The sequence below is a fragment of the Bos indicus genome, chromosome 6 (assembly GCF_029378745.1).
Source record: "Bos indicus isolate NIAB-ARS_2022 breed Sahiwal x Tharparkar chromosome 6, NIAB-ARS_B.indTharparkar_mat_pri_1.0, whole genome shotgun sequence".
In the NCBI taxonomy this organism is placed as follows: domain Eukaryota; kingdom Metazoa; phylum Chordata; class Mammalia; order Artiodactyla; family Bovidae; genus Bos; species Bos indicus.
Window position 1 is genome coordinate 113859248 of NC_091765.1, and position 281323 is coordinate 114140570.

At 53.4% G+C, this 281323-nt stretch overlaps 5 protein-coding genes and 1 long non-coding RNA gene across 9 annotated transcripts in view; 3 read left to right on the forward strand and 3 right to left on the reverse strand.

Annotated features, from left to right (window-relative positions):
* The first annotated feature begins 18307 nt into the window (after positions 1-18307).
* TBC1D14 (TBC1 domain family member 14) lies at positions 18308-128325 on the forward strand. Of its 4 annotated transcripts, XR_011567284.1 has the most exons (15): positions 18708-18840; positions 28833-29568; positions 63878-63998; positions 91408-91526; positions 93425-93507; positions 94811-94928; positions 98439-98545; positions 102386-102487; positions 103557-103651; positions 104421-104492; positions 105321-105449; positions 106593-106702; positions 122103-122361; positions 123433-123597; positions 125834-128325. XR_011567284.1 is itself a non-coding variant. In XM_070791865.1 (14 exons), exons 2-14 carry the CDS (start codon positions 28850-28852, stop codon positions 125897-125899), a joined length of 2100 nt encoding a protein of 699 aa, XP_070647966.1. In that variant the 5' UTR covers positions 18308-18361; positions 28833-28849; the 3' UTR covers positions 125900-128325. The 4 variants fall into 4 exon arrangements, 3 of the variants coding, with proteins under 3 accessions (XP_070647966.1, XP_070647967.1, XP_019818821.2); XM_070791865.1 differs by lacking the exons at positions 18708-18840; positions 123433-123597 and adding an exon at positions 18308-18361; XM_070791866.1 differs by lacking the exon at positions 123433-123597 and having other exon boundaries at positions 18686-18840.
* Positions 80620-84394, reverse strand: LOC109560753 (uncharacterized). The gene is made up of 2 exons (XR_002180989.2): positions 84068-84394; positions 80620-82251 (listed from the first exon to the last, which is right to left on the reverse strand). It is a non-coding gene; the product is annotated as an uncharacterized lncRNA (long non-coding RNA).
* Positions 128326-131945: 3620 nt separating the features above from the next.
* Positions 131946-134926, reverse strand: CFAP184 (cilia and flagella associated protein 184). The gene has a single exon (XM_070791867.1). It carries the CDS (start codon positions 134809-134811, stop codon positions 133147-133149), a length of 1665 nt encoding a protein of 554 aa, XP_070647968.1. The 5' UTR covers positions 134812-134926; the 3' UTR covers positions 131946-133146.
* Positions 134927-135422: 496 nt separating this feature from the next.
* Positions 135423-150804, forward strand: TADA2B (transcriptional adaptor 2B). Its single transcript, XM_070791868.1, has 2 exons — positions 135423-135810; positions 147165-150804. Exons 1-2 carry the CDS (start codon positions 135541-135543, stop codon positions 148176-148178), a joined length of 1284 nt encoding a protein of 427 aa, XP_070647969.1. The 5' UTR covers positions 135423-135540; the 3' UTR covers positions 148179-150804.
* A 1406-nt stretch (positions 150805-152210) lies between these two features.
* On the reverse strand, positions 152211-166330 carry GRPEL1 (GrpE like 1, mitochondrial). Its single transcript, XM_019963265.2, has 4 exons — positions 166186-166330; positions 162766-162928; positions 160813-160894; positions 152211-153308 (listed from the first exon to the last, which is right to left on the reverse strand). Exons 1-4 carry the CDS (start codon positions 166245-166247, stop codon positions 152962-152964), a joined length of 654 nt encoding a protein of 217 aa, XP_019818824.1. The 5' UTR covers positions 166248-166330; the 3' UTR covers positions 152211-152961.
* An 84656-nt stretch (positions 166331-250986) lies between these two features.
* SORCS2 (sortilin related VPS10 domain containing receptor 2) overlaps positions 250987-281323 on the forward strand; it is a 497945-nt gene continuing 467608 nt past the window's right edge. The window contains 2 exon segments of the mRNA XM_070791869.1: positions 250987-251238; positions 251240-251476. Coding sequence (XP_070647970.1) covers positions 251002-251238; positions 251240-251476 — 474 coding nt within the window. The 5' untranslated portion in view covers positions 250987-251001.

Consider the following 281323-nt stretch of genomic DNA (forward strand, 5'->3'; position numbering starts at 1 on the left):
GTGGGTAGCAGCAGGACCGAGTGTGCCCGTTGGTTCAGGGCCACCAGGTGGGCAGGAGGGTTCCAGGCACCTGGCCCTCTGCGGCTCAGACCTGGAGCTGGCCACTTCCTGCCACAGCCCAGGGGTCATGCGGGGGCCCCCCAAGCGGGGGAGGTCTATTTCAGGGGGAACCAAGGAGGCACCATCCTCTGGGCCGCCACCCTAACAGGCCCTGGCTGCCCTGGACCACCCCCAGCCTCGTCCCAGAGCGGGCTACTTGAGGGCCTGCGGACCTCCCTTCTGCTTGTCCACCCAAGAAGGGGACTGGCCAGCCTGTGACCCTGGGCTGGGCACCCTCTCCCTGACCATGGATTGAGGACGCCCCCCTCCCCAGGCTCCCAGGGCCAGGCTGGGCCACCCCGGTGACGGGCAGGGAACCCTGCCTCCTCCCCACCAACCCCTGGTGTTGGGGGGACAGGCCCCGAGCCCACCTGAGCCCCCTACCCACCCTGCTCCTCCCCTCCACTCCTCTCTGTCCCTGAGGGTGGGGCTACTGTTCTGAGCCGCCCCCTCCAGCCTTGGGAAGGCTTGGTAAGTCTAGGGGCCTGGCGTGGAGCATCACCCACTCGCCCGAGTGAGCAGCTGTGAGGTCACCCCTGGGTGGGGTTCCCGCCTCTACCCCGAGCAGCCTTCGCACTGCCCCCCTCCCACCCCACCCCCCCAGAGGGGGAGCTGAACTGACTGCAGAGCCGTGGGCTCAGGGAAGCCTCGGGGCCACAGGCTGTGAGACCAGGGGCGGCAGCACAGGTCCAAGCCAGGTGCCCAACTTCGGGGCAGGCCCTCCCTCTGCCCAAGAGGAAGCCTGGCTGTGTGCTGAGACCTCCAGGCTAACTGAGGGTCAAGTACCGCCACTCCTCCGGGCCTGCCTCCCAGCTCTTCTCCTCCCAGGCCTGGGGCCCCTCCCGCGGCCCTGCTCAGGACCCAGCTCCTGCCCATCACACACGTCCGATGTGACCGAGGCGTGCTCCCGCATCCCGAGAGCTGCTCCCCAGCAATCGCAGGCAGCCCTGCTCAGCCAAGGCTCACCAGGGCCCTCGGGTTCCCCCCGGTAGCCGTCCAGGCCCCAGGGTGGCTGGCTCAGAGGGACTGGGGACCCTGGAGAGACGCCCTCATTGTGGCAGACCGTGGCTCTGTGCACTGGTCACCACACACACACACACACACACACACACACACACACACACGTCTGTTCCTATCTCCATGCCCAGCCTTGGGAGCCTAAGACTGCCGAGCACTCCATCCAGTTGGCTACCCCTGCCCCAGTAAGGCCTTACCAGGGTGCTAGGTGAGTCTGGCCTCTGTCCCAGGATGCAGGTATTTGTAGCATCTCAAGGATCCTTCTGGGCGCCTCACTGCTTCAGGCTCGTCCCTCACGTGGACCTCACCTTCCCAAACTGGGGAGGAAGTGGGGAGACCTGAGCCTCTGAGTCTTGTCCTCATGCTGAACTCTGGTCCTCACTCGAAAACGCTTTTCCCAGGCCTGGTGGCATCGCGCTGGGAGGGCCTTTTGTTAGCTGGATGAGCCTGGTGAGCAGAGGACCCTGGAGTCCACGCCTGGACCTTCCTGAGTCGTCACGTGGAAGGAGGGACAGTCTGGGGCCTTCTGGGGGCCACTGTCTCTTCATGTAGGCATTAAGCTACCAATTAGGAAGAAACGGACATCTCTGGGTCTTGGTTGCAAAACTAGAGTTTGGAAACTTGCATCCATTCGTTTGACAAACACATTTAGAGCCTGTGGTGGTGGTGGTTTAGTTGCTAAGTCATGTCCGACTCTTGAGACCCCCTCCAGGCTCCTATGTCCAAGGGATTCTCCAGGCAAGAATATTGGAGTGGCTTGCTTTTTCCTTCTCCAGTTTAGAGCCTACGATGTGCCAGACCCTGAACCTGATGCTGGCAATAAAGTTCATTTTTCTAAGCCAGTCAGCCTCCCTCGGCCCTACTTGTGCAATGATTCAGTTCAGTTCAGTTCAGTCACTCAGTCGTGTCCGACTCTTTGCAGCCCCGTGAATTGCAGCACGCCAGGCCTCCCTGTCCATCACCAACTCCCGAAGTTCACTCAAACTCACATCCATCAAGTCGATGATGCCATCCAGCCATCTCATCCTCTGTCGTCCCCTTCTCCTCCTGCCCCCAATCCCTCCCAGCATCAGAGTCTTTTCCAGTGAGTCAACTCTTCGCATGAGGTGGCCAAAGTGCTGGAGTTTCAGTTTTAGCATCAGTCCTTCCAAAGAACACCCAGGACTGATCTCCTTTAGAATGGACTGGTTGGATCTCCTTGCAGTCCAAGGGACTCTCAAGAGTCTTCTCCAACACCACAGTTCAAAAGCATCAATTCTTCGGCGCTCAGCTTTCTTCACAGTCCAACTCTCACATCCATACATGACCACAGGAAAAACCATAGCCTTGACTAGACGGACCTTTGTTGGCAAAGTAATGTCTCTGCTTTTCAATATGCTGTCTAGGTTGGTCATAACTTTCCTTGCAAGGAGTAAGCGTCTTTTAATTTCATGGCTACAATCACCATGTGCAGTGATTTTGGAGTCCCCCAAAATAAAGTCTGACACTGTTTCCACTGTTTTCCCATCTATTTCCCATGAAGTGATGGGACCAGATGCCATGATCTTCGTTTTCTGAATGTTGAGCTTTAAGCCAACTTTTTCACTCTCCTCTTTCACTTTCATCAAGAGGCTTTTTAGTTCCTCTTCACTTTCTGCCATAAGGGTGGTGTCATCTGCATATCTGAGGTTATTGATATTTCTCTCGGCAATCTTGATTCCAGCTTGTGCTTCTTCCAGCCCAGGGTTTCTCATAATGTACTCTGCATATAAGTTAAATAAGCAGGGTGACAATATACAGCCTTGACATACTCCTTTTCCTATTTGCAACCAGTCTGTTGTTCCATGTCCAGTTCTAACTGTTGCTTCCTGACCTGCATACAGGTTTCTCAAGAGGCCGGTCAGGTGGTCTGGTATTCCCATCTCTTTCAGAATTTTCCACAGTTTATTGTGATCCACACAGTCAAAGGCTTTGGCATAGTCAATAAAGCAGAAATAGATGTTTTTCTGGAACTCTCTTGCTTTTTCGATGATCCAGCAGATGTTGGCAATTTGATGTCTGGTTCCTCTGCCTTTTCTAAAACCAGCTTGAACATCAGGAAGTTCATGGTTCACATATTGCTGAAGCCTGGCTTGGAGAATTTTGAGCATTACTTTACTAGCGTGTGAGATGAGTGCAATTGTTGCGTTTCTTTGGCATAGGAGACCACAGTTTCCTCTTCCATCTCTCCGAGATAAACTTCTGAGGGTCTTTCCAGCCTGCCTGAGCTCTGAACATCTAGAATTTTTCAGCAGTTTGAAAGAAAGTGGGGAAGACCCCAAGCCCAGGCAGCCATGCCATTAGAAGGCTGGTTCTTCTTCTTGCCCCACAATGTCCCTGCCTGGCAGCCCCTAAACTCCACCCCACTCAGTGGCCTCGGAAGTTGGCCGGCTGGGGCATGTTGGGTGAAGCATCGGGACCCAGTTCTGCCCTGGATGGCCTTGGCAAGGCCACGTGGTGTCCCTGAGCAGGGCAGGTGGGGCAGGAAGGAGATACAGTCCTTGACTTGACACCCTCAAAGGGCCTTCCTATGGAACGAATTACCCATTTCATCTGGAAGAAGCATTCGGGGCTCCGTTTCCACCACAGGACTCTGCAGACCAGCCGTTAACAACGTGGTTTCCTGCTTGGTGGTGATCCGCCCTCCAGGGCTGCTGCAGATTACAGGAAACAGAGGCGCCTCCCTGAGAGGTCTGATAGGAGTGTGGCGCAGGGGGCCTCCGCCTCCCTCCCAGCCCAGGGCAGGACGGCTGGCGGAGGGCCGTCGGGGGAGCCCAGGGTGGGGCCAGCCCGCCGGTCTCCCCCTGGCCTCCACCGTGCGGCCTTTGAAGAGATACTCAGTCTCTCTAAGCCTCGGTTTTCTCATCTGAAAAAAGTGGAAAGTGAAATCCACGTCCCAGAATTAAAAAGAATAATGTGCCTGCACCTGTGGGTGCTGAACAGGGGCTAATCCCCCCACCTAGGGCCCACAGGGTCAGAACAAGAGTCCAAGTTCCCTGTCCCAGTGGGTTTGGCTAGGGTGGGGGCAGTGAGGTGGGAGACAGTGGGGAGAGGGCCTTGAATGCCCCTTGAGAGGGTCTGGATCTCAGCCTGGAGGCGGCAGGGAGCCCGAAGGGGGGTGATTCGGGCACCGCTGTGTCCTGGGTGAGCAGTGGTCTCCGAGGTTGGAGGGGGATTTTAGAGAATCTCTTAGAACTTTTGTAGCTTTTTTTTTTTTTTTTCTTTAAAGAAAATCACACGGGAGATCCTGTATGCCATGAGGCTTGGCAAAAAACTAGAAAAAATAAAAAGATCACAGACCGCTTCCTCCATACCCTGCTGCTGGGTGAGCTCAGTACATGTCTGCAAGTGGCCCTCTGGGTGGTCCCACTCAGGCTTAGCCTGGTGCTCTTACTGAGCCGTGGGGTCCTGTGTCACTTCCTTCCTCTAAGCTCAGTCTTCTTGTGTGCAGAAAGTTATTAGAGGTTTATCGTACCTGCCTCCAGCAGAGCAGTGAGAGAGCCTGGGTTTTCCATCCTGGATGGGAAAGCCCTTTGCAAACTGTACACGAGAAAGTGTTAAAATCATAATGGTTGTTGTTGAGTCGCTCAGGCATGTCCAACTCTTTGCGACCCCAGGGACGGCAGCACGCCAGGCTTCTCTGTCCTTCACCGTCTCCCTGAGTTTGCTTAAATTCGTGTCCATTGAGTCAGTGATGCCATCCAACCATCTCACCCTCTGTCGTCCCTTCTCCGTTTACCTTACACACACACACAAAACAACAGGTCTCACCGTTCTGCAACCCTCGTGGCTACAAGACCATGATCACCGATGGCTGCAGATTCATCAGCTCACGTGCTATCGGCACTGGACTGACTGGTCCAAGGTGACGTCATCACCGAGACAGGGGATGAGCCGTCCACTCCTGATGGATGCGGAGCCAGTGCCCACTCGTGGACGCTGGGAGTGACCCCTAGAAGTGACCCCTCCCCCGGGCCTGCTCCAGTCTCCAGCTCAGTGCCTCCTAAGGGACCCTCTTCGGAGGACACTGCAAAATGTTCCCCTGGGGGGCAAAATTGAGACCCACTGCTTGAGATTAAAACCAAGTTGAAAGGGAATCCTGGGGCTAGAGGAGGAGCTTGTTGAACACCGCCACACATACCCAATCCACTAATCCATACTTCAGAAAATTCTGCAAGACAGATAATGCAAGGTCATCAACAAATACACGGCTCAGGAAAAACCACGGGAGAGCCCTTCAGAGTGAAAGAGACAAAAGGACTCTTCTACCAAAGACTTCCCTGGCAGTCCAGTGGCTAAGACTCCACACTGCCAACTCGGGGGCCCAGGTTCCAGCCCTGGTCAGGGAACTGGATCCTGTGTGCTGCGACAAAACTCGGCACAGCCAAATAATAAATAAATACAAATGAATGTGTATATATGGACCTGTTTGCCAAGAGCAGTGTGTCACCTCTGGAGCTTGATTTGGACAAACTATAAAAAGACATTTTTAGAGATGATTAGAGGATTATAAAACATTGAGGAATTGTTAATTTTATTAGGTATCTGATGGTATTGTGACTATGCCTCAAAAAAAAAAACAAACCCACTTACCACTACAGATGTGCGTAGAACAAGCTGAAGTATTTTCATGGGCTCTGATATATCAGAGATACACGCTAAATGAATCCAGGAAAAATAAAAATAACAAGAGTGGAGGGAGGGAACAGGAGGGACAGCATACAGATCTGTGCTGAGATGGGCTCGCCGGGACCCCTGTACCATTCACTCTACTCTGTGTGTGTGTGAAACTTTCACAATAAAAACACTCTCAAGAGGTAAAAAATAATAACTTAGTGCAAAGAGAGGTTTTCGGTCAGCACGCGTGCTAAGTCGCTTCAGTCATGTCCGACTCTGCGACCCCATGGACCATAGCCTGCCAGGCTCCTCTGTCCATGGGATTCTCCAAGCAAGAACACTGGAGTGAGTTGCCATTTCCTCCTCCTGGGATCTTCCCGATCCACGGATCGAACCTGCGTCTCCTGTGGCTTCTGCATCGCAGGCAGATTCTTTACCATCCGACCTGCCGGGGAAGCTCTTTGGGGCAGTGGGGGAGCCTATTTCTGGAGTCTGCCTGGACCCAAAGGAGGAGGAGCCATGACATCTGGGCCTCCATCTCGGCCTCCCTCAGAGAAGGGAGCTCTGCTGGTTCTGTCCGGGGACCCTGGTGAATTCGTAGGCCCCTCTGCAGCCCCGGCCCTCAGCTCCCAGAGCCCCCACCCCACCGCACAGGAAGACACAGGGAGGTTTGAGCTGCGTGCGTTCCAGGGGCTCTGCCCAGGAAGGCAGGATTGCAGGCCCCTGTGTTCTCTTCTGTGGACACGTCTGCATTTGCCAGACTTTCCACAACTGGAGTTACTCTCTCACATGGAGATAAAGTAAAAGTTTGAAAAAATGCAGTATCCTTTTACACACTTGTCTCCTCCGTAAACTGAGAAAGGATTGTTCCTGAATCATTCCTGGGTCCTTAGCTTTGAGCAGATGACTGTTGGGGGGCAGAGTGAGGTACTCCGCCCGTGACAAAGGTCATGAGGAAGGAGGCTCGACATACGCAAAGGCGGGATCGAGCCTCAGGAGTCCCCCTGGAAATCCTCGAGCATCTACCCCCATAACCAGAGCCTGCCTACTTTACTACTTTGTGCTCACCTACACCTCTGACTTTACCGGGGGCTGTCCCCCACCACCTCTTTCGGAGAAGGAGTTAACTTAGAGCTCCAGTTAATAATAATTCCTGGGCGTGACAAGAGTGTTTTAACCTACAAACTCCTCTGAAGGTTCTCTAGCCTGCCTGACAGGCTTGTCCGGCCACATGCGATTGCTCACAGCCTCCCAACCATGAGAGGCACGAGATGCTTTAAACCTTCTAAAAACAGGTTCCTTAGAAAAGTTAGAAAACCATTAGTATAAGTATAATGGGCTGATTAGAAATTGTGTTGTTGAAGGGTTTTTCATTTGTTGAGCCAATGTTTGTCGCTAAGTCTCCACATCCCCTGCCCTTACACACATTAATGAATATATAGAAGAAATAAGTATTAACCTTTGATATTAATCACGTTAGACCTTAGGCTAAGTAAATTCTTTCCTTAACTAAAACCCACTACACCCTCACCCTGTAGGAATGTAACTTTATTTGGGTGGTGTCTGTTTTGAGAATAATCAGCCCTAGAGAAATAAGTGTCCTGGTTGACTGACCGCTGTCACAAGGAGAGGGTCGTAAATTGTCAGCAGGCCCCCTGGCCAGAAGATGATGTAACACCCCTAAGACCTCTGTATACATTTGTATGAAGCACCTGACTTTGATAAAAGTCAGGACTGCTGACCCCGCGTGACTTTTGCATAACATCTCAGTGTATAAAAGTAGACCATGGAAAATAAAGAATTGGGATCAGTTTCTCAAAATACTGGTCTCCCCATGTCGCTCTCTCTCCCACTCTGGCTGAGTCTCCATCTGGAGCGCGGAACCCACCATGCTTACTAATTATGCCTGGGCTTCTAAGATCCGACCGGGGAGGCCTCAGTGTCTCCTTTCCTTCGGGAGAACGGAAGGACGCCTGTGGCCTACGTAAGTGGTGCAAACTTCTTGTCTTGAAGTTTTATTGGTCTCCCGCGTAAACCAAGCTACTCAGCCTCTTTTCTCCATTGAATTTTCCTACTGAGCTATCCTCATCCTATTACTCTGTATATCTTTGATAAAATATTTAAATAAATAGGTCACCGACGCTGTCCCCGCTTCGAATACCCTGGATCAGCCGGGGCAGGACCCTGGCACATGATCTGGCATACAGGAGATAAATTTTAAGTAAGTAAGTCATGTCCGACTTACAGTCGTGCCCGACTCTTTGCGACCCCATGGACTGCAGCCCACCAGGCTCCTCTGTCCATGAGATTTTCCAGGCAAGCATACTGGAGTGGGCTTCCATTTCCTTCTCCAGGGGATCTTCCCAACCCAGGGATCAAACCTGGGTCTCCTGCACTGCGGGCAGATTCTTTACTGACTGAGACCAAGTTTCTTAACCCATAGACGGTAGGCAAAAATCACACCACCCGCCGTAAGCCATAAGCAGAGGCCCAGACTACCTGGGCTCTGGACCCATCGAGGGCCACTCAGGGTCTCCAAGAAGACGCTTTATATTAATAGCTTCTGCAAATGGAAGGCCAGCCTTTTCCACTTATTTCCATTTACTATCTAAAATGCAAAAAAATGTAAGCGCTTATCGCTGTGCCTCTAAAATCACCCTTGTGGGAGTCTAGCTCATCTCACTCCACACGCATATGTTAGAGTTTTGTCTGTGCCACATACTCCACGCCTCAGGAAAATCCATGCTTTTTTTTTTTTGATTGTGGTAGGTTTTCATTATAGCGTGCCAGCTTAGTTGCTGGGTGACATGTGGAATCTTAGTTCCCTGACCAAGAATCGAATCCACAACCCCTGCATTGCGAAGCGATCCTTAACCACTGGACCACCGGGGAAGTCCTAGCCCCACACTGCTTCATGCGCCCGTTTCACAGATGAGGAGACCAAGTTCGGGCACATTAAACGCACCAACCCCATCGTCACGGGGAACCATGAGCACCACACCCGGTATGGGGACCCTGGTCTCCTGGCTCTAAGCCTGGGCCTCTTTCTGGCCCTACATTGTCTCCCCGAATAAGACTCTGGAGAGGCTCAGGGAGGCTTCTTGGGCCTTTCCTATAATTTCAACATAGACGTCTGCTGGGAGCCTTGATGGAGCCTGGGTCAGGGCCCCCCGAAACCCACCCACTCACCTCCTCTGGGTGGTGCTGCACCTGCCCTGTCTACACTCAGCTCCGGCCTCTCCCTAGAGACACAGTTACCCAAGGGCTCCCAAGAGCCAGGGGGAGTGGCAATGGTCACCCCCATTTTACAGATGAGGAAACTGACGCTCAGAGAGGGGCAAAGTCCAGACAAACCGGTGCCAGACAGGTGCCTCCAAGCCCCGCCGTGTGCTGGGGGCGCAGCGGTGAGGAAGCGCGGCTCTGCCTCTCACGGGCCACGAGAGGGCGGGAGGCAGCGTGGACAGCAGCGTGTGGACTGCTCTTTCTGGAAGCTCTGTCGGGCCGGTTTGGTGGCAGCTGGAAACGAGCCTTGGAAGAGGTTTGTCTCCTGGGGTGGGAGCTGCTGAGCCACATGTGGGCTGGGGGGAGGGGTGGACCTGGGGGCTAGGGGGCCTGCAGGGAAGGGGCCTTGTGGACCTTGGGGAGGCCAGGTGACCAGCTTTCTCTTTCCTGCCCTTGAAGCCCAGACCCAGCTCTGCTCAGCATCCCGGGGCAGCCCCAGGCGGGGTCTCCCCTGGGGCGGTGGCTGTGCTTGGTGGGCGAAGCCTGGGTCTCCCTGGAGGACTGGGCCCCCTGGGATTGGGAAGGCTGGAGGTGGGCCCCTGACCTCCGAAAGAGCCGCCCTCCAACCATCCTGAGTTCTGCCTGTGTGCTGGGGTCGGACTCACAGCCTAACGGGGAGACAGATGGACAGACAGGTCTAGAGACTGCTGACCAGTTCTGAGGGTGCAGGGAGGGGTCTCCGGGGCGCTCAACCTGGTACCCCGGCGGCTCCGGACAGCACCCTTCACCACCTTCGGTTCTTGGCGAATCTCTTGGCCGATTTTAGATTTTAGGAGTGGTCCTCTCCACCCCAAACCTACCCCTTACCCCCAGAGATGGGAGGAGGAGTGGACCGGTTGGCAGGTGTTCACGACCCAGCACTCCCCAGGCCGAGCTGTGTGGGGTCGGGAGGCCCTTAATTCGGGGGCCACGCTCCTTCGGAGAATCTGGTTCACCTGCCACGTCTCCACTGTGGAGGGCCACAGGGCGTGAGTAAGGGGCTCCCCAGCCTCTCAGGAGGGAGAGACCAGCTCCACCAGGCAAGGGCAATGGGGCGGCTGGGGTTGGCACGTGGCCGAGGGGCACCTGGGTCATGACAGCTGAAGAAGGCACGAAGGGGGTCCAGGCAGAAGGAACAGGACAAGCAAAGGTGGGGTTTGTGCAGCCAGGATTGTGACCTGTCTAGAAAATGCCAGTCTGGATGGGAGAGGGGAGGCGCGGGGCTGAGAGGTCAGGCTGGAGCCAGATTGGGAAGGGAGGGGCTGGAAAGTCAGGCCAAGGGAGACACTCTGGTGGCTGTTGGAGGCTGGACTTAAAGGAGCCGCGCTCTGTAGGTGCGTCTGCCCATATGTCTACTGGGTTGCCCCGGCTGGCCTCCTGGGACACTGAGCCAGGCTCCACTTTGCTTCTCCCGAGCCCACCCGCTCTCACCCTCACCTCTCCAGGCCCGTCCCTGGGAAGCCCCCTTGCCCATATTCAAGCAAGAACAAAACCTAGCAGCCAACTCTCTCCCAGCCACGAGCTCGCCCTCCACAGGCAGTGGGCGGCCAGTGCCCAGAGGATCACCTTGATTAGCAGAGTCTCAGGGTCTTTCTTGGAGACTTCTGAGTCCATAAGATGGACCTGGTTTATGCATTCACCTGGGTGTCAGTTGGACATTGGAGCCTCGCACAAGGCCTGGTGCAGAGAGGGTGCCTATAAGGTCTGGGGCTTGAGGGTGGACTGGCAGTGGGAGGGATAGGTCTCCTGATGGGTGATGCCTGCCAGGGAGGGGGGTCAGCAGGCTTGGGGCCCCTCAGGGCAGAGACCCAGGGTGGGGAGGCTGAGGTCTTGTTGTTGTTCTATCGCTAAGTCCTGTCCAACTCTTTGCAACCCCTAGGACTGCAGCACGCCAGGCTCCCCAGTCCTTCACCATCTCCCGGAGTTTGCTTAGGTTCATGTCCGTTGAGTCAGTGATGCCATCCAACCATCTCATCCTCTGTCGTCCCCTTCTCCTCCTGCCTTCAATCTTTCCCAGCATCAGGATCTTTTCCAATGAATTGGCTCTTTGCATCAGTTGGCCAAAATATTGAAACTTCGGCTTCAGTGTCAGTCTTTCCAATAAATATTCAGTGTTGACTTCCTTTCAGATTGACTGGTTTGATCCTCTTGCAGTCCAAGGGACTCTCAAGAGTCTTCTCCAGCACCACAGTTCAAAAGCATCAATTCTTTGGCACTCAGCCTTCTTTACGGTCCAACTCTCACATCCATACATGACTACTGGAAAAACCATAGCTTTGACTAGACGGACTTTTGTCAGAAAGGTGATGTCTCTGCTTTTTAATGCACTGTCTAGGTTTGTCATAGACCTGCTCCCTCCCTAAAGAGGTGGATGGGCTGCTCTGGAGAGGGAAAGACAAGGAGCCTCCAGGAGTGTTTTTGTGAGACCTGGGAACACCTGCCACTCCAGGTGTAGGACAGAGGAAGGATGGGAGCTGGACTCCACGCTGGGACATTTAGGAAGCTGATTTCTATAGATAGGATGGGGCTGGGGCCAACTGTGTGCATGTGTGTGTGTGTGTGTGTGTGTGTGCATGTGTGTGTGTGTGTGCGTGTGTGTGTGTAGTTGTTTATTGGTGAGTGGATGGATTAGAAGGAAATAGGGGCTGAGGTCTGAGAAGAAGAGGAATGTGGGGTGCATCAGAGAAGGTTCCTCTAAGGTACATGAGACCTCGGGTTGTCTCAGGATGGTGGAGCGAGGGAAGAGGCTAAAGTCAGTGGGTCAGGGCGGGTGGATGCATCAGGAAGACAGACAACACATATCAAGCACCTCCTTTGCGTGACATCCAAACCACTCCCCCACCTGAGGTATGTGGGGCACCCCTTCCTCTGAAAGAGGAAACCGAGGCTCAGAGAGGTTAAGAAACTTGCGCAAAGTCACACAGTAAAAACATGAAGAGCTGTGACTCCAGCCTAGACCTGCCTGGTATGAAGGCTCACATCCTCTCCTATCATCGCCTTCTTCTCAGGGGCTGGAAAAAGTGGGGTCTCGGATGGAGGAACAGCGGGGAAGGAAAGGTGGGGAGGGTGTGGAGGGGGCAGGACCTCAGCCCGGGGTCCCGTCAGTCACCCCCAAACAAGCACCCCAGCTGACGTTACCCAGAGCCAGAGGGCCTGGGTGCAAATCCTGCCTGTATCCTCGGCAGCTGTGGGGCCTGGGCAGGAAGGTTTCTCCCCAGCCTCAGAAGCCTCAGGTCCTCTGTGCACCCCCGATGGCCGTGAGGATGAAGTGGGGGGCCTCCGTATGGGCCCTGGCTGCTACTGGGGACCTGGAGACCGCACAGAGACCCAGCAAGGCGATAAGGCATATGGAGAGTGGCTGGAGGTGGGGGGTGCTGGAGCCTGGTACAGCCTGGGGATGGGGGTGGATTAGAGTTGGGGATGCTGTTCTTAGGGTGGGAGCACCTGGAGCACCGTTCTGGGCCACACCCCGCCAAGGGGACCAGGAAGTATAAGAGTGGGGAAACTCAGGAGGTCCAGGCCCCGGGGCGGAGGGCAGGGCAGGCGCAAAGGTGAGGATGTAACAAGAGTTCAAGATGCTTCTGGGGAGCCCCTGGACCCGAGGGAGAGCCTCGCGCATGCAAGGGTGCTGGGAGGGTCTCCCACGGCAGATCATCGGGCCTGGAAGCGTTTGCCTCCCCTGCCCCCACCTCACGTGGCTCCCATGGGAGACCCGATCCCGCAGCTTCTAAATTAGGCTTAGCTTCCCGATGGTGGAGGCAGCAGCAGGCGACTGGGCGATGCCTTTGAAAAAACAAGGCTATTTGGAAAATTCCACTGTGGTGCACTGCAGCGTGGAGCCCACCTCCTCGGGCTCTCTGCCGTTTCTCAGTACCCGGAGCCTTCAGGCCTCCAGCCCCAGGCACCTCTTAAGCATCAGGGGGCCGCGGGCCACAGGGGGTCCCCTGCAACACTCCCTGCCACCACGTCCCATTGCCAGGCTGGGGGTTCCAGGCTTTTTGCAGAGTCTATTGGTTTCTTTATAATTTCCTCTTCCGAGCAATTACATGCGCTACCCTGAGATTTAGTGACCTTTGAATCCACACCCACCAGGAGTCAGGTGTCCCCAGTAAACAGGGCTGCTAGAGACGCTGTGACTGACCCTGGGCTACACACCACGGTCGCAGGGCTCTGTCGTCGGCCATCCCGCCACAGCAAGTGTGTCTGGCTGAGCACAGATTACCTAACCCCGTGGAGCAGGAGTGTTCCCTCTCACAAAGTGCTAACAGGACTTGTCTTGCTCTGGGGAGAAGGGTCGGGCGGCAGAGCCCTCGTCTGCTGGCCCGGGCGCCTGTGCCTCTTGAATTCTGTTGGTTACCCATCAGTTGGCATCTGAACACATCTCATCACACAGCACGCATTTGTTGCGGGACATCTAAAAGTTTCAAAATACAGAAGAAATACCAGAAGAAATCACGTGTGTTCTGATATCATTTTGGGGTGTCTTCCCATTTCTTTTTGTGGATATTTCATAGTCTTCTATTTTACTTAAAATTCAGTGTCACTCTTATAACAAGCATTTCCTGTTTGCTATGATAAACTTGTTTAAAACAGAGTTTTCAAAAACATTAATTTGTTTGTGGCTGTGCTGGGTCTTTGCGTGGGCTTTCTCTAGGGGTGGGGAGTGGGGGCTACGTGTTAGTTGCGGTGCATGGGATCCTCATCGTGGTGGCTTCTCTTGTTGCGGAGTACACGCTCCAGGGCGCGAGGTCGTCAGTGCTTTCAGCTCACAGGCTCTAGAGCACAGGCTCAGGAGTTATGTAACACGGGCTTAGCTGCCCCACGGCACGTGGGGTCTTCCCGGATCAGGGATCGAACCTGTGTCCCCTGCCTTGTCAGGCAGATTCTTAAGCACAAGACCACCAGGGAAGTTGTATACTACACTATTTGGAAGGCTTTAAAATAGCTGCGTAGAAGTTTCTCTGTTTAGTTAACCTTTCCCCCCCTTGATGGACATCCACATCACATCCGTTTCCCTGCTGTAAGCGACACTGCAGGGAGCATCTTTTTACAACAGTTTTGGCCTGAAACTGGGGGTAATTTTATTAGTTTCCCTTCAAGTGTACCATTAAATAGTATTCATTGTCTTTATAATCTTCTTTTCTGCTGCAGCCATGCCTTCTCCCTCTTATAAATGTGCTATTTCTGGGAGTTCCGCCTCTCTGAAGCCTCTGATTTTAATCTCTGATGGTAAGAAACAGGTAAGCTGAGTAAATGCGAGCTGATGGCCTGGGGTGAGGGTCGGATGCTGCTTCTAGGAGCAAGGCGCAGAGGCTCGTGGTGGCCACCCTGTTTGTTGTGACTCTTCTGCATCTCTGTGTCTCTGTCCCTGTCTTCTACGGGCCTGAGGTTACCAGAAGGCTTACCTCCAGCTACCTGGACTACTCCTGACTTTGTTGTTGTTGCTGTTTTTTTTTCTCAGTTTTCAGAAACAAGAGAAACCCAAGTTCCAGGCACTGTGTCCTAAAAACGAGAACGTCCAACTCAATGGTGATTTCCCGTATGCCAAGGAATAAAGACAGAAAGGATAGGTTTTCCTGGATTTCTGCAAGCCCCGGGCCAGAGGAAAGCTCTTCTGAAATAAACGGTGGTTGCACAACCTGCTTCTGCCCGGTGGGGACGGGCCCGCTGCCAGCCTGAGGGGAGAGTTACTGTCGCAGATACCTTCATTCACACCCTGCCCCCCACCAACAGTGGCCCTGACCGGAAGCTGTGTGGGGGCAAGGCGGGTGGGAGGGGGGCGAGTGGGCTGGAGCTTCTGGACAGTGGGGGGCGAGTGGTGAGACCCGGGCTGAGCGGCCTCGCTTCCCAGTGCGTTTCCTCACCTGTGAAGTAGGTGCGCCAGCTTGGCAGGTGTGGGGCTCACCTGGCAGGTATGGTGAGAGGGTGAAACAGCAGGCATGGCACAGGCTACCTGGAGGGCTCACGTGAGTGCAAGTATGAGAAAGGCTTATTCACCCATTCAACAAGTATTAAGGAGCTCACCTTTGGGGAGGGGTGCTGGGGAAGTCAGGGTAAAATATGCATTTGGGAGACTGGATCCCCACACCTCCTGAGAAGCGATGCCAGGGCAGTTTGGCAGGGCAGGGCTGCTAGCCTGGGTCTGGTGCCCACCTGCTTCCCCACCTGAACTCGGGCCCCTCTGCACATCTCTCTCTGAGCCTCCGATTTCCCGCTAAATAACAATAGGGGTGGGCTTGAGGACTCATAGGGGTCCCGTCAGCTCCAACACCCTCCTTGTGACCTTTCTGGGGCCTGCAGCTGGTCAGTTACCATTTTCTTGGCAAGGGGACGTGGCTGCATTTACAAGTTGCCACGTCGGTCTGGCCCTGGGGCTCTGTGGGGCAGGAATCGTGGGCTGTGGACTCCTCTGGTGCTCCTGGAGCCCGGAAGGCTGGCACAGAGTGGGCTCAGGCCTGGTTTCCATGGGTATCAGACAGCCTGGGAAGGGCTTCCCACTCCTGCTGAGCAAGTCTGGGGAGGTTCAGAGGTCAGGCTTGGAGAAAGAAGTCCCTCCATGGGGCCCCTGGAGGGGGGTGGTCTCAGTGTCTCTCTCCTCACCTTGGCAGTTTGACAACACACTTTCTATATACATTATACTTCTAGGAAGGCGCCGACAACTCCCCAAACATGCCAGAAACCAACAAAGCCAGACAGCTGTTTTACATTTAATCACCACACAGCTCAGGAGGTGGAGATGCTATGAGCCTCGTGGAGATGGGGAGAGTTGGGGAGGGGAGGTTTCGGGGCTTAGCGAGGCCTGGGCCCAGAAAGGAGGTGAGGGAACGGCAGGCCGGGAGCTTCTCTACATCAAGCAGCAGCTCCACAGTCCCCAGAGGTGGGACCAGGTGAGGATCAGTCTGGGACCCGGGCGTTAGGTCTGCACGGGGTAACTGCGATGGCTACCCACCCTCCCGATGGGCAGCGGTGAGCCAGCAGAGTGGCACAGGGGGCTGACCACCCTCATCCAGTTGTCATCTCCACATTGGAGATGGGGGCCGGGAGGTGTGAGGTTCTGAGAAGTGACGTGAGTGCCTGCTGCTACGTGGCTAATCTTGTTCACTGTAGTTTTAATTGTTAGACTGAAACTGCAATGAGGATTTGTCTAGAATGTTTGTGGGTGCTGGTGACAAGGGGTGAGACGGGGGTCAAATCACAGAGGGTATGAGTGACACATGGGCTCCGGGGAGGAGCTCTGGGCTGGAGTGGGTGGCCGCAGGGTGGCAAGAGAGGGAGGAGCAGGCAACAGAGGGCGCCCAACACAAGTCCGTGGACCACAAACAACTTTCTTGGCTCTGGATTTAGAACAATGGTTTCTGTCGTTGCGAGCTTTCAAAACCCTAAGACTGAGAATGAGGGCAGGTAGGAATTTGGAGAGTCGCATAGAACACTGTAAAAGCAGATTTATTAATCTGAGGTATTAAATTGGGGATTAAGTCAGGCCCAAAGCAAGTCGGTAGTTCTCTGGTAGTGTTTTCTTAAAATAAGCTCGGGAGGGGACACTGGGCTTTGGAGGAGCCCTGGTATTAGCTTTCCTTAAAACATCCAGAAATGCAACCATTTATAAAGCTTCTATTATGCCCTAAGCACTGTGAAGGGTGTTAATGTATTCTTTTAACAGATTTCCTTTTTGAAGCTCTCACTCCTCCTGCCGTCATGACTGCAGGCGCGGAGTTTTTAGAGCTATGACCCCGGCAGGGGAAACAAGCCTGGGCTTCTCAGGACCAGCACTATTGACTACAGCCAAAAGCAATCTTCACTGTACGCCTCCAGGTGTTCCGATGGACAGGTCACCCTTCCTGTCCCTCTGAGGTTTCTCCTCCGGTACTTCTGCCTGGGGTGATCCTCAGCGCTCCTGGCAGTCAGGCGCCAAGCCTCGCTTGGAAGCCAGGCCTTCCAGCTCCCAATCTCTGGAGTCTTTTAGGCTCAGGGAACATACCAGTAAACAAGATAAGCCCATTTTGGCTCAGGCAGCCCACATTCTTGGAGGACAATGAGGAATGGGTCAATAACTAGCGAACAAGAGCTCTCTTATTCCGGGGCTTTGCATGATCCTAGAGGCGGGGCATCTGGCCTCCGACTTCTCTCAGCTACTGACCAGCCCTGGACCTTGGGCAGGCGACTTCATCTTTCATCTTTGTTGTTCAGTTGCTCAGATGTGTCCAAATCTTCGCAACCCCATGGACTGCAGCACGCCAGGCTCCCCTGTCCTTCACCATCTCCTAGAGCTTGCTCAAACTCCTGTTCATTGAGCCAGTGATGCCATCCGACCATCTCCTCTGTCACCCCCATCTCCTGCCTTCAGTCTTTCCCCAAATCAGGGTCTTTTCTAATGAGTCAGCTCTTTGCATCAGGTGGCCAAAGTATTGGAGCTTCAGCTTCAGCATCAGTCCTTCCCATGAATATTCAGGATTGATTTCCTTTAGGATGGACTGGCTTGATCTCCTTACAGTCCAAGGGACTCAAGATCTTCTCCAGCACCACAGTTCGAAAGCATCAATTCAGTGCTCAGCCTTCTTGTCCAACTCTCATATCCATACATGACTACTGGAAATACCATAGCTTTGACTAGATGGACCTTTGTTGGCAAAGTAATGTCTCTGCTTTGTAATACTCTAGGTTTGTCCACTCTCTACCACCTGTGTTTTTTTTTGGGGGGGGGGGGTGTCGGGGGAGGGCGCCTGCATGTGGAAGCCCTACCAGGGACCCGTGCCACTGCAGTGAAAGCGGCTTAAGCACTGCACCGCCAGGGAAGTCCTGCGTGACGGTTTTGATCACAGACCGTGTCTCTAGATTCTGCAATACTGACGGAAATAATGCAATGAACACTAGGCCAGCGGTTCCTAAACTTGTCTGCACATTACGCAGCTTCCAAAACCGTATCTTACCTCCAGAGACTGTGATTTAGTTGGTCTGAGGCGTGGCCTAGCCTTTAAAATTTTCAAAGATCTGCAGGTGATAGAGAAGTGCAGACAAGTTTGGGGAGGCGCGGCGCTGTGCCCTGTCTACCGGCTCAATAAGGGAACTATCAGAAAAGCCCGTTTTACGGATGAAGGGACAAGGCCCGGCCGGGAAGGCTCAAGGCTCCAAGTCCCGGGACCGAGCTCTGATATTGCCCACCTGGCCTCCAGCTTGCTGCCAGGTGAGGGGCGGCACCTTCCTCTCCCACACACCTGCCCGGGGGTGGGCAGGGCCACCCATCGATGCGCTCCGCCGCTCGGCTCCCCACGCCTGGTCGCTGCCCGCTCGTGCCCCTTCCCCCTCCCAGCCGCTTCCCATTTCCAAGATGGCCGCGGGTGGAGCCGACCAGGTAAGGAGGCCCCCTGGTGGGTGTCCACGGGGGCTCTGCGGGCATGAAGATCCCCTCAGGCCACCCCTCGCGGCTCCTCTTGGCCTTCGGGAGAGAAAAGGGCGGGTAATGCCGTCCCGGGGCCTGTGGAGAGCGGGCAACCGGGCCGGGGAAGGGGCAGAGGGACGAGCGTCGAGCTTAAGGAGCAGCGGCGGCGCGGCGGGGGTGGGGCGGCAGCCCGGGCGGAAGAGCGGCTGTGCCGGCAGGGGGCGGGGCGAGGGCGCGCGGGGCGGGGCGAGGGCGCGCGGGGCGGGGCGAGGGCGCGCGGGGCGGGGCGAGGGCGCGCGCCGCCGTTGGCCGCGGGCTCCTTGCCGGCACCTGCCTGGTCGGCTCGCTGCCTGCAGCGCCCAGCGTCTTCGCCGCGCACGTTGCGGGTCCCGCGGGGCCTGGGCTGCGGGCCCGCGGGCCCCGGGGATGGCGTCGGAGCCACGCTGACTCCGGTACTGAGGGCCTGCGGCGGGAGCCGGGCCACGAGGGAGGGAAGGGGCCGGGCCGCGCGCGGGGCCGCTGCCACCTGCTGCCGCGTCGGCCGGAGCGGGGAGGCGGCGGCCCTGAGGCGCGGCGGGGCGCGTCCTGCCTGGCCTACCCCCTCGCCGCCGCGCGATCACCGCTCTTTCCCGCGCCCGGGGGAGTGCGTGGGGCGCGGGGAGCTCCGCTCCTTCGTGAGACGCGCGCCCCTAACCGCACCGTTTCCGGAACTTGACGGAAAGTTTTCACCCTCAGACGCGCGGAGCTCCGGGGCGGGAGAGGAGCCGGCTCGGCGCGCGGAACCGCTCCCCCGACCCGCGAGAGCCCCGGGACCCCCTCCATCTCAGAGTCCCTGAGCCTCGGGATCCCGCCACCTCAGGGTCCCTGAGCCCCGGGGCCCCGTCCACCTCGGAGCACCCCCACCCCCGAACCCTCTCCACCTCGGAGTTTCCGCCCCCTTGCTTCTCATGTCCTTGTCCTCCCCCCATTCTCTTGGGATCCCCGTTGCCCAGGCCAGGGACTCCCTTTTTCTTCGGAGACCCGCGCCCTTGGGCTGCAGCCCCCAGCCTCAGACCAGGACCGGGGCTGCATCCCACCGCAGCGACCGTCATTCTGAGGGTGGGGGGCGAGGAGGGGGTGGGGGCGGCCCCCCCAGCAAGCGGCGGGCTGGGCCGCGGGTAGTTGGAAGGCCTCCTTGCCTGGCCCCTGGAGACCACGTCTGTTTCCAGACTGCTGAGGCACCGTGTGCTCCAGCGTGCATGTGGAAGCTTTGGGACGTTCCCTGTGCGGCAGGCTCCCGGGCGCTGCCGCGTGTGCCCAGACTGGTGGTGGAGGGGGCCCGTGTCCGGCGGATGTGGGCACCTCACCCTGTTGTCCTGGCTGCCTTTGTAGAGGGTGGTTGCTGCTGGCCTCGGTGAGGTCCCTGGCATGGACCAGGCACACCTTACAGCCGTTGCTTCCTCCTGCTCGGTTTATCTGGCCAGGACCAACTGGGTCTCATGTTTGCCTATGATTTCTTCTCAACTTCACACCTCCCCTCTTAACTGGGGTGCTCCTCCCTCAACCCGCCCCCTCTTCCCCCAACCAAGACTGTCTTACTCCTGTCTTGGTTGTGGTATGTTTGATCCCTTGAGACTGTGGACTCCCAGCCCCTGATTTCCAGCCCTGGTGAGAACCTGCCCGTGTCCTTGGGACTCATGGCTGTTGAGTGAGTACACCCTTTGGGAAACATCAAGAGAGGTACAGCAACTGGTTCGGGGTCATGCAGCTGGACAGCTGGAGAGAGGCACGGATGAGATTCAAATAGTGAGGTCTCGGGGCCAGACGCTGCTCACTTAATGTCCTTCGTGGTCCCAGCAAGTCCTGGCAGGTCCCTGCTCAGCGCTGCTGGGCTGGGCTTACTCTGGGCTTGTGAAGCTGAGTTTTTGCAATCTGCCCCTAGTGCTCCTCTCACGTTCTGCATCAGCACCGCCTCACCCGGCCTCCACTGGTCCCTGCCCTTCCCCTCAGCACCCTCTCTTCTGCTTCTCACCCCTCCACTCCTCCATCGCCCCCCCCACCATCACTGCCCTTCTCCCCTCTGTCCAGCGGCCGAATGCCTGTCCATCTTCCCTCCGCTTGCCGTTGCTTGTGCTCTGCTGAAGACCTCTATGGAGTGGATTCAGCTTGTCAGAGCAACAGCTTATTTTGGAATCTGTCCTTCCTTGGTCAGAGCTTCTGACCGCCGTGTCCCCACCCTTAGCACTGGGGATGCATGCCCCGCATGTCGTGGGTGCCGGTGGAGCTTTGAGACCTCAGAGAAGATTTGTCATCTTAACAGGCGTTTATACACAATACGGGAGAGAGGATTTTAGGCACGTGGGTACGTGTTGTCTGTCCATGTTTGTTTCAGAGAGGGTATAAAGTTTCTAAGGCCTGGGTTTAGACTTCTAGACTGTCAGGTTGGGAGGACCTCAGATAGACTGGCTGGGCTAATCGCCTCATTGGACAGGTGGGGAAGCTGAGAGCTAGGCTCAGTCAGTGCCCGAAGCAAAGGTGCGAGGAGGATGTTGGTGACAGCCGGAAGGTGTAGAGTGAGGCCATGCAGACTGGCTATGTCTGGGCTTGTTTATGCAAATAAGTTGCTAAAATAGTGGGCCTGAGCTGGGTGCCCAAGGAAGAGTAACATCAGCAGGCGTCTTCTAAGGCTTGATTCTAAAGGCTTTATGTGGATTTCTTCGCCTCCCACCTTGTCAACTGCCTAATGAGATAGGGTCTGTTGTCGTCCACCTCTTACTAGGTGGAAATTAAGGCACAGAGAAGTTAGACTAATCCAGGATCACACAGCTGCTAAGTGGAGGAGCCAGAACTCAAACCTAGGCAGTGTACCTCCAGAACCTGCGTTATCTTTACCCCTCGCATATTTTCTTTTTGAAACTTTCTGTGGAAGTACACAGAAAAGTCTAAATATTGTTGGGTTTATTTTCTATTATCACAGCGTTTAGGATCTGTATTCTTAAGCACTCCAGCAAGCCAGGTAAGGGGTTTGACGTCAGAACCTGGTTTGCATCCTGTTCCCTTGCTGTGTGACTTTGGGTGAGTCACTCAGCCTCTCTGGAGCTCAGTTTCTGCGGTGTACTTGATAGGCTTGTGATGATTAGAGAATGCAGCAGCTCCTAATATGTGTATGTATATGTGTGTGAAAGTCACTCAGTCGTTCCAACTCTTTGCGACCCCATGGACTGTAGAGTCCATGGAATTCTCCAGGCTAGAATCCTGGAGTGGTAGCCTTTCCCTTCTCCAGGGGATCTTCCCAACCCAAGGATCAAACCCAGGCCTCCCGCATTGCAGGCAGATTCTTTACCAGCTGAGCCACAAGGGAAGCCCCCTGATATGTTTGGTCTGTGGCAAATGTTCAGTAAATTGTTTACCATATTAATAATTAAGATCGTACACGGGGCTGGCCTTGCTGCGTGCTGTCTCCCTAAGCCGTCAGTTGCCTCTCGGTCACTGTACAGGTCCTTATCAGTCACTGTACAGGTCCTTATGAGGGTTAGTTTTGGTAAATCACTGTAGGGAACTGAAACGTTCTGGGCTGGTGGGGCAACCGCCCTGTGCACCGAGCGCCTTTGATCTAAAATGTCCCACCTGTGCCTTTTAAGCCCAACTACCTTTGGACAGTTTAAGTGAAATATCTGTTTTTTAGGGTTGGGAAGGAGCCTTTGGGGAGCCTCAACAGTTTAACACCAATTTCCGCCTGATTTGCTGCTGGATGGAAACTTACTAACCTCCATTGTGTTGAGTTCCAGGTGCCTCAGAGTTGCCATTCACTCTTCAGAGAAATACATCGGGCTTCTAGAAAATTCTTTTTTACGGTTGTTTTTATTCCTGAAGAGTAACTTATTTGAATAACAAACTGCTTTTCTAGTTGCCTTTCAGGTTCTGTGTGTGTGTGTCGGTGTGTGTGTCTGTGTGTGTTTTGGCTTCACGTCTTGGCATGCGGGATTTTAGTTCCCTGACCAGGGATTGAACCCATGATTCCCACAGTAGAAGCATGGAGTCTTAACCACTGGACCACCAGGGAAGTCCCGACTTGCCCATCCTGTGTAATGCACGTTCCTCCATTGTTTTCGGCTTGCTTGTGCAGCAGTGGAGACAGTACTAAGCACCCTAGAGTCAGATCCAGGTGAGATCTGGATCCAGTCAGGTCCAGATCCGGGTCAGAGCAGGACCACTCCACCTGCATCCTGTCGGGGCCTTGGTCTTGCCTGTGAGATGGTGACGATGGTGTCCTCGGCCCCGGGGGTGCTGTGGAGGCAGCAGAGAGCATGAGATGGTGACGATGGTGTCCTCGGCCCCGGGGGTGCTGTGGAGGCAGCAGAGAGCACACAGACAGCGGGCGTAGACCTGGACTCGGCGCCCCACACGCAGCTCGCACTGGTGCGCGGAGGCAGCTGCTCAGGGTAGCTGCTCCTGCTGAGGCCCTTGAGGTCCCGAATGGCCTGCGCCTTTCTTTTCAGGCTCCTTTCTGGCTAAGCCAGGGTTTGAATTAAAAAGAGAAAGGCACTCACAGCGGTTGATGCTTGGGAACCCTTTACAGAACAATCTGGTTCTTTTTTTTTATTTTAAAATACATATTTTTAAAAATTTTATTTATTTATGGCTGTGCTGGGTTTTTGTCGCTACGCGTGGGCTTTCTCTAGTTGTGGCGAGTGGGGGCTTCTCTCTAGTTGCGGGGCATGGACTTCTCATTGCAGTGGATTTTCTTGTTGCGGGATACAGGTTCTGGGGTGCATGGGCTCGGTAGTTGCGGTGCGTGGGCTTCGTTGCCCTGCAGCGTTGGATTTTAGCTCCCAGACTACGGATTGAACCCATGTCCCCTGCATTGGCAAGTGGATTCTTAACCACTGGGCCACCAAGAAGTCCCAAACAGCCTGATTCTCATGGGAGATGTCAGTGGGTTCTCCCTGATGTTACATCCAGGCTCGAGGGGAAGGCCTCGGGGAGCCACTCCTGTGGGGAGCCTGGTGGTCCCACCAGAATCCTCCCCGGGAGACATGAAGGACCCCGGAGAGGCCTTCAGAAGGGTGACGGGGCGTTGGAGATAGGAGTGTCGGGGGGCCCTGCATGTGAAACTTCGGGCAGGTGGCCACATCTGACTCAGCAAGCTGTGTCGTCGTTCCCATCTGTGAAATCCTGCTCTTTTGCTGGAGCGGTGAGGATTTGAGGAGGTGCTCCATGTCTGCATGAGGGCTGCAAGGAGCAGAGCTTACCGAGGGGCTGCGGGGTCGCAGACTTGGGCTCAAGCCCCAGGTGCTGCCGCATCCAAGAGGACACGTGGGTGGGCTCTGTGCCTCAGTTTCCTCCTCTATGCAGTGGGGTTAGTGCCTGGCAGAGGACTGTTGAGGGCCCTAGAACAGACTGGTGTGTCAAGAGCCTCCAACAGTGCCTGGTGCTCATGAGATTGTAGTTTTATGGTGATGCTCTGGGTCGGGAAGATCCATCCCCTGGAGCAGGACATGGCAACCCACTCCAGTATTCTTGCCTAGAGAATCCCCACGGACAGAGGAGCCCAGCGGGCTGCAGACCATGGGGCCGCAGAGACTCAGACGTGACTGAGTGACTCAACAGCAACAGCTGGTGCTGTCCGGACTTGCAGGCCTAGTGCCTGCCCTCCTGAAACTTCAGATCTGTGACAGATGTGCCTGTAGACCATGGCTGACAAAAAGGAGCTCTGTGCGCCCAACTCTTAAGCGGAAGGCACAGAAATAGGAGGCAGGGCTGGGTTGGTGGGAGGCTTGGCAGCGAAGGGGAGTGCACCCTCCCTGGAGGGTCGGGGATGCAGCGCCGTCCCCGTGGGATGGGAGCGTGAGGGGGCCGCTCTCCCCTGCGGTATCCGGAGAGGAGGCGGTACAGGAGGCCGCGTGTGGCTCACGCCCCGTAGACGGGAAGGAGCCACGGGGACAAGCGCAGAGGATGTGTGCATGGACGGGCAGAGCGGCTTCTGCCCGAGGCCGCCCGGGGTGGGCTTTTTTTTTTCCCCCTGGGGATATAACTAAATCACTTAGCTGTGGTTTCATGAACTGTTTCTTTTTTTTTTTTTTGTATTTATGAAGAGTTGGTTTGAGTCCTGTTACTTTGTAAGGAGGAGAAAATTAAATTGTTGCTTCGAGCCGGGCTTGTCTTCCAAAGCCTCGTTCCCAGTCTCTGGTGGCAGAGCTGCTGTCCACTGTCTTGACCTGTGTTAAACTAAAGGTGGGCCCCTGGCGGAGCGAGATCGTTCCAGCCTCTCAGGGCGGCCCTTTGCCTCTTTGTTTCCTTCACAACTCAGTTTCTGGCAGGTAAATAAAACTCCGGCAGCCGCCTGGAATAAAAAGCCTTCCTCTTACCTGTGCTTGACGGCACGTGTGTTTCTGTGCCTCGGGCGGTGATGGCTGCTCATGGTCAAACTGGCCTCTGGTGCCAGGCTGTGCCCGGGGACGCCGAGAGCCCAGGTCGCATGCTATGATGCCCGCAGCACGAGCGGTCATGTGTGACTTTGGGAAAGGGCGCGGAGGGAAATTTTGTTTTGCTGTCCTGAGCCGTCAAAGGTCGAATGTGTCAACCCTTGCCGTCTAGTCTAGCAGGCGACGTGGCGCGCAGGATGGTCATGGCCCACGGGCTGGGTCTGCCATCCACACACTTTGCCGGGAGAGTGTGGTTGCATTTGCTTCTCTTCCGTGAGCTCCCCTGCCCACCTTGTTGTGGAAACACAACCCAGCTCCCAACAGAGGTTTCTTGGATGGACGGCCCCTGACACCCCCCGCAGCTAGAATCTAGTCGTCGGGAATACTTAATTCAGCAGACAGGTTTTCTCATTCTTCACCGTTGGAGGCGTTTGCCCAGGCATCGACATCCAGGTGCCTTGCCTGCAGCTCGGGAGCCCGGGGAGGGGACCCCAGAACTGCTGAAGGTGGGGTGCAGCCACAAGGAGCCCCGGAGAGAGGAGGGCCCACAGCTTCCTGGGGGCGGGGAAGGCTTCTCAGAGGAGCTGCCTTGGGGGCGTGCTCCGTCCCGGGGACACCAACCCCTGGGGCGCTGGTGGCTGAGTAGGAGACAGAGTCCCCAGGGCAGTGGGTGTTGAGAGAGGCGTGCTGATGGCCCGAGACTGGCGGGGCTGGCGGGGGACAGGCGGGTCCTGGGGGTCCGGCACCAGCCCGCAGAGTCGAGGCTTCCTCTGTCTTGAGAAAACGTGTGACTTGGAGGCCAGCCGTGGGCAGCTGCCTGCTGGCTGCCTTCCAGCGTCCACGCCGCTGCCTTGCTCGGAAGCACGCCCTTTCTTTGTGCTGCCCCCTATGCGGGCCGGTCGGGAGGCCGGCTTCGCTTTGTGCTCTGGCCGCCCCCGGTGGAAGTGCTTGAGGGCGGGTGGCTTGGCCCTCGCAGAGTTCGGTCTTAGAGGATGTTGCAAGCGGAAGGACTTTTTCCCCTTTTAAGCTTCTTTTTCCAGAGTCTGTTCTCTGAGGCTGTTTCCCAGGTTTCAGGAACTGAAACTGGACCTGGAACCCTTGGAGCCTTAGAGGCCCCTCAGCTCCTTCTTAGAAGGGGCCCTGGGGCTGCTCCTGGTGGCCCCGAGCCCGAGGCTGTGGGACGGGCCATGGCCAAGTGGCTTCGAACTCCATCCCACCTGTTCTTCTCTTCCCTGGGCTTCTGTCTTCGCAGCGGAGGAGCAGGGGGCCTTGGGTTCCCTTAGCACACTTGTTCCTGTTCCTGTCTATTCTGGTGTCAAAATGCCAGTTTAAATCCGTCCCCTCCGTGCGTGTCCACTGTGCCTGTGGCTGAAGTAGAGGGCGCCTGCCACGTCAGAGGCTCCCCTCGCTCAGAGGCCTGCCCGTGAGTTTCATGCTGTTGCCCCATTTTACTCCTGGGCTGGAGGGGAGTTGATTCTCAGAAAGGTTAAGTGTCTCCCGCACTGGCAAGTCAGGAGGGTTTCCACTGGCCTGCCAGAGGGTCTCCGCTCTGCTGACTGTATGGCCTTTTGTGTTTATGGGTTTTTTTTGTCAGTTTGACCTGTTGGAATGTTGATGGTGTCTGGATAATTCCTATCACCTTTGCCACTGCCCAAGATTAGCTCTTAACTATGTGCTAAAAATGTTTCTTGCTATATTTTCCTTTTAATTAGAATTTGTTTTAGAACTTTAAAAGTTTGTACACAGGTTTGCCTTCCTGCTGTGAATGTTGTGGCTTGACAGCGTAGTTCAGTTTGGGAGTTTTGCCAAGTCAGGGTTCCAGGGACAGTTTGCCCTGGCCTTGCCTGGGAGGGCTTCCCTGGTGGCTCAGAGGTTAAAGCGTCTGCCTGCAATGCGGGAGACCCGGGTTCGATCCCTGGGTTGGGAAGATCCCCTGGAGAAGGAAATGGCAACCCACTGCAATATTCTTGCATGGGAAATCCTATGGACACAGGAGCCTGGTGGCCTACAGGCCTCGGGTCGCAGAGAGTCGGACACGACTGAGCGACTTCACTTTCACTTTGCCTGGGAGGAACTCGTGGCTGGGGCCTCAGGGTAGGAACTGCAGCCCCGGGAATTCAGGGCAGCGTGAACTGCAGAGCATTTAAAATGTGTTCCGTGTGGTGAGCTGATGCCCGGGTCCTTTTGGTCCTTTCTGCTCTGTAGGTTGAAAGTGAAAGTGTTAGTTGCTCAGTCGTCTCCGACTCTTTGTAATCCCATGGACTTGTAGCCCACAAGGCTCCTCTGTCCATGGGATTCTCCAGGCAGGAATGCTGGAGTGGGTTGCCATTTCCTTCTCCAGAGGATCTTCCTGACCCGGGGACTGAACCTGGATCTCCCACATTGCAGGCGGATTCCTTACTGTCTGAGCCCCTAGGGAAGCCCTGTAGGTTAGGGAAGCGCTTTACTTAGCGTGATCACCTTTATGATCTCATTTTTGTATTACGCTCTCCTTTCGTTTGCCGTCTTATTTTGGTGTCGTGCAATGTGGTTTCGTCTTGCCAAGAAAAACTGATAACCAGTTAGTACGACACCACAGTTAAATGATCCTTCCCTACCACTGGGTCACATTTCAAGGTTTTATATACAGTTCGGTCTGTTCCTGAACTGTGCATTTTGACTTTGCCCCTTATTTCTATCTTTGCTCCAGTGCTGCGCTGCGTGACAGGCCCCTTCAGTTTCTAGGGACGAGGGGCCTCACCCCTCCCCTGTTGTCTACTTTTAATGAATGTGCTTTTGCCGACTTGACATTGAGAGGCCCGGCCAGCTTCCTGAAGGGCAGCAGGACGCTCACTGCAGAAGCTAAAGTAACGCCCGAAAAGGAGTGGTTATCAGTGTCACTGCCAGGCTTCAAAACTTGCCGTTTGATGATAGCAGCCGCCCGCAGAGTGCTTGTGGGAGTTCGGGGTGGCGGGGGGGCGGTGGTCGGTGCCTGCTGAAGCCTTTCTCGCGGCACTTTCTCTCATTCCCCCGAGCCGTCTAGTGGAGTTGGGGTTAGAACCCAGGAATGTCTGAGTCCGGAGATCCCTTCTGTATGTTGTTCTGTTCCATGGATCAGATGTAAATGCACCACCGGGTTTCTTTAGTTTTCAGTATTTTAAAGGACAGTGGGAAGGAACACAGCGGAACGCACCAGGCTCTCAGTCCGTGAGGACTGCGCCTCTCACCCCCTCGTCCCCACCTGAGACTGAAACCGTAGGCAGGGCCTCTGTGTCACCAGCAGCTCGGACTCTCCCCATCAGGTGTTTCTCCAGGTTCGTGGCCTTTAGTTTTTTCTTTTATCGATTATCCTTCTTCATCGAACCAGCCTTCTGACCTGGGTTTTATAGCCCCAAACGGAGCCATTCGTCCCCTGGGTGGCTGGTTTGGGGCCAGCCCTGTAGATCCCAGCTGAGCCGCCAAGTGACAGCGTGACCCTGAAGGCTTTTCTGAACCCGAGCCTCAGTTTCGTCCGTGGGGAAGCGGATAACATGCCCTGCCTTGGAGACTCGAGTGAGGTGACTGAAGCACTGTGGAGAGCCGCCGCTCACCTGTGTCTCGGGTCGTCTCGTTGCGCCTGGCGCTCGCGGCCCATCTTGTTTTCTGTCCTGATGGAGACGTCTTGATGTTTATGCTGCCCACATATGTCGCACCTTGACTTGTGTGTGGGTTATGAACTCACATGCTTTTGACAGAGGTATCACGTGTTTATCATTTTAGAAAGCAAGGAAAACCAAACCCCTTTGCTCTGCTGGGCACGGCCCTCCTGCTCCCAGCGCTGGCCTGAGGCCCACGGTTGTGATTGGTGGGGTACTTTATAATATCGTGATGGTAGTATGTTAACATGCTAGCGTCTGGTCCTGAATTCATACTTTGGTATGTAGGGCTTTTTAAAGTTTTATTTTTCAAGGATTCCTCTTTTAAAAGGGGGCATCAGAACATTTGAACTCCAGAGGAGTTGCATCTTTGGCTTTTATATCCACTGTCTTAATTTCCATTTTTGTGGGTTTTTTTTCCCCTAGTTTTTCCTTGGACCAAGATGACTGATGGAAACCTTTCCACCTCTACAAATGGCGTAGCCTTGATGGGCATTCTGGACGGTCGACCAGGAAACCACATTCAGAACCTGCAACACTTGACTCTGAAGGCGCCCAGGTCCCTCTCGTTGCCCGAGTATGGGCCCAAGCTGAAACTCAGTGCTTTAGAAGATCGGCACAGCCTTCAATCGGTGGACTCGGGCATTCCTACCCTCGAGATCGGCAACCCGGAGCCTGTCCCCTGCAGCGTGGTCCACGTGAGGAGGAAGCCATCTGAGTCGGAGATCGTCCCTGAGCGAGCCTGCCAGAGTGCCTGCCTGCTGCCCTCCTACGCGCCCCCGGCTCCCGCCGGTGCCGAGCGGGAGCAGAGCGTGCGCAAGTCCTCCACGTTTCCCAGGACAGGCTACGACTCGGTGAAGCTCTACAGCCCCGCCTCCCAGACCCTGCAGCGCAGCGACAATGTCTCGGTGTGCAGCGTGTCCAGCCTCAGCACGGAGCTGTCCACCACGCTGTCTGTCAGCAACGAGGACATCTTGGACCTCGTGGTCACGAGCAGCTCCAGTGCCATCGTGACCCTGGAGAACGACGACGACCCGCAGTTCACCGACGTCACCTTGAGCTCCACCAGGGAGACCCGTGACCTCCAGCGGGACTGTGCTGGCGAGACGGAGGAGGGGAGGAAGCTGAGGCTCCTGGGGCCGTTCAGTCACTTCTTTACCAGGTAACGCTGTCTCCATCTCTCTAGCAGAGCCAGGCTGTTCAGCTCAGACCCTTGCCTTGCTGTTCGTCCGAAGCGTGTCGCATGTTTCCTGCCCGTTGGGCAGATGCTGTTGTACAGATAATCAGGCCGTCTGTCCCCAGCAGCCCAGCATCCTGTGGGCTCGGCGGAGGCCTGGCGTGTTGGCGATTCTGCGGTCTGATCCCTCGCTGCTGGCTGTCACTCCTGAGGCCCTGGCTCACGCGGTCTCCTGTCACTTCCTGGCCGCCGGCCTCTGACGTGCTGTGGCTGAGGGTGGCCTGTAAGTGGCCATTGTTACTAAGTCAGCACCCTTTGTCAGCCTTATCCTCCGAGGGGCCCTTCAGGCTGATAACTGGAGTTTCCTGGGCCAAGCGGAGGTGCTGGTGAGGGTGATAATCGAGTTAGCAGCCCCAGGCCCCGCTACTGTGATGGGGGGCTGGGATGTCTGGGCGGCCCTGGGCGCGTCCCCTGCACTCCTGCATGGCCGAGTTCCTTTGTTTGCGTCTGTTCCTGGGCCTCCTGCTGAGGTGTGCGGATCACCGCCCCGCAGCCACCCACGTTCCCGCCTGTGCTAGGAGCGGGCCGCGCACCCCACTCCCCTTCCCCACAGTGGCCCGCCAGCCGGGCGCTGAGCAGGGATGCCGGGCTCCCCGTGGCTCTCCTCCAGCTCCTGAAGCGTCTGCCCATCTCTTGTGCCTCACGTTTACGTTCAGCATGCGTCTTGTGTGTGTGTCCTGGGCTCTGCTCCTGACTGGGAATGCAGGAGTAACACGGCCATTACTCTGGGGGACTTGCAGACCGACGGTGGTGGGGAGGGGACACTCAGTCAGTCACACAGGCAGGCACAAGCTCCCAAACTGTGGAGCGCTGCGAGGAAGTGCCGGGGGGTCTGGAGAGCGGGCCCGGAGTGGCCGTAGGCTCGCCAGCGGCTCTCTGGAGGGTAGGAGCCAGGGCCGGGCGGCTGGGCCTGCTTCTGGGGTCGGCCTGGCTGCCTTGAGCACGTCTGTCGTGGAGCCCATGCTGGGCATGTGGTGCTGGGTGTCCCTTCAGTACGGCATGATGTGCTGGCTGGAGTCAGCTGGAGACCTCTGTGGCTGTGGGCACTCGCGTCCACTTATGGCTGCCTCAGCTGTGTCATCAGCCGAAGTGGGGGTCATTTTGCATGAGCCTGAGTCCAGTCCTGAGTGAGAAGGTTCCCTGACATAGGCTCTGGTTTCATGGGGCACCTCTTCTCCATGATGCACCCATCGACGTGTACTGCTCTAGCCCCAGGAGAATTCCCGGCTGCAGACCTCGGTGACTCCATGATCGCCTTCAGTGGAGGAGCCCAGGAACTGTTGGGGACACCCATGGTCCCCTCAAACACTGCTCTGTGGTTCAGATTCGAGTGGCCACACCATTTCCTTTGCTCAGATCAGAGTTTCTAACTTTCCCTGTTTGTGAATACCACCTGTGAAAGTCGCTCAGTCATGTCCAACCCATTGTGACCCCACAGACTATACAGGCCATGGAATTCTCCAGGCCAGAATACTGGAGTGGGTAACCTTTCCCTTCTCTAGGGGATCTTCCCAACCAAGGGATCGAACCCAGGTCTCTTACGTTGCGGGCGGAGTCTTTACCAGCTGAGCCACAAGGGAAGCCTGAATGCCATCTGGGCGCCTGTTAAATACGGCTCTTCAGGGCCCAGCCTAGGTCTCCAGGATCAGAGTCTCAGGGAAAATGCCTTGGAGACGGGTTTTTAGAATCCCCTGGGGTTCTTGGCAGATTTGGGAAGCCTAGCTTGAAAATAGAGGTTGCTGGGAAATAGCATGGAGGAACGAGCTTAGCTTTGGAGTTCAGCAGACCCGCACCTGTGTTATCGCTGTGTGACCTTGAGCAAGTTACTTCACCTCTCTTGAGTTCTCTTGTCTCTGAAACGGCAGTGGCGAGTGCCTGGCACAGGCGCCTGTTACGTCACTGACGTGCGCCTTGTGCATCTCACCTGCGTCGTCATTGTTGGCTTTCCACGTCAGTCTCTTCATCTCCATGGTGGGTACGATGAGACCGCCTCGTCCGCTGGGCTGGGGGACGCGGTGGGCTCCCGTGTGTGAGGCTCGGTGCAGACCCAGACAGAGCAGACTTGGAAGAGTCTGTTGCTTGATGTGAGCGTCCTGACGGCAAATGCTTTGCTGCCTTCGTCTTGCTGTGTTGGAGCCCCTTCTCCTTTGAGAGCAGACGCCGTCCGTCACTGCAGATGGTTTCTTGAAAATCTTTCTCAGCTTTGTGCCACGGAAATCAGACATCTCCTCTTTGTTTTATTTCTTACTTCTTGTCTCCTTACCCTTGTTTTTGAGGACTGTGATACTGTAATTAGGAGCCGTTACTAAGTACCTTTGAAATATTAATGACAGATGAGTCAAGATGTGTGATGTCATGGGCCGAATGTAGTAGCCCAAAATTTGTAGCACAAATTTTTTGTGCTAGACTCTTGAGTGTTAGAGAAGAGTTTCAGCCTATAATCCCAGAGGGGAGAAAGGGTGGCAGCTCTATGCCAAAAATATTTGGGACCCACTAAACATTTTATAGGTGGGTTACGGAGAGGGCTGGCCCACAGCGGCGCTCAGAGGCCGGTGGACCGCGTGCGTTTTTGTCGCAGGCAGGGCTGGGGCTGGAGCTGGGCCACTGTGGTTCCCAGCCCAGGCCCCTGCGTCATCCTGCTTCTCCACTCTCCCCTGCTGGAGCCTGGGCCGCCTGCTCTCCTGTTCCTCACCGAGTCCACTCTCCACAGCGTTTGTGGGCAGCGACGCGGGCAGTGTGGGGGAAGGCCAGTCAGGAGACTCAGGCGTGGAGGCGCTCAGGGAGCCGGGCACTCGGGGAGAGGTGGGGGGGGCTGACCTGTGGGCGCCCTGACCGCCTGATGAGGGCGCACTCCTGGGGAGCGCTCCCCCGGAAGCTGGGCCCAGCTCCCGTCTGCGCCTTTGCCCCTTTCTTCACATAGGCTGCAGTGAGTACCTCTGGTGCCGGCTCCACCCTGAGCTTAGAGATAGTCCCTGCCACCCGGGGAAGACGGACACACAGCTGGGCCGGGAGCACGGGTCTTGGCATGTGTGTGTGTGTGTCTGTGTGTGTGTGTGTGTGTGTGCGCGCGTGCGTGTGCATGTTGGCAGGGGTGCTGAAGTCAGGAGTGCTGGTAAAGGAGTCAGGTTTGCTGGGTTCAGTGTGAGCTCTCCTACTTAATATGACCTTGCCAAGTTACTTCACCTCTCTGCGCCTTCAGGGGCGTAAAACTCCTGGGCAGGTTCACAGGTCGAATAGGTAAAGCGTCCAGGACACTTCTGGCACTCTCTAAGTAGAAGTTATCAATGATGCTAGCATAAATATGATCATTTCTAAAAAATACGTTTTGTGGCGCGCTCTGTAGTTCTCGTCCACGTTTGTGCTTTGCTTTGATTGGTCCGTTAATGGAAAGAATTGGGGTTTCCCCACTTTGGCTCTGCTGGCGCCCTGGGAGGGGTGAGTCTTTGTGGTGGAGCCTGCTTTGTTCATTGAGCTGCTGGCCTCTCCTCGCTGGTTTTCAGCAGCACCTTTCCAGGGTGGCCGCCAGAAAGACCCTCAGCCGTGGGGGGTGTCCCCAGAGGGCCAGGGCAGGCGGGGTAGGAGGTGGGCAAAATCACCCAGCTGTTGAGAACCACTGAGCTAGCGTGCTGCAAATGTTGGTATTTAACTGCTTCTTTGAGGGAAATTTACTAATGTTTTGTATGTATTCTTTTAATTAAAGTGTAGTTGGTTTACAGTATTACTTTCATTGATTCAGTATTTTAATAGATTTACTTCATTTAAAGGCTTCTCTTGTGGCTCAGTTGGTAAAGAGTCTGCCTGCAATGCAGGAGAGCCCGGTTCAATTCCTGGGTCAGGAAGATCCGCTGGAGAAGGGATAGGCTACCCACTCCAGCGTTCTTGGGCTTCTCTCGTGGCTCACTTGGTAAAGAATCCACCTGTAATGCTGGAGACCCCCGTTCAGTCACTGTGTTGGGAAGATCCCCTGGAGAAGGGAAAGGCTACCCACTCCAATATTCTGGCCTGGAGAATTCCACGGACTGTATAGTTCATGGGGTCACAAAGAGTTGGACATGACTGGAAGATTTTCGCTTTTTCACTCCACTTAAAGTTATTATAAAGTGTTGGTGGCCTTCCACTGCTGTGGTATGTTTTGAGCAGGCCCCTCATCTTGTATAGACGAGAGGGATGGTGTTAAGGGATCCTCTGAGCCCAGAGCACGTCAGAGCCTTCCTCTAGAGGGCTGGCAGCACCGCAAGAGGGCCGGGCCACACACTTGCCTTCTGCGGAGACAGGGCTGGGGCGTCTGTGAGGCCCAGGGCCGACGGCTCTGCTCTGGTCTGGGAGGTGGGGGTTAGCTCTGACCATGTCCATCTCCTTTTGCACAGCCCCTCGTAAAGCTCTCAGGAGAGGGGATCGGAGCGTCCCCTGCCTAGAAGAGATGCTGGCACTGCATCCGAAGGATGAGAGGAGTGCGCCAAGTGCCCATGTGGAGCGGAGGGAACCGCCTGTGGGTTGCCGGGAGGCGTGGGGCACCTGGCTGGGTTTAAAGGACTGTAATGATGTGTTTTTCTGCTCTGCTTCCCGACCTGGCTGGGAGCTCCTCAGTGGTGCGCTGTGTGTGGTTTGTCCTGGCACCAAGTCGTGACTCGAAGGTGGAGACAGGAGGTGTCGGTGGGCGAGAGCCAGCGCTGCTCTGATGCCAGTTTCAACCTCCACTCGGCCGTTTTTGACCGCTGTGGCCTCCAGAAACTTCGTTACCCTCTGTGACCCCAGAGCGTGCTGGGTGACGGGGTTGACTGTACCCTTTGTAAAGAGCGGGCGTGGGGATGAAGCGAGGTCACGCAGGGGCAGCTCCGGGCGGAGCGCACACCCAGTGTGAGCATGCGGGCTCCTGGGGCTCCTGGGCCCACTGTCTTGCTTTTGTTGGGCTTCACCAAGGTTGCTCTTTTGAAAAGGCCTGCCATCTGAAAAGGCTCGCAACCACTGGCCCAAGAGAACTGAATCTGTGTGTGGGCACTGTGACTTGGCATGAACACGCGCAACTGAAATTTTAGTTCCTGTACTGGTCTAGGCTTTTGGGGATTTGTTCATTTGAAAGGCAACCTGAGCAGTGCTAAGGAACACGTTTGCTCCTAGCTTTCTGATGAGGGAGGTGAGCGGGAACCAGAGACACATGGCGGCCGGAGCCCCTGGCGCCTGGGGAGCAGGCAGAGCGCAGGGCCCGCCGGGCGCCGTTCTCAGCCCCTCCATGCGGCCTCTGGGTTTGATCTTCAACTACTCAGGCAGAGGGTGGGTGTTAGCTGCTGTGGGCTGGCTTGTTCATCCTCCTAGGGGACCTTCCTGCCCTGGGGAAGCCTGAGAGTTAAACATGTGTGTTTCCCTGGTCGCTGGCAGCTGGGGCTCCCGGCAGGAATCAGGTCCCATTTATGAAAGACGGGAGGCAGGAGTCAGGCGGAGACCGTTTCTTTCCCCCTTTGGGCTGTTTCCCGCTGACTAGTGGTGTCACCGAGACATGAGCCTTGCCTGTAGCATCGCCTGGTGTCCCTGACCATGTGGCAGCGGCTGCGGCCTGCGTTCTGTTGCAGCGGCCCTGTCGCTCCCTCGAACTCGGTCCTTCCCGCGGCCGCTTGGATGTGACCACTCCCCTCGTTCGTCAGTCCTGTTTTGTTCAGGGAGCCATTCCTGGGGCCCCAGTTTACAGCCAGCTGCTTCAGCCCTTAACAGCGATTGGAAGTCATCTAATTCCTTGAGATAAATCCCTTTCTGCTTAAAATTCCTAGAGTGGTTTCTGTATCCTGCACTGAAAACCAGTGGATTCAGGTGAGTACGGTGATAATTCTCTCCCCTAGGGGAGGAGACTGCAGCAAGAGGTGGTTGCATAGCTTCACGGGGTACAAAGATGGTCCGGGTTTGGACTCAGCGCTTAGGCTTCTTTTCTGGGACACAGAAGCTCATGCTTCAGAAGGTTGCTGGGGTTACAGGGGAGGAAGTGTACATGCCTGTGAGGCGCCTGGCCCGTGGCAGGCCTGTCAGTGTCTATTTATTTACTTATTGCCCGACTACGGCTTTGACCGGGTTAGATTTAGTGTCAGTAAATGGAGGTGTAACATTGTAACTAAGACTTTTCTGTGCCATCTGCTTGCCAGTGTTCTTTTTAACTGAAGGATGATTGCTTTACAGTGTTGTGTTAGGTTTTGCTATACAGCAAAGTGAATCAGCTACATGCATATCTGTATATCTGCCCCCTCTGGAGCCTCCCTCCCCCCATCCCCCCATCCCACCCCTCTAGGTCATCTCAGAGCTCCAAGCTGAGCTCCCCGTCTATACAGCATCTTCCCACTGTTTAATACTAAGCAGCGATTATAATAATATCAATATTAATATCAATAGTATGAATCACTGTTTAATAACAAGCAGCGATCTGTTTAATACTTTGCCTGTATTCCTGATGACTTCGATCTGGCATTAGTGATACACAAAACGCCTACTGTATATCTGAGCTGCTGGGGCACGTGTGCGCACACGCACTGCTGTGGTGCTTGGAGGGAGCAGTGATGGGCGCTCTCTTGCCCTCCCGCCTGCTGGGCTAGGGTCTTGGGGAACCAGGCCCTGAGCCTCTCTGGGGCCTGGTGTCCTTGCTGCAGAAGGAACTGAGGGCATCCGCCTTTCAGAGCTCTTCTGAAAGTGAACGCAGGGCTCCGGTCAAGGTGCTGAGCCCTGGTGCCAGGCTGGAAGGCACGGAGACGGGCAGACACACTGCAGGCGGCCGTGTGAGTCCCTGCGCTGGGCAGTGTGATGAGGGCTTGGGAAGAGGCAGGAGTGCAGCAGCAGATCCCTCAGGGGCCAGCAGGCCTCTGGAGCTGCCTCCTGGGTGCTCTCTGGCAAAGTCAAGGGAGCGGGGAGAGGCACAGCATTTCTCGGAAAGCGCCTTGACAAGAGGTGCTCAGGATGGAGCGCAGAGCTGGGAGAGGAGATGGGAAGGTGGTGGAGCCCAGAGTGGGTGGGGCTTCTGGGGACCACGGCACGTGGAGACCCCAGATCCGAAGCATGTAAGCGCCACAGGGAGGAAGACACAGGTGTGCGCAGGGCTGCTGAGCTGCCTCCAGGAGAGAGGGCGGAGCCTGGAAGAGGCGGGGCCCGGGTCCCAGCACACTGAGCGCACAGCGGGCGCCTCTCAGCCCTCAGGTCGAGCCCGCGAGCACGCACCCGTGACGCCACAGGGGCCCGCGCTGCCCCGGCTCGTGCGTGGGGCTGGGGCAGCGGGGAACACACAGGTGTGCGCAGGGCTGCTGAGCTGCCTCCAGGAGAGAGGGCGGAGCCTGGAAGAGGCGGGGCCCGGGTCCCAGCACAATGTGCGCACAGGGGGCGCTTCACCCCCTCGGGCGCCTCCCAGCTCTCAGGTCGAGCCGGCGAGCACCCACCCCTGACGCCACAGAGGCCCGCGCCGCCCCGGCTCGCATGCGGGGCTGGGGCAGGGAGAGAAAGAGGAGAGGCGCCCTGGAGACCCTGCAGGCTGGTGGTTGGAGCGCGCCTTTCCCCCAGGTGTTGGACTCATCCAGACCGCGTGTTCCAGAGCGTGGAGCAGGCTGGTTCAGCTCTGAGTCCCGAGGCTCGGGCTCCGGGCCGGGGAGACCTCGGCCGAGAGAGGTTAGACCCGGCGCCGCCTCGGCCTTGAGCCTGAGAAGCAGGGAAGGTCCCAGCAGGCAGGGCGCCCCGTAGGCGGTCTCCGTTGCTGCCAGTGAGAGATCTGCGGGGTCTCCAGTGCTCCCAGCCCGTCCTTCCTCCTCGGGTCGCTGCTTTCCCAGGCACGGGTTGACCCTGGCTCCCTCAGCGCAGGGTTTTCTGTCTTCCGATGTGAATTCCTGCACCAGATGGATTTGCAGTAGCTCAGCTCCCTCGATTGTGGAGTGCCTGCGCTTTGCTTTTCCAACCCCGGTTACACAGCTGGGCTCTCACCAGCTGTGGTTGTGACACCTGGGAGGTCATCGGCGGCCTTGACCAGAGATGTTTCTCTCGCTCCCCCTGCGCTTCGGTCTGAGGTTGCCCTTCAGGTGTGGCGACGGTGCAGCGGATAGGGTCACTCGCAGATGCGGGACGGGAGCGTCTGACGGGCCCTCTGTCGGGACACAGCTGGGCTCGGAAGGGACAGCTGGGTCCCTGAGGGTGTGTTGCCTCCTTACACTTTGCTAGGCTTTGTGGGTTTGCTTTGCCAGCAAGTCACAGGCATGATAGTTTCTTCATCGACGGCCTGCAGTGGACCAAGCCTCATGCTAGGCACTGTGTTTCTCATCGTCCGTCCTTCCCAGGGATACTTAGAATCTGCCATTTGCCAAGACACTGTTCTAGGTGCTTGGGATTCATTTCTGGATGAAACAAGGACCTTTGTCCTCAGAGAGCTTAGACAGTGTTCTAGTGGGGGGGTGCAGATAATACTCACAGTGAATAAATGAATGAAGCCATGATAAGCGCTGTGAAGAAAATGAGAGAGTAGAGGCAGTGGGTGGGACGGGGCACTGGAGAAGGCGGGTTGTGGAATGGTCAGAGTGCCCAGTGAAGCCGTGCTTCTCAGGGGGACGAGGAGGGGAGGTTCTAGCAGAGACTTGAAGTGCATCAGGAAGGCCATGAGCGCAGACGTCTGGGAGCGGAGCAACTTGGGTTGAGGAGGGGCGCGGGCAGGCCTGGTGCGTTGGAGGAGCAGTGAGGAGCCTGTGAGATGGACCAAGTGAGCCGTGAGGAGGGCGCAGTGTCAGTGGGGCCCAGTCCCATGTGGGCCTGAGCCTGCGGTCGGTGATGGCAGGGATGCCCGGACTTGGGCAGTGGGGTCTGAGCAGGAAATTCAAGTTTGGAGTTGTTGGCCTCGTCCAGGGTTTGGAACAGATGAGGTCACCGCTCATCAAGGAGTGAGCCTGAAGGCGCGTGAGGGCTGAGAAGCCTGGGGAGAGGAGGTGGCCAGCTGGGGTGGGAAGCTAGGGGGAAGCCGGGTGGCAGGGCAGGGCGTGATCTGCTGGGCCCAGGGTGCTTCTGTCGGGGAGATGCGGGTTGACCCGTGACTCAGCAAGGGGCCCAGAGCTGTGCCAGTGGAGCGGTGCAGGGCGAAGCATCACCGGGGTGAAGCTACCGGGACGGGAGGAGGCAGGCTGGAAACAGCGCGCACAGCGATTCTTCCGGTGGGTTTTCTGCATCAGGGCCAAGAGTTGGGTGAGAGCTGGAGGGAGCAGCGCTGTGGGGTTGGCTTCTCTTTTAAACGTTGGGGAACCTTTGTTTTGCTTTTGTCACTGTTTCTGCGCACCCTGTGAGAGGGAGGAGCAAACTCCGGTGCTTGGTCCTGGCGTTGCCCCCACAGGGGTGGCTCTGGTGCTCAGATAGAGGTGGTGGCTTTGGCCGGCGGGGCCATCCAGCGGGGCCGGCGGGGGAGCCGGGCGTGGGCACAGCTGTGGAGGCTGGACGTGGCCACCAGGGTCCGGAGTCCTCTTGTGTTCAGCGCACATAGATGACTCCATTGCTTTCAGGGCTGCTGGATTGTTTTTCTATGTGCAAACGTAGGTTTTAATCAACATATTTACTTTTTCAAAGGTCATTGTATCTTTCAGAGCAGTTGTAGGTTCACCGCACAATGAGGCAGCGATGCCATGTACCTGCCCCCGCAACGTGCATAGCCTCCCGTGCCATCAGCATCTCCCCCGCCCCACCCAGCACCATCAGCACCGAGTCCTTCGCTTGCATGAGGCTTCACTCTCCACACAGCAGGTTCCGTGGGTTTGCACAGACATGTAACAACAGGTCCACATCATGGTGCCTGTCGTTCCGGCCCTGACAGCCCCTCTGCCCATCCCCCATTGTCCTCTCCCCCTCAGCCCCGGGACGGCTGACCTCTCTTGGGTCTTCATGGCGAGCATACGGTATAGAGCCTTTGCAGACTGGCTTCTCTCACTGACTCATAGGCCTTTAAGGCGCCTCTGTGGCCTTCAGTGCCTGCCTGGCTCATCTCCTCTTGGTGCTGAATGCTCACGGCCTGGGAGATGCCATGAAGAGAGGTCCGAGGGGAGCAAGACCGGCACAGGCTGGGTGTGAGGTGTCCCTCCTCGTCTGCATCCTTGGTCTCCGGGAAGCCGCCCTCCTCCGGCTGCTGCCCGAGAAGACCCTTTGGCCCCTGTAGCCCAGGTCCAGGCCTGGTCGCTCAGGGACACCTCCATGCTTCTCTGCGCGCACGCACCCTGAAGCGTTTCTGCAGTGCTTACCCACTCTCGGGAGGGCTGGTCCAGGCTCCGTGGGGGACCAGCCTCACAGGCCTTCTGTGACCTTCCGTGTGTCCTGAGGAGCTCGAGTACACATGGGGGGCTCACGGGAGACCCTGGGGGGAGCTCGTGTGTGTCACCTCAGCTGCCCCTACTACGGCTTTGGCTGCCCTCCTCCTGGGGGGCCATCGCCCAGTTGCTCCAGGTCCGGGGGCCCCCTGCAGCAGCACTCCCCAGAACGTGGAAGGGTCTGGAGCCCATGTGAGGGCAGCGTGGGGTCCACACCAGTAAAGGCCCAGACGTGCAGGGACATGACAGCAGCTGTCGTTTCCAGGGCTAGGGTGGGCTCGGCTGGAGAAACCTGCCTGCAGCCCTCGCTGGCATCAGAGGGCGCACTCTTCCTTGGCAGCTCTGCCTTCTACGCCCCCAGCCCCCGCCTCTGCACCGGCAGGGTGCTCTGCAGGGCCGTGTCCCGTGTGTGCAACAGTCCATCCGGCAAGAGGAACCATCTCATCTGCGGGTCGCCCCTCTGTCCCCCCACGGGCCTGCCGACCCCTCCTGGAGGACGTCCCACGTCTGCCCCTCGTGCTCTGGACGCTGTGAACGTGGAGACTCGCTGAGGTCCCCAGGGAAGGGTGGGGGCCCCCTTGCTGTGGTTCCACAGGTCCCTGCTGTTGCTATGGCAGCGCCATTGTGCGATGTCATTGTTGGGTGCCCCCGGAGGGACTCCGTCTCCCTCGTCCGGTGCTGGCACCTGGTCAGAACCCAGGAGACGCTGGTCAGGTTGCTGAATTCAGCCTCCTCCATTTCCTCTGTGGATACCTGTGGGGGCCCAGTGCTGGGGTGCAGCCGCCGACAAGCCCCTTCCCCCAGAAAGTGCCACAGGGCCCTTGTGGTCTCTTGTGACCGCAGGTTGTGAGAGATGCTCCGTGTCAGGCTTGAGTTGCTGGTGGGGGATCAGAAGCACAGTCTGGGGAGAGGAATGGGGGTGGTGGAAGGCCGGGCTGGGGGGCCCGTTTGGAATAGGGGAGTCAGGGAGGGCCTCGCTGAGCAGGGACAGGTGAGCAGAGGTCTGCACGAGATGAGGAAGGCCACGGCAGGCCCAGAGGCTCTGAGGCTGCCAGGGACTGGCCGGGTCTCTGAGGTATGTGGGCTCCGCTGCCCTTTCCCCACCTCCCCGAGAGGCAGCCGGCGTGGTGGGCCCCCCGTCCCTGGTCCATGGCGGCCTGTGCAGCCTTCACCTGAGGCGCCCTGCGGCGCTTACTGCTGGACCCCAGACCTGTGCTGTCCAGCATGTTGGCCACTGGCCACATGTAGCTGTTTAAATGGAACTAAAATGGGTATTTTGGCTTCTCAGTGCCACTGGCCACATTCCAGTGCTCAGTAGCCACACGTGGCCAGTGTCTGCCACACGAGACGGCTTGGATTTACATGTTCCCGGCACTGTGGGGCGTTGTGTTGTCCAGCGCTGGTCTAAGTGGTCCAGATGACATCTCTGACTTGACTTTAAGCCTTTGTTATCACGTGTGAAAGTAGCACGTGGTGGTTGTAAACCAAGTGAGTCAGTAAGGAGGTGTGTGAAGCCCAGGGGAGCCTGTGGAAGGAGCCATTCCCGGGACCCTGTGGAGAGGGAGCTGGCAGACAGGGGGCCTGCCTCCTCCTCTGGAAGGAGGGGTGGGGCAAGAGCCACCTGCCGTGTGTTGCGGGTCTCACCTGAGGCCGGTCTGGCACTGCCTGTGAGCTCGGGGGTGAGGTTCAGAGTCCCCGATACTGACGGGGGGAGCCTGCCTCTCCAAGGGGTGTTCTGAGGTGTCTTGTCCCTCCAACGACTTGAGGAGGGGCGGTTCAGAGAGTGCCGTCCTGGAGCCAGAGACGTGACTCCGACCTGCCCTTCGGGCTGGGGCGGGCCCTGGGCTTCGTTTTCCTGAACCCTGGTCTCCTCGTCTCTGGTGTGGCAATAACCAGGCGACACACACTGCCTGGCATAGTGGTCAGTGCTATGCCCTGTCCAGAATTTATCAGGAATCTCTTCCCCGCTTCTTGGTTTAGTAAACGAACGAGTGAAGGAATGCTCAGAAGTGCCAGCTTGCCCAAGAAACGATCAGCCAAAAAAAGAGAAACAAAGGGTTCCGTTGGTCCTGGAGGGTGAACCTGAAGGATCTCTTTCACGTTATGGTGACTTGATTAAAGTCAGGCCACCGGCTGGTTTTTTGTGGTCTCACTAGTTCTCTGTTAGGTGGAGGAACTCAAGGGAACAGGAAGGTGTTCTGGGAAATCCCAGCTGGGTCTGATGATCTGCTTCCTTCTGTTTGAGGATTAGGAAACTTGTCTATACCTGAGGAATGAAAGCCTTTATGTTCAGCTGCTTGCTGTTCGGTGCTGACTTTGACATGCCCGTTGGCCTCAGGTGGGGGCAGTCAGGGACTTTTTGTTCCAGAGTGCTGGAGCCAGTAATCAGGAGCGGCTCTGTATGTGCCCTGTTCAGTAACCGGACTATGTTCCTGGCAAACCTCATGGGCTGCACTGATTTCTCTGCGTCGTTTCTGCCCTGGCTTCTGCAAGGTGTTCACGTCCTTAGCAGCTCTACAGCCATAAGCAAGGTAGTTTGGGGAGTGGGGGATGAAGAGAAGGCCTTTGTTCTTTGCAGATTCGTCTGGCTTCCTGACTTGATGCCACACCCGTAGTGTCCTGCACTGTCGGGAAGTCGCGTGCTGCATCTTTATGGAAACTGAAGTTATGGTCAGCCTGGGAGGGTGACTCAGTGTGCGTTCAGGACACTCTGTGGGGGTACAAGGGCGTGGAGGAACCCACAGGCTGACCCATTCCTGCAACACACTTCTTCGGCTGCCAGCTACTCACTGCTCAGAAATAAACTTCCCTCTGCCCAGTTGAGTATAAGAGCTGTTCTACTTAAAAAATGTTAGTGGAATGATAGAGCGGTTAACACTGTCTTGCTCGGTTTTCCACCTTGAGTAGTGCCTATTTTAAAACGACTGCGTGTTTGCTTGTAGAGCCCTGGACACTCGATGTAGCTGACATTTAAACTCTGCTGTGCCTTCTGCATTTTTCATGTGCACGTCTTACTGGATTGCCACATCAGATCAGCTAGTTCCTGTTTATGTGAACTGAGCTGGGTCTGTAAGGGAGAGTTGTTTCAATTCCACTTCTGCTGATTCTCTGTTGTGAGTCGTTGTGGTTTGTCTCGGGATTCCTGTAAGGCTCTATATATGGAGGAGTGATGAGTCATCCAGATTTGCCTAATGGCCGTGGTAACCCCCCCTCCCCGCCACAGTCCACTTTCGCATTCATTCCCCTTTGCTTTCAGCCAGAGGCTTTTAGAATTCAAGCTCTGTGTACAGTGTTACAGGGAAGAGTGAATGTTTGTAGAGGTCTGAAAACTAGGGTTTGGAATTAAGTTCTCATTTCCTTTAGGTTTCAGGATTGGGTGGTTAAATACATTTCCTAGCAGGAGAGGAAAGAAGTGAAAGTGTTAGTCACCTAGTCATGTCCGACTCTTCAAGACCCCATGGACCTGTAGCCTGCCAGGCTCCTAATTCTCCAGGCAAGAGTCCTGGAGTGGGTTGCCATTCTTTTCTCCAGGGGATCTTTCCAACCCAGGGATCAAACCTGGGTCTCCTGCATTGCAGGTGGATTCTTTACCATCTGAGGCACCAGGGAAGCCTAGGAGGGGAGGTCCAGGGGAAGAGGTCAGGAGGGCATGGGCTCTGCCTCCCAGTCCACATCCTACAGGGCTGTGTCGACTGAAAAAAGTGCACCACCCAAAAATTGAGAGTTCTGTTTCATTCCGTGGCGTTCCTGAGGACCATAGCCCGGGAAGGCAGCCTCTCTGATAGCTCTGATGGCCTGACTGTTCCAGAGAGATAAACAAGGAGCCAGGGTCTGGAGTTTTTTGATGGGAGAAAGAAACAACTTGTAGTCAAACACAAAAGATTATCGTTAATCACAGAAAGAAGATATCTCAAGTTAATGGGTTTTAGATATCTCAAGATATCTCAAGTTTTCTACATATGGGAAGATGCAAGAGTCTGTGCTGATTGAAACCATCGTTTAAATATCCAGGGCCAGTCGTCTGGTTCTCTCCACCCTGAACCCCCCAGGGTGCACCGGAGGGTCTTCTGCAGTAGCTGCTGGCCGGATGGTAGGCAGCGTTCGTGTTTACTGGGGTGGCGGCTCGCATGGTTTACTGGGATTTACATGGGTTTACTGGGTCGCATGTTTTTTGTTGTTGTTGTTCACAGGTGGAAGAGAGCCTAGTATGAGGAGGAAGAAGAGGGCAAGCAGCCAGTTAGACGAGAAGGAATGTTTCCCGGTCAGCCCCCACCCTCGCATCTGACTGTTTACTCTGAGCCTTTACCCTGGAACGAACAGGTTTCATTCTTTTTAGAAGTTCCTTTGACAGCAGTTGTTTTTAAAGCAGAGGAAATTGAGTGGTGGTGAGAGATTATGGAGAAGGAAATGGCAACCCACTCTGGTGCTCTTGCCTGGAAAATCGCGTGAACGGAGGAGCCTGGTATGCTACAGTCCGTGGGGTTGCAAAGAGTCAGACATGACTGAGCGACTTCACTTTCACTTTTCACTTTCAGAGTTTGTGGGGAGAAGACATAAATACGTATTTGCTTAGGTGAATACTAGCTGTTGTAACAAACTTGAAACATGTTTGAAGACTCAAACACAGCGGAGGTTCATTTCCACTCTCTTCCATGTCCTCCCCATCTCCGGGCTCTGTCCATTTCAACCTGAGGACTCCAGGCTCCTCTGCATCAAGCTGGAGAGGGGACAGAGTCTGAATGTGCTGCATGTGGGGGGTTTCCTAGGGAGCGCACACTTGAGGGGGTGCACATCACCCCACTCACAGCTTATTGGCTGGCGCTCTGACCTGTGGCCACACACACCTGTGACTTGGGCTGGGAAACAGGCCACTGCCTGGATACAGATTTCTCAGGACGCAGGTCAGGTGGTCTGGTATTCCCATCTCTCTAAGAATTTTCCACAGTTTGTTGTGATCCACACAGTCAAAGGCTTTGGCTTAGTCAAATAAAGCAGAAGCAGCTGTTTTTCTGGAACTCTTGCTTTTTCGTGATCCAGCAGATGTTGGCAGTGTGACCTCGGAGCCTTGGCTGGCTGTTTTTTTCCACCCGTGGCCACACACACCTGTGAAGGAGGCTGGGAAACGGGGCCAGTGCCTGGATAATGAGGAAGTGGGTTTGGTGAAGAGCGAGGAGCCTTGGCCGGCCATTTTTCTGAATCATTTTTCTTGATCCCCTTTCTTCATAAGAAGTAATGCCTGGGGTCTATATGTTGAATGCTCTCTCACCCTCTTGCTTAAATAGTAGTTCTCGCCATCTGCAGCATCAACACCTCAGTGCCTGACATGACCCAGGGAGCATTCTGCATCCAGCCCCCGTCCTATGCCACAGCCACAAAACCCTACCAAAACGTGACTTAGAGTAACAGAGACAAAACGTGACGAAACGTGACTTAGAGTTCTCCGGGGACTCCCCAGGTGGTCCAGTGGTTAAGTCTCTGTGCTTCTAAAGCAGGGCACACACATTCCATCCCTGATTGGGGAACTAAGATCCTGCAAGCTGTGCGACTCAGCCCCCGTGCCCCCCCCCCTCAAAAAAAAAGTGAATTCTCTGAGCCAGCGTGGGTTACCCCTGCACTTTGGCCTGCTATGCTGGCAAACTCTCGTTGTCCCTCTGAAAAACCTCCTCTGATCAGCTGTCCCCTGCCCAGACCCCCTCATTTGGATCCACAGTCCGTGGTCTTGTTTTGCGACAGCACCCACACCCTCTGCAGCCCCTCACCGTGAGCTTCCTGCGGGTTGAAGGCAGGGGCTGCGTCTTAGGCAGCTTATTTGTTCTGGTTCTGTTTTCCTGGCCAGTGCAAGCGCTTAGTAAGTGTTCAGTAAATCCTTTTAAGTGAATGAGGGATAGATTGTAAATCTAAAAGAGTAATAAAGAGATCTGGAACACTTAGCTCTTAAAATCTAAATATTTTACTCTCAGCTTTGTTATTGTTCTAGAATTTGAGAGAAGCTCCCCCCGTCAACAGTTTGAGCTCCCGCATCAGGTCACCCCGCGGTGTAGGTTTCAGATTGCACGCGTGGCGTCCACACTGGTGGTGTCTGCGAAACTGGCGTGTTCTTTCTGGGAGGTTTTTGCCTTTTGTTTTTAATGGTAAACCTTCTTTTACATGTTTTCCCAAAGCTTGTATTTGTTTAGAAGTATGTAGGCAAATTTTGACCTTTTATGTTATCATTTTGTTTTTGTCGTTTCCACTTTTACACCTGCTGCTGATGTTCCTCTTTATAGTATTTCCCTACAGACTTTCTCTGAATTTTATCCATAAAAATGTGTTATCACCACAGCTTGATATCCTGCTTTTTTTTTTTTACTTATTGAAAACATTTTCTCACACGATTAAAAATGAATTGTTCATACATACTGGTGTCTTTGTGGTGGTATTCCATCCTGTGAATCATTTACTTATCCCATAATAAGGAAATGGCTTTTGTTCCTACTTTTTGGTGATAAAATGGGCTGAGGGCACCTCAGTGCGCACTGTGTGCATTCCGGGTGATTTCCTGGGGCACAATCCCAGAAGTGCTGCTGCTTCCTGACTGCGGCCCTGACCCCGGGTCGGCTCTGATCTGCCGCCTCCTGAGGTGAGGATGAGAGCCTCCGGGAGCCCTCTGTCCTGGCTGCAGGTTGATGGCAGCGAAGGTCCAGCCCCTGCTGTGTGAACGAGGAAACTCAGTGAGGGCCGGCGGACTGTTAGAAGCGTCCATAGCTCTGGCCTCTGGTTACTGAGTTCAAGTTTGGGAGGATTTGTCCTTCCACGTCCTGCGGTCTGCAGAATGCAGAGACTTTGGCTTCCTCCCTTCCTTTCCTTGGGCTCCCCTGGTGGCTCAGACGGTAAAGAATCTGCCTGCAAAGCAGGAGACCCAGGTTTGATCCCTGGGTTGAGAAGATCCTCTGGAGGAGGGCATGGCAGCCCACTCCAGTATTCTTGCCTGGAGGATCTTGTGGACAGAGGAGCCTGACAGGCTACAGTCTATGGGGTCCCAAAGAGTCGGACACGGCTGAGCAGCTAACATTTCTACTTTTCCCTTTTCTCCTTCCCCCGGGCACTTGCTCTGACTCATGGGACGGTGTGCTCTGAGCCCAGCACTGCTGGCTCGCCCTGCCCTGCCTTTACCTGACACTCTCTCTTTCCCTCTGCCCTGGTCCCCGGGGCCGATTTCAGCACAGCTTCATGGCCCAGCCCAGCTGACACCTCTTCTGTGACGCCTACCCCGCCGTGGCCAGGGCAGAGGCAGCCTCCTCCAGGCGTGCTGCCCTCTGTTCCCGTAGCCTTCTTGGTTTAGCTCAGTGGTGTTCTGTCTCGCTCTTACTGTGGGCCCCTCAAAAGCAGGGCCTGGGGCTTAGTCACCCCGGATGCCCAGCTGCTGTCCTTCCTGGCCCTGGAGTGTTAGAACGTGACTCGGTTCTGTTCACCCGGCCGGCACGAGCTCTTGTTCTGGAGCTGCACGTAAGAGGCTGGTCTGTCTGAATCCTCACGGGCAAGGCCTGCAGTGTGCGCACTCCGGGCTGAGTGTTTTCCATACGAGAGAAGACGAGGATCTGCTGGGCTCCAGCGAATCCTGGGGCGGGGCCTGGATTTGCTGCTGTGGAGGGAGAGGGCGCAGGCAGGTGGGCTCCACAGGCTCCCTGGGTTGGGGACCTGCACTAGCCTGATCCTGGGAACAAGATCCTGGAAACGTTCTCATTACAAAGCAGGTGTTCACAGTTCGGTTTTTCTTTAGCAGATAGAATTGTTGGGCCGTTTAAAGCAAACTCTAAAAGTAATTCGCTGTTCATGGAAACTGCTGGAAAGGAGTTAATCTTAAATTCAATGCGTAGATTAAAGCATCAGTTAAACAGATAGCAGGGGAAGGGAACATTTATTAGTGAAGGAACAAAGTCCTCAGCCTTTGCAGCACAATAGAATTATTCAGAAAACTTGAAAAAAAAAAATTGTCCAGGCCCTGCCCTCAGAGACCAGTTTTAATCGGTTTAGGGTGAGAGCGAGGCATTAGGAGTTTCGAAAAAGCTGCCTAGGTAATTATAGTTTGCAGCCAGGATTGAGAACCGCTCTTGGAAAATACAGACTTAAGTCCAGATCCAAGTGTTCTGGTGTACTGTGTGACCTGAGGCAAGGTTATGTCTCTGAATTTCCTCATTTTGAGGAAAATTATGCATAAGCCTGTGGAGGACGGACACCTGTGTCTCTGGTCGTCATCGACTGTGTTTCCTGAACTTGGCTCTGCCTCGGAGATGAGCAGTGCTCAACATGTATTTGTTGAGTGAAAGAAATAACGTGTGTGACTGACTAGGTGGTGGTGGTTAGCCGTGCAGTCATGTCCAACTCTTGCGACCCCATGAACTATAGCCTGCCAGGCTCCTCTGTCCATGGGATTTCCCAGGCAAAAATACTGAAGTGGGTAGCCATTTCCTTTTCCAGGGGATCTGCCCAACCCAGGGGTCAAATCTGTGTCTCCTGCATTGCAGGCAGTCTCCTGCATTAAAGATGGATTTGTAACCGCTGAGCCACCAGGGAAGCCCCGTGTGACTAGGGTCAGGATTCAACGAGATGCGGTGCTTGGCCCTATATAATGAGCAGACTGCTTTCAGTGTCATTGATAAGCACTCCTCACAGTCCCAAAGTGCGTAACCGGGAGGTGGTGCCTCAAAACCAAGAGGTTCTTTTCTTACCCAGAGTCCAGCAGCTTGTTACCAGGGTGGGATGGGAGCCCAGCTCTGCCTGATGCTGAATGCTTTCTTCTGCATGTGCTTTTTCCACCTGAGGTCTGATCTTACCGTCAGAACCCCTAAAACGGGAGAGCGCGGCCATTTTGTCCCTTTGCTCTGCCGCCATTGTGGTCGCGCCCACTCACAGTCCATGGTGCTTGCAGCCTGTCACTAACGAGCAGCGCCATTCTCCCTCTGTTCTTTGGTGTCCAGACAGAGATTCAGAATAAAGCTGTGTGTTTTTTCCCCTTAGCAGTGTTCTGTACTACATTATGTAGGCATTTCGCAGTGTCTTCTCTTTCTCTCTTCTTAAAAACCTAAGCTGATGTTAGAGAAGGCATCTCTGTTTCATCTTCCCTTCCTCTATTTAAATGTTGGGAGTGTTTGAAGGAGATTTCAAGGAGGTTGTGGCCCAGGATAACACGGGGTCTTGTTTTGCTCTCTGACTTATCAGTGGGAGGCTCTGAGGTGGTGGTGCAGTTTCAGGGTTAGTTAATGAATTACCAGTTAATGCAGCAAATCTAGCAGGTTATGCCAGGCCTTGGGGGTACAAAGACCAAGTAAGGTTCCCGTGTATGTAGTGGGCAGTGGCGCATAAATAACTGAAACATAGCCCTCAGCTCTCTGTCACAGTCAGTGTGAGTGCGCTGGGGGCACAGAGGAGGGACTTTGCGGAAAGGGACTCCATCAGCCCAGAGGCTCCAGAGGAGCACGCTTGCAGCTGACTAGTGTTTGCTGAATGGGGACAGAGTGAGCACCCACTCGTGTGCCCCTGGAGAGTCACGCCCCTTCTCGGTCAGGACCTCGCTCCCCGGGGGCCACCACTGTTCCGACTTCTGTCACCATAGATGTGTTCCGCTCGTTTTGAACTTTAGATGTGTGGTGTCACACGGCGTATTCTCCGGTGTCTGGCTTTCTTTGCTCGGTTTTGTCGGCGGCTCGCCCAGGTGGTTCCTGTGCGGCAGCAGTATCCATTCTCTCGTTTTGGGGGTGTTCAGGTGTGCAGATAGACCCGTCCCTTTGCGTTCTGCCGTGGCTGGATGTTCGCTTGTTCCGCTCGTGACCACCGGGAAGAACGCTGGTCGTAGTGTCTCTCTATGCGTGTGACCCTCAGGTGGACTCACCGGATCTGCTTTCGTGGACACGGCTGGGTGGTCTTCCGGGGCGGCTGTCCCAGAACGTGCTCGGACTGGCGTGTGCACACGGCTCCCTCCTCTCCCAGACTTGGTGGTGTCGGTTTCCTGGCTTCTTTCCGCTTTTTGCCGTTCTGGTGATGGGATAGGGGTATTTAGCTTTCCTTTACATTTCTCTGATGACTCATGATTCGATTCACTTTTTCATATCTTGCTGATTGAGAATCTCCCTTTGTGGCTTGCCTGTTGAGGTGTGTCTTGACTGGTTTGTAGGCGTACTGTCTGTATTCAGAAGGAGAGTCCTTTGTGAGAGGTGTGTGTTGCAACATCTTCTGGTGGTGGTGGTTTAGTCACTAAGTCGTGTCCAACTCTTGTGACCCCACGGACTGTAGCCTGCCCGGCTCCTCTGTCCATGGGATTCTCCAGGCAAGAATACTGGAGTGGGCTGCCATTTCCTTCTCCAGCGGGTTGTCCCGGCGCAGGATTTGAACCTGGGTCTCCTGCATTGCAGGCAGATTCTTTACCGACTGAGCTGCGAGGGAAGCCCGTATCTTCTACACTATGGCTTACCTTCTTATTCTCTTAATATTTTAAAAGTTTGGTTTATTAAACTAACAAAAGTTCTTCATGGTGATGAATTCTGCTTAATAGAAGTTTTCTTTTTATGCTTAGTGCCCTTTGTGTCCTGTTTAAGAAAGTCTGAGTTATCTTCTGGGCTGCCCAGGTGGTGCTAGTGGTAGAGAGCCTGCCCGTCAATGCAGGAGACCTGAGAGACACAGGTTCGGTCCTTGGGCCGAGCACGACAGCAGCGACCTAGCATGCGTGCACGTTCTCTTTTAGAGACTTTGTCTTGCCTTTACCAACTAGAGCCGTAGTCCATCAGAATTAATGTTCTGTTAGAGTGAGAGGTAGTGAGCGGTTTGTAGAGATCATCCATCCCACTGAACCTTTGAAAGAAGTCAGGTGACTGTGTGTGTTCCATCATCTGTTTGTTCTCTCACTTGTCTTCTCTTAATTACTATTACCGTGTCATAGGTTTTGGTATCTGTAGAGTAAGCCCTCCTGCTTCGTTCTTCATTAACATTGTTTTGGTTATTCTAGGTCATTTTCATTTCCCTGTAAATTTTAAAGGTCAGTTTGGCGATTACCACAGAAATCTGCTCTGATTTTGTTTGGGATTACATTGAATCTGTTGGTTACTTTTTACTATAGAAGACTTGTACAGTAGAAGACTTCTAATCTATAGTAGAAGACTTCTGATCTCTGAATATGTTATGTCCTTTCATTTATTTAGTTTTTAAAAATTTTTTTCACAGTATTTTATAATTCTTTATGTACAGGTTTTGTGTTTCATTAAATTTATTCCAAGATACTTGTTATTTTTGATGGTTTTCAAAATGCCGTTTTATAAGCGTTAGTTGGAAACGGAGTTAATTTTTGTCTGTAGACCTTGACTCCCAGAATCTTGCTCAGTTCAGTTCTTACAGTTTATCTGTGGTTTCTTTTGACTTTTCTCTGTAGAATACCATGCTGTCTGTGGATGGGGTTTGTTTCTTTCCAATTCTTACACTTTGTATGTACTTTTCTTAAGTTATTGCGTGACCAGGGTCTCCGATGCAGGTTAGATTGAAGTAGTGCTGGCAGAGAGCCTTGTGTGGCGCCGGCCTCGGGGAAAAGCTTTCTCCGTTTCCCACTAAGTGTGATTTTTGCAATAAGATGTGTTTTACTAGATGCCTTACTTTATAGTAAGAAGCACTTTTTAAAAATCAGATTAAGGATTCTGATAAAAATCGTTTGCTTTTATTCATAGTTGTACGATTTAAAAAGTCATGAGTGTGTTGCATTTATCAAATGCTTTTTTCCACATCTATTGATGATGCGTTTTCACCTTTATTTTCTGTATGTGGTGAATAACATTTTTCTAATGTTAAGTAAACTAACTTGGCTTCCTTAGAATCATCTCAACTGTTCTTGATAGATCATCCTTTATATCTGTCGTTGGATTTGATTTGCTAATATATACATTTGAAATTTTTTCTGCCTCTGTTCATAAGAGTATAGCCTGTAATTTTTCTTTCTTACAATATTCTCTGTCCAGTTTCGGTGTGAAGATTATGTTGACCTTATAAAATCGGTTGAGGAATGTTCTTGTTTCTGTTTTCTCAAAGACTTTCTGTAAGATTTTCCCCTGGTGGTTAAATGAACTGACCAGTGTGTTAAAACTCAGAGACCTGCACACCAAAAAGTCTGCTCTATTATATATGAATTTTTAAAAATAATAAAAAGGCTTTGTGGGAATTTAACATGTATACATGTACATACTAACCCATGTCAGATAAGCCTCCCAGGGTCGTCAGAAAGTCCTGTTTTTTTTGGTGAATCAGACGTATAAATGCATCCGTTGAGTGACCTAATAAATTTGCTGTGGTCGGGGGGCGGTCTAAAAGGTTTGTTCTCTGAAAGAGTTTGTGAAGGTTTCTTCCTTAAATGTTTAGAAGGATTCACCAGTGAGACCATCTGGACCTGAGTTTTCTCTGTGAGTTTTAAAATTATGGATATTTCTGGAAGCATTTTTTTTGCTGAGGTATAATTATAAAACATGAATACTGCAGGTTGAGGAAGAACTTGGAAGGACTACAGGAACATGAGTGTTCTGGAGCGTAGAAAGCACAGTGGCTCCCGAGAAGGAGACTGCAGATGAAGCCGGGAAAGCAGGCTGTTGCTGGGGGGCTTTGACTAATCTCTTCCAGTGGCTTTATGAGGAGTCTCTTCAAGTGAACTCTTTGTGAATCTCCTATAGTGGCTTTGTGGATTCTTAGAGTGAATCTCTTATATTCACTTTGTGAATGACTGCTCTGTTCTCACCCTGAGCTACAGATGGAAAAACGTCAGTTTGATTCCTCGGGTAGTGAGGGATTTGACCAGAACTGCTAAGTAGGAGAGCAGGAATTTTTTGAAGTGTGTAAGTGTAGTCAGAACAGTGCTTCTCAAACCTTAGCCGCATCCGAGCCACCTGGAGGGCCTGTGAAACAGAGCTCGCTGGGCCGCGCGCGAGTTTCTGACCCAGTAGGTCTGGATGGGGTCAAGATTTGTATTTCTCGCCAGCTCCCAGGTAGGTGACGCTGCCCCTGGTCCAGACCCCCGCTCTGGGGTCCCCGGCTTTGTAGAGTGTGTTCGTTAGCATCCGCTGCACTGGGGTGGGAGTCGTGTCCGTCTGGGACAGGCGTGTGCTCGGGGCCACGCTCTTACCGCCCATGCTTGGCTGTCTTTTCTTTTTAGTTGCAAAGGTTTGATTTTTAAAAAAAATAAAGTGGCAGTATAGTAGTTTGTAACATAAAGTAACTTTTTCCTCTGTTCCTCACCAGCTCCTCTTGCCAGAGATGTCCACCTGCTGTCTCCAGTCAGATGTCTTTTGTGTAATTTCAGACATACAGACATGTGCCAGATAGGCATGGACGATGGGGCTGCTTAGTAGCAAGTGAGCCCTAGCTGGGCGCGTGGGCTGATTGTTGACAAATGATTGAATGATGCCTGCCCCAAGGGCCAGCCAACCCATGGTATCTTGTGGCTTTAGAATAGATCAGTTCTATAGACTTGACGTTGTTAATTAGATCTTGTCCCTTAAAAAAGCTTTAGCACTATTTGAAGTCATGGAGGGACAGTCCCCTAGTGACGGTTCTAAGGCAAGTGTTTTGACAGAGATTCAGTGACCATGTTTGTGACTCACCAGAAAACCTGGTTGCTTTTGCACAGATTGCAGTGTCTGCCCAGAGGAGGTGCTCAGTTGTTTCAGGTGCCCTTCGCCTGCCTTCTTAGTCCGCAGCGCCCGTGGGTTTTGGGGTCAGGTGAGCCTGTCCTGCTGTGCTGTGGCTCTGGGTCTCTGCCGGGTGCTGAGCTGCATGAGTGGGTCTGTGTGGGGCCCTGGAAGCCTGGTCGATCAGCCTTCCTCCCAGACTGCCCACACCCAGCTTCCTGGGGACTGGCTAGGAGTCAGAGCCCCGCACACCCCCACCGCCTGGCCTTTCCAGCCAGGCCGCTCTGCCCAGCCTTCCTTAGCCTTCCAGACTGCGTGGAGCGGGCTCGGAAGGGCGCCCATGGTGCTGCTTGGGACTGCGGCTTGGGCCGGGCAGGAATGTTCCTGGGGGAGGCGCGTGCTCCTGTGGCTGCCTCAGAGCCAGGCGCTTCCCGGAGGTGTGATGGCTGTCTCCCCTGCGTTGCTGTTGATGGACAGGTTGGTGGTTGTGGTCTTGCCTTTCTTGCTTCGGTAATTGCAGACTTAACTAGAGCACGGTTCCTCCCATGTTAGATAGCTTTTAACGTGGTTTAGCTCCCCTCCTCCAAGCCTGCGTGGGGCAGACTTGTTTCCTCGGCTGTTCCTCAGTTTAACATGGGGGTGATCAGCGGGGGTCTGCTGTGTGTACCAGGAGCTCGAGGGCCCCATTTTATATCCGTGCTCATGTCCGCCGCCCCCACCCCTCACCCCGAGGGTTAGCATTGCTTTTAGTGGATTAAAGGTTTAGCGTCAGCTGCTGCTTGGGTAACATTTTTGAAAAAGGAGAGGGACTCCTGGGTACTTTTAACTGTGTGTGGAACTAGGAATTTGGGCCACAATGCTTGTGGCCATAAGACCTCGGTGTCTCCCTTACTTCCTTTTTCCCACAAGGTAGGTAGAATCTGATCACACAGGAGGTTTGCTCTGCAGACTGCGGCTTTCCCTTGGTGTCTCTCTGACGGTCGAAGTGGGCCAGCCTCTTCCCCTTGTGCTTTCAGAGCAGAGCCAAGGCCCGGTGTGCGTCTGTGCAGCTGCGGAGCGTGTCAGTCGTGGAGGGGTGGGAATCTGGAAGAAACACACGGGAGGTGGACTTCCGAGGAGTCCGTGGAGCTTCTCCCCTTCTCTGCCGCTGATGGGTGTCAGGGTTTAGATGTCTCTCGAGTGAATTTTTGACCTCACTGAGCCTGTGTGAGCTTACGCTGTGTGTATCGTAGTCACTATAGCACCGTTCCTGTAGCGTTGTTTCACACATGAAGCACAGGAGAAGTGCCTGCTGCCGGAGCCTGACAGGTGGTCTGTGACTCAGGAGACGCTGAAGGAGATACCCAGCTGGGCCAGCCAGTCCTCGGGGGAGCCGAACACTGTTTCTGCTGGTTTCTGGTTGCTGTGGGATCAGAAGTCGCCAGCAGTTTGTCACTGAGACAGGAGCAAGAGAGCGGGAAGCCCCAAGTAATTACTGAATCACAGCCAGGAGTTCAAATGTACGGCCTCTCAAAGGAGGAAGACATCGGAGGTCTATTTCTCAAGACTCTGAGAAACCCTGGGGAGCGTGGGTGGCTTGTGGAACCTGCTCCACCGGGTCGGCGAGGACTGTCCTCCCGTCCCAGCCCTCCTCCGCCCTCCGGGACAGCCTCATTCCGTCTCTCCCTGGGCAGGACTCCTCGCCCTCTCCCAGTCCTGGCTGCTTTGGTTTTAAATGGACAGGAGTAACTCTCCGATAATCTTTATGAAAATTCCCTGTAAAAGCACACGTTTGATGAGTTTGAGTCTTTTCCTGCAGGCCGGGAACCGTTCCAGACACTGGAGGCACCACAGCAAATGGAAGAGGCTGTGTTCGTGCCCACAGACTCTGCCTGCTGGTGGCGAAGACAAACACAGCCGCAGTGATAGCATCTAGGAATGTATCCGTGTGCCCGCGTGTGGCTCAGCTCACACATGGCGCGTTGACACCCGCGAGGCCAGGGACCCAGGTTGAACGCCTCGCAGGCCTCTTGTCAGCGAGCATTCTGACTTGCTCCTTGAATCGCCTTCTTTTGGCTTCAGTAACTCGGGAAAGTTAACTTGGGGGCGGAGGTGAAGGTAACAGCCTCAGCCTCACCACCTGTGAAGACAGCCTCTCAACTTTTGTGTCGGCCCTTGGCTCTGTAATCACTCAGCTAAAAGCAGAGACGTGGGATGCTGGACTGTGCCGGAGTTTGGTGACCCGTGAGCTCTAGTGGCTGCTGCGTCCCTCGTCCCAGGGTTCAGAAGCATATAAAACTGGGTTTATGACATGTTATAAACCTGACATCAGGACCTCTCCAGGTCTAGTTCAGTCGCTCAGTCGTGTCCGACTTTGCGACCCCATGAACTGCAACACGCCAGGCCTCCCTGTCCATCACCAGCTCCCAGAGTCCACCCAAACCCATGTCTGTTGAGTCGGTGATGCCATCCAGCCATCTCATCCTCTGTCGTCCCCTTCTCCTCCTGCCCTCAATCTTTCCCAGCATCAGGGTCTTTTCAAATGAGTCAGGATGACTTTGTGTACCTAATTAGTATTTTTTTTCCCTTGAAGAGCATGCCCCAAAGTGTGTGACCTTCGAGGCTCCCCAGACGTAGCTCTGCCCTTGCAGACAGGCAGCGGGAGGAGGGTGAGGGGTGAGGCACTGGGGGCGCCCGGCCCGCAGCCCAGCCAGAGGCCCCGCTCAGCTTGGGCTCACGCTCGCGCGGGAGCCAGGCCCGGTGCGGCCTGCTCCTTAGTCTTTCTGTCTCCACCTTTTCATCTTTCACGTTCCTCCCTACCCCACGCCCTTGCAGCTTTTTGGCTCTCCGGTGGGAAAAGCGTGGGGATGGGCCCAGAATGTGCCTGCTGCGCATGTCCATCCCAGACTCCCTAACCGTCCCCTCCTCCCGGCAGCCATAAGCTCGTCCCCCGAGTCTGGGCGCGCCATTACTGTCAATGCGACTCGGTCATTGGTGTTCTGTATCTTGTCCTCTGAGTCGTGCCTATTGAGACAAGAATAGATATTTTGCCAGCCATGGATAAATGCCGGGGGAGACCCCGGCTCCCTTTTCTTGCCTTTGGCTTTCTTGCCCCCTCAGGCTCTGAGGATGACGCTCTTCCCTTGTAGCTGGATGTGGCTCACCTGTTACAGACTCTAAGGTGTGTTTCCTGAGGCTCTTCAGCTTTATTGGAAAGTGGATCTGACGTGTGTCAGCCATAGGCCTCTGGTGGGGCCTACGCCCCCTGGGTCACCTTCCCTCAGCCGCCGGCTTTGACACCTGCCTCTGGGTGCAGAGCGCTGGCTTGGAGAGGTGGGTGGAGCCAGGGGACCGTGGCTGCCTTCTTGGTTCCCCGTGGACTTTCTGGGGCCCCATGCATGTGCAGGTCCTGTGTGCAGCCCGTGAGGCCCAGCACCTCCCCGTGAGGCCGACCCTCCTGGCTCCCTGTCAGGAGCACTTTGAGGGTCGGGGGTTTAGTCAGCAAGTCGTGTCCGACCCTTGTGACCCCATGCCAGGCTCCGCTGTGCATGGGATTTCCCAGACAAGCATACTGCAGTGGGTAGCCATTTCCTTCTCCAGGGGATCTTCCTGACCCAGGGATCGAACCTGGGTCCCCTGCCTTGCAGGCAGACTCTACCATCTGAGCGGGTGGAGGGAACATCGAGTGTGCGAGTGCCATGAGCTCAGGGGAGCCGTGGAAGGGGTTGGGGCGGGGGCTGGTGGGTCCACCTGCGCTTTCCAGAGAGGGCCCTGGGCTCTGGGAGGCATGGCCGGTGGAGTTTGGCAGGGGCCCAGGGCTCGCGGGTCTTGGAGCTGCACCTGAGGGACTGCTGAGGCACAGGTGGGGTGACTGGCCCTGGAGGCCCCAGGGTGGAGGGGCAGTGGGGCAAGACCAGAGTTGAGGAGGAGAGCCTGGTGGTCTCTGAGCACGGAGGGCTGCCTCCCTGCCGCGCAGCGCGGTGGAGGCCCGCAGCCTGGGGGGTGTGGAGCGGCACCACCCCCTGCCTCTGGGGGTGCTTCTGGGGCAGCGCTGCCGAGGCCCCCACACTGCAGCCAGCCTCGGGGCAGGCGAGTCCTCTGTCTCCCCAGGGTCTCCTAGGGTCTTCAGGTGTGTCCCTGCGGCCACCACGCCCGCAGCCCTCACCCGCCAGCCTTGAGGGAGGGGCTCAGCAGGAGTTAGGTTGTGCCCACCACGTGTGTGTGTCAGACTGTGTGTGTTGGGTATGTTGGGTGTGTGCGTATGTGTGTCATGTGTGTGTGTGGTGTGTTGGGTGTCTATGTGGTGTGTTGGGTGTGTTGAGTGTGTGTGGTGTGAGTGTGTGTGGTGTGTTAAGTGTGTGTGTGGTGTGTTGACTGGTGTGTGTGTGAATGGGTGTGTGTGTGGTGTGTTGAGTGTGTGTGTGTGTGTGTTCAGGGGGCCATGCTGGTGTGCCTGCGTGTGCGGATAGGCAGCGCGGGCCTTGTTGTCCAGAGTCCTGGGAGGCTGTGGACGGTCTTGTTACAGAAGACCGTCGTCGTGCCCGCGGACTGGAGACGGCGCAGCCCTGGTTCCCTATCAGCCCTGGTGGCGTCATTCCCTTCAGTGTAGGGGCGTGTCCCCTCCGTTTCCGTGCTGTTTCTGCTCTGCAGTCAGAGACTGCAGGGAGGCCAGCAGAGGAGGTCCCGGTGCTGCCGGTGGAGGACGCGCTCGTTTCCCTGCAGCGGAGCTTCCACCCTCCCACCCAGGGCCCTCCTCTGGGGCGGCCGGTCCTCCTCGCTGCCTCGAGCCCTCATCACCCCTGCTGGCGGCCTCCCTTGGGAGGCGAGTTGGGTGTCCTGCTTGGCCACCCCTCCCCGGACTGCCAGCCCCTCTTCTAGGAGCCCCTGGGGACCCTCCCCCGCTCAGATGTTTCCTCTGTCTCATCTGAGCTCTGATTTGTCCAGATTGTCTCTGTTGCCTTGAGCCTGTGTGGATGCCCGTCTGTGGGCCCCACCCTTGGAGGTGGCTGGCTCCCCCTGGCCTTGGGTGGGCTCCAGCCTGCCCCCTCCTCTCATGTACTTGTCCCCCTGAGGACACACGCGGTGGAAAGACCACTGCCTTCTCCAGCAGCACGCGTGCGCTCTCAGCCTCTGGGACCCAGGCTTGGGCTACACTATGGTCACAGAACTTGCGTGGGGACACCCCCAGGGATCCAGACACCTCTTCCCTCTGGGCCCTGTTGGACTGGCAGGAGCAGCCCCGTGTGTGGGCGTCCCCAAGGGCGTCTCTGAGCCCCACACTAGGACCGCAGCACAGGGCTGAAGGCACAGGTCGGCCTGGGGGCTCTCCCTGCCCCCGGCCCCCAGAGTGGGTCCTGTGATGGGCAGAGGTGCGCCCTTGGCTCCACCTGGCTCCTGGGCCCAGCAACCAGCTCCACGCCAGTCTCCCCGTGACCGTGACCTGAAAGGGGAGCAGGGAGCGGGAAGCCTTTGCTGGCTGGGCTCCCTGCTCCCCGCGCCGGCGCCGGAGCTGCAGGTGACACGCAGCTGAAGCTCGCAGGGAGTCCTTTCTGCTCGGAGCTCCTGGATACTTGTGGTGACCTCAGCATCACAAAAAATAATACATCCAGAGATACTGTTTACAGACCCTTCAAAAATCACGGCCTGTAATTATAGCTTAAGCTCTTAGGCTAAAAATAACTATACAACGCTGATTTTTGGTTTTTTTGGCCTTACCAGGTGGCATGTGGAATCTTTGTTCCCCAACCAGGGATGGAACCCATGCCCCTGCTCTGAAAGTGCAGAGTCATGACCTCTGGACCGCCAGGGAAGTGCCCCACCATTCTGAGTTTTGATAAACTTTATCTGCACTCTGTTTGTGTGACATGGTGTAGCCTTAGCAGTGGACAGAGAAACCACGGTTTCTGTTGCTCTTGGTTCACTTCCTGTCAGTCATCTTCAGTGAACGGCACCGCAGTTGACACCCAGCCTCCCGGATCACAAAGCCCACAGTTCTTCTGTGTTTCCCCGTGCCCAGTCGCCTCTGAGTGGTTCTCTGCTGTTAGCCCTCCACACCCTTAGCGACTCCCGTCCCTGCAATCTGGTCAGGGTCCTCGGGAAGGCGGGCCTCTCGTCCCTGGCCCTCTCCTTTCCAGGTGCCTTTGATTTCCTCACCTTTGTCCCTTGGCACCCAGTTCTCTTCCCCAGAGGCACCTCCTCTCTTTAGCAAAACGTAAGCCCTTAGAACCCAAACTCTGGATGCCCAGATTCTTAGAACCCTTCTGGGTGCCAAAGGATTCGGTGTGGTTTTAACACATCAAACAGGTTGGGCCTGGAGACACCTCAAACTTCATTTCTTACAAATGTAAATAGACGTTGCCTTGGGGATATGATACCAACTTCTGAATAGGTTCCATTATAAACCACAAAAGAAAAGCAAGGAAGAATACAAAGAACCTTTTTTGAAAGTTTTTGTAACATTTGGGGGATATAATTTTAAATTTATAGAGACTTTGCAAGAAAAATATAAGGAACTTCCATATATCCTTTATCCAAATTCACTAGCTGTTTACATTCCATTCCTTTTGTTTTATTCACTCTGTGAACAAGGCATCTATTCTACATAAGCATATGAGAATTTTGGGGAAGCATTAGAAGAGGCAATTGGAGATATCCCCCTTTGTTCGATCAATCATATCGACTCTTTACGACCCCATGGACTGCAGCACGCCAGGCTTCCCTGTCCTTCACTATCTCCTGGAGCTTGCTCAAACTCATGTCTATCGAGTCGGTGATGCCATCCAACCATCTCATCCTCTGTTGTCCCCTTCTCCTCCTGCCTTCAATCTTTTTCAGCATCAGGGTCTTTTCCAATGAGTCAGTTCTTCGTATCAGTTGGACAGAGTATTGGAGCATCAGCTTCAACATCAATCCTTCCAAGGAATAATCAGGACTGATTTCCTTTAGGATGGACTGGTTGGATCTCCTTGCAGTCCAAGGGACTCTCAAGAGTCTTCTCCAACACCACAGTTAAAAAACATCAATTCTTCAGCCCTCAGCCTTCTTTATGATCCAACTCGCACATCCACATGACTACTGGAAAAACCATTGCTTTGACTGTTGGACCTTTGTCGGCAATATCTCTGCTTTTTAATATGCTGTTTAGGTTTGTCATAGCTTTTCTTCTAAGGAGCAAGCGTCTTTTTAATTTCATGGCTGCAGTCACCATCTGCAGTGGTTTTGGAGCCCAAGAAAATAAAGTCAGTCACTGCTTCCACTGTTTCCCCATCTATTTGCCATGAAGTGATGGGACCAGATGCCATGATCTCGTTTTTTTTGAATGATGACTTTTAAGCCAGCTTTTTCATTCTCCTTTCACGTTCATCAAGAGGCTCTTTAGTTCTTCTTCACTTTCTTCCATAAGAGTGGTGTCATCCGCATATCTGAGGTTATTGAGATTTTTCTCAGCAATCTTGATTCCAGCTTGTGCTTCATCCAGCCCAGCATTTTGCATGATGTACTCTGCATACAAGTTAAATAAGCAGGGTGACAATATACAGCCTTGTTATATTTCATTCCTAATTTTGAACCAGTTCATTGTTCCATGTAAGATTGTAAATATTGCTTCTTGACCTGCATACAGGTTTCTCAGGAGTCAGGTAAGGTGGTCTGGTATTCCCATCTCTTTAAGAATTTTCTACAGTTTGCTGTGATCCACAGTCAAAGGCTTTAGCATAGTCAATGAAGCAGATGTTTTTCTCAAATTCTCTTGCTTTCTATATGATCCAATGGAAAGTATACCAGAAGGGCACTCTCTTCCGTAACCATAGCAGAGTTAGCAAGACCAGGAAATGTAACATCACCCCAGGGCTGTTGTGCTCTGTCGTCCGTGTTCACGTTGCATCAGCTGTCCCGGCAGTCTTCTTTATACCGTTTTTGGCCCATGGTCCAGGATGTGGTACAGGATCCACCTGTTGCTGCTGTTGTTCAGTCGCTGAGTTGTGTCTGACTCTCTGCGACCCCATGGACTGCGGCACTCCAGGCCTCCCTGTCCTCAGTGTCTCCTGGAGTTTGCTCACACTCAGGTTCATTGAGTCAGTGACGCCACCCAGCCATCTCATCCTCTGTCGCCTCCTTCTCCTCCTGCCTTTAATTGTCAGGTCTCTGTGTGTGTGCTGTGCTGAGTCACCTCAAGTCCTGTCAGATTCTTTGCAACCATATAGACTGTAGCCCACCAGGCTCCTCTGTCCATAGGATACTCGAGGCAAGAATACCGGCATGGGTTGCCATGCCCTCCTCCAGGGGATCTTCCTAACCCAGGGACAGCACCCACGTCTCTCACATTTCCTGCACTGGCAGGTGGCTCTTTACCACTAGCGCCACCTGGGAAGCGCCCAGGTCTCTAGCCTCCTTTTAAGCTGGAACAGTTCTTCAGTCTTTGTCAGCTGAGGAAGATGCACCACGTAAAAGCTGAGAATTCTGTTTTATTAGGTGGCCTTCCTGAGGACTATAGCCTGGGAAGGCAGCCTCTCTGATAGCTCTGATGGACTGTTGCAGAGAGATAAGCAAGGAACCTGGGTATAGAGGAGTTTTTGCTGAAGAAAACAAAAACAAAAAACCATGTAGTGAAACATCGAAACATTACTGCTAATCACAAAAACAGCCACCTCGTGTTAATGACTGTAGAGCTTTTCTGTGTATGGGAAGATGCAGAAGTCTGGGCTGATTGAAATCACTTCCCTTGAAATACATCATTACTGTATGGGGCCAGTATGCTGGTTTTCTGCATCTTGAACCCCCTCAGGATGGACTGTTAGGGATGGCTACAGTGGCTGATGGCTTGGTGGGAGGCAACATTCTTAGTTTACCAAAGGCAGTGTTTTTTTGTCCACACGGGACCCTGACATTTTCAGAGTCAGATTTATCGTTTCCTTGGCTGTCCCCCTGTTTTGGTGTGTTTGTGTTTCCTCACGGTGATATTCAGGTGATATTCATGCGTTTTTTGCTAACTACAGGCAACCTGGTGTGTTGTTCTCAGCATCAGAGGAGGTGACTGCGCTGTCCATCCTGACGCTGAGGGTGCCCACTGTGATCGCTTGGCTAGTGAGGTGTCTCCACCGTGAAGTTAATTAATTTTTCTTTGTAATTAACAAGTCATTTGTGGGAGCTACTTTCAAACTGTGTAAAAATCCTTCTCTCCATCCAGCTTCATCTACTGGTTTAGCATCCGTTGACTAATCCATAAGCCCATCAGTCCTTCTCTACTTACTGTTGTCATTGTTTAGCTGCTGAGTCGTGTGTGACTTTTTGCGACCCCGTGGACTGTAGCCCGCCAGCCTCCTCTGTCCATAGGATTTCTCAGGAAAGAATACTTACTTGGGGCATTCTAAGAATTTTCCTTCCACCTTCACTCATGTGTTCATTTTCCTATTTGTATCCATATCCATTTGGGCTCATGGATTTCTTTTTTTATTGGGTGGATTATAATCCCTTGTTCTCATTATGTATTTTGATGATTACATTCCAGATTTAGTCAGCGAGAGCCCTTTCAAGCCGGGTACTGTTTTTGTTAAACCTATCGCAGTATTTCTTTGAGCACCTTCTTTCTGGCACACAAGACGCTTCATGCTCATCTTAAACTTTCCAGTGAGCCCTAGAAACCATTCATTTTCAATGAATGAGCCAATGCAGTACGTTCCAGAACAGTTTATCTGTAGCACCATTTATAACTTATTTGTGTTATTAGGGTTTGTTTACATGTTATTATGAGAGAAGATCATGTGACTGTCTCGTGAGTGGCTTTCTTTTTATGATACATGGAGACTTTATAAACAGATAATATAGATTTACCTTATAGATAATTTAAACTAAGTTAGAGGTTCAGTACAAAAGCAGCTGTCATCCTTTGAGTACTGATCATGTACCTGTCCCTTTAATTCATATAGTGACCCTTGTTAAACATAAGGAAACTGAGTCTCAGAGAGGTTAATGTACAGATCAGAGTTACACAGCTACTGAGTGACTGAGCCAGGGTTTCAGTTCAATTTGGTTCGACTTCAAAGCTCACTTTTTCTGGATATACTTTGTTACGCTGTAATGCATATCCTTACTCTGAATGGTACAACTTGTTGTATATATTTTCATTGAATTACAAAAAGCTTACTTGTTGTGGTTCAAGAGCTTTTCACCTGCTTCATAATTCCGTGTCTACGTGAGAATCAAGTCTGCAGAATTAAAGTCTGTGATTCAGCACATTGATCTCTAAGGAAAGTCTGCTTGTTTTCACTAGAGTGATTCAGCGGTCCTGGTGTTTCTGTAAGTGTCCAACAATTCCCTAACTCTTTCATTTTCTTCTTACAGGAATTCGCTTGCTAGAAAACAGAATGCAAGACTTGACAAACAAAGTGACTTGGGATGGAAGTTATTTGGAAAAGTACCACTCGGAGAGAATGCTCAGAAAGATGCAAAGAAGTTACAAAAGGTATACAAGATACAAAGACACAGAAATACGGGGTACAGCATCCGTTTATGAGCCTTGCATAAGTGACCATCATTGAGGCTTTGCAATTGGAAAGCTTTGTTATAACTTGCATGCTAAGTGCCTGCTATTTAAGTCTGTCTTCAGAACGTGGGTGACTTCAGCTTTTTTCTTACAGCTTGTATGCATGCGCACGTGGGAAAGTTGAGACGGCTGGGCTTTAGAACTTGATTGAATTTAATCAGTTTTTTCCCAATAAGAGTTACAAGTGTGATCAAATTTTTATTAATTGTGTTTGATATTAAATAATTCTCCCTTCCTGATCCCAAGGGCTTTAGCTTTTTCAGTTCAGTTCAGTTCAGTTGCTCAGTCGTGTCCGACTCTCTGCAACCCCATGAACCGCAGCACGCCAGGCCCCCCTGTCCATCACCAACTCCCGGGGTCCACCCAAACCCGTGTCCATCGAGTCAGTGATGCCATCCAGCCATCTCATCCTCTGTCGTCCCCTTCTCCTCCTGCCCCCAATCCCTCCCAGCATCAGGGTCTTTTCCAGTGAGCCAACTCTTCGCATGAGGTAGCCAAAGTATTGAAATTTCAGCTTCAGCATTAGTCCTTCCAGTGAACACCCAGGCTGTTTAGAACTTGATTAAATTTAATCAGTTTTTTTCCAATAAGAGTTACAAATGTGATCACACTTTTTATTGTGTCTGCTATTAAGGAATTCTCCCTTCTTGGGACTTACCCATTCCTGTGCCGCCTGGGAGCAGGGCAGCTGGGGCCTTCGTTACCCAGGCTACTGTGTGACCCCCTTCCCCTCGCTGGCGGAGGCTGCCCACCTGTCCTGGGGGAGAGGGTGGGGTTCCGGGTCAGACCAAGCCTGTGGTGTCTCACTACTGTGGGCTCCTTTGCCCACTGTGGCGGGGAGGGTGCCAGCCCTGGAGGCAGGCGCTCATCCTTCCAGGGAGAGGGCTCAAGCACAGACTCAGCAAGGCCGGGGGGTGTTTGTGGCCTCAGCTACCCCGACTGTGACCACCTACATCTTCTGGTTGGCCCCAAGCCCCAGCTGTCCTGACAGTGGGGCGTTTGCCCAGTGCCATGACACTGCCAGTAGCCGGCCCCCCTACCCTGCCCAAACCTCGGTTTTTTATCCACTGACACTTGTTCAGTAGACACTTCTCTAAGAGCCAGCCTCGTGCGTGGCCCTGGAGTTAGAGAAATGGCGCTGCCCCCAGGCTCCAGAGCACCCCTCTGGTGCACAAATGATTCCAGGGCAGGGTCACCGAGAGGGAGGCAGGGCCGCCATGGGGAACACACACTGGGGTTAAATGAGTCATCATTTGGGTTTCTAGTTCATTTAAAACTCGCCACAACCTCGTGAAGAAATTAGTTACCGTCTTCATTTTACCAAAAGAGCCCTGAGAGCAGACCGAATGAGTGTGCAGCTGGAAAGCAGAGGAACTGGAGTTCAGCCCCAGGCCTGTGGGTGCCAGGGCCTTCGCCGTGGCTCTTCCTCTGCAGGAAGTGGAGGGGGGCAGGTGCCAGGCGGCCCGAGCTCTGGGCTTCATGCAGTGGGAGCCCGGGGAACAGGGGCGGGTGGTCCTCTTGGTGGGACGTGATGGGCTTGGAGCCCGCCCCTAACCTAGAGGCTGTGGGGAGCCCCCCACCAAGGGCTTTACGCATGCAGGGAATGATGAGGCCCCCTGGCAAGTGTGCGGCTCTTGGACTTGTCCGGGTGAAAGAAGGGGGTCTGGCCCAGTGCCCGTGGAAGTCGTGGGACTGCTAAGTCTTGTGGCCCCTCCATGTGTAGACATGTTAGGTTCGGGGGTGCACTGTGTAGGGCTCTGGCTCAGACCGCAGACTGGCTTTGTACAGATTTCATTGTTTATGTTTCGGCAAATTCATGGTGTTTCAAATGGTGTCTAATGCTCCTTACAGCAGTTGTTGGGACCCAGGAGACTTGCAAAATAAATCAGTGTTGAAATTCATTTTTAGAGACTGTTACATTTTGAATTTGGATCACTTATTGTGTAGATTGTTAAAATAACACACAATTAAAATGTGTATTCACATGCAGAGCTTAGCTCTGCGGTTTCTTAGGAAACTCAGTAGCTAAGCTGTTACAGAATTTTTAAAGAAATCTACGCTCTTCTAAAAAGTTATACTTTTTATATACATTATGCTGCGTAGATTTTCCCATGGCTCTTAATGCCACTTGCATCATGCTTGAATTTCTGTTATCTTTGTCGTACCCCCCTTTTTTAAAGGCGAACGTGGATTATGTTCTTAGAGGGTTTCTGTGAACTGAAGTGACTAGGTCAGCTAATTCTGTAGTAACATGATACTGCAGAGAAGAGGACCATCTGGCTCTGAGCATCAATAATACAGGATGTAACGGTACCTGCATGCCTCATACAGCCCTGCCTCCATCCTGTTTGCTCCAGCTTTGTGTCTGGGCCGCCCATCCCTCACCCTGGGCCCTCCCGCAAGCTGGGAGGAAGCTCCTGGGTGCAGGCTGGAGCTGGCTGCTGTCCAAGGCGTCGGTTCTCCCTGCCTCCCCTCCCGGCTTCAGAGGGCCCGTCCCTGGGGCCTGAGTGTCCAGACTGGTGATCCCAGATGGTGGCAGTAGCTCTAGTTAGGGCTAAAGCATAATTAAGATATTTAGTAGACTTTTAATTCCTTTCCCCTTTCTCTTTGGAAATATTTTGTAGAAGTGGCATCCTGTGGTGATTTAAAAACATGGACTTTGGAGTCAGACTTGCTGGGTTTGGATCCCAGCTCTGCCTCACACATGGGCCTCCCGCTGCGTACCCGACAGCTCCCTCTGGACGTCTGGTAGGCCTTCTCTGATGAACAAGCACCAAAGCTAAACTCTGATTTTCTTTTTTTCTGATCTGTCAGACCTATTCCCTTTGCAGCTTCCCCCGTTTCGGTGGATGACAGCCTTTCTGGTCAGCTTTAGACCTGCTGGGCTTCTCTTCCTGACGCCGCCTCCCAGCCTGACAGGTGTTTTGTTTGTGTTTGTGCGCTGTGGGTGAGGCAAATCCGATGTGCAGTCAGGTTTGAGAAGTAGTGACTTGCTGGAAAATTCTGAACCTCTGCTCCAATGAAGTCTCATAGACAAAGTCTTACTAAAGAGGTGTTCCTGGCGTAGGCGGCAGAGGTGGTTGTGGCTGAGTGGTCTCCCAGTTGCTTATGTTTTTGGGAAATGGGGAGTGGATTCCTTTAGATAAGTTAGTCACACTCACTTGGTTATGGGCTCCCTTGGTGGCTCAGATGGTAAAGAATCTGCCTGCAATGTGGGAGACCCGGGTCAGTCTCTGAATTGGGAAGATCCTCTGAAGAAGGGCATGGCACCCTCTCCAATATTCTTGCCTAGAAAATTCCATGGATAGAGGAGCCTGGTGGGCTACAGTCCATGGGGTCACAAAGAGCTGGACATGACTTGTGACTTCCCTGGTGGCTCAGATGGTAAAGCATCTGCTTACAATGTGGGAGACCCGGGTTCAATCCCTGGATCGGGAAGATCTCCTGGAGGAGGAAATGGCAACCCACCACAGTATTCTTGCCTGGAAAATCCTATGGACAGAGGAACCTGGTAGGCTACAGTCCATGGGGTCCCAAAGAGTTGGACACGTCTAAGCGACTTCACTTTCACTTTAGCGACTAACACTTTGACTTGGTTATAGTGATGTGTAGACGATGTATAAGAATATTAGGAAATAAAATAACACTTGGAATCTTACTGCCCCCCACATGATCACTGTTTGCATTTTGGTGTTTTTCCTTTCAATATTTTTCCATGTGCTTTTCTTTTCTTTTTTTTTTAAAGAAAAGACCATTTGAAAAGTGATAGCGAGTCTTTGTAATTTGAGTACATGTCAGAGGGACTCCGGACTGTGAACACCTGGGATGATGCTTCAGAACAGAGTCTGTGACTTTGTGAGGCCTCATGCTGTGTGCACAGATGTGAGGGACTGGCAGTGTTGTCAGGAAGTGAGGCTGAGCAGCAGGTTTCAGTCCTGGGCGGGCTCTGAGGCAGCCACTGCTTGTGGCGAGGATAGCAGCAGCGGGGGCAAGCTTGCAGGCTTCACCGTCCTGGACAGAATTCTGTCAGGGGAGCACGAGTACATGTGTTTGGGTTCGTATAACCTGGGATGTCTTCAGTGGCCTTCTGGAATTTCAAGTCAGCTCTTAGATGTTAAAGAGAGAATCCCAGAAGAAGGCAAAACCAGGACAACTTAAAAGTGACATTCATTCTCACCTCTGGGTTCTCAGGAAATCACGAATGATCATAAACTGCAGAAAGGAAAAGAGTGCTCGCTCACTGCAGGTAACTGGTGGCTGGCCTACAAGTATATCCTAAAACAATTTAATTTCATTTAAAAAGGAAACCTTTCTTCATTCTTATAATCCCTTATGCATTTGGAAAATGAGTTTGAACCAGTTCACAAAAAAGATCAGGTCTCAGTTACGGAAAAGAAGAACGAAGCGTACTCTAAAGTGTCTCTCCCAGAGAAGGGAACCGCACCACTCGGATGTAAACACAGTGCCTGGGGCAGCAGCGTGGGGTTCTGGAAAGGAAGGAGTAGCAGGTGGTTTGGAGAGGAAGACTGGAAGCTCCGCTGAACGGGCCACACTCACCACTCTCTGCGTCCTCTGGTATCCCCAGCTTGACACAGGGTAGTATAAATAAGGGCTGATTGTGTCGCAAATCTTGCGAAAGATATAAACCTACAGATTCGGGGGACCAGGAGGCTCAGTGAGCTCCAGACAGGATGAACTCACAAAGTCAGTGCCCAGACATGGCATAACCATGCTGCTGAAAATGTAGACAAAGAAAAAAATCTTAGAAGCAGCCAGAGAAAGTATATCACTTACTGGGGAGGGGCAGTTTGGATGACTTGCTTTTCCCATTAGAAACTGAGGAGGCCAGCAGGAAGTGAAACAGCATCTTTTAAAGCGCTGAAAGGAAAAAACTTTTCGTTGTTGTTCAGTCCCTGAGTCGCATCTGCCTCTTTGTGACCCCATGGCCTGCAGCACGTCAGGCTCCCCTGTCCTTCACCATCTCCCGAAGTTTGCTCAAACTCATGTCCATTGAGTCAGTGATGCTATCTTACCATCTCATCCTCTGACTGCCTCTTCTCCTTTCCCCGCTCGTCTTCATCTTTCCCCACATCTGGGTCTTTCCCCAAGAGTTGGCTCTTTGCATCAGGTGGTCAAAGTATTGGAGCTTCAGCTTTAGCATCAGTCCTTCCAATGAATATTCAGGACTGATTTCCTTTAGGATAGACTGGTTGGATCTCCTTGCAGTCCAATGGCCTCTCAAGACTCTTCTCCAGCACCACAGTCCAAAAGCATCAATTCTTCAGCACTCAGCTTTCTTTATGGTCCAACTCTCACATCCATGCATGACTACTAGAAATACCATAGCTTTGACTGTACGGATCTTTGTTGGCAAAGTGATGTCTTTGCTTTTTAATACTTTAACTCTTTTTAATGTCTAGGTTCGTCATAACTTTCTTTCCAATGAGCAAGTGTGTTTTTTAATTTAATGGCTGTAGTAACCATCCACAGTGATTCTGGAGCCCAAGAAAATAAAATTTGTCACTACCTCCACATTTTCCCTTTCTGTTTGCCATGAAGTGATGGGACCAGATGCCATGATCTTAGTTTTTTGAATGTTGAGTTTTAAACCAGCTTTTTCACTTTCCTCTTTCACCCTCATCAGCAGGCTCTGTAGATACTCTTCTCTTTCTGCCATTAAAGTGGTATCATCTGCATATCTGAGGTTTTTGATATTTCTTCTAGCAATCTTAATTCCAGCTTGTGCGTCATCAGTCCTGGCATTTCTCATGATGTACTCTGTATACAAGTTAAATAAGCAGGGTGACAATATACAGCCTTGTTGTTCTCCTTTCCCAATTTTGAACCAGTCTGTTGTTCCATGTCTGGTTCTAACTGTTGCTTCTTGAACCACATACAGGTTTCTCAGGAGGTAGGTAAGGTGGTCTGGTGTTCCCATCTCTTTAAAAATTTTCCACAGTTTGTTGTGATCCACACAGTCAAAGGCTTTAAAGTAGTCAGTGAAGCAGAAGTAGATGTTTTTCTGGAATTCCCCTCCTTTCTCTGGATGTTGGCAATTTGACTCTGTTCTTCTGCCCTTTCTAAATCCAGCTTGAACATCTGGAAGTTCTTGGTTCAAGTACTGTTGAAGCCTAGCTTGGAGAATTTTGCACATTACTTTGTTACTGTGTGAGATGAGTGCAGTTGTGTGGTAGTTTGAGCATTCTTTGGCATTGCCTTTCTTTGGGATTGAAATGAAAACTGACCTTTTTCAGTCCTGTGGCCGGCCACTGCTGAGTTTTCCAAATTTGCCAGCATATTGAGTGCAGCACTTTCACAGCATCATCTTTTAGGACTTGAAATAGCTCACCTGGAATTCCATCACCTCCACTAGCTTTGTTCGTAGTGATGCTTCCTAAGGCCCACGTGACTTCACGCTAGGATGTCTGACTCTAGGTGAGTGACCACACCATCATTGTTATCCTGGTGATTAAGACCGTTTTTGTACAGTTCTGTGTATTCTTGCCACCTCCTCATATTAATCTCTTCTACCTCTGTTAGGTCCTTACCATTTCTGTCGTTTATTGTGCCCATCCTAGCTTGAAATTTTCCCTTGATATCTTTGATTTCCTTGAAGAGATTTCTATTCTTTCCTATTCTATTGTTTTCCTCTACTTCTTTGCATTGTTCATTTAAGAAGGCCTTCTTATCTCTCCTTGCTATTCTCTGGAACTTTGCATTCAGTTGGGTGTATCTTTCCCTTTCTCCCTTGCTTTTTACTTTTCTTCTTTCCTTAGCTCTTTGTAAGGCCTCCTCAGACAACCACTTTGCCTTCTTGCATTTCTTTTTCTTTGCGATGATTTTGGTCACTGCCTCCTGTACAGCGTTATGAACCTCCATTCTTAGTTCTTCGGGCACTCTGTCTACCAGATCTAATCCCTTGAATGTATTTGTCACTTCCACTGTATAATCATAAGAGATTTGATTTAGATCATATCTGGATGGCCTAGTGGTTTCCCTACTTTCTTAAATTTAAGCCTGGATTTTGCAACAAGGAGCTAATGATCTGAGCCACAGTCAGCTCCGTGTCTTGTTTTTGCTGACTTATATAGATCTCCATCTTCAACTGCAAAGAATATAATAATCTGATTTTGGTATTGACCATCTGGTGATGTCCATGTGTAGAGTCTTCTCTTGTGTTGTTGGCAAAGCATGTTTGCTATGACCAGTGTGGTCTCTTGACAAGACTCCATTAGCCTTTGCCCTGCTTCATTTTATACTCCAAGGCCAAATTTGCTTGTTACTCCAGGTATTTCTTGCATTCTAGTCCCCTTTAATGAAAAGAACATCTGTTTTTGGTGTTGTAGGTCTTGTAGGTCTTCATAGAACTGGTCAACTTCAGCTTCTTCAGCATTTGTGGACAGGGCATAGACTTGGATTACTGTGACGTTGAATGGTTTTCATTGGAAACATATCGAGATCATTCTGTCATTTTTAAGATAGCACCCAAGTTCTGCGTTTCGGACTCTTTTGTTGACTATGATGCTGCTTCATTTCTTCTAAGGGATTCTTGCCCATGTAGATATAATGGTCATGTGAGTTAAATTCACCCATTCCTGCCCATTTTAGTTCACTGATTCCTAAATTATCATGTCAGTGTTCATTCTTGCCATCTCCTGCTTGACATCCAATTTACCTTGATTCATGAACCTATCATTCCAGGTTCCTATGCAGAATTGTTCTTTACAGCATCGGATTTTACTTTGACCGCCAGACACATCCACGACTGAGCGTTGATTCCATACTGGCCCAGCTGCCTCATTCTTTCTGGAGCTATCAGTAATGGCCCTCCGTTCTTCCCCAGTAGCATACTGGACACCTTCTGACCTGGGGGGTTGCTTATTTTCCAGTGTCATATCTTTTTGCCTTTTCATACTGTTCACGGGGTTCTCACGGCAAGAATCCTGGCGTGGTTTGCCATTCCCTGCTCCACTGGACCATGTTTTGTCAGAACTTTCCACGGTGACCTGTCCGTCTGGACCTACTTGACATGACTTCTGGCTTTATTGAATAATGCAAGTCTTACTTAACTCAAGAAAAGAACTATCAACCCCAAATTCTATATCCAGCAAAAATACCCTTCAGCAGTGGAAGTAAAATAAAGATCTTTTTGGATAAAGGAAAACTGAGGGAATTTGTTGCCAGCAGATCTAAAAAAAATTACTGAAGGAAGTTTTCCAGACAATAGGGACATTATACTAGAAGAGACCTGAAACATTAGGAAGGAAGAGGAACAGAAATGGTAAAAGTCCAGATGAGCACAACAGACCATTGTTCTCTCAATGAGGTCTTTGAAATATGTTTTGTTGAAAGCAAAAAGTATGTTTTTCTGTGGGGTTTTCAGCATATGTCGATGTAGTATGTATTACAGCTAGACCATGAAGGGGGAGAGGGTATGATGGTAATGTTTCTACATTCCACTTGAAGCGCTAAAATATTGATTCTAATAAGATCGTGAGAGATATATATTGTAAATTTCAGATCAACCACTAAACTTCACAAAGAGAGCGAAAAATGAAATATTTTAAAATGGAATTCTAAAAAAAAAAGTTCCAGGAAGTGAAATCAAGACAGGCAAGAGGAAATGTAGGAAGGAAAAATAGAACACATAAGATGGACGGCCCAAATTGAAACGTGTCAATAATTTACCTTAATGTAAACGGTCTGAGCATACCAATCGTGTGTGACATTGTCAGAGTGGGTTCAGAAACAATGACCCAGCTATATACCGTCTAAAAGACATTCACTCCAAATATGAAACGTGTAGTTACAATTAAAGGGTGCAAAAAGAACACTGCGGTGAAGACACTAGTCAAAATGCAGATGGAGTAACATCAGGAAAAGTAGACTTCAGAGCAAAAAAAGTCACCAGGGACAATGTGGGATGTTACCAATGAAGACATAATCACCTTGAGTGTGTTCTAACAGCAGAGCTGCAAAATGCACGGCACAGAACCTGGCAGACTGAAACAGGTCGGCGCATCCACAGTTACGAACGAAACGCCAGTGCCCCTCTGAGTAACTGATGGGACTACTGAGAGGGAACCAGCCCCACTCTGGCCTCCCGTCACCGAGCCAGGCTGCTGGGCTGCTGTTGGAGGAGACTCCACACCCCAGCAGAGCACGACACACCTTTGCAAGCTCACATGGATGGTCACCAAGATAGACCATAACCTGAAAGGATTCAGTTTATACAAAATATCTTCCTGCACCTCAGTGGAGTTACAGGGTCAGAAAGATAAGAACACCTCTCCACACTTGGAAATTAAACACGTAACATGCTTCTAAACCCCCGGAGAAGGAAATGCTAATCTAATCCATTATTGTTGCGTGGAGACTCCCGTGGACAGAAGAGCTTGGTGGGCTACAGTCCATGGAGTCACAAAAGAGTTGATCACGACTGAGCATATGCTTCTAGATAAGTTTTGGGACAATAAGAGAGTCACAAGGAAAATGAGAGAATATTTTGAACTGAACAAAAATACAGTCTATGAAAATTTGTGGGATGCAGTGCTTAGAAGGACATTTTTATGTTTTTGGCCTCACTGTGTGGCTTATGGGATCTTAGTTCCCCAACCAGGGATCAAACTTGGGCCCTCGGCAGTGAAAGCACAGCGTCTTAACCACTGGACTTCTGGGAAATTCCCCAAGAAGGGAATTTATAGCATTAAGCCAGTCTGATTAGAAAAGAGAAAAGTTCTCTAATTTTCTACCTTAAGAAACTGTAAAAGGAGCAAATAAACCCCAAACAAGCAAAACGAAGAAAGTAACACACATGAGAACAGAAGACACTGAAATTGAAAACAAAAATTAATAGTCAGAGAAACCACAAGCTGGTTCTCTGAAATGATCAACAAAATCAAATGCGAACAAAACTGACATAAGAAAGGAGGACCAAATTATCAGTAAGAGAAGTTAAAAGACGAGATACTACTGCAGACGCTGCAGAAATTAAAAGGATAAGAGAATGTTATAAATAACTCTCCAAACATAAGTTTGATAACTTAGATGAAATGATCCACTTCCTTGAAAGTCACACATCACCAGAGCTCATTCAGGATGCAATAGATAACCCAAATTGTGCTGTAATTATTAATGAAATGGAAATTGTAGTTCAAAACCTTCCAAAAAAGAAATCTCCAAGCCTAGAGGGGGTTTCATTGATGAGCTCTTCCAAATATTTAAAGAAAGACTGGGAGCTGACTGTGGCTCAGATCATGAACTCCTTATTGTCAAATTCAGACTTAAAGTAGGGAAAACCACTAGACCATTCAGGTATGTCCTAAATCAAATCCCTTATGATTTTACAGTGGAAGTCACAAATAGATTCAAGGGATTACATCTGATAGACAGAGTGCCTGAAGAACTATAGACGGAGGTTCATGACGTTGTACAAGAGGCAGTGATCAAGACCATCCCCAAGAAAAAGAAATGCAAAAAGGCAAAATGGTGGTCTGAGGAAGACTTGCAAACAGCTGGGAAAACAAAAGAAGCTAAAGGCAATATAGAAAAGGCAGGATACCCATCTGAATGCAGAATTCAAAAAAATAGCAAGGAGAGATAAAAGAGCCTTTCTAAGTGATCAATGCAAAGAGATAGAGGAAAACAATAGACTGGGAAAGATTAGAGATCTCTTCAAGAAAATTAGAGATACCAAAGGAACATTTCATGCAAAGATGGGCACAGTCAAGGTCAGAAACAGTATGGACCTAACAGAAGCAGAAGATATTAAGAGGAGTGGCAAGAATACACAGAAGAACTATACAGAAAAGATCTTAATGACCCAGGTAACCATGTTGGTGTGATCACTCACCTAGGAACCAGACATTCTGGAGTCCAAAGTCAAGTGGGCCTTAGGAAGCATCACTACGAACAAAGCTAGTGGAGGTGATAGAATTCCAGCCAAGCTATTTCAAGTCCGAAAAGATGATGCTGTGAAAGTGCTGCACTCAATATGCCAGCAAATTTGGAAAACTCAGCAGTGACCACAGGACTGGAAAAGGTCAGTTTTCATTCCAATCCCAAAGAAAGGCAATGCCAACTACTGCAGAATTGCACTTATCTCACACGCTAGTAAAGTAATGCTCAAAATTCTCCAAGCTAGGCTTTAGCAATACGTGAACTGGGAACTTCCAGATGTTCAAGCTGGATTTAGAAAAGGCAGAGGAACCAGAGATCAAATTGCCAACATCCGTTGGATCATCAAAAAAGCAAGAGAGTTCCAGAAAAACATCTACATCTGCTTTATTGACTATGCTGAATGAAGCCTTTGACTGTGTGATTCATAGCAAACTGTGGAAAATTCTTAAAGAGATGGGAATACCAGACCGCCTAACCTACGTTCTGAGAAATCTGTATGCAGGTCAAGAAGCAACAGTTAGAATTGTACATGGAACAACAGACTGGTTCCAAATCAGGAAAGGAGTATGTCAAGGCTGTATCTTGACACACTGCTTATGTAACTTCTATGCAGAGTACATCAAGAGAAATGCTGGGCTGGAGGAAGCACAAGCTGGAATCAAGATTGCTGAGAGAAATATCAATATCCCCAGATATGCAGATACCATATGCAGATGGAGAAAGTGAAGAGGAACTAAAGAGCCTCTTGATGAAAGTGAAAGAGAAGAGTGAAAAAGCTGGCTTAAAACTCAATATTCAAAAAACTAAGATCATGGCATCCGTTCCCATCATTTCGTGGCAAAGAGATGGGTAAACAATGAAAACAGCGACAGACTTTATTTTCTTGGACTCCAAAATCACTGTAGATGGTGACTGCAGCCATGAAATTAAAAGATGCTTGCTCCTTAGAAAAAAAGCTATGACTAACCTAGACAGCATATTAAGAAGCAGAATCATTACTTTGCCAACAAAGGTCCGTCCAAAGCTATGGTTTTTCCAGTAGTTGTGTATGGATGTGAGAGTTGGACCATAAAGAAAGCTGAGTGCCGAAAAATTGATGCTTTTGAACTGTGGTGTTGGAAAAGATGCTGGAAAGTCCCTTGTATGGCAACGAGATCAAACCAGTCAATCCTAAAGGAAATCAACTGTGAATATTCATTGGAAGTACTGATGCTAAAGCTGAAGCTCCAGTATTTTGGCCACGTGATGCAAAGAACTGACTCACTGGAAAAGACCCTGATGCTGGGAACGATTGAAGTCAAGAGGAGAATGGGACGACAGAGGATGAGATGGTTGGATGGTATCACCGACTTGATGGACATGAGTTTGAGCAAGCTCCGGGAGTTGGTGACGGACAGGGAAGCCTAGCGTGCTGCAGTCCATGGGGTCGCAAAGAGTCAGACATTACTAAGCGACTGAACTGAACCGAACCAGACCCACTTCCACAATATACATTTTAAGATAACAAGATTAGTCATAAGGTTCTTGTTAAGGAGAATCATGTCGTCAAGAAGATACATTGTTATATTGACCAAGACAAAGCAATGTAGAGAAAGTTTGTCCTTTTCTCCTCCTGGAGAGACCTGGACCCCTTTCTCCTTCTCAAGGGTTCCTGACCCCTTTCTTCTCCTTGGGGACTTCTTATCAACCTACCCAAGAATTGACTGTCTCAGTCTTAGCAGGAGATTATCTTATAAAATGTCTGTGGTGGTGGTTTAGTTGCTAAATCATGTCCGGCTCTTGCAACCCCACGAACTGTGTCCTGCCAGGCTCCTCTGTCCATGGGATCCTCCAGGCAAGAATACTGGAGTAGGTTGCCATTTCCTTCTCTAGGGGATCTTCCTGACCCAGGAATCGAACCCAGGGCTGCTGCATTGAAGGCAGATTCTTTACCGACTGAGCTACGAGTATAAAATGTCTAATGCTTATTAATCTTGGATTTTAGAGAGGCAGCACGTTATGTATCAGGTTTTTCTTTGAGGTGTTTGGGGAAGACAAAGGGGGAAGCGAGGAGAGAGGGAAATGGCAGTGGGTCATTTAATTTGGACAGTTTTTATTCGGTGCATGGATTGTCTCCTACTGTTGTCGTGGTGACAGTTAATTCATCTGAGCAGTTTAACTCTCTTGCCTCAGATACCTTAGTATAAACTGGATTGTGGTGCACAGTGCTTCTCAAGGGAGGTTTGCTTCTTTTTCCAGGTGTGGAAGTGACGCCTCTCCCCGTCAGTCTGAGAGGGCAGAACTCGGGGCACAATTCCAGTCTTGCCGCTCGGGCTCCCAGGGGAAGGTGGGCGCTCGAGACCGGGAAACGAACAGGCCGGTCTTTCCGTTCGTTTCCGTTCCTGTTCCGTTCGAACAGGCCACAGACCCTGCTGGGGTCAGAGGGGTCAGGCCTGGGAGGGACTCTGCTTTGAGCAGGGAGCCCCTTGTCTGTGTCCTCGTTCGGTCACTCGCGGTCAGTTGCGTGGCTTCAGGCTGCTGACTTGACTTTGCCTCTCCTAACCCTTGGTCTCCTTCTCTGCAAAAGTAATGCCCCTCTTGCATGTGCTTGTGAAGGTTCAGTGGCAGGAAGTGAGGGTGGCAGTGGTCCCAGTGGCAGTAGTCACAGTAGTTCAGTGGTTAGAAGACTCTGTGCTTCCACGGGTTCAACCCCTGATACGCTAAGATCCTGTGTGCTGCGTGGTGCAGCCAAAATAAATAAAAACTATGCAGTCATTTTGTGTTTAAGTGTGCGTGTTACTGGAGCAGTGGTTGGTGTCCAGTGAGAGCTCAGTAAATGTCAGTGGCTTCTCGTGTTCTGGTCTCACCTCAGGGACCTTTACTCTTGTGACTGGATAAAAATCTTAAAAAAAATAAAACAACTTTGTCACTGTCAGGAGTGTTCAGTGTGTTTTGGAAATTTGTAGTTGGCAAAGTCAGTCTTGAATAACATCTGAAATAGCTTAAAAATTGTTTTTTTTTTTCAAATTATAAAAAATAGTTCATGAATAAAAAACACCTGTAGAATCCCCAAATGGCAGAGGCACACAGGGTTAACTGGAAAGCCCTCTTCACCTGAGACTCCGCGCCCTGCCTGCCTACCCTCCCTGGCCTTCCTCTGAGCCAGGGGACGGTGTACGCTTCGCTCGCGGGCACACGCTTGTGATAGAGCTGTGCAGCTTCTCTCTGGCATGTCCACAGTCGGCTCTCAGGAGACTTGCCCAGTCTGACCCTGAAGACGCTGTGGCCGGGATTGTTCAGAGGGGACCGTCCGTCTTCTGAACCTGGTCTGTGACTGACTGTGGGCTCTGGTGATCGTGTCTGCAGCTGAGTAGCCTGTTGAATAACCTGAACCAGAAAAGTGTGTTCCAGGCAAGCAGCTGAATCAAGGCCGCTTCCAAGGAAGATGTAGGGAGGTGGCCCTTGGGAGCTTTCAAATGCTCCTGCACTTCCCTGAACAATTTAATGTGTTGATATAAAAATATTGACAGCCAGAGGAAACTGCTTTTTTTTTTTCCCACATCAATCTAATTCCCAATGAAAGATTGAGATTTTTAGAGTATTTTATAGTCTCTGAGCACTGTTGGATCAGCAGGGAAGACACTTCTTGGGCCTTTCCCAGGGGTTGATGGGCACAGGCCTGGCTGGCTTGTCTTGGGCTGCGATGCATGGAGCATAGCTGACCCTTCTGAGGGCGGTGTAGTCAGCAAGCGGTCACGTGGGACTTGGAGAAACCTCAGATTTGAGAGGAGTAGGGCTCTGAGCTTTAAGTTTCCTCTAAACTGTCCTTTAAATTACTAGTCTGAGTTGCACTCAGAATGTCGCTTTGCATCTTGTCAGCAACCCACTCCAGTGTTCTTGCCTGGAGAATCCCAGGGACGGGGGAGCCTGGTGGGCTGCCGTCTGTGGGGTCGCACGGAGTCGGACACGACTGAAGCAACTTAGCAGCAGCAGCAGCAGCAGCGTGTGGAAGCCCTTCAGGTGGAGTTTTCTCTTTGCCACTGGAAACTCCATTGTTGTTGTTCAGTCGCTCAGTCGTGTCCGACTCTTTGCGACCCCATGGACGCAGCAGGCCAGGCTTCCCTGTCCTTCACTATCTCCTGGAGTTTGCTCAGACCCATGTCCACTGAGTCAGTGATGCCATCCAACCGTCTCACCCTCTGTTGCCCCTTCTCTTGCCCTCAGTCTTTCCCACTCCGTGGTATCCTTGAGTTAACAGGCAAGTGTTACATTTGTTCCTTGATCCTGTGCCCGTGTCTGATAGTTAGTGTGGCCTTAGGACCACGGAGGGGGCACGACTGTGGTAAACTGAATTCGTAGTTCGAAGGCCGTGCACCAGGGGAGTTGATAGGAAGAGGCTTTGGAGCCAGACTGCCCTGGTTGGAATTGCGCCCTGGCCCTGACCAGCTGTCACTTAACTGGGAAGGTCCTCAGAGCCTCAGCTGCTCCGTCTGGGAAAAGAGGGGGTGGGGAGAGGGTGCAGACGGTACCTATGCTCGTTTCTTGCTGCTCCTCAATAAATCACCACCAGAGTTGGTGACTTAATACAGATTTATCCTCCTATAGTTAGGAGGTCAGAAATCTGAAATGAATCTTCCAGGCTGAAATCAAAGTGTAGGCAGGGCTGGTCCCCTTAGAGACCCCGCAAGAGAACCTGTGCCTCCTGTCCCGGGCTCTGTCAGCTGCTGGCCTTCCTCGGCTGGTGGCTGCAGCGCTGCAGTTGTTTCCTTCAGCGCGTTGCCTTCCCCTGCTTCCATCTTCACATCCTCCTCTGCTTCGATCTTCTGAGGACACTTGGGGTTATTTTGGGCCCACCCAGATAATGAAGGATAATCTCCCCATCTCAGGGCCCATGACGTTAGTCCCGCCTGCAGTCCCTTCTACCACCTAAGCTAACAGTCACAGGTCCCCGGGATTGACATGGCGTGTCTGGGGCCATCCCTCCGCCTAGCACAGGACTGACTTACCTCGTGGTTGAGGGGGCTGAATAAGACGCGTCCCGTCTTAGCTCAGATGCTCCCTCCTAGGTGGCGTCTTCTAAGCGGTTCTCCCTGGCCACCCTGTCTGAAGGCCCGTCCTCTGCCAGAGCGCTGTTTTCTGCAGCGCTCTTCTCCGTCGTAAACTCTTGGGCACTTGCTGTTGCCTCTTTAGTGCCTGCCTCTCGACCCCTCCCAGAATATGAATCACGAAGCTTAGGAGCAGAGCTTGTTTGCTTTTCAGTCACTTTCTCCCCAGGGCCTAGAACAGTACCTGGCTTTATTGGATGGTTAATACAAATTTGTTAATGGATGAAAGTGAAAGTCACTCAGGTATGCCCACTCCTTGGGACCCCATGGACTCTACAGTCTATGGAATTCTCCAGGCCAGAATACTGGAGTGGGCACCCATTCCCTTCTCCAGGGGATCTTCCCAACCTAGGGATCGAACTCACGTCTCCCACATTGTAGGAGGATTCTTTACTGTCTGAGCCACAAGGGAAGCCTGTTAAATGGATGAATGAATTTCAAAATTTCAAAGCACGCCACTTTGTAGACTTTCTTCTTATCTCTATGACATCATAGACATTTCCCCATATCATTAAGTATTCTCCCATGATCTCGTTTCTACGCACTAAGTTACGGCCTTTGTGTAGCCATATCTCCGTTTATTTAACCAGTTTTCCTCAACTGGGCACTGGAGCCGGCGCTTTCCTGTGAAACCCAGTGGTCTGTGGCAAGGCGGGGTTTTGTCAGCAGTGTGTTAGGGTGCTGCATGGAACACATCACCCAGTCTCACCTCCTTGACCTCAAAGGGTGGAGACCACCATGTTGTAGGTTAATCAATAAGGAAATAAATCCAGTGTGCTGGTAGCCTGGGAATGAGCTCTGGCTAACTCAGAAACTTCAGGAGGCAGAATTCTTTACAGGTGAATTAAGATGAAAGTCAAATATAATGCCATACTGAGATAGAGTAGAGGCTCTGTTGACTTCTTATTTTTAAGTTTAAAATTTTAGTAAATTCAGCCTGTCCTCACCTGGTATATAGTTAAAACTTTATAAATGGTACTCGGATGTAAAACATGTGGTAGGAACTGTTGTTAAAGTAACTTGCAGGTTACGACCTGCCAGAGGAGATCAGCAGTGTGTTTTTGGTAAGCATATCTTAACATGTGCGTCTCATATTTAATTCAGTGAGCCTGCAGGCTCACCATGGACTAGATGTTGGTAGGAGAGGCTGAGAACCCCGCCTGTCTTTGAGACCAGAAGGAGCTCTCTTCCTGTCTCAGGACTTATTTCTGGAAGGACACAGTAACTCCTCAGGCTGGGTCGGCTGCCTCTCCTGGGGCTCTTGGATCCCCCTGATTCCTCTCCGTCACAGGACCGAGCACCCGCAGAGTGGTAATCGTCTGTTTGCTGGTCTGTGAGGGACGTGAGGACAGGAGCCTTGGTCATCTTTAGTCCTAGGGCCAAGCACCGTGAGTGCTTCTGGGAGAGACGAAAAGACGGACGGGAGAATGGCGGAGTCCACACGGGCCGCGTGTCTCCTCTGTGCTGGGGGCTCTGCTCGTCTTCAGTGGTGGAGAGACAACAGCCAGTCCCCACCCTCAGAGGTTTCCGAGTCTCCTGAGGGAAATAAGTACTAATCAGACAGTCATGTAATTACAAGGTGTGATTAAGTGCTGTGAGGAAACAGAACCTGATGCGAGGAGGGAGGCGAACAGGGCCTTGCTGTAGTTTGCAGGGGAGGGGAGAGAGTCTTTCTGCAGGGAAAGTGTTTAAGATGAGCTCTGAAGATGAGGTCGGCCTTCGTACTGGTTTAGTCCCCTTGTGAAGAAAAACCTTAAACCTAGAGAAGGGTTCAAGGAAGAATTTAATGAGGAACAGCCGTATATCATGCTCCGCTTAGACTGAACAGTTGTTGACGTTTTGCCGTATTCATTTCATCCTGCCTTTCTAGTTTTAAAAAATGGAATCACTTGAAAGTGACTTGCAGGTATCATGACATTGTACCCCTAAATACAGCACCATTCAGTGCTCTACACAACCATGAAGCTGTCATCAGGCTTTAAAAAATCATCAGTGATTTCCACCACAGCAGCTGGCCGCGACCACGTTCAGCCGACGTTCATGACCAGATCGTGCTTGCTTTCTCTAGTTGCGCCGCACTGTTCTTGGTGAACCAGCATCCAGCCAGGTTTGTGTACTGACCTCAGTTGTTGGTCACTTCATTCTCTTCATGGAAAACAGTTACTCTGCCATTCTCTGATGACATTTACCTTTTTTAAAAAAATGATCATGGGTTAAAGATTCATTTAACACATTGAGGAGATGTGTGAAATGAAGCAGTAAGATGGAAAATTATTCCAAAGACATCTGAGGAAGTAGATAGTTATAGACATAAAACCAAACAAGGAATTAGAAGATTGCTAGGGTAGGTTTAAATAAACGAATAGGGTAAGAAAACATCACCTCTGGAGTTAAGTTTTAGGTTGGACATAAATGTGCAACTTAATACGTCACTTCACAGTTTCTGGGCTCTAATCGAGTGGTAGGTAGCACAGGCTTATCTCCTAGAGGATTAAAAACTTCAGGCAGGCTTGTTAAAAACATCCAGGTATAAATTGAAGAGACACTTCTCCCCCATGCATTTGTCTTACTTCCAGATTTTGAGTAAGTTTTGTAAACAAGGCTTTCCTTAATCCTTCCAGCCAGAATCAGCCTCTCCCTTTTTATCCTATTACTTTTAACAAATGGCTTTATTGTGGTATGATTATCATACCATCAGATTCACTCAGTGTGCATGTTCATGATTTCTTAATAAACTTAAACAGTTACGCAACAGTCACTACAATCCAGATGTAGAATATTTTCATCACTCGAGAAAGTTCCCTCATGCGTATTTGCAGTGGATCTCTGCTTCCACCTCCAGCTCCACGCGTGAACAGTGATTTGCTTTATGTGGAGAGATTTGCTTATCAAAGACATTTCATATAAATGGAATGATGCGCATTACCTTTCGCTGCCTTTCAGCCCGCGGTGCCCTGAGGCTCGCCCACGTGCTGTCCGTGTGCAGCATGTATCAGTGCCCCTGTTCACTGCTGGAGGTGCTGTGTATCCCGTCCTCACTTAGTGCTTTCTTTTGGTGTTGGGCTACAATGAATAATGCTGCTGTGCATATTTGCTAGCAAGACGTTTTGTGGATGTATTTTTTATTTCTTTTGGATAGATTCCTACAAGTGTGGTGGTGGTGGTGGTGGTTTAGCCGCTCAGATGTGTCGGTGTGTATTGAACTGTATATATAAGACACTGCCGGGTTCTTTCTAAAATGGCTGCAACTGCCAGCGACTTATGAAAATTTCTTGTTGCTGTCTGACTTCTCAACCGCAGCTTGATGGACACTGTAGGTTTCTGAGTGAAGTTTCTAGTGGTAACTTGGTAATGCTATTGTTATTCAGAAAGTCAGCTGGGGAAAGCCTCCTTCCATGGTCTGAGGAGTTGGGAGTTTCCATCACGAAAGCAGGGTCTGTGCTGTCTCAGACCCAGAGCTCAGCCTGTGAACATTGGACCCATGGGCTGACCAGCAATCATTTTGACCTCACGGCAGATTTTAAGACTTAAAGCACTGAGGTATGATCTGCAGACAGTGGAATGCTCTCCTCTGAAGCGTACTATTCAATTAGTTTTGAGAATGCTTATCAAGATAGTAATTCTGTCACCCGGGTGATACATTCCGCCCCTTCCCAGCCCCAGAAGGTGTCACTCGCCAGGTTTCTACTGTTACCTTTGTGTGCAGCCTGACGTTTTAATTGAACTGATATTGTTGTGGAAAACGTTTGAACCGTAGTACAGTAAAGACCCTGATGCTGGGAAAGACTGAAGGCGGGAGAAGGGGACGACAGAGGATGAGATGGCTAGATGGCATCACCGACTCGATGGACAGGAGTCTGAGTAGACTCCGGGAGTTGGTGATGGACAGGGAGGCCTGGCGTGCTGCAGTCCATGGGGTCGCAGAGTGGGACACGACTGAGCGACTGAACTGAACAGTACAAAGAAGAGAAGAAAATAGCCATCACCCCACTCCCCGGAGGTTACCAGTGTTACTATTTTTATGCAGTTCCTTCTGGTAGCATACGCTTCTCCTTTTCAAAAGTCTCACAGAGCAGAGGTCTGCGCATGCTGCCGGGCGCTGTGCCGCTGGCCTTCGGAGGGAGCGTTTTGCAGCGTGGTGTCTGTGCTCAGCGCGCCGAGTCACTCGCTCAGTGCTGGCAGCACTCAGGCCCGGTTGTATCGGGTCAGGTATCCCGCATCTAGAACCCCCAGCCCGCGTGGGCACGCCCCGAGGGGTCCTGAGGGCGCCGCGTGACCCTCCTGCCTGGCCGGCGGTGCAGGGACCCTAGCGGGCCCGGAGACCCGGTGTCCTCCCCCCGCCCCAGCCCCGCCCCAGCTCCCAGGTCCTCGGTGAGCCAGGCCTGACGCGCCGAACCCGAGCTGCGGATTGGCTGCGTGGCGTCTGCGCGCGATTGAGCGGCCTGCCGCCCCCGCCCGCCCGCCCGTCCGCCCGCCGGAGCCGCCGGAGCCGCCGCCCCGAGGTCCCGCCGCGGAGCCCCGTTCGCCCGCTCGGGCATGGAGCCGCCGGCCGCGCGCCTCTGAGCCCCGCGGCGTTCATGGTGAGTGGGGCCGGGCCCGCGCACGCCCCTCCGGGGGACCCGCCGGCCCGGCCCCGGCCGGAGGCCCCCGCGTGGTTGCACCCGTGTCCATGTGTGGGCGCTCCACGCATCTTATCTGCTCCAGCGAGCTGCAGCTTGCATGCGGGCCGCGTTGCTGCGCCTTCCTCAACTGCCGTGCTTTGTCTGCGGTGCCCTGGAAAGGGTTGAGTTTTAACGGGTACCGTGGGAGACCGTAAAAGAGAGCACCGGCGCGTCATGATTCTCATCACCCACAAGGGGATTGCAAGCCGGTGTTGAGATTGAGGACAGGCCAGGCACCCCTCTTAGAGGCCTGAGTGGGGGAAGCCTTTGTACGGGGATCGGGGCTGTATTCCCCCCTTTTCCTCCCACTGTTCGCTCCACGTGCAGACGGCAACAGTAAGCAGGCTTGTTAAAACCCATAGTTCAGATTTATTCCATTTCATTCACCAGTCCACAGAGGCACGTCTGTGTTCTACATGTTTTGGAAGGACTATGACAGGCCTCCTGAGAGTTGTTTCCCAAATGCCAGCATTTCCGGTAACCTAGAGGATGCTTTCTGGGGAAAAGACTGGTAAGTAGGTGAAAGAGGTGGAGTAGGAGGGGCCCCTCAGAGGATCCCGGGGTCCCTCTTACTGTGAGGTCAAACCTCGTTGGTCACAGAGCACTGTCGTTTCGGAAGTCCCAGTGTTTGTAAGACCTGTTCAGGCTACTCCTACCCGCTGAAAATGGCAAAACAAAACCCGTCTCGTGTCCCACATTCCAACTCTATGCTCACCCCTCCCCAGAAGTTGCTCGTGACAAAGGGCAAAGCGTAAAGCCCGCTGCAGTGTTCTGGGTGCTTGACATTCAGCTGGTCTTCAGCGCAGCCTTATTAAGCACCCCTCTTAGCGGGGAAATACTGTGAGAAATAATTTTGTAGTAACAGTGACAGTAACACTCCCTGGCATTTTTTGGACCCCTGCTATGGCTGTGTGTTAGGTTGATTCATTCCCTTTGAATAGATGGAGAAACAGGCTTGGAGACCTGAAGAAACACGCTCAAGGTCGCGCTGCTGGTTCAGACCCAGGCCTGCTGCCCACTCCAGTGCCTCTCCGGAAGGGGCCTCGCCTGTGCCCAGGCGGTGGCCGTGGTGTCGCTCTTGTTGGCTCGGGGCAGTTTTCTAATAGGTGCCAGGTAGTGACCTCCTGTGCTTTTATTCTAGACATGCCTCTGAAACCTTCTGGTTGTTTTAAAAGCTCATCTTCATGCTGTAACCAGTTGAGGCCAAGGCGTAAGCACAGGTGTTAACTGATGGCCCTCTCTGCTTATAGCTGGGGTAGATTTCAGGAAGCCAGGGGGCTTCTATTGCCGCGTTGGGGCGTAAATGGCTGCCTTTTACCGCACTCTTCAGTGCTGGGAGTAACAGTGATGCCTGTCTGGTCATCCTCCCAGGAATTCCTCCTTTTCACTGTTTGGGAATCTTGATCATTTCCTCTTAGGCAAATGTCTGTTGAGGCAGACTTTTTTTTGTCGTTTCTTCTTTAACCAGCAGAGTAAACACAATTTCGGAGTCTCATGCGCTGTTCTCATCCTTAGCGCTGTTCCGATCGTGCACAGGAGGAAGACCTTGCCGTTGGATGTATTTAACAGGCTCGTCGCACCCCGGGCTGTTGACTCTCTGGCTCTACACCAAGTCTGGCTCTTCCTTTTTTTTCTCTCTCCTTTGCTCTCAGCCTGTCCCATTGCTTCCAGGTAGCTCGTTATTGAGACCGTAAAATCTGGAACAGAACTTTGACTCAGCATCATTCCCGGTTTAAGGTGCTCATGCTCCCCCTGCAGAGAGGCCTGCTGAGCGTCGTCTCTTGGCTGCTCTCGTGCTGTCAGGATGCCTGGTCCTCGTGGCTTCTAGCCTGGCTCCCCCATCCTCTGTCTGCTGAGATAGCCCCTTTAGGAAATGCTTTCTCTGCCTCTCTGCAGCCTTCGGTGTCCTGTCCTTGGGGCTCCAGCAGCTGTGGCTTGCCCTCTCACGGCGTGTTTTATTATCTGCCCTGGCCTCGCAGCCTCTGCTGCCATCTTCCTGCCCCAGCCAGAATGAGCCCTTCAGGCCTGGGGTCTGCCCGTCCCCTTCACACATGAGGGGGCGTCGAGGCCCTACTGTGTGGCGTCAAGGCCCTACTCAGCTGCCTGGGCTCCCTGCCTGCTTACCTGCTTACTGCTTTTTTCCTGACCTTTTCCTGGGTTATCAGACACGCCCCACACTGGGGCCCTGGTTGTGTACGCTAGGTTTTTGGGGGTGGGGTACAGTAGGTTTTGTTTGTTGTCTCTCTCTGGTGTTGGTCTTTCCTTCCCAGCAGCATACAAGGTAAACCACTCCAGGCGGGGACTGTGACCTGTTCTAAATGAGTGGCTTGCAAACCTGGTTTGGCACAACCCCCGACTCCTATCCCTGGGTCAGACAGTTTGGGTTGAGACTCAGTGCTATCAAAAGGCACAGCTATAACTAGGCATAGAGCTGAAACACACTCTCCTTACTGTTTGCGCCCTGGTTTTTTTTTTTTTTTTAATTGTTTGATTTAAAAAATGCTGTCATGACCAGTTAAACTGATTTGCCCCTAGAACTTTGAAGAACCCCGTTCTAAATTCCCTCGGGTTATACAGGGTGTTGGAATCTGTAGCCGTTCCTTGAATGGATGTTTTATCCTCATTAGTCGGTAGGACTTCAGATGAGCACAGCAATGAATGGCATTGTTACTTGGTTTAAACCAGGAATCTTTGAAACTTGATCCTGTAAGAGCCCCAGGAGGAGAAGAAACTTTAGAACGGTGACTTGGATTGAGGCAGGGACGACCCTGTCGTTTGCCTGGCACACGGAAAGGGCTCATTCTTTATGGGCAGCCATTGCACGTATGTCCATCATCTCATCATCACAGGAGTCTTCACAGTCGCTCCTTTTCGTGGCTAAGAGAGAAGCAAGATGATTTGCTTCAGGTCAGAGCCAGGACTTAGAACTGAGTCTTTCTGCTTCCACATCCCCAGCTCTTGCCACATCACATGCTGACCTCAATGTTGATAAACTCATAGCTGAAAGTTGTTTTTTTCCTGAGAGTGACTTGTCCTCTCTCTTGTTCCTGATGCTGGTTTGGAAGATGAGCTTCCGGTTTGGAAGATGAGCTTACTGTTGATGTCTCTAGGTAACAGTGTGAGAACTAGGTTTGGAGTAGGACCTGTTAACCATCTCCAGAGCTGTTCGTATTCTGAAATGCCGTTTAGAATGTTGAAGAGGCTTTCCCTGGGATTGCAAGCGTGGACGGGACAGGTCTATTTTTTTAATCATGCAGTGCAGTATGTGGTTAAATCATAAGTATTTGCCTTGCGTCTGCACTTAATTGGCTGTTACAGGTTTGTGTCATAGTCGAAAGCTTCGTTTAGACTGCATGTGAATGACTGAGTTGCTTCTGGCCCAGGCAGTCTGCGGTGGGCTGTGTGGCTGCAGAGCCTGGGCGCTCCTGCTCGTCTCCTCTATCCCCTCCTGATCGCCACCCCTGCAGGTCCTGTCTCTCAGGGTCGGGGGGTGGTGTGAGCCGGGGAGTTGAGCCAGTGTGTAAAGCCCTTGGAAGGCACGTGGCTCGTTACAGCTGTGCTGCGTTTTATCATCTGTGATGGAGCCTTTGAGCTCCCACTGAAGAGACCGATCTTTTAAAGATCACAAATCAAGGCATTTAATTAACGTTACAACTCCTTTTCATATCTGTGCTCTCTGCAGACTTTGCAGGGCTCCTTGATTGTTCTTTGGCCAGCCTTCCTGGAGCATCCCTCTGCCCGGGGGCTGTGCTGGCTCTTCACAGCCTCTCCTCACTCCGAGACAGCCCCCTCTGCCAGGTGCTGTTACCCTGTTTGCAGATGTGGAAGTGAGGCACCGGCAGGCTAGGCTGTGCTTCGCCGAAGGTTGAGGCTGGTTCTCGGAGGATCTGAATTTGCTGCCGGGCCTTTCTGGCCCCAGAGACCACACTTGACTCAAATGGGCCCTGGGCCCTTCCCTCCACGGCTGCACACCTGTGTGAATGTATCCACAGGGGAGTTCGGGCCTGCGTAGAGGGCTGGAGAGGAGAGTCCTACAGGCTCAGCACCTGGCTGGCTGTGCGTGGGGGCAAGTCACTTCACTCTCAACCTTAGGGGCTCTGCTGGTAAAACACGGTGACACCTGCCGTAGAGATTGTCACGGAGATAAAGTGCACAGAAGCAAGTGGCAATGGGCATCCACATTCTGGGGCATCTAACTTGGGTCTCGGCTTCTTTGGCCTTGGCATGTAGTTCATCAGACCAGGGTCAGCAGATGAGTAGCCCTTTACAGGGTGTTCATTAACAATGCTCGTTAAAACGCAACATGTCTCAGAACCTTTCTGAGCACAGCTCTAGGTAGTTTTCCTATAAAGTTCAAGGTTCTGCATCAGGTGCTACGTATGACACTCCCTCATAGCTGTTTATTACCGTGTTAAGTTGCAGCTGAGTGCCTGGCACATGGAGGTGCCCAAGTATATTAATGGCTGAACACGAGTCCATTTTCCCAGCTTTGGGTAAGTGGAAGTCATTTTAGATTTTCATGGAACTGTTTTACATCGGGACGACTCACTGGAAAAGACCCTGATGCTGGGAAAGATTGAGGGCAGGAGGAGAAGGGGGCAACAGAGGATGAGATGGCTGGATGGCATCACTGACACAGTGGACATGGGTTTGAGCAAGCTCCGGGAGATGGTGGAGGACAGGGAAGCCTCATGTGCTGCAGACCAGGGGGTCTCAAAGAGTCAGACATGGCTCAGCAACTGAACAGCAGCAACGAACAATGCTGCGCCGTCTAACCCTGTGCATCCAGTTGTACAGAAACTGCCCCTCCCACCTGCTTCTTGGTGCACACCCTTCTCACAGCCTGTGGGTTCTGAGGAAGTAGTTTTTCCTTTAAACTTTTTAGAAACCTCAACAGGCTTTTCTGTCTGACAGAATAATTGCTAGCCAAAGAATTTTACCAGTAACACGCCATTAACAACTAGAGTTAATAGAACTCACTTAGCAGTTCATCACTTTCCACTCCTGATACTGCTTTGGTTGCGTCTGGCGTGCTCACTTAAATCTTAGGCCAACTGCTCTGATGTTTATCTACCTTCCCAGCTAGGTGGCCTTCGCTTAAGGGAGAGTCCTGAGAGCCTTGTCTGTAATAGACAACAAGAAAATGCTGGGTTTTATTTTTGAGAAGGCTAAGGGCACAGAAACTAAACTAACTAGGAATACATCTTGTTTGTGCTTTACATGAAGTATTTTCTTAGAAGGCTTTGTGTACAATTAAAATGTGTATATTTTCCTACAGACGTCCATTGTGACTTCCAGAGATATAGCCTTAAAAAAAATTTGTCCTGAGGAATTTATTCAGTGTTTTTCCAGGTGACCTCTATACACTGAGGTTATTAGGTCCCCACTAGACCCAGTGGCACCCCACTCCAGTGCTGTTGCCTGGGAAATCCCGTGGTCGGAGGAGCCTGGTGGGCTGCAGTCCATGGGGTCGCTAAGAGTCGGACATGACTGAGCGACTTCACCTTCACTTTTCACTTTCGTGCATTGGAGAAGGAAATGGCCACCCACTCCAGTGTTCTTGCCTGGAGAATCCCAGGGACGGGGGAGCCTGGTGGGCTGTCGTCTCTGAGGTCTCACAGAGTCGGACACGACTGAAGCGACTTAGCAGCAGCAAAGGTACAGAGGAGGAAGGCATGGCAACCCACTGCACTGTTCTTGCCTGGAGAATCCCATGGACAGAGGAGCCCAGCAGGCTGCAATCCATAGGGTCGCAGAGAGTCAGTGTGACTCAGTTACTTAGCATGTGCCCACGCACGCAAGGATATACACATACGTGTGTGTGTGCACACACATAATTTTAGAAACTGGACTCTTTGGTCCAAGTTATTTGGCTCCCCTGAACTCTGCTGGTTGGGTGTTTGGAATGTGGGTCACCAGGTGTGACTGAGGTTTTGTGGTTGCAGTTCACAAGACAGATTAGTGACCTGGAGGTGCGGAGGCTGCTCCAAGATTTCCAGGGCATAGCACAATTATTTATGTACCAATTGGCATTGATGGCTTCATACATAGGTGTTAAAGAATTTCTTTTTTTGATGTTTCTGGTTTAAGAAAATGAAACAGCTTTAAGCACCTGCAAGCAAAAACTTTTTAACTCCTTCCTCATTTTGGAAAATATTTGAAAAGTTAACAAAAATCGATAAAACGTAGTGGAATAAATGGAAATGCATTAGAAATTAAGGATGGGAGTGGGAGATGAAGCCGGGGGTTCAGAGGAGTGCCAGAATTGGCTGTCACTCTGACTCTGAGCTTCCTGGTGGGCACTGCAGCAATCATTTAAATTTACCGTGTCCAGAAAACAGTACACGCCTCTTACCCAGAACATACATAGACCTGAGTCCATGTTTGTGGTCCCTCCGAGGGGCAGCTGGAGTGATGAGATCTTCAGTGACTTCCTACCCGTGCCGAAAGCCCACGGGCCCTGTGAAGTGATGGCCTGAACTGCAGAGCTGTAGGAACCCTTTTGTTGGCAGTTTTTCCTTCTAAAGAGCAAGAAATATTTTCAATGTGTCATCCTCAAAGTCAACTTAAAGGACTTGACAATTTCGTAACAAAACAGCTTTCTTACTTTGAGAAGGGCTTTGTAACCTCAGAGTTACAAAGTTACAGCCAGGCCTGGAGTTATCCCTGGTCTCTTTGTCCTAGGAATATGAAGACAAGGCTGGACGACCTAGCAAGCCTCCCTCTCCGAAGCAGAATGTGAGGAAGAATCTTGACTTTGAGCCTCTCTCCACCACCGCACTCATCCTGGAGGACAGGCCAGCGTGAGTCTGACCGAGAGTCTGTAGAGAGTTTGTTCTGGGGGATCAGTCTGCTTGCTGGTCACCATTTCATTAGCAAAGGACTGGGTCCTGAGGGAGAGAACACGTTAGCACAACACTTGGTAAAAGCACGGGCTCCTCCCCGTCCCTGTGCTGGTGTGCGTTCTGTGTTATAGCACGACTGACTTGGAAACGTTTCATGTAACGTAGAAGTGGGTTTTTTTAATTAATTACTTTTTATTTGTGGCTCTGCTGGGTCTTCATTGCTGCTCAGGCTTTCTTCCCTGGACGTGGAGAGCAGAAGCTCTTCTCTCGTTGCAGGATGCGGGCTTCTCGCTGCGGTGACTTCTCTCGTTGCGGCTCCTGGGCTCTAGAGCACAGACCCAGTAGCTGTGGCACAGAGGGGTGGCTGCTCCGTGGCATGTGGGTCTTCCCTGGATCAGGGGTTGAACCCGAGTCTCCTGCATTGGCAGGCAGATTCTTTACCACCGAGCCACCAAGGAAGCCCTAACCTAGAAGTTTTAACCCGGATTTTCCGTTAAGTGACTTTAATTTAGCATGTCTAAACACTTGCAGAACTGTTATTATAGACTGGCTTGTAACTGTAAAAAACAGCAGAGCGAACACCCTGCAGAGGGTGTTCCGGAGGCGCCCTAGACAGTGGCAGGACGGTGCCTGCATTCGCCTGCTGCTTCTCTGGGACGTGCTGCAGTAAACGGGCTGGCTGGGCCTAGCAAGGGTCTTCCCCTCCAACCTCTGGTTTGCCTCGAACTGACGAGGAGATCGGTTTTGGTGACTGGCCTGCGGATCGTGTTTGGAGACCCTAGTTAGATAAAGGGATTGATCCATCGTACCAGGCCAGAGCTTATCTCTAGTTAAGCGTCAGGTTTCCATAGAACCCTGTTTTTGAGCAGAAAGATTCCACAGCTTTTTTTTTTTTTTTTAAATCTTAAGAGAGATTGCAAAACGCTGAGCTAGAATTTCTAAGGTCCCTGCCAACCCTGACATTTAAAATTGATGAAGTCTGAAGAAGCAATGTGTGTCTTCCAATGTTAATTTTTGGTCATTGGACATTGTGGATGTATGGGTAGATGGGAAGAGAAACTCAGACACGGCGGACTCACAGGTAGGTAGGGACTTAGGGACTGTGGGTAACAGCTGCCACCCTGTGAAGCTCAGCCCTTGAGGCACTGCCTGAGACGCGAGCTGTTGCCCTGCAGTACAGACGGTCGTTCAGCGTAGCGCGGGGGGCGCGGGGGACACTGCGAGGCACACAGCCAGCAGACATGGCCGCCCGCCCGGTTCTCCAGGGCCAGCAGAGTCACCAGCACGTTTCGGAAAGATAACGTGCCTTTTATTATTTTAACCAGAATTAGAAGATGCCCACCACATTTAGGTGTTTAGAATTGCTGTATGAGTCTATGTGTGTGTGTATGTATATATATAGATATAGATATGAGACAGGTGAACCGCACAGCTAGTGTGAAACTTGCACACTGAAAAACAGGCCAGGGAGTAGATTCATGCATATACGTAATATACACCATTGGAGTACTTCACGGGTGACTGCTGACAGTGATTAGTGCATGTGGTCAAATCAGTTTCTTTGGAGACCTGGGGTGAAAAAAGACACTGAAAGATTTAAGTGTTTATCTCTGTTGGATTTGTGGGTAATTGCTAATTTCTTCTTTTTGCTAACCTTCAGATTTCAAGTTTTTAAAAATGAGCTTTATTTTACTTTTGTAAAAAGAATATATTTTTTGGTTTTAAAAGAGCTGTGTCTTTATCATCTAACAAAGGTAGTTTTCGTCTTTGAGCTTCTCATTTTTTAGTAAATGATGTTCCAAGTTTCTCTTTAATATTTAAAATGGTGGAAAAATCTTTTTTTTTTTCCTATCAAGAAATCTCCCAGCGAAGCCAGCTGAAGAAGCTCAGAAACACAGGCAGCAGTATGAAGAAATGGTGGTTCAGGCCAAAAAACGAGGTAATGGAATCCACATGTGTTTGGTTGTGTAAGGCAGCACAAGACTGTGTCTTCCTAGGTATTTTCTCTTTACATTTTGAAGCTTTAGAACCTGAACTTTGGTGAATGCCTTTAATATTTTGAAATTTATAATTTTTCATCAGAAATATACATTGCTGCCAACTGTTCATCCCTGGTAACTTTATTCGAGGTGATACTTGGGATTTATGTGAGGGGAGAGCCTGTGTGGGATGAATGTACTAGGGTGGGCATAGCTTTAGCTCGCGGGGATGGGGAGGCGGCTCTCTGCCCTCCGTGGGCTCAGTTCTCTTCACTTAGAAGGAGGTGCGTTGGGACTTGTTAAAGTGCCGCGTGACACCTAAAAACCCTGTGACTCTTAGACGGAGAAGTGTATATGATAAAACGATATGGTCTGCCCATGCAACAGAATACTGTTCAACCTTAAAAAGGAATGGAGTTCTGACACGTGCTACAACATGAAGCTTGAAGACATTGTTCTAAGTGAAATAAACCAGACACAAAAAGATCAATTCTGTACGATCCCACCTATGTGAGGCGTCTGTTGGGTTGGCCAGAGTTCCAACAGAAAACCCAAATGAGCTGCTTTGGCCAACCCAATAGAAAAGATTCACAGACACAGAAATTAGACTGGAGGTTGCCAGGGGCTGGGGAGCGGGAAAGGGGTGGCATGGGAAGGGGGTGTTTTGTGGGGACAGAGTTCCAGTTTGGAAGGTGGCTGTGATGGTTGCATAACAGTGTGAATGTACTTCATGCCACTGAACTGCACACTCAACGGGGATAAAGTGGTACATTTTATGTTTTGTGTATTTTATCCCCCAAAAGGTAAATGTAAATGAAAAAGCATGGTCTTTCTCAAGGTTGCTGTTATACACTAAGAGTTATTCTTAAGCTGTGAGAGGCGAGGTTGCAGGTGCCGTTGGAAAGGGGACTGGCGGAAGGAGCTCAGAGCTTCTGGTCTGTTAGTGTCTGGTCTCCCAGCTGGGGTGGTAATTTTGGTTTGTCTGTTTTGTGATTGTTTTGTCTTGTTCTTGTCTGAGTACTTTTCTGTATACATGTTATACGATACGTGTGTTACAAAAAGCTGACTGCATGGTAAGTAACACCTAAGGTCTAGACTTCTAAGCTGTGAGATGCACTGGGTCAGGCCTTAAACACTGCTGTGCTTCAGTGCTGTGTTCCTGGTGTTTCTGCAGCCTGACTCTTTGAGAAGAGTCACCCAGCCAGGAATCAGTGGCTATCAGCTAACAGATGTTTTCCTCTTCTTTTCAATTGTGATGTCTAGAGCTGAAAGAAGCCCAGAGGAGGAAAAAGCAGCTGGAAGAAAGATGCAGACTGGAGGAAAGTATTGGAAATGCAGTCCTCACTTGGAACAACGAGATTCTGCCCAACTGGGAAACAATGTAAGCTCTGATGTCACAGACACTCTAGACGGCATGTTGTTTCTTGGCAGAATTTATGGGAAGCAGCTGTATTAAGTGTAGCCATGTCGCAGCCTTTGATGAAGTTACCTGATAAGTTTGAGCCACATGGTCTCCTTCCCCTGCCTCGGTTTAGCCTTGTTCCTCCCACGGCGCTGTGACAGCCCTCCTCTCCAGCCCCTTCCGCCTCGTCTTGTCCTCAGCAGTCTAGGGCACAAACCTGTGTCACTTCCACACTCAAGACTGCAGCAGCCTCCTGTGACTCCAGTGTAGGATGTGAATTTCGTGGCTTAGCTGACGGGCCTCCCGTGGCACAGCCGGCCCCTTTCTCTGTGGCCCTGCCTTTCACCTCTCCTTTGCTTGGGCGAGTGTTTCCCTTGGGGAGGCTCAGGGCCATTGCATGTTCTTGTCCTGCTGTCTCAAGTACTCTTGCCCCATATCTCCTTGTCCAGTTAACACTTTGTTCTTTAAAGCTCAGTCTTCCTTGGAGAAGCCTTTTCTGCCCTGGCCCTGGCTCCAGGTGCCAGCAGAGGACCCCCGGGTACACTGCATCGTCTGCTCGAGTGTCTTTGTCCTCTGAGTGAGCCAGGGTACTGGAGCTGCTCTGATGACAGCCTCTAGGAGTCAGGACCCACTCGAGCCCTGCAGCTGCTGTCTTCTTTCTGCCTGAAGAGGCGCTGTGGACCTTTTCCTCCTGTGTGTTCAGGACGGCTAGGGGCCTGTGTGCAGACGGCTTCCGGGGCCTGGTGTGGATGGCTGGGGACCAGCGTGCGGACGGCAGTCCCAGGGCCAGTGTGTGGATGGATGGCAGTCCCAGGCCCACGCACAGAGGCTGGTGGCTCCTTTTGGGGCCTCCCCCCATCAGCTGGAGCTGTGAGGGGCTTGGGTGCTAGTTCCTTTTCTGCTTTCAACCTGAGCCGTGGGTCAGGAAGTTGGGGACTTGCTCTGGCACTTACCTGGCTGTCATTCGCTTTCGTCAATGGGGGGGGTTGGGGGGAGATCACCGTGTGCTTTCCGCTGGGAAGACACGCCGCACCCAGAGCCTGTTTTCCTCAGCGGTGTCTTTAATAGGCCAGACATGGTCAGAAAGCACCTCTTCCCAAATGGGGCCCAGTAACGAGAGTTGAGGTCTTCAGAAGCCTGGACTGTCTCCCCGTGTGGCAGCAGGGCCCAGCCTGGCCCGTCGCGCACCACCTGATACTTGATGGCATCCAGAGGCGCGCGTGCACACCAGAACCGCTGCTTAGTGACCCACGTCGGGCACCAGGCTCTGTGGCGGCTGCCTTTGTGGTCTCCCCACTTAATCCTCTCCGGCCCTCTGTGTAGGGGGAAGTTTCATCATCTTGGCCTTAGGGAGGAGGGTGCTGAGTGAGAGAGGAGAAGGGGTTTGCTCCGGGGTCCCAGGTGAGGGTGGGACAGGGCTGCAGCTGTCCCTCCTGCACCATCAGCCCATGCACCTCTCCACCCTCAGCCCCTGCTCCTCTCTGCCCTCAGCCAGTGCTCCTGTCTGCCCTAAGCCTGTGCTCCTCCACCCCTCGCCCTGTGCTCCTCTCCACCCTCAACCCATGCTCCTCCACCCCTCACCCCGTGCTCCTCTCCACCCTCAGCCCATGCTCCTCTACGCTCTCAGCCCGTGCTCCTCCACCCTCAGTCTGTGCTCCTCCACCCTTCACCCTGTGCTCTTCTCTGCCCTCAGCCTGTGCTCCTCTGCCCCTCACCCTGTGCTCCTCTCCGCCCTCACCCCATGTTCCTCTCTGCCCTCACCCCGTGCTCCTCTTTGCCCTCACCCTGTGCTCCTCTCTGCCCTCAGCCCGTGCTCCTCTCTGCCCTCAGCCCATGCTCCTCCACCCTCAGCTCGTGCTCCTCTCCACCCTAAGCCTGTGCTCCTCCACCCCTCACCGCATGCTTCTCTCCACCCTCAGCCCATGCTCCTCTACGCCCTCAGCCCATGCTCCTCCACCCTCAGCTCGTGCTCCTCCACCCTTCACTCCATGCTCTTCTCTGCCCTCAGCCTGTGCTCCTCTGCCCCTCACTCCATGCTCCTCTCCGCCCTCAGCCCGTGCTCCTCTCCGCCCTCAGCCCGTGCTCCTCTCCGCCCTCAGCCCGTGCTCCTCTCTGCCCTCCCCCCGTGCTCCCCTCCGCCCTCAGCCCGTGCTCCTCTCCGCCCTCAGCCCGTGCTCCTCCACCTCTCACCCCGTGCTCCTCTCCACCCTCAGTCCATGCTCCTCTACACCCTCAGTCCGTGCTCCTCCACCCTCAGCCCGTGCTCCTCCACCCTTCACCCTGTGCTCTTCTCTGCTCTCAGCCCGTGCTCCTCTGCCCCTCACTCCGTACTCCTCTCCGCCCTCACCCCATGGTCCTCCCATGCTCCTCTTTGCCCTCACCCCGTGCTCCCCTCCACCCTCAGCCCATGCTCCTCTCCGCCCTCAGCCCGTGCTCCTCTCCGCCCTCAGCCCGTGCTCCTCTCCGCCCTCAGCCCGTGCTCCTCTCTGCCCTCCCCCCGTGCTCCCCTCCGCCCTCAGCCCGTGCTCCTCTCCGCCCTCAGCCCGTGCTCCTCCACCTCTCACTCCGTGCTCCTCTCCGCCCTCACCCCGTGCTCCTCTCTGCCCTCAGCCCGTGCTCCTCCATCCCTCCTCCCATGCTCCCCTCCGCCCTCAGCCCGTGCTCCTCTCCACCCTCACCCCGTGCTCCTCCACCCCTCACCCCGTGCTCCTCTCTGCCCTCAGCCCGTGCTCCTCCATCCCTCCTCCCATGCTCCCCTCCGCCCTCAGCCCGTGCTCCCCTCCGCCCTCAGCCCGTGCTCCTCCACCCCTCACCCCGTGCTCCTCTCCACCCTCACCCCGTACTGAGAAGCGCTGTGTTGCGTCTTCGGCACCTTTGCGCTTGTCCCCGTCTGTTAGCGGTGTGTGTTCACTGTGCACAGCAGACGCAGTGCCTCCATGCAGCTCAGAGCAGTGTGAGTTCGCGGGCTCCAGCCATTAGAGTCCAGCAGTCGTTGCCTGAGCGCTTCGCCCGTGTGCAGCGGTGCGATGATGGGCGGCTCCCGTCACGGGGCCCTGGGATCTGCCTGCCCCCTGCCGCTCTGCAGTGGTGCCACCTGCCCCCCCACCCCCACCAGTGTTTGCCCAGCTGTGTCCGGTTCCCGGAGCAGGCCAGGTCGTCTCTTGTTGCTGTGCTTTCCACTCAGAAATCCCTTCGCAGTCTTCATCTGCTCAGAATGCTGCTGTCAGGCAGACTCTGGCTTTGGAACAGCGCTCTGGGGCCCTCTGGTTGCTGGTGCCCGTCTCTGCGTGAGCAGTGCCTGCAGTGGCACAGTCACTGCCCAGTGGAAGGCAGTCGTTGGTCTCCTGGTCTGTACGATCGGTGAACTGTGAGCCCCCTGAGGCCAGGGCTGTGACATTCACCTCTGTGGCTTGGGGTTAAGCATGTGGGCAGACAAGTGTTTCTTCACTGAGAACAAACTCATAAGCTCACGCTTCCTTTTTCATCCAGGTGGTGCTCTAGAAAAGTTCGAGATTTGTGGTGGCAGGGAATCCCTCCCAGCGTGAGAGGCAAGGTCTGGAGCTTAGCCATTGGCAACGAGTTAAACATCACTCACGGTGAGTGGCTCGCGTGGTCCTCGGCCCGGGGAGCCTGGCCTCCGTCCTGGGGCATCTCTCTCCCCATGTGCCCGCTCAGGAAGAAAGGCAGCCGTTGCCACGAAGCCATGTCTTTCGAGAGGCCAGCATGCCCTCTGGGAGGCGGTGCATTAGGGACCCCGGGTGCACCCCGGGTGCCTCAGTCATCTGGTGGCTCAGAACCAACGCCCGCCTCCCTCCTGAGCCGGTGATCCTCCCTGACACGCGGCGGGGAACACTGGTGGGCTGAGTCACGCCGAGATCTCTCCTCGAGCTGTGTGGAAAGCAAGCTCGACGGGGATGGGAGAGTGGTGTGGGGTGTTTCTCTCTGTGGAGGTGCCGTGTTTGTGGCGTTTGTCGTCCCGCCTGGCCCCGGCGTCTTCTACGTGAGCAGCTTAGTGGGGACGGCACCCTCTGCTCCTGCCACGTCCTTGAGGGTCTAGTAGCTTCAGTCCAGAGGGAGGGGAGCCCTGTACCCTCATTTTTTGGAGGTGCCATGCTGTGCAGCTTGTGGGATCTTAGTTCCCAGAGTAGGGATGGAACCCTGGTCCACAGCAGTGAAAGCCCCGAATCCTAGCCACCGACCACCAGGGAGTTCCTGGACCGTGCTTTCTCAGGGCTGTTCGTCCCACCGCATGCCCTCGTACAGTTCGGGCGGGATTTTCTTCCACAAGGGTGTCCACTGCTTCGCTCCCTCCCTATCCAGCGCTCTGCAGGCTGTGACCCAGAGTAAAACCCACCCTAGGAGCTCGGGCTCACAATGAAGTGTCTGGGAAACAGGAATCTTTACTTCCCTCCCTTCCCCTCTGTCTGCAGTCTGGAATAAATATATTCTACATTTAGACCTGCAGTGTTCTAGATCAGGTTCTTTGTTGTGTTTTTTTTTGGTGTTTTCTTGTCTGGAATTCATTTGTGTTTATTGCCTTACTTGTCCTTACTTCAGTTCCTTACAACAACTGACAGTTGTTGATGAAAGTAATATCGAATTTCCTCTCTGCAGTCTACACTGCCCAGGCCAGGAACTCTTCCCTTATCTTCTCTGTATTAGTGCCCAGCTTGTAGAGTTCGTGGTGGCTGGCTTTTTTTTTTTACCCTCTTGAAGGCCCTTGAGTGTAAAATAGATTGATTTGTAGCTTCTCCATGGCTGGGGTTCATACTGTTGTTGTAAGTTTTATTTTGTAAGATACCGATCTTACACTGTCATTTCAGCCCTGGCCAGCAGTGTTCTTCCTCTTGAGTAGTGACAGCTGGTTGGGTGGATGGTTACTGGTTCTTTTCTTTGTCATCTCCTCAGAGTTCCATTTTTTTGTCGTTGTTAGTCCATACCTGCCCCAAACTTAACATCTGTAGGTGAAAAGATGGGTAACATTACTTGTGGAAATGGTTTCACAAAAGCTTCCCCAGAAGTCAGCGTCTGGAGAGTGGACCACAGTTTGTCTCAGTCCCTGTTCTTGAGAATTTCTAAACGTGTCAGCGGCTCTAAGCCTGCTGGGCGCAATGCAGCGTGCTCTGAGTGTGTGTATTCTATTTAATTTTTCGTTCTCACTGTCGGCTGCACTGATTTCATTTAAATTAAAGTCCTCCATAGTCTATATCAGTGTATCAGGCTAAATGGCTTGATTAGTCAGCTCCATGCCTTGACAGTCTGCGTAAGTCTCGACACTGGCCGGTTTTATTTAAATCGTGTCTTTCTTGTGTAGCTGAAGTCAGGTGCCCACCTCACTTGGTGCTCAGCAGGGTGGGGCCTCATGCTGTGCCTTCGTCACCCGAAACCCTGCACAACCTCTGCAGTCAGGCCCTCAGGGAGTGTTTGCTGGATGAATGAAGGAGCAGGCGGATGAGTGTGAATGCTGCCTTATTGGGTCCTCCTTAACCTCAAGGTTGGCTGTGTATTGAAGCCACCGTGGCTGCACTGATGAGCTTGAAGCCCCCTCTTGAGGCCAGGCATCGGGTAGGCCCTTTCTCACGTCTCCGTGAACGTTGACCGCAGTCTGAGGGGCAGGGACTGTTGGCCTTGTTTCCCTACTGAGGAAGTCAGCCACCCTGACAGGTTAGTCAGCTAACCCTGAAGCCCAGGCTGCGGTTTGGGAAGCCCCAAGGTTTTGCTGTTTCTGTGGCTGTGCAATTGGAAACTCACTGAAAGTCAGCCTGGTAGTACCGTTACCTTCACCTTTGAGGGAGTTAGCCTTGTACTTCGAAGCTCCTCCAGGAAGAAGGTGGGGTCACTGTTTGAACTCCCTCTCTCCCCACACACGCACGCCAGCTAAAGCGTGGCGGTGTTGTGGAAACTGCCCTTTGCCCCATGTTCCCCAGGGCTGCCTGCGTCTGTGCTGTAACTGTCGGGCGCCTCACTGGGGAGCGGCTCCCAGTGGTCGGGCCACGTGGTGGCTTTCCTCCACCTCCTGCCAAGATGAGCAGAGCTCCGCCCGCCTCCTGGAAGCAGAGTGAGCAGGGGCGCCCCAGACCCTGTGTCCTCCGGCTCAGCACACCCCCAGGTTTGTCCCACAAGCAGCTGAGTTCAGACACCCGCTGCCTTCCAGGTTAACATGACGTGAATGTGATGTTACGTTTCACAGTTGTTCTGCTCTTACAGACAAGCGTAGATTGTACGTCAGGTCCTTCCTTTACAAGGTTAGCAGGAGGTTGGTAATCAGAATTTAGCTTGTTACAACACAATAGTGTTACTAGAATTTGACTTATATTTTTAAAAATAGCATTTACTGTCTGGGGGGCAGTTGTGCTTCGCTTTATATTCCAGAAGTACTGAAGGGAAGAATAAAGTGGTAGGAATTCTCTGGGTAGCAGCAGTTAAGTCTCAGTGATTGTTCCTGATCCAGGGCAGCCAGTGGCTGGGCAGTGTTGGAGCCAGCGGAGCCGGGAGGCGCGGGGGCTGGGTGGGGGCAGCAGAGGCTCGGAGGTGTCTCTGGGTTCAGTCTCAGGAAGGGTGGGCCGTGGAGGTCTGCGTACGCAGTGAGGTTTGTGAGCTCGAGTTGTTTCACCATGGCCAGACTGCCCGAAGAGAAGAATGAGTAAATACGTCCCAGATGTGAAGACTGGCAGTTGCCTGGTGAGCCTTGCTGCCACTGGGAAGACTTATTTTGAAACTTCTGCCTGTGTTGCTTTCACCCTCCTGCGCTTTCAGGCAATAAGCCCAGGAGGACTGGGCCTGGGGGTAGCGCTTCCATCTTGTCTTTATTTGAAACCAGATGGGTTTTCTGCTTGTTTCCCGCTTTGTTCATCGGTCATGTGCTCACTGAGTGTCCTGGTCTGTGTCTGTCCCAGTGCTGTTTGTTCTGGATTCAGACATGACCAGAGACCCTCACAGTCTCACCCCGGAGCTCAGAGTCTAGTGAGGCCATAGCCTCATCGAACACATCAAAACAAAACAGCTTTACAGGTGGGTGGTGTGAGAAACCAGGCGTAGTGACGTTTGGGCTTCCCTGGCGGCTCAGACAGTAAAGCGTCTGCCCACAACGCAGGAGACCCGGGTTCCATCCCTGGGTCGGGAAGATCCCCTGGAGAAGGAAATGGCAACCCACTCCGGTACTCTTGCCTAGAAAATTCCACGGATGGAGGAGCCTGGTGGGCTGCAGTCCATGGGGTCACAAAAGAGTCGGACACGACTGAGCGACTTCATGATAGTGGCATTCTGTGTATTTCTTTGTATATGGTGATGTCTTTAGAAAACAGAAGTGCCTTCCGGCCAGAAGGGAGGAAGTAGCTATAATCGTGGAGTCTGTGGTTGAACTTTAATTATTTGAACGAGGCGGCAGTGTATTCTCTGGTGTGCACGTGATAACTTACCGAAGGCTTTTCTTCCAGAGCTCTTCGACATCTGTCTCGCCCGAGCAAAGGAGCGGTGGCGGTCCTTTAGCACGGGAGGCTCTGAAGCGGAGGCCGAAGGTGTGTGTGGCGGCAGCACCAGTGCGTTCTTTTGGTCAGCTATACAAGTTGTAAATATTATGCACATCATTATTACTTAACAAGGAAAACTTCCTTAACTGAAACAGTGGTTGGTGCAAATTTATGAAAGCTTCATGGGAAAAGGGATTAAAAAAATTTTTTTTGGCTATGTAGTATGGCACACCGGATCTTAGTTCCCTGACTAAGGAACCTGGGCTTGAACCTGGGCTTAAGCGCCTGAGTCCTAACCAGTAGACCACCAGGGAATTCCCAAAAAGGGATTTTTTTTTTTTTTTAAGATCAAATGAGTTAAAGAAAAAAAAGCTTTTATAAGACAGATGATATCAGTTCCTGAGAGTTGTCTGTGTCCAGACGTGCTGGAGGGCTGGGCATCATGTACAGCTTCCTGTGTTCGCTGATGGACAGTAGCCTGGCCCCCAGGAGGGCTCAAGTGCCGGTTTATAGAGGACAGCTGGAGCGCCTTCCAAAGGGACGGGAACACTGCCTGTTCCTAGGTTATGCTTTCAGAGTTTTCCACGACACACGAATGATTGTGGTTGCTTCTGTTGGTTAAGTAGTATCTTTTCTGCTGATCGTTTTTTATACCATGTGGTATTGGAATTTTAAAAATATAAAGCAAGTTATCCATAGTTATTTGTTACAAATAACACACAGTGATGTTATACTGCAGTAACTCCCATATAGTCTACGTTTATAGCAGCAATGTTCTAGATCAAATGATTTTTCTGATGTTATCCATGTCTGGAATTCATTTGTGTTTATTCCCTTACTTGTCCTTAATTCCTTAATTCAACTATCAATAGTTGTTGATAAAAGGTAATAACAAATTAGATCATGATTTCATACCCTAGAAAATATCTGATGATGACCTAGCCTTACACGGTGCTGTGAGATTTTTGCTCTTAAAGAACTCTGCAAACTGTTGATGCTGTAGGCTCAGGTTGTAATTAGGTCCACATGCTCCTGAAGACTGTCCCTTCCTTGTTTGATTCTCTGAAGAGTTTGAAGCCTTGCAGTCGCTCCACAGACTTGCCTCTGAGAGGTGTGATGACTCCTGGTCTTTTGACAGATGCTGGTTTTTCAGCAGCAGACAGAGAAGCCAGTCTGGAGCTGATTAAACTGGACATCTCCAGAACATTCCCCAGTCTCTGCATTTTCCAGCAAGTAGGTGGTGGTGATCTGTTACTTTCAGTATGTTTTGTCTAAAATGCCAAATTGCATGCATTTGTGATCAGATTTGAAAAGTACTGGGGATCTTTGTTGGGAGGGTGGGTCTTTTGCTAATACTTTCAGACTCTTAAAAATAAGGATGACTAAGGATGGACAGGGAAGCCTGGCGTGCTGCAGTCCATGGGGTTGCAAAGAGTCAGACATGACTGAGCAACTGAGGTGAACTGAACTGAATCCTCTCTGACGGATGGTTAATGTGACTTGGGAATACCCAGTCTGGTTCTGCCATGCCCGTGTTCCTAGCATCATGCTTTGCACACACTGGGTAACCAGTAAAGGATAGTGGAGTGAACAACAGCAGATGAGTCAGCCGCCTGCACCTGCCGTGCTGAAGCGTCGTAAACACAGACAGTGACAGGCAGCGGGGTCAAGGGGGCAGAGAGGACCATCAGGACGAGGGTACGGCTGGAGGCAGAGGCAGACTGACCATGGGCACCTACCTGCTCTGGAGAGCCTGGGTACCCGGTCACCGTGAACTTGACGGGGCAGTACAGTCACCCGGCAGCAGCTGGATTAAGGGTGTTGTTCCAGTGTGGTGCTCACGCCGGCGCACCAGCTTGTTTCAGAGCGACTTTGTGGGTCGAGCGCGTCAGCCGTGGCCAGTGGTTCACTTGTCTGGTGCCGTGGCGGTGCCGAGCTGCCGCGGCGGCGGGCCCTGCGCGCTGGCCTGGCTGACGCGTGTCTCGTGTGTTGGTCCTTGTAGGGTGGCCCGTACCACGACATGCTGCACAGCGTTTTGGGCGCGTACACTTGTTACCGACCGGATGTGGGCTATGTAAGTGAACCTTTCCGAGATTCTCTGACGTTCTCCTCTAGAAAGAAAGTCATGCTCTCCGCCATCTCACCGTAGCGGCAGATGGTGGGTCACGTGCCCCCATTTTTGTGAGCTATGAAAGGCTCACGGTCAATGACTCGCCTCAGTTTCCTCGTAGGGAGATTGAGCTGCCCTGGCTACTCTGTGGCATCCATCTTTTTTTTTTTTTAAAGCCTGATGTATGAGCCTAGTCGCTCAGTTGAGTCCGACTCTTGTTGCGATCCGGTGGACTATATAGCCCACCAGGCTCCTCTAGGTCCGTGAGATTTCCCCAGCAAGAATACTGGAGCAGGTGGCCGTTTCCTTCTCCATAGATCACGATTCAGTTGGGTTTGATTTTCATGTTTTGCACGTGATTCTTTTTTTTCCCCCAACATTAAATCAAAAAAGCTTTTTAGTTGTAACTGTTTTAAAATTACACTGCTGCGGTTTCTGCGGCTAGCGGACGCGTGCTGGCACGGCTTTAGGGTGACGTGTTCCCTTAGGTGTGCATTTCCATGGTGCCCGGACGCCGGACCTTCCCAAAGGCAGCGGGTCTGTGAGGTGCAGGAGGAGGGTGTGCGAATGAAGGAGTGCAGACAGGTGGCCGGCGTGGCAGGGCGGCGACTCTGCGTCAGGATGGGCAGGGCCCTCGAGGCCGTGGGCCTAGCCTGCGGGGGTGGCAGCGGGTGGGGGCAGCGTGGGCCCTTCCAGCGCAAGGGCATGTGGGCTCCTCCTTCAGGGAGACACAGGGGCTGCTCCAACCGCGGTGGCTGCCGGTGGTTTGACCGCCCTCTTTCCTCCTCTCAGGTTCAGGGCATGTCCTTCATAGCGGCCGTATTGATCTTGAACTTGGATACTGCAGATGCCTTCATTGCTTTTTCTAATCTTTTGAATAAACCCTGTCAAATGGCATTTTTCCGAGTGGACCATGGCCTTGTAAGTATCCCCATGTGTGTGTGGTGCCCTGGGTGCCGTGTCTGCACAGAGCAAGAGCAGCTGTGCCCTTCTGTTCGGTGGGAAGCTTCCATTTTCCCCTCCCCGGGGTTACTTGGAGCAAGTAGTGCTATACAGCGTGGAGGATTACCGGGGCACTGTGTTGACTCTGAAAAACGGGCGGTTAATAGCCATACATATGAATTTCGAAATGCATTCTTCCAGCAAGTGTTTCTGAGAATAAACCCTTGGCGTGAGAGGGGACGGGTGCCCCCACACGGACATCCTTGGTTTGTTTCAGAGCAGGCCCTTGGCCCGGTTCCCCCACGTGGAGGTCCGCGGGGGAGGCCGGTGCCCTGCAGCTGTTTCGGCGCCGCACCCTGGTTGGTGCATCGTGCTTTCCCGCAGACCCCGTAGGAAGTTGAAGAACCCGTGCCGGCAAGACGCGGGCTGGGGTGGCTGGCTCCCTGTCCCTTCTGTGTTTTCTCCCGAGCTGTCTCCTGGGCTGCACGTGAGGAGGCCCACGGTCACCCTTGCCTGAGTGTCAGTATCACACCCACTCTGGGAAGGCCGGGGGTCGGCACGGAGGCTGTGTGTTTCCTCAGATCATCCTTAGATGGCGCATTCCTTTCTGGTTCTTGGAGGAGAATGAGCCGTCAGGGGTCAGCCTTTGCCATGGGCCAGGGCGCGAGTTGGAGGCCACACCTTGCAGGCGCGCGAGGCGCCCTCGTTAGGCAAGTTACGCACCTGCTCTGCAGAAGGAAGGGCGCCAACCCGGTGTTCCTGCCTGGAGAATCCCACAGATAGAGGGGCCTAGTGGGCCACAGTCCATGGGGTCATGAAGTCAGACACGAGTGAGTGACTAACACTCTCTCTAACACTCTGGGTTTCAGTTCTTTTATCTACAGGTTGAAGAAATGATGAGGTGTAGTCAGTTACAGTGACGTTACAGGGAGGTTAGAGATTATGCCTGTTTAGAAATCGCCTGTTCGCTGCCTGGTTTAGGGTTACCAGTAAATATACGTGAGCAGTTTACATATGAAGATGATTGTTGGAATCTAGGGGCATTAAGTATACTGACTTTCCCTGAAGATTGGAAACGTGCTGATAATGTATTTATTAGTGTATTTCACATTTTCTCCCCAGATGTTGACGTACTTTGCTGCATTTGAGGTATTCTTTGAAGAAAATTTGCCGAAATTATTTGCTCATTTCAAGAAAAACAACTTAACTCCAGACATCTACCTAATTGATTGGTAAGACTGCATTTTTATGCATCTTGAGAGTGTTTTCTCATGTCTGTGCCCCCATCATTCATTCCTCACTGCCGGCTTCTTTTGGGGCCCAGGTGGCCCCCCACCTCCTGCTTTACAGTCTCCCTTCTGTCCCGAGCCCAAGACGCCCTGTGTTCACAGCCCGGGCTGCCGGTCATCAGCTCGGCTCTGATCCTCTCTTGATGCCACGTGACTTTCACCGGTCTTTCCCAACTCCCTCCAGGGGAGGAAGGTGCCTTGGACCTCTGTGTTTCCAAGATTCTATTTACTTGTTCCTCCCCGAGACGTCACTCAGCCCTTGGCCTGTGCGGGCTCTCCGCTGGGATCGGGGGCAGACTCGGCACTTTATGTCCAAAGCTCCCACCTGGAGGAGCGCCTGGACCGGGGGCCGTGCAGCCTGTGGGGGCGTCAGGGCCCACGGGGATGACCCCGAGCTGGAGCCGAGGCCTGCCGTTAGCATGCGCACTCTGGGATCAGCAGGCCACGGCTGGTGGGGTGGGATGTGGGAGCCTCCTGCAAAGGGCCAGGGCAGCAGGCGCGAGCTCCAGAAGCTGAGTCAGGGGTCGTGGATGCCAAGCTGAGGGGCTCAGGCAGGAGTCCAAGGGCCAGAGGGAGAGGCTGGCGGCTTCCACTTGGGGCGAGGATGGCGGCGGGTTCCGCCCAGAAGTGAGTTTCCGGTTCCCGGGGAGGCAGGGGAACCGGGAGGCAGAGACAGTGAAGGGGAAGGACCGGGGCTTGAGCTGAGGCCGCAGAAGTGGGTGGAGGGCCGGGGGGGTCGCACTGGCCAGAGGCGGGGCCCTGGGGCATACTGTGGTCGTGAGGGGTGCCGCGGGTGCCGTCAGCCGCGCCAGGCTGGGCTTGGCAGGATGGCGAGCCGAGCCGGTGTTGGACACGGTGGTTTTAGGGCACCTGTCGGACATCGAAGTGGCCGTACAGATACAGGGTTCCAGAGAATTCCTGCTGGAGCCTAGACCAGGAAGTCTTCATGCAGGTTGGATTAGTTGCCTGAGGAGAGGCTGGAAAGGCTGGGGTGTCCCCCACCGGGCACCAGGTGAGGAGGCCAGGGCCTCCTGGGGAACAGGGAGCGGTGTCTTGAGTCCCGGAATCCCGCCTGAGCTCCGGCCACTCCCGTTACGTCCCTATAGCCCAAGCACGGCTGAGGAGCCTCCCTGAGCCTGTGGCCTCGTCTGTCCACCCAGACGACTGGCCTCTGAGGGCCCTGTACGGGGCACCAGCCTTGCGAAGGCCTCCGGCTCGCAGAAGGAGGCGTCTCTGGACTGAGAGGCCGTTTGGGTTTTTGCACCAACGTGCGCGGTGAGCCCACAGCTGCTAGGAACACACAGCGGGCTTGGCTTTCCTCTGTGCTACTTGTTTCAGGAGGCAAAGGCTTACCTCTACAAGGCAAAGGCCAAATGTCTTCTGAAATGAGGCCCTGCCCTTTAAGTAAAGCTGATTTGTCTGCTCCCGTGGGAGCAAGCCTGGGGGATGTTGCTTCTGTCCTGAATCCCGGAACCGTTCGAATTCTGCTGAATTCGTGCTGGGGATGAGGGTGTGGAGGTCGGGGCTGGTGTCACTGTGGGTCAGTCCAGACGTGAGGCCACGAAGCCGCCACTGGTGGGGGCTGGGCTGGCCTGGCCTGTCTGGGAGTGTTTGGGGCCAGGGTTAAAGGTCACCTCCATTTAACCAACAAATGATTTCTCCACACTGTGAACACTCAACTCTTGCACAGACTGTCCTGCTACACGCCTGTTTGTGCACCTGTGCTGTGAGATTTGACTGTGAACCCTGACCTCGCAGATTCCCAGGCCTGAAGAGTGTCAATGTAGGGTCATATGGGATCAGAGTCTTCAGCTTTGACATTATCTGCTTAGGCCACCGAGTTAGAGTCTTAGGATTCCCGGCTCACGAGGAACTTTGGAAAACACTGTCCTGGAATAGTGTCTCTCAAGCTTATTTTTGCCCTGACTTGCAAAAGTAAATCAGTTGTGTGTTGTGACGCAGTGTGTGGCCGTGTGTTTGGAGCAATATAAGATAACGTATATGACAGAAACAGTTGTAAGAAACAATACTCACCAGCCTTTATTATGTGTAGAGAGCATGCTGAAGTCTTCTGTTTTCTTTGTGCAAAAAAAAACCAGGCTGCTGCTGCTCCATGCCGATGGTGTTACAGGGCAGCGGTCAGTGACGGCCACGACGGGCAGCATGAGGGGTGCTGTACTGCAGGGAGCGTCTCTGCTTCATTCCAGGGTGATGGGGGAGAGGGGCCCAGGCCACAGGGACTCGCATCTGTTAGCGCTTCTCACGGTATCTCATTTATCCAACCCTTAGAACAGGCCCCGGGAGCGAATCGTAAGACATCTGTTTGACACGTGAGGAAATGGAGGCTCGGCGAGGCAGAATGACTTGCCTGAGGTTGTTGGCTTGCTGGATGGCAGCGCTGGTGTTCGAGCTCAGGGCCAGCTCCAGAGCCTGCATGCGTCCCCTCGGAGTGGGTTGAGTCTGAGGGATTTCTTAACCAAGGCAGCATACCCCGTGCGGAGGGCCCCAGAGCTGCAGTCTATGTGTTGGTGAGCGTGGGCGGCGAGGGTCAGACGTGTGGGTGGTGAACGTGGAGCAGAGCGCAGGTGTCTGGGTGCAGGGCCGCTCCGAGGACTCCTGCCCTTAGACCTTGTGACGTGATGTGCTTGGAGCCTGAGGCCCTGTGGATGCTCGCGGTGCCTGGGTGCGGCCTCTGCTGGTGCTGGGGCCTGGCTGCTTCCTGGAATCAGGGCCATGGGTGCCCTGTCTGTGTTTGCAGTCCCAGCGCGGGGCCGGGTGCACAAGGGGTCGTTAGTAGGTATTTGAGTTGATCTAAGCCCAGGAAACCGCGCAGTGCACATCTGAGCGCATCCGCAGGGACCCAGGCTGTCCGTGCGGTGCTCACGGGCAGGTGGAAGCTCAGAGCAGGAACAAGGAGGGAAGGAAGCCCAGGGAAAGGGTTGCTCAGGACCTGCCCCAGAGGCTGGTGTTTCAGAGACACCGCTGCCCTGTTGCATCTTCACAGCGCCTGGAGCAGTCCCCTTTTAGCACAGAGGGAGCCAGCGAGGCCCGTCCCGCAGTGGGCAGCCCAGGTGGCCCTCTCTCCGTGCTCATCCTGCTTCTGCTGTGTCCCAGCCCCTTCCCCGGCCACGTCTGCTCCCCAGCGGCAGGGCTGCCTCAGGCACACACGGCTGTGCGGGTGTCTGCAGAAGATCAGGTCGCTACCCCCACCCCCTGGGCCCCCGGCCCTCTGCACGGCTGTGGGCCCCACGGTTTGGCTGCTGAGTGTCCTGGGTGAGCCGTGTGGGTGCTCATGGGAGACCTGTCTGCCTGCCAGGAGCCGTTTAGGACTTGCTCCTTCTTCCATCGCGGGACACTTTCTCCACCCCCTGGGTTATTGCGTTAGTTTTATAAGACGTGGTCTTGCCCAGTTTAAAACCCCTCTTCCAGAACCCCTCTCTCTCCCCTCCCCACAGCGGTTGGGGTTCCCTTCATGAGAGCACCCCTGTTTCTCGCTGCCCCCGCAGTGGACCCAGTGCAGTCGGTGTCCTCAGTGACCCCCGTGCCCGGCCCCATGCTGGGCTTGGAGTCCTGGACCCAGGGATGCACCCGCTCCCAAGGGGCCCCTTCCTCGGGTCTGAGGTGCACGGAGTCCAGCCTGTGTCTCGCACGGGTGCCCGCCTCCCCACGTGTTCAGGGGCTGCCGTCTGCCCAGCGCTGCAGAGACTTCACGGTGGAGACTCAGATTCACTTGCTGAGGCCGTCCTCCTGGCAGGGATCTTACCCAGTGTGCTCGTCTCTCCTCTCAGCTCACACAGACACAGGGGGCCGAGCGGGCTCTCGCCCTCCATTCCCGGCTTCCTACAGAGTTTCCATCGTTCAGACCATCAGATGTCCGTGTTTTGTGGGAGAACTGACATGCAGTCAGTTAACTTGTCAGAATATTTCCCACTGCTGTCAAATATTAGAGTTATTAGGAGGCATGGATAGGTTTTGTAATAGATAATCCTGAATTAATGGAATAATTAAGCAGAACATTCTGTATCCTGATTAACGTTTCTTGAACGTTTGGTGGTACTTGGAGATCCTGTCATCATACCGAGTCTCTACCTTAAAGGCAGGTTGGGGTGAAATTACTGACGGAAGAGTTTTGTTTCCATGGCATCCAGCATCCTTATCATTCATAGCTTCTACTTTCCGGTTTCAGTCAGTTCAGTCACTCAGTCATGTCCAACTCTTTGCAACCCCATGGACTGCAGCACACCAGGCCTCCCTGTCCATCACCAACTCCCAGAGGTTACTCTCAAAGTCATGTCCATTGAGTCGGTGATGCCATCCAACCATCTCATCCTCTGTCGTTCCCTTCTCCTCCTGCCTTCAATCATTCCCAGCATCAGGGTCTTTTCAAATGAATCAATTCTTCACATCAGGTGGCCAAAATATTGGAGTTTCAGCTTTAGCATCAGAGCTTCCAATGAATATTCAGGACTGATTTCCTTTAGGATGGACTGGTTGAATCTCCTTGCAGTCCAAGGGACTCTCAAGAGTCTTTTCCAACTTTCTTTATAGTCCAACTCTCACATCCATACATGACTACTGGAAAAACCATAGCCTTGACTAGACGGACCTTTGTTGGCAAAGTAATGTCTCTGCTTTTTAATATGTTGTCTAGGTTGGTCATAACTTTCCTTCCAAGGAGTAAGCGTCTTTTAATTTCGTGGCTGCAGTCACCATCTGCAGTGATTTTGGATCCAAAAAAAATAAAGTCAGCCACTGTTTCCGTTGTTTCCCCATCTATTTGCCATGAAGTGATGGGACCAGATGCCATGATCTTATTAGCTTTCTAAATGTTGAGTTTTAAGCCAACTTCTTCACTTTCATCAAGAGGCTCTTTAGTTCTTCTTTACTTTCTGCCATAAGTCTGGTGTCGTCTGTGTATCTGAGGTTATTGATATTTCTCCTGGCAGTCTCGATTCCAGCTTGTGCTTCATCCAGCCCAGTACCTAAAAACTCCTCCAGAGCAAAGTTGTCTTGCTGAGCAGCAGGTGTTTGAGTTGCATCTGGCACCCCATGTGGGGGCCTCCTCAGCGTATGTGCGGAGGGTGGGAGGAGGTTTCGGAGCCTGAGGCTGGGGGACCTTCAGGCAGAAGGACTCACATAGCCTGTGGTCACTGGTGCACCCACCCCCGCCTGGCGGATGACAGAGCCTGGGTGCTGAGGTAGGGTTCACATTACTTACCTGCTGTCTGCAGCCCCTGCTCAGGGCTGGTGCCTAACGTGGAAACACCTTTGGGATCAAATTGGAGGGTGCTCTAGGGGCTCAGAGGTGGTTCTCTCTGCTTGCTTCCAGGATTGTGGGGGGAAGAGTTAGGCTTGTTAATTAGTTTCAACGGAGACTTACATAACTACCTTCACTTTTTAAATGTGTGTGGTTCTCTGTTGTTTCATGTTGTTTTATGTAATCGCACAGAATCCAAGGAGGCTGAGTAGTTACCTAGCAGTGTCTATGCTCCTTGTCTGAGTTTTTAGGACACTGGGAGCATCGTGGTGGGGTGGGCTGGGGTTCAGGGCCACTTCCCAAGCCAGCGCTGGGGGCGGAAGCTCCTTCGTAGGAGCCAGTGGGTGGGGAATGCTCTGGGCACAGCTGGACGTCGGTGGTTGAAGGTCCAGGTCTCCGGTGGTGTCTTCTCAGTGAGGACATTGCGAGGTGAGTTTTCCCCTTTTGTTGTTCAGTCGCCAAGTCATGTCCGACTCTGTGACCCCACGGACTGCAGCATGCCAGGCTCCCCTGTCCTTTACAATATCCCGGGTTTGCTCAGACTCACATCCATTGAGGCAATGATGCCATCCAACCATTTTGTCCTCTGTCATCCCCTTCTCCTCCTGCCTTCAGTCTTTCCCAGCATCAGGGTCTTTTCCAATAAGTCAGCTCTTCTCATCAGGTGGCCAAAGTATTGGAGCTTCGGCGTCAGCATCAGTCCTTCCAATGATTGTTCAGGGTTGATTTCCTTTGGAACTGACTGGTTTGATCCTTTCCTCTTTTCAGTTCAGTTCAGGCGCTCAGTCATGTCCGACTCTTTGCGACCCCATGAATTGCAGCACGCCAGGCCTCCCTGTCCATCACCAACTCCCGGAGTTCACTCAGACTCACGTCCATCGAGTCGGTGATGGATGTGAGTCTGAGTGTCATCCAGCCATCTCATTCTCTGTTGTCCCCTTCTCTTCCTGCCCCCAATCCCTCCCAGCATCAAAGTCTTTTCCAATGAGTAAACTCCTTGCATGAGGTGGCCAAAGTACTGGAGCTTCAGATTTAGCATCATTCCCTCCAAAGAACACCGAGGACTGATCTCCTGTAGAATGGACTGGTTGGATCTCCTTGCAGTCCAAGGGGACTGTCAAGAGTCTTCTCCAACACCACAGTTCAAAAGCATGAATTCTTCAGCGCTCAGCTTTCTTCACAGTCCAACTCTCACATCCATACATGACTACTGGAAAAACCATAGCCTTGACTAGACAGACCTTTGTTGGCAAAGTAATGTCTCTGCTTTTGAATATGCTGTCTAGGTTGGTCATAACTTTCCTTCCAAGGAGTAAGCGTCTTTTAATTTCATGGCTGCAGTCACCATCTACAGTGATTTTGGAGCCCCCCAAAATAAAGTCAGCCACTGTTTCCACTGTTTCCCCACCTATTTCCCATGAAGTGATGGGACCAGATGCCATGATCTTAGTTTTCTGAATGTTGAGCTTTAAGCTAACTTTTTCACTCTCCTCTTTCACTTTCATCAAGAGGCTTTTTAGTTCCTCTTCACTTTCTGCCATAAGGGTGGTGTCATCTGCATATCTGAGATTATTGATATTTCTCCCAGCAATCTTGATTCCAGGTTGTGCTTCTTCCAGCCCAGTGTTTCTCTTGACATACTCTGCATATAAGTTAAATAAGCAGGGTGACAATATACAGCCTTGACGTACTCCTTTTCCTGTTTGGAACCAGTCTGTTCCATGTCCAGTTCTAACTGTTGCTTCCTGACCTGCATACAGGTTTCTCAAGAGGCAGGTCAGGTGGGCTGGTATTTCCATCTCTTTCAGAATTTTTCTGGAGAAGGAAATGGCAACCCACTCCAGTGTTCTTGCCTGGAGAATCCCAGGGACGGGGGAGCCTGGTGGGCTGCCGTCTATGGGGTCGCACAGAGTTGGACACGACTGAAGCGACTTAGCAGCAGCAGAATTTTCCACAGTTTATTGTGATCCACACAGTCAAAGGCTTTGGCATAGTCAATAAAGCAGAAATAGATGTTTTTCTGGAACTCTCTTGCTTTTTCGATGATCCAGCAGATGTTGGCAAGTTGATCTCTGGTTCCTCTGCCTTTTCTAAAACCAGCTTGAACATCTGAAAGTTCGCGGTTCACGTATTGCTGAAGCCTGGCTTGCAGAATTTTGAGCATTACTTTACTAGCATGTGAGATGAGTGCAATTGTGCAGTAGTTTGAGTATTCTTTGGCATTGCCTTTCTTTGGGATTGGAATGAAAACTGACCTTTTCCAGTCCTGTGGCCACTGCTGAGTTTTCCAAATTTGCTGGCATATTGAGTGCAGCACTTTCACAGCATCATCTTTCAGGATTTGAAATAGCTCAACTGGAATTCCATCACCTCCACTAGCTTTGTTTGTAGTGATGCTTTCTAAGGCCCACTTGACTTCACATTCCAGGATGTCTGGCTCTAGGTGAGTGATCACATCATCGTGATTATCTGGGTCGTGAAGATCTTTTTGTACAGTTCTTCTGTGTATTCCTGCCACCTCTTCTTAATATCTTCTGCTTCTGTTAGGTCCATACCATTTCTGTCCTTTATTGAGCCCATCTTTGCATGAAATGTCTCCTTGGTATCTCTAATTTTCTTGAAGAGATCTCTAGTCTTTCCCATTCTGTTGTTTTCCTCTATTTCTTTGCATTGATCGCTGAAGAAGGCTTTCTTATCTCTTCTTGCTGTTCTTTGGAACTCTGCATTCAGATGCTTATATCTTTCCTTTTCTCCTTTGCTTTTTACTTCTCTTGTTTTCACAGCTATTTGTAAGGCCTCCCCAGACAGCCATTTTGCTTTTTTACATTTCTTTTCCATGGGGATGGTGTTCATCCCTGTCTCTTGTACAATGTCACGAACCTCAGTCCATAGTTCATCAGGCACTCTTATCTATCAGATCTAGGCCCTTAAATCTATTTCTCACTTCCACTGTATAATCATAAGGGATTTGATTCCTCTTTTACCTCAGGCTAAAACTTACGTTTCTGCATCCTCCCTTCACTTGTGATTTCCTCACCTGGGGTTTTTCCAGTGGTCATGTATGGATGTGAGAGTTGGACCACAAAGAAGGCTGAGTGCTGAAGAATTGATGCTTTTGAACTGTGGTGCTGGAGAAGACTCTTGAGAGTCCCTTGGACTGCAAGGAGATCCAAACAGTTAATTCTAAAGGAAATCAGTCCTGAATATTTATTGGAAGGATTGATGGTGAAGCTCCAGTACTTTGGCCACCTGATGTGAAGAGCTGACTCATTGGAAAAGACCCTGATGCTGGGAAAGATTGAAGGCGGGAGGAGAAGGGGCTGACAGGATGAGATGGTTGGATAGCGTCACTGACTCAATGGACATGAGTTTGAGTGAGCTCTAGGAGATGGTGAGGGACAGAGAAGCCTGGCGTGCTGCAGTCCACGGGGTTGCAAAGCGTCGGACTCGACTGAGTGACTGACCACCACCACCACCTGTAAAGTGGAGACGATGACGGCTCTTCCTCAGGGGTGGCCGTGGCTGACTCAGGTGGAGCGTGTAGGGCAGCGCCAGGCCTGGGAGCGTGTGCTGCTTGTTGACTCTGAGGAGCAGCGCAGGACGGCGTCAGTTCTCCCACCATCGATTTCTGAGAAGCAGCTTCTGCCTCCAGGCCTGGCTTCCCCGTCTCCCTTCCCTGGCCTGCTCCCTGTTTGTAGGCCAGCAGTTAGGTGAGACGTCGCCACTGGAAACGTGAAGCCTTGGCAGGAAAAAGGAAAACCAAAAACAAAATTGTTCTATTCCCCTTACATACATCACGGGGGAAGTAGGGACACACGGTTTCCATACGTCACGGGGGACGTGGGGACACATGTTTACATACATCACGGGGGACGTGGGGACACATGTTTACATACGTCATGCGGGAAATGGGGACACACGTTTACATACATCACGGGGGACGTGGGGACACATGGTTTACATACATCACAGGGGACGTGGGGACACACGTTTCCATACATCACGGGGGATGTGGGGACACACGTTTCCATACATCACGGGGGACGTGGGGACACACGTTTCCATACATCACGGGGGACGTGGGGACACACGCTTTACATACGTCACGGGGGACGTGGGGACACACGGTTTACATACGTCACGGGGGACGTGGGGACACACGGTTTACATACGTCACGGGGGACGTGGGGACACACGGTTTACATACGTCACGGGGGACGTGGGGACACACGGTTTACATACGTCACGGGGGACGTGGGGACACACGGTTTACATACGTCACGGGGGACGTGGGGACACATGGTTTACATACGTCACGGGGGACGTGGGGACACATGGTTTCCATACGTCACGGGGGACGTGGGGACACACGTTTCCATACGTCACGGGGGACTTGGGGACACACGTTTCCATACATCACGGGGGACGTGGGGACAGACGTTTCCATACATCACGGGGGACGTGGGGACACACGTTTCCATACATCACGGGGGACGTGGGGACACACGTTTCCATACATCACGGGGGACGTGGGGACACACGGTTTACATACGTCACGGGGGACGTGGGCACACACGTTTCCATACGTCACGGGGGACGTGGGGACACACGGTTTGTCTTCGTTGTCTTTTATGTGCCTTTAGCCCCTTTGTTAGTTTAGCAATATAGAAGGACATTTCTTTTGTAATTAGTTGAGTTGGTACCTAAAGCTGTCATTTAAAAAGTAGTTTTATTTAGTTGCCAGAGCTGGGTCTTCACTGCTGCACGGGCTTGCCTCCGCTTGTGGCGGGTGGGCTGACTCCCTCGTGCCCTGTGCGGGCTCTCGTGGTGGTGGCGGTGGTGCAGACTACAGGCTCCAGGCCACAAGGGCTTCAGTAGTTGTCACTCCTCGGCTCAGTGGTTGCGGTTTCCGGGCTGTTGGCACAGGCTCAGCAGTTCTGATGAACTCTCAGAACTGTTACTCTCTTACTTAGTTCTTAGTTACTCAGTTGCTTAGTTACTTCCAGGCATGGTCTTCCCATAGCACTGATCGAACCTGTCTCTCCTGCATTGGCCACCGAGCCCCCAGAGCAGCCCTGAAGCTGTCCTTTTTTGATACCCAGTGCAGTAACGTGCAGTCGTACTGGGGAGCACAGGACGCCTGTCCTGCGGGTGAGAAGTCCTGGGGCTCCCGCTTCCTGTGCGGGAAGTGCACCACAGTCCTGGGAGGGCCGGGGAGCCTTCCCTTTCTGTCCTGCCTTCCTCATGCTCATCCTGCTTGGAGCTCATCCTGCTTGGAGAAGGATGATGCTCAGGGCTCCCTGTGGGGAGCAGGTGGGAAGCCCTGAGGCGGGGGTGGGGGGGTTGGAGGGGCCACGTGCACGCAGCAGCCCCCTCATCCACGTGCTCTGACGGCGGGTGCTGGGCTACGGGCCACGCTGGGCTCACCTCGGCCCTGCGGTAGCCGAGTGGCTGTCCACCCGCACCTGATAAGCTCTTCCGATAGTAAGCGTGAGAGCATTGTTTCCGAGTCCTGTTCACTCACTGGTTTTGACTCTGAGCCGCTGAAGATACAGGGAAGCATTTGACAGCTGCTGCTGATGAACAGTTTTCCAGTGAAAGGGGAGGTGGGAGGGGAGGCAGGAAGTCTGGGGACCCTGGAGCTGTCTGAACGCCGCGCTCTAGGGGAGGATGGGAGGGGAACACTTCCTCGGAGGCAGGAGGCTGGCAGGCAGGGACCCTGGACTCTTGGGTGGGGCACAGATGGCCCCGGGCAGGAGCCCAGGGGCAGGGAGCTGGCTGCTGGAAGGCCTCCTGGGTCTCGGGGCTCAGAGTAGGGAGGGCGGCTAGGGTTCCATCCCCGTTTGATGGCTGTCATGAGACGGACGTGTGAGGGGCCGTGTGAGCAGCTGATGGGAGAGGCCCAGCCCAGCCCAGGCGCAAGAAGCAGCCTTCCCGGGAGGGCCATCTAAGGCCGAGCAGTGGTGAGGAGACATGTTGTCAGGGGAAAACTTCTACATGCTTTTCTTTAAAAGGCACGTTTTATTTAAGATACAGTAAGATTCGAGGCCTTAACGCTTCCGTTTCAGTACCTGAAGATAGTAAATGGTACTGTGTATCAGACAGTCTATAGTTTCCACATGAACGACAAGCTTGGTGATCAGGTCTCTGTCTTGTTTTGACTTTGCAGCAGCATTTGACATTCTTTACTCTGTGATTCCAGAATATTTCCTTTATCTGGCACTATCTATACACAAACTGTCGCCAGCCCCAGAGCCCTCCTGTGAACTTCAAATTGATTCACGTATCCACCTGGATGTCCCGTGACTTGAGCTCAGGTCCGAGCCAGAGGTCCCACAGCTCCACGCATGGAGTTGCCCTCAGACCCGTCCGCCGCGTTGCCCGTGAGGTGCGTCCGCGTCCGCTCTGCTTCGGGCTGCCCCCCTCTGCTGCAGTCCGGTGCCGACCCGCCTGGTGGGTCCAGTGGCCGCGCCGGCAAGGCCTGCGTTCCCCTGCAAGAGCTCAGCACAGTGGACGGGCCCCTCCCCGGCTCAGCGCCTTCACTCGTTTTCCATCTCATGCAGAAGGAAGCCTGCAGGCCTTGCGGCAGCATGTAGGGTCCACACGCTGGGCCCCGGTCCCTGCAGGCATCCTCACGGGTTCTCCCTTTGGCCGTTACGGCTTCGAGCGCAGTGGCTCCTGGCCCGTCAGCAGACGCACTGGGTTCCTCTGCCTCCGAGCTGAGCTGAGTGCCCCACGTGCGCTCTATCTGGGGCTTCCTCCTCCAGGCTTTGCGGAGGTGTCGCTTTTCAGTCACACGCTCTCCCTGACCGTCCTGTTCACACACCCAGACTGCCGGTCCCTGCCTCCCACCCTGCTTTTTATTTGAATCCACATCGGACGTTCTTTGTGCTTCATTCAGCCTTTCTACCCACGAGGGCAGGGAAAGCTGTCTGTTCTGCTGGATTCTGCGTATTCTCACCACAAAGAACAGTGGCTGGCGTAGAGCAGGCTTTAAAAGCCGTTTATGATGTGCGGCTTAAAATCAGCAGGGCTCAGATCTCAAGAGCTGCTCATGGAGTGATGGGGGTGGTCTGCAGGATCGAGCAGGAGGGCATCACAAGCCTTCAGCAAGGCGTTGCTTTGCGGGGGTGGCGGGGAGGACTCGGCTTGGCTAGTTCATCCTGAGCTCAATGTGAGTTTTTGCACTTTGAACAGTTTCTGCACCAGAAATGCTACCTGCAGATAATCTGTATTTGCCAACTCAGCAAGGCAGGTGGTTGCTAACAGCTTGACTGGTGAATTCTTGTGAATTTAAAAAAAAATGTAAATTGAGGGACCTCCCCGGTGGTCCAGTGGTCAAGGCTTTGCGATTCCAATGCAGAGGGCTCAGGTTTGATCCCTGGTTGGGGAGCTAAGCTCCCACACGCCATGTGGCCAAAAAATAAAGTTTTGAAAAAAAAAAGTATCTATTAAAAAATGTTAGTTGAAGAGGGTTAGGTTGATCATACTTCTGAGTTCATGGTAAACTAGTCACTATTTCATTTAAGTCGTTTGTCTGTAGTTACTCTTTTTATCCCATCCTCATTCTGTTCCATAGACAATACTTCTAATGTGTTTAAAATGTATTTTTTTTGGATACATTTTTAAAACCACGTAACAGTAAGTATCAGGGGAACTACTGCTCCCTGCCGTGAGGGTGGCACTCTTGATCACTGGGACATCAGCTTCACAGTGGATCTGAAGCAGTTTACAAAGACCACGCACAAACCTGAACTGAAGAATATTGTGTTAGAGAAAGTTCTTCTGTTGTTTCTCTCTTTGCCTGTAGCCACTCAATTTTATCAGTCTTCTTTTGCCCTTAAGACTACTCTGCTTTTAAGATGTAAAGGTGTGATTTTTCGCTTGTGAATCGGCAGGTAAATGGTATTGGGGATTAGGTCACTTGCTTTTCATTTTTTAAAAATAAAATGTCCTCTACAGTTGAGAATGTTCAGATTGGGACTCAAAACAAAGATCTCTTAGCGCTCTCTCAAACTGTGTTCTAGACCAAGTGATGAGGTGGCTTTCTGTTTTTTGAGACAGTAGGATGCTCAGGCAGAGGCCTGTTGTGGCTTTAAAGGTAAGGGGGTCTTCTCTCGCCTGTGCTCGAGGGCTCATGGCCCACGCTGGGCTCCAGGCCACGGGTGCAGGGCCTAGTTCTTTAGGAGCTGCAGTGGTTTTTCTCAGACCTCTGTGTCCCTCTTCGAGCATCTGATTTGAAATCTAACCTCTCTTGAATCTCTGTTTTTAAAGCACTGACAAGGGGTGGCCCTGAATGTGTGTTGCTCAGTCGTGTCCGACGCTTTGCGACCCCGTGGACTGCAGCACCTCAGGCTGCCCTGTCCATCACCAACTCCCGGAGCTTGCTCAGACTCATGTCCTTTGAGTCGGTGATGCCATCCAATCATCTCATCTTGTCCCCTTCTCCTCCTACCTTCGGTCTTTCCCAGCATCAGGGTCTTTTCCAGTGAGTCAGTTCTTCTCATCAGGTGGCCAAAGTATTGGAGCCTCAGCAACAGTCCTTCCAATGAATATTCAGGTTTGATTTCCTTTAGGACTGACCGGTTGGATCTCCTTGGAGTCCGTGGGACTCTCGAGAGTCTTCTCCAGCACCGCAGTTCAGAAGCATCAGTTCTTTGGCGCTCAAGCCACCTTTGTGGTCCAGCTCTCACATCCATACGTGACTGCTGGAAAAACCATAGCTTTGACTAGACGGAGCTTTGTCGGCAAAGTAACGAGCATTATGGGGTCTTCGTTAGCTTGCTGGGTTGAATGCACTGCCTTCAAGCATGCCCGTTCCCCAGGTCCTAGAGGAAAGGCTGTGTTGGGGGCAGAGCACCCTTCCAGGGGTGAGGGTGGAGTTCACACCCTGAAGGTCTCGGCAGGCAGAGAGCCTTGCAACTTGTGAGCAGACTTGCCAGCGTGGTGCAGACCCCACTGCAGGAGAGTCTTGCTGTAAAGGCTGGGTGACAGGACCTCCTGACCAAGGCGGTCTGCAGCCTGAGCACAGCACCTGAGTTCAAGTGCCTTCACGGCCCTTGCGTGTCTCTTGGAGTCAGCGTGGGCACTCGGGGAATACTGCAGCCTGTGGAAAAGTGATTTCCCAGGAGCAGTGAGGACTATCTGGTGGGAGGGCAGTGAGACCCGCTCCCTGACACCTGTGACATCCCGGAGTGGCCTGGGGGCTTGTGGACACAGGTGTGTCACACAGATGCCAGATGCTGGGCCCGATGTAGGGGGGCGGATGGGAGCTCCCTGCCTGGGGGCAGCATCTGTGGGGAGGGTGGGGGCGGACAGCGCGTCCTCAGAGCACTGGGGTCGAGGGAGCCCAGGTGGGTGGCGCATCCGTCTGGGTGTGGGGTCAGGAGATGCCCCGGATTCGGCCCCGGGGCGGCGGGAGGACTGGGCTCCACACAGTCAGCCTGGACTCACCTACCTGTTGACATGCTCTGGTCACCCGAGACTGTGTGTTTGGTGGTTTGAATTGCGATTGTCAACAGTTTTTTAAGGGAATGCATAGCTGTGTCTCACTTACTGTTTTCACCTGATAGTTTTAAATATGAGATCAGTTTCCTGTGATCCACCGTCAGATTTACTTGAAAACTGTACCCTGTTCCTTTTGTGGCCCCTGCCGGGAGGAACGTGTGCAGCACTCCTCAGACACCAGGTGCGTGCGCGTCGATTCAGTTATACGTTTCCGTTTGCAGTTTTTATTTCCCACCAAGCGAAGCTCTGCCTGCCTTATTGACTTAACGTCTAGCGCCTGCCTCCGAGTGATAATGAGCACAGAGTAGGTTCGTGATAAACGCATTGCATGCAGTACGGTGTCTAATTCGGAAGCTGTGTGTTGTTTGAGATTCTTTGTGAAAGCTGATCATGCTGTTTTAGAAAATGTTTGAATTGACCTTCAGCGTGAATGCAGGCCAGAGCCCTTCCACCAGCTCCCCCCACTCCCAGGACTTGAAGTGTGAAAGGGCCTAAGCTCAGGAGCGCCAGCGAGGATCGGCCCTGAGCCAGGGTTCCGTCGTGGAACCTCTGGGACCTGACGCCCCCTCTCTCCCCCAGGATCTTCACTCTCTACAGCAAGTCCCTGCCCCTCGACCTGGCCTGCCGGGTCTGGGACGTGTTCTGCCGAGACGGGGAGGAGTTCCTGTTCCGCACGGCCCTGGGCCTCCTTAGGCTGTTCCAGGACGTCCTGACCAGGATGGACTTCATTCACGTGGCGCAGTTCCTCACGCGGCTGCCGGAGGACCTGCCCGCCGAGGAGTTCTTTGCTTCCATTGCCAGCATTCAGATGCAAAGTCGAAACAAGAAGTGGGCTCAGGTGAGTGGGCTTTTGTTCCCTGTCCCGTCTGGTTGAGGAAGCGGGTTATGTGGAGCGCCCTGTGAGGAACCAGCCCTCTAGAAGGTGCCCTGGATTTGGGGCCTGGCTCTGCCACACAGAGTCTTAGACAGTCGTTTCCTCTTTGAGCGAAGGAGCTGGAGAAGAAAAATCTCCCCACCCTTCCTACAGGGGCTTCCCAGGGGGCTCGGATGGTAAAGAACCTGCCTACAATTCAGGAGATGAAGGTTTGATCCCTGGGTGGGAGGATCCCCTAGAGAAGAGAAGGGCAACCTGCTTCAGCGTTCTTGCCTGGAGTATTCCCATGGACACAGGAGCCTGGGGGTCCAGTCCCCGGGGTCGCAGAGAGTCAGGCACGACCGGGCGACTAAACAGCAGTGGCAGCACAGGGCCCTCCGCCTGGTGACAGCGTTTTGTAAACCAAGCTTCCCCCCTGTTTTTAAATCCCAGAGACAGAGAGCCAAGGGGGCTGACCTGTCGCCATCGCACCGACAGAGGAGGAGGCCCAGAGACGGGCTGTGTGTCCTCAGTGTGGGAGGGGAGGGGCAGGGAGGGCTCCCCAGACGTGTTGCTGGGGCTCCGGCAGCTGCCCTCAGGGCCGTCCGGCGACCGCATGGGAGCGCGTCCTCCCGGGCTCCCCGCTTCCCCTCTGGACTTCGCTCCTAGGCCTGGTTCCTAGTCTTTATCCTATGAAAGGGAACTAGAACACCCGGCCGCAGGAGCTGTGTGTGCTCAGTCCGCCTGAGCAGCAAGTCTGGGGGAGGCTTGTCCTTGCCATACAGTGCTTGTTCCTGATTTACAGGTTTTTTCATTAGTGGAAGATTTAAAGTACATTCAAAATAGAAGAAGAGAGAATAGCCAATCCCCGTGAGCCCGTCAAGTATCCCATCAGCTTTCAGATTTCTGTTTTCAGACATCAGCAGTAGCTTTGTCGTTTGCTTGAATCAAGATCTGGATAAGGCCTACACGTTGTAATTGGATGACAGTCTTCTGCGTCTTCTTACAGTGCACAGGGTGACCCTCCCTTTCCACTTCTCCCTCCCCTTTACTTAGTGAAGAAACGAGGCCACGTCCAGTAGCAGTTGTCACAGTGCGGATTTTGCTCCTTCTGTCCCTGTGGTGTTCATCGTGGCCCTTCTGCTCTCTTTCCTGTAAATTGACAGACCTGGAGGCTCGAGGAGGTTCCCAGTTTTTATGTTTGGCCAGATTACTTCACAGGTGATTTGACTGTCTCTCTCTGATCTTAGTTAGCGGCCTGTTTATTTTTGTTTCACAGCTTTAATAATTTACAGTACCATAAACTTCACCCCTTTTAGAGTACACAGTTTATTACCCAGAGAGGGTCCCCTCTGCCCTGGGCCCTGCGGTCTGCCCCCGAGCTGGTCCTCTCTCGCCAGCTGTGATGCTCTCTGGCTGGTGGCCTGCCTTCCTGCCGGGTCTTTAGGGAAAGAGCACAGCTGCTGTGGGCCCTTGGGTAACACTGTGAAACGCTCCCCTGGTTTTACCAGCCAGAGGGCGGGGGCACTGCTCTCTGCTTAGCTAAGCGCTATGAGTTACAGTTCTGAACTAAATGCATTCAGTTTATGAAAAGGGGTGAAGTGCTGACCCATGCGACAGAACGGGTGCACCTTCAGAGCATGGCGCTAAGTGAGAAAGCCAGACTGCAGAGCACGCACTGCGAGGCCCCGTTCCCGTGCAGTTTCAGAAGGGAGCTGTAGAGATGGGACGTGGCGCGTGGGGGGCAGGGGCTACCTGTGCCCCTGTGAAAATGCCCTGAAATTGGCTGTGCCGAGGGCCGCATGTTATCTGTGAGTATATTAAAAGCCACCAAATTGAACACACAAAGTGGGTGAATTTTACTTATGGTGTGTGAGTTATGTCTCAGTAAGCTGTTAAAAAAACACAAACCTCAGCTCCTGTGTGAGCAGGACCGGCTATATAATTATCAGGGATCTGGTGAGAGGGAAAAAGAGCCTTTCTCTGATTAAGAAATAAATAGGCAACACGCGATGAAGGTATGGGGCCTCGTGTTCAGAATCAGTGTCAAGGGTTTGAGGATGGAGACTGCAGAGCGCTGGGCTGGGCAGGGCCTCTGAGTGGGGTCCCCGCTGGACTGTGCAGGTGCATGCCCACCTGTGTGTGAGCGTGCTCTGGAGTCTCCCGGGACTCGGCCCCTTCCACTCACGCTCTGAAGTAGGTGCAGAGAGCCAGGGCCCTTCCTGATGACCGTGCCCGTCACTCAGAGCCCTCGCTGCTTTGGCTGTCCGTCTCGCACAGCTGTGGTCTGCTGACCTCCCTGTGTGTTTCACTAGTCCGCCCCCGCCCCTGTCCACACACCGGCAGAAACATGCACAGACGGACGGGCCGAGTCCAGATCTGCCATTCTGCTGCTTGCGTTTCAGGTGAACATTACCGGTTAGGACCGGGTCACAGGTTATCCGAGAGTAGGCGCCCCTGATAGTGGGTGTGATGGAAGTTGGCCTGGCAGTGGGTTCCAGGTGCCACGGGAATTGTGGTTTGTGCCCGTTTCTCTAAATACGGTGCTTAAGGGTAAGATCCTGCTGTGCTTTAGCAAACAGTTAAGTGGTTGTGTTTGGCTGGCCTTCTCACTCAGGAAGAGAAGGGGGCTTCTATCTGCCGTTAGCCCTTCTGTGCCGTGTATTTGAAACCCTCATACCCCCTGTAATTTGTACTTCGCCTAAAGAGGTCCAGTGCTGGGCCCAAGGAGGTTCAGGAACTGGTGCTCTGGAGATCCCCTTGGTTCCGAAAGAAGACCCATGTAAGTGTGGATCCGTGTGAGTGGTGTGGCCTTTAGCGGGTCGCTCGTGTGAGTGTCTACCGCTCCCTGCCTTCCACGCTGTGCGGGTTACACGGCTGCTCTGTGGGAGGTGCCTGGCGGTGCTCTGCGTGGCTGCAGCACTTGGGCCCGTCCTGTCCCTGCTGTTGTTAAGCGATCACAGTGGGATGTCATGCTTTTAAAAATGAAGGTGTTAACTTAGAGCTCCGAGCAGCGAGGAGGAGGGAGCTAATCACCCTGGGGATGTGTGGAGAGGCCTGGCCGGGAGCTGGTGTCTTGCGGGCCTTCGAAGGATTGGTCATTCCCTGGTGAGGAGAAAGGGACGGGGCAGAGGGACCAGCAGCGTGGGAAGGCGCAAGGGCGTGTGAGCCTTCTGGAGGCAGGGCCTGGCTCCGCTGGTGGGGAGCGCGGGGGGCTGGAGCCAGACTGGAGAGGGCAGAGCCCAGGAGCCCGGCCTTGACTTCAGCGGCTGGTGCTCGGAGGGAAGTCCCTGGGCTAACGTTCTAGCCCAGAGAGGGTGTGACCTGGATTCCGCGGTAGAAAGATGAATCTGCAGGAATGTGGAAGGTGGACCAGAGGAGTGGCCACCAGGGAGGACGTGAGGACCTGTGTCCGTGTGTCGCCAGTCGCCCACCTGTGTCTCCCTGTGATTCCCAGGTGCTGACCGCCTTGCAGAAGGACAGCAGGGAAATGGAGAAAGGAAGCCCATCTCTGCGGCATTGACGAGGCAGGTGGACTCGTGATCAGCTGGGAAGCAGGCTCCACGTGGCACCTGTGTGGCTTCAGGCGGATGCCCTGGCAGCTCCGGAGGAGAGGGGCTGTTTCCACGTTTGATCCCTAATGCTGGAGTTGGCCTTAAACACAATACAACAAACAAACAAACACTTTTAAAGAATTAAACCAAGGCTAAGCCTTAAGAAGCTCAGTGGAATGACGACCATGGCCAACCACTGCGTATTCTGCATGGTTTAAAAATAGGGCAGTGGCTAATTCCCTCCCCTCATTTCAGCAAAAGTTGATTAAATTGTAATGCTTTTATGTCAACTACCGGAAAGTACATTACAATTTTTCATTAGCCAAGTTGCATGAGAAATGTTACTTGGGAGACCTCAGAGGTGGCATTGGCCCATATCTACATATTTTAGTCCAAAAGGGACTGCTGATTTTAGTTGCCGAGGTAATCCTTCCAGAGCCGCAGGTCGTGTTTTTAAAGCCCGCCTACCAAAGACAGCAGGACAGGAAGACGGGCTCTCAGAGGACAGCCACTGGTGCGCGTGGTCTCCCCGGAGCACACACGATCTGACCTTCAGGCTGACCTTTTACCACGTTGCCTTGACAAAATTCCAGCACCGGGGCTGACAGTGCACGCTCAGGTTCCGGGGGGTGCCCCGCTGTCCCAGAGCCCGCAGCCCCGTTTGTCCAGCAGTGGTGGCTCACCCAGACCCTGCGGCAGCAGAGACGGGCGTTAGAGCAGAGCCAGCCTCTCTGAGCCGGGCGAGGGGAGGCAAGACGCCCCGCCCCTGGCCGCCCGCTGGTTCCCCGGAGACTGGGCCAGCCCGCGTGGGGTGGGGCGCTCCTCCTGTCCCTGCAGGGCAGGTGTGGTCCCTGGGGCGGTGACCCTGACACGGTGGACTCAGTGGATGGCTGTGGGGACCCGGGCGAGCAGGACGCGTCCAGTTAGCTTGTCAGGAATTCTCAGCATCCCCCCCCACTTCATTAGCCACCTTTTTGTCCCAGCTTTTCTTGATGCATTTGGCGAACTTTGCATTAAGAGCTTTGGTTATCTGAATTCAGAGACGTGAAGACCGTCGTCACAGAGAAGTCCAAAGGACAGGCCCGTCCGCATGGACACGGCTCCCACGCGCACACGCGCCGGTCTCTGGGGGAGAGAGGGCCCGTGGGCACCTGCCGCCCAGCCGCCCTTCGCAGCCATACGCCCGCCCCCGGGGTGGAGCCTGACCACGGCGTTACTTTTATAGGTTTTTCTCCACCTGCCTTGCCCGCCAATGACACTTCAGGTACAAAGCAGGCTGCCCAGCCGCTGGCCGTCCTCATGCCCTCCACCCCGGCTCTGTCCCACGTGTCCTTTCCCCTTCGTGTTCCTGGCTGAACTCCCCGGGGAGCTTGCAGAGCATCCCCCACCACTTCCTGCCTCAGCCTTGAAGCACTGACCCGCCTGACCCCTTGGAGGAGGCCTTCTGTCTCCGCCGAGCGCTGAGGCAGCCGGTCCCGGACTCCTCAAGAGGCTGAGCGTAACCGGGCCAAAAACGGGCCGCCGGCCCCGTCACGCCCTTCCTCGTGGACGTACCTGGTCTCGTCCCATGACGTGGGCTTTCTGTTTGTGAAAGATGTGTATATTTTCTTACTGTACATAAAGATATTCCCAAAGTGGTGACAGAAGGCGCCGCAGCCAGGCCGCGGGCAGTTGCTGAGAATGCGTTTGTGCACCTCCACATGCCATCAGCCCCGCCCCGCCCTTGACGTGGCTGTTGGATGGTTCGACGTAAGTCTCTTTGGGTAGCACCGTATATGCATTGCGTTTTTAAGCAGGATTCCAGGCCATTCTGCAGCCCTTCCGGATCTGTAGTTTAGAGGACGTTTTCATGACCTGTTCAGGGACCACATGAGCTCTCTGCTGGCTTGCTGTGTCCACCTCGGAGTCTGGGAAGTTCAAGGTCCCAGTCCAGGGTCGCTCAGCCATTTGCCACAGAGGGCAGAGGGCTGCCGGACCGCACAGGGCTGCGCTTCTCTGCTTACTTGTTCTGGTTTCGGAAAACTGGAAACAGAATTGGAAGCGCAGCCCCCTTGGGAAGTCGGCCATCTCCACTTCCGGTGCCACTGATTTTCAGAAGGTGAGATGTCAGGCTTGGGGCCTCTGTGGCTGGCACCTCAGAGCCGGTTGCTGTGTCCCCACCAGTTACTGAAATCTCATCTAGAACAATGTCCACTTTAAAGGGTACTTTTTAACTGCTCCGGTTTTGACTATTTTAAATAATTTGCTGATAACACTTGCTACATATCATGTTTTAATTGCTTGTACAGTTAACCTTTAATTTTATTTAGTAAAGTGTATCAAACTAGGGCTTTTTGAATTGTAAATACGTGGTTTTATTAAATAAAAAGTCATGTAAAATTGTTGCTTACATTCACTGCCGTTTGGTTTCAAGTTAGAGTTCTCACCCCGAAGTATGGTAAAATTTGACTTTGAGCATCGTGCTATTTGAATATTTTCAAATGCACTTACTAGTCTCAGTTAAATAAAAGAGGTGGTTCAGTTACGGTGATTTGGTCAGGGGATCGGAAAGTTAGCGCTGTCCCCCTTCCAGGCCGAGGGGAGCCCCAGGCTTGCTGCCCCTTGAGCCTGACCGCCTGCAGCTTTAGCCCCTGGTCACCCGGCCCACACACCTGCCCCGCTCACCTGCTCACAACCCCACCCCCGCACCTGCCCCCCATCCCAGAAGGGCGTCAGGGTCTCCGGGCCGGGCGTCAGGACCCCCAACCTGCCGGGTGCCCTGTGGTGTCCGCGGGTACCTGTGGTCTCTCCCCGTCCTGGGGGTGGAGACCAGTGGCGCTGCCCCGCCACGGTGGCGGTGCGCGTGAAGCGGTCCTCCAGGTCCCAGAGCCGGGCAGGGCAGTGGACTCTCACGTTGCTGGTGTGCGTGCTGGTCCTTTCGGGATCAGGTTCCCGGCTTCTGGGCCCTTTGGTCCCACGTCGCTGAGCCTTGCACGGCTCAGAAACAGCACCTTTCCTGTGCATGGGCGCCCTGCCCCAGGGCTCCGGGCCACTGCCCTGTGGTCTCCACCCCCTGCAGGCTGAGACTGGTGGAGCGTTATCGAGGGTTGACAGCTGGGGGTTCGCTCACTGCTCCACCCACACCATGCCTGGGGCTCAGTCTCCAGGATGACCTCATTTATCTCCGCAGCAGGTCACGCCCTGTCCTCAGAGGTGTGGCTCAGAAGCCATCTGCTTGGGCCCCTCCACCCAATGGAGGGGCTCAGACTCTGGCCTGCGGCTCCCCAGCCCTTGCTCAGAAACACGGCTGGCTCCCCAGAGAACGTGTTGCTCTGGGGCTTCTGACCTCAGCTCTGAGGAGGCAGAGCCATGCCTGACGGCTGGCCCTGAGGGGTGACCCCCAGCCAATGCCCAAGCTGTGGCAAGGGTGGAAGTTGGGGAGTGTTTTCCTAAGAGAAACTAGGGGGCTGACGGTTCAAAGACACCACCCCCCGAAGTGTGCAGCCTGCCAAGAAGGCAAGAGAGGGAAGGAGGTGCTGTGCCAGAAGGGCAGAGAGGCGGGTGCCCCCCAGCTGGGCCTTGCGGTGAGCTGCGGGTCACCAGGAGGACCAGAGGACGGGTGTGGCCAGCAGAGGGAGGCCTTAGAGCCAGGTTCTCAGACGGGACGCGGTGGGAGTCGTTCCTGGGGTCCCCTTCATCCGTAGCGTCTGCATCTTCATCACCCTGACTAAGACCATCTCAAAGTTTAAAACAAACTACGTATTGGGGGTGGATGAACTCTCTTTTTATAGAAGACACGCTTCCCAGGTGGCTCAGTGGGTAAAGAATCTGCTGGAAATGCAGGAGGCACAGATTTGATCCCTGGGTCAGGAAGATCTTCTGGAGAAGGAAGTGGCAACCCACTCCAGTCTTCTTGCCTGGAGAATCCCGTGGACAGAGGAGCCTGGCGGGCTACAGTCCAGGGGGTCACAAAGAGTCAGAGACGACTGAGCGACTGAGCAAGCATACACACCTGACTAGTAGTGAAAATCTAAATAATGACTGCAGATGAACTCATACGAAAAGAAAAGTATGGATTTCCACTGAGGAACTGAAAAATCTTACATGTGCTGTCACTGAAAAATGGTTTTCATTTAGTGGTGAAGAAGTGTTTCCTTTTCAGAGGCCTTGGGCTTTATCCAGGTAGTGCCTGCGTCCCTCCTGCCACCGATGCCAACAACAAACAAAAAGCCCTCTGTAACAGTGGCCACGTCCAGCTCAGACCTTAAAAAAAAAAGGCTAGTTCACCCTAAATCTCCCTTGCCTGGTAGGCTGCTGTCTGGCATGTACGCAGCTACATCCCTGAGGTGAGCCTGTCACTGATTATCGTTCTCAAGTTTTTTTATGCCAATGGTGGTAGTTATTGTATTTACACAATTCAATTAAATGCTATGTTAAACCAGTGTTGTGAAAAGAAACTGTTGCTTCTAAGAACACTAAAAGCTTTGACAAGTCTCAAAGGCAAATCTCTTTCAAATGCTGTTGAATGGGATGTGAGAGAGACAGCTGGAGAATACTTAGTATCTGTGTATGGTGGCTGTGTGCCAGGCACTACATTAAGCCTTTACTTAAAGTATGTTTGATCCTCACGACAACTCTGAAGTCAGTACTGAGGAAACCGAGGCACACAGAGGCCAAGCCACCTGCCTGATGAAGTGGTGTGGCCAGGATTTGAAAGAGGATAATGCAGTCTGCACGGAGGTTATTTTGCAAGAAATTTAAGATGCCATAGACAATTCGAGAATCAACGATTGTACCCTTAAGGAAAGGCCTTGGCCATCTACCTGAAGATTAGCGAGTGGTTGTCGTTTTATTTTCTAAATTAGGATAAAATGTTGAAAGCAGAAAATCAAGAGGCCAGCTTCACGGACATCTCATTTAGATTTTCTTGTGCCTCCACTTTTCAGGCCCTGTACTTTTTGACAAAGAGATGAAAAAAAAATCTGTATAGCCTTTTAGTGTTTGTAAGAATCGTCTTAGTTTTAGGGGTTTCTAGTCTGGACTGGGGCACTGCTCTGTAACTGTCCCCTCAAGGAAGGGGTGGAGCTGTGTGTCTCTGGGGTCCTCCTTCCAAAGCTACAAGCCTGCCTTCTGTCCTTGTCCTCATTGGCTCTGCTTCATTGAGACATCCTCATTACTACTGTAATCATTTTTGAATCCGGCACGGGACTTGTGCCTGACACCTAATAGGAATTCAAGTAACGAATACATTCAGCAAATGAGACTGACATGAATGTTATTAACCCAACAAATTTATTGAACCCCGACCCACTGTCTGCCTTCCAGGGTCTTTGTCTCCTGGAGGTACAGTCACAGAGGGGTGGGTGGGTCACAGGCCGGGGTGGGGCTCTGCCTGCAGACAGCTGTCAGGTGCTGAGGGAGGGGGACAATGATTTTTGGGTCCCTGGCATTCTTCCTCGGACGTGGTCTGTCTGAAACAGCTTGTGAGTTATTAGAGCTTTGTTATGAAATAGTCAACAGAAGATTATTACGTTCTAGTCAACTGGAACATCTTCAGCACAGGTAACATAATTTGAGAGGACATCGGTAACTTTGCAGCTTAAACACGACTGAATACACACACACACTCAGAGACGTACTGGTCACCAGGTTGAAGGCTGATGAGGAAATCTACCTGGGTAATTGCCAGTGGTTCAAAGTCAGCTGAAAATACCTGTTCTCTCTCTAGTGAATCAAAAGCCGGAGACTCATAATAAAAGCTGTAGGCACCGAGCCTGTTGCCAGTTTGAACCTCCCCAGCCAAAAAAAGAGTGAGCCACTGCTGTTCCCAGTTTGAGGCACAGGAAAAACCAAGTTCTATCTGCCAGGGAATCACTATTTGACTTTGGTCTTGATGAATAGGATAGAGAGAAGACAAAAATTGTAGAGGAAAAAGAGAAGGGAAACAGGAAGGCAAAGCTTTTTACTCTCCTCACTCTTACGTTTGTGTGCTTTGATTATGATATTATAAAAGAGTATTCATGCTGTGCAAGTTAGGGAATTTTAATCAGTCTTTATTGGCTTTAAAGGGAAAGCACTTTAGAAAACAAAATGTCATCAAAAGACAAAAGTTACTGTGATAGTCTCACGAGCGAGTCATCTGCCTGCAGTGGGGTTTCCTAAAGGTATTTAGCACCAAAGAAGAGATCATCCTTCTTATGATCCTTCTTAAATTTAGGGATGGAAGAATATTTTTAACCCCAAATCTGCACATCTCAAAATTCAAGCTAAAACTAAGAAGAAATAAAGCCCCTGATTCCCAAAGCATCAAAGAAACCTTAAAACAGCCATCGCTGACTTCAGGTAAAGGGGATAGACCTGTCTAGTGTTTCTCACATTAACTCAAGGAATGAAAGAAATCTTAATGTTTGACACAGTAAATCATGTGCTTAGTGACGGTCTAAGATCTGCACATATCTTGCTGAAAATGAAAGGCTTATGGACACTCAGCAGTCACATCACTCTGTGTATTTTGCACCTGCAAAACACAATACAACCACCATTTTGTCTTCACTGGAAAACAAAATTTCATTTTTGGCACGGATCAGTGCATTTCTTTAGTGGGTCCAAGAAAACGTTTCATTAGCATTGAAGACTGTCCTTGAGCCAGAAACAGACATTCACAGTTAGACAGACTGAGCCTCCTTTCATTGGACAAGGCTCTTCTTCTCCCTGTTTCTCGTCCCTCCTCTTCCTGGGTTTTGATTACCCCAGAAGCTAGCGCTGTTTACATGCAAAACAGTTTTAAGGGAATTGGTGAGGTTTGACCTGAAATGAGCGATTCAGGACCACACAGTTCAGTACATTCAAAGAGGATTTACTAATGCGTTTAGTGCACAGGAATTTTCTGGGCACTCTGCCCGTTTGTTGAACCCTCTTGAACATGGAGGAGGATCAGTTCTCAGTGTCAGGACACTGAAATTATAAAATTGCTCAGATAGAAAAAGGTCTGTGACAGCTTTTTATGAGAAGTCGGTACATTAAGCCATCCCTGTTTGTTTCCCTGTACCTGTTTTACTATTTTTTCTATATTTAACTCAATTCTGTGCTCAGCATTAATTTGGAAGCTGAAAAATTAAGAATACAAAGCACAATTTCATCCCAATCATCAGGGGCCTTTTAAAGAGTGGCAACAAAGGCAGAACAGGAGTTGGTGAAGGATGGAGTTTGCTGAGATGGAAGTCGCCTATCAATTGAGTCAGGAGGGCAGAAAGGCCTTGGCCTCCCTGATCTTCTGCTTCACGCCTTTGCAGGACAGAACGAGGCCGGCGTGGTGGTGCTTCAGGCTCGCCAGGCGCTGGTTGAGCACCTCCGTCCTGTCCACTTTCTCTTCCATGTCCCGGAGGAGGGATTCCTTGCCCAGAAGCCCACACTTCTGATTCAGCCTGATGTTGTCAAGCCGCAGGCCATCTCGGGCTTGCTTAGTCTTGGTCAAGATGTCCCTCTTCTGGGCCACCTGAGCCTCAATGTCCATGAGCTCTGCCTTTTTACACATGTTTTCTATGTCCACAAAGTGTAACTTTTCCTTCACGTGAGTTATTATCTGCACGTTGTTGGTCACCTTGCTGCGCAGTTTCAGGAGCTCCTCATTTCGCTCCTCGACCTTTTCATTGAAGGTCTGGTTCTCTATCTTGAGCTGTTCAAAGTCTATCAGGAGCAGGCCCTCGGTCAGGTCCTCCTGGGTCCTCATCCTGGTTTCAAAATGCACCAGGCTCTGCTTCAGCTGCACGTTCTCTAGCCTCACGGCGCTCATCTCCTTCTCCTTCTTATCCTCCAGTGCCTGGATCTGCTCCACCTCTCGCAGAGCGACCTGGCGGCCGCCCCTCATCCAGCAGCTGCCCATGGCCTGCATCACCACCTGCTTCTTGAGCGCCTGGAAGCGCCGCCACTCCTTGTCCACCCGGGAGACCTTCTCTTGGCACTGCAGCTTCAGCTGGTCCAGCTCGTGGTGATACCAGCGCAGGTCGTCGGCCTCCTGCTTCCGCAGGTCCTCCAGGACGGCCAGATGGCGGAGGTAGGCCTGCTCTTTCTCGGGGGCCTCGGGCTCCGCGCCCCTGTCGCCTCCGGGCGCCTCGGCGGCGGCCTCCACACCCTTTTTCTTGCGCAGCGCCTCGAAGATCTTGTGCTGCAAGTAGATGTTGTAGCGTTGGTAGCGACCGCGCTCCACCACCAGGGCGCGGTACTGCTCCAGAAGCTCGGCGCGCAGCTGCTGCTCCTGCTGCTTCTGCACCTCCTCGCTCCAGTCGTAAGGCTCGAGCACAAGCCCCTCGTCCAGGTTTCTCAGCTCGTCCTCGTCTTTCCGTGGGACCCGGGCCTCCAGCCCCTCCTCGCTCGCCTCGCTTGCCTCGCTCTCTTCCTCCTCCTCTACCTGGCCTTCCCGCTCAGCGCCCCGGGCTGCCGCGGCCTCTTCCTTGCCGGCCGTGACCTGCTGCAGGGAGACCTGCGACGGGACTTCTTTCCTCCCGGGCGCCGCCGCCGCCGCCTCCTCTTCTTCGCCCTCCTCCTCTTCCTCCTCCTCGGGTTCCTCGGGCTCTGGCTCGGCTGGCTCCTCAGGCCCGGCCTCCCGCGGCTCCCCTGGCTCGGCTTCCTCCTGGGCCTCGGCCGGGCTCTCAAGCTCTCCGGGCCCCTCCTCGCCAGCAGCTTCGGTAACCGCCAGCCCTTCCTGGGATTTGGCCGGCTTCGGCGCGGCGGCGCCTTCCTCCGAAGCCTCTACGGTCTTCGGCTCCGGCTCCGGCTCCGGCTCCGGCTCCACGGGTTCCACCGGGGACCGGGGGACGGAGCTGGCCTTGACCCCGGACAGCCGCGAGGCCAGGCTCTCCACCTCTCCATCTTCCGTCTCCGGGTCCCCAGTGTGGTCATCCATCTCCCGTCCTCCCGGTCAGCGCCGCAGACCCTCCAGCGGGGAGCTGCTGGCTGTCTGGTTTCCAGGGGCAACCAGGGGCGCGCGCGGAGGGGCCCGGCGATTGGCTGGATCTCTGTCCCACGCCCCGCCCCTTCTCCTCCCCGCCTTCCTGGCCGGAGCAGACCAATGGGAGGCCGCTCCCGAACGACGGGGGGGGCACCTTTGATTGGCGAAGAGCGTAGGCTCGTACCCAGAAGGGGCGGGGCGCGTCCCTCCTCGCTTCCTTTTCCGCCCACTTTCCAGGGCCTGGGGCTCCGCCCCCTTCTCCTCCCGGCCTCCCGGCCAATGCAGTCCAATGGGAGGCCGTCCCCGGACGACGGGGGGCTGCTTTGATTGGCGGAGGGCGTAGGCTCGCACCGAGATGGGGCGGGACGCGTCCCGCCCCGGCTTCCTTTTCCGCCCTCTTGCCGGCCTCAGAGCGTCTGTGCCTCTGAGGCGAGGCGGCTGGCACTGGGTTGGGGGGCGCGCAGGCGCAGAGCGGCGGGCCGGGCTCCCGGACTCCCACCCCCCTCCGCGCGGCGGCGCCTGCGCGGTGCGCCGCCGGGCCGGCCCGAGGGCGCCTGCGCGCTGAGGCGGGACGCGCGGCCCGGCAGGCCGGCTGCAGCGGGCGCCTGGGGCGGGGCGGCCGCGGCGGCGGCGGCCGCGGCGGTTTCGCTGGAGCGCGGGGCGGCGGGGCCCCGGTGGCGGAAGATGGCGGAGCTTGGCAAGAAGTACTGCGTGTACTGCCTGGCCGAGGTGAGCCCGCTGCGCTTCCGCTGCACCGAGTGCCAGGACATCGAGCTGTGCCCCGAGTGCTTCTCCGCCGGCGCGGAGATCGGCCACCACCGCCGCTACCACGGCTACCAGCTGGTGGACGGCGGGCGCTTCACGCTCTGGGGGCCCGAGGCCGAGGGCGGCTGGACCAGCCGCGAGGAGCAGCTGCTGCTGGATGCCATCGAGCAGTTCGGCTTCGGGAACTGGGTGAGCCGCAGGGCCCCGGGCGCACCTGCGGGGGTGCGGGCGCCGCGAGGGCGCGGGGGGTGGCGATGGGCGGTGGAGGCGGGGAGGCCCGCGCCCGCCTCCCCGGGCAGGGCCAGGCGCACAGAGAGGGTGAGCCAGCCGCCCAAGGTCACACAGCAGGAAGTAGCGGAGTGGGGCGGGGAGGGGGGGGAATCGGGCCACGGCTGGCTGCCCCCCACCCCCCACCCCAGGGCTGTTTTCCCAGCCTTTTGGGGTGACCTCCGCTGGTGTCTGCCGAGTGCACCCCTTGGGCGAGGCCGGACTCCCCAGAAGGGAGTCAGGGGGACACAGGCGGCTCTGAGACTTGACAGCAGTAGGGTACCCCAGGAAGGAGTGGGTTTTGCCTGGAGGACAGTGTGCTGAAGGCCAGAGGAGCTCCTCTCCACGCCCTCTGCCCTGCAGGCAGGCGCTCCTGGTCCTCCCTGCCACCCTCACCGCCACCACCACTCACTTTGTGTCCCCTGCCAGGCACTTGTTGACCCTCGCGTCCCCGCGACACCCTGGGCTTCCTGTGCCCCGGGCTAAGTGGGTTCTGCCATGGAGTGTTTGGACCGGACCACGCCTGACCTTTGACATTTGGGTCTCTCCACTGGGGGCTCAGTTGGTAAAGAGTCTGCCTGCAGTAGACCCCGGGGTTCGATCCCTGGATGGGGAAGATCCCCTGGAGAAGGGAAATGGCAACCCACTCCAGCGTTCGCACCTGGAGAATACCCGTGGACAGGGGAGCCCGGCAGGCTACAGTCCACAGGGTCGCAAAGAGTCAGGCACGACTGAGCGACTTCACTTTCTTTCCCTCAGGAGGTTTCTTTGGGGAAGTTTATCGGAGAGAACACAGAGCTGGACTGGACTCATTCACATCGGGCTCTCGAGAGAGACACGTGGTGGCTCTTCTCCAGGTGGTCTCTGAGGAGTGCTTTTCGCACTCTCCAAGAGGAGGCTCTTGTCCGTGTTAGGGGGAGAAGGCCTGGCTGGCTTTTGGCCCATAACCACCAGGGACTTGTGGCCACCTCCAGGCATTGTGAGGAGTGCCGGGGGGGAGAGACGGGAGCCCACTCCCTCATCTTTCCAGACCCTTCCACATGCTGGTCCCCCAGCTCCTCGAACCACTTCTCCAGCAGCACAGCCGTCCCTCATTATCCACGGAGGATTGTTCCAGAATCCTCCCAGGCCACCAGAATCATCCCATACTCTGTCCCTTGTCTAAAATGGCCGAGCGGGGTTGAGCCCACAGACGCTGGGGGCCGACTGCCGGCCCCTTCTCCTGGGCTTGCTGGTGGAGACGTTCCACGCTTCTCCCCGCATCCCCAGGCCTGCCCTGCCTGTATTTAGGTTAGCTTTATTCTATCGGTCAAGTGAGCCAGTCTTCGGGGACCCGTGCCCATTCCGCAGCCCTGGAATCTCGAGCCTCTCCCAGCTCCTTAGAGACCCTGCTCCGGGTTCTCAGCTGAGTGCCCGCATCACGGAGGCCACGCTCCGGACCCCCTCACTGTCCTGAAGTGCTGCCCGTGGATGCGCATGGAGCCTCTGCTCTGTGCTCGTCCTGCAACAGTGAAGGAGTCCGGAAAGAAAGGCGTCAGCCTGGCCTTCATGGGCATTACAGGGTCGTGGTGGGCTGGTCCTGAGGTCCAGCCTCCAGTCACAAACCCATCTCTGCTGTCCCTGTGTGTATCTCCTGGGCTCCTCCACTTCCCTTGACCCAAATCTCACACCTTGATTGGTTGGCTCCTCGGGCTGCAAATGGAGTACCATTCTCAGGGTCTTCTTCAGGGTCCAGTTCAGCGGCAGCTCTGTCTTCAGAATCCTCCAGAAGCTAGCCTCTTCTCACAGCCTCAGTGTAGGCTGATGTCCATCTCTGGCCTGATCGCTCCTGGAGCCTCCGGACTGGCCTCTCTGCTTGGTAACCGGGCCCCACAGCCCATTCCAGGCAGCAGGATTGGAGCTGTCTCTGAGGACAGGTCCTGTCCCGTCAGTCTGCGGCAGCTTCCAGTTCTACAGAGATGAAACTTGAGGGCCTGCGGGGCCTTTCAGTGTCTACCTACCCCGGGATCCTTTGAATCATTTGTTATTTCTTCTGTTGAGAGCACTCCCCCACACCGCCCCAATCATGGTTTGTGACTGGTCTTTCTGCTTCCATATCATATCTGCTTCAGAGAGACTTCCCTTCCCTGCTTCATTTGGAGCTCTTATCTCTGCAGTCGCCACTAAAAATAGCTGGCGTGGACCAAGAGGCTCGCTGGGTGCCAGGCACTGTGTTGACCTCGAGTGGTTCCTTGTGAGAGCCTCCCAGCGCAGGTCTGTGCCACAGGTTCGGACCGCATCGTTTGGTGACCAAGTCTGTGCTCCGAGCCACCCCATCAGCACTGCCTCCCTGCAGCTTTGCGGAAAATACTCGAAAAGCGAGCCCGGGACTGAAAGATGTATTAGAGTGTGCTGAGGGAGGCCGGGAGGGTGCTCTGAAAGCAGTACTACTTTAACTTGCACGGGAGCCATCTGGAGACCATGCTGAAAGGCTCTGAATCGGGGCAGCAGCAGGCTCAGCTGTTCCGAGACAAAGCCAGGGGCTTCTCCCTGCTCAGCAGGCGTTACGGTCTGGGGTCGGAGGTCCATGGGCCAGGCCGAGGTGCGGCTCCCCTGTCTCTCCCTCTCCTCTCTGGGGCGTCTTTGCCCTGAGCTTGGCCGTGCTTCCTCAGAGGCTCCTCTGCAGTGCTGAGAGGCAGGCTGTTTCCAGGCGTGAGCCCCGAGCCGCGTGTCGCACGCAGGCTGCCATCAGCAGGTGCGGGTTCTGGGTGAGGCGCTTTGCACGCGTGTCTGCGTGCTCCTCTCAGCAGGCTGGTTCTTGGTTGAAGAGTGGTGACCCCGAGAACGGAAGGCCCTGGTGCAGAGCCCGGGCTTAACCTCCTGGTGCGGCAGCAGTATCTGCTGTGGCTGGGGGGCTGCACGTCCCTGGCTGGAGCCGGGTCTTGACCCGACTGGGTGGGGGGTGAATGTGGGGGCCGGGGCTCGGGGACAGGGACTGGGTCCCAAGGGCGGGTGTGGGTGTGGGGACAGTGGTGGAGAGGCAGGTGAGACCACTGTGATTTCTCTGGTGGTTCTCATGGGCGTGGGGTTGTGGGGACTCCGTGAGGACAGGCCCTGCTGAAGTCTGGATCATTTGCTCACAGTCTGTCCCAGGGTCCGGGCCCGGCTGAGGGGTGCTGGCCACAAGGCCAGGAGGGTTTGGGGATGAGCAGCAGAGAGGACGGGGGTGAGGGCTGACAGCCATGACGGGAAACCAGAAAAGGGCTCAGGGTGGGCGGGGCTCACCGGGTCCCAGCACCATGGGTTTTAAGCCCCCCGACCCGGGCAGCTGGTTGTGTGGTGGGCGCTGTGCAGATTCAGGATTGGAAGACACGGATCCCGGGGGGACACAAGCAGACGTGAACGCCAAGCTGTGCTTTCCCACAGTGCCAGGCATCTGTTAGCTGGTTGCTGGAGCATCGACCAGTTTGAAGGAGGCGTGGGCCTCCCCCACGTCCCATGGTCAGGAGGACTCCAGGGCAGGTGGGGTTCACGCTGGCCCTGAAGCTCGATTTCAAGTTGCAAAAGGACGCAGAGTGCTCTGTGGACTCTGAGGCCCTGTGCTGTGAACGGCACATTCAGGCTGATTCCGCAGGCAGGCGGAACGTCGTGAACAACGGCTTCCTTTTGTAGATGACAGCGGGGCCCGGCAGGCGGGGTGGCGCGGACGCGCTGTGGGCCTTCATCATCCGGCGCTTGCTGAAGACCCAGTTTGTGTTGGACCCTGTGCTACACGCAGAGCGCCCCCGGGTGAGGGCTGGACACAGCGGGTTACAGAGAGTCCAGGGCCTCTGACGCAGTGGGTTCTCAGCATGGTCTCCTCCTCAGCACATTGGAGCCCTTCTGTGTGTCGGTGAGAGATGGATGGGTCCATCCTGTGAGCCTCCTGAGAGTGGGGGTCTTAATCGCCATCAAGAAGGGGCAGGGAAGAGCTTGGCTGGAGAAACCAGCTAGAGTTCAGAGGGTTATGCAGAGCAGGGCTTTTATTGTTTGGGGGACAGACTCTGTGGGACCCTTGTTCCCTGGCTCGGGGTTGAACCCGTAGCCCTACAGTGGGAGCATGGAGTCCCCCGGAGTACCAGGGAAAGGAAGTCCCTGAGCAGTGGGTCTTAAACTTGCAGAGTGAGTGAGGACACCCTGGGAGCCTCCTTGGGCACAAGTCCTGTCGTTCTCCCCCGCCACCCCAGCCTTCTGAAGCCAGTAGGTCGGGGGCGGCATGAGAGGCTGCAGCTCCAACAGGTTCACAGGCGATGCTGCTGCTGTCCCAGGGACCCTACTTCAAGAAGCACCGATGTAGCTACAGTAAGGCATGCAGCTTGTAAAACTTTTACTATTCAAAACAAAGTATATATTTTTCTTGTGGTAAAGTATACATTATGTATACATAATGTATATATAAAGTATATGGATACAGGTATCTAGTGTATACATAAAGTATGTATCCTAATACTCGGTGTATCATGATACACAGTGTATCCTTTATGTATACATTAGGTGCATGTATCCATGTATACATAAACTTTATGTATACATCAGACATACAGTGGACTGCAAGGAGATCCAACCAGTCAATCCTAAAGGAGATCAGTCCTGAATATCCATTAGAAGGACTGATGCTGAAGCTGAAGCTCCAATATTTGGCCACCTGATGCGAAGAACTGACTCCTTTGAAAACACCCCGATGCTGGGAAAGATTGAAGGCAGGAGGAGAAGGGGACGACAGAGGAGGAGATGGTGGGATGGCATCACCGACTCAAAGGACATGAATTTGAGCAAGCTCAGGGAGTGGTGATGGGCAGGGAGGCTTGGCGTGCTGCAGTCCATGGGGTCGCAAAGAGGCGGACACGGCTGAGCGGCTGAAATGACTGACAATGTGAAGCTCGCCGTTTTACCTGTTTGTCGGCGTCCAGTCCAGTGGCGGGAAGCACGTCAGTGCTGCTGGGCAGCCGTCACCGCTGGCCACAACTCTTGTTGTCGTGAACAGAAAGTCTTCCTCATTACACGCTAGCCCTGTCTCCGTCCCCCCACAGCCCCTCTTAGCTGCGGTTCTGCTTGGCGTCGCTGTGGGCTCACCTGTTCTAGGGACCTCACCTCAGTGGGTTCACATAATGTCTGTATTCTTGTGACTGCGTTGTGTCTTAGGATAATGTCCCCCCGGGTTGGCCAGTGTTGTAGCAGATGTCAGAACCTCCTTCGTGTTTAAGGCTGAGTAATAGTCCGTGGTGTGGACGGACCACGCTGTTTATCCAGTCGTCTGTGGGTGGGCACTCGCTGTCAGGAATGCTTCTGTGGTGAACACAGGTGTCCAGATAGCGCGGAAGTCCTTGTTAGTTCGGGTAAACAGCAGGAGGTGGAATTGCTGGATGGTGAGGTAATCCTGTGTGTTTCTGGAGGCCCCGCCATGTGGTTTTCACAGTAGGGCCCGTGGCTTCGTAAAGCTCTCTCACAAGTATAGCCTGATTTGACCTGAGAAGCTTTAGTCCCCCGAGGGGCATTCACAGGTGTGAGCTGGTGAATTCTGAGTTCAGGGAGGAGGATGGGGACCCTGGAACAGAGGGGAGGCTTATGGAGCTTTCTAGCTTTAAAAAAAAAAAAAAGGCCCGTGAAACGGGAGCGGTGGCCCAGGGACACAGGGCACCTGGAGTGGCCTGGAAGGATGGGCTGGAGACCAGTTCTCGTGGCAGCTGGCCTTGACCCGGCCAGCGGCGCATGGTGGGGGCAGGTTAGGCTGGAGGTCAGAGGGAGCGTCTGGAGATGCAGGCTGCCAGCCCAGGGCGTCCTCCCAGCCCTCGAGAGGCCAGCGGGTCGTTCCCCTCACTGTAAAGGTGACCGGCCTGGCTGGAGAGGGAAGTGGCCGCATTCAGGGCCCCATGTGGGTGTGATGGGCCGGAGTCCCCGCTGCGGGGAGGGCACATGCGCACTGGAGCATGTGGGAGGCCAGCGGGGCTGCAGGCCCCAGTCCGAGTCCAGAGCCCAGGTTGGGTCCTCGGGGCAGGCCGGCCGGCCTGGAGCGCCCTCCTGGGCCCGCGGCTCTGACTTCAATCGGTCCTGTGGGCCCACTGCCCCCTCCTTGGCCTTGGACCCTGCGCTCCTGGCCCCGCAGGTGGCTCCCCCTGCCGCCCCCTGAGGCCCTGCAGCGTCCTGGCTGGCCCCTGGGGTCTCTACCCCAGCTGCCCATGCTTCTGTCCCCTTGAGATGTCTTCCTTTAAAGAAGGAAGCAGGAGCCACATCTCCCTGAGGGAATGTAGTGCGCCTGGCCCTGGAGCCTCGGGAACAAAGCCAGCCTCGTGGCCCCCGCCCCCGAGGCAGACACAAGGCTGGTCAAGAAAGGACGTGCACCCTTTCTTGACCAGGCCCACCGACCTGCTCGGGAAGGGCGCCCTGCGACGCGATTGAGAGAGTCGTCCTGATAGAGGCCCTGGTTTGCACAGAGACGGGGGACTGGATGCTCTGCACCAGCAAGATGTGGGTCCGCGGTGTCCCCCACACGTCCCAGGGGTCAGAGAGGGTGCCGCGGCTGCACGCTTGTGAGGTGGTCCGTCCGGAAAGGGGAGCGCTGGCACCGCCCTGCCTGTGGGTGGGCTGCACCTCCTGTGCCGGGTGCGAGAGCTGGCCTGTGTCCCTGGGGTGGCCGCGCCCGAGGTGGTCCTCCTGATGTGGGAGGTGGGGGACGCTGCTCGGAGGATGAGATGAGGTGAAACCCGTACGCGTTAACTGCGGTTGTTCACAATGATGTGTTTTATCCTGACAGACACTTCAGAGGAGCAATTACAGATCATAAGCAGGAGCAGAGACGATACATGTCTCACAGCAGTGAGTAATTGAGCCAGGATGTGAGCCTCACTCTGGGCATCATGGAAGCCTTCCTGGAGGAGGTGACCTGGGTGAACACAGGCCCTGGAGGCGATGCTAACAGCTTTGTAGTAGGAATAACAAAGCCGGCGTCCATGGGCCAAGCGTGCCCAGCACTGGACTGAGAGAACGTGTATTCCCTCATTTACTCTCCAACCGTCCTGTGAAGGTGGTATTTAGTAGCACCCTCGTAATCCAGACCAGGAAACCGAGGCACAGAGAAGTTAGTGACACGTCCAGGTCACGCAGCAGTGAAGGGGTGGGGCCTGGAGCGGGGCCCGAGGCCTGGCCCCAGGCTGTACAGAGAGGGCAGCTGGCATTTGTTGGCAGAGGCCAGGTCACAGGGCAGGGGCGGCCTCGGCCAGAGGGGAGAGACCCCGCGGCAGTCCCAGCAGGAGCTGGCCGGCCCGCGGTGGGACTGGCCTACATCTTTTCCCTTCGGTGACCTCACGGGCCCAGCTCAGCGTCTCAGAGATGCGTTTTCTTTATTTTTCAAAGGACTCCAGGAAGCAGCATACCGAACTCTCCTCATCTTGTTCTAAAAATGGGAGTCCTTTTTTTTTTTAAGTTCGCGTATAGGAGAACAAACCTCCAGATTTTGGGCTGCTTCCCGGGGTGTTACCGAAAGCTGCAGTGGGAAAGGGGCCACCTTCAGGCTACAGCTGGGTGCCTTGTTCCATTTCAGTCGTAATTGAACTTTCCCTTCAAGTCTCTTTCCCCGACTCACTTCTGCTGCTCCTTGCCTGCCCAACGGTTCTGTCTGTCTGTCCATCCACCCATCTGGATGAAGCAAAACAACTTGGACCTCGAACACGCGAGGGACAGGACCTCCCCTTCGCCCACCCTGCCCCCTGCCATCACGGGCCGCTGTAAGGCGCAGATGGGACGGTCCCTCCCTAGTGTGACCCGCTGACACGTGGGGACTGGAGACACGTGAGATGAGACAAGCGGGACGCCGGGCCAGCGGCCGGCGTGAACCGTCATCGTCGGGGTGTGTCCGTCATCGCTTCCCGGAACCTGTGTGTCCTCTGTGGACTCTTAGGGTCAGAGCCTGGCCGTCCCCTTCCGTCACTGCCCTCGGTCTCAGAGCCCGTGGAACTCAGGCTCCTGTGGACTTTCCTGGGCCTTTTTCACTGGCGCCGAGCTGACGTGGCAGCCCCCAGGGTCGATTCTCAAAAGTCGCTGGCCGGCATCTCCCCGAGTAGCTGCCTCCCCCTAGGCAGCGGCCAAGGTGGTGATGCGGGGTCCTGGGGGCCTGGTGACAGGGCACCAGCCTCGCTGACTTGTGGCTTCATGAACAGCCACTGCCTGGGTCTCTCTCGAGCCAGAAACCCCTTGTGTTAACTGAAGAGGAGCTGGGTCACCGAGGTGTCTACGAAGGGCCCACGGCTGTGCAGCCCCTTGCCTGGCGGGGCTGGAGAAACCCAGCCTGTGTGTCTGGAGACCGCCCAGCTTCTTATCCCAGGCCACCGGCCTCTACGAAGGAGGCCCCAGGAGTGTGGACGTTTGCGGAGCAAGACGCAGAGCAGAGGGCCACCGGCCCGTGAACCCCGAGGAAGCGCGCCTGCGCACTGCCGGGGGGCGGGGCTGCCTCACGGAACAGAGGTCTTCTCTTTTAAGGACGCTGTTGTGTGTGTGTGTGTGTGTGTGTGTGTGTGTGTGTGTGTGTGTGTGTGTGTGTGTGTGTGTGTGTGTGTGTGTGTGTGTGTGTGTGTGTGTACACGTGTGTGTACACACACACACACATATTTGATGCAAGGAGATCCAGCCAGTCAGTCCTGAAGGAAATCAGTCCTGAATATTCATTGGAAGGACTGATGCTGAAGCTCCAATATTTTGGCCACCTGATGCGAAGAACCAACTCAATGGGAAAGAACCCTGATGCTGGGAAAGATTGAAGGCGGGAGGAGAAGGGGACGACAGAGGATGAGATGGTTGGATGGCATCACGGACTCGATGGACATGAGTTTGAGCAAGCTCTGGGAGATGGTGAAGGACAGGGAAGCCTGGCCTGCTGCAGTCCATGGGGTCATTTTTCATGAAAATCTTAGACCTGTTTAAACAGAATTGAGGCAGAATTTAACTTTAAAAAAAAAATCCCTTTTAGTTTTACTGAAGAAGATGAAAACTAGTGCACAGAACCTCACCTCCCTTCCCGGTACCCTCAGAACGTGAGCATCTTGCATCTCCTCAGGGCAGGAAGTGCGCAGAAACTGTAACTCCGCGCAGACCGCGCCTGAGGGGCTGCCGGGGCGCACACCTCCTCCTGCGTCTCCGGGGCACTCAGGAGTGCTGGCGCGGGGCGTGCGGGCGCTTGTGGTCGGGGGCGGCCCCGCGTCCTGCCCCCCAGCGGCCCAGGTTCCCCCTCCTGCTTCTCCCATGCTCGGGACTCGTCCTTCGTCTTCAAAACGGGCTGTGCCTGCGTCCAGCGGAAAGCGCTAAGTCCTCAGAAGGCAGAGACGGTGGAGGGCCTCCCTCCCAGCACCCCCACCCACCCCGCTCCGCGCCCTGGGCACCGGGCTGGGGGCCCGGGCCCCGAGGGAGTGTCTGAGGAGCACAGGCGGGCCGCCGCCGTCTCCCGCGTGTCCTCACCGCCTCGCGTGGGGGCTCACGGGGGCCCGTCAGTCTTGCCGGAGGACGGCTGCACAGCCCCTGCCTGCTCCGTCCGCAGGGCGCGGGCTGACGGAGAGGCCCTCGGACAGGTCACGGGGCTGCCTCGGTTCGCTCAGAGGCCGCGTCGCTGCTCGGCCTCCCCCTGCGCCCTCGGGCTGTGAGTCTCCCCCTCGACGAGCACCCGAGGGGCGCGGGGGCCATCGGCCTCTCGGAGGGCAGAGCTCTCCCGCAGGGCCGCACTGGACCAGGCCCGGGGACCCGGCACTGCACTGGTGAGGGTTGGATGCTGAGGGCGCGGCTCCCACGCCCCTGGCCGCCCGCCCAGCGCGGGCAGCTCAGCTCAGGCTGATGGCACCCCCGGCTCCCTGGCAAGCACAGCCTCTCCTCCTGGAAAGACATGTGTCCCGGGGGCTCCCTGGGCCCGGCTGGGGTGGGCTGGGCTGCGGGGAGAGCGTGAGCGCTCCCCAGCGCCCCCTGTTCCTTTACTGTGAGGCCTGCGGGCTCCAAGGCAGGAGTGGCCAGCCTGGGAGACCGTGACGGTAGTGATGGTTGTGACTTCCTTTTGTTTTTTTGGATGAAATGTTTCCTGGGAAAGGATAACTGCACAGTTGGTGCTGAGAGAGGTTTTTAAAGAAAGAAGCATGTAGTTTCTCCAGCAGACAGTCTGTTCTCAGCTCTGATCCTCGCTGCCCCTCACGGTGCACAGAGGTGGCCTGGCAGGGTGGGTCCCAATGTGGCCTTCTCTGTACCCCCCTACCCCCCACCCCGAGCGGCGCTCCCTGGGGAGAGGCTGGCAGGGCGGACGCCGGTCTGGTTTCTCTGAGGGCCTTCCTGACACCTTCCTCCCCTCTGTGCCCGGTGGTTGGCAGGGTCAGCCCCTCAGGGGACCGGCTGGTTTCCTGGGCTCCCATTCGGGCCTATGGGGGTGCAGGGACCATCCCGACCATGGGGGGACGCTGAGTGTCTCTCGGCGGGTGGGTAGAGCTGGGGGAGTGAGGCCAGCGGGGCGCAGAGTGGCTGCTGGGAGCGAGTGCACACTGCAGGCGGCTGCTTTCTCAAGTGGCTTTAGCGGTTCCCTTTAAGGAAGAGGCCTCTTGGCAGAGGAAAAGATTGAGAGACTTGTACAATTTCCTCCCATTAATAACCCTGTGCGCGCAGGGCGGGTCCCTTCTGGAGGCGTGACCCCTGCCTGCAGCCCGGGCTGGTCTCCAGCTGGTTGCTGGACCCCAGGGGCCGGCAGAAGCGGTGGCCCAACGCCCGGGTCATCTGACCGCCACCCGGGGAAGAAACACGCCGGCCCGGGGCCGGGGCATCAGAGACGGAGCCTGGCTCTTTGCGCTGGGACACAGGCGGCGCGGTGAGCTGGCACCTTCCCTGGTGGGGAGGCCCCGGGCTGCATCTGTTCTCCTAGTTCAAAGAGCGGAGAGGTCACTGGAGCCAGTGGGGACCCCCCCCCCCCCCCACCCACCCCGGGGCTCTGGCTGCCCACCCAGGCCTAATTGCTGGCGGGCAGGGCGGCCTGAGCCCCAGGGAGCCTCTGTTTGTCCTCTTAAGAGAACCAGGAGAAGAGCTGGGGTATGGGATGTGGCTTTCTTTGCCCTCCAGGCCGGTTGCCCATCTGGGTACTGATGTTCTCGGGGCATGGATTCCCCGAAGGTCCTACCCCCAGCGCCGACATCCAGAGTGGCTGTGGGGGATGGACAGCATGGCGCCCGCAGGCCGCAGGGTGGCGGCGCCCAGGGACCTCCGCGCCCAGCCTGCGTCTGACCCTCTGACGCTTCTTGTCTCTGCAGGAGGACATGGCGGCTCACGTGGGCGCTTCCCGGACTCCCCAGGAAGTAATGGAGCATTACGTAAGCATGTACATCCACGGCAACCTGGGGAAGGCCTGCATCCCCGACACCATCCCCAACCGGGTGACCGACCACACCTGCCCCAGTGGGGGCCCCCTCTCTCCCAGCCTCACCACCCCCTTGCCTCCCCTAGACATCTCGGTGGCCGAACAGCAGCAGCTGGGCTACATGCCGCTGCGGGACGACTACGAGATCGAGTATGACCAGGACGCCGAGACGCTCATCAGCGGGCTCTCGGTCAACTATGACGACGACGACGTGGAGATCGAGCTGAAGCGCGCACACGTGGACATGTACGTGCGCAAGCTCCGCGAGCGGCAGCGGCGTAAGAACATCGCGCGCGACTACAACCTGGTGCCCGCCTTCCTGGGCAAGGACAAGAAGGAGAAGGAGCGGGCGGCGCGGCGCAAGGTCACCAAGGAGGAGAAGGAGCTGCGGCTCAAGCTGCGGCCGCTCTACCAGTTCATGTCGTGCAAGGAGTTCGACGACCTGTTTGAGAACATGCACAAGGAGAAGATGCTGCGCGCCAAGATCCGTGAGCTGCAGCGCTACCGGCGCAACGGCATCACCAAGATGGAAGAGTCGGCCGAGTACGAGGCGGCCCGGCACAAGCGCGAGAAGCGCAAGGAGAACAAGGCGGCGGCGGCTGCGGCCGCGGCGGCGGGGGGCGCCAAGCGCGGCAAGGAGGACGGCCGGGACGGCGAGTTCGCGGCCATCGAGCACCTGCCGGGCTTCGAGCTCCTGTCGGACCGCGAGAAGGTGCTGTGCAGCTCGCTGAACCTGAGCCCCGCGCGCTACGTGACCGTAAAGACCATCATCATCAAGGACCACCTGCAGAAGCGCCAGGGCATCCCCTCCAAGAGCCGCCTGCCCAGCTACCTGGACAAAGTCCTCAAGAAGAGGATCCTGAACTTCCTCACTGAGAGCGGGTGGATATCCAGGGACGCCTCCTGAAGCCCGCCGCCCGGAGCGCCCGGAATGGACGGACGGACGGACGGATGGCTGGATGGTTGCCGCGAGGGCCACACCGACAGTGAAGAGGGGAAAAAAAAAAAAGCTTTGTGAGCCAAACGAAAGGGGGTGGGCGGGAGGGGGAGAGGAAACGCTTTCCGCCCCCACCCCCACCCCACCCCGCATTGTTGCTCTTTTTTAAAAACAAATCGAGTCCTTTTTTTAGGGTATCAATTCTTTTTATGGTCCTCTGAAGAAGCAATAGCAACAGTCGGATCAAAGGGAAGACAAAACCTGTGTATATTTTAACTGAATCCCTAAACGTAGTTCTTTAAGATGACGATTTGCCTTTAAGTGTTCAGTGTGGAGCATATGATGATGAGATCAGGAAATTTCCTTTTTTCGTTGCTTCCCAGTGGTACAGGACTGTTAGATGGGCAGAGAGAAGCCCTTCCCTGCCGGCTGCTGGCTCACCCCCGTGACCTGAGCTCCGCTGCGGCTGCGCTCGGCGTCGGGCATGTGGCACTTTAGGCGGAGGGCGCCGGGCCCGGCAGGAGAAGAGGCTGGGGAAGGGCGGGACGGGCATCTGTAGGGAATCGCCAGGAGGAATCTGGTGTTGAACGGGTTGGCCAAACAGCTTCCCCACGACGGCTGGCGGTGGCACTTTAAGAGAGCTCACCGCGGTGTCTGGAGGGGGACGCGGGGCCCAGCGCAGACTGGCAGAACGCGGGGCCTCCTCCCCTGGGGGTGCTTCTTGCTGGGCTTAGAACTTGGCCTTGCATTTTACTTGGAAGAACTCATTTTAAATGAAGTTCACCGAGAGTTGAGAGTTCTGGGTTTTGGGTCAGCTCCTTCCAGGGTTCTCACCCCAGTGGTAAGCCCCTCTTTCTCTGAGACTGGCCACGTGTCTTGTCTTGTATGGTCTCAGGCCCTGGGCTAGGCAAGAGGGACCCCTGTGGCCTGGAGGCCCAGGCACTGCTTCTCTGGGAAGAAGTGACTTAGAGTCTTGAGCCAGACTCTGGCGTGCCTCTGCCCAGCCTGGTTCAGAGAGGCTCTCAGGGGCACCCTTTTGTGATGGGCACGGTGCCTTCACGCGGGAACCTGAGGAGTCGTGTGTCTTCCAGCTGCCTGGGGCTCTCGTGTCCAAGGCCCTGCTGTAGAGTCAGTGGAGTGGCCAGACCCCAGTGCTTCTCCTGTAGTCCTGGGGCGCATCCTGCCTCTCACCCCCTGTAGTTACCAGACTGTTTACCTCCCAGAATGCTTGGGCTTGAAGTTAAATTAAAGTGAAGGTATTTGAGAGAGGAAAAAAAAAAAAAAAAAAACCTCATCATTTCCAAGGATGGCTTAATTATGGTGCCTTTTCCTTTCACATCCTCTGTCTGTCCCCTAGGGTGAATTTCCAGCATTAAATATACACGTCAAGTATATTGGGGGCTTCCCTGGTGACTCAGATGGTAAAGAACCCAGCTGCAATGCAGGAGACCTGGGTTCAGTCCCTGGGTCGGGAAGATCTGGAGTAGGGAATGGCAACCCATTCCAGTACTCTTGCCTTGGAGAACCCCCACGGACAGAGGACCCTTGGCGGGCCACCATCCACGGAGTCACAGAGAGTCAGAGGCAACTAAGTGCCTGACACTCAAACACGCCGTCTGTGGCTTTAGTTGTAAACCGCATCACATGCTGGCAGAGCAGAACTCCCCGCGACCTGACCACAAGCCTGGGACAGGGACCGACCTCTCTGACCATAAAGCAGCGCACGGTGGTGTCACTCCCAAGCGCCGCCTCCCGCAGGGTAACCGCGGCTGCCAAGAGCGCAGACACAGTCTGTGCCAAGCAGAGGCGGAGACGGTGCTACGCCCTGCCAGGGGTTCTCAGCCAGGGTTCCTGGAGCAGCAGCGCATTGTCCCCGGGGGGACCGGCTGGCCCTTCAGGGACGTGGGCCCCTCCCCTCCCAGGCCTCGGACACGTGGGGCGGGGCCTCGCAGGGCACTGGGACAAGGGCTGAAGTCTGAGAACTGCGGGCTTTAGCTGCTCCAGTGTCACCGATTTTCTACATCAGATTCCTAGTTTGGTGAGGTTTTAAATTTAAGTCTTATTTTTATACAAAATGATTGCCAGACTTTCACTAAGCTTGAGAAGCAAAAGCTCCCTGTAAAATGTGCGTGGCCCCGGCCAAGAGCTGTCAGACGAGAAGTTCTGTGCTTAGGCAGGTTGTCAGTGTGTGTCTCTTCTCGATGGTATGAAGAATTTATTTAGGCTTGACTGTTTTTAAACACCATAATGAATGTATAATTTATGTTAAAAGTGTGAACCCTTTGTTACAAGGGAAAAGTAATTTTATGATTGGTTGCCTCTTGCCCCATCAACTCCAGCTATTACTGTCGCATTAGTCCCGCCCCTGCTGTTTGCTTGGAGCCTTTAAATTTCTGTATTTAATTCTTATGATAAATGAGTCACCATGATCCCATGGAATTAGGTCTTTTCAAAACTGAAACTCTCTCGAGTCACAGAAGATAATCAGCTGTTCAGAATGATGCTCTGGACGGCCAGCATTCCGAGAATGTATTCAGACCGAAACTCTGCCTACCGCCTTTTTTCCTTTTACACATTAAACAGGTTGAGAACCAAACAGTGTGACCGCCTGCTTTTTACTGCCTGCCCCTGGAGCCACAGCTTTCAGTCTCGTGGATGGTGCGAGCCAGTCTCAGAGTCAGGATGGGGAACAGCTTGTGACACGTCTCAGTGTGGCTCTTGGACGTCGCGCCTGTTTTCCCTCCAAACTGTTGAGTTAAAATAGATTTCCTGTTAAGCAGAAAAGCCCTTCAGGTCAGCGCTCCTTCCCAGAAAGGAACGAAACACCCAGACCTTCCGTGGAGCCAGGCTGCGGAAGTCTGTGGTGAGTAGACAGTGACGGCTCCATCACCTACACGGAGCAACGGATCCGGGCCACAGTTAGGGAAAACGCGGGAACCCGACCCGGGTGCAGCCCACGGGCCTAACTGCGGTGTCAGCATGGACACAGGTAATGCTTTCCTGTTGGTGGTGACTGTGGATGAGTGGAACTGCAAACAGTTCACACTGAAGCCAGACCATCTCTGGGTTTAGCACCTTTTAGTGGGTGCAGCTCCAGCTGAAAAGGGGTGGGAGGGGACACACAGAAACTAGCGTGACAGTTACACACACTCAGCGTGCAGATGCATCGAGGCAAAACCGCGTGCCCACAGCCTCGGTGTAGAGCCGGGCGTGACCCCTGGCGCGGTTTCCTCAGGGAGCTCTACCGCCTTCATTATATACTGTTAACATGTATTTATTGAGCCGCCTCCAGTCGTAGCTGCAGCACGCGGGACGTTTCCTTCGGAGCACAGGTTCTCTGGTTGTGGCTTAGTTCTCTCCCTGTGGTATGTGGGATCTTAGTTCCTCAACTAGGGATCAAACCCAAGTCCCCTTCATTGGGAGGCGGATTCTTAACCACTGGACCAACAGGGAAATCCCTGGGCTATGCTTTTGACCAAATAATTTAAAGCAACTGAAAAGGAAAATTTTTTTGCAATTTTAATAATGGGATTATCACCTATACCTTTCAAACTTGTGTGCCCCCCATTTTTATGCAGTAAATAGACGTAACTGTACTGATCTTCAGTCCCTGAAGTACCCCTCAGAAGCAAAGATTGTGGGAGGTTACTTTTTCTCTGGCTCCATCATTCAGTTTTTCCCTTAGCGTGAGGAAAGGAGGGTCCTAAGGAGAGTCACAGGGTCAGCACTTGCCGGTTGTGTCTCTCTGCTGGTGCCGCTCCCCAGTGTCTGTGGTCCCCTCACGGTCGTGGGCGGACCCAGGCCTGCCCCCAGCACCGGCTGCCAGCCACCAGCCAGGGGGAGCCCTGGAGGAAGCCTCTTGCCCTTCCGGAACACAAGCCAACACGTCTGGGTGTCAGGCACACAGCTGCAGGGTCTGAGCAGAGACCCGGAAGGCTTCGTCACGCTGTCCTTAACGTGAGGATCTCCGCCATCAAAGCACACAGAACAGCTATCAGAACGTAGGAAAATATCAGGGCTTTAATCCTCTTAAATAAAATGTAACATTTAAAATATACCAAGCACGCAGTCCTCAGGTTTCTCTAGGAAAGTCCATCTTACTAGGGGAATCACCTTTAGGTCACTGGTCACTAGCTGGGTATGGATTTCAACATTTCCAAAGGCGAACAAAACAGGACAACGGTAACTGATTCCGTCACCCTCAGTAACGGGCAAAGTAGAGAGGTGTGGTTGTTCTTGGCAGGCAGGCAGTTACTGATTATAAAGGAACTCAAATCACATTTGTCACCAAGGGCCTCATAAACCTCCCTCAGCAATCCCCTCCACTGCCCGAGTGAAAGCCAAGCGTCCCGGGAGCTCACAGGCCACCGTGAGACGCACGGGACGCAGAGCAGCTGGCACGGCCAGCCAGCAGACGGGGTTCCTGAAGGCCTTTTATTTACTTCACACTCTGACGCCGCCAGAGTCTGGGCAGACACAGTGTTTCTCGAGATACCCCAGAGTCCAGCAGTGTCCCGTCAGCCTGTTCCGTAAGCACGTGGAACATGTGTTTAAAAATCAACGGACAGACTCCCGTATTCCAGTTCGTTAACGCAGCTGTGCAATCGGCTGGCTTTTCTGCGGGGCCGACGGATACCAAAGCCTTGCAGCAAGGTTTAGGAAAAGGTCAAGAGTATTCATAGGTGAGAAAAGACGAACCCGCCCTGGGAGAGTCAGCGAGCGATTACGACAAAGCGCTGACACCCACGGGCTGCTAAGCCCCCTTCACCACCCCCACCAGGGCGGGCCTCAGGGTGCGCCCGTGCAGCTTGTAACCCACTTTGTTAACCAGCGCCACAGTGCCCGGCTCCTTCCCCTCGACCGGCGTGTGGAACAGCGCCTCGTGCTCGTACGGGTCGAACTTGGCACCCAGGGGGTTCAGCCGGAGCAGGCCGTGCTTCGTGAACACCTTCTGGATCTGGACCTCAGTCATCACGAGCCCCTCGTAGAGGCTCTTCAGATGCGGGTTGTCGTCCCGAATCTCCTCCTGCGGGACACACTGCGTGGCCTTCTCCAGGATGTCTGCCACCTCCAGCAAGTCCTTGCAGAAGCCCTGGATGCCTGCGTAAGGTAAGGGAGAACGTCACTGCATTCCGCATCGACTGCACAGGCAGCTCAGAACAAGCCCTCCTTATGTGACGTGCGCGTGCTCACTCGCTCCGTCGTGTCCCACTCTTGTGACCCCGTAGACTGCAGCCCACCAGGCTCCTCTGTCCGTGGGAGTCTCCAGACAAGAACACGGGAGTGGGTTGCCATTCCCTTCATCCAGGGCATCCTCCTGACCCAGGGACTGAACCCGCGTCTCCTGCAATGGCAGGTGGACTCCTTACCACTGAGCCACCGCGGAGTCCTTCTGTCACCTTGTTTCAAATCACTACTTTGTGCTAGAATCTCACTGGGCTGGATTAAACAACAAACTTCCTGAGGTTTAGACAGAAGCCAATGAGGTGTAAAGACAGGGAGGTGAAAACCTGCAGAGCCAGACTGAAAACTCCCAGTCCTGCTCGAGACCAAGAGGACACAGACTCCCGAGCACATCAACCCCACGTCAGCCGCCAAGCGCGGGGCCTGGAGCCACACCCCCGGCTGTCAGACAGCCCTGGGACTGTGTGGAACCCCTCTGGGTTGAGGCTGCTTTGCTTACAGCACAGGGCCAACAGTGGCTGACACACGGCGAGCTTATGAGGACAGGAAGTTACGCACCTCACGGCGCCCAGAGCACTAAGTGCTCGATACACGTTACCATTACTTGGCACCACGAGGTCAGAGCTACCAGGACACAAGCCTTGATCTAACAGAAGAGGTAACAGTTTAAAAAATTTTATATAAATGCAAACGTCTATGCTTTCAAGACAACCCTTCAGATGCTGAAAGCAGGAAGCTGGGGCTGACGAGAGGCGCCCCCTGGGCCAGCCCGTCCCCCTCCCCCACGGCGCAGCAACGAGGCTCCAGACAACCCGCTCAAGTCTTCTCAAGTTTCAAAGGCTCTACACTTTGAAAAAGGCAACGCTTGTTTACAGCTTCCCTTGTTTTACACAGTATTTTCACCCAGTTGCTGTAAATGAAATTAAAAAGTCTACCCATCCAATAAAAACGTGAGCATCTAGTAAGGACGAACCCCTCGTGCGAGCTGCTGGGGAAACGTCTGCCAACGTGGAGTGTTGGTCTGAGACATGCAGCGCACGATCGCCACAGTGAGACACACAGTTACCAGTTATACTTCCAGGACGGAGCCCTCCTGAGTGCTGAGGACGATTAACCTCAGGGACATAGCTTACTTAGCCTGGGATGTGGACTCAGAGTCAGGACTGAGCCAAGCATTCCAGGAGCCCAGGGTGCCCGTCCACCAAGACGACACAAACCCAGAGAAGCTGACAGCTCCGGGTGGGGTGGTGGACTGAGGAGGGGAGCTGAGGCCACTCTGCCAAGGGTGTGGAGCAGAAGCGCGGGAGCTGAAGCTGGCCTGGACAGCGGAGGACGTGGCGGAAGGGCAGCGGGCGGAGTCCAGCCGTCCCCGCCCCCAGGGAGGGAGGGGGAGTGGGCGGAGTCCAGCCGTCCTGGACCCCAGGGTGGGAGGGGAGTGGGCGTGGGGGGAGAGCATAGTTTCAGATGCCTGACCTGAACACCTGCGTGCGCGAAGGTATCATTTACTCAAACGAGGAAGGGAAGCAAAGGGGAGAATTCAGTTTAAAATACCTCGGAGACATCCAGGTAAAGACAGCCAGGACTAGAATGGGGAAGAAACGTCTGAACTGGCAGCTCACCTGTGTGTGGACACCACTCAGCCCTGTTGGAGGGCGAGTCAGTGGGGGTGGTGAGGGGAGGCCTGAAGAACACGGACATTTGGAGGGCAGCAGGCATGCAGCCAGTGCAGGGGATGACCGAAGAGGAAGAAAAACAGGAGCGGAGATGACGGCATCTGAGAGCGAAACGCGTCTGCAGAAGCAGTGAGGCTCCATGGTCAGAGGGCCCGTGGAGGGAAGGTGGGCCCGCCCCAGCAGCCTCCTGCTGAACACGGCCTCTCGGAGCCCTGGGAGCCCGCCAGCGCAGGCCGCTCACCCCCACGCAGACACGGCTCTGCAATCCACACTACTGTCGCCCAACCTGTAAGCTCAGCAGCATCTGTGGGGCATCCGAGGGGACTGGTGCTCCCGTGGCTGGGACGGTCCCGGCCTACTAAGGCCTGAATCTGTGGGCTTGGTGGGCGTGCCCACAAAAGCAAGGCTGGGTCTGGGCTCCAGGAGGCCTGCGTTGTTAGCTCTGGGAACACGGCGGCAGGGCACGCCAGGGCTGCCTGCCTGCACTCCCTCGGAGGTGGGGCCTGGCGCAGTGTGACGACAGTGCACCCTGTGAGCCGGGCAATGGGAGGGCTTCCCCGGCGGCTCGGAGGTGAAGAACCCGCCTGCCAACGCAGGAGATGCAGGTTCCATCCCCGGGTTGAGAAGATCCCCTGGAGGAGAGCGTGGCACCCCATTCTAGTATTCCTGCCTGGAGAATCCCATGGACAGAGGGGCCTGGTGGGCTGCAGTCAGTCCACAGGGCCACACAGTCAGACGCGATGAAGCTCACACAACAGCGGCCACCACGCAGCACGCTCCCTGGGGCACAGCTGCAGTGGGGCGATGCTCAGCTCAGTGGCTCCCCTCCCAGAGGGGGCGCTCACTCCCGCCTACCTCACTGTGCAGCTCAGAAACAGATCTGGGGGATGTCCACTCTGACCAGGAGGGAGCAGATCCTTCCTCTGGCAGGGCTGTGACAACCACAGAGGGGAGGCCCCGCTCAACCAGTCACACCCCCCATCCATGGGACAGTGGCCAGGACACCCAGGAGCACCTGTACTATAAAAGCAGGCCTTGCACCAAAAATGTTAGACCCACGCGGGCTACTACACAGGGAGGCTCCCACACAAGGAAAAAAAAGCCCTCCAAGACCACGGTAAGTAACTGTTTCTCCTAACAACATAAGAAATCTGAAAGGCAGAATAATGAAAATCACCCAATCAGAACAGCAGACAAGAAAGCCAAATGAAAAAACATGAAAGCAACGTAAGAGACCTATGGGATAATTCGCCAATGTACACGACAGGGATTCTAGCAGAAAAGAAAGGGGGGTTGCAGATGCATTTGCGTGCCTCACGGCTGGGCCCTTCCCTGGCGGTCCAGTGAGCTTAAACGGCCTCACAATGCGGCAGGCGCGGGCTCAATCTCTGATCAGGGAGCTGAAACCCCACGTCTTCAAGTCAGAAAACAAAGCAGAAACAATGCTGTAACAAGTTTAGCAAAGACTTTAAAAATGGTCCACATGGGAAAAAAATCACTTAAAATGGAACAGTTAGAGAGAGGATTCTAAAGACAGCAAAAGGGGGAGTGAGCTATGGGGGATCCCGTGCGGCTGTCAGCCGGCATCCCCAGAGACACTGCGTGCCAGAAGGAAGGGGAGGGCATAGTAAAGGCGTGCGAGGGAGAAGTCTGCAACCTGGAAACCCTACCAGTAAGGTCATCATTTACAAGGAGACAAAGAACTTCTTAGACCAGCAGAAACTTTTTGTACTTTTAACACAGCAATACTAAACCTATCCTAAAAGAAACATTAAAAAAAGTCTTCCCTAAGTAGAAAAGAAGAAGCTATAGGCAAGAGAAAACCCAACTGTAAAGTAAATCACTTAAAGCCAGTACAAAGATTAAAAAAAAAAAAAAAAGTCTGTGAAATCAATGATGCTGCAATGAACACCTGAAGGGTCAACACGAAACATGTAAAAGACAACATCAAAATCATAAAGTGTGGGGAAGGAGTAAGAAAACGTTGACTTTTTTCCCCCTAGAATATGTTTGAGCCTATATGACCACCAGTCTAAAGCAAGCAGATCTAGAAAGAGATTAACATACTATAAAAAAGCTGAGCGCCGAAGAATTGATGCTTTTGAACTGTGGTGTTGGAGAAGACTCTCGAGAGTCCCTTGGACTGCAAGGAGATCAAACCAGTCCATCCTAAAGGAGAGCAGTCCTGGGTGTTCATTGGAAGGACCGATGTTGAAGCTGAAACTCCAATACTTTGGCCACCTGATGTGAAGAGCTGACTCATTTGAAAAGATCCTGATGCTGGGAAAGATTGAGGGCAGGAGTAGAAGGGGACGACAGAGGATGAGATGGCTGGATGGCATCAGCGACTCGATGGTCATGGGTTTGGGTGGACTCCGGGAGTTGGTGATGGACAGGGAGGCCTGGTGTGCTGCGGTTCATGGGGTCGCAAAACGTCGAACACGACTGAGCGACTGAACTGCACTGAATATACTTGAAAAACATGGTAACCACAAATCAACAACGCACACTAGATTTACAAAATACAAAAAGACAACAAGCACAATACAAAAAAACAAAAATACATCAAACTACAATACGCAGTCTACCAGAGACCTACTTTAACCAAAGGACACACACAGGTTGAAAGTTGAGGGGACTATTTCATGCAAAGGTAAATAAGAAAGTGGGGGGGGGGGGGTCACGATATTCATCAGACAAAACAGACATTAAAACAGAAGCTATAAACACAGAAAGAAAAACACTATATAATATTAAAAATCAATCCAAGAAGATATTATATTCCTCAACATATATGCACCCACACAAGAGCACCCAAAGTGCATAAAACAAATGCTACAGACATAAAGTGAGAAACTTCATGGGATACAACAGCGGGAGACTCTCCTGCCCGCCTCGCATCGACAGACAGAGCTAGACAGGAAGTCAGGAACAACAGAGATCCAAAATGATACAACAGAGCAGCCAGACTTAACTGATACGCTCAAGACATTCCATCCAAAAATACAGAATACACGTTTAAGTGCACACAGAGCCTTTTCTAGGACTGACCACACACTGGGGCACAAAACAAGCCTCGACAGCTTTAACAGAACAGAAACTATTTCCAGCATCTTTCTGACCAGAGCTGCATGAACCTAGGTATCAACTACAGAAAAAGAAATGAAAACAAAACAAAAGCCCAACTGTATGGAATTAAACAACACGCTCCTAAAATGCCAATGGGTCCACAGTGACATAGAAGCAGAAGTTAAAAACTGCCTAGGGCCAAATGACAGTGGCCACGCGCCACACACAGTCTGCACGACGCGCAAAGCGGTTTTCAGAGGCAAGTCCAGTGATACAGGGCTTCTTTAAGAGAGAAGAGAAATCGCAGAACAACCTAACCTACCACCTGAAAGAATCAGAAAAATAAGAACAAACAAAACCTGAAGTCAACAGAAGCGAGGAGATAAAGATCAGAGAGAAACTAGAGATTAAAACAAACAAACAAACAAAAAAAACCCCCAAAAAACTGGCTCACCAAGAAAAGGGAGAGGATCCAAATAAAGAAAATAAGAAATGAAAGAGAAATCACAACTGATGCCACAGAAATACAAACCATTAAGAGAATATTATGAACAATTAATTATATTCCAACAAACCTGACAATCCAGAAGACAAAAACAAGTTCCTACAAAGACACAGCCCACCAAAACTGAATCAAGATATACGTAATCTGAACAAACTGATAACTAGATGTGAAACAGAATCTGTAATTAAAAGAAATTCCCTACAAACAAAAGTCCAGGACCAGATGGCTTCACAGGTGAATTCTATCAAACATAGAAAGAACTCCTACCAATTCTTCTGAAACTCTTTCAAAAGAATGAAGAGGAAGGAATACTCCCAAAGACATTCTATGAAGCCACCATTACCCTGATACCAAAACCAAAGACAGACCCTACTTAAAAAAAAAAAAAATTACAGGCCAATATCTTTGATGAATACAGATGCAAAAATTCTCAACAAAATATTAGCAAATGGAAATTAACAACAGATAAAAAAGATCATACACCACGACCAAGATGGACTCATCTCAGGGTCATAACAATAGTTCAGCATATGCAAATCAATCAATGAGATACACCATGTCAACAAGAGAAAAGATAAAAACCACATGATCATCTCAACAGATGAAGAAAAAGCATCTGATCCAACACCCACTCACAATAAAAACTTACGACATAAGGATGCCCACTCATCACTTTTTCAATACAGTACTGGGAGTCTAAGCCGCGATGTAAAACTGTCAGTATATACTGATGACACGATAAAATACTTATTGAAAGCCCTGAGACTCCACACAAAAACTACTAGAATAAATGAATTCAGCAAGGTAGCAGGATATAAGATTAATATACAGAAACTGGCTGAATTTTTTTACACTAACAATGAAATATCAGAAAGAGAATGTAAAGAGCAATATCCTTTAAAATCACATCAAATAATAAAAAAAACTTAGGAACAAACCTGAAAGGAGGTGAAAGACTTACATGCTGATAACCATAAACCATTAGTGAAGGAAACCGAAAATGATTCAAAGAAATGGAAAGATATTCCACGCTCTCCATGGAAGAATTAACATTGTTAAAATGGCCACACTACCCAAAGCAATCTACAGATTTAATGTGATCACGATCAAATTACCAGGGTTTCCCAGGTGGCTTGGTGGTAAAGAACCTGCCAGCCAATGCAGGAGACACAGGAATCTTGGGTCAATCCATGGGTTGGCAAGATTCTCTGGAGGAGGAAATGGCAACGCACTCCAGTATTCTTGCCAGGATGCCCATGGACAGAGGGGCCTGGTGAGCTGCAGTCCATGGGGTCACAGAGTTGGACACGACTGAGTGACTGAGCACGCACACTATCAAATTACCCGTGACATCTTCTACAGAAGATGAGCAAGTGCAAACTATTATGTACAGAATGAACAACAGGTTACCACTGTGGAGCATATGGGACTATAGTTAATTATCCTATGATAAGACAATAATGGAAAAGAACGTAAAAAGATGTGTAACTGAGTCACCTTGCTGTACAGCAGAAATTAACACATTATAAACCAACTATATACTTCAATAAAATTAAAAAAAGAGAGGTTTGTTCTCTGTGCTGAACTTGGGTCTGTCCCTGGGCAGAGGGTTTCACCTCCTACAGTTCTGCATCCAGAACAGGGGGACTGAAAGCTCTGTCCCCTAAGTGCTCAGCGGTCTTCTGGGTGACCAACACAACGTATGTGGGGCTGGGAGACGGGCCTTGGCGCCAGGGCCATTTTAGTGCAAATCATTTCAGCCTCACCGACCTCAACTGTAAGGCGGGAAGCATGATGACAGAAGGATCCAACGGTGTCGACACAGACAGCGCCTGACGAGGTCTTAAGTGAGGCCAGCGTCAGGGCTGCTCCCGCTGAGGACCCGAGCCTCACAGGGCACCTCTGCTGGCACCTGCAGCCTCACACTGAGGCCCTCGTGCGGAAGAGAGAAGGATACTCTCCTATGAAGGAACCACGCTCACCACTACGAGCGTGCATCACAAGCCAGCTCTGCTCCTTCTAGGCAACAGCTGACTCATCCCAACCACTGGAGGAGTGCAGCCAGCAGCCGCCCACCTCCCCACCTGATCCATCATGCTGTCTAGGACCACACACACCCCCACTTCCTTGTCCATGTTTCCCAGGATCAATATCATGTAGTGTTTAAAGTTACCATATAGTTTTGCCTCCTCCACCAATTTTTGGCTCCTCTGCCGCAAGTTCTCAGTATCTGCTAGAGCTCGCTTATATTTTTCCTTTAAAAAAAAAAAGGAAGAAAAATTCACATGAAATAAATCTGGAACAAATTCATCAGAAAACAAATGTGATATAATCAACTGCAAGTCAAAATACAAACAACAGCTATCAGTACTTTGGAGACTGGATGCGGAATATAAACAGAAGTCAATTAACCAGTGCCACTATTCCCACTATGTGGGGAATAAGATGGCCAGGCGTCACATATTCATAAGCCCCCAAGGCCATTCTCACTCTGTGTACAGCTGAGCCAAGGACAAGAAAAGCTGCTCATTTCCCCTGGTTCTGATGGTTCCTCGCAAGGAAGGACCAGTCATTCCTCTGGAGAATCTCCAGCTCAAGGGAACCCTAGAACCCAGGGTAAGGGCTGACCTGGCTTGCTTCTCACACCCCAAGGAGAGGGTCAGGAGAACCACCACCCTTAGCAGACAGCTTTGACCTCTACCCCACAGAAGAGGAAAAACCTCAGGAATGAACCTTTGGTATTTTTAATATTGCCCAGATACGGTTCAGTTGGAACACTTACTGTGTAACAATCATTTGAATTCTTGTATTTTCCTCATTTTGCACCAACTCTTCTATAATCGTATCCATCTCCTGGCATTTCTATTTTTCGTGGGCACTAGGTTACTGCGTTCCGCTTTCTGGGGGTCCCAGTGCCACGGTTAAGAGCAAGGTCTCACAGGCTCAGACCGTGGCCCTGCCACTGGGTAGCAAGGTGACCTCGGGAAGTGTACCAAACAGTCCTGGGCCTCAGTTTCCTCATCTGTAAACAGGGGTATTAACGGCTGACTCACAGGGCTGTTGTGAGGATTCGTATAAACAAAGGGGTTAGCAAAGCCCTAGCACAGTGCTTCATGGCAAATAGACGGGGATACGACGGAAACAGTGACACACTATTTTCTTGGGCTCCCAAATCACTGCAGGTGGCGACCGCAGCCATGAAGCTAAAAGACGCTTGCCCCCTGGAAATAAAGCTGTGACAAACCTCAACAGCTTATTAAAAAGTAGAGACATTACTTTGCTAACAAAGGTCCATCCAGTCAAAGCTATGGTTTTTTCAGTAATCACATTTGGATGTGAGAGCTGAACAATAAAAACAGTTGAGTGCCATACTACTTTACTGCAGCACTGGAGAAGACTCTCGGGAGTCCCTTGGACAGCAAGGAGATCCAACCAGTCCATCCTAAAGGAAATCAGTCCTGAATATTCATTGGAAGGACTGATGCTGAAGCTCCAATACTTTGGCCACCTGTTGCGGAGAACTGACTCATTGGAAAAGACCCTGATGCTGGGACAGACTGAAGGCAGGAGAAGATGGTGAAGACAGAGGATGAGATGGCCGGATGGCATCACCGACTTGGGGGATATGAATTTGGGCAGACTCCAGGAGATGGCAAGGGACAGGGAGGCCTGGAGTGCTGCAGTCCCTGCGGTCGCAAAGAGTCAGACACGACTGAGTGACTGAACAACAACACTTTTCCACATGAGGTCATAATCTGTATTACTAATTAGTTCAAAAAACTCCAACATTCCTAGGAGAGCACCAGATGACTTTACCTCTGGCTCCCACCTTTGTCCTCCCAAAGACCCAAGCTCAAAGGTCCTACTGAATATTCCTCACTTGTAAAGGCCATTTTCAGTCTTAACTCAATATAATCTATGTAGCACATGAAGATAATTCTCATGACAACCAGAGTCACAGTGGATTTGAGTTCTATCCCTCCTTCAGCAGTAACTTGCTAGAACCCAAAAGGGACAGAATTCGTCTGGCTTCTGCCTCTGTTGTCAGGGAGGCCATCTTGACATCCCCAGGAGACAGACCTGGAGTTCCACAGACCACACTCCTCACAAGAGCCCACAGCCTTACCATGGTCTCCTTCAGCTGCTCTTCCAGCTTGACCTTCTCTTCCATGAGTGTCTTCTCCGTGGAAGGAAGATCTGTCTTCTGTTCATTCTGACCCGCGTCCTCTTCCAGGTTCTGGCCGTTGTTCTTCTGTTTTGCAGCTGTGCACAGCAGCCGAGGAGAAGACCTGAAGGCAAGTCCACACGACAGAAATTAAGATCATGATTCTTCTGCTTGTTAAAGTCAGACGGATGACTTTAAATCGTCCAAATGGACGATGGAAATCAAAGGTAATTTAAAACTACTTGCTACATGGGGGAGAAAGGATTTGTCTTAGATACAATAAACGCAAATTGCATATGATGTATGGAAGCTATTTGTTTATGTAGAGTCTTCTGCAATACACGCCTAAACTAAAACGTCAGTGCGCCAAGGCTACAGCACTTATCTCCCCTTCTCCTCACCCTCAGGAACTCCTGATCATCCAGACCCCACCACGAGCTGAAGAAGAGCTACTACTGGAGGTGAGGTCCAGCGCTGCTGTCCCTTACAAAGCCTCGTGGGCAGACATCTTGCCCACAGGCTACTTCAGTTCAGTCCAGTCGCTCAGTCATGTCCGACTCCTTGCGACCCCATGAACTGCAGCATGCCAGACCTCCCCGTCCATCACCAACTCCCGCAGTCCACCCAAACCCATGTCCACTGAGTCGGTGATGCCATCCAACCATCTCATTCTCTGTTGCCCCCTTCTCCTCCTGCCCTCAATCTTTCCCTGCATCAGGGTCTTTTCAAATGAGTCAGCTCTTCGCATCAGGTGGCCAAAGTCATGCAAAAAGGTATCTATATACACAGAACTGTAACTTGGGTTTGAAAGTGATAAAAGAGGAACCAAGTGCTTTGGGAGGCCCAGAGTAGAATATTTCTAGCTTTGGAGAAATGGAAGTCTGGGAAAGGATTTGGGCAGAGGGACTCTGAAGAACAGGCAAGAGTTCACATACAGAGCCAGGAATAGACAAGACAGACTCACTTCAGGAAGGGCATGAACAAAGGCGTGGAGGCAGGAAAGCACAGGGGTGGTTACGTACAGGGGAAAACACAAAAAGCTCTAAAAACTAGCGCTGGGAGTGACTTGGGGTATTACCCAATCTGATCCCCATGTGGAAAAGGTTAAGTAATAAGCCCAAGGCCACAGCGCCATTAATGAATAATACGGATCTGTTCACCAGGTCCAGTGGGGCTCTGAAGTATGCCACAGCCCAATCTGAAAATAAACTACATTCAATTTCCTCCCCAGATTAAAGCAAGCTGCCTCAGTGAACAGAAAAGCTAAGGGCACACAGAACATGCGTACAAGGGTGTTTAAGACAGCACGTACAGATGTTTTCCAGGATGAAAAGCTTGAAACAGAACACTGCTCAGAAGGACACGGGGGGACAAACTGTTGCTTCCACGGTCTGGAATACTGAGCAGCCACCAAATAGATGGCAGTGTTAAATTGCCATCTTTTGGCTACACCACGGGGGTACTGTGCAGGAAGAAATGCAACGTAGAGAAATACACAAAACATGACCCCAGTTTTATAAACACAAACCAGAAATCCTATTTTGAGAAGAATAAAAGGATACACTAGTCTGTTACCAATACTTTGGCCACCTTATGTGAAGAGCTGACTCACTGGAAAAGATCCTGATGTTGGGAAAGATGGAGGGCAGGAGGAGAAGGGGACGACAGAGGAAAAGACGGTTGGATGGCATCACAGACTCAATGGACGTGAGTTTGAGCAAACTCTGGGAGAGAGTGATGGCAAGGAAGCCTGGCAGGCTCCAGTGCATGGGGTCGTGAAGAGCAGGACACGACTGAGCAGCTGAACAATCACCTGGGGGTGAAGACCAGTGGCCATTATGCTGCTGTTTTTACTTTTGCAACTGAAAAACGAACCATCTAAAGACGGAGTGTGCTGCCATGACCTGCCCTCGTTTCCAGCGGTCCTGGCATCTGGGTGTAACAGTCACAGCCTTTCACGTGGGCCCCACTCAGCAGAGGCCCTCCTGCAGCAGCCAGTCTGGGTTTGCTCCAGAACTGGCTCCCAGAACTCAGTTACTCCCAGAGCTCCGCACACAATTCAATGTGCTCTCTCCCCTACTCGAGCCTCCTTACACAAAACCTATTCCTAGAGGCAGAAATGCACGCAGGCCTGGCAATCAACTGGATTTCCCAGGTGGCTCCAGTGGTAAATAACCCAGCGGCCAATGCAGGAGACGTAAGAGAAGCGGGTTCAATCCCTGGGTCAGGCAGATCCCCTGGAGGAGGGCCTAGCAACCCACTCCAATATTTCTGTCTGGAAAATCCCCAAGGACAGAGGAGCTTGGCTGGCTACAATCTAAATGACTGCAAAGAGTCGGCCACGACTGAGCACGCACCCAAGTCCAGGCAATCAATGCCAGTTACAAAAATCGCAAATGGAGCCAACAGCTTCTCCTCACTCGACTCCCCAGGTGGGTTTGTTCCCACACTGTCTATACAATGGATCCGGCTAGAACAGCAGCTTCATCCCCTCGCCCTGTCCTCGTCCCGGTTTATCGTCTCACCATCACTAAATAAAGCTCCTTGAGGGCAAAGTCCGGGTCCTGCTCCGCGCAGCTTCTACCCCATGTTCGGCCCAGAGCAGCTTCTCCTAACAGATAACCTGGTTCCCCGAAGCTCCCCTCAATGTGGAAGGTGCTACTTCAGTTCAGTCGCTCAGTCATGTCCGACTCTTTGCGACCCCATGGGCTGCAGCAAGCCAGGCCTCCCTGTCCATCTCCAACTCCCGGAGTTTACTCAAACTCATGTCCACTGAGTCGGTGATGCCATCTAACCATCTCATCATGTCTTCCCCTTCTCTTCCCGCCTTCAATCTTTCCCAGCGTCTTTTCCAATGAGTCAGTTCTTCGCATCAGGTGGCCAAATTACTGGGAGTTTCAGCTTCAGCATCAGTCCGCTAAGCACGGGCTAAACTAAGTTAGGAGGCCGGACTTTGAAACGGCAGAAACCGCAGGTTTAAAAAAAAAAAAAGGCAAAGGAAAAGCCAAGGAGAGGGCAGGGCCTCGTGACCTCCGCCGCGGCGTCACTGCTCTAAGTCAGCGGCTCTCCCCACGGTGCGTTAGGTAGGGGCTGCGGCCCTTCTGTGCTCGGACTCCGCAGCACGCGGAGGTGGTGGAAGCTCGGGCCGGGCGGAAGGAGCCCGCTCGCCACCGCCGCCTCGCGCGGGGCGCCGTCCCGTCCGCCCCGCGGGCAGCAGGGACAGAGCGGCGGCCGGGCAGGCCCCACAGGAGACCCCAGCGGAGCCCGCGCCGCGCGTCTGGAAGCCCCCCCACGACGCCCGGGCTGGAGCCGGGCAGGGCTCGCGTCCGAGCCAGCGGGGACAGCGCGCCCCTCCTAAGCCTGGCCATCGGCGCCCCTTACCTGAGAGACAACGCGAAAGCCGGGAGGCTGCCCCGGGCCAGACGCACGCACCGAGCCGCCATGACTGCTGCCGGCACTGCGCGCGCGCATCGGGCATGCGCGAGACTCTATTCTTGCTTCTCCCGCCCAATTGCTTCCCCTCAGCCAATCCACCACCGTTCTTCCTCTGATGGACAGGGCATATTCACCAATAATTGCCGGCCTGGACGGTGGGCGGGGTTTGAGGCCTTGAGAGGCCCCCGAAAGTGAAGCTGAGGTGAAAGGTGAAGGAAACAGACTCCTCCGTGGGGGGGGGGGGGGGGGGCGTGGTCAAGGGAACAACCAATAGAGAGAGAGCATGGGGGAGGGCGCCGGAAGTGCGGACTGAGGGGGCGCGGAGACTCTCGAGCGCGGTTTCCAGTGAGGCCCGCTCTTTCTGTACATCCACCTTAAGCTTCAGGGCGCTCTTTGTTCTGGGAGGTGGCGAGACGCCAGGGCTTTTGTCCTTTTCTCCCTCACAGCCCGAGCTCCTGGGACCGAGCCAGACTTTGGGTGCTCAGTGTAGGCTAAAGGCAAATAGGTCAAGGACGAAAGCTCGTGGACGGGCGACCGCAGGGCTCCGGGAAAGTCGGTTAAAACAGCGTTAGGCGGTCTCCGCCGGTCCTGCCGGCGACTTCGCGGCGCAGGAGGGCGGACTGGTGGCCGGAGGGGGCCTCCGTCGGTACTGTGGGTTTTATTAACGCAAAACCCGGGAAGCCTCTGTGGTCGAGCGCGGAGGCGTCGGGGCTGGGTGAGGAGACTTGGGAGGTGTGTTTTGTTTGCGCTCTTCTTGCACCTTCATTTTTCTCAGTGTGTTAGTCGCTCAGTCGTGCCCGGCTCTTTTCGACTCCATGGACTGCAGCCCACCAGGCTCCTGTGTCCATGAGATTCTCCAGACAACGATACTGGAGTGGGTTGCCATCTCCTTCTCCAGGGGATCTTCCCTACCCAGGGATCAAACCGGGGTCTCCTGCACGGCAGGCAGATTCTTTACCGACTGAGCAACAAGGGAAGCCCAATTTTCTCAGAGTAAGACTTACAAAGCATACCAAGAACAGCATCGAAGACGACTTCTGGGGACACAACCAAAGCTCATAGAATCCAAATGTTTTCGTTGCTCTTAACAAATGCCACTGCTGCTGTGTCTCGTGCCACGAAGGAGCCCAGGTGCTGCTTGTACCTGCGTCCCGCATCTACTGTCCCCTCTGCCCGAATCGCAGAACCCGTGGTGTCCCCAACGGAGCGCTGCCTGCGTGTCCCATCTGTGAGGACCAAACCTCTGTTCTGCTTTGCTTCCATTGAGAGCATTCATCACGTTGAATATTAGGCCCTGGGCCACTCTCAGGAGGCAAAAAGTCAAATGCAGAACGTAAGACGTTCTGTTGGGCAAATGACCCAGTTTATTAGTTAGGGTCTAGAGGAAAAAAGCAAGTAAGACTGTTTGAGAATTAGAGCGCATAAAAGGTGGAATGTGTGGACCTTTATTTGAATCATGATCGAACAAACCAACTGTGGAAAAAGACATTTGAGAGACAAAGGGGAGAGTCAAATATAAACTGTTAGATGACGGGAGTTATTGATATTTTTGTTAGGGAGAGGTGACCTAGTGTGTGTATAAAAATACCATAATTGTTGGCAGATGTCAACGGAAGTATTTTAATTGCCACAGGATTTGGAATTTGCTTTATGATTATGCAGGCTAAAAAAAAAGGATGGAAGAAACAGGCAAAATGTTGCTAATGGTAGCTGGATGATAAATAGTGTGGGAGTTATGACCATTTTCTTCTCTGTGTGAAGTTTTCTATAGTAAAATTAAAAACACGTCATGGGGAAGGGATAAATTAGGAGCTTGGAACTAACATACACTGCTCTATGTAAAATAGATAACCAGCAAGGACCTACAGTATAGCACAGGGATCTCTACTCAATATTCTGTTATCACCTATATGGGAAAGCAGCCTGAAAAAGAATGAATATATGTGTATATTTAACTGAATCACTTTGCTGTTTACCTGAAACTAACGGCGTAAATCAGTACACTCTGCTGGTTCACTTTGTTGTACAGCAGAAACTAACAGCATTATGAAGCAATTACACTCCAATAGAAAACAAAAAGCTGTACGCTAATAAAATTTAAAACATGTTTCTCATTGGCTGTGACCTCGGGCAGCATCATTTAATTGCTCTCAGCATTGATCTGCTCACCTGTAAAACTCGGACTATATCATTTATTTTGAGGATTAAAAGGGGTGCAAATACTCATTTCCTATCTCAGGACTCAAGGGAATCAGATGGGAACCCTGCTGTAAAGCTCACAGTACAGTGATGGCTTCCGTGTCTTGAAACAGACATTGGATGGCTGCGGCAGTCGTGATGTTTCTGCTGTCACTGAACGCGGGTCCAGGACAGCCGAGAGGCCATGCCCTGGATCTACATCCAAAACAGTCGATTTTCCTGAGCGGAGGCCTGTCTGTGCTGCCACTTCGTGGCCACATTGGGAACTGTATCCTTGACAGCCTGGTGAGGTCTGCAAGTTCACCCCAGAGCAAGTCATCAGCCCTTGGACGTGAAGCTGCCCACATGGGGAGACTCCTGCGTCAGGCCTTGGAACGCAATTCCAGTAAAGGGAGTGGGTGGCCCGGGCAGGGGGTGCAGGAAGAGCAAGCTGAACAGCCTACGGTGCCCCCAACAAAGATGGAAAAAAGTGAAAGTTGCTCAGTCGTGTCTGACTCTTTGTAACCCTATGGACTATACAGTCCTTGGAATTCTCCAGGCCAGAATACTGGAGTGGGTAGCCTTTCCCTTCACCAGGGGATCTTCCCAACCCAGGGATCAAACCCGGGTCTCCTGCATTGCGGGTGGATTCTTTACCAACTGAGCCATCAGGGAAGCCCAGCAAGGATGGGGTCACATGTAAAAGAAAATGTCCTCAGGAGAAGGTCGTGCAGAAGACACAACAGCATGTGGGCCATGGGTGTGATGCTTGTGACCGCTGAGTGCCTGCAAGTGCCAGGCTTCGCACAGGTGTCTCCTCTTGGACCAGCCCACCCTGCTGTGGTGGGGAGACAGGAGATGGTCCAGGTTCATCACACACTTGGAAAAAGGCAGAGCTTTTGCCTGTTTTTCCCAACCAATCGCAGCCCATGTAACCATCACAGTTGAAGCCAGAACCGTCATCAGAGTGTTGGCTCCTGCCACAAGCTGCATCATCCTCTTTATTATTACTATCCCTCAGCAGGGGCATGGATTTGCATCTTTTATCCAACTCTGAAATACGCAAATTAAAAATATATATATGGTATGGGTGTGACAGACAGAATTCTAAAAATGGACTCAAGCTACCCACCCCTGGTTTTCCAGTCAAACACTAATCCAGGTGCTGCTGTGAAGGGACTTTGCAGATGTAGTTGGAGTCCTAAGCCAGTGACCTTCTGTAGAGAGTATCTGGTGGGCTCAATTTTGGTGAGCCGTTTAAAAGCAAAAAGTTTCCTCCTGCAGGCAAAGTCAGAATGCTTCACGGCATGAGAAGGACTGAGATCTCTGCAGCTGGTGTGAAGATGGGGTCTAGTGAGAAGGTGGCCTCAGAGCAGAGATCAGCCCCCATCTGGCCACCAGCAAGGACATGAGGGCCTCAGATCTGCTGTCTCAAGGAGCTGGACTCCATGGACCTTCTGAGCAGGCCCCCACATCAGAGCCCGGCCTTGTGAGATGTGGCACAATGGAAACCCCACCTGCTCACTAAGCCACATCTCTATCCTATGAGGTGGGCATTACGGCCACCCTCTCCACTTTATCTGTATTTGGGCTCCCGGTACGCAGAATGGATTAACCATACACCTTGTTCCGATTCCCATCATAGTGTCTCATTCTTGGCCCACTTCTGTTTGTTCACTTGTTTCAGTGCTACAGGAGAGCCACCCCTCCCCACCAAAAAAAAAGACAAAAAACCCTCCAGCTGGAGGAGACAGGGGCTTCCTGGTTAAGATATTTTCCTGGAAGAGGGACCTGACAACCAGCAGCAAATGGCACTGCCATTCCTCTGGAGCACACGGGCTCCAAACTGAAGTGTATATTCTTGGTGAGAAAAATGCCACCAGAAGGGGCCACAGACGTTCAGACTGAAATAACCTTCTGCAGAAAGAGCCAAATCAGTTGCATGAGGAACTAACAAACACGTGAACTGACAGTCGAGAGCATCTGGAACCAGTGGCTTCCATGTGTGGCTTGGGTGCGGGGAGGGCTCTGTCGGCTCCTCCTGCAGAGACACCTGAAGGACAGGGAAGGAGGGGGTGGTGGCAAACTCCTGAACCCCAAGAGGAGTGTCTTACAAAGCCCGTGGACATGAGAGAGGATTTGAATCTGAGGCTGATTAAGTTGTTCATCACCAGTGCTCTGCAATTGGAATACTCCTGTGCATCAACAGAATCAGCTGTTAGAAGAAAAATGAGAGCTGTGTGAAGCATGAGGGTTGGCAGGAGGGAGAGCTTCTCATTATGAAAATAGTGGATGCTCATTATAGAAATGTTAGAAAATGTAAATGGTAGAATGTTGTTCTTGAGTCGCTAAGTTGTGTCCGGCTCTGGGACCCCATGGACTGCACATGCCAGGGTCCTCTGTCCTTCACTATCTACTGGAGTTTGCTCAAGCTCATGTCCATTGAGTCGGTGATGCCATCCAACCATCTCATTCTCTGTCATCCCTTCTCCTCCTGCCTTCAATCTTTCCAGGCATCAGGGTCTTTTCCAGTGAGTCAGTTCTTCACATCAGGTGGCCAAAGTATTGGAGCTTCAGCTTCAGCATCAGTCCTTCCAATGAATACACAGGACTGATTTCCTTTAGGATGGACTAGTTTGATCACCTTGCAGTCCAAGGGACTCTCAAGAGTCTTCTCCAACACCACAGTTCAAAAGCATCAATTCTTCAGTGCTCAGTCCTCTTTATGGCCCAAACTCTCATATCCACACATGACTACTGGGAAAACCATAGCTTTGACTCTGTGGACCTTTGTTCCTTTTTCTCTTGTCGCTGTTGAGACCTTGGGCACCTGCCCTCTTTGTCTCCCCTTGAACTCTTGACCCTGACCTTGGATTGATCAGAAATCCAAAGCCGGAGCTGGAGGCCTCTTGAGGTGACAGCCGTGACCCTGTGATGAGCAGAGGTGAAGTGTACCTCTTGCCTGTTTCGTGAGGCCAAACACAATCATGAAAAGCCTGGGCTTCCCACAAGCAGGGCACAAGGGCAGAGGGGCTCTCTGGAGCTATGGCTGAACCCAGAGTGCCTCGGAACCTCCTTCCCCACCACTGGTGGCCTGGTTGTCAGAAAACATGGACATGGATGTGGGGTCCATGGAAGCAGTGGGCACACCTGCCCTTGCCCTCATCCTTACACCCTCCTGGACTAGGAACCAAAGCAACAGTAACTTAAACCAGAGAAGTTTAATTCCCCATCTGCCAAAGTCCAGGTGGCTCTGTGGCCCCAGGTCTTCAGGGTCCCCTGCTCCTTCCTGCTCACAGCTCTGCCTTCCCCCGGGTGTGACCCTTGTCCTCACCATGGTTCTCACAGCAACATCCCAAAAAGCAGGCTGGCAGAGGTGAGGGAAGGGAAAGACCACACTGCAAGAGTCTTCTGAGGAGGTGCCAGGTGCCATATCAGCTCACACCCTGTTGGCCTGAGTCACATGGTCACACCTAGCTGCAAGGGACTCTGGGAAATGAGGTCTTCATTCTCATAATCCCTTCCCAGCTTAACATTCTAGTCCTGCAGAGGATATCAGCAACAGCTCTATCTGGGATCTTCTGTGACCCTCCACCTGCTCTGGGTATGGGAGACCCCTCTCCTCAACATCTCAGGAATCTGATCAGACCTCCTGTGAGCCAGTGCTGTGCTCTTACCAGCTTGTGAGGTTGGGTTCTCCATCCACTCATTCAACACTGCTGAATTCTAGGCTCCGCCTGTTCTCCCCACCCCACTGGCCGATAAACTGAGAGAGGTCCACAGCCAGTGCACGGTGGAACCAGCGTTTGAGCCCAAGTCTGGTCCCAGACGGCCAGCGTGCTCCGTCCAGACTTCGCTCCCCCTCGCCGGTCCACCCTGCTGCGCATCTGTCTTGCTTGTTCGTCTCGCCTTTTGTGGGCCTCTCCTGACCAGCACTTAAGTTTGGGAGGGCAGAATGGGTCTGTCGTATCTGCTGTGGATCTCAACAGCCCACGACTGCCCCTGGCGCTCAGCGCAAGCCCCTGTAGGTGAGTGGATGGATGAGTGAAGGCCTTCTAAAGTCCTTTCACAACCACACCGTTTCCCTGTCCATGAGGGCATGTACGCTAAGTTGCTCAGTCGTGTCCAACTCCTTATGACCCCATGGACTGTAGCCCCCCCAGGCTCCTCTGCCCGTGGGATTGTCCAGGCAGGGATACTGGAGTGGGCTGCCATTTCCTCCTCCAGGGCATCTTCCTGACCCAGGGATGCCGCTTGTGTGTTTACATCTCCTGCGTTGGCAGGCATGTTCTTTAGCACCAGCGCCACCTGGGAAGCCCCTGTTCCTGCCGGGACTCAAGTTAAAGCGGCTTCGCGGATTTGACTGCTTTTCCCTCAGGTGGAACGCTGGAGAGCACGTTCTCCAAGGGGAGTTTTCACAGCCGAAGATTCTCCCATCAGCAGGAACAGAGCCAGTGTCCGGAGGTGCCAGAAAAGCCAGTTGGAGCCCTACTGGGCCGGGACCCCAGGGAGAGCCGGGCACTCCTGGCGAGCTTCTCCACCCCCTGCCCGGGCCTCTGGTGTAAGCGGCTCTGTGGGCTCCCGGGCCTCTGCCTGTCTCTGCTCTGTCATATTGCACCACCCTCCCCGTCCCTTCTGGCCACAGGGGAGCCTCGGGCTTCTCTCACGCCTGTCTCGATGGCCCTGCTGCTCACTGCACACGGGGCAGCACACAGAGCACGCCCTCCTGAGTGTGTCTGTGTGTGTGTTCCTCTGTGTGTATACCTGTGTGTGTGTCTTTTCTGTGTATGTTCCTCTGTGTGTATGTGTATATCTGTGTGAATGTCTTGTCTGTGTGTGTGTGTGTCCTGGCTCTGGGAGCCTCAACCCTGGTGTCATCTTGCTTTTCAAAAGTCAGCCGTCTGACTTCCCCTGCGATGTTTACTGCCCATTTTTCACCTCAGGATCCTTTTCCTAACAGTGCTCCTGCTGGGCATTAATCCCAACCGGACACAGCCAGAACTCAGGCAACGTGAGCGAGTCCTCATATCAGTCTAACAGACTGCAAACTGCGCAGGAACCCTCAAGTCCACCCCAAACCAGTTTCGAGTCGTCAGGTGGGCACCCCTTCACCCCCACCTCCCCAAAGGATTAAAGACAGCTGAGTCAAGCTGTTCAGAGATGTCACCTCTTACGTCTCCTGCATTGGAAGGCGAGTTCTTTACCACTAGGGCCACCAGGAACCCCATGTTATCTATATTTTACCACAATTAAAGACAATAATATAAGAAAAAAAAACCTAGGATAGGCTTGGAAAAGTTTCACTAGATGTGGGCATGGACATGCTTAGGAAGATCCTGGCAGAGCATCAGGAGGAAGGGAAGTGAATTAAACCTCTCTGTGACCCATGGCTTAGTCAGTTTCAATTTCTTCTAAGTAGAAAAACATACAAGACCAACAATTTAAATGCTTCTCACAAAATCAGAAAAGTTTTATGGCCCACTTAAACATTGTAAATCTTCAATTAAGACAAGAAATAAACCCGTTCTGGAACTCTGAGTAGATGTGATGGATTAAATTGTGTTCCCTCAAAATTTACATGTTGAAGTCTCAACCCCAGGGCTTCAGGATGTGACCTTATTTGGAAATAGTCTTTATAGATTAATCAAGTTAAAATGAGATCATCAAATATTTGCAGGGCAGCAGTGGAGATGCAGACGTAGAGAAAAGACTTGTGGACGTGGGGGGAGAGGAAGGAGGGGAGGGCGAAAGGAGAGGAGCGTGGAAACACGCACATTACCGTGTGTACAATAGACAGCCGGTGGGAACATGCTGTATGGCTCAGGGAGTTCATCCCGGTGCTCTGGGACCACCTGGAGGGGTGGGAGGTGGGAGGGAGGTTCAAGAGGAAGGGGGCGCCTGTACACCTATGGCTGATTCATGTTGTACTGCAGAAACCAATACAATATTGTAAAGCAGTTATCTTTCAACTAAAATAAAAAGATGAGTCATCAGGCTGGGCCCTGATCCAATATGACTGATGTCCTTATAAAAAGGGGACATTTGGACACGGACACACGGGGAGATGTCATGTGAAGATGAAGGCAGAAGTTGGGATGATGCTTCTTCAAGCCAAGGAGCCCCAGAGATCGCCAGCAAACCCCCAGAAGCTGGGAGAGAGGCAGGGGACAGGTTCTCCCTCAGACTCAGAAGGAGCCATCCTGGTGACACCTCGACCTTGCACCTCTGTCCTCCAGAATTCTGAATCTATAGATTTCCGTCTATTAAGCCAATCAAGCTGCAGTGTTCTGTTATGGCAGCCTCAGGAAACTAATACATGGGGCTTAAAACAACAGACCTTCTTTTCTTTCCTCTGTGACCGTGTTCAAATGTTCCTCTTCTCAAGGGGCACCAGTCAAATAGGATCAGGGCACACCATTCTCCATTGTCACGGATTACATCTACAAAGACCTTATTTCCAAGTAAAGTCGTATTGACAGGCATGGGGTAGAGGCAGGGTGAGGATTCTCAGGCCTTTGCACTCGGACTCAATTACACCATCAGCTTTCCTGGGCCTCCAGCTTGCAAACTGTGTGACTGTTGGTCTTCTGAGCCTCCACAACCCTGTGAACCGAGTCCTCTAATAAATCTGCTCTTGTGTAAATCTGTCCCTGGTTCTGTGTCTTTGCAGGGCCCTGACAAGCACTAACTCAGACTTCTGCTTCTGGGCTCTGAGCCACTGACAGGCGGCGGTCCTAGTGTGTGAGGTCGGCCAGCAGAGTCGGAGCACACTTTTCTGGGCCCCATGAAGGAGGCCTGTCCACACTGGGGAGGCCTGGGGCCCAGTGTCAGGAGACCCATTGGCCCACAGATAGAAGACACATTCTCCAAAATCAACTTGTCCAGCCACAGAGGGAATATTTGGGTTTCCCATCTGCCAAGTCGTTTTCCTGACATCGCCCCTGGTTGAGAACATAGGTGAGGCGCCATTGGCTGGGCCCCTGGGAACATCTGACCACGTGGTTCCTTTCTGCCACCCAAGGGTGGCTCCCTGCTGGCTCTGGGCTAAAGCTCACATTCCTAGGATGGCCAGCCTCAATTCCTTGCCCTCCAGGCCCCAGCAGCATGCTGAACTGACATCTTGCAGACCCTCTGTTCTCCAGAGTCCCAGCCTGGAGCATCCCTTCCTCTCCTCCTAGACGTCTGACCCCAAGCGGCCTTTGCCTGGCTGATGATCGTATTGTTGTTCAGCCGCTCAGTCATGTCTGACTCTTTGCCACCCCGTAGACTGCAGCACTCCAGGCCTCCCTGTCCTTTACTATCTCCTGGAGCTTGTTCAGACTCATGTCCATTGAGTCGGTGATGCCATCCAACCATCTCATCCTCTGTTGTCCCCTTCTCCTCCCGCCTTCAATCTTTCCCAGCATCAGGGTCTTTTCAAATGAGTCAGTTCTTCATATCAGGTGGCCAAAGGATTGGAGCTTCAGCTTCAGCATCAGTCCTTCCAATGAATATCCAGGGTTGATTTCCTTTATGACTGACTGGTTTGATCTCCTTGCTGTTCAAGGGACTCTCAAGAGACTTCTCCAGTACCACAATTCAAAAGCATCAATTCTTTGGTGCTCAGCTTTCTTTGTGGTCCAACTCTCACATCCATACATGACTATTGGAAAATCCATAGTTTTGACTACAGGGACCTTTGTCGGCAAAGTAACGTCTTTGCTTTTTAATATGCCGTCATAGTTTTGTCGTAGGTTTATCATAGTTTTCCTTCCAAGGACCAAGTATCTTTTAATTTCGTGGCTACAGTTACTGTCCACAGTGATTTTGGAGTCTAAGAAAAGAAAATCTGTCACTGTTTCTGATTTTTCCCCTTCTATTTGCCATGAAGTGATGGGACTGGATGCCATGATCTTAGTTTTTTGAATGCTAAGCTTTAAGCCAGCTTTTTCATTCTCTTCATTCACCCTCATCAGAGGCTGATTAGTTCCTCTTTGCTTTCTGCCATTAAAGTGGTATCAGCTGCGTATCTGAGGTTGTTGCTATTTCTCCCAGCCATCTTGATCCCAGCTTGTGATTCATCCAGCCCAGCATTTCACTTGACATACTCAGCATAGAAGTTAAATAAGTAGGGTGACAGTATATAGCCTTGACATACTCCTTTCCCAATTTTGAACCAGTCTGGCTGGTAGCTATCTTTCAACTCGGCTTCCAATCTGGCTGTCCCCTCCTCCAGGAAGCATTCCTGGATTGCCCTGGCTGCTTAGGTCTTTCTCTGTGGCCTCCTTCATTAAGGCCCTGATCACACCAGGAGTGAGAGGGGGAAGGTCTTTGCGCTTGTCTTGGCTGCAGCTGTGGGCTCCGCGTGCCTCCTCTCAGTGTGCTGAGCAGAACAGAAGGAACCGTTTTTCCTCCCATCCTCCCCCGTCACTGCCCCCTCCAGTTTCTCTTCCTTCCTCCTCTACTTCACCTGATCCTCCTTCAATCTGCTGATTCCCTCACATGTCAGGATAATGAGAGAGCTGCAAGGGGCCTCCCCTAAAGCCGCTGACACCCCCTCTCAGAGTCCAGCCTTCTCTCCCAGCTGCCCCCACCTTCAGTTCCACACCAGCCTTGATTTACTGCACGGGTCGGGCTGTTTGCCAGGTGTCTGGTCCTGTCTAGGAGCAAGCAGTTAGCTTCGAGGTGATAAACGTGGCTCAACGGAGCTCAGCCCAGCCGTGGCTCCCAGGTCAGTCCCCAGATGCCTTGTAGTTCCCCCACTCCCCATCTCTGCAAAGAGTTTAGCCAAGAGAGACGATTTATTTACTCATTTTAAAAATGCTTTTATTTATTTAGTTTTTTTTTGGCTGTGCTGGGTCTTCAGTGCTGCGTGGGCTTTTCTCTGGTTGCAGAGAGCAGGGGCTATTCCTCTTTGCAGTGCACATGTTTCTCGCTCTGATGGCTTCTGTTGTCGCAGAATATGGGCTCCAGGGCACGTGGGCTTCAGCAGTTGTGACACGTGGGCTCAGTAGCTGTGGTTCCCGGGTTTAGTGGCTCTGCAGCACGTGGGATCTTCCCGAATCAGGGATCGAACCCGTGTCTCCTGCACTGGCAGGTGGATTCTTTACCACTGATCCATCAGGAAAGCCCCAAGAGAGATGATTTAAATAAGCTGCCTCCAATTCTTCTTTGTTCCTGGAAATGTCTCATACACACTATATTTTGAAAAATCCATGTAACAATTACACTCAATATACTCCTTAGCTGGGAAAGATGGACTCCTTTCTGCCTGGGCATTTCTATTCCTGCTGGCAGGGAATGCACACGGGCTGATGGACGCCGACCACAGGGATGACCTCAGGTGTTTGGGATTTGTCTCCGGAGAGCCGAGGAGGGGCAGGCACTCTGGCTGCCTTGTGCAGCTGAGAAAAGATGTGTGTTAAATATCTCTGAGCTCATGAAGGTTTCCAGTGAACAATGTGACAATATGCCCTCAGAGTGACCCCCCCTGCAGGACCCGAGGCAGAGGACGTGCTCCTGGGTCACGGAGCCATCTCAGCAGGGACGCTTGTGTGGCAGGAACAAAGCAAAGGAAAGAAAACACCTGGTCATCAGACACAGAAAGGCAGCTGAATAGCCCCTGGAGCTCTGAGAAGAAATACTCTGCGTTTGGCCACAGTGCAGGCGACGATTCCTCAGAAAGAACATACGAGGCAGTTCATGTGGGCTTCCCCGGTGGCTCAGTGCTGAAGAACCCGCCTGCCAGTGCAGTAGACACAGGTTTGATCCCTGGGTTGGGAAAATCCCCTGGAGAGGGACATGGCAACCCACTCCAGTATTCTTGCCTGGAGAATCCCATGGACAGAGGAGCCTGGCGGGCTGCCGTCTGTGGGGCCACAAAGAGTCAGAAACAAGTGACTGAGCAACAACAATGTGGCAGAGTTCTATCTTGTAGACAACGGTGGGGTGCCACGGAGGGTCCAGGTTTGGGGAGCTGTTCGGGGCGTGGAGCAGAGGGCTCCATCTGTGAGCCCTGAGCCTGGTGACAGCCTGTGTGCGGACCTGACTCACAGCTCCTGGAACCCGCATTTTTGCCCAGTCCTTCCGGGCCCGACTGTCCACATGCACATGTTCTGGGTATCTGTCCACCCCAGTGAAGACGCCTATTCAACACACTATGGGTGTTGGCCAGTGCCCGGCTCTGCTGTGGATTCCGGTGTTGGAGGAGGTGGTAAGACACCCTGCCCTGCCCTCAGAGTGCTGCAGATGGGACAGTCAGAGAAGTGGCATATGTATCAGACCCGCTCTCTAGGACCTCCTCTGTGGGACCCCCATGCAGCGACAAAGACTCACCACAGCCAAAAAATTAAAATAAATTAAAATAGTAATAAGCGTGACTGGTGCTGTGTACAGAGCACTTGCTCTGAGCCCCCTGCACTGCTGAAACCTGCCCCCTCCCTGAACCTGCACAGCCTCCTGTGGGCTGGTGCTGTTTTCCCAGGGTCTTTAAGGGAAGAAGTCAGTGTTAGACGAGGGGCAGGGGGTGTTGCTAGCCAGGGAGGGGTGGAGGTGGGCTAAAACTTGGGTCCATCAGACTCCAACACTCATGCCCTTGTCCTGCCCCAAACATTCCCCCTGGAGGAGCTCCTGCAGGTAACGGAGCCTGGGCTGCACCAGTGAGGGGCAGGACCCCATCTGGGTCCCCACGTGTGCGGAGGGGCGGAGCAGGGTGGCCCCTGGCTCCAGCTCCCCTCCCTGCTCTTCTCTCGAGACCTTTTAGCAGCTCCACTGGGTGCACACGGAGCCCAAAGAAGGCTGCCCTGGCCTGAGCAGGCGGCCAGCCATGTCCCGCCCGACTGCTCCGGTGTTTCCGTTGGTCGTGGTGGGGGGGGGGGGCGGGGGGCAACGCTCTAGTTACAGCGCGTGGGCTTCTCACTGCGGTGGCGTCTCTGCTTGCGGAGCGCGGGCTCTAGGGCTCGTGGCCTCAGTAGTTCCGGCTCCCGGGCTCTGGAGCACTGGCTCAGTAGTTGTGGTTCACGGGCTTAACTGTTCCGTGGCGTGTGGGATCTTTCCAGATCAGGAACCGCTGAGCCACCAGGGAAGCCCTGAGGTCACTGTTACTGGTCTTGACCCTGAAGGGCCGTGTACTGGGGTGAAGATGCAGCCACATATTCCAGAAGTGTGCACCCCCTGAGAAGCCCAGGAACTGGCCCCAGATCCGGACCCTGCAGCTAGCTGCTCTGGGGTGGCTGTAGAGGGAGAGAAGTCTTGTTTGTTAGTTTCCTTGAAACAGGCTCTGTCCCTTCCTAACTGTGTGGCCTTGGACACATTGCTTAACCACTCTGAGCCTGTTTCCTCATCTGTAGGAGGGTGTGGTCTTGAGGTTATGTAGAGGAAAGTGCATGGGGGAGCGGCCCCTGGTGTGATTTCAAGCTGCTGCATGAAGCTGCCAGGAGTGAGGCTGCTGTGTCTCTGGACATCACATCCACATCCCAGGCAGAAAGACGTAGGACAGAAAGACCTTGAGGTCAAGAAGGGGAGCTTTGCGGGCAGAGTCCCCTTGCCTCTCATTGGTTATCACTGGGTCACATGCCCACCCTTTAACCAATCACAGGCCAGAGGGATGTGGTGCCGGGACTGGTGTGGACCAATCACAACTCATCCCTTTCATGGGTGGCCCTGCCTTTGAGATGCTGAAAGCTCCAGGTGCTGTCTGCCACCTTTCGATGTGGGGGTCAGGATAGCGTGGTGGCCGGTGGCCGGCAGGTAATGCAAAGTTCAGGCTTGTGTAGCCTTACCTAGGCAGGAGATGCCCTTGTGCCTTGTAAAGACAAAGCAAAGAGGATGGGTGACCTGGTCCTGTGTGCAAGGCCACACCTGATGGGGACTGGCCCCAGGCTACCACTGTCCACGCCTGATCACATTCCCCTGGCAGATGCTGGAACTGAGACTCTGGCAGGGGGGTCTCCGGTGAGATGTTACTTAAATGGTGTTACATACAGCTGGCTATCAAGACCCTGGGAGCCATTGGAGGCATCCCTGGCTTACACACCTCCTGTGATGGGGAGCTCTCCACGTATCCAGGACTGGCAGCTCTGGTCAGGCACTGTGGCCACAGGAAGAACCTCTCAGTCCCTGGGGAGGCCGGAAAATGAACAGACAATGGAAATCCAGCCAGGAAAATTTTATACACCATCTGCGCTCTGGCCAGGGTGTCTAGAGAAAGAGCCTTGAAAAATGCAGCCTTTGAGCCAGACCCAAGGGTCAGGGGTGGGCTCGTCCAGCCCCTGGCTTTCAAATGGTTAAGCAAATCTCTGTAGCCCTCCACCCACCCTCAGGCTGGTCCCTGTCCCCAAGGCTGTGAAGGGTAAATCAGCTCAAGGGGGGCTTCAGGTGTCTCCTCTCTGTCTGTCTCACCCTGTTTCTGTCTCCTCTCTCATTAAAGCTCAAAGAGTACTTAACAAAAAACACCTTGAGAATTTCCAAGGCCTGGATGGAGCTGCCAAGAAAACTGCAAACTCTGGAAAACAAACAGCTGGCAATGGTCCTTCAGTTGACCAAGGAGGGTCTGAGGAGAGATCTACTCCCTCCAAACTCCCCACCAAAGACAGAACCCCGTCCTCAGGAGGCTCCAAAGTAGGGGCACCAAGGCTGATCTCAAGGGGTCCTCTGGGCAGAGGCTGATGGGCGATCCCCGGGTGGAAGAGAAAGGGGATACTCTCTGTTGGGAGGAGACTGTGAACACCCGCAGAGACTGTCATCTTTTCCAGACCCCGGGCCAGGGTCTGTGTGCTGGTTTGCAAGGTCTGGCTCAAGAGCAGAAACGGTCCTCGAGGGGGAGGGGAGCAGCACCCACAGGGTGTAGGAGAGCGAGGACCAGCTGGAGAGCCTTGGCCGCTCCCAGTGCCATGTGGGCCTGGGGACCTGGGGACTGGGGGGACTCACCGTCTCCCCACACCCCACCCTGCACTGGTAGGTGGTTAAGAGCGTCCACCCTACAATGGGGCAGCTCTGCCAGCCAAGCCTCCTCGGCCACTGGCTCCCTGAGCCTTTCGTTTGCATCTCCAAACGGGATCACAGTTCTCGGCTCAGCTGAGTTTTGCTGCTGTAACAAAAAGCTCTCCAGCCCCAGAGACTTAGAGCAAAGGTTTATTTCCTGCTCAAACATGAGGAGGAAATATGAGGGCCCCGCGAGAAGTGCTTCTCATCCCTCATCTGAGGTTGGGGTCCTCAAAAACAGTCCTCGAGATAAAGCTTTGCGGGGCAGGCAGTTTACCTGGGAGATGATAGCCAGTAGGGGAAAGAGAGAGGGAGGGAAGGAGGCACACGAGGTTGCTTTCTTTGGGGCTGACGACCCCGTGGACAGCAGGCTCACTCCTACAGGGCCGTGGGAGAAGGTGTAGGACCGCCCCACCCAAGCGCAAGGTTATCTAGTCCGGGGCGAGGAAGCTGTGGGTCCTGGAAATGGGTTGCCCAGCCTTTTTATCTGCCTGTGAAGAAACCCAGGCCAGACACCCAGAGACAGAGCAGGGCTTCTGCAGGGAGGCCCGAGCATCAGTGACTGAGCATGGGCACCAACGCTGTCCGCTCGGCTCCGGAACCCTGGCCGCCCGGTAGCCAGAGTCCTGCCGGAGATTCTGCGGAAGGACAAGGGGACGAGGTGTCCTGCCCTGGTTCTGAAGCTTCCGCCGGAAGTGATGGGGGCACCCAGCATTCATAATTATTGGCCAAAGACTGGGATCTGCCCTGAGGGCTCCAGGGTTTACGTCAGCTTAAGGGTCTGATGGCAAGTAGGAGCTAAGTAAATGTCATTTTCTTTTTTTGCATTAATTTAGCAAGCATTTCTGAGCCCCTTTGTGAGAACCAGGCATAGAGCTGGTGCCAGCCCCTGCCTCTGTGAGCACGGGCTGGAGGGGCCAGCCACGTTGGCACATCATTGCCATGCTGTGGGGGAGCTGTGCCTGGAGTCTGTACCCTGGAATCCTGCATGGAGGAGTCATGAAAATCCTCCCAGAGTGGGGATGTTGGGGTGGGGCTTTGAAGGATGGCTGGGAGCTCTTCCAGAGGGTCTCAATAAAAAAAAAACTTTTCTCATGAAGTAAAGTGCTGTCATGACAACTCATCGATGCCTGCGACCTGGCGGTTTACAGCAGCATTTCTTACATGTAATTTCATTCACATGTCAAAACAACTCTTTGTGGTAAATATTAGTGTCCCTATTTTACAGATGAGTAAAACTGAGGCTCACGGTTAAGTCAGTTTCCTGGGGTGATGTGACTAGAGGGTGATTCAGGATTTGAGCCTGGGTCTCGTAGTCTATGCGAAGTATCTTACAGAGGGCTGTGTCTGCCCCTCGGTAACTGTGATTTTGCACTGGTCACTCTCCTGCTCTGAGTTCCTCATCTGTAGATGGGGACAGTCCCCTGGGCTGTGCACCTCAGCATGAGCAGGTGACCTTGGACCAGAAGGCCCTCTGCTGACATCCCAGGCTGCAGCGGTCATGCCTGTCTTAGCTCAGCGAAACTCCACCCACTGGGGGCTCAGACCGTCCAGGCTACTTCTCACAGCTCTGGACACCCCGGTCCAAGGCCAGGGGGCCAGAGTGGTCGGGCTCCTAGGGGATTTCTCTTCCTACCCTGGGCATGGCTGCCTTCTCCCTGTGTGTCTCCTCCTCCTCTGAGGAGGGCACAAATCCCATCAGGAACCCTACCCTCATGACCTAATCACCCAAAGGCCCACCTCCAAATACCACCTCATGCAAGGAGGGGGGTGGCGAGATGTTAGGGCCTCAACGTATGAATTTTTGGGGGACAAAAACGTTCAGTTCACAGGAGACCCCTCTTCTTTATGGGCGCAGTACCGAGCGCTGGAGTGCTGTGTGCCCTCTCTTGTGGCAGCTTCTGTTGGTTTACCTGCTCAGTCGCTCAGTCATGTCTGACTCTCTGCGGCCCCATGGATGGTAGCCCACCAGGCTCCTCTGCCCATGGGATTTCCCAGGTGAGAATACTGGAGCGGGCTGCCATTTCCTCCTCCAGGATTACCTGGATCGCTTGCTATTTTTGTCTCCCCTGCTGGTGTGAAGCAATGGGTGAGCGCTTCTTTATTAGTGATGGTCATAGGGCAGAGTGGCGCCTGCTCTGAGCACCTGCAGCACAGCTTCTATGATCACGGGGAGGGAAGTCTCCAGAACGGTTCACTGAGTGTGTCCAGCCCAGCGGTCACCGTCCTAGTGGTCTAAGACAGCAGCTACTGGGTCACCTCTCCTCTAACCTACCTTCTATGTGGTACCCCGAGCATCTTTCTAAAAGGCACATCGCACCTTGGCAACCAGCTGCCTCACCCTGCCACGCCCCCTCATTACATTTACGGGAGATTACCTCTGCTTCTCGGGCTTCCCGGGTGGCACTAGGGGCAAAGAACCCGCCTGCCATGCAGGCCACGGAAGAAACAAAGTTTGCACCGCTGGGTCAGGAAGATACCCCGGAGGAAGGCATGGCAACCCGCTCCAGTGTTCTTACCTGGAGAACCCCATGGACAGAGGAGCCTGGCGGGCTACAGTCCGTGTTCCCAAAGAGGAGTCAGACGCGACGGAAGCGACTTAGCACGCAAGCACCTCTGCTTCCCAGTTTCGGGGGCCCAGGGTCTGGTCCTCAGCTTCCTCTGTGAGGTCAGCTCTTCCCTGCTTTACTCCCTAAACACCAGGCCGCGGAATGGGTTTTGGCTCCGGCCCCATGCCCTGCTCTGCACTCCACGGGGGTTGGGGGGTGTGGGTGGTGGGGAGGCTCGTTGTCTCCTGCCTCAGGCCCCATCAACACCCCGGAGCCTCCCTGACCCCTCCCACCAGGGAGAGGCGGGTCAGTGCTGGGAGTGGGGGACTCGGGGCTCTGGGTCCCCTCTATCCTACAGGTTCCCCCCACGCCACCGCCCCCCAACCCCCACTTCTGCTACCTTCTGGCCCCCACCTGGTGGGGAGCGTAGGAGGATGGAGTGATCCGAGGGAGCCCCCCGGTTGTCTGCGGTCTGAGCAGGCTGGCGGGTGGGTCGTCAGGGAAGCGCTCGCTCCACCAGTGCGGCGTCTGCTCTCCGCTTGTCCACGGGCTCCCCAAAGGCCAGGCTGGGATTCATCCACCCGCGGTGCTGCTCTTGGCCTTGGGGATTCTTGTGTGTTCCTTTCCTGGCTCCTGTGATGCAGATTTGATACTGCTTTACTTTGCCTAAATGACCAGCAATTAGAGATTTATGTGCAAAGCCCCTGCCAGGTCGATACTAGGCTGGCCTTCTGCCCCTAATCTTCTCCCCCTCCTTCCTTCCCTCCTCCCCCTGCCTCCTGGCCTCCCTCCCATCCTTCCCCTCTGCTCAGAGGCGCTCAGAGGCTTCCCAGGGGGCGCCAGTGGTAAAGAACTTGCCTGCCAATGCAGGAGACAGAGACGAGGGTTCTATCCAGTTGGTGGGCTCTGTCGGTTTTGATCCCTGGGTTGGGAAAATCCCCTGGAGGAGGGCAGAGGAGGGCATGGCAACCCACTCCAGTATTTTTGGCTGGAGAAGCCCATGGACAGAAGAGCCTGGCAGGTCGCAGTCAATGGGGTGGCAAAGAGTCCGACACGACTGAAGCGACTTAACACGGCTCGCTCAGGGTTCCAGGCTGAATGAGCCTGCCCTTATGCAAGGTAGGCACTGAAGGCGGGGTGATGACACAGGTGTGAAAGGAGCATGGAGGTCAGAGGTCGAGAAGGTGAGAGGCAGCCAGGTGACAAGGAAAGGTCTGGCTCCTGGGATTGGGAGGTGCACGTGCTGAGCTGGTCCTGGCTCTGCCAGAGTCAGCCCTGTCCAGTGGGAGGAAGGCTGAGATCTTACCACCACCCCTACCCCACCCCTGACAGGAGGTGAATCCTGCCTCCCAGGTGGTTTTGAAGACCAAATAAATCAGGGACTGTACAAGTTCTCTGTAAATAACCAAAGGCACTGCACATTTTTGATTCATGGAATTCTACCTTCCCATGTGAATGAAATTTTCTTGTTAGAATATATATTTAAAACGGCTAAACTAAAACACGTGTGCTGAAAAAAAGCTGCGCCCCACTCAAGCTGGTAAACAAAACGTGGAAGGTTTCTCTCCGAATCCAAAGATGCTCCACTGTTAGCATTGTTTACGGGGTAGATGCAGAAACAGCCAGAAAGCGTGGGGGCTGGGCTCTCTGCTGTGTGTTCTTGGTGCTACAGACGCACTCCGCACCCCGAGCCGCGGCTTTGCCAAGTTTACACTGGGGATGAGCGTCGGCTCTACCTTTTGTGCGGGGATTAAATGATACTCAACAGGCACGGCCTCATTGCAGGCAGTTCCACCACTGTGGCTCCAAGGCCCCAGTGCGTTTATGGAGCAGGCTTGGTTCCCAACTAGCGATTTGCAAAGGCCAAACACAGCAGGACTCCTGTTACAATTCCAAGAGTGATTGTAATGGCAGACAAGTTGCTTTGGGCTTCCCTGTTTTGTTTGCCGAAGTTGCTTAATGCCTCCCATTCAGTGTGTTTCAAGCCCTGCTTTCCAGGTTTTAAAAAATTGTGATAAAACGCCCATAACCTAAAACCACCTCAGCCATTAGGCGTGCGTTCAGTGGCATTACGTGCGTTCACGTGGTTGCACAACCATCATGGCCATCCACCTCCGGAGTTTTTCCATCTTGTCGAACTGAACCTCTGTCCCCATCAAACATCACCCCCTGCTCCTCCAGCCCCAGCCCCTGGTGCCCGTCATTCTACTTTCTGTGTCCAGGAATTTGACAGCTCTGAGGACTTATATGAGAGGAACCATACTTTTACAAGTGGATCTGTCTTTTTATGAGTCACTTACTTCACTGAGCAGAAGGCCCTCAAGGTTCATCCATGCTGTAGCATGTGTCAGAACTCCCTTCCTTTGTAAGACTGTTCTGCTGTGTGGTTGGACCACATTTTGCAGATCCATTCATCCATCCGGGGACATGAGTTGCTTCCATCTCTTGGCTCTTGTGAATAACACTGCTGTGGACATGGATCTGCACATATCTGTTCTAGTCCCTGCTTTCGGTTCTTTCGGGTATAAACCCACCCAGGTTTTTAACACCTTCCAGGCCTGGCACCTCATTGATGCTGAAGCTGAAGCTCCAGTACTTTGGCCACCTGATGTGAAGAGCTGACTCATTGGAAAAGACCCTGATGCTGGGAAAGACTGAAGGCAGGAGGAGAAGGGGACGGCAGAGGATGGGATGGTTGGATGGCATCACTGACTCGATGGACATGAGTTTGAGCAAGCTCCGGGAGATGGTGAAGGACAGGGGCGCCTGGCGTGCTGCAGTCCATGGAGTCGCAAAGAGTTGGACACGACTGAGCGACTGAACAGCAACAACAGGCCTGGTGCCGGGTGTCAGGGGCGAAGAGATGAGGAAGGGGAGGTTTCTGTCCTCAGGGAGCTGGAGTCCGGAGCAGGAGGTGGAAATGGATGGGCAGGTAGTGATGCTGGGTGGGAGATGCCAACCGTTCCTCTGAGCAGCACTTTGACTTTCTGGCGTGCTGTCTCATCTGTTACTTCATCACTTCCTCATGGGCGCTGAGAAGCAGCCTTGAACATCAGCTCCCTTTTATAGGTGGGAAACTTAGTCACAGGGGGATGCAGCGCCTCGCTGAGATCACCTAGTGAGTCATGCGATTGACTGCCAGAATTCAGGTCCGCAGAGCCCAGTTCACCAGGCTGCTCTTTAGAAAAGGATCCCCCATGCAGCTGGTTTGAGACATTTTTGGCTGCACTTGCAGCTGACAAATGCAGCTCACACTGGCTCCAGGGAGGGAGTTGATGGCACGTGTAATTAGCAAGGCCAGGTGTTGGGCTGGCTCCCGGCTCTGCCAAGCTTGAGGGTGGGGGCTGCCTCTGCTGCTCTCTCCGGCAGGGGCTGCCTTCCTCTGGGTCTTTATTTAGCAGTTCTGGGCAGCTGGGGAAGCTGACCCCCTGAAGTCCAGGCTTCCGTGGTCCTCAGAACTCAGATCCCAGAGCCCCCCACCCCGCCCCTGGCTCAGGGGCCCAATTGTTGGAGACCTTCTGGGACCTAGCCTGGTTTCTGAGCCTGGGCTCGAGCGAGTCGTGGGCCAAGAGGACAGATTTTGGACTTGCAGGTCCGGCAGACCTCACAGTGGGAGAAGCAGGCTGGCAGGAAAGTCACGAAGTCCTTGCAGGGAGGGCTCTGACGGCAGAGCCCAAACAAGAGTGGAAATGAAAAGCCGACCGTGGGCGCCAGAGGCCCCACGTGGTTGTCATCTCCTATGTGCGAGCCCACTCTGAAGATGGCTGCAGTAAAAATAGCTGCCTTTCCGGGCACCTCATGGAAGTTTATCATCCGCAGGGATTCGTGTATGAAAACCTTTCTTGTTTTTTGATACAATATTTTAACTTTGGTTTTTCAGTGTGCAGATGGAGACCTCTGCCAACTTTTCCTCCCAAGCAGAGGTGCTCCTCCGAGTCCTCTCCTGGGTGTTGCCCACAGGCTGGGCTAGCCACGTCCATGCTGACCACCTGCCTTCTGGGGGTGGAGCGTGCGAGACCCCGGGGCCAGACGCCTGGTCCCGTCTCTACATCTACGCTCGCCTCTAACGTGGAGGTCGTTATGCACAATTCCCAGCATAAGGTTTAAATAAAAACAACGTGGGTGAAGAGGCTTTGCAACCTGGAAGACGGAGGGAGTGAGGAGAAATCAAACCGCCTTGCAGTTTTCTGTGCCCACTCTGCCTACAGGGAGGCAGAGCCCCCCAGGACCCTCGCCCACCGCCCACCTGCAGATGCTGGCACTTTTAAGGAGCTACTGACTGTCAGGGGGCTTCCCTTGGCATCTTTAAGACCTACTCATCGGAGAGGCGGTGCTTGGTGGCCTGGCCCGGGGTGGTGGCAGTGTGATTGGGGGAGTGGATGGAGGGAGGTCCCATGGCGGGGGTGCCGTGGCTCAGAGTAGGGAGTGCGATGGAACCCGCCCTTCTGACCTGCGCGTGGACGCCTGTGGGAAGCTGGGGGCCACCATATCCCCAGGCCCCTCTGCTTTATTTCTGGAGGACACTCCCGGTCATTGCTTCTTTTGGGGGGACTCAGGGTCCTCGCTTCTGTTCCCTCCGACCCACCCCTATCTTCTCCGTTTCCCAAATACATTTTTAAGTTCTGGGTGGGTACCCGGCCCTGTCTCTGGAGCTGGGTATACAGTTGGCAACAACAGAGACAGCCCCTCTTCCCTGAGCGGGGCTTATGATCCAGCGGGGAGAAGTGATGGCAAGCAAGAAACAAGTCACCTGCCTGCTGCGTGTGTTAGAAGATTCGGGGGAGGGTGGGGGGGCATGGGCAGCCCCCAGGGACAGGGTGAGGCAGCTGAACCTGGGGGAGAGAATTCTGGGAGGAGGCGGGGGCCACGAAGGCAGGAGGGGCCTGGCTGGCGGGACGGGGGTGAGAGCAGGCTAGGCACACACAGGCCATGGCGTCTTTTTAAAAAATTTTTTTAAACATGACATTGTAACGCAACCATGCTCCAGTAAAAATTAATAAAGAAATTTTAACAGTTTTATTGAGGCATAATTCTCGTACCATTTAATCCACCCATTAAACAGACAATTAAACAGGTTTAATATATTCGATGGTTGTGCAACCACAGTCAATTATAGACCAGTTTCATCATCTCGAAAAGAAACCTGCGCCGTTTAGCCTTGGTCAATCCCATTCCGCCGCCCAAGCCCTGAGCACCAGCTCTCACCGGCTTTCTGTCTCAGCACATTTCCTGTTCTGGACATTTCATAGGAATGGAATCCCATGGGGTGTGGCCTTTCGTGTCCGGCTGAGCATCTTGTCCTGGAGTTTCATTCATGTTGCAGCCGACATCAACCCTGCTCTTTTTCGTGGCTGAATAGTATTCCACCATGTGGATGGACCATGTTCAGTTCACCCATTCATCCCATGTGGAGGAGTGTGGTTTCCACCGTTTGGCCTCTGTGGGTGGTGATGCTGTGAACGCATGTGTACACATGACCGTATGGACACGCTGTCACTGGTGGCAACATGTTGGGTGGAGGAGAGTCACACTCCAGCTCACACCGGAAGTTCTTGGGCAAGTTCAGAAATAGGGAATGTCAGCCCCAGATGGAAAGATGGAACACAGGTGGCCCCCGTGGGGGGAGGAGCTCCCCTTCTAGCCCCGCACTTGCTGAAGCGTGGGCTCAGGCGCACCGGACCCCGCCAAGCATCCCTCTCTCTCTGTGATTAACCGTGGGATAGTTTCAGAACGGCCAAACATCAGCTTCCCCTAATGTTAACTGTGAGTCTCACAATGAGAATAACTAATTAAAAAGTTAAGTAACTCACGTACAGAACAAAAGGTGTGTCCTGAGAGATCCTTCTCAACCACCAGCCCATCCTCTGCTGACCCGCCCAGGCCCTCGTGCCCTCACTTGGGAAGAGAGTGGGCTGGTAAAACATGGGGTGCCCAGTTAAATGTGAATCCCAGATAAACAGGGAGTCACTTTTAGTATAAGTATGTCCCAAATAATGTAGGGGACATATTTGTTACTAAAAATCATGTCACTTAATCTGAAATTCAAATTTTGCTGACGGTCTTATATATATATATATATATATATATATATATATAATTTTTTTTTTTTTGGCGGGGGAGTTTCCCTGATGGCTCAGTGGTAAGGAATCCACCTGCAATGCAGGAGAGGTGGGTTTGATCCCTGGGTCAGGGAGATCCCCTGGAGAAGGAAGTGGCTACTCCTGTGTTCTTCCAGGACAATCTCACGGACAGAGGAGGCTGGCAGTCCATGGGGTCGCCAAGAGTCAGACACGACTGAAGTCGCTGAGCACTTGTGTTTGTTTTGCTACAACTGCAATGCTGCCAAAGAAAGAAAGCAGCCCACGAGAGAGAGATTCAGCTGGAGAGTAAAGCAGGGCTGGGATGGATCAGCTACTTCTGGGCTGCAGCTGGTTCTTGATGATTTGTGTCTGGCTTACCCTCTTCTTATCTGGCACATTGGTTCCGCAGGTCTCATTTTAGTTTCTGTTTGTTTATTCATTTGTTCAACCCAAGACACCTACTGCGTGCAGGCCATAGTAAAGGCAGAGGCTGGGCCCACGGCTGCTCTTCCCAAGCTGCTAAGAGAACAGATGAAAGAGGAGCAACCTCCCCAGCATGCCTTTCACTGTTTTCCTCTAAAGCATTAGCCCCGTGAGGCTGGGGTCGGTCCTGCGTGTCTTGGCCACGGCTGAAGCACCAGTGCCCAGGGCAGGGCCTAGGGCGGAGCAGAGCTTTCAGTGAGTATTTGTTAAGTGGAGAACTCTGAACATGGGCGCTGGGCACTAACCATCGTGTGAAACTCAGCGTGGCGATGGGGGCAGGTCATTAAATCTGAAGCACCCTTTCTGGGGTAATTTCATTGGAAATACTTGCAGGATAATGAGTTTCTGCTAGATTGCATCTTTCAGTTACTGCCCAGGACAACAGCTCAATTTTCCCCATCCTTGTATCAGTGAACATTGCTGGGGATTCTGGAATCTCTTGCAAATGTGTATCCTTGGGACCCGGGTAAGCCTTATACCTCCTGGGTTCTCCCCGCCTTTCCTCCCCTCCCCGGGTTCCTTGGTCTCCATGTGGCCTCCGCCATTGAACTGTGTGCCGGGGACTTGAAGCCAGGCTGTCGCCTCAACTTTGTGAGGTGTATGGACAGAAAGAGAGGCAGGGTGGGGAGGAGGAGCCAGAGTGACTTTTGCGGCACATGTACAGTGTGTGACTGGAAGACGCAGGTGTGTGGTGCCTCCCCACAGCGTGTATGGTGGGTTCTGTGTGCGCTGAATGAGGTAACAGGGACCAAGGCCCCCCGCCCTGTCCCAGCACATGAGGGCAACACGAGACTGCCTGATGCTCCTTAACAAGGATGCCACTCCACGCCCTGAGCACCCCGGTCACCCGGAGTTCTTCCAGCTGGAACCTGGCATTGCAAAAGTCATCTTGAAGTCTCTGTGTGAACACATGTGCATGCACGCATGTCCTGTGCACATACGTGTCACAGATATGTGCATACATGTTTGTGTGCATGCACACGCACGTGGATATGTGTGAGTGCACGCGTACTTTGTGTGCACACATGTGCATACATGTGTTCACAGTGCACATGCATGTGCATACATGTGTGTTCACGTGTGTGTGCACACACATGGAGGAACTATCTGGGGGAATGAGAATTTGGCAGCAATGCAGCTGAGTGGGATTTTTATGGGGCGTCTCCTGCTTTAGGGTCCCACCTGCACCTTCTGCAGACAGCGAGTTTCTGTCTAGACCCATTTCCTTCCATCTGGTCCACGCCTCCTTCCACACCCAGGTCCACAAACCAGCCCTTTTGGAGATTAAGCTAAAACCAAGAGGTTTTTAGCCAGCATCCAGCGTGCACCCTGGGGAGGGCTTTTGTTTGAAAGGGGTGGCTGTTAATGTCTCAGAAAAGTAGTCTTGCTATACCTCCCTTTGAAGGTAAAAACACCATATGGGCACCATCCTCATGACCCCCATGCTGGGGAGACAGGATCATCAACCCCTATTCGTCTGTCCAGTGTCCCGAAGTTTTGGGAACTCCTCCACGCTTCCACCCCTAGAGGGGTTTTCAGAGAGGGGCCACGACCTCCCTGCCACAAGCTGGGCACAAGCCCCCAGCAGGCAGGCCGGAGCGCCCTGTGCGTCTGCACGAATGATTGGGCCGAGGCCGAGTGCACAACCGAGGCAGAATCCAGCGTCCCTGTGCTAAGCTGTGGCCATTGAGACCCAGAGAGGTGCAGTGACCTGCCTTAAGACACACAGCTGGACTGGAAATGGAGAGGCCCCAGGGCTGTGGCACCTCCAGAGGAAGGGCAGGAGGCTGAACCCTGGGCCCTGAGCAGGGAGGGAGTGACGGGGGAGTCCTGACTCCGACCAGAGAAGGCCCCTGGGGGTGGGAGGAGGGGGCGGTGCTGGGACCCCCAAACACAGCCAGAACGTTCTGACAGAGACAGGGGCAGCCAGACTGCTCCTGAGCGGCCGGGAGAAGACGCTGGCCCGCCAGCTGTGGAGGGTCTTGGCTGTGCTGGGGTGGCGAGAGCAGAGATGTTGCCTGGGGAGTCTGCTGGAGTGGGGCCGGGACCGTAGCACCTGCACGGGGAAGGAGCCTGGAGGAGATGGCCCAGCGGGAGAAGACGTGGGGTGGGCAGCCCTGCCCTGCGTGATGAGGAGGGAGAGTAGACCGGCCATGTGGTGTGGCCGCAGCAGGGCCACTGGGCCAGGCCAGGCCATCCTGGCAGGGTGGGTGTGCACTCTGGTGGGCATGGGAGCATGTGGAGAAGAGGATGTATGTGAATATGTGAGCATGCACACGTGTAATGGTGTGTACATGTGAACACGTGCATGCGTACACATGCACGTGTGTACACAAGCACACGTGTGTAATGTACACACACATGTGTGAATGCAATGTGTGCACACACACGTGTGTGTACAGTGTGTGCACCAGGGCATGTATGTGTGGTGTGTACCTGGGCATATGCGTGTGTGCACATATACGTGTATAATGCGGGTACACATACACTCGAGCACATGTATATGGTATGTGCACCTGTGCATACGTGTGTGTACATGTGTGTACACATACATCTAAGCATGTTTGTGTGGTGTATGTATCTGTGCATGTGTGTGCGCACATGTGTACATGTGTGTGTAATGTGTGTACACATACATCCAGGCACGTGTGGTGTGTGTGTGTCTGTGCACGTGTCTGCATGTGCATATGTACGTGTGGCGTATATGTACACAGGCACACGTGTGCAAGCTGCATGTGACCGTGTGTTCTCTCGGGGCTGGGGCTGTGGAGGTGGCAGAGGTGGGCGCACTGCAGGCAGGGCTGCAGGCAGGGCTGCCGCAGAGGGAGACGGAGGCGGCTTCAGGCAAACCAATGCCCCCGTCAGGGTCTTGCTGCTGTTGACTGCGGGGGGCAGGGGGGCACAGCAGGGAGAAAGTCCGGTTCAGATCCCGGCCAGGGCGCTCTGCTCCCCCCACCAGCGCTCACACACAGTCCCACCCCGGCCAGGGAAGAAGGCAGAGCTGCAAAGCTGCTGTAGATTGGGCGGCTTCTGAGGCATAGCTTTTGGCCAATGCCAAAGGATTAAAGGCGGGAGAAGGGGCTGACAGAGGATGAGATGGTTGAATGGCATCACCGGCTCAACGGACATGAGTTTGAGTAAACTTTGGGAGTTGGTGATGGACAGGGAGGCCTGGCGTGCTGCAGCCCACGGGGTCGCAAAGAGTCAGACACAACTGAGCAACTGGACTAAAGCGTTAAACCTAGGAGAATACTAAGAAAACCACCCAAGCACCCATGGCCACAGTCCTCCAGTCCGAGGTGGCTTCAACGTGTGCATGCCACCCACACAGGGAAGGGAGTGGACCTGGGAGTCTTTATAAAAGGACGGATCCAGCCTCAGCTGCAGGCCCACACCGCCACCCTGGGCCCATCCTGCCCAGGCTGCCCCTGCCCGCCCTCCTCTGGGCCTGGGCCGGGCCTGGGTTGGGCACTCAGGATAGGATGCCAAGGAGAGGCCAGGAGGCCCCTTGGGGCAAGAGGATGGAGAGGCGGGGTGGGGGACGCATGAGGGTGGCCGGGGACGGGGCGAGGGGGTGTGCGGATGGCCCCACACACCCAGCTTCGCAAGGTCACGGGCTGTGGGGGAACCCGCCCGCAGCCTCGGCCTCTCCAGCTCGCTCCTCCCATGGACCAGTGTGGGGCGGCCCTGCTGTGGGGCGTACTGTCCGCTCCCCCTGCTCCATCCCCAAGGTCTTCCCAGCTGTCATCTGGGCCATTGCCTGGCCCCCTCCCTGGGCTCCCACCTCCATTCCGAGCCTTCCCACCCACCCTCCACAGTTGGAAGAGGCTGAGCCTCCTACCCAGTATTCCCTTCTCTCTTTACATCAGGCAGAACCCTGGTTTTGTAATGGAGGAGGGGCGCATCATGTCTGGATAAAATGCAGACTCCTCAGGCTTGGTTACCATGTGGGTGGCCACATGACTCAGTGCTGGCCATGAGAATGTGAGCAGAATTCCGGCCTGGGGCTTTGGGAACATCTTTTGTTACTTAGCCTGTTCTCTTTCTTCCTGCCTGGAATGGCGACATGATGCCTGGTGTCCTGGCAGCCATCCTGTGACCACCAGGAGAGAACACATCCCGGGATCCTAGAGACAGAGAGAGTCTGGGTCCCTGAACAAGTTCTGGGACTTCCCGAGGAGCTCTGGATTGGTGCTTATCTAGCCTGCTTATTATCTAATAAAGGGTGGTGGGAGAGCGAGCCTTCCGAAGCCTCACAGTCGGGGACACAGCTTGTTCCAAGGAATGGAGATAAGAACACAGTGGAGAGGCCAAGGCACGCGTTGCCTCCCTATGTCTCCCTGGCTCTTGGCCAGAGGCATTCTGCTCTGTTCCTCTGGCCCTGCCGTCCCTGATGGAGCATCCCAGGGTGAACTCAGGAGAGACCAGCCTCCCCCGCCCCCCTGTTCCCAGCCTCTACCTCCAAGTTCAGCTTCTCCGTGCCCTTGAGGGCCCCCTCGCCTCCACAGTGACCCCGAAGCCTCTCTCTGATGCCTGTCTTCTGCCCCAGCTGGAGGGGCCAAGCCTTCGCCACCCCTGCTGCCGCCCGAGCATGCTGGGGTCTTGGTCCCCAGGCAGAGGTTCCTGGATTCAGGACATGGCAGCTACACAGAGACGGGGGTTTGGGCATCTGTAATGTGACAGCTGCGTTCACAGGCTCCTAGGACCTCAGGTGGCCAAGGGGCTCCTACAGCCCAGGGGCTGGGGTCCAAGCAGATGGGGGTGATGGTTTGCCACGTCTCTCCAGATGGCATGGCTGTTCAGACATCTGATGACCGAAATGCTGTGCCCAGCACTGCCTCCTGGGCAGCCGGCCTGTGTGTCTCCTTCCCACATGTGGACAGGGTTGTCCCAATTCTCTGGGTTTGGAGGGCTGCCCCAGCAGCACGCGGGTGTGCGTGCACAGGTGAGTGCTCTGATGATCAGGCCCTGCCCTGTCCTCTCCCCTGGCGGCACCCTGGGCCCCAGGACCTGTCCTCCCTGGACGCTGAGGGGGTCTTCACCGCTCTGGACCCCAGGGCAGCCCTTGTGCTTCCCCCTGAGTCTGCCGTCGGGTCGTGGCTGTTCCTCAAGCGTTGTCTCTGAGAGCGTCCAGCACTCTCTAGGGACACACGTGCTACATCTTGGAGTCCCAGGCTGGGCCTCCGGGAAGCTGACCCGAAGTGGTATGATGAGCTGGGGCTGTATCCAGGGTGCCCTTGGGAACCAAGCCCCAGGAAAGGGAGAGGAGGGAAGCAGGATTCGGCAGAAGTTGTTCAGCGGAGCCCAGGCTCAGGGCAGCCTGGTTCAGCCTGGCAGAGGGCTCTAGAGCTCGAAGGCCCTTTCGATCTGAGAAGCATCAGGTCCTTCTGCTGCAGCCCGGACCATCCTTGAATGTGGGCTGTCCCGCAGGGCCGTGGCCTCGGGTGCAGAGGCCTGTCCTGAGCAGGGGTGGAGATTGAAGGCCTACCGCCTCTGCCCTTGATGGGGAGTCTAGGGGGTCAGTCCCCTCGATGTGGTTTTTGAAACCTCACCCCCTGGTGAAAGTGGAAAGTCCACCCCCCCACAGCCCCCGCCGGTGCCCTTCCAAGGGTCCATCCTCCTCCCCAGGAGAGTCCCCAGGGCCTGTGGGCACCAGTGGGGATGGTCAGTGTCCAGCACAGCCCCAGCCCTGCCCGGGGCTCTGACTGTGCAAAGGGGGCTGCTGTTAGGAGCCGCCGAATGGAATCCTGGCCGAAGCAGACTTTGGTGGCCAGAGGTGGATGCGATGAGAAACAAAATAGAGACTGTGGGCTTGGCTGAATGGGAAAGGAAGGAAGGGCTGTTCGGGCAGACCCAGCACAGTTGGAAGGCTGGAGACCCGTGCAATGCAGCAAAGGAGGTTTAATCTGACAGTCCTCGGCTGTGCTGTGCTGTGCGGGTCGTAGAGTGAGGGGGTGGAGGGCAAGGCTCAGAACATTGGCGCGCGCTGGTGTCTTGAGACACGTGTGAGCTGAGACCAGAGCCGGCCCGTCTATAAGGAGGGATGGAGGAGGACAGTGCATACGAGGCTGTGCCTGCTGCCTACCGTCACCAGCTCAGGCCTCCAGGGTGAAAGGGTCAGTGCTTTTCCACCCCAACTGAAGGTGACATGGGCAGCTTGATACGGGGAGGGCACAGGCATAGCAGGAAACGGGCCGGATGCCGTAGTCCTCCTGCTAGCAGGGACCCGTGAAAGAATCTCCCAGTAATAATCCAGCTGAAGGTGGTCTTTCCCTCTAGAGCTTGGTGTCTTGAATGACCTCAGGACAAACACAGCTGGGCTGAGGCTGGGGCTATGGGCACAGCACCGGGTGGACACACTCAGATGTTCAGTCTTCGAGTCTAGGCATGGCTCTGGACGTGTGCACGTGGAGCGGACTGGAAACTGCCTAGGTTTTGAGGGAACTAGGTAACTAAAGCAGCCTGGGCCTCTGGGCTCATGGCTGTTGAACCCCTCACACTGTGCCTGGGCTCCCCAGGTGGCACCAGGAGGAGGCGGGCCGTGGAGGGGTCGGCCCCTGGGAGAGGTGGCCTTCTCCCCAGTGTTCATCTCAGGCGGCCGTGGAGCCCCGTGGCCCAGCAGACTCGTCTCCATGGAGCACTGAGCCGGGGCCGTGGGGGACACTGCGCAACAGAATGTCTCCCAGGGCAGAACGGGGGTGGCCGTTCGCTCTCTAAGGCAGAATCACTGCTCAGGCTTGACGGTTGCCAGGGAGCGTGTGGGTTTCCTGTTCTGCAGTGGTCCAGCCAGGCTGAAATCGTGATGGGCACGGCCCGCGTGCCCTGACTACACCATCCTCTAATGCAGCTTCCCTACAGAGTCTGTGTTCTTCCCTGCCTTTGCTCCTTGTCTGTGGTTACTCCGTCAGCTGAGAGAGACTTCCAGCTTTCTTTTCCTACTTACCCTTCAAGGCTCAGTCCACATGTCGCCTCCTCCCAGAGGCCTTCTCTAACTGCTCAGGGCTTCCTTTGAGCTCGCCTGCGTTTACTTCCAAAAGGGGCTTCCCTGGTGGCTCAGATGGTAAAGAATCTGACTGCCATGCGAGAGACCGGGGTTCGATCCCTGGGTCGGGAAGATCCCCTGGAGAAGGGCATGGCTACCCACTCTAGTATTCTTGCCTGGAGAGTCCCATGGACGGAGGAGCCTTCCAAACGAGCACGGATGGTGCCACGTCATCATGTGTCAGTCAGGGGTCGCCCCACTCATGCTACATAACAAGTTATCCCCCCAAGTTAGGTGGCTTGTTACAGGAAGCACTTATTTTCTTACTCATGGGTCTGCAGGATGGCTACAGCGCGTCTGGCCAAGGCTGCGGGTCAGCAGGGCTTGGCTCCCGGCCTTGGGTTGGCTTCAGGTTTGTTCCAGGCGTCATTCTGGGAGCCAGGCTCATGGCAGAGCTGCAGAGCACAGGAGGCCAAGTCGTACAAGGCAGGTGTATTGAAAGCCTCTGTTTGCATCACGTCCTCTAACACGCACGGCCTCAAACCAGAGCCTGTGAGGCAGAGGGGTGCCCTCCACACACACTGCCTAGGTGTATTCTGTGAGCGTCTCACTGCCTGCGTCTGAGTCTCCTGTGGTCCCAGCCCCCATCAAGAGCAGGTGCCCAGAGTCTTTGAAGAACTGGCCTCGCCCCTGAGGCCACCTGCTGGCCTCTGTTGCCCCTCACTGGCTGCTGGGTCTGTCCACACAGCCCTCCTTCTGTTGGGGATGTCTTCAATTAATTAATATCTCATCTTAGTACTCTGTTAGATCCTTCTGATCAAGGAAGTACATTTGTTCTCCTGATGGGGGTGTCACAGAGGCTGAATTCTTTCCTCTGATACAGGGGAGCATCACGCACCCAGGAGGTGCTCTCTGAATGTTGGCCAGCCAGAAGGCAGACTGGGATCTGGGGTGTCATCAGGTCAAGCAGGCTGCCAGGTGGGCGTGAGCAGCGGCACCCCCAGTGGTGTTTGCGTGTAGTGGGTGCTCAGTGGGTGTTCCTTTCCTTCCCTCTGCTGTGCCCCAGCCCCACCCCCCACCTCTGGATCCGGGCCCCTCACAGGCCTCCTTTCTGCCTTTTCCTTCTCTGCACCCACCCTGTCTGCTCACTGCCTTCCAGACCTCATTCCCCATGGATGCTGGGGATACATTGTTTCTCCTGAATGGAAAGAGGCTCTGGCAGTGAAGTTGCCAAAAACGTAGACTTGAAATCAGAGATGGTTTTTTTTCCAAGAGGAAAAGAATTTTAAAATCTTGGCCTGAGAGTTTTGTTCCAGGGAGAAATTGAGTCCCAAATCTTCCTTTGGGATGTAGCTTCTCCCAGCTTTCCGTCTTGAGATGAGTTTAAAGGAGAGGTTCGTGGAGGGTTGAAGGGATGCTGTGTTGACCTGCAGCTTTGTCTTCCTGGTTGTCCACCTCTGTGCCTCAGCTCACGCTTTTCCCCTTTCTGGGAAACGCCTTTCTCTGCCCTTAACACCTCTGACTCTTACTTACCCTTCAGGGCTCAGCACAAATGCTTCCTCCTCCATGAAGCCTCCCTGATCACTTTGTGCACACGCAGTGAGTGGCTGGTAAGTGGGATTGGATTCAGAATCAGACAGCCTCAGGCTCGGGTCCAGGTCCTGCCAGCAGTGCGAGCAAGTCCCGCAGTGACCCTGGGCCTCAGTTTCCCACCTGTACAATGGGGATGGCAAGGGCAGCACTCACCTTAGCGGATGGTCAGGAGAATCAAACAGTCAGACAGCATCTATCCCCAGAGTGCCTGGCCCCTACAGGCGTTTGGAATTGCTGCTGCTTCATAACCGTCCCTGCACGTGCATGCGTGTGTGTTCAGTCCTGTCCAACTCTGTTGTGACCCGATGGACTGTAGCCCGCCAGGCTCCTCTGTCCGTGGGATTCTCCAGGCAAGAATACTGGAGTGGGTTGCCAATTCCTACTCCAGGGAATTTTCCCAACCCAGGGATCAAGCCTGCGACTGAGTCTCCTGCACTGGCAGGTGGATTCTTTACCACTGCACTGGTCCCTGGGTTTCTGCTAAATCATCACAGTTCCCATGACCCATGCACCCTGCTCAGGCTGGGAAGAGGCTGGCAGCGAGCTCAGTTTGGGGCTTTCTGGCAGACTCCCCTCTCTGTAGCTTCTGCAGAAGCAGCACAGGTTCTGGACTCTGTCTCCCAGGCAGGGGGCTAAGATCAACCCCCCAGTTGCCCGGTTGCTCCCTCACTGCTCCCACATTGCTCTGAAATGTTTTCAGCTTCCTTTACGACACGCAGACAAGCATCGTCACCTGGCAAAGGCTTTGTTTAAATCAGTGTTGCATGAGAAGACGGAAAATCACTTATCAGCCTCGGCAGCTGTGAGACGAGACAGATGTAAAGCTCCTGACCTGGTCACTGGCTTTTAAGAGTTACAGAACGTGATGCTGATTGGGGTAGAGGTTTCACCCTCCCTGGAGCAGCACAGATGAGTTTTGGAGGATCAGATCGGGAGTGCAAACCCTCTTTTGACGCGTGGGGATACAGCAGGATGGGATTGAAAAAGCCTAAGTCTGGTGTCTGTCGATTTTCCCTGTGCCCTGACCAGCTGGCCAATGTGGCTTGGTCACTTCCTGGATTTGCACCCCAGGTCTCTCATCTGGAAAAGAGATTAATCTCTCCCTCAGAGGGGATTTGTGTGGATTTGCTGAGATGGTGTGGGGACCTGATCACCCACACAGTAGGAGCTCAGAAGATGCCAGACCCTCTCCCCAAGGCCCCTAAGTACCTCATCCAGGTAAATTCCCTAAAACGTAAATTCTCGTAGGTGACCCTTTTGGTCAAAGTCACACGACTTTAAGAACAAGTCAGCATTCTGCTCAGTGTTAAAGTCCCTCCAGTATCTGCCCCCAGCTCTGTTCTTGCCCTGTGACCTTCCAGGTTCCCATCTGAGAGGGTGGTGGTTAACCCTTGGAGCTCCAGCTTCTCCCATCTCCACCTCAGGCACGCTCTCTCATCCCTGTCTCAGTACCACTGCTCATTGGCAAACAGACCTGCATTCAGACTCTCCTCTGAATCATCAGAGTTCTAAACTGCAAGTAACCAAAACCCACTCTGGCTGATTTAAGCAGAAAGAATTTGCTGAAGAGGAGAGTGAGTGACCGCAGATTTACTGGACAATGAGGCGGGAAGGCAGCTGTTACTTGAAAAAGTAACAGTAAACTCAACTCAGAATGACTGAAGCAACAAGGAGGGGTCACAGTTCCTGATAACAAGCAGAAGTCCAAGGACAGGGAAGCTCAGGGGTGGTTCATTCAGGGGCTCCATGATGGACTCTAGGACCCAGGTCTTTCCATCTTTCTGCTCGGATGGGCCCTCCTGATGGTCACAAGGTAGCTGGAGCATCTCATTCAGACACAAGGGTGTCCATAGGAAGAGGAGAGCTGGTCTCTTCCTGTGAGTCATTGGGAATTAAGGGAATCTCCCAGCATCCCTTGGGCAGTCCTCTCCTCAAACCTCATTGGCCAGATGGATATCACTGTGCACAGACCAGTCATTAGCAGGGAGGTGAACCAATCAGGAGGCTTGTCTGTAGCAGACGCTAGTGCAAATTGGTGCCACCCTCTTGAAAACAGGCTTGGCAGGGTCTTCTAGAAAAGGCTATGGTTTTTCCAGTGGTCATGTATGGATGTGAGAGTTGGACTATAAAGAAAGCTGAGCACCGAAGAATTGATGCTTTTGAACTGTGGTGTTGGAGAAGACTCTTGAGAGTCCCTTAGACTGCAAGGAGATTCAACCAGTCCATCCTAAACGAAATCAGTCCTGAATATGCTGAAGCTGAAACTCCAATACTTTGGCCACCTGATGGGAAGAGCTGACTCATTTGAAAAGACCCTGATACTGGGAAAGATTGAGGGCAGGAAGAGAAGGGGATGACAGAGGATGAGATGGTTGGATGGCATCACCGACTCGATGGATATGAAGTTGAGCAAGCTCCAGGAATTGGTAATGGATAGGGAAGCTTGGCATGCTACAGTCCATGGGGTTGCAAAGAGTTGAACACGACTGAGCTGAACTGAACTTTCGCCTTCATCAAGAGGCTCTTAGTTCCTCTTCGCTTTCTGCCATTATGGTGGTGTCATCTGCATATCTGAGATTGTTGCTATTTCTCTCAGCAATCTTGATTCCAGGTTGTGCTTCATCCAGCCCAGTATTTCACATGATGTACCCTGCATACAAGTTAAATAACAGGGTGACAGTATACAGCCTTGGCGGACTCCTTTTCCAATTTTAAACCAGCCTGTTGTTCCATGTCCAGTTCTAACTGTTGCTTCTTGGCTTGCATATATACTCCAAAAGTAATTATACTTTTAATTATAAAAGCGTGCCTGAGGTGGAGATGGGAGAAGGTGGAGCTCCAAGGGTTAAAAAAAAAAGGTTATAGAGTGGATAAGTACAATAACTTTCAGTGATGCCAACTTACCTGTGAAGGAAAACAAGGGGATGAAGCGGCTGTCTCTAGGTGGGGCCAACCTTCAGAGTCTCCTCCTTGATGGCTCCCGGTCTCCAGCCTCCACACCTTTGAGACGTGGCTACTCCTCCTTGGCTGTCTCCTCTGGGTCAGCTCCAACAGGTCTCCCTGCTGGGCCCCGGACCCAGGTCTGCCCTGCTCTCCCACACGGCACCCTCTGTCCATGCAGGACCCCTCTTCCAGAAGAGGCTGCTCTTCCTCCATTTGGCGAACTCCTACTCACCCCTCAAGGCCCAGCTCAGAGGTCATGTTCTCTGTGACATCATCATTGCCTGCACGAAGCCCTGGAGGAGGGTGGAGCGAACCCTGGAGTACTGATGGGAGTTAACTCCTGGTTGAGGGCACAGCAGGTGCAAAGGCCCTGAGGTATTAGTGTTTCTGGAGTGGGCGAGGGGGCCCGTGTGGCTGGAGCAGCAGGTGTGGGGGGCGCAAGAGAGAGGGGCTCATGGGATGAGGTCTGTGTGGGGCAGATGTGGGGTTTTGTAAGGACCTGGCTTGTACACTGCCTTTGATGAGAGGGAAAGGTCTGACTTTAGGTTTCAAGGGAACCCCTGACTGCTGAATTGAGATGAGACCGTCAGGGGCAGTTAGGAGGTGAGGATGAAGTAGTGTCCTGGGTGTGGCAATCACTGCTTTGTAGGGGCTGAACCCCAGTGTCGTGTCCTACCCCGTCCCCTGCTTTGTCTTCACAAACACATGTACACACCAGTGACACCCACCCCGTGAGTCCATTTGTCTTATCTTCCTTCCTGATCTGCTTACCTGGTGTGAGAGCCCAGGGGGGTGCTCCTTCCTTAGGGAAGCCTCTCTAAGCTCTCTGTGTCCTGGCAGACTCAAGCACCTCATACAACCAGGTCCCATCTGACCCCAAAAGAGTCCCACCAGGGTCCCCATGTTACACCTGGGAGAGCAGGTCAGGCCACCTGCTGAACACACAATCTGCAGGTGGCCAGGGTGCCAGACACCAAGTGTGTTTCCTCTGCTGGCCTGGCGGTCTCAGGAACAGGGGTCTGGCCCCAGTTACCTCTGGGCCCCTGGGGCCAGTGGCAAAGGCTGCAGCAGGGACTCTGGGGGCCGTGGACCGTCTGTGGCCTGGTTTAATGCCAGGCGGGCAGCGTGCCTCTGGGTCTCAGGCCTGGGAGCGTTTCCCCGCCTTGAAGCTTCATGCTTGCTGTGCTGGGAAAGAGGAAGCTCGTCTGCCTGCTTGCGTGCATGGGGCTGACTCCTGAGCTCTCAGCACCGCCTAGCAATTGTTGGTTTTCCTTGTTCATCTGGTCTACTGTCTCTCCCCAGAGCACTGCGCCTCTGCCTTGGCTCTCTGGATGTTTGGGGCTGGGTAACTCCCTGGGGGCGCCTGTCCTGTGTGTTACCAGTCCATGTCCTCCACCCAGTAGAGGCCACGAGCAGGCCTGCCCCCAGCTTTGTGAAAACCAGACACATCTCCACCAGGCCTGGTGGCCTCCGGGAGACCAAACCGCCCCTGCCTCGAGAACTACAGCCTGCAGCGTCAGCTACATGAGGACGGGAAGTTCGGTCTGTATGTCCACTGTGGAGAACAGCCCCGACCCCCCACCTGCTGGAGATGGGACCCGGGACGTGGGCATCCTGAATGAGTTCCTGCTGTGTGTTGCTGAGCAGAGTACACGCGGCCCAGCCAGGTCCCTGCATGAGGTGCTGTCGTCCTATTTCTCAGGGGAGGAAATGAGGCTCAGGAGGGTCGAGCATCCGAGCAGGAAAAGGAGGTGCCAGGAAGGGGGCACACCATTGGGTCCCGGTGTCTTCGGTGTCCCAGGGCAGGGCTGGCCTCCAGCTGGTCGGTGCCAGGCCCGGAGGGGCCACACGAGAGGGGAATGTGGGAAGGGGCCAGCGGGTGCATCTTCTCTTAGCTCTGGTGGGGACCGACGGTAGCCAGTGCAGCAAAATTAATGGGGGAAAAAAAGCAATCAGAACATCATCCAGCCATGAGAGAGAAGGATGGCTGGCACTTGAGGGTATTATCTTAAGTGAGATAAGTCAGGGAGAGAAAGACAAGGACTATATGGTCTCACTTCTACATGGAGCATGTTTTTTGCGGAATATTTTTTAAACAGTCAAATTCATAGAAACAAAGTAGGAAAGTAGTTGCCGGGCAGTCGGGAGCCGGGGAGGAGTGACCAGGGATGAGGGAGAGGTTCGTGAAAGGGAACAGACTTCAGCCGTAAGATGAATCAGAGGTGAGGCTCTAACATAAAACGTGGTGACTGCGGGTGACGGTGTGTGTTGTTCACTCGCTAAGTTGTGTCCGACTCTTTGCGACCCCACGGACTGCAGCACACCAGGCTTCCCTGTCCTTCACCGTCTCCCAGAATATGCTCAGACTCATGTCCATTGAGTCGGTGATGCCATCCAAGCATCCCATCCTCTGCTGCCTCTTTCTTCTTTTGCCCTCAGTCTTTCCCAGCACCAGGGTCTTTTCAATGAGTTGGCTCCCTGCATCAGGTGGCCAAAATATTGGAGCCTCAGCTTCAGCATCAGTCCTTCCAGTGAATATTCAGGACTGATTTCCTTTAGGAAGGACTGGCTGGATCTCCTTGCAGTCCAAGGGTCTCTCAAGAGTCTTCTCCAACATCACAATTCGAAAGCATCAGTTTTTCGGTGCTCAGCCTTCCTTATGGTCCAACTCTCACATCCGTACATGACTGCTGGAAAAACCATAGCTTTGACTCTACAGACCTTTGTTGGCAAAGTGATGTGTCTGCTTTTTAAAACAGTCTTGCTTTGTCATATCAACTATGGTTGATACATTGTATGTATAATTGAGCTTTGCTAAGAGTGTCTGTGTGTGTGTGTGTGTGTGTGTGTGTGTGTGTGTGTTAGTCGCTCAGTCGTGTCCAACTGTTTGCGACCCCATGAATTATAGCCCTCCAGGCTCCTCTGTCCATGGGATTCTCCAGGCAAGAATATGGGAGTGGGTTGCCATTTCCTTCTCCAGGGGAACTTCTCTACCCAGGGTTCAACCCAGGTCTTCCGCATTGCAGACAGATTCTTTGCCATCTGATCCACCAGGGAAGTCCTTGCTAAGAGAGTAGAACTGAAATATTCTCACACACACACACGCACAAACCGAAAAGAGATAAATGTGTGACGTGACTGATGTGTAATTAACTAGATGGGAGGAATCTTTTCACAGTGTATCTATATATCAAATCACCATGACATACACTGTAGATATCTTACAAGTCTGTCAGCTGTACCTCAATGAAGCTGGAAAAACCCCACATCAACTGGAGATTTTTGGTGGGAAGGCTGGTGTGGAAGCCCAGCCGGGGGTCTGGACTCTGCTGACCTCCGAAGGCAGAACCTGGGGCCTGTCAACCTGCCTGTTTAGGTACGAAGCGCCCGCCTGCCCGTCTGGATATGCTGAGCTCCCCTGGGCAGAACCCCTCGCTTAGGGCCCAGGTGCTGGCTGACGGGCTCTGGGAGACGGACTGCAGTCAATCTGAGTCAGCTCGTCCTGATTTGAAATTCAGATCCCGACTAAACAGAACATTAATCTGAATTTCATATTTTGTTATTTTTGCAGACCCAGCCAAGTGTGTGTGCCAGGCAGTGGGGGCAGGCACGCAGGCTGCTCTGCGGCGGGGCGGGGGGGCGATGCCCACCTGCCGCCCCTCCCCCACCCCCTGGAGGGGAGCCGGCTTTTCTCTCTGGATAATTCAACCGCAGCTGAACAACAAGTCAGAACCGCAAGGACTGGGGCCGACCTCCTGCAGCCAAGGTACAGCGAGCACGTCTGGGAGTGGGGTGTCCCGAGAAGCCACACTGTCAATGTTGCTGTGTTTCAGAGCAGCCTGCAGGCCTGGCCTTGGACGTGGGATGTGGGCTCAGCCAAGAGGGAGGAAATGGATGCCAGCCGGGCCTGGCGGTGGCACTGGAGTGGACTTGTGGGCCACTTGTTCCTGACCTCGTGAGGAAGAGTACGAAACGCCAATCAGAAGAGGCTCTCAGACCCCCCCACCCCACTCCCCACTCAGGGCCATCACTGCCGATCCCCACATAGGGCCCGGACTCTGCTATCCCAGGGCTGCTGTCCATCACAGACATGGACAGGATTGTGGCCAGACCTCCCCCTCCAGCCTCATCCTCCACCCAACTCCATGCAGAGCGACCAGGTCCCTCTCCCTCAGTAACCTTCCGTGGCTCCCTATGGCCAAGAGGCATTAAAGCACTGGCTTTGGTGGCGGGGGGGGGTGGGGGCGGTCAAATCCTGGCTCAGTCAATGTATTAGCCAAGCGGCCTTGGGCAAGTTTCTTAGCTCCTCTGTGCCTCGGTCTCCTCGCCTGTATGTGGGGTAAGAGTGAGGCAGGGTCAGGGCAGCGAATGTGTGAGGCCCTAGGGCGGTGCTGTAGGACCCGGGCCTGTCTGCGTCCCTAGCCTCCTCACTTTCCGGATAGGACCGGGGGCCCCCCTGGCCAGTGTCCTTCCTGGGGGTGGGGGTGGTTGTTCCTGAGCCTCCGGACGCCCGCTGACACTCCAGCCTGGGGGCCTCGATGGGGCCGTCTGCAGCTGCACGTGGGGAGATGGATGACAGCCCGTCTGTCGCCAGATCCATCTCCACCGAGGCAGCCCCGTCCTGGGCTCCAGCACTTTATTTACAGCCGACTGGAGGGGCTGGCTAAGCCCTCTCTGGACTCCACTCTGTTTATCAGCCCCTCCAACGTGGCTGATCACGGTCTCATTGCTCTCCCGTCTGGGACCCCCACCTTCCTGTCCCAGCCCTTCCAGGGAGGAAGGCAGGCAGAGGGCACGGAAAGTTATGTTTATCAATGGTCGTAAAAACAGCGGCTTCTTGAGGGCTCCCCGTGCTCCTTTTACATGTCCTTTGTACCATCCCTGGGCATTCTTCGGGGCACAGACTCAACCACTTCCATTTCCAGCAGAGAAACAGAGAGGTTGAGCGGCCACCTGGACTCACACAGCAAGGCCTCGGAGGGGCTGGGGCTGGAACCCGGCAACCTGACTCCAGAGTCTATATTCTTTAGCTCGGCAACTGCAGTGTTATTACCAGACAGAGGCCATGGCTAGGTGACTGGGGCGGGGAGAGTGGCCGGTCAGTTAGTCAACAAGTGTTTCTGAGACCTGGGCACTGGGGACACAGATGGTAGAAGTCAAAGCTGAGTGCTGAAGAATTGATGCTTTTGAGCTGTGGTGTTGGAGAAGACTCTTGAGAGTCCCTTGGACTGCAAGGAGATCCAACCAGTCCATCCTAAAGGACATCAGTCCTGAATATTCATTGGAAGGACTGATGCTGAAGCTGAAGCTCCAATACTTTTGGCCACCTGATGCGAAAAACTGACTCATTTGAAAAGACCCTGATGCTGGGACAGATTGAAGGTGGGAGAAGAAGGGGATGACAGAGGATGAGGTGGTTGGATGGCATCACCGACTTGATGGAGGTGAGTTTGAATCAACTCCGGGAGTTGGTGATGGACAGGGAGGCCTGGTGTGCTGCAGTCCATGGGATCGTAGAGTCGGACACGACTGAGCGACTGAACTGAACTGATGTATTCCCTTCTTTAATTTGCTAAAGTAAAGCCCATGCAAGTTAGGTGCGATTATTGTTATTTTTCCTTTTCCAGTGTGGTTTCCCCCGGGATGTGGGACACGGCTCCCTGCGCAGGACCTCGGTGCTTTTCCATTCTGTGCGTGATAGTTTGCACCTGCTAATCTCACCGTCCCGCGCCATCTCCTTGCCATTGGAAGCCAAGTCCGTTCTCTATCTGTGAGTCTGCTTCTGTTCTGTAGATAGCAGATGTGCCCTGCAGTTACAGCAATGACCGCAGGGGGCAACGGCCTGGATGGGCTTGGCTCCTACCCTCTGGGGGCTCTTCCGGCACCAGGGCAATGGGAAGGACAGGCCCAGTGAGCTGGCGCTGAGCCCTGGAGGAGCCCTGGGCACGAGTCCTCTACTCGTCTGAGGCCCACCGGGTCTCCAGGGGTTGGGTCAAGGAGCCAGGTGCCCCTTCTGCTGGGGAGGTAGGCGTTTTGGTGGCAGAGGCCCAGAGGCAGCTGAGTCTCTGACGTCCCTCCGACTTGGCACCTCCTCCTGTTGTCTCTGCCTCCGTGAGGTCGCTACCCTCCAGACCTCATGTGATACAATTTAGATCTGCCACTGGAGGCCTGGTTTCACCAAAACATTTCAAAGTCACCATGAAGTGCTCAAGTGATTTTTGCATTGGCCTGCCCTCCTTATCCTCTGTATGCTTTGGGCCTCTGGGGTGGAGAGATGGCCAGGAAGGAGAGTTCATGGTGGGGAGGAAGTGATGGTGGAGGGAACAATGAGAGGTCTGCGGCCTCGGGGGATGGGCAGAGTTTGGGACTTCTGCCCCCACAGTTGCTGTGTGACTCTGAGTAAGTGTCTTCACCTCTCTGGGCTTCAGGGCTAGAAGCTGGAGAAATCCAAAGGTGTGGGGAAGGCTGTTGTCCCACTGTACAAAAACATCCAACTGCTTTGTGCCCCAAAACGCATTTGTTTTTATCCAGCAGGGTCACATTAATAGAACATCTCTCATCTCTCCTGTTCTCTGTTACAATTGACCCTGTCTAAGCTCAGTCCCCTTGGTATCGGACGGGGCTGAGGGCCTGAGTTCTGTCCTAAGTACCATACACATTCCACTGGGTACACGGGACACTGGCCCAAGAGGACAGCTTCAGGGCACAAGGGAGCTTTTTGGGGTGATGAAAATGTTTTTCATCCCGATCATGCTGGTTACATGACTGTAAATATATGTGAAGATGCAGAACCATACACTAAAAAGGGTGGATTCAATAGTCTGGGGCTTCCCTGGTGGTTCAGCTGGTAAAGAATCTGCCTGCAATGTGGGAGACCTGGGTTTGATCCCTGGGTTGGGAAGATCCACTGGAGAAGGGAAAGGCTACCCACTCCAGTATTCTGGCCTGGAGAATTCCATGGACTGTATAGTCCATGGGGTTGCAAAGAGTTTTACATGACTGAGTGACTTTCACTTTCACTTTCTTTCTTCCTACTTGCTTTAGGAATTCCACTTTGGGGAATTAAGGGAAGAAAAGGAATTTGGACAAAGAAGTAAAGAGGTGAGAAGATGTTTATGAAAATCTTTTACTACAGTAAAAATTTGAAAACTGTGTGTGTGTTCAGTCATAGATGGTAACAGATAAGCTGTATATTTATGTGCTATAAGATTTTGTATTATTTTAATAAAAATAGGGATGATGAAAAATTCTTTTAAATGGTGGCATCTAGGAGAGTGAAAAAGCTGGCTTAAACATTCAAAAAACTAAGATCATGGCATCCGGTCCCATCCCTTCATGGCAAACAGATGAGGAAAGAATGGAAACAGTGAGAGACTTTATTTTTTGGGGTTCCAAAGTCACTGCTGACGATGACTGCAGCATGAAATTAAAAGATGCTTGCTCCTTGGAAGAAAAACCATGACAAACCTAGATAATGTATTAAAAAGCAGAGACATCACTTTGACGACAAAGGCCTATATAGTCAAAGCTATGGTTTTTTCCAGTAGTCATGTATGGATGTGAGAGTTGGACCATAAAGAAGGCTGAGTGCTAAAGAACTGATGCTTTCGAACTGTGGTGTTGGAGAAGACTCTTGAGAGTCCCTTGGACAGCAAGGAGATCCAACCAGTCAACTGTAAAGGAAATCAACCCTGAATATTCATTGGAAGGACTGATGCTGAAGCTGAAGCTCCAATACTTTGGCCACCTGATGTGAAGACCTGACTCACTGGAAAAGACCCTGATGCTGGGAAAGACTGAAGGTGGGAGGAGAAGGGGAACGACAGAGGATGAGATGGTTGGATGGCATCACCAACTCAATGGACATGAGTTTAAGCAAGCTCTGGGAATTGGTGATGGACAGGGAGGCCTGGCGTGCTGCAGTCCATGGGGTTGCAAAGAGTCAGACACGACTGAGTGACTGAAGAACAGCATTTAAATCAGTAGACTTTCAGTAACGCAGATAACCATGGTGGTGTGGGTGGGCCTTGCCCAATCAAGTGAAGGTGTTAGTGAAAAAAGACTGAGGTCCCCGAGGAAGAGGGGGCTCTGCCAGCAGCTGGCCTTCAGCTCTGGCCTGGGTGTCCAGCTCACTGGCCTGCCCTGCAGATTTTGGATTTGCCAGCCCTCACCATCTCAGGAGCCAATTCCTTAAAATAAACCCCTCTCTGTGTGCACACACGCGCAGTCTGTGGGTCCTGTGTCTCTGAAGAACCCTGAGACCAGAGGCCCCTTCGAGGGCTGGGTCAGAGAACCTCCTGTCACTTCTGTTAGGACCTGACTCCTGCGTGTCCGTGACTTCTGGACCCCATAGCTGCATGGACTGTCCTGTGCTGTCTGCGTGTCCAGAGTGGGGGACCGTGGGTCTCTGCTGCTTGTGGCCTGATTCCACGCTCCTGGTGGGAAATCCCCTCTCCATCTTGGAAAGTTGTTTTCCTACCTTCGGATGGCCTGTTCATCTGTCAGCTGTCCTCCTGGTCTTGCCCCTGCAGATCACACCTGAAATGGGATTTCTCAGGCTGCCAGGCCTCCCTCCTCGGGCCTCCACACAGGTCCCCCTCACCCCTCCAGAGATCTGGGCTGCGTTCCTCTAATCTCCCCCCATAAATCAACGCCCTGGCTATTAATCATGCTTGTCTCTCGGAGCGGTCTTGTGTCTTCTCTCCTGCGGGTAACAGTGCTTATCCGCCTTTCCCACCCCAAATAGAGATTGATTATCTCCCTCCATGTGCTCGGAGATAAGGATCGCTGGGCCCCCAGCGCACGGGGAGCTGCGGAGTCAAGAGTGCTCCAGTCTGTCTCCCAACACCCAAGCCCAGAGTCCTTGGCCCTTGGAGCTGAGCGCCCTGGCCAGCCAAGGCTGTGCCCCTGGGTTCAAGGATGATGAAAGACGCTACCTGTGCTTCCGGTCCCCTCGGCCACACGGTGCCCACCCTAACACGTGCCTGCCTTGCTGTTTGGGCTTCTCATGTGGCTCTAGTGGTGAAGAACTCGCCTGCCAATGCAAGAGGCATAAGAGATGCGAGTTTGATCCCTGGGTGGGAGATACCCCGGAGGAGGGCATGGCTACCCGCTCCAGTATTCTTGTCTGCAGAATCCCAGGGACAGAGGAGCCTGGCGGGGCTACAGTCCATAGGGTCTCAGAGTCGGACACGACTGAAGTGACTTAGTCCACACAGACGCCTGGCTGTTTTCTGCTCCTAGAAAGGTCTGGTCTCTGTGGCATCCTCCCCCCTTCCCCCAGGCCTGCCAGGCCCAGACCCCGTCATCTCACATCTGAAGCCTCAGAGCCTTCTCTTTTCTCATCGGCCTCGCCCACTCCAGGGTGCCCTTCACACTTTAGTAAGAGCAGGTCAGCTCGCAGGCAAATCTGACTCCGCCGTGTCTGTTCAGACCCCACTGTGGTTGGGAGGCCCTGGCCTGCCTGCCCCGGGAGGCCGCACTCACCCGCGCGCCCTTGCTCGGCCAGGTCCCACCCCTGCGGTCCTGAGGGTGCAGCTGCCTCTCTCGCCTCTGCGCGTGGTGCTCCTTTCCTGGTTCAGGTTTCCACCCGTAACGCAACAGTGGCAATAGCAACGGTGGCCTCGGTGGGTTAATGTACTTGGCCTGTGAGGACAGAGCGGCAACTCTTGCCTCACCCCTGGGGCTGTCCCTTCCGCGTGAGCCACAGCAGGGCCCCTGGCTGTGGGAGAAGAAGCCACACCCCTTGAAAGGTGCACACAGTTTCCTCCCGGGGCCCAGGCACCCTGGTCCTCACGCAGCGTGTGTGCACACTGGCCCACAGGCAGGTGGGCGCTCCTCTGTGTGGGCTGGCTCAGAGAGGCTGAGCGAGCTGCCCCAGGGCACACAGCAGAGCAGCAGCAGGCCTCGGGGCGGGGCTCTCCACCTGCCCGCTCCCCAGCCCCTAACACGTGTGCCCCAGCATGACTCCTGGGGAAGCGGACACTTCTGGCCCTTGTTGTTGTCCAGATCATGGGAGCCCCACATGGGGTGTGGCGGTGGACACGGCATGTCCCCGTTGCAAAGGCTCACATCACCTCCACGGTCACCATCTGCTCTCGGGTGTGGCCTGCTGCCCGGGGAGGCATTCTGGATCTTTATGGAGCCAGTCGAGATTCCTGACTATGGTGAGGCTTCCCTGGTGAGGGAAGACCCTTGGAACTCAGCCAGCCCGTCAGGGGACAGGCGGTCAGCAGGCGGGAGTGGTGTATGTCTGCATGGGGACCTCCATGCACCGAATTCCACCCACCGAGTCATGATCAGCCTGGCTCTCTACACCTGCTGGGACCCCAGCCAACTGCCATCTGGTCCCCTCTCACAGCACCTATTGCCCTGGGCTCCTGATGCAAACAGTTCAAGTTCAAGAGCATTCACTGTGAATGCCAGCGCACAGTAGGACACAAGGTTGTTCAAGGGCTGAAGGGCTGACTCCTCATGCTCTGATCCGTTTGGTGTGAGAATCTGGCTTCACCATGGAGACCCCATGTGTGCTGGGTGGGTGTGCATGCGTGCTAAATCACTTCAGTTGTGTCTGACTCTTTGCAACCTGATGGACCCTAACCTGCCAGGATCCTCTGTCCAAGGGATCCTCCAGGCAAGAATACTGGAGCGGGTACACATTCCCTCTCCTGAAGATCTTCCTAACCCAGGGAATGAACCCTGGTCTTCCACATTGCAGGCAGATTCTTTATCGTCTGAGCAACCAGGGAAGCCCCAAGGGCATAAAGACGCCTGCTGTGGGCTGAATTGTGTCCCCAGAGTCACATGTTGAAGCCACTGCCTCAGTGGGACGGTATTTGCTTTCTGAACCATCTCTCTGCCCCTAGGAGCAGCCCTGTACTCCTAACCAGTTCTCTTTCTTTTCAAAAAAGTGAAAGTCAAGTGTCAGTCGCTCAGTCGTGTCCAACTCCTTGTGACCCCATGGACTGTAGCCCGCCAGGCTCCTCTGTCCATGAGATTCTCCAGGCAAGAATACTAGAGTGGGTTGCCAGTTCCTTCTCCAGGGGATCTTCCCGACCCAGAGATGGAACCTGTGTCTTCTGCATTGCAGGCAGATTCTTTACCATCTGAGCCACCAGGGAAGCCACACCCAGATATGAGACATTTTCATCGAGAGAAGTGAGGCAGACCAGTGGTCTTTTTTGGACATGTGCAGTTTAAGAACTTAAAGCATTTTCAACCTCCCGAGACTGTGTTTGGAGACAGGGGCTTTCAGGAGGTGATTGAGGTGAAATGAGGCCATAAGGGTGGGGCCCAGACCCAGGGGGTTAGTGTCCTTGTAGGAAGGGACACCCGAGCTGGCTCTCTCTCGGCCTTGGGAGGACACAGTGAGAAGGAGAAACTGACCAGAAACCTCACCAGAAAACCACCCCGATGACACTCTGATCTTGGACCTCTGGTCTCCAGAATTGTGAGAAAATGCATTTCTGATATGAAAACCCCTTGATCTGTTTGCCGTATTTTGTTACATGACAGGCTGGGCTGAGATGCAGACAGTGACTAATGACAGGCTGACGACAGGAAGGAGAAAGAACACGAAATTGGCCAAACCCAGAGGCTTCAGCTGTGTTTTCTCGTGACGAGAAAGACCCAGCAGAACACTTGCTTTTGCTAGATGACAGTGTTCGTCTCCAGATGTGGCTTCATGCAGCTCTGAGCAGCTAAAGGAGGAGTGGAAGCTGCACATGCCAAGGCGGATGTCCTGGCACGAGGCCCCGGCCGGCCCGTGAGCCCCCAGAGCTGCAGGGAGGAGCTGAGGCAGCCAGAGGAGTGCTTGGGGGGGCTGCCCCCCTGGCCACCCATGGCCCCCGTCTCCCCAAGGGGGCTGGAGCAGGGCTTTTGGCAGATGAGGTGAGCTTGTTACACACCAGGCGGAGTGGGTATGCCTCTGAGATGGATTTTCAGGTCTCCTGAGCCTCGGGTTCTGACGTCTGTCGCCAGCAGGAGCAGCAGCTTTGGGAAAGCTAGACCCACGGCATGCTGGATGCTGGAAGCTGCTGTGATTTCTCTGGGCAAAGGGCCCAGAGCAGAGGGGTGCAGCCCCTCTTCTGTCACCAGGGCCCCAAGGGCGTGTCAGCGTCCTAGGGCTGGTGGAGCAAGTTACTACAAAGTGAGGGCCTTAAGACAACAGAGATTTGCCCTCCTGGCTCAGGAGGCCAGGGGCTTGACACCAAGCTTGTCCTGGGCGGCTCCTCTGGAGGTTGAGAGAGAGGGTCCATTCCAGGCCCCTCTGCAGCTCCTGGTGGTTTTCTCAGGGCGGTTTGGTTTGGCCTCCAGCCTCCCACGGTCTCCTCAGTGTTTCTATGTCTTTGAAGTGAAAGTCGTTCAGTCGTGTCTGACTCTTTGTGACCCTCTAGACTGCAGCCTGCCAGGCTCCTCTGCCCATGGGATTCTCCAGGCAGGAATGCTGGAGTGGGTAGCCATTCCATTATCCAGGGGATCTTCTTGACTCAGGGTTCGAACCTGGGTCTCCTGCACTGCAGGCAGATTCCTTACCGTCTGAGCCACCAGGGAAGGCCCTAGTCCCACCTTTCTCGTGTTAGGACCCCTGTCGTCAGATTAAGCGCCCACCTAAATCAAGATGAACTCAAGATCTGAACCACACCTGGAGGCAAGTCCCATCTGTTCTGAAATAAGCTCATGATGGCAGGTTCTGGGGGTTAGGATGCGGGTGTATCTTTCTGGGGCCCCCATTTAACTCCGCTCCAGAGGGCAGGGACTGGAAGGAGCAGTTGTGGGCATGGTTTACAGGGCTGTGCTGGGGTGAGGGGCCCCACGGGGCAGGAGAGGCGTTCCCGCTCTGTAACTCCAGGGACAACTCCATCTGAGCTCCAGGGATAACGAGGTGAGTCAGCACCCTGACACCGCACTGGCCTCGCTGACAAGCAGCTCGGTGATGATCCAGATGCGTGAGGGCGGCAGGGATGGCCTGTGGGTGGCAGGAGGTGAGGAGGATCTGCCAGGCAGGAAGGGGCAGGGGTGGGAGCGGCCGGTGTGTTCTGGACCCGGAGGGAACTGCCCAGCAAGGCCAGAGCGAGAAGCCACAGAGCCGGTTCCTCCGAGGTCAGCGTGGGTGAGCGAACCTGGCCGGCGTCTCCCCCACCCTCCACTCACTGTCCCCTTGGTGGCCGATGGCCTGCAGCCAGGTGGGGTGACCACAGGCCTTTCTGAGGCTGGACGCAGGTTTTCAAGGGGAAAGGGGGTGGTGGCTGGGAAGGGGGTGAATGTTGGAGCAGGTTCTGACTGGCAGCAGGAAACGACCTCATCCAGCTCCCAGGCCCCTGGCCTGCTGGTGAGCTGGGGCCAGAGAGGAGGGGCCAGGTCAGGTTCCCAGAATGGTTGAGAACCCAGCTTCCTGCTCCCGCCAGTGTCTCCTGGGGACACACGGCAAAACTGGGTCTGTGTGTGTTTCTCCAGGCCCCCTCTTGTGATGAGGACCCAGTGTCCCGTTCTGCCAGCCCTGTCCCTTCCCACCCGGGTTTCATCTGAAAACTGCAGCAGCACCACATCCCGCCATGCGGAGCATGAGCGTCCAAGGGGCCCGGGGACCCTCTGTAGGCTGCCCAGCGCTGCCCAGAGGGCCCACCCCACAGCCTGAAATGTGTGGCATTTCAGACTTGCTGCGATTTGTTCCATAAAGAGATGAGCATGGAACTTTGTTCCCAAAGCGAACCTCACACCCTCTGTCCACCCCTCCTGGAGGTCACTCTGTCCTGGGCTGTCACCCCGTGGACGCTGGGCTGCCTTGGTCCGCGGGGCCAGGGGCCTAGGTCTGACGGTCCACCGTTCACGTCGTGAGGCTGATGCGGAGAGATGCTCGGTGTCCCCGGCTGACCAGCGTGGCCACGGGGGTGCCTCGGTGCCGGCCTGCTGGCGTGGGCCCAACGGCTTTCAACTGCGTGTCTTGCTACAGGTGGAATGAATTGTCGGGTCAAAAAAGCCACGTGTTTAAAGCTTTGATGGAGGTTAAAACAAAAAAATCACCGGCCAGTGAGGGTCGAGCCACACTGTCACGACTCCGAGTGTCGGCAGCCTTCGCGATTCTTGTAGTCTGAGAAGCGAGGGCTCTTAACACAGTGGAGATAGTCATGACGTGGCCCAAACTCCTGTTCTACCTGGTCCCGCTGCCCTGTCCTGAGGGGCCCAGAGCTGGGCTTGCCCTCACTCCCCACCTGTGACCAACCCCCGCCCCCCCCACCCCCGGTCCCCTCTAGGCCTCTCTCATGTCTGTTTATCTGTTTATTCCCCGTTTCCCTCCCTCCCTCCAGACGACTGTTCCAAGTGCCTAGCACACATCTTCATTTTTATCCAGTGTGCACGGATCTTTTTGGGGCAGGGATTGTGAGCAAACTTTTAATGGAAGAATCACACACATAGAAAATACATACAGAAACGTACACAGATTGTTAAGTGTGTGGCTAGAAGAGACTTTCACAACATTTATTAAACCACTGTGATCAGCAACCCAGATCAAGAAACAGAATGACGCTGTACCCCAAAGCCCCCTCACTCCCCTCCATGTTCTACGGGGGCTGGACTGTGAGGTTGCTTCCGGTTGGCTGTGGCTTTAGGTGAACACGTGTGTGCGTGTAAGTTGAATTCACGCTAGCGAGGTTGTGATGCGCAGCTGGCGGTGTTTTACAAAGTTTTGTGTTTTAAAGCTTTGTCCCTATTGCTCTGTACATCATGGAAATAAAGACCCACAGAAGGAGGCAAGCAAAGGCTGTTGGCTCGGAGCTGGCTGAGCCAGGGATTAGCCTCGTCACTTGTGTTTGGCAGAGACTCAGAGGCAGGCAGAGGGGTGGGTGGGCTTCTTCCCAGTGGAGAAAAGGGGGCTTCGGGTGCCTGATGGAGCTGGGGGGGCTGCCCAAAGTCAGGGTGGGGGGGTGTCCTAGGTGACTGTTCAGGGGACAGATGGGTCCTGCTCGTGCTGGTCCTGAGTCGGGAGCAGGACCATGATTAGGGAGGCTGTCTGATATTGATTGAGTCCTGGCCGATTGTCACCGGGGTTGCTGCCTGGCTGCCTGGGCTGTCACCTGAGACAGGAGTCTGACTCACAGGCGTCTGGCTCCCCAGGCCTGCGGGTGTGGGCCGAGGGTCACAGTTCTGCTTTTGCATGTGATCTGGCCCTTGTCTCTGTATTCACCCCCAGCCTTTACTCCGCTGTTCCTCACTCTGCATCGTGCTCTTGGTCTGATCCACCACGGCGGTCCCCAGGCCGCCTCCAGCTCCCTCCCTCGTGGGCCAGCATGAGGATCTCTTTGGCCCACATGACCAGGGATGGATTGTTGGTCACAGAGTAGTGGTCTCAGCTGCCTAGGATCATCCAGAGGTCCTGGTGGCTTCAGCAAGTCCCCTGGTCCCTGCCCTGGGTGAGCCCCCGCCTGGTCCAGGTGCCACTCAGGGTGTCAGAGCTGGGGCTCCAGGAGGAGACCAGAGACCAGGAGAATATGGAGAGAGGCGCCAGTAGCCAGGAGAGACACAGGGTAAGCCCTGGCCTCACCCGGAGCACAGGGGCTCTTCCGAGACAGGTGTGCTGATTCAGCCCTGATGTTGGTTTCACACCCAGACTTACTTACACTCACATCGCAGCTGCATCTAGCATGTGGTTTAGGCAGCGTCACGGGGGCTGGAGGAGGGTAGGTGGGACTTCCCAGGTGGCGCTAGCGGTAAAGAATCCGCCTGCCTATGCAGAAGACTAAGAGATGTGGCTTCAATCCCTGGGTCAGGAAGATCCCCTGGAGAAGGAAATGGCAACCCACTCCAGTACTCTTGCCTGGAGAATCCCATGGACAGAGGAACCTTGTGGGCTACCGTCCATGGGGTGGCAAAAAGTTGGACACGACTGAAGTGACTTAGCACGGGGGTAGGTGGGGGGATTTGCTGTGCCAGAGTGGTGAGTTTTCTGTGCCGGAGACTTGACTCCAAGGTAACAGTGAGGCATCAGAAAAAGCCCCCGTCCCCTCCCTCTGATTTTTATTTTGAAACATTTAGAACCTCTAGAAAGATGGAAAGACTAGAACAATGTAACTGTGCTCTTCCCTTGGTCTGGTGATTGTACACACACACACACACCCACACCCACACACACAGACACACACACCCCACCCCCTGCACACACACACACACCCCGATACACACACACCCCGCCCCCTGCACACACACACACACACACACACACACACACACACACACCACACCACCCCCTGCATGCATGCATACACACACACACCCCTGCTCACTTTCCTGTTTGCTGAGCCATTTGAGAGCAAGTTGCAGACACTTTGCTCCCGAAGACTTTGGCCCACATGTCCTAGGGTGTCCTCCAACACAAGCACACCATAATTGTGTTAGCCAGGGTTCTCCAGAGAAACAGAAGTCATCTGATTGGGGTGTGTATATGTATAGTATATACATGATTTTTTATAAAAACTGGTTCTTGTGACTAGGGAGGTCGGCGGTCCAGAGTCTGCAGATGGGCCAGCAGGCTGGAGCCCCAGGAGAGTCAGTGGTGCCTAGGAGCCTCAAGGCTCTGCTGGAAGCCCCTGGTCTCAGGGAGACCAGTTTGCTCTATTTAGGACTTCCACTGATTGGATGCAGCCCACCCACATAATGCGGGGGGCAACCTACTTTATCCCCAACTGACCAATATAAATGTTAATCTCATCCAGAACACCCTTCTAGCTGATGCATAAAATTAACCATCACAACAGTGATCACCCTCCAGACATTTAGTTCGGATACAATGTTATTTTCTAGAATAAATCCATATTCAAATTTCCCCACTCATCCAAATAATATTCCTTATGGCTGATTTTTTTTTTTAAAGTCAAGATTCAATCAAGGATCCCATTAGGGACATCCCTGGTGGTCCAGTGGTTAGGAGTTTGCCTTCCTATGCAGAGGGTGCAGGTTCGATTCCAGGTCAGGGAGCGAAGATCCCATGTGCCTCACGGCCAGAATCCCAGAACATAAACAACAGAAGCAATAGCAATATTGTTAGAGTCAATAAAGACTTTAAAAATGATTCACATAAAATTTTTTTAAAAAAAGAATAATACATTGCATTTAATTGTCATGCCTTCTGGTCTGTTTTAACCTAACGCAACACTACCCCAGCCACCTCCCCAATCCCCCCATAACACTGATACTTCAGAAGAATTCAGACCACTTATTTTGGAGAGCAGCCCTTGCTTGGGATTTGCTGATGCTGCCTCACTGTAGATTCAGGCCCGGCATCTGTTGTGTCTTTCCCAGTATACCATGCCAGGAGGCACAAGGAGTCACTGTGTCTTCCTTTCTGGCCTGCTTACCGTGGTCTCTGCTTGGGTTCTCCAGGATAAAGATGCCTGTCCCTTGGTATTCATCAGTAACCCAGCAAACTTCTGCCCTTTCCCCTCACTTTGCTCCGCCCTCTTTTCTCCCCATCTTAGTTGATGGTGACTCCATCCTTTCAGTTGCTCGGACCGAAGTCTTGGGGGGGTCATTCTTGAATCTCATCTTTTTCCTATGACCCATCCTCCACATGTCCGCCCACCCTGTCCACTCTACCAGCCAAACGTTTCCAGAGTCCTCCGTCCAGTGTCCCGTCTTCTCGCCATTTCCATCCCGATTCAAGCCGCCACCCTCTGACACCTGAATTATGGAATTATCAGGGCTCCCTGCCTCCTTATACCCCTCTCCCAAGCCTATTTTCAACTCAGCAGCCAGACTGATCTTTTTAAAGCTCAAGCTGGATCGAGTTACTCCTGAGTCAAAGGCCTCCAGTGGTTGGCTCAGCCAGACGTCACCCCTGCTTCCTCTCCGATCGCGTCTCCTCCTCTCCTGCCTGCTCATGTGTTCCCACCACACTGGCCTCCGTGCTGTCTCTGGAAACCCCCCGAAATGCTGCTGCCTCAGGGCCTTTGCTCTTGCTGTTTCCTCTGCCTAGAATGCTCTTTCCCCAAAATACCCACGTGGCTGCTTCTCTCACCTCTTTGAGGCTTTTGTCAAATGTTCCAATACCCTCACCTTCCTTGGTGAGGGTATTGGAACATTTAAAATTGCATCCTGTTGGAGCTGCGGTCCTAACGGAGCACGCAGGTGAGGACTGTGGTGTTCACACTTCATGTGGGAGGTGCAGGTCCAGGCTGGTGAGAATGAGGCGGGGAGGGGGCCTGTGAGGGGGGGAGGGACCACTGTGTCTCTGGTCTCAGGGTGAACCATGAGATGCACAGGAGGCCACCTGGCCCACAGGAATTCTCCAGAAAGTTTTCAGGAAGAGGTCGTGTTTTAGAGGAGTCCACAGGGGACCCCTCTAGTGGCTCTGACAGTAAAGAATCTGCCTGCAATGCAGGAGACCTGGGTTTGATCTCTGGGTCAGGAAGATATCCTGGAGGACGGCATGGCAACCCACTCCAGTGTTCTTGCCTGGAGAATCCTATGGACAGAGGAGCCTGGGGGGCTACAGTCCACAGGTTTGCAAAGGGTCGGACACGGCTGAGCGACTGACCCTTTTACAGGTGTGAGCACAGAGCAGGGATGAGTCCGCTCACCTCTCTCCACCCTTTTTCTCAAGGTCAAGGACCACGCCCAGGGAGCTAGTTCACTCGAGGGTCTGGGTTGTTTCACCCAACCTTCGCTGGGCATTCAGGGACCCAGAACCCAGATGTTTGTTCTGGATATGAACGTGCCCGGGCCCCAGGCACAGGTGGGAGCCAACAGAGAAGGGGGCAGGAGACAGGCCAGTGACCCGAGCCGCGCCCAAGGTCTGCGCTCAGACCCCCTGCCGCACCCCTGGCTCCCTGTCCTGCCGTGTTTTCCTCCTTGCAACTTGGTGTCTGACACATTCCAGAGTTTTGTTTATTTCCTCTGTTTATTGTCTCCTTCCTGCCACTGGAAAACAAGCTCAAGAAGACAGGGATTCCTGCTGTGCTAGAGGGTAAGAAGCATCTGCTCCGTGATAGGCTCTCAGGAAACATTGGTTGAATCAAAGAGTGAAAGAGGATCCTCTCTCATTGACTCAGAGAAGAGTCTCTGTAGAACGATGCTGGATTATCTTTTTTCCTCTCTGCGTCTTAAATGCTTTCTTGAGTCTGGGCGTGTGTGTGTATGTGCTTAGTCCCTAAGTTGCTAAGTCATGTCGGACTCTTTGTGACCCCATGGACTGCAGCCCGCCAGGCTCCTCTGTCCGTGGGATTCTCCAGGCAAGAATACTGGAGTGGGTTGCCATTCCCTTCTCTGCGGGATCTTCCCAATCCAGGGATCGAACCTGGGTCTCCCGCATTGCAGGCAGATTCGTTACCACGGTGCCATCTGGGAAGCCTAAAGTGCTCTTATTGTAAGGACTCCAGTCATGCTGGATTTGACCATCCTACTCCAGCATAACCTCGGCTTAATTAAGTACTCTCACAGTGGGACTTATTATTTCCAAATAAGGTCAAGTCTGGAGACATAGGGGTTAGGACTTCAGCATACGATTCTGGCAGGAAGCAATTCAAACCGTCTCAAGCAGTTAATGTTGTTAACCCACCACATCAAGCCCCCAGGTAGACTGGAAACTGGGATGTCCTTGGTCCTGTGACCGCAGTGCTCCGATGGCCGTGGGGAAGGGCAGGGTGGTCCCGGCTGCGGTCCTGGGGTCAGCTCTGTGCCTGGTTACTTGGTCTGACGTGCAGTTTCCTCATCTGGCAAGATGACGCCACCCGCTGCCTCCTCTCCCTGGGCTGGCCGAGGGCAACATCCTCGGTTGGGAGTTGTTGGAGTCAGGGGAGCTGGTGGGAAGGGCAGGCCCAGAGCCACAAGGACAGACTCAGCCGATGTTGACGACTTCACCAGGGTGCAAAGACGGGCTGAAAACAGGTCTGCAGAGGATTCATGTTTTGGATTATTTCCTGGCACTTCTCACTGCTCTGAATGGTTCTGAAAATCACTGCGTGAGAGATGATGAGAGAAGTGGAGAGTAGAGCCCAGATTCCTCCTAAGAACAGATGCCCCAAGATGCCCCCGGTAAGAAGAGCTCCTCCAAGGCCTCCGGAAGGGAGAAGCGTGGTCAGCTTACTAAGTGGACCAGAAATAACTGATGTAACTGGTCCTCTATGAACGCGTTCCTCACTGTGGCCATCTGAGCAGACTTTCTCCGGGGCCTCATCTATAAATCATGAGACACAAAACGCATTTAAATTGCCCCGAGGTTTAAACACATCTGGGGCAGCTTGTCGGAGTCAGAGCTCAGGCTCCTGAACATCCGGGAGCTAATAGAGGGAGGGACTCAGGGCCAGGGAGAATTAGGCGGTGTTCTGCCTGTTTCGAGATGTCATGTCCTGTTCTGCTATTTTCCCAGCTCACTCCTGGCATGAGGGCATTAGAACTGAAAGCTGCTCTCCTCCCGACGGCCTTCGTGTGTTTCCTCGTGTTTTAACGCTGAGCAGACAGCTTGGGGGTCCAAACTCAGATCTGCTGTGTGACCCTGGTCACTCAGCTCTCTCACTTCTTACCTGGGAAGCTGGGACCTTTGGACAACACCCTGCAGGGCCGTTAGACGATTCCAGGCAAAGTGGATGGATGTCTGGCACGGTGCCGGCATCCCGAAAAGGCCACCCTCCCGTGGATGCTGGCAACCCCGCTCTGGAGAACAGACGCTCCATTTCCTCTGGGTGCTTGGCTCCATCCTCCCTGCCGAAACTTGCTCACAGGAGGGGCCACACTTGGGAAGACGGTTTGCTGTTCTCCAGGGAAGTCAGGATGTCCCTCCCCTCGGGTCCAGCAGCCCACCCAGTCGTTCTGTGGGCAGGGATATGTGGCCAGCCTGAGAGGCCGGTGCCGTGTCCACATGGTGGAAACAGCAGGGCTGGGTCCACATGCCAGGGCCCTGGGCGAGTCTGCGACAGGAGCCACCCTCTGAGACAGGGCCGAGCCTGACTAACATGCCGGGTGCAGGAAGCTGGGCCCCGTGTGTGCCTCTGTTTACGAGATGTCAGATTGCAGCTGAGCCGTGGGTCTCATGCACCCGGGGGTGTGGGGCCGAAACCGCACAGCGCACAAGGCTGCCGTGACGTCAAAGCCGGTCCTGGCCACCTCGGGAAGGGCCTGGGGGCCTCGGGGGCTGGCACGTGCTACTTCTCGTCCTGGGCTGTGGTCGCTTGCGTAGCGCCCCAGTGAGGCCAACGTTTCTGTTTCACATTCTCTTGGGTGTATGTTTTATGTTGTGTTCTGGGTTTAACCATGGTGTCCCCTCGGACGCCTGATTCATATGCTGGAGTCCCCAGGACCTCGAATGGGACCTTCTTTGGAGACAAGGTCTTTACAGATGATCCAATTAAGGTTAGGCCATTAGGGTGGGTCCAACATGCCTGCATCCTTTTAAAAAGGGGATGTTTAAATACAGGGTCTCACATGCACACACACACCACACAGAAGGCCAAGTGATGATGAGGGCAGAAATCTACGGGCCAAGGAACACCGAGGATGGCCAGCAAGCCCCCAGGAACTAGGAGAGAGGCCTGGGAGAGACACCCTCCCTCCCCTCTCAGCCTCAGAAGCAGCCAGCCCGCTGATGCCTGGTCCCAGACCGCTAACCCCCAGACCTGGGAGACAGCGCATTTCTGTGGTTTCAACCCTTTTGCCCTTTCAGGCCTAGCCCTGGTGACAGTGCTTGCTGTTTTCCCTGAACAGCCAGCTTCCCATGGGGGCCTCTCAACTCCAGCCCGTGTCTGTGCAAAGCCCTTTTGCTGAAACCTTGTCATCAGCCCTCCGAATGAGGCACCCAGACAGCGCCCCTGGGTCTCCCCCGAATGCACAGATGATTCCAGAATTACCCAGTGCCCTGCTTGGAGAGGAGGTGTTTAGGGGATACCCCCTGAACCAAATATGTGATTTTCAAAGGGCCCGAAGCTCTTGGATTCAGTTCAGTTCAGTCCAGTCGCTCAGTTGTGTCCGACTTTTTGCAGCCCCATGGACTGCAGCACACCAGGCCTCCCTGTCTATCACCAACTCCCGGAGTTTACTCAAACTCATGTCCATTAAGTCGGTGATGCCATCCAACCATCTCATTCTCTGTCGTTCCCTTCTCCTCCCGCCTTCAATCTTTCCCAGCATCAGAGTCTTTTCAAATGAGTCAGTTCTTCACATCTGGTGGCCAAAGTATTGGGACTTCAACTTCAACATCAGTCCTTCCAATGAATATTCAGGACTGATTTCCTTAAAATGGACTGGTTGGATCTCCTTGCAGTCCAAGGGACTCTCAAGACTCTTCTCCAACACCACAGTTCAAAAGCATCAATTATCCGGCGCTCAGCTTTCTTTATGGTCCAACTGTCACATCCATACATGACTACTGGAAAAACCAGAGCTTTGACTAGACGGACCTTCATTGGCAAAGCTCTTGGATTAAAGCATTTAAAAAGTGCAAAGTTATGTGATTATTCATATATTATTCATCCAAGGAGCCTTGGAATTTCTGCCACGTAAGCTCCGTGGCACTCTGGGCCCTTGTTTGTTTTCTGTAATGAAAGCCAAGGCCCTTGCATGTCCCGGCCTGGATTTTCTTTACCTGAGGATTCTGTGTCACTGCAGTGAATGAAGAGGGTGGGGAGAGAGGCTGCTTGAGTGTAAGAAAGCCTGGCAGCCCAGGGGAGGGATGGTCAGCCCAGGACGGGGGCCCCTGGGTGCTGCGGTGGTTGCTGATTTGGGGCAGGCTGTGGTCGGCTGCTCCCGGCATTGCCTGGGTGCTGACACTTTTTGGAGGAGAGGGCTAAGCGAGGAATTCAGGGAGGGTGCAGAGTCGCCCATCAACTCCCCCTGCTCCTGAGCAGCAATGGGAGGTGGGGCGACACCCTCCCTGTCTCAGGACCCCACGGGAGCCCCTGAGACCTGGGAACAGCATCTGAAGCCCTCTGTCACGCTGCCTCTCCAGCCTCCTGCCCACGGCTGGCGGCCCCGCGGTGAATGAGTCGGCTTCCTAAACCTACTGTGCCCGCGTCACACCTCCGCGCCTTCACCCGTGCTGTGCGCTCTGGCTGTGATGCTGTCGCTTGCAATCAAAATAATCTCAACATAAAGAAAAATGTCAAGGGTAAGGCGGGAGGAGAGCTCGGTCCTTTGTGAGTGAGTGAGAGCATCCCGTGGGAGAGAGGAGCTCCAGAGCAGTGGGAAAGGTCGGACTCTTTGTGGAGACGGCCCCAGCCCCCTCTTCCCAGGGACCCAGCCACCCCCAGAGTGGTCCAGGCCCTGGGTGAAGACCTCTGGCTGTGGAGTCAGACAGGTGGGATTCAGTCCCAGCCCTGCCGCTTGCCAGCAGTGGGAGCCTGAACAGGTTCCTCCAGGAGCCTCAGTTTCTTCATCTCGGAAATGGGTGATGATGCTTGTCACCCAAGATGGAGGTGACCCAGGTAAGAGCTAGTAGGTGGGCTGCTGTGTAGGACTCACTAAGAGATGGTCCTGGCTGTGGCTTAGGGTAGTGTTTGGGGCAGAGCTGCCCCCCGGCACCTGTCCTGGTCATGGCAGAGGGTCTTTGAACAGGGGCCTGGGTTGTGGACTAATGATGAGCCACTGAGTATAGGTTTCATGCTCCTGAAGGCATCGCTGAGTGGGCGGCTTGAAGAGCAGCTGTTCATTTCTCACAGTTCTGGAAGGTGGGGAGTCCAAGATCAAGGTCTAAGATTCCTAGAAGTTTCAGTATCTGGGGGAGGGGGGCTCCCCTCTTGGCTTGGCAGGTGCCGCCTCCTCACAGCGTCCTCACGTGGCCAAGGGAGACAGGAAGGGCCCAAGTCTCTTTCTCTTCTTATACGGACACTAATTCCATCCTGGGGGACCCGCTCTCACGACGCTGTGTAATCTAATCACCTCCCCAAGGCCCCACCTCCAAATACCATCACGTAAGCGGCTGGGGCTTCAGCAGCTGAATTTAGGAGGGAAACGATTCAGCCCATAGCAGAGTGGAAGGCTGGTTTCTGGCCTCTTGATCTCCAGGCTTCTTTGAGCACCCAGACATTGGCTTCCTCCCATGTTTGAAATTTGCTGATTTTGCTAAATGTGATCAGTCTCTGTTAGTGCCTGCCCCCTAAACCTCCATCCCCCTTGCCTGTCACCCCGGTGATCATCCCGGATGAGGGGAATGCTACACCGCAAAAGATCTGTGCTTTGGAGAGGACAAAACACCCTTTAAATGCACATTATTGTTATTGTTATTACAGGCATCAAAGCAAAACCACCCGTTCAAAAGAGCTAATTTAGTTAGATCAGGCAGAAGTGCTACTTGAGTTGAAAACTCATTCTCCTTGGCAATATTTTCTTTCGGGTATAAATCAAGAGAAGGGCTTTTAAAATATTTTTAGTGCAAATGTGCTTGAATCATGTGGCCGGTCACCTCTTAGCAGACTTACCTCTCAGGATCCCCACGTGACTGTGGAAATTGGCTTGCCAAGACAGCCTGGCAATCCTTTCTCTATCCAAACTGTACTTGACTTCATCTATTTGAAAAGGAAGCCAGGAAAATCTCCCACAACTTGGCTTGGATAATCAGGTGTCCCGCAGGACGGTGGAAGGTTCCATCACAGCCCTGACCTCTGTGTGGGATTGGACATCACTTTGTAGTTCCGTGGAGGGGTCAGCTCTAGGAAGGCTCCCTCGGCCTTCTCATGAACGAACAAAAATGTGAAGTCGCTCAGTCGTATCCAACTCTTTGTGACCCTGTGCTGTGCAGCCCGCCAGGCTCCTCCGTCCATGGGATTCTCCAGGTAGGAACACTGGAGTGGGTTGCCATGCCCTCTTACAGAGGATCTTCCCAACGCAGTGACTGAACCCCCAGTCTCCTGGTTTCCTGTATTGCAGGCAGATTCTTGACCAATGAACCACCAGGGAAGCGCTTCTGCTTGTAGAGGTGCTACAAATTCCACCCTTGAACATACAACCCGCAAATCCTCCTGCTGCAGTTAAATGTCCTTGGGAGGCTGCACTTCCTAAACCAGGGCTGATGAGCTAAACAGTCACTCACACGCCCTCGCCTGGGGCAGACACCACTAACTGATCGGGCACAGGGACCTGTGAAGCCTTGATCTCCACCAGCAGCTCCAGGCAGCCTCTCCCACTGGGTCTCAGCTAGCACGTGGGTGGAAGATATTAGCCATCCCAGCCTGAATTCGTGGTGGGGTCCAAGAAGATGGGGAAGCAGATGGAGGTGGGGAAGGAGGCAGCTCAGGACAGGAGGGTGCACGAGAACAGGCCCCTGAAGAGCAGAAGGGAACCGGGGAACCAAGGAGGCAGCCAGGGGAGGCCACTGCAGGGCGAAGGGGTGTGTGAGCAGAGGCACAGAGGGGCAAGAGGGGGTCGTCTCCCAGAGGGGTGGAGGCCAGCTCCCAGGGTGCAGGCCTTCGCGCTGGTTCTGTGGTGCTGAGCAGGACTGGAATGGGGGAAGTGTGAGGACCTGGGGTCCTGAGGTTGAGGTGAAGGGGCTGCGGAGGTGAGAGTTCAGACCTCGGCTCTGACGGTTGCTGGGTTACTGCGCACAGGGCTCCCCCTCGGAGCCTCACTCTTTCCATCTATAAACTGGGGACGAGGATCACAGAGGGCTGAGAACCGAGGTGAGGAAATGTGTACTATAATTTACCCCCAGTGCCCAGCATCCAGAGGAGGCTGAACGCAGGAAACACTCAAAAAATGCTGGTTGAACCGATGAAGGAAGAAAGCCCAAAGCACTTTTCTTTCTTCTTGAAAAGCAGCTCTAGGAGGGACAGTTCACACAACGGTGCAATCCGCCGTTAAGTGTGCCATCCGGTGAGGTTCAGTGCGTTTCTAGATTCGCAGTTGGCCTTCGGTCTGGTCCTGGGACCCAGCCAGCGCCCGTCTGCAGTCAGTCCCCACCCCACCCCGGCTCCAGGCGACCACGGGTCTGCTTTCTGTTTCGATGGATTGGCCTCCTGTGCACATTTTGAAATAAATAGAATTGCACAATATGTCAGTTTGGAGTCTGGCTGTCTCACACTTGGCTTGATGTTCTGGAGGTTTGTCCATGGTGTGGCACGCATCAGATAGTCACTCATTCCCTTTCATTGATAAAGAGCGTTTCCTTGGAGGCGTCGGCTGTATTTTGTTTGTTCGCTGCTCATTTGATGGACTTCTGTGTTGTTTCTAGTTTGGGGCTGTAATGAATGATAATGAATAATGCTGCTGTGAACATCCACATATAGTCTTGGTGTGGGTGGATGTTTTATTTCTCTCTGGTGAATTCTTTTTATTTATTTTTCTGGCGTTGCTGAGTCTTAGCTGTGGCATTGACAGCTTGCGGTGAACAGAGTCGGATTCGGATTACAGTGTCAGATTTGAGATCTCTGAAAAGGATTTAGCTTCAGGACCAGAGAGCAGGCTTGACCACTCAGGGCTCTTGTGTGGGAGAAGTTTCATTACAGTGGAATGGGCAGAGAGAGCTTCTGACAGACATCGGAGCGGGGCGGAGGGCGCCCTACTCCCTAGTACTTGGCAAGGGAATGATATACTTTTTAATTAGTTATTACAATAAATCAAAAGAATGTCTCAAGCTGGTGGAAATTTTACCAGACCCACTCCCACAATTTACATTTTAGGATAACAGGATTAGAATTTAACAATAGAAAGATCCTACCAGATCCACTCCCATAATTTACATTCTAAAATAATAGGATTAGTCAGAAGGTTTTCAGGAAAGAGAAACTGTCCTCAAGCAGGATACACTGTTGTTATAGAACCAATTGTTTGCGGCCCCATGGACTGTAGCCTACCAGGCTCCTCTGTCCATGGGATTTTCCAGGAAGGAATACTGGAGTGGGTTGCCATTTCCTTCTCCAGGGGATCTTCCCAACCCAGGGATCGAACCCGAGTCTCCCGCATTGTAGGCAGACGCTTTACCGTCTGAGCCACCAGGGAAGTCTATAGAATCCCTAGTACAGAGTTTAAACTGAGTTGTTTGCTGTGTAATCAATCATCAGTTCCGGGCTTAAAGAAAAAAACGTTTCATGTGGCTAAGACTAAGGAATGTAGAGAAAAAAAAAAAAAGGTTGTCCTTTCCTCCTCCTTGAGAACCCCAGACCCCTCTCTCCTGGGGGACCCCCGGACTTCTTATCAACCTGCCTACTAATTTACTCTCTCAGCATGTAAAGTCTCAGATTTTCGTTGTGGCATGCAGAGTCTTTGGCTGTGGCTTTCAACTCTCAGTTGCATCATATGAGATCTAGTTCCCTGACCAGAGATCACATTGAGAGATAGATAGATAGATCACATTGAATCTTAGCCACTGCATCACCAGGGAAATCCCTCTCTCGAGTGGATTCTTGAGTGAACTTGCTCTCACACCCCTGAGAGGTGGGTACCCTTATAGTCACCCCCATTTTACAGATGAGGGGAGTAAGGCTCAGAGGTATTGAGTGTGTTGTGCAAAGTCCACGATCACTTTTTGAGAAACTTGTCAGCTTCTTTTTCCCAAAGTGGTTGTGCCATTTCCACCCGGGTGTACATTTCCACCGCAGCAATGTCTGCAGCGCTCACGTCCGTGTATCTTATTCACGTCTGCCTTCTTTATTATGGTTACTTCTGTGGGTGTGTAGAAGCAGATCACTGCAGTTTTAATTTGTATTTCTCTAATGACTAATGATGTTGAATGCCTTCTCATGTGCTTATTATCCATTCACGTATCTCCTCTGGTGAAATGTCTATTCAGTTCTTGTGTCCATGTTTGAATTGCTTTTTATTTTTGGTGGAGTCTTCTCAGGGTTTAAGAATTCACATATTCTGGATACAAGGTTATTTTATACCCTACTGAGTTCTCTCTGCACTTTTGCCAAAAATCTATTACCTAGCTGGATTTATTTCTGGACTCTGAATTCTGTTCCATTGATCTATACATTTTTCCTTCCATGAGTGCCCCGTGTCTTAATTACTAAGGCTTAACATGGCCCTTCCCGACTATCTGCAGGGCTGGCATTGGGGGCCCGCTGCAGGAGAGCCCAGCCTAGTGCCTCTGCCTGGAGAGCAGCCTCCAGGACCCCCAGGAAGCAAATTAAAGCACATGTAACCCAAAGCAATGGCACCCCACTTCAGTACTCTTGCCTGGAAAATCCCACAGACAAAGGAGCCTGGTGGGCTATAGTCCATGGGGTCGCTAAGAGTCGGACACGACTGAGCAACTTCACTTTCACTTTTCACTTTCACACATTGGAGAAGGAAATGGCAACCCACTCCAGTGTTCTTGCCTGGAGAATCCCAGGGATGGGGGAGCCTGGTGGGCTGCCATCTATGGGGTCGCATAGAGAAGCAACTTAGCAGCGGTAGCAGCAACAGGAAGTTATAAATCAGGTAAAATAAGTCTTCCAACTTAGCTGTTTTTAAAAATTATTTAAGTCTTTTGCATTGCTATATAAAATTTAGGATCAGTGTATAGATTTCCATTAAAAAAAAAGCCTACTGAGATTTTATAGGAATTACATGGGATTTATTGATCAATTTGTAAGGAGTTGCCATCTTGGCAATACTGAGTCTTCCAGTCCATGAACATGGACTATCTCTCCATTCATTCAGAGCATGTTTAACCTCCCTCGCAGCATTGTTTGGTAGATTACAGCCTTTCCGGTCTTGCAGATCTTTTGTTAAATTTATTCCTAAGCACTTTGTTCTTTTCAAAGCAATTGTAAATGGAATTGTTTCCTTCATGTCATTTTTGGATTGCTTGTTCCTAGTATATAGAAATACAGTTGAGTTTTGTATATTGATCTTGTATTGTGCAGTCTTGCTAATCTTGTTTATTAGTTCTAATGTGTCTTTATGGATCTCTGGGGATTTTCTACATAAGGGATCGCATCCTCTGTGAATATACATAGTTTAATGTTTTCATTTTGAATCTGGATGCTTTGCTCATTTGTCTTTTTGCTCTGCTTATAACCTCTGGTCAAATATTGAATAAAAGCGGTACAAACAGATGTCCTCGCCTTACTCCTGATCTTTGAGGGGAAAGCATTCAGTTTTTGTTTGGTTGGTTTCATCATTAAATATGACATTACCCATGGACTTTTGTAGATGTCCTTTTTCAGCCTGAGGAAGTTCACCTTCATTTCTACTTTCTTGAGCTTTTTCTTTCTTTTTTTTTTTTATCATCAGTGGGTACTGTGTTTTTAAAATGCTTTTTATGTGAGATAATCATGTGATTTTTCCCTTGTTCTTGTGATACAGTTAGTGTATTACATTAGTTGATATGTGGAGGTAAACAAACCTTGAATTCCTAAGATAAATTCCACTGGGTCATGTTGTAGAATCCTTTTTACATGTTGCTGAATTCAGTTTGTTAATATTTTGAAATTAAAAGACGCTTGCTCCTTGGAAGAAAAGCTATGACCAACCTAGTTCAGTTCAGTTCAGTCACTCAGTCGTGTCTGACTCTTTGCGACCCTATGAATTGTAGCACACCAGGCCTCCCTGTCCATCACCAACTCCCAGAGTTCGCTCAAACTCATGTCCATCCAGTCAGTGGTGCCATCCAGCCATCTCATCCTCTGTCGTCCCCTTCTCCTCCTGCCCCCAATCCCTCCCAGCATCAGAGTCTTTTCCAATGAGTCAACTCTTTGCATCACGTGACCAAGTATTGGAGTTTCAGCTTTAGCATCAGTCCTTCCAAAGAACACCCAGGACTAATCTCCTTTAGAATGGACTGGTTGGATCTCCTTGCAGTCCAAGGGACTCTCAAGAGTCTTCTCCAACACTACAGTTCAAAAGCATCAATTCGTTGGTGCTCAGCTTTCTTCACAGTCCAGCTCTCACATCCATACATGACCACTGGAAAAACCATAGCCTTGACTAGATGGACCTTTGTTGGCAAAGTAATATCTCTGCTTTTCAATATGGTATCTAGGTTGGTCATAACTTTCCTTCCAAGGAGTGTCTTTTAATTTCATGGCTGCAATCACCATCTGCAGTGATTTTGGAGCCCCCCAAAATAAAGTCTGACACTGTTTCCACTGTTTCCCCATCTATTTGCCATGAAGTGATGGGACCAGATGCCATGATCTTCGTTTTCTGAATGTTGAGCTTTAAGCCAACTTTTTCACTCTCTTCTTTCACTTTCCTCAAGAGGCTTTTTAGTTCCTCTTCATTTTCTGCCATAAGGGTGGTGTCATCTGCATATCTGAGGTTATTGATATTTCTCCTGGCAATCTTGATTCCAGCTTGTGCTTCTTCCAGCCCAGTATTTCTCATGATGTACTCTGCATAGAAGTTAAATAAGCAGGGTGACAATATACAGCCTTGACGTACTCCTTTTCCTATTTGGAACCAGTCTGTTGTTCCATGTCGAGTTCTAACTGTTGCTTCCTGACCTGCATACAGATTTCTCAAGAGGCAGGTCAGGTGGTCTGGTAGTCCCATCTCTTTCAGAATTTTCCACAGTTTATTGTGATCCACACAGTCAAAGGCTTTGGCATAGTCAATAAAGCAGAAATAGATGCTTTTCTGGAACTCTCTTGCTTTTTCCATGATCCAGAGGATGTTGGCAATTTGACCTCTGGTTCCTCTGCCTTTTCTAAAACCAGCTTGAACATCTGGAAGTTCATGGTTCACGTATTGCTGAAGCCTGGCTTGGAGAATTTTGAGCATTACTTTACTAGTGTGTGAGATAAGTGCAATTGTGACCAACCTAGATAGCATATCAAAAAGCAGAGATATTCCTTTGCTGACAAAGATCTGTCTAGTCAAAGCTATGGTTTTCCCAGTAGTCACGTATGGGTGACTGAAGAATTGATACTTTTGAACTGTGGTATTTGACTCTTGAGAGTCCCTTTGACAGCAAGGAGATACAACCAGTCAATCTTAAAGGAAATCAGTCCTCAATATTCATTAGAAGGACTGATGCTGTGGCTAAAACTCCAATACTTTGGCCACTTGAGGGGAAGAGCTGACTCATTTAAAAAGACCCTGAAGCTGGGAAAGATTTAAGGCAGGAGAAAAAGGGGAGACAGAGGATGAGATGGTTGGATGGTGGCATCACCAACTCGACAGACGTGAGTTTGAGCAAGCTCTGGGAGTTGGCGATAGACAGGGAAGCCTGGTGTGCTTCAGTCCATGGGGTTGCAAAGAATCGGACACGACTGAGCGACTGAACTGAACTGAACTGATATTTAGGGCTTTGATATCAATTTAATAAGGAATAGATAAATTAAAAAAAATCTTCCCTCCTCCTCTATTTTCTGAAGAGTTTGTGAAGGATTGATAATATTTCTTCTTTAAATAGTAATATTTGGTAGACTTTGCCAGTGAAGCTGTGTGGTCTGGGCTTTTCTTGTGGGAAGATTTAAGATTATTAACACAGTTTCTTTGTTGCAGGTCTATTCAGATTTTATATTTCATCCTTTTAAAAAATATTTAGTTGTTTATTTGGCTATGTCAGTTCATCTGTCTAGTTGCCATGAGCAGGCTTAGTTGTCCTGTGGTATGTGGGACCTTGGTTCCCTGACTCGAGGTCAGACCCACATCCCAAGCACTGGAAGGCAGGTTCTGAACCACTGGACCCCCAGGGAAGTCCCAGGTTTTATATTTCATCTTGAACCACTGTTAGTGATTTGTATATTTCTAGAAATTATTTTCTGTGTTATTGGCCGTGATACCCTCTTTTCATGCTTGATTTTGGTAATTTGTGTATCTTGTCTCTCTTGTTTTTCTTCATCCATCTAGCTAAAAGACTGCCAATTTTTGTTGTCTTTTTAAAGAACCAGCTTTTAGTTTCATTGATTTTTCTCCATTGCTTTTCTGTTTTTTTATTTCACTGACTTCTGTTCTAATCTTTCCTGTTTTCCTTTCTTCTGCTTAATCTTCTTTTTCTAGTCTCTTTAAGTTACTTAAAACATTTTATTCTCTTTTCAGAGACAGGCATTCCCTTTTACACACTTCTGTACCTGCATGCTGTGAGTTGTCATATATTGTTGGGGTTTTCAACCATTTAAAACTAGTTTCTAATTCTCTTGTGCTTGTCTCTTTGACCCTTGAGTTAATTAGAACTATGTTGTTCAGTAGTGAAATATTTGGGACTTCCACAGCTTTCTCTCTCTGGTGATGTCTGATTTGAACGCCTGCATTTTTTCTGGATGTATACTCAGGAATGGGATTGCTGAATCACATGGTAGTTCTATTTTCAGTTTTACGAACAAGCTGCATACTGTTTTCCACAGTGCGCGAGGGTTCCCGTTTCTCCACATCTTCTCCAGTATTTGTTACCTGTAGACTTTTTGATGATGACCATTCTGACAGGTGTGGTATTGTTTTTATGGTATTTCTTTGTTCTATCCTTTTATTTTCAACGGATTTGTGTCTTTGGATCTAATATATTGCCTCCTGTAGATAGTGCGTAGTTGTATCTTGCTTATTTATCTTGTCTGACAATCCTGGCCTTTTGATTGGGATGTTTAGTCTATTCGCATTTTATGTAATTTATACATATGTCATTATACTGGTCGTTTAGCTATTTTCTCTGGTTTTCCTATGGGCTTTTCTTGTTGTCTAGTTCTTCTCTTCTTCATTTATTGTTCTCTTTTGTGTTAAATATTTTTAATGTCCTATTTTAATTTCTTTAAACATATTTTAAATTATTTTCTTTGTGGTTGCCCTAGGGACTGCAAAATATATTTTAATTTGTCACAATCTACTTCAGATTAATACTGACTTATTTTCAATCAAATGTGGAAGCTTTGCTCTAATATAGTTTCAATTTCCCCCTCTTTGTGCTATGCTGCTACTACTGTCACTTCAGTCGTGTCCGACTCTGTGCGACCCCATAGACGGCAGCCCATCAGGCTCCCTGGTCCCTGGGATTCTCCAGGCAAGAACTCTGGAGTGGGTTGCCATTTCCTTCTCCAATGCATAAAAGTGAAAGTGAAAGTGAAGTCGCTCAGTTGTGTCCGACTCTTTTCCACCCCATGGGTGGTCTTTTCAAATGAGTCGGCTCTTCACATCAAGTGGCCAAAGTATTGGAGTTTCAGCTTCAGCATCAGTCCTTCCAATGAACATCCAGGACTGATCTCCTTTAGAATGGACTGGTTGGATCTCCTTGCAGTCCAAGGGACTCTCAAGAGTCTTCTCCAACACCACAGTTCAAAAGCATCAATTCGTTGGTGCTCAGCTTTCTTCACAGTCCAACTCTCACATCCATACATGACCACTGGAAAAACCATAGCCCTGACTAGACGGACCTTTGTTGGCAAAGTAATATCCTTGCTTTTAAATATGCTATCTAGGTTGGTCATAACTTTCCTTCCAAGGAGGAAGCGTCTTTTTTTTTTTTTTTATGTTTTTACATTACTATACTTTACTGTAAGGGTTTTACAGTAATGTTGACTTCCAGCTATATGGACATTTAAAAGTATTCGTTTATTATTTTTGGGGGACTGATATAGTCAGTTTGATCTTGTTCTTTGGGAATTATTAGAATTTTATCAGTCAGTTGGGTTCTTTACAAGAATATATACTTCCTACTTATTGAATAAATCTATGTAGATATGTGTGTTTACAATATATAAATAATATATGTGGCATCTATAAAACTTTATATCCAATAATACATTTTATACATGAGTTTAAGCAAATTAATTCTCCTACTCTAATCCTCAACATTTAACTTTGTCTCTTTGCCTTAGCTTTTGAGAAGAAGGAAATTAAAATCTCCAGCTATGATTCCTTAACCTTCTGTCTCATCTTACAAATCTATCATTCATTGCTTTGTATATTTTATTTTATTTTTTTCAGACTTCTTGAATTTCCTTTAATCTGAAATAATTTCTCGGCTTTTCTTTATCTTTTATGACATTGACATTTTTTAAACAGTACATACATCCTTCCTCCCTTTCCTTCTCAGTAGAAAGATCATCATTTGGAGCTTCTCTACTGTTTCCTCATGATTGGATTAAAATTCTTAATATAAATATTATTCAAGTAATTTTATGTCCTTTCCAGGGTATCATATACAGTGGCACATGATGTCCATCTGCCCTTCATTGTTGATGTCAACTCTGATCTCCTGGCCAAGTTATGGTCCAGTTACATGGTCACGTGGTCACTATTTTTTTCTCTTGCAGCTAAGAAGCAATCTGTCAGGAGATACTTTTCTTTTTTTTTTTTTAATTTTTCAGCACTTTATTTTTTTTTTTAATTTGATAAATTTAATGCCTTTTATTGCCATACCTCATTTTACTGTGCTTTGCTTTAGTGAACTTTATAGATACATGGTTTTTTTTTTTTTTTCCTTGTTAATTTTCTGTTTAGTTGATCTATCCATAGGTGTAAGTGGGGTATTAAAGTCTCCCACTATTATTGTGTTATTGTTAATTTCTCCTTTCATACTTGTTAGCATTTGTCTTACATACTGTGGTGCTCCCATGTTGGGTGGATATATATTTATAATTGTTATATCTTCTTCTTGGATTGATCCTTTGATCATTATGTAGTGACCTTCTTTGTCTCTTTTCACAGCCTTTGTTTTAAAGTCTAATTTATCTGATACGAGTATTGTGACTCCTGCTTTCTTTTGGTCCCAATTTGCATGGAAAATCTTTTTCCAGCCCTTCACTTTCAGTCTGTATGTGTCCCCTGTTTTGAGGTGGGTCTCTTGTAGACAACATATGTAGGGGTCTTGTTTTTGTATCCATTCAGCCAGTCTTTGTCTTTTGGTTGGGGCATTCAACCCATTTACGTTTAAGGTAATTACTGATAAGTATGATCCCGTTGCCATTTACTTTATTGTTTTGGGTTCGAGTTTATACACCATTTTTGTGTTTCCTGTCTAGAGAATATCCTTTAGTATTTGTTGGAGAGCTGGTTTGGTGGTGCAGAATTCTCTCAGCTTTTGCTTGTCTGAAAAGCTTTTGATTTCTCCTTCATACTTGAATGAGATCCTTGCTGGGTACAATAATCTGGGCTGTAGGTTATTTTCTTTCATCATTTTAAGTATGTCTTGCCATTCCCTCCTGGCTTGAAGAGTTTCTATTGAAAGATCAGCTGTTATCCTTATGGGAATTCCCTTGTGTGTTATTTGTTGTTTTTCCCTTGCTGCTTTTTAATATTTGTTCTTTGTGTTTGATCTTTGTTAATTTGATTAATATGTGTCTTGGGGTGTTTCTCCTTGGGTTTATCCTGTTTGGGACTCTCTGGGTTTCTTGGACTTGGGTGATTATTTCCTTCCCCATTTTAGGGAAGTTTTCCACTATTATCTCCTCAAGTATTTTCTCATGGTCTTTCTTTTTGTCTTCTTCTTCTGGAACCACTATGATTCGAATGTTGTAGCGTTTAATATTGTCCTGGAGGTCTCTGAGATTGTCCTCATTTCTTTTAATTCGTTTTTCTTTTATCCTCTCTGATTCATTTATTTCTACCATTCTATCTTCTAATTCACTAATCCTATCTTCTGCCTCTGTTATTCTACTATTTGTTGCCTCCAGAGTGTTTTTAATTTCATTTATTGCATTATTCATTATATATTGACTCTTTTTTATTTCTTCTAGGTCCTTGTTAAACCTTTCTTGCATCTTCTCAATTCTTGTCTCCAGGCTATTTATCTGTGATTCCATTTTAATTTCAAGATTTTGGATCAATTTCACTATCATTATTTGGAATTCTTTATCAGGTAGATTCCCTATCTCTTCCTCTTTTGTTTGGTTTGGTGGGCATTTATCCTGTTCCTTTATCTGCTGGGTGTTCCTCTGTCTCTTCATCTTGTTTAAATTGCTGAGTTTGGGAGTCCTTTCTGTATTCTGGCAGTTTGTGGAGTTCTCTTTATTGTGGCATTTCCTCGCTGTGTGTGGGTATGTAGAGGTGGCTTGTCAAGGTTTCCTGGTTAGGGAAGCTTGTGTTGGTGTTCTGATGGGTGGAGCTGTATTTCTTCTCTTTGTTCAGTCGCGCTATGGGGAGGGAGGGAGGGATGCTGCAAACAAATGACACTGGCGTGCGCTCGCAGTGCCTCAGCCACACTGGGTCTGCCCCCGCTCACGGCGCGTGTAGCCTCCCTGCCCACACTGCTCAGGCTCTAGGTTGTTCCGCCGGGAACAATCCGAGGCTGGCCCTGGGTTGCATGCACCTCCCAGGTCCAAGCCACTCAAGTTCAGGCACTCAGGTAGTCCTCAGAGGCGCAGACTCAGTTGGGGCTGCGTTTTGTGCTCTTCCCAGGTCCGAGCAGCTCAGGTGATGAGGTGTTTGGCGAGCGCCAATGCTGCGACTTATCGCCTCCCCGCCACTTGGTTATCTGGGTGTAAAACCGGCGCACCTTCTCAGGCAGATGTTGACCGTCCAGACCCCCAATAAGTTTTAGTTAGCAAAGAAGCCAGTTTTATAGATAATGTCTCTCTGGGGCTGCGATTGCCCCCTTCCGGCTCTGGCTGCCTGTCACTGGAGGGGGAAGGTTTGCAGCCGGCTACCTCTGTTTAGTCCTTTGTTCCGTGCACGGGCTGGCGGTGTCTTAGGTTAGGGCTGGCTTTTCGCATGGTAGATATCCCACAGTCTGGTTTGCTAGCCCAAATTATTTCGCTCAGATAGTGCTCAGGGTATTCAGGCCAGATTCTTACTCTCAGCGATGCAGCCCGCGCCGCGCCTCCCTGCCCAGCCCCCGCTTGCTAATGGCGGATGCAGGCGTCTGCGCTGCTTCTCCGCTGGAGGAGTTACCGTAGGGCTCGCAATCTGCGAGTTTTAATTGTTTATTTATTTTTTCTCCCTGTTATGTTGTCCTCTGTGCTTCCAAAGCTCGGCACGGATTCGGCAGTGAGAAGGTTTCCTGGTCTTTGGAAACTTCTCTCTTTTTAAGACTCCCTTCCCAGGACGGAACTCCGTCCCTCCCTCTTTTGTCTCTTTTATTGTCTTTAATATTTTTTCCTACCTCCTTTCGAGGAGTTGGGTTGCTTTTCTGGGTGCCTGATGTCCTCTGCCGGCATTCAGAAGTTGTTTTGTGGAATTTACTCGATGTTTAAATGCTCTTTTGATGAATTTGTGGGGGAGAAAGTGTTTTCCCCGTCCTACTCCTCCGCCATCTTGGCGCCTTCCCAAGGAAGCGTCTTTTAATTTCATGGCTGCAGTCACCATCTGCAGTGATTTTGGAGCCCCCCAGAAATAAAGTCTGACACTGTTTCCACTGTTTCCTCATCTATTTGCCATGAAGTGATGGGACCAGATGCCATGATCTTAGTTTTCTGAATGTTGAGCTTTAAGCCAACTTTTTCACTCTCCTCTTTCACTTTCCTCAACAGGCTTTTTAGTTTCTCTTCACTTTCTGCCATAAGGGTGGTGTCATCTGCATATCTGATTAGCTACTTTGAAATCTTTCACTACCACCAATTTCTGGAGATCTCTAAAGACTGCCTACTCCCAGATATTGGTCATATTTTCCTGTTTATTTGCATTTCTTAATGATTTTGTTGTTGAAAACTGGACATTTTGGGTTATATCTTGTGTCAACTCTGGATTTTTATTTCCTCCAGATGATTGTTGCTATTTTTTATTTATTTGTTTAAACATGCCTGGGTTAAATCTGTGAAATTTGTCTCTGATGCCGGTCCTTTGTTTTTAATTTCTAATTTTTAAGTCTGGCTTTTGAGTTCCTGTCTCTGCATAGCTTACCACCACTTCCCTGGTGGCTCACATGGTAAAGTGTCTGCCTGCAATGTGGGAGACCTGGGTTCAATCACTGGGTGGGGAAGATCTCCTGGAGAAGGAAATGGCAACCCACTTCAGTATTCTTGCCTGGAAAATCCCTTGGATGGAGGAACCTGGTAGGCTACAGTCCATGGGGTCGCAAAGAGTTGGACATGACTAAGAATTGATGCTTTTGAACTGTGGTGTTGGAGAAGACTCTTGAGAGTCCCTTGGACTGCAAGGAGATCCAACCAGTCCATTCTGAAGGAGATCAGTCCTGGGATTTCTTTGGAAGGAATGATGCTAAAGCTGAAACTCCAGTACTTTGGCCACCTCATGCGAAGAGTTAACTCATTGGAAAAGACTCTGATGCTGGGAGGGATTGGGGGCAGGAGGAGAAGGGGACGACAGAGGATGAGATGGCTGGGTGGCATCACTGACTCGATGGACGTGAGTCTGAGTGAACTCCGGGAGTTGGTGATGGACAGGGAGGCCTGGCGTGCTGTGATTCATGGGGTCGCAAAGAGTCAGACACGACTGAGCGACTGAACTGAACTGAACTGAAGTGACTGACTTCACTTTCACTTTGAGTCCCTATCTCTGCATAGCTTAGAGGTATTTGATCAGAGGTCATTCTGAAACACCTTGAGCTAGGACGCCTTCTAAGCTCTGTCAAAGACCTGTGTGTGGATAGAGGAGCACATTCAAAATTCAAGCCCTTATAGCCTGCCTGGCTTTTGCTTTTCACCAGGCCTCGTATGTTTCCTGTGTACGCACATGGTCATAGGGTCAGCTAGGAGTCTGGGGTGGCCTTGGGTCCTTTTTAGAGGCACACAGCTTTGGTCATTCTACACAATCTCCAAGACACTGATTTCCATCAACAGGGCTGCTGGTGTGGCCATCACCCACTGTTCCACGCTGTGTGATTCCCCTTCGCCTGTGGCCCTGCAGCGGCTGGTCCTCATGACCTGCCCTGTCCTGCAGAATCTCCGAGCCTCCCCAGCTGGGACAGTGGCATGAGAGCAGCCCTGGGCCAGAATGCTGTAGACTCCCACTGTTTGTACCTGAAGTTCAGCAGTTTTCAAGCATAAACACTTCTCTGATGGTTGCATGCTTTTGGATGACTTTCAGGGCATGGAAATGGTTGTTTTTTTTTTTTTTTTGTCAATTTGTGCAATTTTAGAATTGATTTTTGAAGAGAGGATTTGCCAACCTCTTCATTTGGCTGTTAAGTGGAAGTTCTGCCTCCCTGAAGTGCATTTTCGATTGTGAATGTTGTGGGCACAGTTCAGGGTCCTTGGGAGGATGGGGGAGGGGAGAAGAAGCTGGATATGAAGCTATAAAAGTTGGCTCAAGTGGATAAGACCTCATTTAGCAGACGAGGAAAATAGTCACATTCACAATGGAAGGGATCTTCCCAAGTTCTCAAAGCTCAGTCCGTGGAGTGGTGACACGGGACGTGGGTCTCCCGACTCTTAGGCCAGTGCTTTTTCCTTCCACAAATTGCTGTTCATTTTAGCAGCTGTAGTTTAGAAGTCTGAATGTCTAGGGTTTTCCAATGTAACAGTGTAAATGATCCCCCATCCATCCACCCATCCATCTATCCATCCATCTATCCATCCATCTATCCACCCACCTAATCACCCATCTACCATCCATCCACCCATCTACCCATCCACCCATCCATCCACACACCCATACATCTATCTATCCATCCATTCACCCACCTACCCACCCATCCACCCATCCATCCACATACCCATCCATCTATCCATCCATCTATCCATCCATCTATCCACCCACCTAATCACCCATCTACCACCCATCCACCCATCCATCCACACACCCATCCATCCATCCATCTATCCATCCACCCACCCATCTACCCATCCATCCATTCATCCATCCATCCATCCAATATGGATTGAGAGCCTACTGTATACCCACCATGGTGCTGGACAGTGAGGCCAAGTAGAGAACAAAAACTGGCACAGTCCCAGGGCTCAGGAAGCCTATGGTCTCCAAGTGGGGACCCCAGCCTCAGGGAAAGGCTTTTGCAAGAGCCATTTGAAAGAAGCATCCCATTTTCCTCTGCTAGTCTTGGTTAAGGCAGGAACACTTTCCAAGGAAAACAGTTTTCCCTCAAACCATGATTTTCAACCAAAATTTTATTCATGGAAAATTTTATTTTTGAAAAAATGCTAAGTGTAGAAAGCGTTTACATTAAAAAAATCAGTTTCATATACAATAATTTTAAAGCAAACATTTTGATTTCTAAAGTGACACTTAAAGGTAGGAATACAGTGAGTTCCCTTTTAGAATGTTTATTGGAATTGAAGGCTTTGAAAACCTCTGCTCCAGACCAATCTATCATCGTGAGGTCTTGGCCTTACACAGAGAGTGTTACAGAGCACCTCGGCACTCAGACACTTGCCAAGTGCTTTTGGCTGGCTGTGTGACGCCAAGGAGCCATGCGGAAACTGAAAAATTCAGGAAAAAGCTGGATGCCTTATCTACATGACAGCAAACAATCAGATATTTGGAAACAAGAGATTCTGGACTAAATCTTATCATCCTCTGGGAATTCCTAAATATCAGTACAACCTCAGAGGTGTTGCTTGTTTTACCCTAGGGTTCTCTTTTCCTTTTTTCCCCTGGGTGATCTCATTCAACAGTCATGCCCAAATCTGCACCTCAAGCCCTGGGACTTTGCTGATCACCATTTCCAAGGATCTCTGGAGCCTCCCTGCCAGCGTGACAGTGACAAGTGGGGCTCGCCGAACGTCCACGTGCTGTGGGGAGGAGGGGGTCATGAACCCAGGTTCTGGGCAGTGGGTGTGAGTGCTGGAGTGCCTGCCGGGTCCAGTCCCCACAAAACGTCCATGCGGTCCTCTCTCCTCTGGCTCCAGGGTCACCTGTTGTGACCGGAGGACCGCAGGATGGAGGAGGGCCCGTCGACCTGCCTCAGACTTTGTGAGTGAATGTGCTGCACCTTTTCTGGGTTACCCCTCTGAAATCGGGGTTAAACTTTGCCACTGCAGCCCAGCCTGGCCTCACCTAACACCTCCAGGATGTCCCACAGATACCTTCTTCAAATTTGTTCCCCGAGGAGGAACATGGCATCCTCATTCTCCCAAGTACCTCAGAGCCTCTTTGACTCCCTCCTCCTTTTCATCTTACACAATCCCAGGTTCTGGGGACGTCCTCCTCGCCACCGCTGCCCATGACTGCTCAGGTCTCATCACCACTCTCCTGGACCAGTGCCACGGCCCCTGGCTGGTCTCCTGTCTCCTTTCCAAGCTCCAGCTTTCAGAATCTGCCGGAAGCAGCTTTCCAAAACACAAATCTGATCATGCTGTTCCTTTCCTGAAAACCCTAGAAGGGTCTCTTTGCTCTCAGGAGAAGCCCATTCTCTCCTCCAATCTAAAGGGCACGGCTCCACCCTACACAGTCAGCCTAACGTGCCCCCCCCATGCGGACCTGGCACCTTCATTCCTTTGACCCTTGTCTGTGCTGCATCCTCTGTTTTACTCCAGCTGGGTCCCAACTCAGCACTCAAGACCTGCTCAAATGTATTTCTTTCTGACACAGCCCCTCAGGCAGAATAAATTCTTCCCTCCCTGTGCCTTCCTTGTGCTCAGCACATATTTCTGTAATAGCCCGTGTTCTCTGGGGTGTTCATGCTGTTAAGTGGAAGTAAAGAACTACAGGGTCAGAAAGTCGGGGGAAACACTGAATTAATCAAAGTCAAGCAGATTGTTAAACTGCAGGACTTTTCTGTCCTTAATCCGCACATGTCACAGCATAGAGTTGGGGTGTTTCCTAAGCCACGCACCCCACAGAAATACCCTCTGAGCATCTCACAGACACTCATCTATCCCCACACAACCGATGACCATTCTCACTGAACACACGAGGAGATGGAGGTCCAGAGACACTCAGTGACTCGCCTGCAGGGCCCAGACCACGTTCGGCTCCAGGCTTGCTCCTCACCCCCACTCTGAGCTCATTTCCCCCAATAAACACCGATTACGCCTCCACGAGGGGAGCACTTTCCGACACAGGGCACCCACACGGCAGGAAGGTATTGCCAGTGCATTCACAGCCGCGTCCAAACCAGGACAGTGAGCACCCTTGTCCAGGCTACCTCTCTCCAGCTGTGTGATCCAAGACAGGTTACTTAGCTTCTCTGGGCTTCTCTGCTTCTAAGATCAGAATAACTGTGCACCAGAACACTGGTACATGGTGGGCAGCTGGCATGCTTTGCCCCCTCTTGCAATTCCAATGAACCCTGGTGTGTGGTGGAGGTGGGGGTGTGTAGGGGGAACTTGCCTTCCGCCACGGGTGAGGCTGAGGAGGAGGTGGGCCCCCCAAGGCCGGCTGTGTCTCCCTCTTTGCCCTCTGCCCTGCTTTGGTCTCCTCCTTCACATTCGTTGGGCTCCTACCGTGGCCCGGGCCTGTGCCAAGACTCTGGCCTCGGCCGTTTGCCCCAAGGATGGTCTCTGTCTGGTGGAAGGTCTGTCACTCCTGAGTCCAGCCTTCCTCCCCTCCGCCCTGCCTGCCAGAGGGACCAAACTGGGCTCTGGCCCCAGGCGAGGGGCCCCACGCTCCTGGGCCCGTGCGGGCTACATTCCCAGGCCTCCCCTGGTGCTCACAGGGGATGACTCGGTATTGCAGTGGTCCAAGGCCCCGAGGGCTCCCTCCCGAGTCACACCTCCACCCAGGAGGAGAGGGGGGCTCCCTCCCGAGTCACACCTCCACCCGGGAGGAGAGGGGGGCTCCCTCCTGAGTCACACCTCCACCTGGTAGGAGAGGGGGGTTCCCTCCTGAGTCACACCTCCACCTGGTAGGAGAGGGGGGCTCCCTCTCAAGTCACACCTCCACCCGGGAGGAGAGGGGGGCTCCCTCCTGAGTCACACCTCCACCTGGTAGGAGAGGGGGGCTCCCTCCTGAGTCACACCTCCACCTGGTAGGAGAGGGGGGCTCCCTCCCGAGTCACACCTCCACCTGGTAGGAGAGGGGGGTTCCCTCCCGAGTCACACCTCCACCTGGTAGGAGAGGGGGGCTCCCTCTCAAGTCACACCTCCACCCGGGAGGAGAGGGGGGCTCCCTCTCAAGTCACACCTCCACCTGGGAGGAGAGGGGGGGCTCCCTCTCAAGTCACACCTCCACCTGGGAGGAGAGGGGGGTTCCCTCCCGAGTCACACCTCCACCTGGTAGGAGAGGGGGGCTCCCTCTCAAGTCACACCTCCACCCGGGAGGAGAGGGGGGCTCCCTCTCAAGTCACACCTCCACCTGGGAGGAGAGGGGGGGCTCCCTCCCAAGTCACACCTCCGCCCTGTAGGGCAGGGGTGTCTGAGACAGCACCCTGCCTGAAAGGGGCCGGTGCTGGTCTCTGCCCCCCATGGCTCTGTGTGACATGGAGAGATGGGAGCGACAGGGCTCAGGGGTGGCCCAGGCTCAGGCCCCACAGCTGCACTTCCCTGCTGCACGGGGTGGGCTGGCCACTGTCCACGCCGGGAGCCTTGGTCTCACCAGGTGTCAGTGGAGCCAATCCCAGCCCCACTGGCTTTGGGGGAAGACAGAGGTGAAAGCCAAGGCAGAGGAGCCTGGCCTGGAGGGACCCCCTCACCCCCAGGCCCCCCCCCACCCCTGAGCTCATCGGCATGTGGGGAAGCCCGAGTTCACGGCCACCCCCATGCTGCTGGTGGAGACCTGGGCAAGTCCCCCACCTTGTTATGCTGGCTGTAGCTTCTTCTGCTGTGAAGAGGACATGGTGGTGGTGCCCTCCCCGCCAGGGGTAGGGTGGTGCAGCCCCCCCTCCTACCAGACAGAGGTGTGACTCAGGAGGGAGCCCCCCTCTCCTCCCGGGTGGAGGTGTGACTCGGGAAGGAGCCCCCGTCTCCTACCAGGTGGAGGTGTGACTCGGGAGGGAGCCCCCCTCTCCTACCAGGTGGAGGTGTGACTCGGGAGGGAGCCCCCGTCTCCTCCTGGGTGGAGATGTGACTTGAGAGGGAGCCCCCCTTTCCTCCCTGCAAAGCGCCCGGGGCAGAGCTGGTGGGGCAGCGCAGGGAGAGCATCTCCATGTCTCTGCCCCAGTGTCATTGACCCACCTGCCGCCATCGATGGCGCTGACCTTCCTGAGGCTGGGCGCTGGCTCTGGTCACCGCCTGGTCCCCTGGAAACCACGACGGATGCTCCAGGGGCCAGCGCCTTCTCTCCCTGCCCGGCTCCGCCCTGTATGCAGCCCCTGAAGTTCTTCCTCTAAGGTCCCTGCGTGGTTTTCCTCCAGCTCCTGCCCCGCGCTGCTCCCTCTGCCAGGACCATGCTTCCCTGTCTCTCCACCAGTTCCTGTTTTGGCCTCCGATGATTTGGTCTCACCCCTTCCCTGTTCTCTCCTGGGAGCCTGGACTCAAGCCAGGCACACAGTAGGTGCTCAGCAAACATTTGAGGAGCAGGAGAGAAATGAACCGAGCTGTTTGCAGCACCTGCTGTGCGGCGTCTGTGATTAAAGAGGAGCCCTGATGGCTGGAACTGGCTGGTGGTCATCTGCGCCCTGTCCGGTCGGGCCTCCTGCCTGGCTGGTCTCTCATGTGTCAAGGGTTTGGGGGCCCACAGCGCTGATGCTCCAGGATGGAAACCCCTGCCTCCAGCAGGAAGCAGCCACCATCGCCATGGCTGCCCCCTTACCATGCACCCAAGGGCCCACCGCCGCTTCCTCTCTCTCCCCTCCATCAGTCTGGCCACGGGGCCTCGTCTTTCCTCTCCGTCTGGATACGCTTCCCTTCCGTCTTGGGATCAGACTTCTCTCCTGACCGGCCAACCCCACTGCCACCTCTGTCTCCCTTGACAACCTGGTAATGAGGTTGTAGCGCTGATCCTTCCCCTCAAAGCTGTCCCCTCTAACCCTGTTGTTCACTGACAGTCATTAGGAGACTTGTCTGCAAGTCACGGCTGCCCCCCTGCCCCGGAGCAGGTACAGAACGTCTCAGGGTCCCTGGGGGCTGCGTGGGGTGGCTGAGGGAGTGGCTGGGGCTCCCCTCTGTGGAAGCCAGCCCCCCACCAGCCTGTCCAGACGCTCAGCCTCCCTCCTACTGGGCCCCCCAGTGTCCCTGGTGAGGTTTTTTATGATTTCTTGACCATCTTTGATATGGACAGGCTGGGGGAGCCGTATCTGTTGAGCTTTGCCATGACTATAAAGATAAAATGTCACTAAATTAAATTAAAATATAATATTAAAATATTATCAAAGAGACCTTTGACAATTAAAAAAATCTTGAGATGCTTAATGAGGAAGTGGTCTGATTAAAAGCTGGAAAGACAAAGCCTGGTGGGCTACTCTCCACCGGGTTGCAGAGTCAGACACGACTAAGCATGAGGGTGTGGGGTGGGCCCAGGAACCAGCGTTTCCAACCAGCTGCCATTAACGCGGATGCCTCTGGTCCAGAGACGACACACGGAGCTCCCCCGAGTCAGGGCTGCTCTGGCCCCATTTTACAGGCGAGGCAAGTTTCTGAAGCAGGTGAAGCTGGGCCCTGCCCAGGATGCCCAGCTGGTGCAAGAGGATGTGGGCCTTGGAACCCTTCGGGTGAATCACAGCCCTCTTGAGAGCTCGTTTGGAGGTTCTAGCAGGGGAGCACAGCTACTCGTATGCCCTTGACGGGAGACCGGTCCTCCTCCACCGGGGGTGGGCGTCCTCCTCGACTGCACGTGGAGCTGTGAGGGAGGAAAGGCCTGGCCAACGGACTGGCCGAATCCACCTGGGCGGTCAGCAGGGTGACAAATGGCGCGACCAGATCGCTTCATGTTGAGGTTTGACAGAAATCAACAAAATTCTGTAAAGCAATTATCCTTCAATTAAAAAATAAATGAAAAAAAAATTACTGCCCCCGCCTGCTGTGACCGTCCTCACCTTTAAATTGGGGAGAACAGGACTGCCCCGTATGGACATCAGAGGTTCAGTGAATGCTTCCATCCAAACAGTGCCCGGCCCAGAGGAGGTGCCCCACAAGGGGCACTGACCATGTATTACTCCTGTTACTATTACTGGGAGGACGAGTTGAAGGGCACCCCTCTGAGCAACTTCCCCCTGAACCTCAGAAGGCAACTCCCCTTCCTTTTGGCTCCCAGACACCTCCCTGGGGGCACCTGCTTCCCTCATGTCCCTCTCTGTTCAGCTGTGCGCCTCCCCCACCAGACTATGTGCCTCCCCCATCAGACTGTGAACTCCACCGTCAGACTGTGCGTCTCCTCCCCCATCAGACTGTGCACCTCCCCCATCAGACTGTGCATCTCCTCCCCCACCAGACTGTGTGCCTCCCCCATCAGACTGTGAACTCCACCGTCAGACTGTGCGTCTCCTCCCCCATCAGACTGTGAACTCCACCGTCAGACTGTGCATCTCCTCCCCCATCAGACTGTGCGCCTCCCCCATCAGACTGTGCATCTCCTCCCCCATCAGACTGTGGGCCTCCCCCATCAGACTGTGGACTCTACAACCAGACTGTGCGCCTCCACCATCAGACTGTGAACTCCAGCATCAGACTGTGCGCCTCCCCCATCAGACTGTGCATCTCCTCCACCAGACTGTGCGCCTCCCCCATCAGATTGTGAATTCCCCCAGGATCAGGAGCAGGCCTGATTTGGTCTGGAGTCCAGTGCCCATTATGGAGGTGAAGAAGGAGGGTGGCTGGGACGGGTTTCCCAGTGTTAGGATCTTGCTGTTGTGAAGAATGAGGTGTTACAAACCTGGAGAGGGTTTAATATTTATTTCATGCACCCAAGACCAGGTGCTGAACCCCAGTGTCCACACGTTGCCCAGCTTTGTGATGCCTCCGTCAGCATTCACGCCCCAGCTGTCAGCCACCTTGATGGGCACTGTAGACTTGGCCTCTGTGGCCTCCCAAGACCCCTCTGCACTGGGGGTGTCAGACAGGAAGGCTGCTTGAAGCTCTCCTTTGCTTTCTACACTTGCCTGTGTCTTTCTCTTGCAGCCATGTCCCCGAGTCCCTGATGTGGTCACTAAGGAAGGTGAACACGGTGGGTGTGAGGCACCCAGAAGCTGGCTTCCCTCCGCTCCTCCTCCCCTGTCTCTGCCTGTCACCCGTGCCCAGCCGCCCTGGCCTCTCTCAGGTCCTGGACAGTCACATCCTACGGCCTCCTTGCACCTGTCCTCCCCCCGGCCAGAGTGACGCTATAAGAACGCCGCTGGCCTTGCTCCCCCTGCTTGAAGCCCTCCAGAGTCTTTGCTGTGCTTTGTGAACACAGATCAAGCCTGGTGCCTCCCCTCTGACCGCTCAGCTGCTCTGGGCTGTGCTGGAGCTCACGGGCTCCCCCCTGCTGGGACGGCTCTTCTTGCCAGGCCCATGCAGCTCCTCTCCTTCTTTGCTCAAAGTCACCTGGCCCCCAGCACCCCCTCATCACCACCCTGCACCTGCCTTAGCTTCTCCTGGGCATGTAGCACTGTCTGGGTTTTCTCCTAGATCTGCCTGTCCACACAGACAGACACTTCTCTCCAGAACAGGGACCTTGTCTTCCTCTCTCATCACTGGGTCCCCAGGCCCAGAAATGTTTGTAAGCTGAGAAATCTGGGGGAAACAACATCTCTGAGCTTTGGATTCAGATAAGGGATGAATCAGGGCGTCCCAGGGGGCGCTAGTGGTAAAGAACCTGCCTGCCAGTGCAGGAGACATAAGAGACATAGGTTCTATCCCTGGGTCAGGAAGATCCACTGCAGGAGGACATGGCAACCCACTCCAGTATTCTTGCTTGGAGAATTCCCATGGACAGAGGAGCCCGGTGGGCTACAGTCCACAGAGTCGCAGAGTCGGACACGACTTTGCACCTGAGCTCACACGCACCCCCACACCTCGCCACCCCCTCCCTTCAGCCCCGCACTGACCCCGATCTGTTCTTCTCTTCTCTGTGTTGGACAGATGTTCCTCCAGATGTTGGCTTCCCCTCCTCTCCTGACCCTGGGCCTGGAGATTCAGACTCTGACAGATTGGGAATTTACACCGTGGAGGGGAGAGGGCACACTTTGAGGTAGGAGATGGCAGTGTAGATATCTAGCCAGCCCCTTGCCCCTGACCCCAGCGCTGGGCACAGGGCAAGCCCAGTCTCTCATTGGGCATGAATTCTGGTTGAATCTGGGTGAGCCCGCAGAAGAGAGGGTGCTAGGTGGTTGAGCTCTTTTGGGGCCAGCGGGAAGCCCCGCTGTCTGTCTTTCCCGAATGTCTGAGGCTTTGCTGCTCTGCCCTGTTAGGCTCTCTCTGTGAGCATTCTCTTTCTGAAGCAGAGACCCATCTGGGAGGAGAGTGTGACAAGGACACTAAGCCTGAGGATTTCTAACACAGGGGCCACTGGGGAGGGGGATGGAGGGAGTGGCCCCTGGCCTGGCAGAGGATGCAAAGCTGACTCTTACTTTGAATTCTGGCTAAAGCAGGTTCATGACCTTGTGTGGGGGCTTCCATGCTCTGAGCCTCCCTTTCCTCTCTGCTCGGTGGCCCGCCAGGCTCGGAATGGGACCTCACCCACACCTTCTTCTCGCCCAGGTGTCTGTTCTTACCTTCAGGGCAGCCCCCCTGGTGGCCCCCAGGGTTGGGACTTAAAGCCACTGTCCGCAAGTCCCGAAAGCTAAGCCCCAGGCATGGCTGCAGGAATAGGTCGTCTGGAAGCTGCCTTAGGGTTTTCGAAGTACCTCCCCCTCCCCAACTTCTAACGGTCTCCTCCTCATCCTCAAGGTGCTGGGTTCGGTTTCGACCCACTGCTACTCCTTCAGAGGCCCCTGTAAGAGACCACCTTTTTACTTATGATTTGGCTTCATCCTGTCTCCCTGGGGTGATTTCGTCCATGATCGCATCCACTTGGGGGTGGTCTGTCTCCCGACAGCAGACTCTCAGCTGATGAACCAGGCACCTGGCTGTGTTCACTCGGTTATCCCCAGGGCCTGGCACTTGGCTCTTCCAGAGTAGGTGCTCAGTAAATACAGGAAGAAAGGGGCAGAGGAAGGGCGGAGGGAAGGAGGCGGGGAGGAGGAGGAAAGGAGCAAGGCTTGAGGACAGAGGTCTGTGGCCTGCGGCCCTGGAGGGTGGGGGCGCGCCCCAGGACCTCCGCCGGCCCGGTTGCTGAGCGTCTGGTGCTCGCCCGGGCGGGCGCGGGGCTGGCCGGCAGGTGGCGGTGCGCCCTCGGCTGCGCGGTGGCGGCGGCGGAGCGCCGAGTCCCCTCCTCCCGCCGGCGCCCTCCCCTCGCCGGCTCCTTTCTCTGCGCTCTCGCTCGCGCTCCCCAGCGCCCTCCGCTCTCCCGGCCGCGGTTTCTCTCGCCCGCGCCGCCCCGCCGCCGGCCCCGCCGCCGCCCCTCGGCGACCATGGCGCTCCGGGGATCCCCGCGCGCCCCGAAGGGCCCCGGCCCCACCGCCCGAGCCCCGAGCCCGGGGGCGCCGCCGCCGCCGCCGCCGCCGCGCTCGCGGCCGCTCCTGCTGCTGCTGCTGTTGCTGGCCGCTTGCGGGGCGGCAGGGCGCTCCCCGGAGCCCGGGCGCCTGGGTCCCCGCGCCCGGCTGACCCGGGCGCCGCCGAACCCGCCTGCGGGGCGCGCGCTGCCCGGCGGGTGGCGAGGATCGGCAGGCGCGCGACGAGGAGCCCGGTACCCCGGGTCCCGGTCAGGCTCCGGGTCCCGGCGAGGACGGCGCCCCCGCCGCGGGCCAGGGGCGCTGGGCGCGGGCAGCGCCGATGGCCGGAGCGGCTTCGCGGGCGCAAGTCTCGCTCATCAGCACGTCGTTCGTGCTCAAGGGGGACGCGACGCACAATCAGGCGATGGTGCACTGGACGGGCGAGAACAGCAGTGTAAGTGACCTCCGCGCGCCCCCCGCGAGCCCTGACCCGGACACCTCGGAGCCTCCACTTCTGGACGGCCCCGCAGTCACCCCGCTATTCTCGGAGACCTGGGGACGGGAGTTACCCTGGCGGCGCCCCTGCGGGCCCTGGGCCACTTGGGAAGAGGTCTCCAGATACGTGAGCACCCTGCCTTACCTCGGGGACATTTCCACTGATTTCCAGGACCCTGAGCCGTCTCGGGGGCACCCCCACTGGCCTCCGGACCGCAGGTTGGGGGTGTCTCTGGAGGTTTCGGGACCCCGGCCACCTTGGGGCGCCCCCAGGCCTTTTAAGATCACTCCCAACTCGGTGTTGCACCTCTATCGCCTTCATGCTCTGCCGGGTCCGCCCAGCGCTGCTTTGGGATTCTCTCTCCACCCTGGTCTACCCGGTACCCGCTCTTGGCACCTCCACGGGCTCCAGGACCTCCGCGGTCAGCCCGGCGTCCGGTTCTGGGGCAGCCCCTCTCCCGGTCCGGAGGACCCGCCGCCGGACGCACCTGGATGTGCGGGGATCTGCTAACCCGGGGAGTTGGGCTCCGCGCCGCGCTTCGGGCCAGCTTCCTGCACTCCCCGCCCTCCCCCACCTTCGCCGCTACTTTGGCCTCGTTCCAGCTGGAAGTTGGACACCCTTGCCCAGCAAAGACACTTCTGTTAGGGTCCTCTGGCGCCTCCTTCCACCAGCCCTGCGGGTCCTACCCGCTCCTCCTTTGGGTGGTGTGTCAGGGGTATGGGGCTAACCCTCACCTTCTTCCCCTGGGTGGGGTTGGGGCCGGGGAAGCACAGCCAGCAGCTGTGTGTGTGGGAGTGGCTGGTTGTGGGGAGAGGAGATGGGAACCCCTCCTCACTCCCTTGCATCCATGTCCGCTCATTGTCCAGGGGCTGCCCCCAACACTTCTCCTTGACCACTGCTCCCCAAACTTCTGGAGAGACGGCATAGGGCCAGGCCCTGCGTCCATCAGTCCATCAGGAGTGGAGGGGTGGGGGTCCAGGCGCTCCTCGAGGCAGGGCAGGAGTGTAGCCTGGGCTGGGTGGTACTGTTACTCAGCTCCTCTGTCTAGCCCTGCGTGCTGGGCGCCCTGGGGTGGAGGAGGGATGGGGTGGAGTGAGCCTACTGGTGCAGGGGCAGCGCTGGATGAGCCTGCTTGGTCCAGAGCTCAGTGCCCTGCTAGCCAGTCGTATCTGACCCTTTGCGATCACGTGGACTGTAGCCCACCAGGTTCCTCCATCCATGGGATTCTCCAGGCAAGAATGCTTGAGTAGGTTGCCATTTCCTCCTCCAGGGGATCTTCCTGGCCTAGGGATCAAACCTGAATCTCCTGCATTGCAGACGGTTTCATTACCATCTGAGCCACCAGGGAAGTGCCTGGAGGTCCAAACCCGCACCGTCTGGAGAGAGGGGTCAGACCCCAGATGTGCAGCTGGGCCCTGCCCTTCCCTCATTCCCGTTTCACTACTAAACCTTGTCCTGTGTACCCTAAGCTGTACCTTTGGGACTGCAGGGTAAAACCTGGACACCAGTAACTCAAGGGAACAAATAAATATTGACTGTTAAGTCAATCCTGTGGAGCCAGAACATTCAAACCAAGCCTCCCTCCTCCCCGCCACCCCTGCCCCAGGTTCATCCAGCAGCTAATTCATTTTAGCTTCGTGGGGAGTGGCCAGTGGGGGTGAAAGAAGTTAGGGAGAGACACAGAGTGTTGGAGACCAGCCTCCCAGATGGGACAAGCACCTTCAGGACTCACTGAGAGCTAGCCTGCCAACCCCCCTTGAGTGCAGGGTTTCCTTGGAGAGACGAGGGGGCAGGGCCTGGCAGAGGAGCCCACCTGGCTTTGCTCCTTGGGGACAGTGGCTGAGTTGAGTGGGTCCCTTATGACTATTTCCTGGCTGCTGGCAGGTGAATGCCTGCAAGGGGGAGGTTGGGTGTGGGAAGTGGGAGGGGGGTGCTGGTTTCTCTTTAGTGGGTCGCAGGAAGTCCAAATCTGGAGAGGAGCTTTGAGAGATGCCTTGCTCCCCTGGAGCTAGGAAAGCGGGGGCGGGCAGGGGTGACTGTGCGGAGCCCGGCGTGGCCTGGCACTTAGCAAGACACTCAGGAGGCGGAAGCCCAAGTACTCACGGCTGTTAGCGTCTGTGGGTGAGAAGGTGGGCAGAGCAGCCTGGAGACGCTGACCAGGCCTTTGGCTCAAGCACCTCCCACTCCGCTTGTCAACACCGCCTACTCCCCCCACCCCCGGCTCACCCATTCTCTGGAATGGGAGACTGGAGTCCTCTCTGGAAAAGCACATCATTCTTTGGCTTTGGCAGCAGGTGATGCCTGAGTTTCGCTTGCCTGGGGAAAACTCAAGAGGAGTGAAAGCTGTAACCAAGCGCTGAGGAAAGCCATCCCCCCCACCCCAGTCTCTGGTTTCTTAGTACTCCGCGCATGCGTTACGTTATTTTCTCCGCACTCAGAAATGCGCTCCAAGCCCCTCTGGCAGCCACAGGGCCAAGGATTTTAGCCAGGATTTTGCACTTGGATCACCTCCGCTCCTCTGCTTGAAAGCCCCATCTTTGAAAGCGGCAACAGGAAAGAAACTGACTTGAGGCTGATTTGCTGAGCAGAGTCTTTTCAAAATTTCATTTCACTTCGTTTGCGCAGGTATCCGGCCCCAAGGAGCTAGGCCTGTCCAGGTGCTTCACGTGAGCAGAGAAAGTGTTTGCTTCACTGTGTCCGGTGTTTTTCCAAGTTAATAGAAAAAGCATTTGCTGAGAGGGGTAGCTGCTCAAAACGGCATTTTAGAGCATCTGCAGAAAGGAATGGCGAATCACAGGATGTGAGCTGGCTCCAGGACAGGCCCCGTGGCTGTAGCGCTGAGAACATATGTGCTTTTTCCTTCCAAAGGCTTGGTTTCTTCCCGCTCCCATGGAGATGCAGAAGGGGACTTGCTTGGAAGTTCAGACACTGCCTTTCTGTCTGCCGTTTAGCCATAGAAATGAATTGTTAGGTGTGAAATGAATGTTTCATTGCAACCAACCGGTGTTACCTTTGATGCTTCCAGACGGGGTGGTGCACAGAGGCTCCAGGTTGTGAGTCTCGCTAGCTACCCTCAGAGGCAGAGGGGTGATTTAGAGGCAAATATGACAAGAATGAAGGCTTCCCAGGTGGCTGAGACAGTCAAGAATCCACCTGCAATGCAGGAGACCCGGGTTACATCCCTGGGTGGGGAAGATCTCCTGGGGAAGGTGAATGGCAACCTACTCCAGTATTCTTGCCTGGAGAATTCCATGGGCAGAGGCGAGAGCCTGGAGAACTAAAACCCATGGGGTTGCAAAGAGTCGGACACGACTGAGCAACTAACACACACACACACACAGGACAATGCGACAGGATGCAGGTCTCTGGTTCCAGGCTCAGGGTTTGATGCTACCCCAGTGGGACGGCGCTGTGCCCTGTCCCAATTTTCCCGCTTCTGGGAAATCCCACAGTTATATATTGAAGTGCAGCTCATCTGCATGCCTTTCTTTAGGGCAGTGGGACTGTACCTTGGATACGTTAATGGACTGGAATGTGAGCTTCCTGCAGCCAGGCCGTTTGTTTGGCTTTGTTACTGCTGGGCCACGGATTGGCCTACCCTGCCCGCTCCCTTTTCTGCCTCTGCTCTGTGTCCTGTTTGCAGGGTTGGGTTGGAGACGTCTAGGGGAGCAGAGATAATTCAGCCCTGACTATCCCTGCTCTCTACCGGGGGATCTTCGGGAACCTAACATTTGTGCATGTTTTATACCCAGAGACACAGAGCTCCAAATCAGAGTGTGGAGCTTCTGAAGGTGTGAAATGGGTCACAGCTGGCACACCTGTCAGAGGTCAGGTTCCTTCAGGGCAGTTGTGTCAGCCTCCCAGGGCCGCCACAACAGAGAGCCAGACCGGATGGCTCAAAAAGCAGGGCTTTGCCCAGGGTTTTGGAGGCTGGTCATCCAAGGGCTTCCCTTGTGGCTCAGCTGGTAAAGAACCTGCAATGCGGGAGACCTGGGTTCAATCCCTGGGTTGGGAAAATCCACCGGAGAAGGGAATGGCTACCCACTCCAGTATACTGGCCTGGAGAAATCCTTGGACTGTATAGTCCATGGGGTTGCAAAGAGTTGGACAAGACTGAGCAACTTTCACTTTCACTTTCATCTGAGATCAAGGGGGCAGCAGGGTTGGTAGCTCCCAAGGCCTCTCCCTCTGGCTTGTCAATGGCCGTCTTTGTGTTGTTGTTCAGTCGATCAGTCGTGTCCGACTCTTTGCGACCCCATGGACTGCAGCACGCCAGGCTTCCCTGTCCATCACCAACTCCCGGAGCTTGCTCAAACTCATGTCCATTGAGTCGGTGATGCCATCCAACTGTCTCATCCTCTATTGTCCCCTTCTCCTCCCGCCTTCAATCTTTCCCCGCATCAGAGTCTTTTCCAATGGCTCTTCGCATCAGGTGGCCAAAGTATTGGAGCTTCAGCTTCAGTCCTTCCAGTGTTGATTTCCTTTAGGACTGGCCATCTTTGTGTCTGCGTCCTAATCTCTTCCTACAAGGACACCAGTCATATGGAATCAGGGCCCACTCCGGTGGCCTCATTTTAAGTTGTGCTAGTCACCCAGTTGTGTCTGACTCTTTGTGACCCCACAGACTGTAGCCCATCAGGCTCCTCTGTCCATGGGATTCTCCAGGCAAGAGTACTGGAGTGGGTTGCCATTCCCTTCTTCAGGGGATCTTCCTGAACCAGGAATTGAACCTGGGTCTCCTGCGTTGCAGATAGATTCTTTACCATCTGAGCCACTAAGGAAGCCCCATTTTACCTTAATCCCCTCTTTAAAGACCTTATCTCCAAATATAGTCACATCCTGAGGTCCTGGTGGTTAGGAGTTAAACATATGATTTGTGGGGGGGGGGGCACACTTTAATTCATAACAGCTGGAAAGGGGCTTCATTTACTTTTGTGTCCCTTGAGCTTCACGCAGCGGGGCTCAGAGTAGTCCTGTGGGGAAAGAAGGGATGGACATGCACAGTTAAGATACGGGGGCTGAGCACCATCTTCCCCAGTGGGGAAATCAGGGAAGACTGCCTGAAGAGTCGCTATCAGGGTGAACTTATAGGTTGAGTGGGGGGGGGGCACATGGGGGACAGAGAGGGGCATCCTGGGGGAGGGGCTACTTGAGCAAGATCTGGGGGGAGGGGATGTGAAGGCGTGCTATGCACCCTCTAAGGAGACAGTGAGTGCATTGTGCATGAAGAGAAACCAGAGGAAAGAAGTTTGAAAACAAAAAACTGGTTGAAGTCAGCTCTGAATGGGCCCCAAACATGAGGCCCCAGGGCCCACTGTGGTAGCGTGGGTTATGGGTGCTTGCCTGGGTTCGCACCGGCCCTGCCCCTTTCTGGCTCTGCGGTTTGGGTTGGATGGACTGAGCTCCCGAGGCCTCGGTGTCTTAGATCTGGGGGAAGTGATGGCTCGAACATCTGTCTGCAGTGCCGGATCGTCTGTGTAAAGTGCTCCGACAGGGTGCGGCCTGAAGCAGGGGCTCGGGAAGTGGCCGCGGGGGCTGGGCTGAGTTTCAGCCACCACCCTGGAGGCAGTGTGCAGGGTGGGCTCAGGGAGGAGGCTGCTATGGTGCTGAGACCTGGCCCAGGCCCTGGAGGGGACAGAGGGAGGGGAGAGTGGATCTCAGAGCAGGCTCCGCTGAGGATGGACAGGGCGTGGCTGCCTGCCTCGGCTCCCGCTTCCCTATCCCCGCTGCAGGCTTCTGTCTTTCCTGGAGCGGCACTGGCCTCCTGGCTCATGGCCAGCCTTCAACGTCCAGAGGACCATAAGGGCCTTCATGGAAAGCCCTTCAGGTTCTTGAATGAATCCGGTGACAAAGCTGATTTGTAGCCTGGCATCTGATGGCGGGGTCTTTGTGGTGACAGCTGTGCTCCACTCCTGTGGGCGGGCTTTGTGGCTCCAGGGCCTTCCATTTAAGTCTACAGAATCTTCCGTGAGATATTTTGGAATTCCAGGCCACCAGAATGCCGGCCTGCAGCATTGTGGGGTGGGGACTGGACTGGAGAGAGAGGTTTAGTTCACGGTGGCTGAGCTGTGGCTGGTCTCTGCTTGGCCGGTGGGCATCTTCCCAGATGCAGGGCTGCTTCTCTGTCTCGCAGCCTTCACCAAGGGCAGCCAGCGGCCACCTAGACACAGACAGAAGCAGACAGAGGTCGAGGGATGCGGTGACCAGCACTGAGCGGCCGTCACATTTGCTGTCAGGAAGCCAGCTGTGCCAGCCTGGGCCTGGCGGCTGGACGACAAATGATGAGAGTGAGGGCAGCCGGCGCTGTGAGGCAGGCGGTGGTCGGTGGATGCATACGCTGGGCGGGCTGGGTCTGGGAGAGTCTTGGCAGGCAAGCTGGCAGTGTTGCAGTCGGGGGTGGGGGGTGCCTGTCTTGGGCGCAGGACCACCTGGGGTCTTTGGCATTCTTCTGTGCCTGGAGAACTCATTCGAAGTTTGAGAGTCCCAGGTGAGAAGAGACCTCGCGTTAGCCTTCAAAGCAGCTGCTTTCTAAGAGGGCCTGTTAGGACTCAGAGAATGAACTTATGGTTGTGGGTGGGGGGCGGATGGTGTGGGGAGGGTGGAGGGAGGAGATAGCGAGGGAGTTGGGGATCGACGTGTTTGCATGGCTCTATTAAAGGTGGATAACCAACAGGGGCCTACTGTGCAGCACAGGGAGCTCTGCTCAATGTGATGTGGCCGCCTGAACGGGAGGGCAGTTTGGGGGAGAATGGATACGTGTGTGTATGAGACTGAGTCATTCTTCTGTGCCTTTGCAACTGTCACAGCATGTGAATCGGCTAGATTCCAATATAAAATAAAAAGTTAAAAAGAAGAGGCTCTGTTAGGTGCTGGGGTGCAGTGGTGAGCAAAACCAATCACAACTCCTGTCCTGGTGGGTCACTGGGACTGGACAGGAATTTATTGCAGAATTCTGGTGCCCTAAGGATCTGTGCTGGGGAGGTCACCGAGGACTTCCTGGAGGAGGTGATGCTCGAGCAGCTCTGAAGGGTGGGGAGAGTCACCGTCACCGGGCCTAGGAGGAGGTTGGGAGGGTGAGAGGGTGCAGGCCGATGGCGAGGTACGGAGTCCTGGAAAAGTCTGGTGCACCAGGCGGAGAAAGAACAGGTCTGTCAATCAGGAAGCTTGGCTCAAAGGCACAAAAACAGCTCTGTTAATAAGGTTCCTGGACACATTGCACAAATCTACTTTTACTTTAATGAAGTGGCTATTTAATTTGTAGTTGCATGAGGGTTCCTGAGAGTGTTTTAAGGAGATCATAAATTAGCTTCTTTCTTCTGCACGCCCCTTCAGATTAGAAGGCAGTCCAGCGCTTGGTAGGCCTCCTTTAGAGTTACAGTTGTTTTAACATTTGGTTTTAGCATAATTGGTCAGAGGTAAGCTCAGCCCCCCGAGGATGACACTGGGGAGTGTGGGGCTGGAGCCGTGAGATCATGCGCTGGCAACACGCCAGGCACCCCCACGTGATCCCCCAGTTTAGGAGGACCCGGAGTGGGAGCTTGTAAACTGCCTTCTGTTTGGGGCGGGGGGAGCTTCCCCATTTTTCTTTTTTCAGCATCCAAAGAGTGAGTTATTTACAGATGCTTCCCAGTGGCCTGTTTCGCCCTCGCCCTACTAATTCCTGAGTTGGCACGGGTGCTTTATGGAGTGCGGGGCAATGCTGGTAAGCCTTGAAGCCAGCCGCTTCTGCAGCCCTGTTCCTGGCCAGCCTGTGCCCAGGTTTGGAAGCTCAGGGAGCAGGGGGAGCCCTGCCTGTTGTCGTGGTCACGGTGAGGTCTCCGTCCCTGGGGTCTGGAAGGTGAAGCCCATGTTGGGGGTTCTATCCCCAGCCTGCTCTTGCTGTGGGAATCCTTGGAAAGCCTCATCCTCGGTGTGAGCGTGGATGCGGGGGACAGAAGCGCCATGAAAACACGCACCCATGGGTCTTCCAGGAGTGCCCAGTGGATGGCGGGCAGGCGAATGCCCTGCACCGCCTCACATGGGCTCCCGCGGTGCGACCACCCCTAACCCGCACTCCGTGGGTTGTAAAACACAGACCTGTTCAGCCTGTTCCCAGCCCCCTGGGAGCTGGCAATGACGGATGGACAGCCCTCGGAGGGTAGCAGGAAAACCCTTCCTGCTGCAGCTCCGGGATTCCAGGACACACAGCATTGTATCACCTGTATCCCAATTAAGCTCTGTTTGTTGTTTTAAACATTTAATGGGAATCCTGGAATGGGAGCTGTCACTGCAGAACCGGAAAAAAATAAAAGAGAGAGAGAATGAAAACTCCACTGTTCTTTTGAGGTGGAAAAGGTGCTTCTTAATTTTGCATCTCTGCAGCAGTCAGTTACTGCATTCGTCCAGAAAATTATGATCATTTAATTAATTTCTTTTCACACCAGCGCGAAGATCTTAAAATAACAGCACCCTCCTTTCTTCATGATTTTCTTGCAAAAGCTGATCATTCCCTTCAATGCCGAGCTCACGTTGACTCCAACAGGGCACATCTCTTGCACGACGCCATGTCCTGATGCTCGGAGATAAATTAAGTTCAAATTAAAGGGAGAAAAGAGCCAGGCTGCATGTGGCTGCTTCTATTCCAATGACTTTTAATTCAGAAAGGGTTCTTTATGAGTGTCTGTGCCGTGTGTATTTCTGAGGCGCAAGAGATACCATCTCCCGGGCCTTAGCGGGAGAGGCGGCATGTAGGATGGCCTCCATACTTCTGCTTCAGAGGCAATTCTATCTTAGAATAACAATTTCTCGTCATTTACATATTGCTTCTGATTAGTAATCATGAAGTTAATAATCACAGCCCCCTTTTATGTGCCCGTGGCTGCGCCAAGCGCATCACAAGCATCATCTCATTTACTTCTGCAAACAGTCCTAAGACATGGATACAACTGTTGCACTCATTTTACAAAGGAAAGTGAGGTTCGCAGCATCCCGGGGACTTGCCCAAAGTCACAGAGCTGATACAGGCCCGAGATGTGATACCACTCTTCACTCTTGAGCCTGAGCGCTCCTTTTTAGGGCAAAAAAATTTTTTACGCTTTTTTCTTCTTTATTGTTTCTCAGCGGTGGTTCAGTTCAGTTCACTCGCTCAGTCGTGTCTGACTCTTTGAGACTCCATGGACTGCAGCACGCCAGGCCTCCCTATCCCTCACCAACTCCCAGAGTTTACTCAAACTCATGTCCATCGAGTCTGTGATGCCATCCAACCATCTCATCCTCTGTCGTTTCCTTCTCCTCCTGCCTTCAATCTTTCCCAGCATCAGGGTCTTTCCAGTGAGTCAGCTCTTCACAATCAGGTGGCCAGAGTATTGGAGCTTCAACTTCAGCATCAGTCCTTCCAATGAATATTCAAGACTGATTTCCTTTAGGATGGGCTGGTTGGATCTCCTTGTAGTCCAAGGGACTCTTCAAGAGTCTTCTTCAACAGCAGAGTTCAAAAGCATCAATTCTTCAGTGCTCAGCTTTCTTTATGGTACAACTCTCACATCCGTACATGACTATTGGAAAAACCATAGTTTTGACTAGATGGACCTTTGTTGGCAGTGGTGGTAAATTACAGATAACTTAGAATTTACCCTCCGAACCATTTTTAAGTGGACATTCAGTGGCATGAAGTCCATTCACATGGTTGTGAACCCATCACCACCGTCATCTCCAGAACTTTGTCATCTTCCCAAACTGAACCTCCGTCCCCAAGAAACATGAACCCCCATCCGTTCCCACCTCCCGCTTTCTCTGGAAACCAGCATTCTGCTTCCGTCTGTGACTCTATTTCTTCTAAGGACCTTGTATAAGCGGAGGCATGCATTGTTTATCCTTTTTGTATCTGGCCTATTTCACTTGGTGTGCTGTCCTGAAGGGTCACGCATGCTGTAGCATGCGTTAGAGTGTCCTCCTTTTTCGAGGCTGAATCATAGTCCACCGCATGGACGGACCACACTTGCTTACCTGTTCATCCATCCATGGACACTGGGCTGCTCCCACCTCTGGGCTATTGTGAACAATGCTGCTATGGACACGGGGGTATAAACGGCTACTGAAACTCCCGTTTTCACCACTTCTGGGAATGTATCTAGAAGTGGGATTGCGGGGTCATATGGTAATTCTGTGTTAGTTTTTGGGTTGGGCCTGTGGCCTGACACAGCAGACGTCACTCCTGTGTCTGCCTTGAGCTTTGCCCACCTGTCAGCTGCAAGGCTGCAATCCCTAAAGAAACCTGCGGCCCTGTGGTTTTGGAGGGGGAACTGTCACAGTGCTCAGGGCCACCCCACACCTGGGAATCACACGGCGGGGAGACGTGCAGTGCTGCTGCTTCTGCTTTCCTCCGATAACCCCCATTCTGCCCTTTGAGACCCGAGGGGAGGGGGCTGTTACCTGGAGCCCAGGAGATCCAGATCTGTCTCCTGGGAAAGTCAGGAGTAGGCTGACTGGCCAGGGGCGGGGGTGGGAGGTGGGTGGTCCAGAGGGGCGTGGCCTGGACCTGCTGCCTCCCTAAGGTTCAGATCAGATCAGATTGTGTCCGACTCTTTGCGACCCCATGAATCGCAGCACGCCAGGCCTCCCTGTCCATCACCAACTCCCTGAGTTCACTGAGACTCACGTCCATCGAGTCAGTGATGCCATCCAGCCATCTCATCCTCTGTCGTCCCCTCCTCCTCCTGCCCCCAATCCCTCCCAGCATCAGTCTTTTCCAGTGAGTCAACTCTTCCGCATGAGGTGGCCAAAGTCCTGGAGTTAGGTTAACCTTTTGTATTTCAAGTTCACGTGAGCCTCACTTCCTCCCTTTCCCCCTTAGGCCCTTTCCCCTATCGACTACCTCATTGACTAGCTAAATAATTCAATTTTCACTCTGTAAAAATAAAACACTCAATAAAAAAAACTTATGTTTTTCTCAATTTATTCCCATCGGTACTACTTAACCCCATCCAACTTGATGTTCTGATTTATCACTTGACCGTAGAGGGGTTTTAGGGTTTTTATTCATCCCTGAAGCCGTTCTTCATCTGTGATTGGAGGTAGCTGCTGGGCTGACCAAGGGTGCACACGCAGGGGCTTCCCAGCTCCGAGGACCACCCCTTCATCCTGGCACATGGGTCCTCAGCTCTTGGTGTGTCACAGCCTCCCCCATGGAACTTTCTCAGAATGTGGGTTTTATAACCAGCGCAACAATAAAATAGAGAGGACCGAAAGGAAATAAGTTCTATGGTCACAAAGTCACCAACGTATTAAAACTAACTTCCTTTAGTCACACATCGACGAGAGTTAGCAGCAAGTGTGATAACTCCTACAGCTTTGACGTTGTGATGAGCGTTAATGATACTTCGCGGTCAGCGGCACCTGTCTCCACGCCCTGGGAAGCACCTGTGGTTGGTGACAAAGTCCCGGGTGCCAGTGACACCCTTGTGACTTGTTGCCTGCTTCATGCAGGGAGAAGTGCCCAGCCGCAGCTGGAGTCGATGAACATAAAGAGGTCACTGCCGGGACTTCCCTGGCAGGTCCAGTGGCTAAAACTCCTCACGACCAGGGCAGGGGGCCTGGGTTCAATTCCTGGTCGGGGAACTAGATCCCCCATGCCGCAACTTAAGACCTGCTTCAGCCAATCAAATAAATAAATACTGAAAATAATATTAAGAGGTCATTATTTTTCCATCCCTGTTCATGAGTCCCTGGATCCTGTGATCCTGGAACTGGCGGTGGGGGAAATCACAGGTGAATCACAGGTGAGTAGAAGTGTAGTAAATGCCAGGCATGGGCTTCCCTTGTAGCTCAGTCGGTAAAGAATCTGCCTGCAGTGCAGGAGACCCGGGTTCGATCTCTGGGTTGGGAAGATTCCCTGGGAGAAGGAAATGGCAACCCACTCCAGTATCCTTGCCTGGAAAATCTAATGGAGAGAGGAGCCTGGTGGGCTGCAGTCCATGGTGTCGCAAAGAGTCGGACACGACTGAGCGACTAACACTTACTTAGGGCGTGGCTGGTGGGAAAGAGAAAGGACAGACGGACCCCATGGAAATTATTCTGCCCCCCTCCTCTGACCCCAGCTCCTGGTCCTAATGTCCTGTGTCCCCTAGACCCCAGCCCTTTCCTTGGTCCTCACCAGCCCCCCAGGGTGTGGACTCCAGGAGGGCAGGGCTTCGGTTTGTCTGTTCTCTGCTGTCCCCCAGCGCCTGGTGCTTAGCAGATGCTCAGTAAATGTTTGGCACCTTGAGGAGGCTAGGAGGAGCTCGCTGGTCCCCGGCCCGGGTCCTCCCCTGCTGATTGTCTGGGCATGACCGCACGGCTGGTGGGTGATGGATCCGGCCTCCCTGTCCAGCTGCCTGCCCCTCACGAGACCTCTGAAGCTCTGCAAGGCCTTAGTTGATCTCCACCTGTGTGCAGCGAGGGTCCTGAGCCTTCCCGGTGGAGATGAGCTCTTTTGAGGGGGCAGATGGAGAGACCGGAGGAGGCAGAAGGAGAGGATCCAGAACCTTCGATTGGCAGCAGTGGCCACGCAGCCAGGTCATGGCGCCTCTGCCCTCTGGCTGGGGTGGGTCAGCTGAGAGCCAGGGCACTCAGCAAGGAGACAGCGGCAGTCCCCCAGTTCAGTTGGGGCTTTTAAATGGCTTCTCTGGGTCTGAGTGTCGTACATTCATGTAGAACAGAACCCAGCACCCGGGAGATGGTTGGCTCAGCTTTTCAACAAAAATAAATGACTTAAGGGGACAGACTTTAAACACGGAGGAGTTTCCTGGAGGGGCGGCATGCAGGATTTGGAAGGTCGACCCGATGGGTATCTTTCAACATGTGTTTTCGCGGGGTCACTTGTTCATTCGTCCATAGTGGGCTAAATGTTTCCTCCAGGCCAAGCTCACAAGTGGAAACATCACTTTGCCAACAAAGGTCCATCTAGTCAAGGCTATGATTTTTCCAGTCGTCATGGATGGATGTGAGAGTTGTACTATAAAGAAAGCTGAGCACCAAAGAATTGATGCTTTTGAACTGTGGTGTTGGAGAAGACTCTTGAGAGTCCCTTGGACTGCAAGGAGATCCAACCACTCCATCCTAAAGGAGATCAGTCCTGGATGTTCATTGGAAGGACTGATGCTGAAACTGAAACTCCAATACTTTGGCCACTTGATGTGAAGAGCCGACTCATTTGAAAAGACCCTGATGCTGGGAAAGACTGAGGGCAGGAGGAGAAGGGGACAACAGAGGATGAGATGGCTGGATGGCGTCACCGACTCAATGGACATGAGTTTGAGTGAACTCCAGGAGTTGGTGATGGACAGGGAGGCCTGGCGTGCTGCAGCCCATGGGGAAGCAAAGAGTCAGACACGACTGAGTGACTGAACTGAACTGAAGCTCACAAGGATAACCAGGTTCTGATGTCAGCCCTGGGGAGGGAGGGAACCCCTGAAAATTTGCCTATGTCTTTTCTTCCAAGTTGCATCAGCAGGTCATCTTTTAAAAGGTTGAGAAGGTGTGGCCTCTGGAGGCTGTGGCTATGTGCTCGCACCCTCCCCTTACACCAGCACCCCTGGGGGGTTGAGGCGGTGCTTGGAGCACACCCCAGCATCTGGCCAGGGCTGTGCTAATGTGCCGGCGTCCACAGGGAGTTTGATGTGGTCCCATTTTTGTCCCATTTCCTGAGGGGCTTGCTGAAACAAAGCAAAGTCCAGCAACGTCGGCTCCAAGAGCCCACTTTTAAAGGGAGTATTTCTCCTTGACATCTGGTTTCTGGTAAATTTACTGATATGAATTATGGCCTGAAATGCTCACCTCCTAAGGTCCAATCAGACTTTCTTTTTATCTCACCAAACAGAGGCCCAGCAGCCACGGGGAAACCTGAAATCCGTGGCCTTCTGGGGAGGGGGGTCTAGTGGGAGGGGTGCTTTGGGACACGCTTTTCCAGCGTCCCTCCCCCCCGCACTGCCGGCCCCAGGGAGGGGAGTTGGGCCTGTGGTCACCACTGCCCTCCTGACACGGAGGAGCCAGCCAGACGGGCCCTGGACGCTGGGGTGACCTCGCCTCACGCTGCCTGGCCAGCACCCCCACCTCGCCCTTCCGGGATGTGCAGGTCTGGCTGACTTTGCTGCTGGCCACCTTGACCTCTGACCTGGGAGAGGCGTGGGGGTGGGGGGACTGTCCACGTGGCACGTGAGGGCAGGAAGCGGACCGCCCTCTGTTCCCCGGGGCTCGTGAGAGTCCTGCTTTCAGGAGTGTTTCCAAGCGGCACTGCCCACTGGAGTGATGGGGAATTATTGCCGGGAGTGGGGGTGTCTGGGTGGGATGGGATGGGAGGTGGGGCTGTAGCCCAGGTGCCAGTCGCATGATGGGGTCCCAGCCCTGCCTGTCCTGAGGCATTGCATGCAGGGCCTGGGCCCCCCAGTAGTGAAGGATGCGAGACTGTGAGTCTGTCCCCTCTCCGCCTCAGTTGGGGCCCTGCCAGGCCCCAGGGCTGGGCTTACCTCTCTGCCTGTCTCAGGGTCCCCGGGGTCCTGGGGAGGGCGGGGGGTATGACATCTCTAGTCCCTTAGATGAGCTGGTGGCCGAGCCTGGGTCTGGGTGTCCTCAGCATGGGAAGGGGCTCGCAGAGCTGCGTGTCTCCCCCGCCCTGGCTTGGAAGGGGCGGAGCCTGGAGGGTGGCCCCATTTGCCGCCTGGCTCCCCTCTTATCCTAGGAAGGGGGTCCGAGGACCCACCGCCACTTATGGACCTACAACGTGAGAGGCCTTTTGGGGAAGGAGGAGGGGGTGGTGGGCAGCCAGCTGCCAGCACCTTGATGCCCACCAGGCTCTTCCCGAAGCTCCTGCTATCCTCAGAAGGTGCTGACATTTATAGCAGAGCTGAGTCGGGGCCACAGACTCACCGTACAAGACATCTCATGGGTCTGCCTTGCTTTCCTAAGTCAGTAGATTCTGACTTTCGGTCTTAACCCTCCTGAAGGGAACGCGGCTTCCCCCAGCACCTCCCCGTCTGGAGAAACCTGAGAGGGCTTCCCAGAGGTGGTGGCGGGGTGAAGGATGGTGGGGGGAGGGATGGAGGGCATCCAGGTGGTGGCAACAGCAGGGCTGTGGTGTGGTGAGTTTGGGAATTGAGGGTGGGCTGGGAGAAGGGAGAACCAGGAGGGAGAGTCCCCGGGAGGAGCCAGGCGGTGACACTGGACAGTCGCCGCCCTAACGTTTGTCACGGGGCCTTTTGAAGGGTGTGGATCATCCGCCTGAAATTCCACCAAGTGCATGCAGGCCCCCAGCTCATTAAGAGGGAAGTGGGTGTGACGCTGGGCGGGTAGCTAAGAGTCTGTCCGCTAATCCTTAGTCCCTTTTATTCTTCTCCACCTGGAAGAAAATGCAATGGCCATGTTCCATAGTAGTGCAGGTCTATGAAGAGCGGCATCTGGTGTCCGTCTGCCTAATTCTGTCAAGAACGTGCCCAGCCGGATGTGTGCGCAAATCTCTTCTGAGCCCTGCATCCCCGTGGTTGCCCTGGCAGGCTTCCTGTCCACCCCTCTACCCCCGCAACCCCGTGTAGGGGGAGGAATTCATGCAGGGAGGAAGACAAGGGGCAGAGTGCAGGGGGCCCAGGATGAGGGCTGGCTCCCATCCCTTGGCGCTCCGGGGTCTGCCTCTCCTCCCAGCCTCGAACAGACAGGGTTGGTCACACCCCGTGTCCCCACCTGGTGTGTCTGGGCCGACTGGTGAGATCTTCCTGGTTGGGCCGACGGTTACTGGAGGGTGGGGTTGTGTTCTCGCTTCCTGCTGTTCCCGTGGCTCCTGTAACTCTTTGTGCAGAAGCGGGTGTGTTAAGCAAGATTCTTGGTCACAAGTCACAGAAACTCGACCCCAGCTCACCTGAGCGAAGAAATGGACTCATCAGCTCCTAGGTCCTAAACGTCGAGGGTGCTGGCTTCAGGCGTGGCTGGCTCCAGGGGCCCCAGGTGTGGCCTCTCAGCCTCTGTCCCCCAGCCTCTGTTTCTGGGCTCTGTGTCCTTGTGTGTTGGCCCCCTTCTCCGACAGCTCATCCGGTCACAGCTCCCTGAGCACCCGGGGCTGAAGAACGCTGCCTCCCACCAGTGCTTCCCAACAGAAGTCCAGACGGAGACCTGCTGGCCGGCACGTGGAACATGTCACCCCGAACCCATCATCTTGGCCAGTTCAGCTCAGTTTAGTCACTCAGTTGTGTCTGACTCTTTGCGACCCCATGGACTGCAGCACGCCAGGCTTCCCTGTCCATCACCAACTCCTGGAGCTTGCTCAAACTCATGTCCATCGAGTCAGTGATGCCATCCAACCATCTTATCCTCTGTCATCCCCTTCTCCTCCCACCTTCAATCTTTCCCAGCATCAGGGGCTTTTCTAATGAGCCAGATCTTCCCATCAGATGGCCAAAGTATTGGGGTTTCGGCTTCAGCATGGGTCCTTCCAGTGAATATTCAGGACGGAAATGCTGATTGCCAGGTGAAGTGCTGATTGCCAGACCAGGGCGCTGACCCTGGACAGACACCTCCGCCCTTCCCCCCAAACCTGCAGAAGAGACTGGACGCATAGTTCTGGGCGGGACCCTGCAGAGGGTTCTGTGGTGAGTGACGGAGTCCGGCTGCAAGCAGCCCGGAGCCTCTGCCAGCATTTCCCTGACCGCTCATCCTCCCGTGCTGGGAGAACTCCCGTGGCCGTCCATAACACCCCCCCGCCCCCTCCCCGGGGCCCTGCACTCCCAGACGGGTCAGTTATGGGCTACGTGATTTCCACATGGTCAAGGCTAGCACTGCCCCTCACTTCTGCTGTTGACAGCGTGCTGAGTGGTGAGGCCCGTCAACCTGTCTGCAGGGTCCCCCCCGGATCTGTGGGAGTCACGCCCCCGTGCACCAAGCTCAGAGTAGAGGAGGGCCCTGCCTGGGTGGCCCTCCCTGCCTCTCACTGGCGTGGCGGCTCCTTTGAGGTGGCCTGGGCTGTCTGTTGGTCATCACACATGCGGGGGGCCATGGGCACTTTGTGAGGACTGGCTGGGGTGAAGTGCAGGGGGGCAGCTGATGTCACCCCAGTAGGAGTGGGAGTTTCCTGGGACACCCGAGGCTTTGCGCCCTGGACGTGGACCATCCCAGTTAGGGCTGGAGGCGGCCGTCTTGGGTCGTGTCACGGGGGGAAGATAGGGCTGGGACTGTGTGGTCACCCGAGCCTGGAGCCGGGGGTGGGGTCCGTGTTCCCCCTCATTCTGCCCCCGTTTTGCCAAAATCTCAACCTGAAGAAGCCCAGAGCCCCTGAGTTAAACCAGGGAAGACGGTGTTGTCAGGCATCTTAAAGCCTCTTGGCCTTGTGTTCCAGATGAGAAAACTGAGGTGCTGGGAAGTCCAGTGGTTTGAACAGAGTCCAGAGCTGCGGGTGGGAGAGCAGGCCTAGACCAGGTCTGCAGGATCCCAGGCCTGGGCCCTTTCCAGATGGTGCCCCAGAGGGCCGGGGGTGGGGGAGCCCCAGGAGAGCCCACCCTGGCTGAGTCTCCAGGGCTTGGGGCCATTGCAGCAACCTTCCTGGGCTTTTATTTCACGTCTCTCCCCTGAGCTACAGAGTTCCCCGCGGGGAGTGAGTTGTGGGCAGTGCTGAGATTCCTTCTGCCAGGAAGTCGGCTACGAATCTTTGTTTTGGTGTCTTTGCCTCCAGTCTCCAGCCCGGGGTGTCTGACAGGAGTCGTAGGAGAAGGTGAATCACAGATGGGTCTTGTCTTCGAGAAGGAAGCCAGCCTGCGCTCACGGCTTCTTCTGCCAAAAGGACAGCTGTTGGGTGGGAAGGCTCCGGGGGGACAGAATCATTCAGCAGACGCCACGTGGGCACCTACTCTGCGCAGGCTGGCTGCCCAGGAGGAGTCCAGGGTGGACTCAGAGGTCTCAGCATCTCCAGGGTGCTCGGAGGTCACTGAGTCCCAGCTGGGGATATTTCCCGGGACGGGAGGCTCACCCCCTCCCTGAGACAGCACATTCCAGGGTGTCTGGTCTCGCTGAGAGCAGCTGAGGTCAGCACCGAGTCGAGGGTGCCTGAGAAGGTGATGCTAACGAAAGCAGGGCGTGTCATCCGGATGGACCTGAAGGGGGCCTGTCTTGGCTGGTTGGGTTTCCTGGCTGTGAATCTGTCCAACTCAGGAACTTCACGAAAAGCAGGGTGGGGACTTCCCAGGCAATCCAGTGGCTAAGACTCTGTGCTCCTAATGCAGGGGGCCCCGGATTCGATCCCTGGTCAGGGAGCTAGATCCCATGTGCTGAAACTAAGACCTAGCACCTCCAAATAAATAATTTTTTTTTTAAAGAGTAAAGTAGGGTGATCCCCAGCACTGCTGAATGACCCCAGTTTTGCTTCCACGTGATGGCATGCATTAGCCGAAGTTGAGACCAGGTCCCCTTGTCTCTGTGAATGGTGAGCGCTGGCCCCAAGTGGAAGCCCAGCCCTGGACTGGTCCACCTGGGGCCAGCAGTGCTGGGCAGAGGGGTGGGGCTGCAGCCGTTCTCTGGCTGCAGACCGTGTCTACGTGCTCTGGTTCCTTCCTGGCTGCTGTAACAAACGACAGAACCTCGGTGGCTGAGAACAGCACGGATGTATTTTCTTACGGTTCTGGAGGTCAGAAGTCCAGAGTCGTTCTCTCCGGGCTGGAGTCCAGGTGTGGGCAGAGCTGGTTTCTCCTGGGCCTCCCCCCACCCTCCCCCTGCTGGGAGAATCTGCTCCCTGCCTCCTGCAGCTTCTGGAGGCGCCCGCATTCCTTGGCTTGTGGCCCTTCTTTGCATGACCGCGATCGCTGGGCTGTCGTCACCTCTCGGTCTCCTCACTGACTCCACCCCACAGTCCTCAGCTCCGGGCCCCTGGACCCCGAGCTCTGCCTCCATGCCCACGTTCCCTTGCCCTGTGTCAAATCTCTCTCTGCCTCCCTCTTTCGAGGACCCGTGTGCGTATGCTGGGCCCACCTGGACAATTCAGGACCATGTCCCCGTCTCAAGATCCCTCATCACAGCTGCAGGGTCCCTCACGAGGTCATGCAGGCGGCGGCTCTGGGCATTACGATGTGGGCATCTTTGGGGACTGGCGTCAGCTAGCCACCCGCCTCTTCTTTTGCCAGCCTCGCCCCGGCTTTACACTGAGGCTGCCATGGACTGTCTTCTGGCCGCTCCTCCACTTTGGTCTTGGTCTCTGTGCCTCTGACCCCCTCTGTCTGGTCTGGAACCTTCCAGCCTGGGCTCCTGACCACTGGCCTCCTCTGCTTTGCCCCCACCATCGCCCATACTGGAGACCATAACGTTCTGCCCTTGGTCATCTCCCTGGGACACTGGGGTCCCCGCTTAGGGCCCGAGGACCCTGTGGCCTTACAGGTGCCAGAGCCCTTGGGCATAGCTGGTCTCAGTGAATGTGGAAGGACCAGGTGAGTAGGGGTGTCTGTAGTGAGTTGAAGATAAATGAAAGCCGTTTTTAAAGTGCATTTAACCGACGTGCGTGGCACTTGGCCTTTTGTGTCCATCCTTCGGTCTGTTCAACCTGCTTGGTGGTCCACAGAACAGACAACTCCTGTCCTGAACCTGAGTCTGCGTGCTTTTGCTGAAGATGAACGTTTTTAAGTCTCTTGGAGGAAAAATTTGGCCAACTTGTTTTGGCCGTGGCGTTTGGCTTGCAGGATCTTAGTTCCCTAACCAGGGAACCGGTGCCCTTGGCAGTGAAAGCTTAGAGTCCTAACCACTGGATGGCCAGGGAAGTCCTATGGGCAACTCTGAATAACAAATCGCAAATATTGAACTTTTATGAATGGAAGGCAGATCCCCCGGGGTGGGTGGAAGGGAGAAACGCCCACAGCCCGTGACTTCCCTCAGGTCACTCATTTAGTTTTGTGAGTGAGGGCGTATGCGACAGGGCTTCCCAGGTGGCACCATGATAAAGAACCCGCCTGCCAATGCAGGAGATGCAAGAGACACAGGCTTGATCCCTGGGTCGGGAAGATCCCCTGGAGGAGGGCATGGCAACCCACTCCAGTACTCTTGCTTGGAGAATCCTGTGGACAGAGGAGCCTGGCGGGCTACAGTCCACGGGGTCGCAAAGAGTCGGACACGACTGAGCGACTGAGCACGCACGCACTTGTGTGTGACAATGGTGCACACGTGGATGAAACGAGGAAACAGCCAGTGGCTTGAATGAGCAGGAAAGGAAGCCTTGAGGGGGTGACTGGTGAGCAACTTCCCCTGGGAGGCTGGGGTCTTGAATAGAGGCTCGGGTTTTAGGATGGTGATGGTTGAGAGGTCTAGGGGAAGGCTGAGAGCCCTGGAGAGGGGACCTAAGCCAGGCCGGGGTCACATCGCCCGTGGGGAATAAGGTCCCAGGCCTGCGCCTCCTGCTGATTAGCTGTGACCTAGGATGGACCATCGCACGCGTGATGTGGGACTCTCCCCACAGACCAGAGGATGGCCAAGGTGGGCTGAGCCGCTGGACCGGCCAGGAGTCAGGGGCCAGCCCCCTGCAGAAGCAGAAGTTCACCTCTGGAGGGTTGTGAGCCATCGGACTTGGCTGAAGTACAAGATTGGGTTAAACAGCGGGAGAAACCCAAACAAGGAGATTCTTGTTCCTAATTGCACTTGGCCGGCTCACCTCCCATTCGGCTGGGTGTCACCTCCTATTTGCGCTGCGTAAATGGATTCTAATAGCTTTCTTCTCCTCCATCACTCAAAGAATGGCCTTGGTAGCCAAAAAGGAAATTAGTTTCAGGTGAAAGCCTATTTTTGCCCTGGGGAAGACCAAACTGTTAATTACCTAGAAATCACATGAAAATTTTTAGCCCCCCAAAGTTTTTTTCTTGGGTTCAACTTTTTGTAGATATTCATTATAGATACTGGCTTCAGCCCACTGAAATAATTCCTCTCTCAAGAGATTAAAGACATTTAAAACGCTCTGCCTTGTTAAACACAGTACATATTCTTTTTCTCTATTTCTGCTCAGCATATGGGGTGGAAATAGGAGACTGGGGAATTTAAAAATGACTTGATACCTTTTCTGTATTTAACTCATGGTGGATTCCATACTCCGTGTGTGTTTTCGGTGAAGCTGGTGGGAATTGATGGCAAAGGTCTAGAAGGCCACCCTTTAATGTTGTGTTGACGGATCCTGGTGGGACTGTCGTGGCTCGTTTCTAATACGTATCCATCCAGCCGTGTTCACATGCAGAGGACCGCCCTGGGGCTTCCCAGCACTCTTGACGTAAAATCCAGACTTCTTGCCTGGCCGCCACTCGCCCTGCCCTCTGCCCTCTGCAGAGCTGTGTTCTTCCAGCTTCTGGACGTGTCAGACCTCCCCCACCTTATTGCCCGAGTCCCCGTGATTCCCTCTGCCTGGAATGTATCTCACTTTGAGGATCTTCGCAGCAAAGACTTCCCATCAGTCTCCTCAAACTCGTATTTCTAGTCTCCACCTGTTTCTTTAATTACACCAGGCAACCTGTATCTGGTTTATCCTTTTGTCTGCCTGTCTATTTGTTTCTCTGTCTCCATCAGAAATTGTCATTTCCTGACTGCAGAGATGGTTTTAGACTTTGGGGCCACGCTGAGGTTGCGATGATGCGTGGGACAGCTGGGTGCTGAAGCCCTGCAGGTCTGGGGGTCTCTAACTTGCCTTTGCAGTATCTGCAGCCCCGGCAGCCCCCCCAGGGAGCCTGGTTTAGTGGGTCTGGGCAGAGGCCTGGCACCTGGATGATTCTAATCTGCAGCTGTCCTGAGTTGGGAGTTTGAAGGAAAAGCAGGAGACCCCGCAGGGCAGATGGGAGCCTAACCACCCCTCGGGGGCCACCACGAAGCCTCAGAGTCATGCCTCCCTGTCCGTGTGAAAATCGAGGAGTGTTTGGCTCACTCGGTGGAAGAAGCCGATTTGTGGAATGGATTTGAGTACTAGTTCCATGAAAAGCATTTGCAGCATTTAAACAGTAGCCAGTGTTGGCCACCCGGCCCAGATGGCTTAGTGTCCCCGGGGCTGGGCTGAGGCTGCAGATTGCGAGCCTGGCTTTGTCGTCAAGCCCCGGCTTGGCTGCAGGCCTGATGTGGGGAGGCTGCCCTGGAGTGAGGAGGCCAGCTCCAGGTTATTTTCCCAGCTCCTGAAGCAGAGACCGAGGCTCGGGGATGACAGGGCACAGGGCCACGCTCCTGCTCTGTGGTACGCATCGGTGTTGGCGTGACCTCCCACTGCAGGGGGTGCACTGTTGGAGCAGATTTAACTCTGCACCCTAAGTTAAAGCTGGTGCATAGTAGGCCCTCAGGGAATAATTGGAGTTTAGAGATACACGGATGGGGGAGAGGCAGAAGGAGAGGTAAGGGCTGGTTTTCCTAATTCCTGGGCTTCCCTGGTGGTTCAGACGGTAAAGTATCTGCCTGCATTTTGGGAGACCTGGGTTCAATCCCTGGGTCGGGAAGATCCCCTGGAGAAGGAAATAGCAACCCAATCCAGTACTCTTGCCTGGAAAATTCCATGGATGGAGTAGCCTGGTAGGCTACCGTCCATGGGATGGCAAACAGTTGGACACGACTGAGCAACTTCACTGGTTCACTGGTTCAAACCCTAGAGGGGCCGTGGGTGGGTCCCAGGCAAGCCAAGATGTTGGTGCCCCCTTCAAACAGATTTTCTGAAGATATCCACTCAGTGTTCACTTCGGTGAGGGTGGGATCGATTCAAGCAAGGGCCGGGGCTGCTGCCTGACTCGGGGGGAGATGCCCTATGCCAGCGGTCCCCAACCTTTTTGGCACCAGGGACGGATTTCGTGGTAGACAGTTTTTCCACGGACCAGGGGTTGAGGAATGGTTTCAGGATGATTCGAGCACATTCCCATTTATCGTGCACTTTATTTCTATTATTATTGCGTCAGCTCCACCTCTGATCACCAGGCATTAGATCCCGGGGGTTGGAGACGCCTGCCCTACGCTGGGTCCAGCACTTGGGGTGGTGTCCCTGGGCTGGTGCTCGGAGGCAGCTGTTTTCAGTCCCCCTCCAGGCGCTCGCTGGGCCCTGCGCAGTGGGAAGGAGTTCAGGGGTGAGCTTATGTGAAGCTTCAAGAAATGATTTCAGCAGCGCTCACATTTAGTTTGTTTCGATGTTGCTATAGGAAGTAAATGATTAATTAAGCAGCACCCACACAGCTTCTTAAAAAAGGAATGATTTTCCCAAACAAAGCAATGCTCCACTGATTTGTCAGAGAGAGGGAAGAAGTCTTTAATAAGCAGGATGCTGTTTAATAAATCATAATTACTTACGTGGGCAAATGCGCCAGCTCACGGAGGCGCCCAATTAAACATCTAATCACATTGACTTTCTCCTTCGTGCTGGCGTGCCAACTGCCCACCCCTAGGGTTGACCAGATGTCCCTGGGTTCTGATGGGCAAATAGTATCACCTTCTTTCTTTTCTGTTTTTCTCTGGGTTGCTGAAGTGACGTCCTTGAAGACTTCTTTCCAAACTGGTGTACATCAGACTCCCCTGGGGGGAACTTGTGATAAAGGCACATCACTTAGATGTCCCGACTGGGAGTGGGCCAGGAGGGCCCAGCATCTGCACTTCCGTGAGCTCTCTCCCGGGCTGTCTGCTGCACTCCTCTATGGCGAACCCTCTCGCAGGCAGTGTGACCTGCGGAATCAGAGAATTGGTCGTGACTTCCGGTGTGGCCGGGGTTTACCTTCAAGCGTCCTTCCAGTTTGAGACGTGTGAGTGGGCGAATTGAATCCAGGATGAGTGAGAATCACTGCTTCCCTGAGGGGTGTGACCCGTCAAGGTGGACTTGTGTCAGGGGGATGTGTGGTTTGGCGAAACTCACCTGCACCTGCTGTGCGCCAGGCCCATGTGGGCAGGTGTGAGGCAGAGAAAGAAAACACAGTAGACCCGGCCCTCCGCCGCCCTGAGTCCAGTGGGCAGACGGACGGTAAACACTGACCAAGAATGCTGGGGTGGGATCGGGGCAGGCTTCCTGGAAGAGGATGCACTTTACTGAGATGCAGGGAATTAAATTACTTTAGGCCATTTGCACTGAGTATCCTGGGAGTGTCCAGCCCTGTGCTAGGTGATTAGAGGCTCACTCATGACCAAGTCAGACAAGTCCCTGCCTTCCTGGAGCTTGTATTGTAGCAGGGGGAAGGACATAGAACCAGAAACTAGTGAGGTAGGTTCTGATGGTGGTAAACGCCATGGGGAAGATCCAACTGATAATGATCTGCAGGGGGCAGGGCGGTCACAGATGGCTTAGGAACCTGCAGGCAGAGGGTCTGAGCAGGGAATGGGCTTGGCAGGCTTGAGGAAGGGCGGCTCCTCATGACTCAGCAGTCTCATCTCTTAAATATGTGTACATGTATGTGTTCAGCTGCTTTTTTTGATTTCTTTTGAACTGTGGTTGGAGCAGACTCCTGAGAGTCCCTCGGACGGCAAGGAGATCCAACCAGTCCATCCTAAAGGAGATCAGTCCTGAATATTCATTGGAAGGACTGATGCTGAAGTTGAAGCTCCAATACTTTGGCCACCTGATGCAAAGAGCTGACTCATTGAAAAAGACCCTGATGCTGGGAAAGATTGAAGGCAGGAGGAGAAGGGGATGACAGAGGAGGAGATGGTTGGATGGCATCACTGACTTGATGGACATGAGTGTGAGCAAACTCTGGGAGATGGTGATGGACAGGGAAGCCTGGTGTGATGCAGTCCATGACTTGCGAAGAGTCAGACATGACTGAACTGAACTGAATAATCAAGAGAAGTAAACACCTGTGTCTGCAAAGAAACATGTATGATATTCACTGCATCATTATTCACAGTAGCCCGAAGTGGAAGCAACCCAGATGTCCACCCGTGCATGATAGGTAAGCAGTGCCCTGTATCCATGCCAGGCTTTCCCTGGCAGCTCAGCAGCAAAGAATCTGCCCGCAGTGCAGAAGATGCAGGTTCAATCCCTGGGTCAGGAGGATCCCCTGGAGAAGGAAATGGCAACCCAATGCAGTATTCTCGTCTGGGAAATCCCACAGACAGAGGAACCTTGTGAAGCTGTAGGCCACGAGGTTGCAAAGCGTAGGATGTGACTTGGCAACTACGCATGAGCAAGCCCACACAGTGGACTATTACCGAAGTGGAAGCAACCCAGATGTCCACCCGTGCATGATAGGTAAGCAGTGCCCTGTATCCATGCCAGGCTTTCCCTGGCAGCTCAGCAGCAAAGAATCTGCCCGCAGTGCAGAAGATGCAGGTTCAATCCCTGGGTCAGGAGGATCCCCTGGAGAAGGAAATGGCAACCCAATGCAGTATTCTCGTCTGGGAAATCCCACAGACAGAGGAACCTTGTGAAGCTGTAGGCCACGAGGTTGCAAAGCGTAGGATGTGACTTGGCAACTACGCATGAGCAAGCCCACACAGTGGACTATTACCGAAGTGGAAGCAACCCAGATGTCCACCCGTGCATGATAGGTAAGCAGTGCCCTGTATCCATGCCAGGCTTTCCCTGGCAGCTCAGCAGCAAAGAATCTGCCCGCAGTGCAGAAGATGCAGGTTCAATCCCTGGGTCAGGAGGATCCCCTGGAGAAGGAAATGGCAACCCAATGCAGTATTCTCGTCTGGGAAATCCCACAGACAGAGGAACCTTGTGAAGCTGTAGGCCACGAGGTTGCAAAGCGTAGGATGTGACTTGGCAACTACGCATGAGCAAGCCCACACAGTGGACTATTATTTGGCCGTTAAAAAGAAAAGGAAGTGCTGATACACCCTGCGAAGTGGATGAACTTTGGAAACATGATGCTGAGCGAAGAAAGCCAGACACAGAAGAACACATATTGTGCGGCCCCGTTTGTGTGAGATGTCTAGAACGGGCCAATCCGTAGAGACAGAAAGAAGGAACGTGGTTGCCAGGGGTCAGGGAGAGGGGATGGAGGCATGGAGGGATGGGGAGTTGGGCGTGAAAGGTACGGGGTTTCCTTTCCAGATGATGAAAATATTCTAAACCAATATGGCGATGTTTGTGCAAGTCTGTGAATGCACCAAGATTCATTGACGTGTACCCTTGAAACAGACGTATCGTACGGTGTGTGAATTTTATCTCAGCAAAGTTGTTATAAAAAGGAGGTGGTGCTGCTGGAGCAGAGGGATGGGGGCCAGGGGTTGTGCTTAGGCAGAGGGACAGGCAGGGGTGGGAAAGGGCACAGTGGGCAGTGGCTGTAGGGAGCTGGAGGGTCAGGAAACAACTGGTAAGGCTCTGGATGGCAGAGCTGGATGTGGAAGTGCACAGGTGGGTGCGGCCAGGCACAGCAGGTCTGGGCATCCCTGAGGGCGCTCACGGACCAGCAGGCCTGAATGGATTTCTTGCAGGGGGACCAGATGGTGGCTGGGAAACAATTCCTCTCCTTGCACCGCTCTGCCTCTGTTAATCCACTAGTTACCCTGCAGTGGGACTTCCCTGGGGGCTCAGTGGTAAAGAATCCGCCTGCCAAGCAGGAGACTGGGGTTCAATCCCTGGGTCAGGAAGCTCCTCTGGAGGAGGAAATGGCAACCCACTCCAGTATTTTTGCCTGGGAAATTCCATGGACAGAGGAGCCTGGCGGGCTACAGTTCATGGGTCTTAAAGAGTTAGACACGACTGAGCACTAAACAATAAAAACTCCCTGCAGGGACTTCTGTCTCCTCTTGGGGCAGACCCCTGCCAGGGCAGTGCGGGTCTCCTCTACTTGGTTCTGCTCCCTGACTGGGCAGGGGGCCTGAAATCACAGCCCTCCGGAGCCCTGAATTGGCCAAGGTGTGTAGTTCATTAAACACCAACAACCAACCAATGGCAGAACATCCAGACTCACGTTACAGTTGATGTAAGGATGTAACCCAGGCTCATTTTAGATCTCGCGGGAGGAAATGTCTCAGGAAGAAGAAGCCTGAAATTACCGGTAATCCTTCAGAGATAACAGTGTCCCACCTTTTGATCATTCCCTTTCTGATCCGTAGTAAGATGCCTTATCCACTGTGCCACTGGCCCTGTTAATGACCATTTCCTTTCTGAGCCAAGATTAGAACCCTGTGATATGGTTTGGAATTCTATGCACGTTACCATTATCTTGTCAACGTTTTCCTCCATCAGTGGAAGTCGTTTGAAAATGACCGTGACTGAACTATCACTTCTGTTGTTGTGCTAGAGCTTTATTAAAGCTTTTTCTTCCAGTTTTATTGAGATGTAATGATACACAGCGCTGTATGGGTTTAAGGTGTACAGCCTGACGATCTGTCTGACATCCTTCTTGAAATGATGACTGCAACAGGTTTAGTGAACATCCATCATCTTGTATATATAGATACAACATTAAAGGAATAGGAAAAAAGCTCTTTTTTTCCCCTGTGGTGAGAACTCTTAGGACTTCCCAGGTGGCTCAGTGGTAAAAGAATCTGCCTGCCAACACAGGAGACACAGGAGACATGGTTTCAATCCCTGGGTCGGGAAGTTCACCTGGAGAAAGAAATGGCAATCCGCTCCAGTATTCTTGCCTGGAGAATTCCATGGACAGAGGAGCCTGGCGGGCTACTTTAGGAAAAAAAAAAAAAGGCTCTTCTTTTTTCTGGGGTGAGAATTCTTAGGATTTAGTCTCTTGACCACTTTCGTATGTGACACACAGCAGAGCCAATTGTATTTATCACGTTGTACTTTATATCCATGGTACTTATTTATTTACAACCAGGAGTTTGTGCCTTTTGACTGTCTTTATCCCACTGCTCCTCTCCGCGCTGTTCTGCCTCTGGTAACCACAGATCTGTTCTCTTTTTCTACGAGTTTGGTTTTGAAGTATCAATATAATTGACCTACAACACAGTCTCAGTTCCTGTTACAGGACGCAGAGATTCGATGTTTCTATACATGTCAGAATCATCACGGTGATAAATCTAGATGTGACCCGACACCACACAGAGACGTTATGCGATTGCTGACTGTACTCCCCATGCTGCGCGCTTCAGGCCCGTGGCTGATTGATTTTGTGACGGGGAGTGTGCACATCTGGAGACCTGTCATCTCTTTATTGCTTTCCCATCGTTGTATTCTTGGAAGGAAGCTCATATTTCATCATGAACAATTGTACTGACATCATTCACCGAATCGACACCCTGGCATGCAGCTCTTTACCCACGTGTCTGAGTTTCCTAGGACAGATTGGCTGAAAGGTCATCAGTCAAAGGCCGCGAACCTGGAGCCCGCAGCTGCCTAGTTGTACTCATGTCTTCTGGAAGGATCTGCTGGTGTGTCCCAGAATCACAGCGTGGCTCCAAATCCAGGTGTCCCACGGGGCCTCTGGTCCCTTCCTGCCAAGTGTGGGGCTTGGGAAGGGCTTCTTGGAGGAGGCACGGTCAGGCAAGGTCCACTCTGGGAGGCCCCGCAGGGAGGACCGACTTGTGCAAAGTCTCCATGGCTGGAACAAGCACCTTTATCTGGGGCGGCGGGGGGTGTGTGGGTGGGTAAGGGAGCTGAGGGTCCAGAGCTGAGTGGTCCCCCAAGGATGGACAGAGCAGGGAGCTGACCGCTCTCGTCTCCGTACGCGGCCCCCCGATATGACCGCCACCTCTTGTGAGCGTAGATGCTGAGCTTTGGGCTCCCGCCAAGCCTGGATCCACACAGTCATTTTCGCACGTGGGAGAAGCCAGTTGGGTTGGCCTGCGTTTATTAGAGCCTGCTCTTGTGGGAAGAGAAGCAAGCCCTGAAGTGTTTCTCCTGTGGTCTCATAGTCACTGTGGTTACCCCGCTCCCTTGCTTCCCTCTGCCCGAGTCTTTATTGCAGTTTTATTGAAAGATTAAAAAAGAGATCCAGGAATCTTTACTTAATTAAGACTTTTATGACTTGCAGAGCTGAGACTTCGAACTCTTTCCTTTGGTTCTGAAGTGTTCTGAGGCGGGGCAGTGGGCGGGGCCGCCTGATTCTATTCGGGAGTGACCTGCATTCCAGGGTCATTTGTTGGTCAGGCCTGGTCCATCGAGCGTGCTCATCCCCAGAGGACATGAGCTTTCCGAGAGGGCTCCAGGGGGCCCCTGGACGAGCACCACCAAGGGACTCACCCTGAGCGCTCAGGGTCGGGGCCCTCAGCAGCTGCTCCAGCAGGCATCGGTCACTCCAGAGTTCTGGGAAGATGGAGGTCCCCTGCATGGGTCCCTGGTTTCCACAGATAACTAATTTGATCTGATGGTTGGTAAGGGATCAGAGGCCCCGTGTGACACCCAGACTTGTGTCAGAAGTCCTCCCTGCGCCCTCCCAAATGGACTGATGTTGGGCGCGGAAGAGATGCCCCTGGGGAAGCGCTCGAGGCTGCTGGGTGAGGGGCACGGCCGGTGGGAGGCAGCGGCAGCTGGGTGGGTGGCCCAGGCTGCTGTGTGTCTGATTCCAGGTGTGCCCTCGCACAGAACAGGCTCTGTACCTGGGAGGCTCCGGCTTGAAACGCTCGCTGGAGGGAAGGTGGGGATCCACCGAGAAGGGGCCTTTTGCAAAGAGCAGGGGGAACCAGCCCTTGGCTTGCGCTTGGCTCAGATCTGAGCCGCTGCTGCTGGGCTGGCGTGAGGGGCCCAAGGAAGGAGGCAGACCAGGGCTGCGGGGACCCCCGTCACCCCACTTGCAGGTGGGAGAGTCACGGCACAGCACAGAGGTGTTAGGTAGCTTGCACCAGGGCACACGGCTCAGCCGTCAGCCCTGGAATTTGAACATGGCCGCCTCACTCCAGGTTCCACACTCTGAAGCAGCTGTGAGGTGGGTACTTACTGTCTCTGGGCCTCGGTTTTCTCATCTGTTCAATGGGGTTACGATACTGCGGAGGCACAAA

Coding starts and splice junctions, on each gene's coding strand:
- TBC1D14 (XM_070791865.1), top strand. CDS start 28,850: ATGACTGATGGAAACCTTTCCACCTCTACAAATGGCGTAGCCTTGATG. Junction 29,569..63,877: donor TTCAGTCACTTCTTTACCAG/GTAACGCTGTCT, acceptor TTCTTCTTACAG/GAATTCGCTTGCTAGAAAAC. Junction 91,527..93,424: donor ATCCTGGAGGACAGGCCAGC/GTGAGTCTGACC, acceptor TTTCCTATCAAG/AAATCTCCCAGCGAAGCCAG.
- CFAP184 (XM_070791867.1), bottom strand. CDS start 134,811: ATGGATGACCACACTGGGGACCCGGAGACGGAAGATGGAGAGGTGGAG.
- TADA2B (XM_070791868.1), top strand. CDS start 135,541: ATGGCGGAGCTTGGCAAGAAGTACTGCGTGTACTGCCTGGCCGAGGTG. Junction 135,811..147,164: donor AGTTCGGCTTCGGGAACTGG/GTGAGCCGCAGG, acceptor TTGTCTCTGCAG/GAGGACATGGCGGCTCACGT.
- GRPEL1 (XM_019963265.2), bottom strand. CDS start 166,247: ATGGCGGCTCGGTGCGTGCGTCTGGCCCGGGGCAGCCTCCCGGCTTTC. Junction 162,929..166,185: donor GCTTTCGCGTTGTCTCTCAG/GTAAGGGGCGCC, acceptor ACTTGCCTTCAG/GTCTTCTCCTCGGCTGCTGT. Junction 160,895..162,765: donor AGCAGCTGAAGGAGACCATG/GTAAGGCTGTGG, acceptor TTTTTTTTAAAG/GAAAAATATAAGCGAGCTCT.